The following is a 279349-nucleotide window of genomic DNA, read 5'->3' as shown; positions in this document are numbered from 1 at the left end:
CTTAAGTGTAATTCTTTTCTGTTGTGTACATGGTATATGACAGTAATTTAGTGAAGAGCTGGTATTACTAAGACTAGTTGTATGTTATGCTAGCCCAAACCCACCCACCCCTGGATTGCATCAGCTTATACTGCAGATACTTGTATCCAGCTTCAGCTACAAGGCCTTTACCATATTTCCCCTAAAGTGAGAACTTTACAGAACTTTTCTACTGAGAAAATTTTTCAGCTGTTCAGTGTGGAATTAAAATGTAATTTCCTAAGTTCAGAAACTGATTTTCACCTACAACAATCCTTGTGGGCAATTACATCATCATAGAACAATGCCCGATAAAGGTTTTTGTCTGATATTTGAGTTGCTTTCGTACATATCATGCGTTTGTGGAGTAGAAATATGATAATTAGACCTTAGTTTGTTCACTTTAGCTGAAAACCTTTGATATATTCATTTTTTATGCTGACCAGTCAAACCCTCCTGAACGACTCCTCAACAACAATAAACCTGTAGACTTACATCTGGCATCTGAATTTTATAACTGGGCCTTAACTCAGTGAGTGAGTTTAGTTTTATGCCGCTTTTACCAATATTCCAGCAATATCATGGTGGGGGACACCAGAAACTGGGCTTCACTCATTGTGTCCATGCAGGGAATCGAACCTGAGCGAACACTTTAACCACTAGGCCACCCAACCGCCCTGATCCCTAACTCAGATAATAAACACCTGTCACAGGTGGGTTTCAGAATGTGAAGTAAAACATATTATGTTTAAAATAGACAAATAAACACTTGTCAACAGGTGCTTGAATTTTATTAGTTGCTGAAAAGGAGGTGAAGTAAAATTTGACATTAACCAAAAATACACATTAGCCATGTATACAGGTGCTTGAAGTTTATCAATATTTAAATGTATCTGTTTCATTGGAAAGTGCCAAATTGTGCTTTTGCCAGATCATTGATACAGTTGTGTTAGAAAATTGATCAACATTGCAGGAACATTTGGGAGAAAGAAAATTGCCTAATTAATAATATTTGAAAATGTTAGATACAGAGATGGAACTTTATATCTATGATTTTAATTGTCATGACTTGATATGGATTCCATCACCATCAGCATACTCAGCTGTTGGGGTGAAATGGTACGCTGTTAGTGTTACCACGGTATGGTACATATTGTGGTACAAAGCTTACAGTTCAGTCTGTTTCAGTATATGAGATATGATCATAAGGCCAGGCCAATCTTATTTCTTGTTTTATGGATCTGCCTGCTGTATTTTTTCAAGAATAAGAAAACAAAGTAAAAGTGAATTTTCCCTGCTAAAAAAATGTAAACTAAAAAGAAAACCTTTTTTTACATTGTGTTTTGCCCCATATACACTTCATAAATTGCCAAACCTAACATACTTTGAGTACTTAAATGGAATATTACTTTGATTGGTGATTTTATTTATATTTTTTCCCCTCCTGCCTGTGTGTTTTCTGAGGAAAAAAATCTGTAAAACAAGAAATAAAATTCGTCTGGCCTAATGCAGAAAAGAAACGCATAGATTTTGACAAAATGATTCGATTTCTAGACATTTTAGAAAAAGTTAATAAAATGACAGTATGTAAACTGATTGTTTTACTTGTATAAAGGTATGTTGACTAACACTTAGTCTCTGAATGTATATAATTTTTATAGCAACAAACAAACCTGTTTAAACCTGTTTAGACCAGAGATTCAGAGCTTGGGAAAATCTAGACTTGATTCATTTAGGGCTTCAGCACTGCAGGGAGGCTTTAGGGAAAATAATATGGTTCTGGGACTCACTGTGAAACCGACTAAAAGGTATACAAAAAAAGGCAGTTATGCTTGACACAAAAGGCAGTTATGCTTGTTGTAATGGGATTGGGAGGTCAGGGATGTTGATTTGGTTTGACACATGTCATCAGTTCCCAATTGCGCAGGTTGCTCATGATGTTGATCACTGGATTGTCTGGTCCAGACATGATTATTTACAGACCGCTGCCTTGTGTCTGGAATATTGCTGAGTGCATTGTAAAACTAAACTCACTCACTCCCTCTCCCACGTCAGAAGTGTCAGTTATTTTTAACGTGATATTTTGGAATCTACAGTTGACTTCAATCATTGAAATATTCTCTCAGGATTGGCAATGTAAATAATTTGTGTCTGTTTTCAATTTGTATACAGACAGTGAACTGTGTATAATGGATTCCACATACTTTCTCTGAATTTTAGTTGAAATGCATCTCTGTATATTTGAACTGAGAGAGGAAGGATTCTGATATTAGTTAACCTTGATTTAGCTTTTAATGTTTTCTTGTGATACTGATGTCTATTGACAGACCACCTTAAGTGTAATTCTTTTCTGTTGTGTACATGGTATATGACAGTAATTTAGTAAAGAGCTGGTATTACTAAGACTAGTTGTATGTTATGCTAGCCCAAACCCACCCACCCCTGGATTGCATCAGCTTATACTGCAGATACTTGTATCCAGCTTCAGCTACAAGGCCTTTACCATATTTCCCCTAAGGTGAGAACTTTACAGAGCTTTTCTACTGAGAAAATTTTTCAGCTGTTCAGTGTGGAATTAAAATGTAATTTCCTAAGTTCAGAAACTGATTTTCACCTACAACAATCCTTGTGGGCAATTACATCATCATAGAACAATGCCCGATAAAGGTTTTTGTCTGATATTTGAGTTGCTTTCGTACATATCATGCGTTTGTGGAGTAGAAATATGATAATTAGACCTTAGTTTGTTCACTTTAGCTGAAAACCTTTGATATATTCATTTTTTATGCTGACCAGTCAAACCCTCCTGAACCCCTCCTCAACAACAATAAACCTGTAGACTTACATCTGGCATCTGAATTTTATAACTGGGCCTTAACTCAGTGAGTGAGTTTAGTTTTATGCCGCTTTTACCAATATTCCAGCAATATCATGGTGGGGGACACCAGAAACTGGGCTTCACTCATTGTGTCCATGCAGGGAATCGAACCTGAGCGAACACTTTAACCACTAGGCTACCCAACCGCCCTGATCCCTAACTCAGATAATAAACACCTGTCACAGGTGGGTTTCAGAATGTGAAGTAAAACATATTATGTTTAAAATAGACAAATAAACACTTGTCAACAGGTGCTTGAATTTTATTAGTTGCTGAAAAGGAGGTGAAGTAAAATTTGACATTAACCAAAAATACACATTAGCCATGTATACAGGTGCTTGAAGTTTATCAATATTTAAATGTATCTGTTTCATTGGAAAGTGCCAAATTGTGCTTTTGCCAGATCATTGATACAGTTGTGTTAGAAAATTGATCAACATTGCAGGAACATTTGGGAGAAAGAAAATTGCCTAATTAATAATATTTGAAAATGTTAGATACAGAGATGGAACTTTATATCTATGATTTTAATTGTCATGACTTGATATGGATTCCATCACCATCAGCATACTCAGCTGTTGGGGTGAAATGGTACGCTGTTAGTGTTACCACGGTATGGTACATATTGTGGTACAAAGCTTACAGTTCAGTCTGTTTCAGTATATGAGATATGATCATAAGGCCAGGCCAATCTTATTTCTTGTTTTATGGATCTGCCTGCTGTATTTTTTCAAGAATAAGAAAACAAAGTAAAAGTGAATTTTCCCTGCTAAAAAAATGTAAACTAAAAAGAAAACCTTTTTTTACATTGTGTTTTGCCCCATATACACTTCATAAATTGCCAAACCTAACATACTTTGAGTACTTAAATGGAATATTACTTTGATTGGTGATTTTATTTATATTTTTTCCCCTCCTGCCTGTGTGTTTTCTGAGGAAAAAAATCTGTAAAACAAGAAATAAAATTCGTCTGGCCTAATGCAGAAAAGAAACGCATAGATTTTGACAAAATGATTCGATTTCTAGACATTTTAGAAAAAGTTAATAAAATGACAGTATGTAAACTGATTGTTTTACTTGTATAAAGGTATGTTGACTAACACTTAGTCTCTGAATGTATATAATTTTTATAGCAACAAACAAACCTGTTTAAACCTGTTTAGACCAGAGATTCAGAGCTTGGGAAAATCTAGACTTGATTCATTTAGGGCTTCAGCACTGCAGGGAGGCTTAAGGGAAAATAATATGGTTCTGGGACTCACTGTGAAACCGACTAAAAGGTATACAAAACCAAGGACAATATATTGCGATATACTGTTTCACCCCTAATCAGCTGTGTGAAGTGTTTGTCCCTCAGTATCATCTTACTTGCAGGCAGTCTCTTACTAGTATGTTGTGCCAGAAGTTCCGACATACATCAAGTGCTATATACTGATGTAAAGAATTATTTGATGTTGCATTTATTATGACATTTATTTATCAGCAGTGTATTCAAATTGTTGGTCGTTGATTTTGGTAGGGAATGTCATGAACATTCTTTCCAGATAATGTAGACTAATGAAAATTTCTGTGGCTAAATCAAGGCCATTAGAAACTGCTTTTATTATATTTACATTACTGTAATAATTATTTAATACTGCTTTCTTCAAATATGCAGTGAAATACATCCGTTAGCAAACTTGCTGACTCATCATTGTGATTTGTAGCTGTTTATCAATCTCACCACATCTGCTGCTAAATAAACTTTGCATTGAACACTGCATGTTCTGACAATATAAGGTCATATCATAATGTACATATTTGTGTCCATGCTCTCTATGTTTTCATCAGTGTACCATGAACTTGAGACAGGTTTCAGTTTAATTAAAGCATATCTTTGGCAGTTGTAGGTAGATTTGTTTTTCTATATACACAATATTTTGAAAGGAGATGCTAGTCTAATAAACTCCACATGCACTGACAGTAGGAATAAACACTGTTTCATATTTACATTCCAAATAATCATTCCCTTTTTGAAATAACTTTCCCAGCAATATTCATTAGTAATGACAGGGTTTCTAGTCTAATCTCATAAGGTTCAGCTATACTAGCTTTCATTGTACAATGATAGAGTGTAATAAACTCTTATCATTCTGGACTTCAGGAAGTATTCAACATGGAATTTGTTGTTTTAACGCAATTAACATGTGATTACTAAACTACTCAGTGTGTCCATATCCTATGCCTGTGTAATACACAGCACATGGATATTAATTAATGTAATTTGCATGAGGAATGCAATTAACAGGTTGTTTCTGCTGACTGAATATTCATGCATGGCTAATAGACATGATAGATGGCTACTGTCTAATGTGAATAGACAAATGGTATGCAGTTAGTTAATACTGTGTACATACCAATGGCAGACAGACAAATTTATTCAGTAATATCAGGCCATATCACAATAATATCTAAATCTTTAATATTCTGCATGCAAGGATATTTTTATTAAATTCTTTTTCTTTTTCTCTCATTGCAATTACTTAAGCTGAATGTCCCAGTGTTAGGGATTGTCAACAATGTAAGACAAAAACGTAATTATAATCTTTAATATCATTTAAAGTTGGATTTTACTAATCTTGAGTGATAAAGGCTATATTCATCTATTTCACACAAAAATATGACTCGTTTTTTTTACAAAAGTATGGTTGATGACATCGTATCAACCAAACTGTAGCCCCTCACCACATCCGGGTATTTTGTATGTGAGCCATACCTTTCCCTTCACACTGCAAGACAGTGTTTTGATCACATGGCTTCCTATTTTATACATAACCTGTCACTAGCCGACGACTGATCTTGCTGAATTTCGCTCGCTCTAGTTTGTTATACAGACAGTTGATTTTGCATCTGAAGTGGTATTAACGGTCTCGGGTAAATAATATTGATGTGTTTTGGTTTTGATATAGCTTTACTTCCAGATTTCAATTGTCAATGAAAATTGTTACGTCTCACGGCAGGAACTGGGCATTCACCCAACCGATGAAATGGTTTGTGCACTCCGATCGCGCACATACTTTTCTGATATAGCACTAGCAATGTGATTGTTTAAATCACCAGAACATCGAATTCAGCTCACTTTGGGATATAGTCTCTCAGTTCGTTTCATGAAGTAGGTACATTTTTCAGTTGCTTTTTGTTCTGTGTGTTGTAGTATTTATTTTATCTTCAGATAAAATTCAAAGGATCTTTAATCAGGAAAGATATTATTCTGTCTTCAAATCTCAACATATAATTATTTCCCCAAATTTTGATGAAAGCCAGGTGCTTATGTTATTAGATATTATTCAGCATTGAACATTGATTTATCATGTGTATATTGTTGATAGACCTTACACTGTGATGAACTGTCCACATGTTCCAAGTATGAAAGTCCGACTGGATATATATTGTCCTCATCCTCAGGTCTGATGTTTACCTGTACATACCATAGGTACTGTTGTAGGTCAGGTCTGATGTTTGCCTGTACATACCATAGATGGTCAGGTACTGTTGTAGGTCAGGTCTGATGTTTACCTGTACACACCATAGACAGTCAGGTACTGTTGTAGGTCAGGTCTGTGTTTACCTGTACACACCATAGACGGTCAGGTACTGTTGTAGGTCAGGTACTGTTGTAGGTCAGGTCTATGTTTACCTGTACACACCGTGGAGGGTCAGATACTGTTGTAGGTCAGGTCTGATGTTTACCTGTACACACCATAGACGGTCAGGTACTGTTGTAGGTCAGGTCTGATGTTTACCTGTACACACCATGGAGGGTCAGGTATTGTTGTAGGTCAGGTCTATGTTTACCTGTACACACCGTGGAGGGTCAGATACTGTTGTAGGTCAGGTCTGATGTTTACCTGTACACACCATGGAGGGTCAGGCACAGTTGTAGGTCAGGTCTGATGTTTACCTGTACACACCATAGACGGTCAGGTACTGTTGTAGGTCAGGTCTGATGTTTACCTGTACACACCATGGAGGGTCAGGCACAGTTGTAGGTCAGGTCTGATGTTTACCTGTACACACCATGGAGGGTCAGGCACAGTTGTAGGTCAGGTCTGATGTTTACCTGTACACACCATAGACGGTCAGGCACAGTTGTAGGTCAGGTCTGATGTTTACCTGTACACACCATGGAGGGTCAGGTACTGTTGTAGGTCAGGTCTGATGTTTACCTGTACACACCATAGACGGTCAGGTACTGTTGTAGGTCAGGTCTGATGTTTACCTGTACACACCATAGACGGTCAGGTACTGTTGTAGGTCAGGTCTGATGTTTACCTGTACACACCATGGAGGGTCAGGTACTGTTGTAGGTCAGGTCTGATGTTTACCTGTACACACCATGGAGGGTCAGGTACTGTTGTAGGTCAGGTCTGATGTTTACCTGTACACACCATGGAGGGTCAGGTACTATTGTAGGTCAGGTCTGATGTTTACCTGTACACACCATGGAGGGTCAGGCACAGTTGTAGGTCAGGTCTGATGTTTACCTGTACACACCGTGGAGGGTCAGGTACTGTTGTAGGTCAGGTCTGATGTTTACCTGTACACACCATGGAGGGTCAGGTACTGTTGTAGGTCAGGTCTGATGTTTACCTGTACACACCATGGAGGGTCAGGTACTGTTGTAGGTCAGGTCTGATGTTTACCTGTACACACCATAGACGGTCAGGTACTGTTGTAGGTCAGGTCTGATGTTTACCTGTACACACCATGGAGGGTCAGGTACTGTTGTAGGTCAGGTCTGATGTTTACCTGTACACACCAAGGACGGTCAGGTACTGTTGTAGGTCAGGTCTGATGTTTACCTGTACACACCATGGAGGGTCAGGCACAGTTGTAGGTCAGGTTTGATGTCTACCTGTACACATCAAGGCGGATCAGGTACTGTTTTTGAAATTTAACATGCTGTTGTGGTTCTGTTTCCTCAATTCTAGTGTTAGAGCTGCATATGTTCGAAGGATATTAGTATTGAAGATCAATAGTTTTAGTGTGCATTATCCACAATACTTCACATTCCTAGCAAGATGACAGCAAATGTGGAGAATTTCCCCTGCAAATCTGTAAATCAGGTAGACACTACTCTGAAGAGCTTTGATGGTGTAAATGTTTGCACTGTCCTCAATCATGTCCCTTGGCCCACATAGGAAGTAGATTTTAGAAGTGGAACGTGTTTGTATATTTGGTTCATTTACATTTTATCGTGTGGTTTAGTTGATATACTGCTGATATGATGCATTAGGTAGTTTGGAGTGAGTTTGAACGTAATCAGCTTAAGTCATCGATATCATCTGACATGAAAAATACAAGATTTACCTGCCAATTTTGATGTTTTTATAAACATGTATAATTTTGTGCGAAAATTAAATAAATTAACTTTTTTCATCACCAATTAATATTACTTTAGTTTACATGATGAATTGAAGCTTGGTATTGCAAAGGGTCATAAGAACAAGTAATCAGTCATGACAGCAGTGGCAGGTATTTAGCAAATATGTATCATGGTCATATTAACCTATTTTGTTTCCTATATAGCTCATGGTTTCATATGCGAATGTAAATTAGAATGTGCAAAATGTAAAGTAAAATATAAAAAAATAAAGGTTAAAAACATTGTGCTTGATTCTTGAAATATAAAGATGAATCAGATGCAAATGGCAATGAAATGTGCTGTGAAGAGTTGCCTCCATTGTGTGAATCCTGTTTTTTCCTGATTAAATTTCTAGGTTTGTGGCCAGGTTTCACTTTGGTGGTTAAACATCTGAGACCTGGAACATGTCAGATCTTCTGCCAATTTATGGTTTATAACTGGAGAACTTTTCACAGAGGTGATGTGTATTTAAAAACATTTTTGATTTAAGGTAACCATAAGGCACCTTTTACATGAATAATGGGCTCAAGCTGTTTTCTTTCTTGTAGCTGAGTATTAAGTGACCAGGCTTGGGATTAAAAACATTATCAGATGAGAATTGGGTAAAGGAATCAGAACTTCAGTGAAGTCTAAACTTCAGCTCTGAAGCAACTACAAGTGAAGATCTGGGTTAGAATTGATCTTCAGTTACCCATGTTTGTCGTAAGGGACGACTAATGGGATCTCGTGGTCAAGCCTGCTGACTTGGTTGACACATGTCATTCTATTCCATTTGCATAAATTGATGCTCATGCTGTTTATCACTGGATTGTCTGGTCCAGACTTGATTATTTACAGGCCACCACCATATAGCTTAAACATTGCTGAGTGTGGCATAAAACTAAATTCACTCATGCACACATTTGGTATGTGTTTTCGAAAACAGATTTTCTCCTATGTTGTCATATTCTTTGTTTCCTGTCAGTTTGCTAAAAATTCAACGATGTTTGTCTGTAAATGAACCACAGGTAGTTGAGACATGTATAGAACGATGCTCATGCTGTTGATCACTCAATTGTCTTGTCCAGACTTGATTATTTACAGACTGCTGCCATATAACTGTATGGCACTCACTCACTCACTCAAGCACGCATGCACGCAGGTGGGCGGGTGGGCAGGCAGGCAGGCACGTTCTCGCTCACTCGCTCTCACTCTCACTCACTCTCACTCACTCATGCACACACTCACTCACTCACTCACTCACTCACTCACTCACTCACTCACTCTTACTCAACACATCTTATATTTATAAAAGACCAGTCTTTTAATAGTGATTTAGTGTTCTCAACCATATTGTAACGCTCTTTCAGATCTGTTCTGTCTATTCAGAAGATGTCATTTCAGTCAGAAGAACAAAAAATGCTGTATGTGTAAACAATGAGAAAACAGACCATTTATGACATTTATTGACAAGAACATATATCAGCCGAATTCCTAGAGTAGCAGAATCATAAAATACCTTGTGTTGCTGGTAATTACCTTAAAATAAAACCAAGGAACTGTTACATTGATTTTATGTCATCATCAAGCATACATCAAAGTGCAATAACGTGACAATTTATGTGAGTTTTGTATGGAATTCCTGTTATGTTTCTGCATGGTGACAGTGATACTGGAATGTCTTTTAGTCTTGGAACTATTTTTAGACATATTGTGTTTTGAACAACCAGTTAGGATGTTTTCATTCTTCTTCTGTAAATGTCAATGCTTCACTTTGAAAAATTGAAATTCATGTAATGTATGTTTGGCTGGGGAGACTTTTACATTGTTAGAAGTGAGTGAGTGAGTGAGTGAGTGAGTTTTTGGGTTTGGTTTCTCTTAAATATTCTGTCAATTTTTCAACAGTTTAAGTCTACCTACCAAATTCTTTCAAGTTACACTGTTATTATAGTAACTGTTTTGTAGCAAAACATACACAGTGGAAGCTGTCCAAACCAGCAAGTTGTCAACACCGGCATACAATCTCAGCCCCATCCATGGCTTGTACACTTACCATCAGCTCTACAATCCAGCACCTTGTCTAAACCGGATTATTCCTTCAGTCCCAATGAGTGCCAGTTTAGACAGCTCAACTCTTTTGAGTAGTATATGTGAAGGAAATACTCCTGTAGGTAGGAGACATGTATGACAAGGAAACCTTTGAGTCTGGGTGTGGTATTGACAGATCACAGGCCATGATCTGGGTGTATGTGGTATTTGATCTGACCAGAAGATTTTGGTAGCTTTACAACTTTGTAGAGCCTTTGTTTTTTGGCAATTCCATGGTCCCAGATCGTTTTAGTGAGTTTAGTTTTATGGAACTTATAGCACTGTTACAGTATTATCTCACAAAGGGACACAGGAATGGGCTTCACCTGTGGAGTATTGAACCTCTTCGTCATTACTAACAAATGCTGCAACCACTTGCCTACCCCACCGCCCTGATATTCATTTTAAAAAAGACCATGGCGTAACCATGGTATAGTAGTGTTGAAAATATTTTTGCTTTTTGGCACACAGCTGCGTGACAGTAGCCTCCATACAGTCATGCTTGGTCCAGACAAACCAGGGATTGATATTGTGAACAATGTTGCATATATTTTTGGAGGATACATCAGCTCATGCAAACATTTTCCATCTGACATGCTGACATCTCCATACATATAATGAATTTTTCTTTGTTTCTTCATTAAATTTCTGATATACCTGAATGTCAAAATTGTTGTGAGGGCTACTCAAATGTGGTTGAAGTTTGAATTTATACACTAATGTATTGTTATCATTCCCTGAGTTATCTAGAGTCCTGCATCAACCAAGCTCCCTCACATACTCACTCTTGGACAAGTGAATACCAAATGAAGGATAGTCACGCCATTCAGAAATGTTCCAGGTGTTACAAAATTGAGAACATAATTTACTACTTGAAACATGTTTAACATGTTAAATAATTTGGTTCATTTATTCACATGCATTTTTTAAGAATTATAAATATAAATGGAATATTTAACATAACTTGTCTCATTTTGTCATGAACATTAAAACTGACACGCCTATCCACTCTTTGATAATGTGAAAACTGTATTACTGAAATAACACAAACCCCAAAAGCTGAAAAAAAGTGAAATTATTTTTGAAACCTGTACATAACTTTGTGATCAAAAGCTCTGAATTTTTCACCTTCAGACAATGACAAAACTGTTTCTCATGTAGGACCGTGTGAAAGCTGTTCAGAAATGTCATTAACTTTATACCTCTTTACATTGTAGGATTGTGGAGGTCAACAAGGTACACCTTTCCCTCCTATTCATTTTCTTTTACATCCAAACCCAATTTTCCAAAGGCTAAGCAAGTTTTATTGTAAGTTCTAACTAGTTTATATAATAAAGTTCACGGACAGGGTAAGGCTGGTCTCTCTGGACAGGTGCCCTGAGGCTACATGACAGCTGATCCAAGCTCCATACACACGTATGTGTGTGGTGAGTTTCAGGATATCCAACTTACTTTGTTTTCATGTGTGTGTCTTCCTTTGTGAGCTGCAGGAAATGTGCGGTCTTGTTGTGTGGTGTCATGAACATGTTGGCTGAGCTGAGATTTATATTGTTGCTGTACACACAGTAATTAGCAGGTGCCTGGCTGACATACACCTTTTGATGTTTATACTATTGGATATTTTGAATTTGTTTCTGTGTGTAATGTGATAGAAGTTGCCTGTGACAGTTTGAGGTAAGTTATTCAATGTGATTTACATTACTGTGTGATGTGATTATTTTAACATTGATATGTTTTCTTTAGGGTATCCTATGACCTATTGTTCTAAGATTGTTGAAAGATATTACTTTATGAATTAGTATATTTATCAAAGTAGATACTTTTGTAAGTTCCCATGATTCTAGTAACCTTGACAAAATTCTGATAACAGAAGAAATTATGTTACCATGGTTACAGTTCCCAACATCATGGTGTCACCTTACGGCAATTCCCATCATAATATACATCTTTTTATCTTGCACAATCCCCATCATGGCATAGTGGCAGTATTGATAGAAAAATTGTTCGAATTACCATTGTAGTGGTAGAGTTATGTTCAAATTTTCATCATTATAAGTGGAGACGTTGTTATTCTTATCACGTTAGACGCAGAGACCCAGTTACAATTCCCTTCTTGATAGAGATGTCATTACAGTCCCTGTCAGATGGATTTGTAAATCTATTTCATGGAGGCCATTCTCTCTTCCTTGCTTTAGTTCTTCCAAAACAGGTACAGTTGAACCCTGTTTATCCAGACGTTTTGGTTTCACTCGAAAATGGTCCGGATAGCAAGACATCCAGTTAACTGGATCAAACAAGCAAAACTTGAAAATTAAGTGAAAGCAAAAACATTTCATGTACGTATATGAATAAATCAACAGTCAATAGTAAAAATAGTGAATCATCATAAAGTATAAGTGTGCCGATAATAAATAATATTGATAATTTGTCGGGTTGTCTGGAACGTAATCATGTAGCGTGTGGAGCTTCAGATGGTAAGTTAGATGAAGGTCCGGTTAAGTGAGTACAATTAATGAACACAAGTTTCGTTTCACATAAAAATCGTCTGGAAGGCAGTGTGTCTGGATATGTGGGGTCCGAGTAAACAGGGTTCGACTGTATTGAAAACTTCACATTACAACTGTTATACCTTCAAATAAGGGTATCAGAAAGCTTTATAGTGAGTCTATGGTACTTCGGCAAGTCTATGTTTCAGGTTGAAATTTAAGAAAAACTATGGATTATCTAGTCTATGTGCAAAGAAACTTTAAAGAAATGTATCATGAGGCATTCTCATCTCTGGAGCAAATTGTTATATAACCTAACGTGACATAAATGGAAATATCTTTTCGTCTTTATTTTTATGCAGATTTCAACAAGAATAAAATGATAACATCTTTGTCAAAAGAATTGTGTCTTAAAGCATTTTTATCTTTGAGGTAAGTGTTGTCTTAACCTAACGTGACATGAGTTGAAAATGTCTTTTTGCATTTTATTTGTAAGCAGATTTCAAGTAAGAATAAAATGAAAACATCATTGTCTTCCTGTCAGCCATTGAGAGACAATATTTTGTAACAGACACTGGTAAGCCTAAGATCAGTACAAGTTTAATGTGTTAGCTTACAGTAAACTAACCACTAATGAAAACAGGAAGAGAGGAAGGTTTCTTTCAGTGCCTTGTCATCCCATGGTGTGGGGAAGTGTAATTCCATCTCCTCGAGTCTAAGGACGAGAAAATTGGATGGTAACTTTTCTACACCTTTCTGTTGAAGTAACCCAGATATTCCATGACAAACAGGATCTTCTTAAATGTATGTTGGATGGTGAGAGTGATCAGATACATTGGTACATCATGATACTAGTATCCATCAATGAGTCATGTTTTAGTACTAACTGATTTGTATTAAAGGTCACATGCAGTGTATAGTACAACTGTGCAGATTCTGATACCTCTCGGTATGTATTTGCTGAAACAAATCATTAAAATTGCTAATTCAACCTATGAAGTTGCAAAAATGTGACGGAAAAAGACAGCGAAATCAGAGTTCAGATGATTCACTAATATTTCCCCAGCGCTGGGGCAAAAAAGTGGTTTCAACAGCAATGCTGTGCTGCGCTCATAACACATGCACAATGGATAGGTTTGTGGAGCCAATGAAACAATATGCCTGCTCGGAGTGTGAGGTCATGAGCAGTAGTCTAACCTTAGTTGTGTACACAAACAAGTAAATAATGTATTCGTTACATGAAAAAAACATGTTGATTGTCATAAGCAGACTGTCACAGAGAAAACTCAGTTTACAGCTATGTGTCTGCCTGCCTGTTTACAAATGACAATATTCAATGCATAACATCAATCACTGACCACATGCAATTTCAAATTAACACCGATTAGACTCATAAGCCATAACAAGGAGTTAGCTAAGTGTATTGGCAAATGATCCAGTAGGTGATGAGACAGTTTCGCTACACTTGAGTGCACTGACCCACTGACTCTGACTGGGTTCAGTATCACGACTGCTTCATTTCGAGGAGGTACAAGACATTGCACTTTTGATTTCTGATTATACGCTTATAATTTTGTTTATTTGTTTTCGCTCAATCAGCAATGCATTTAATGTATCATGAATTTAGGATAACTGTGTTTTAATTACGTTTGATTATTTGGTTGCATGTGACCTTTAAGTGAGTGAGGGGGAGGATTTACGTTGCTTTTAGCAATATACCTGCAATATCATAGGGAATATCACAAACAGGCTTCACACATAGAACCCATGTGGGGAATTAAACGTAGTTCTTCAACAAATTGAATGAATGCTCAACCCGTTTGGCTACCACACTGGCCCAGACATGTATATATAGGCCATTTTGATTTTTTTCAGTCCCCAAAACAAAATGGACAGAAGAGTGCATTTTTCTAAAACATAACTGATCTTTAAAAATTTGAATGCTCACAATCTGTTTCTTTTGTTCTATTCATCACAGTTCCTTGCAGATGTCACATTTAGTTTTATGATTTATGATATATTATCCTTGCTTACAGGATCGAAGAAATCTAAACATGGAAAAAATATACAACCATTGAAAACAGGTCTTCAGTGAGTGGGTTCCTATGACATATTGAACATCAACCAAAACCTTGAAATTCTGAAAGATAAAGAAAATGTATCCAAAAGTTTTTTGTCTTCTAGAATTTCTTGGGAAGATTTTCTTAAACACCTAATCCTCAGGTCCAGCTGCACTTCATCTGGCAACATATCCATAGCAAAATGCTAAAGTGTCGGCCTTTCAGCACATCTTAAACCACACTGAAGCTATTGACTATAGCGTGCCTTGCAAAATGGGAACAGTTTTAGAATGTTCCTGATATTAATACCAAAATAACTGTATGTAATTGATTGCTTCGACTGATTCTTCGTATCCTTGGGTCATTAAACCATCCAATCAATGCTGGACATTTTCAGTATCACCAGTGAAACAGAAAGGGTGAACAGATCTTAAGCCCCCTTAGTCCCTTTGAATGGAAGAAGTTGTTGGCAACAAAGAACATCTATTTCAGTCCATGCTGTGTTAAATGCCATATTAATATGTGTCAATAGCCAGTCTCACCACCTTTGGTACCAATTAAATGGTATGGCCCATAAATTGTTTGGAAGAAGCTATTTGGAATTCTAGGGAGATTAGGTGTAATATCAATGTCAGCTAGAACTATTTTGTTGTCTTGGTTTTGAAGAATGAAGTCAGACTCATGGATATATGATGTATTTCATCGCTTGTGATAGGGTTTATTATTCATCTAACTAAAAATAGAACCAGTGTAAATTAATGAGTGTTTCATTGATTTATTGCGGAAACAAGGACATGTCTTCATTCATGTTTCATCAGCAACAGGTCATGACTGCACTGTTTGTGGTTCATGTTGTCTTCACACTAACTATTAATTACGAGTCTGTGACTTAGTGAATAATCTTCATTGTAGCGGACATGCCTCAGCTGCTGCTCTATGATCTCTGCAGTCTGTTGAGGTCAGTACAGGTAGATTTATCATGCTCTTAGAGTTAGCATCAACCATATTAGTTGGGATGTGACCACACACAAGGACAGCTAGGCTGCTTAGTAAGTTCTCCCTACTACTATACCAGTCATATTCTACCTTGGGATCTTGTTTCTGTTTGAGGTAGAGATTTTTCCAAGAAGTGTAAAATATTGTTGGACCACATTGTGATGTTTCAAAAGTTTTGTGACCAAGACTTCTGACTGTTTAATTCTCCAAAGTCTAAAGATTCGGTGATGAATATTTTGGATGTTTTCTGAAAATCTTCAGCTTTTTAAAAATAGATAATCGTAGTAATAAATGCTTGAAAGATGATGATGATTTGGAGATTTAACATTCGCTTTCCGACATAAGCAGAATTTGCACAGGGGCCCTCCAGACCATTTACACCTTCACTGCCCTCCCCTTTCCAAATGTATCTAATGTCCCCTATCCACGCTCACCTCCATTTCTCTGTCAGAGAAGATGTCATGATAATGATGATTTGGAGAATTAACATGCACTTTCTGACATGATGCACTTTTCATACACAGGCATGTATGGCCATTTATTGCCTCTCTTGCACTTCCCTTTCCTAAAGTATTGCATGTCCCCTGTCCACGGCGACCTCTGTTCCCTCCTCTTTTTCCCGATCGATGATGATGATGATGATGATTTGGAAATTTTTATGTACACTTTCTGACAATGTGTATTTTGAACATTTATCCATTTATCCATTTATTCCCTTGCTGCCCTCCCCTTTCCAAATGTATTCTCTGTCCCCTATCCACACCCTCTCCCCTCCCCCCTCACTATGTTCCTTATAATAAAAGCTACTTAACATTATCCTGATGTCTGACCTACTGTAGGTTATAATGTTCCTAATCTCTACCACAAACCTAATGACACAGGCCTTTTGTCCACGCCCACAACTGAACAACAGTGTTGGTAAACATGAATTACTCAACATTTCTCATAATGTCAGTTATCAAAACTTCCCATTAGCAGCCTGAGCACTTTGATCTCTCATCCTAGAATGAAACTACAATTAAACCATGGTGACAACAGAACCCTTAAGTCAATACAATGTCAGGGACCAACCCAAACCATTTCCTAGACAAGCCAACTTTTAGACAATCCCCTTGACAAGGCATATGAAAGTTCTGTGAATGAAAGCTGATGTCAAGATCACAACATCTGTAGCCTGGAGACGAGTTTATCCTGGGCTTGTAAACCAAATACCTTACTTACCAACATTAACGATGTGTATGATGCCAGATTGCTAGGTATTTGATCTCCAAAGGGTTGTCAAACAAGGGGGGCTAAGTCTGTCAACTCAGCAAACATGTTGACATTTGTTGGAAGATTCAAAGATTGTTCAAATAGTTATACTTGCCAAGGTGAAATGTAGTTTTGGTGTAGGTGACAATTCAGAGATTTTATTTTGTGTGGGTTTGTGATCAGGTTGTAGGTTTATTGTCCAGGGTTAAATTTATCTATGTCTCTCAAGTTTGCTGTTCTCTTTGCCATATTTTCACGTGGTGTAATTGTCAGCTTTCATGCTCCTGAATTACTACAAATGCATCAGAATTATAGTGAAATGTTTTTCCACTGTTTTTAGGAGATGGATAACAATGGCAATGTCATTTGAAAAGTATGCCCTGGTGAGCTGTCTCTTTTGATGTAAAAAGGTATCTTACAAAAATATAATAACTGTCTTTGTCTTTGGATATCATACAGTTTATGCTGTTAAGGGGTAGAATGCTGATACAATTGTCTAATTTACTTTTGTTTTCTGACGGAGTTATTCTGTTTAGTGCATGTATTTCAAAATTTGCTGATTCAACACTGTTTTTGTGAAGTTTGTAGAGATCGTCAAACTTGTTTGCTTGTGACATTACGAGTGTAAAGTTCAATGCCACACTAAGCTTATGCAGCGATGTTATGGCAGCAAAATTCTGATCCAGACACACAAATGATTAATAGTTTGAGCATTGATTAATGATATCCAGTTGACAGAAACAACCACCCCTCATTCACCCTTTCCGTGGCTATTGCATCATATACAATAATCACTACTGCAACACACACACTACTACATGCATGCATGCACCCCGACACACATCTCTGCTTCTTTGCCTTACCCCAGAACATCCAGCACGCCATCCTCACTGTTACTACTGATGCACCCTGAATAACATCACGAACCTTTGTGCTTATCAGAAGAGGCGACTAACGGGATCAGGTGATCAAACTCCCACATGTCCTTGGTTCCCAATTACCCAGATTGATGAGCATGCTGGATCACTGGATTGTCTGGTCCAGACTTGATTATTTACAGAACACTGTCATATTCTCAAAACAGCCAAATTTTCGCAACTGTTTAATTATCGCGACCTTCACGTCAGACTTCATGACGCGAGAATAAAACATGCAGTAATATAGATATATCATTCACTCTGTTCAGATAAGTCAACAACATAAAAACAATACAGGTGTCTTTGCTCTATCATGTGTCACCACTGGGCTAATCTGGATTAACACGGCTCAATCACACGTGTTGTGTAAAAACATTCGGAGACGCCCTCTGTAGCAATATCACCTCGCGAAAATAAGAAGGCACGAAAAGGTTTAGTGACAATCACGCACAAAAATTTAGAGGAGTTCACTCACTCATTACCACCAACACCATAATTACTATGTTTACACTCTGCACCTTTATACCTTACCCCAGGACACCTGGCACACCACCCTCACTTCTGCCATTGGTGCACCCAGATTAACATCCCATTCAACATCTTGACAACATACACTTCTCAGGACTGACACAGTCGGTGACTTCTACCTAACGCTACTGTTCATATGTTCATCTCTGTTCCATTATATAATCTTTTCATTAATTAACCATCCATTGTTGAATTAGGAGCTTATAGAATTGTCATCTATTGAAAAGATGAAGATAAGACCAATAATTAGATGATCAAGTGCCTTCAGGAATCAGTAGCAGGTTGGCTCAGTGATGGGCAGATAAATTGCATTGTAGCAAGAAGTAATTCAGGGGAAGCGTGACAGTGAAATTCTACCATATCTTCAGTAAATACTGTATTGTGATTGGTTAATCAAAATCATTCTGAGGTATATAATCACATTATATACCTCTCATTTTCCAAAACAGAATGTATTTTTTTTTAAACTTAATAGTGTGATTATGGTGGAATGGACGTAACATGTGATGTTGGAAAATCAGAGGTATATAACAAAATTATAAGGCCTTTTATTTTTTTATTTAAAACCTTATGCAGTGTGATCAGTTTTAATTCAAGTTAAGAACTATTATGATTTTCAACACAGTATGTTTATCTCCTAATCATGTACTTCACAAGTTTTATGCTATCTGTGAAACAACACTGGTTCCCTTTTCTCAGAATCGATAACAAAGTTGACAAATTCCTTATTCGTTCAGTGCATCATGTTGGTACATGTACTTAGCCATTATGAAGCTTGAAATGTTATCCCTTGAAATCTATGCCAACACTTCACTGCTTTACAAAGCAGATTTGTTGGTAGCTTGTTTGAAATACTTGAAATAGTTATTTTCTCATATTGATTGAGTATTGATTTTACATTACTTCATTTCTGTGAACTTATTTTGCTTATACATGATAAACAGGATGCACTTATATGAAATATATTTATATTGAACTATGATCTTGTTAAAAATCCTGGCATCCAAACTCGGAGTTTCCTTCAGCCTTTGCTTCATAAGCATTTCAATCTTGAATATTTGATGCAACCAAGAAAGCAAACATAATTAAACACAATTATCATTTCTTCATGACATATAGTGTACATAGTTGAGAAAAATGAAAAAAAAAACAAAATCATAAGTGTGCAATCATAAATCTACCCTCAAAGCAAAGCCCTCGGGATACCCAAAGCAGTCAGAGTGGGCGAACATGCACTTAACTGAAACAAAGACTTTCACTGGCTGGTTCATTTGCCAATATGCTCAGGGCTTTTTGTGTGTGTATGGAGATGTTGGGTGCATGCAAACCTTTTCCCTGTGCCTGCACTATGTAAACAGCATAGCACAGCTGTTGAAACCACTTTTCACTTTTTATAATTTGTTACTGTCCATACCGAAAGGTATCAGAATCTGCAAAGTTGTGTTTTGCGTTGCGTGTAAGCTTTAAACTTACCGAATAGCATATCATCATCCATTTCACTGAGCACTGAGGCCCCCTCCAAGCCAAGGCCATGTTTATCGAAGCGATCATAGAGCTCCAACTGTTGTAATGTTAAAGTAAGGAGTTATATAGCTGTACAGCTACAATCACTTTGTAGGAATCCAGTCATGAGTACATTCAAAAATTTTTCATCTACAGCCACTTAAATCACATACTTGTTATAAATCATTTTAGCTGTAAATTATATTTGTATCTGAGACACATCTCTGTCCTTATTACAAAAGCATTCTTGTGTCCTATTATTCATGAGCCAAATACATGAAAAAGTGCTGGAAACAATGTGATGTTAAAATAGTATTCTGTTACAGAAAAGCAGGCAAATGATATTATTGATTAAAATGTACAGTGGCAGCAAAGATTTATTTTCCTTAACTTAGTATTGTTTTGACTTCTTTACTTGTGTCTGTTGTGTCTATTCATAAAAGACTAAGACAGGAAATAAGAGAATGCATTTTAGAAAATATGTTACACTTGTAATGCATATATTCTCTGATGTTACTTGACGTTTCTGAAAACATTAGTTTTATGTATTCAATATTTCAAACTGAAGTTATTAGCCTAAAATGATAGCTTTAATTTTTCCATCCTATATTTTAGCAAACGTTTTTGCTATATTAAATGTAGTAGATGATATTTAGTGGAAATACATCAAATTTTAGAAGTTAATGTAGGTTTAATTTTTGACATGTTGATCGATATGTATTTTCATCTTTACTGTACCAGCTGATGATAACAATAATGTTGTGCCTTTAAGTGCAACACACTGATTGAACTTAATAGCTTAAGAGTATGACGACGGTAATTAAACAAGTTATCTAATGGGTAGGACAAGACTCAGGTGGTGTCCTCGTAGACAAGAATATATACATCAGATAGGTATAATGAAGCCATCTGCGATGCTGTAACAATCACTTTGTTTTGAAGATAATTTGATGACCTGCCTCATGGATGTCAAGTAAACTTTCAAGTTACGTGGAAAGGCTGAAACAGTCATTTGTGTTGATGTTTACCATATCATTATGGTCTTCTGACAAAATATAATAATAGTGATGATTATGATAATTAAATGATAATATTTGATGATGATAATAATACAGTAATCTTTGATTACATTGATAATATTGGAATGCAATTCGTGTTGATGTACTTAATCGTTTCGTTGCATCTCCATTTCTTCTGACAAAATATTACGATAATGATGATATTAGTGGTGATGTAATAAGCATGTATGATAAATGCATTGATAATATTGAAATGGTTACCTGGAAATTCATGCAAGTAGCATCATTGCATGTTAAATTGTCTTCTGAGAAAATGTTATGATAATGATTATTTTGATAATCAAATTATCATACATGTTGATAATGAAAGTTATACTGTAAGTTAGGATTATATGAATGATATTACCAGGAAATCTAATGGAAGTTATAAATATAATAGTGACATAAGAAATAATCTAACTTGGATATCTGAGTGAGTGTGGTTTTATGCTGGACTTGGTTATATGCTGACGGTCTGTAAATAATGAAGTCTGGACCAAACAAATCTGGATTTGAAATAGCTATAAGAACTGAATATTGATTATTGTATTGTTTAAATGATTATAGTGGAAATAATTACAAATATGTTAATTCAGTTATGTTGAGGTGATAGTTTCAAAACATATGCTGGGTTACCAGTGATACCATGAAGAAGTGAGTGAGTGAGTTTATTTTACGCCATACTTAGCAGTATTCCAGCTCTATGGGGCAGTCTGTAAACAATCGAATCTGGACCAGACAATCCAGTGATCAACGTGACCATTTATCTATGCAATTGGGATACAATGACGTGCCAACCAAGTCAGTGTCCCCGATCACGTGATAGTAGCCTCTCACAATAAACGTGGGTTACTGATGATCAATTCGAGTGAGTGAGTGAGTTTAGTTTTTCGTCACACTCAGCAATATTCCAGCTATATGGCGTCAGTCTGTAAATGATCAAGTCTGGACCAGACAATCCAGTGATCAACAACATGAGCATTGATCTGCACAGTTGGGAAACGATGAGATGTGTCAACCAAGTCAGCGAGCTTGACCAACCCAGTTCTGTTAGTTGCCTCTTACGACAAGCATAGTCGCCTTTTTTGGCAAGCATGGGTTGCTGAAGGCCTATTCTACCCCGGGACCTTCACAGGTCAGATCAATTCTAATCCAGATCTTCACAGATGATTCTGTAAAGGACGACTACATGTTTTTATGTGTTGAATCAGGTGTTGTATCTTCCTAATATTGTTTAGAGATAATTATATTTCAGTGACATGACATGATAAGCTGTATCATGTTTCCCATGAAAATATGGATGCCTTTTAACTCTTACGGAAGGGACATTTGCCACTTTTAATATCGCTTGAATATCAAAAATATGGTATTGAATTACTGGTACATTCAGACCATTGACAGGTTTCCAGTTTCAGTCCAAAATAGCATCAGGTCATTTTCTTTCTCTAATTTCTATGGAAAACAGTAATTTGCAATGTCAGCACATCCTGGCATTCCATTGAAGACAGAGTAAATGTTTATATATATATAGTAAAGCAAACAAATGTTTTCTCTTGGCTAAGATGAGGATAATGACGTGGTACAATTTAGGAAATGTTAGAAGTATTCCTATCACTGTCCCTGATTGGTTCCAATCACCATGCCGCCATGTATGGTGTCCAGGATATGCTAAAGACTTTAAGTTCACTTTGTCAGTGTTCACTGGGAATATATGACATTGGAAATGGGGAAAATATGTATTTTTCTGCAATTGGTGCAGCATGAGCTTCAGAGTATTTCAGTATATACTGCAGAATGTTTCGGTTTTGGAGGGGTTTTGTTTTTTGAAAGCCCTGAGAGTCAAAGGTACATCAATAAATATTAATGAGTTTAAACATACTTTGTTCCTCAATACCAAATTCCTCATTTGTTTTCATCAAATTGTGTAGTAATGCTATTGTATGAATCATTTTCTTAATGATTCCAACTTCAAGCATGAACTATGTGCAGTTCCAACCATTCAATGAAACAAGTGACATAAATAAATACTGATGGCAAGTATACTACTTAAGATATATTGCTGACTGATCTGTCACAAGCCTGAAACCATAATTAGGACGTCTGGGATTCAAACCTGTGATCTTAAGGTTTGGTTGAGCCCAAGGGATGCAGCTCTGTATATTGAAGTTCAGCACCTTGGTTAACATTATAAGGTATGAACCTGATGAGCCTGAAACCATTATTGGGAGGTCCAAGGTTTAAACCCAGGATCTTAAATATTGATTGAGACCAAGGAATGCAACATGGTATATTTGAGTGCAGTTGCCCTAGTAGATCGGACCATCTATGCCCTCACTATGCTTTAAGTATCCTTGTGTGAAGATAGACAGGTGGTTTTCAATATTGTTGTCATAATCTGTTAAATTCCAATCAAAAACACATTATTTGTGTTATGAATTTTCTTTACGAACTTTAATCACTGACACTTTGAGATGTTCCTAATGTCATGGATGAACTGTCTTTTCTCTTACAGTATTCTCCAACAAAGCACATGATACTTTGACATTCTTTAAAGTCACTTATTCTCTGTAATTCCTCTTCAAAATAATCATAATCAACAAAATCATTCATAATTAATCCAACAAGAATGTGGGTATTCCTCCATCAGCCACGCAGTATCACGGACCTATACACAGCTGAAATTATATAGATGATATCTAACAACCGTGAAATAGTAATGAAACCACCGCAAGTCTAGGTAGTCTTTCTCTTTTGATGTGATGTGTCTGATTAATAACACTGACCCCTGTAGGTAAAAATAGCCGCAAACTTGTGAAGCTGTCATTCCTGATCTGAATAACAGACAACTGTGATGTAGGCCGACCCTGCACACGGGTGTCACCCTGTCCTATATGGAGTTACATACACAGGTAAACGTGTACCACAGAATGTTAGGGTTCATAAAGAAATATCATTTTGGCATCATTCGTGTGCTCTCATCAAAATCATAGTACTGAATTCTGATTTATCATTTTAACAGCACATACTGACTTTACAGAAGGCATTAGGAAATTTCCTTCATTTAATCAACATTTGATAGGAAATTCCTCCAGAATATTACCAAATTTAGACACGCAGAGGACATTTTTACATATGCTGAACACCTAAAGAAATGTAATCAGTTTTTGGTCAACGTCTTAAATAGAAGACATAAACATGAACCCTTGCTTTTATGAGATTTCATTTCTTCAAAGCTTGTGTTGTTTTTGCTGTTAAGTATATAAAAACAGCAATAGGTCCTTTTCCGGTACAGCTAATCAGGTGAAATTGTTCTTTGTGAAGTAATCATTTGTGTTCATTATTCACTGTCATTTTCTTGATCAACTGAGTGGCAAGTATTGGTATAGTTTGTATTATACTCTACACCTTGTTACCAGTGGTTTGTTTTAAAATAGCTGTTGTGACCGCCAAGGCATTATCTCTGATACCAGGAATTCATTTGTTCCTCATATGATTGTATACAAACATGATATGCAACCTTTAAGTACAACACACATAGCAAGTTTTCAAGCTGTACAGGAAAACAAACTGGAAACAAAGACCCAACATGATCTCAATATGTTGGTGCCGAAAATATATCAGTGGAGATGACCTTGACCTAAAGAGAGGTGTATGTGAGATATAGTGTTCAGAATTCGAAATCAAGTCCACTATCGGTTATTGGATGACTTTTGAACTATTATTGATTATAATTGAAATATATATGTTTTAATGTAATGACCAATTTTAAGGGTTTCCCCCAGATTTTTCTAATTAATGTGTATTTTATAACAAATACTATGATGCAGTGAAAAGCACATATGCAAGAAAGACACTGGAATTGTAATGCAACAATATAACTGGTTAAAATTTCATATTAGCTTTACACTTTTAAGCATGTTTGTTTGTGAATATTCATCAAATTCAATGGTTTGTTTACTTCATTCGAGTGTGTTATACTAAAACAACAAAATTCCATTTAATCAATCAAATTAATATGTTTTTTAAGAATTGTTTCTATGCAATTAATCATTTTTATTCTCCCCTTCCAACAAACTTACGTAATTTTTGCTGAATTTCTCTCTGAATATCGTACTATAGGGGAGGTTTATGTATGTAAAACTTGCAAACTCAGCAGACCTCACAGATTCCATTGATAACCAGTTTATGGCCGAATTTGCCGTCAGATAAACCCTGATTGGACCCTTAAGTACATAGTAACACTTGGGGTAAAGCCCTTTCACACCCTTATATGAGGTGTATGTGTTCTTGAGAATGATCCAGTGGACATTTAGAGTACTCGGGTACACATACAGAGGCCATTAATACTTAGTAACAGGGATTTCTACAGTAAATATGGTGATACTGGAGATGAACCATGTCCATGAGTTTGATGGTTGTTTTGTAATGGACAGCAGTTCACAGCGACTCTATCCAGGAAGTAATTGAGATTTTGAGTCAATGAGCCATTACAGGGAAATTGTAGAAAAAACTTTTCATTGTTATCAAACTTTGGAATTTTGTTATTTTCTTGAATTTTGTATATTTTGATCTGATATTGCATTAAATGCAGTGATGTCAAAACAAGCCATGTATGCAAAGCTTTTGTAAATTATCAGACATCTGTTGTCATATGTTAACTTGAACTGGGATATTTTATTATCTGGTATTCTTCCAATGTATACTGGAGACAGTCTTATGATAATCATGTATATATGCCAATAAAAGTTTCAAATATCCCAAACATGATCTGTTTTGGAAGATGAATTATACATGGACAATGTGCAGCAGTCAGTCATTCAAAAAAGCTGGTGTCAAATATAGCTGAAACCTTAGCCAAATAGAAATTGTTAATATCATTTTGTGCAAAATACTTCAAAATATCCAGATTGGCATGAAAATGGGTTCTTGAGAGGCATGTAGAAATGTTGCATTCAGTAATAAGACAAAATGTTATGGATGTCAACTTTTTCTTTATTATTTACACAATGTTTCTGGGCTATTCCTTGTTTCTTCAAGGACATCCATAACATTTTGTCCTTTTCATGGCATGAAAATGTATATTTTTTATAGTTAACAAGTTTTTAAAGAAGGTCTGTATTCCTCTTCAAAGGTACCCATTTCAGACCAAGGTCAGGCATTGTGCATGTGTAAGTTGTTTTCTTATGTTCATTCACGTTGGTGTCTGGTGTAGTCTTCCACCAGAAAAAGGTTTGACAAAAGAGTTACTTGTAGATAAACTGACCCCTTCTATGGTCTGCTTTCTTCAGTCCTCAAAATCCATCTTATCTGCAGTCATGTACGGTATACATTTATGTTCATACAATGTCTTTGATCATAGAATTTTAGTTAACAGACGAATATGGTGTCATTTTAACTTTTTGAACTGGCGGGGGATGGCTTATAGCAAGCACATTGTGTCCCTTTAATGTGGTGGTAATTATTTAACCCTGATTGTAAGGGATGGATTAAACCTTGCTATTATTATTGCTTGTACTTTGATTGAGAAGCTTTTGTTTTCTTGAAGTGAAATGAGCGGATGAGAATGGATTTATGTAGCCTTTAGAAATTTTACCAGTGAGGAATCAAAACGGTGTGACAAGTGAAATGAGATGAAAAATGTATGTTTATAATACCTTCAAGCACATAAACCACTAATGTGTCCTCTCTTTGGGTAGTATAATATATTCTGTTATTATTTTGTACTAAAAATACATTGCTTATATTTTGACTTGTGACTTCAGATGACAAATATATGTTTATTATACTCTTGAGGTCCTCAAGTGGTAAGATGACCCAATTCCTAAGGATGGTTTAAAATATGGTGGTTATATGGTATGCTGAAAATACATAGCTTGTACTTGAGTGTGAATAAGGTTTATGCTAAGGCCAGACCAATTTCTCTTCTTTTTACTGATTGTTGTCCTCAAAAAAACTAAAGGCAAGAGGATGAAAAAGGAAAATAGAAACATTAGGATTTTAGTTTTTGATCAGGAAAAATTATTATTATTTACTTTTTGTTCTTAATCTTGAACAGATATGACTGGCAGATCTGTAAAACAAGAAATAAGATTGGTCTGGCCTAAAAATACATAGCTTGTACTTGAGTTGGAGAGTTGGAGAGCTTGTTGCAGTCTTTTCCCGAAGTAAGAGGATAGTTTATGATTATTATGTCCTCAAGGGTGACCTGAGATTATGAATATTGGATGTAGTAGTTCAGTATGACCCAGCTGTCCATGGCTTGACAGATTACAGCTACTGGTCAGGCTGGCAGGTTGACAAGTTGTTAAGTTGGATCATTCATTAGCAGATTGTGTCTTTTATGTGGGATTCGATCAGCTCCTGTCATGTGTTGGAAGTGTGGACATGCTAGGACATGGTTTGAATTTGGAACTGAATATGCTTCATTGTCATCACTTACATAGAGGTGTGATATTTCTCATTTGATACTCTTTGAATATTTTACCTGGACACCTTAGAGGGATAAAAATGTGAAATAAGTTTATGTAGGTAAATAATTATTTCATTTAGGCCAGACCAATTTTATTTCTTCTTTTACAGATCAGCTGGTCATATTTTTTCAAGAATAAAAAAAATACAAATTATTTTTCCCCATTCAGAAAAAAAAACAACATTTCTAATGTTTGTATTGGCCAAAAAAGTATATTTTTAAAGGTTTTCTTTGCCCCATATTAGCTTCAAAAATTCGCAAACTTAAAAGACTTTTAGTATTTAGTAGGAATATTACTATTCTGGTGATACTCTTTTGTTTTTGTTTTCCCTGTTGCCTTTATGTTGTTCTTCTCAAAGACTATATGTTGCCTTACCCACCATCCATGACACTTTCACTATCAAGGACATATGAAAAATATTGCATAACATCTTTTCATTGGTGTATGTAGGAGATGGCTTTGTTTGCTTTATTAGCTCTGAGCAATCGGAATGTAAACTGTACATCTGATGAGGTGTATAGAAAGACGACAGTCATAATTATTATACAGTTTTTTGTCATGTTTTATTTCTCACACCCAAAAGAGTAATTTGCTGAGTGAATGTCAGTTTCAGTCATTTTGCTTTCTTTGTCTTTGTTGATGTTGTGTTGGGTGACAAATTAGAGATGTATTGAACACATCGTTATCTGGGGTACCAAAGCATTGGATTTTTTAAAGCAGTGACACATTTTCTTGCTCACCCATGGTCTCTCTCCATTGTTAGTGCAAATGCCATTCTGTGAGTTGTTTTCTAAAGGTTTCTTCTTGGAAAAGGTCTAAATACATGTTGCATTTGTCACAGATGTTTGTGGAGTTTTGAGGTCTGCTTGTATGTTAGTTGAATCTAGGGAATCTACTTTGCTGATATTTCAGCCTTCTGCTTTTAGATTATGACAGGGATCTCATTCATGCAACATTTCAAAAGCTGGTATATATTTATTCCCAACACAGGAACATAAATCACATGGATCTGTTGCTTAGACGTTACATACGCTTCATTTCATTTACCTTTCAAAGTTTTTGAGAATCTCATCCATTTTATATCAATTTTAGCAAGAGGGAAACGTGCTTCTTATTCAAGTAGTCTGAAACTGTCATAATTTACAAACAGATGAGCCATAGCTCCAGCAACAGACAGTTTGATTGGCTGGGGATACTGTGAGTGACGGCTGATTGGCTGTTGTGGATCAGGACAATGAGGGGCAGATGTGGCAGTGACATGGAGTAGACAGATGTGCAGGTGAGCACATGTGGACCCAGTGGCATGTCCCAGGCTGTCCTCCTTATTGTGTGAAGCCAGATTTGGATATCGGCATATTTGGGTAAGGGTAGCTAATGTTCAGCCACTTTCTGTTACACTTATTCATGTCTTTTTTTTTTGCAGGAGAGGTTTGAAAATATGTTTTTAATTAAAAATAAATTGTCAGGGGACATGGTATTATTACTGTCATTATTTGAGAGTAAGGTTATTTGGAATATTCACAGAACAGTATGGTGATTGATACTGGTATCATGTACAAGAGCTATATTTTTATTATCCTTCAATTATTCAAATTGTTTAATTTTTAAATATTTAGATTTCATAGAATAATTGTGAAGCAGTTTGAATTATATTTTTGCAATTCATTTTTTTTTTCAAAAGCAAATGTTCAGGTCATCTATTTACAGTAAAGGTCAGTGAAAGTGATTCATGTTGAAAGAAGAAAACATGTTGTTTTTCATCCCTATCGAAGGGAGGAAACACATGAGGCAATTCTATCTAATCTGTAGTTAATTAGAACAGTTGTTATGATTTAGGAGAAAATGCTAGATGAAACTCTAATGACCTGTTTATGCTGGTCTAATGCTTCAGTATTAAATTTCAATATATGCATGTTTTTTCCTTCTGAATAGGCTCATCTAGTAGACAATAACATTTAATTAAATCGATCCAGATGGCAAGATGGACATGTATCTTCATACTCATTAAACTCAACTTCAACCTTTTATTTGATACTAATAGAGGTTTCATGTCAGCCGTGGTTAATTCTGCCATGACAGTTAAAGGTACTTGATTCTCATTGGTCAGGATACAGTTTTAATCAGGCATCTAATTTTATTACATTCCTGAAACTTAACCCGCTGTACATACAAACATGATGTGACAGTCTGTCATTAAATAGCCAATATGTGACTCAACCTCTTCCAACTTTTAATATATAATATCTCTTTTAATATAACTGCTTAACAAATTGATTATTCTGATAATGCAATAGAAATTCTTTGAATGAACATTATCAAATAATTTCTATCTGAATCAGTGGAACATTGGGCAAAACATCTGTGCACAGCTCATCACTGTTTCTGGCTTAGTTGAATAACAGGTTGCATAACTGGATCAACAACTGAATTATCATGCCTAGTGATGTTTGACAGTAAGTTATCCATAAATACATCTATTTTCATTTACAAAGTTGTTTTTTTTTCGCCTCCAATGATACAATGTAGTCTTGATTGGGCACAATACGTGAAATAGCAGTTTTGTTATGTCCATGGAAAATATGATTTTAAGCCACGTTAAGACAAGGGATAACTGTATTACTGTCTGATGTAGAATGGTGTTGCTGTATGACATAAACTTGCATGTTGATGTATGACAGAAACTGTTACATTACTGCATGACAGAAACTGATGCGTTGCTGTTTGATAGAAACTGGCATGTTGATGTATGACATAAACGTGCATGTTGATGTATGACAGAAACTGTTATATTACTGCATGACATAAAATGGTTTGTTGCTATATTACAGAAACTGATGTGTTGCCATTTGCCAGAAACTGGCATGTTAATGTATGACATAAACTGTTGCTATGTGACAAAACTAGTATATTACTGTATGACAGACACTTCTGGGCTGTAGGAACTACGATCTCATTCTCCACTGTCCACATAATGAAGCTGAGTCAAATGCTTCCTAGTGGGTGATGTGTCTACAGGGACAGATGTCCAGCCATTCACCTAAGTTGGTCAATTTGCTCTGCCCATGTTTAGTGGGTGGTATATGGGTAGTTTTCCAACCATTTAATGTTCCTGGTTTTATGGCAGTAAAATGACTGTGTGTATGACACTAAAACTCATGGGAGTATAAATAGCTACATATGTTAGTGAAAACGTGGAGTAAAAATATGGCTGCATATCAAACATAAAATATATGACGCGATATGAAATGACTTTGTATGATATAAATGGTTGTTTAGCTGCAAGACAGTGTAACATAGCTAGTTATATATATTACTTCTCTTTTAAGAGGTATTTTCTTTCCTTGATGCATAAATTCATTTATACATTAAAAAAGTAGGGGATCTTCATTTTTGTTAATTATGATTTAAAAATATTTAGGAGATTTATCAGAGTCAATCAATGTTGATATGAGAGTTGATATTACTGAATGTTGATATTACTCAATGTTTTGAGAGTGCATCACCATTTGCACTTCCTTACAACCATGGTTATTTGGAATGTAGTTGCTTTTGAAAGATGATTGGTGTATGGCATGCAATTTGCATGCATACGATTTTCATTTTAAAACAAACAATTAGAAACAAACACTAACAAATGTGTGATGCAGGATGAGTGTCAAAATCAAAGGGACCCAATGCACATGGATGGGGCTACTTCATGGTGCATGTGCACATCATGCATTGTGTTTAGGGGTGGTAATAGAGGGAAATGGTGGTGTGTTCATAAGATGTCTGTCCTTGAAACGATGGTTAACATTTACACTTCTTTTCCAATTGAAAGTTCATTATCCCCTACTTTTTTTGAGAATATATATCAAGTATGCATGTAAATATGTCCTATATAAATGGTATTGTATAATAGCTACATATAGTACAGAAAACATGGAGTTAAAATATGACTGCATATGAAATATAAAATATGATTCCATATGAAAAAGCTTAGTATGACTTAGCTGCAAGATGGTTAAATATAACAAGATATATATACTGCATTTCTTTTAAGAGGGATTTTTTTCTCTTGATGCCCAAATTCATTAATTCAAATATGTCAGGCATACATGTAAATACATCTGATGTAAATGGCATGTAGTTGTCCTCTAGATAAAAACTTCCTTCCTATAGTAAAACTCTGAAAGGAGTGATAAAAGTAGTTTTAAAAGTAGGAAACATCACATATTATTACTGAGCACTTGATGATACTTTGTGTACTATGTGAAAGGGAAAAACCTTCTGTACAATAAATGCTTGTCTACAGCATAGTCACAGATATAGGTAAAGTTTTCCTGATCAAAGTTCACACCTGAACAAATATCTGAGTGGCCAAGCAAAATCAGTTCTTTCTCCATATACTAATAACCTTATGACCTCTACGTATCCTCAATGACCCGTGAAGATCCGGGGTAGAATAGATCTTCAGCAAACTATGCTTGCCACAAAAGGCAACTATGCTTATCATAAGAGGTGAGTAACATGATTTGGTAGTCAGACTTGCATGTCATCGGTTCCCAATTACGCAGATCGATGCTCATGCTGTTGGTCACTAGATTGTCTGGTCCAGACTAGATTATTTACAGACTGCTGCTATGTAGCTGGAATATTGCTGAGTGTGACTGACTCACTTGTATTCTAAGCATAGCAGCTGTACATAAGTCTCATTATGTCAAATATGATACGTTGTTTCCCTCCACGTAGCAGTATTCCAGTTGTGTGGCGACCCGAAGGGAAATGAAACATTTACCAGAATACAGAACTATATGAATATTACAGGGTGATTGTTGGTGGTCAAATTAATAAACTGCTGCTGTTGATTAGATTGTTAGGCCAGGATTTATCACACACTCTGACAGCTTGTGTTGTGTATTTTATTTCAAGCACCTGTTGCTATTGTGCCAGATGGTAGAGGAATAAAATACTTCTCTTATAGCCATTTGAATAATGCTTATTTGTTCAACTGTCATGAAACTAATAACATAGTAATCGGTTTAGAATACTTTGATGATTCTTACTTCACAAATTGTATAAAATATGAATAATTGGAATTATTTGAAAAATAAACTCTGAAGAAATTAAATTCTGATATATATTAACAATACTTAAACATTGCTGTTGAGGTCATTATCTAATAGTATCAAGGATATTGAAAAAATCAATTATACTCTTTTTTTTCATCATATAAATGATGCAAAGTTTTTAATGGAACACTTGTGAACTATTGTTTTTGTTATGGTCAGCTGAATTGGGAATGTGAGATTCTCATCTGCATTGTCATACTTTGAGGGCAATTTGTTAGTGATAAATTATTATGTGGTTTGAGCACATGTGACAGAACTCAGTGTCTGAAACAACTTGGGTGAAGCTATGCATATTAAACTTCATGTGAGTAAGTGAATTTGTATTTTTTAAGAGCAATTTAAACAATTTTGGTGCTATGAAAATCCAGCAGACACTTGTCAACTTGCATGTCTGTTGATTAATGTACAATACCTGGCAAAAGTGGCATTGATCAATTTTCATTGAATGACACTGAAATTTTTATTCCCTGAGGGTTTAATGAGTTGACGTCTCATTTTTCCTTCCATCCGTCTGTCTGTTTGTCTGTAATCATTTCAATTACAGAGCTGTACTCAAAAACAGTTTAGATTTATCAAACAGATACTAAAGTGGTGCATTTTGCTATTTGTCATTTTTATTTTTCATGATTTCCATGGAAACAATTTGGACTATGTAATTTGTTCTTTGAAATATATTGGGGGCCAGGGAATTTGTCATTTTCTGATAACTAGTTTGTGTGTATATCTTTTTCTATGATTTCTGTATCAGTGCAATGTTTTTTTTATAAAGATATGAGATTATTTGTTATATGGCAGAATATTCTGCAACACATTTTTTTATTAAATCTTCAATGAGAATAAACATTTTTTTGACAAAGTGAACGGTAAAGTCCAGCATATGTCATATAAGGAAATATCAGTGGCATTTCCGAGATAATATGTTCCTACTGAAAAGGAAATATCCATGTCCTGTATTAGATAATAAAGATAATGGCTGAAAACAGTGGTACCCTGGCAAAGGTCGATGGTGTGCCAGCTTGGGCAGATGGCAATTTGATAGTTGTAGCAGATGTTTTCACGATGAAATATTTTCCCTTCCGAATCTCCTCATTAAAGTGAGCTATGTGACATTAATGTTTTTTGTCACATGGTGTTTTTATTACAAGGATTATTCATCAGAGAATGATTCAATCAGCTATGAGGTGGGCTACTGAGCATACTGAAATTTTAAGTGTAGCTACTTTTTACTTTTAATCTCTTTGTCAGAGTTGACATAACACTTCATCGCTAGAATGAAAATCATGAAAATCTCTGCTAACCGTTTTGAAAATGTTTAGAAAACTTTAAATTGTCTCTTGGCAACTTTTTCAGTAGGTAAGTGTTTATGTAGGGCATATCAGTAGCTGATTTGTATGTTATGTAGAGTTTAAGTTGATATCAACCATTGCCATACCATGTCCGGTCCTGTTTTTTCTTGATTACAATCTTTGGTTTTCTGCATAAAGCCAGCTCATGCTTGTGGATTTCCACCCAAACATCTACATCCTGGTCACTTTGGGCTTTCTCCAACATAAACGGACACACAGCTTGTACAAACAGTAATAAACCCAACTCACTCACTTAAGAGACATCAGGGATAAAGTAAATGACAGTCTTTTCTGTGAAGTGGCCCATCCTTGGCCAAACAGGCTCTAGTTAGAAAGGCCATTTATCATTCATTATAAGATGTGAATAAGACCTTTAATCTGAACAAATGCCCGATACTGTTTCCTATGATCATGATAATCAGACCCTTCCTAGACAGTGATGTAAGCTGTGTTGCATGACCAGGCAATTATGGTCACTGTGTTCAGGAGACACTGGCCTTCATGCCACCTGAGGCAAACCTGTCCCTGGAACAGACACGGGAATAGATGTAGAATAGGTCATAGTGGTAACTTGCAGCTTTACATAACTAGTAGTGTACCTTTTCATTGAAGTCCCACAGAATGGATAATTACTGTTTACTTTGCTATTGTGATGTTCAAACCTAGGGATAAAGTGGTAATGTCCCTAACGTGGTGATGTACGGTCATTTTCACTTAGGGATGGTTGTTAAGGTGATCAGTCTCTGTCATCATTATTAGTGGGATATTTTAGATGGGTTATTTTTGTGTGTATTTTGATCAGAGACTTGCCATGGTAGTGTTTTGATGTCACAGACGAGATTTAATGGGTTGGAATTCATTGGTTGACCATTGATTGTTCTGAGGAGAGGCCAGAGATTTGTTTTCGTTGAAGGATGTTATTTCACTTGCTACTTTAGTATCACTCTTTTGTCTGGAGATAAACAGTTAATTGCATTTTTTCAAATTGTCTGGGGCGGTGGGGTGGCCTAGTGGTTAAGGCGTTCGCTCATCACGCCGAAGACCCGGGTTCGATTCCCCACATGGGTACAATGTGTGAGGCCCATTTTCTGGTGTCCCCCGCCGTGATATTGCTGGAACATTGCTAAAAGCGGCGTAAAACCAAACTCACTCACTCACTCACTCAAATTGTCTATCATTTCTGACTGGACAATTATTTTATATTTTCTGGAAAAAATGCTCTCTTGTTTTGGGTTTGTTTTTTGTTTTTCAGAAAACTCAGAGCCCGAATTCTTGATATTAATAAGCGTTATTTGCTTAATGATTCAAATTTTTCAGGGCATCCATCATCCCAACCTTCCAGAATATTTATTTTTTAATGTATCTTCTGCAAGAAATGATTTGATATTCCCCACCCGTTCTCCCCAGATTAATAACGGTTATTTGCCTATTGATTACATTTTCAGGACATCCATTGTACCAACCTTTCAGAATATATATTTTTATAGTATTTACCTTAAGATATTTTTTAGTTTTTCTGAAATTTACAAAAAATGTTGCCACTTACACAGCATTCATGAGTTTTTAATGAATATTTATTTATTAACTGTGTGGTTATGCAGCTTTTAATTATTGTTTTTTTTCTCAACTACATGTTTGTGCGACACAGTTTGTGGAACGTGCGGATGTGTCAGAGAAGCGGTATGTTGTGGACATGCTGCCAACGCTGACCTTGTTAAATTTTTGTTGTCATCTGGATGATGTATGTTAGAAATTTATTTTCATAATGTGTACTTTTAAACTAGGTCACCTCATGATCAGATTTCTTGGTTGTTATTTCAAGTATTTTGTTAGTAGGAAGTTTTTACAATTCACTTGCAGAAATTCTGCCAGAAATATCAGCATCAGAGAATGGTTAGTAGATGTTGAGTAGGGTAATAATAAATTATGCATAAAACAAATGAAATATATGTGAAATGCCACACAGATGGGAAGGATTTCATCATTTGTTTCATGCATATTGTTGTCATGTTATATTAAGACATGGGGTAATTTGAAAGGATTAAAAATACATGTCTTGGTTCAAGATAGGGTCCTATTACAAGTCATGAGTAGGTGAGTGAGTATATATTTCTGCCACTTTTAGCAATTATTTCAGCAGTATGACATTTGGGGGACAGCAGTAGTGATGTGATGGACTATTAAACAGTAACATTGATACCACATTTTAACTTTTTCATTGCCATTCTGTTCAAAAGAAGTTAAATAACAACTGATTTTTTAAAGTTTGTTTTATTCATTATTTTACATGGCCTGCTTCCCAGTTGTGGGTGTTCTGTAACATGTATTTTGCATCATCTGTATCCCTGTAGCAAAGTGACCATATCTGGTTTATGAGGAATGAAAACTATATCAAACTTTCAAAGAGCATCTGTTGAGCATCTTTAAGCCCATGACTTATATCATGGTACACCAAGCATCATAGTGACCCCTAAGCACATGCTATCATCGTATCACATGGTTATAATCACTGGATTGTCTGATGAGACTTTACTATCTACAAACAACATGTGATACTGCTGAAACAAACATATACTCATGCAATAGTCAGAATTGTGCAATCATCTCTTCTTTTAGCAGAGATTTCCTAGGGATGTGGAAATGGTTCTTTTGCTTCCATTTACCTTGATGACATAGTGTGCACAGTGGCAATACTGGTTGTATACCTGACTGTAGAGATCCAGGTTAGAATTGGTCTTAAACAACCCATGCTTGTCGTACAAGGTGACTTACATGATTGAGTGGTCAGGCTTGCTGACTTGGTTGACACGTCATCATATCCCAATTGCATAGATGCCCTTGGTGTAGATCACTAAATTATTTGGTCCAGACTTGATTATTTAAAGACAGATGAGTTATAGCCAAACAACAAACCAATGATAGCATAATGCTGGTTGTGTGAACGTAATATGTTACATGACTCTTGCAGATTTTCGCCACTTTAGTACTTGTTTGGATCTACAGCATGTGTTACTCTGATTGTGGCTCTGATTAATGGTGTACAATCACAGACCAGTTGTAACATTCCATGTGATGTGTGTGTGGGACATAGATATTACTGGGTCAATGTGTGCATGATAGGGAATGCATATGTGACTGGCAGGATGGGAAGGGATAACTGGGGGGAGACTGCATTGTGCAATACTAGTATTTAGAACTAGCCATGAGTGTGTGAATTTAATTAGTTTCATGTCGCTTTTAAAGTCCCCATGGTCCCTAGTATGGTGAGCTACCTTCATTTGTTGGCGATCTATAGCCTGCTTTTATATTGTTTTGTGTAAATAGTGATATTAGTTTTAATTTTCCATGCTAGTTTTAATTCAAATTGTGATATTCTAGTAGCTTTACTGTCCTTCATTGACAGATTTTTGCAATATGCGTATATTTCATTTAAATGTTCTCATCACGATATGGCTGAGATATTGCAGATGTGACATTAAATATTCACTCACACACTCACACACTCACACACTCACACACTCACTCACTCATTCACTCACTCACTCACTCACTCATGTCGCTTTTAGCAATAGTCCAACAATATCTTGGAAATGGGCACCAGTCTACCAATGGGAGGAATTGAACCTGGACCATCAATATGTTGCTGTATTCACTAGGTTTCCCTACCACCCCAAACTAGCCATGAGAGTCAAAGGGTCTTTGTCATAAACATAAAATTAGAAATTTAGTCATTGATTGTGTGTTCTTGGATTCAGAATGTTTGTTTGTCTTTGAATGTCTCAGCATCCCAGCTGTATGAAGGTAGTTTACAAATACTTCAGTCTGGACCAAATAACACTTGGACTGAAATGCTTAACATCAGTTAGTTTTAGATGACAAGTGAGAGAACGTGATCACCTGATACTAAACCGTGAACGTAGCTCTTTGTGACACACAAAACCTAACCAGGAAATTCATCACTGTTAATGGAGTCTTGGATTCCAGTATTACATGATAAACCGACATATTAACTATCCCCCTCAAATCAGTATCAAAATGGTATTGCCCACATAAGCTAAACCACCAATGATATCATGTTGTTTTCTCACCCCCAGAATCAAACTGGACAAAATTGGAAGCTGCAACAAACCTGACCCCCTTTCTACAGACTGCCATTTTCGGTCCTCAAAATTTGTCTTATCTACCGTCATATATGGTTATTCAACAGCAACTTTCAAGGTACTTCAGACCAATATTCATAAAATTTTGAAAGTTATCAGGTCTACTTTTTGTGTGAATGCTACTATCCGGGGTTTATTTGCTTGGCTAGGGGGCATATTCAAACCTATTCATAAGCCCGTTGGCAGTGTCCAACACTGGCTTGTGTGAATGTCAGTGCTGTTTTACAAGTAAAAAAAATCTTACATAAGGGTATTCCTCTCCCTAATAGTTTAACATTGTAATTGTAATGTAATCTATGTAAATAAATGCTTCTTACAGGGGCTCTGACTGCTCCCTTGCATACGGGTATTCCTCACCCTGAAATGTAGCATTGTGATTGCAATGTAATCTGTATAAATTAATACCTTTCATGGCATGAAGGGCTGGCAGATAAACCCATCTCTCCCAATACTGTCAGGAGTTGCTTCTTTGAAATACGCTGAGAGATAGAACTAACAATGAAAAAGATGTTTAACAGTTGGGACTCTCATGAAGTTGCTGTTTTAAAACACTTCATCTCAGGTTCTTAAGTTTTTGATATTTTCTACAAAAATGTAAATTTACTGCCAATCTCAGTTGGAAAGTTGTAGGTCCAACTTATATTGAACTATATGCATGTTTGAGCAAAAGATGTTTGTCCAATTGAGTTAATTTGACATTGTGAATAGGAGTTTAGGAACATTCATTGTACATGCAAAACTTGGTTGTGTTGGCTTGTCTAATCGGCATTCACTGGCTTCATGGCAGAGGTTATGTAATGCAGTGTTTAGTTTTACCTAGCAATGGAAGTTCTTTGGTTTATAATTGGACATCAGTGCTCCTTGCTTAGCACTCACTTGGAGTTTCATTACTAATTGTTTGGTGTGAAGGCTGACTATTGGCCATGTCCACTTTGTGCTGTTGTGACTGGTTTATGATCGGTTGTGACTGGTTGCTGTTAATGCAACTGAGGGTACACACCCAGAGTTTTGCTCACACAATCAACCACAGACAGCCAACCATCATTTCTCATAGTCATGGTGATGGAACTATGCTATTGTTTACAGAGTAAATAATCACAATCATGTTTTTCGCTTTGAGCTATTGTTCTTATCACTGTCAGGATTCTTTTTCAAAACCATATAATGTCAAGCCATATCGCCTTTATATTTTTACTGGTCTCCATTTAAACAGATTCTGCTGGTGAACAAAGTAAAGATGTTTGATCTCAAAAACATGTATTGGACTGTTGGTTTGAGTGATTTCAGTTTCTTGGTGTAATCCGGAAAAATACTGTTCTTCTCTATTGACTTTTAATTGCTTATGGACTTGGTTGTTGGAAAAAATGTTTTTGTGACTGTTTTTCCAATACAGAACAAACTTTGTGAATAATAACTTCTCTTATTCATGAGAGCAAAGTTTTAATACAGATTCTTTTACCTTTGTCAAGATACAAGAATCTGTATTGAAACATTGCTCTCACGAATAAAAGCAGTTGTTATCCATGATCTTTGTTCAATGTTGTACTTCCCAACTTCTAAAATGCCACTCAAAGATGTTTGTCCACTGTTAATATGGATCTGCAGGTCTTAAACCAAGTTGTTGTTACACACCGAACATCCATCCAGGAAATGCATATTAGATAACACTTTAGGTTCTTAACCAAGTTGTTGTATATCTTGCAGATGAGTCCCATCATGCCATAAACACGGATATCGTCATGGTCAACCAGCAGCCAGGACAGAGTGAGGTCGTCAAGTGCGTTGTCGTTGGTGACTCAGGAGTTGGCAAGACTTGTTTGATCTGTGCCTGGGCCTGCGGAGCTAAATATGACCTTCATCAGCTTGTAAAAACTCATGTAGCCACTGTCTGGGCAATAGACCACTATCGACATGATCGAGAGGTAAGTCAGCGTCACTTTCTGAGCCATCAACCACTATCATGGCACTTTAGGCCATTGACCACTACCATCATAACTGAGACACAAGCTTAGTCCACTTTGGGCCTTGGACTGCAATATAACTGAGACATAATCTAAGTCCACTTTGGGCCGTGGACTACAATATAACTGAGACATAATCTAAGTCAACTTTGGGCCGTGGACTACAATATAACTGAGACATAATCGAAGTCCACTTTGGGCCGTGGAAGACAACATAACTGAGACATAATCTAAGTCCACTTTGGGCCGTGGACTACAACATAACTGACACAAAATCTAAGACCAGTTTGGGCCGTGGACCATCATAATTGAGACTCTCGGTAAGTCCACTTTGGGCCATGGATGATGGCCATCATAAACGAGACACCAAGAGGAATGGCCACGACGAAGCTTAGTCCCTTCACCACCAAATTCCATATTTCACATGTAGCAGTGATACACCAGATGTCCGGTGTTTTGAGTTATAGAGTGTCCAGAAATTTTAGACATTGAAATGAATTAGGCAGACATTGAGTACTTAACAATGCAGATCTGACAAGACATGATTTCTTCATCATTCTGTGCCACTCCACTTTGACTACACTCATTGTTATAATATGAACAATTTTTTGTTCCTGCTCCAGATTTTGAGTGGTTCGTGACACCTGCAGAAATCATCTAAAATTTTACAATTTATGTTTCAAAAGGCCTCCAACCCTCAGGCTTTTTCATTGAGTAAGTTCACCACTGTTGAAGATTTAAAGTCAATTTGTTGCCCTACTAATTTAGCCTGCTCGATCAACCCAGAATATAGCCTAAGCCTTCAGCCATCAATCACTCTGAATTCCAGCCCAAAATCTCTGTGCTGGAGGCAAAGCAGACGGCATGATATGATTTTTGACTAGCAACTATTGGCTTGCACCAAAAGACAAAAAATCCTGTATCATAATAGTAGAAGTACTCATCCATTTTTTTTTATGTAATTAATTCAGATGTTCCTGAAAATGTATCAGAGGATCAAGATAACGGTACCATAACTTATTCCATTATTGCAGGATGGGCTAACTGAGCTGTTAGTTTTTCATTTGTGGGTTTATGATTCCCTAAATGTAAACAAGTCGTGTCTCACCCATTGACGGATTATTTTCAACACCTGTGTAACCTTATTGTACTGACTGATGTTTCTGTTTTAGTATCATGTTTTTGTGCATTGTGTAGACAGACAATTTGAGAGGATATGTTTGTTGACCTACTCATTGGGTTGACCTAAATATTTTTAGTCTTATAGGGGCATAAAAATTATGAATGGTGTCATAAATTTATTTTGAATAATATGGCAGGAGACAGTTCAAGGAAAAACGACATGCTCGTCAACATACATGTTGAGTGAAATACTGGAAAATCTTGTCCTGTAGAAACCATGCAACTAGAAAATCTTCGCAAGTCGATACCTCCCAACATTCTTCTTTATTTATCCTGATTTGAAACTAGATATGTTTGTATGCATTAAGACAGTGGTTTATTACCCTGAAGGGCTTTCATGTAGGTCTGATTCAAAACAAGTCATTAATCCACTTAGTGGTAAATTAAATGTCAAGGATAAGTTATTTATTGTACAGGTAAAAAAAGCTTTCAGAAGATGTTTAGTTGAAAATCAATAACCATATGTTTTGTCTTACGGGAGATAGACCACCAGTCTGTGCTGGTATGGTAATGTTTAACAGTTAGCCAAGGGACCACTGTTTTTATAAAGTAACTTCATAAAATAATTTCTTAGATTTGGCTGGTTTGACTTACCATAACCATTTATTAAGGATAATATAGGTTGTAATGAGTAAGTGCCTATCTCAGGTCATGTTCCTTTTAGGGCTGCAACAATTGGTTCGATTCATCAAAAAATCAAATCTTACACCTTTAGTTGCGATTTTCAACATCCATTATCACTATTTTGATTCAATGTTTGAATACCTATTCCAACCAATGGAAATTTGATTCAATTCGAGCAGTTTCAAGCACTGAAGTTTATCAAGACTTTATTGTTTGACGCCAGGCTAATTGTCCATTGAGGAATGTTGTTAGAAGACATCACCAAGTTGACAATGGATTTCACGCAAAAAAAAGATGCAAAATGAAATCTGGTGTTTTCTACTATATGAAGCAATCGAAAGTGATCAAATTGAGGTTCCGTAATCAAACATCGGATTGAATTTGAGGCCTGGGTGAATTGATGCAGTCCTAGTTCTGTTCATATAATTGTGAAAAACGCTTTCAAAAATTGTTTAAAACCTGTCATGACAAGAAATATTTTGTAATCTTTTATGTTTCCAAGTTTTTTTTGAAAGCAGTTCTATGTGATACTGATTAATTGCTGGAAATAACAGCTTTCTGAAAAACAACAAGAACAATCTCATATCGAAAAATGTTTAATTTATGAATGAGTGAGTGAGTAAGTTCATAATTAACGTTACATTGGCAATATTTCAGCTATTTCATGATTAGTGTTTATTTTTGCCTATCGGAAACACTGTGAAGATGCACAAAACAATTCAGTCATTTGCTGTCTCATTTCTGCCTCATCCATCTGCTGCCGCCATATAGCTGGAATATTGATGAGTGCGGCATAAAACTAAAATCACTCACTCATCCATCTGTCATGAGTTGGGGGTTACTTAAATCAAGGAACACATTGTAAAACTGTATGTATACCATATATTACTTTAGATAATGATCTGTTGACTCATCCTTTTTATCCTATTCTAGACAAACATACTTGTGATTTCCTCCCTCCTTCTTTCAGGTATTTCAACATTTGTGTCAATAAAACAAGGGATTTAATTGGTCCTGTCCCGAAAAGACATTATTTCAACTAGAAAGATTATGAAAGATTGTTGACATTTACTTGAGGAATATCAGCTCAACCATTTGCTGAATATTAATTCTGTAGCAGGGAAATATTATGAACTTGTTAAAGTGTAAATTATTTTCAAACCAAGATTGCAGTCATCAATAGTGACCCATGGTGTCTGTTGTAGGTGCTGGAGCGATCATGGTGTGAGGTGGATGGTGTCCGTGTCTCACTACGGCTCTGGGACACTTTTGGATACCATGATAAGGACAGAGGTTTCGCCTACAGGGGGTAAGTATTTATGGTGTTTAAACAAACATAAGTACCTTGCTATCCTTTGAAGTGAATTGAAATGAGGTTTGACTTCACACTTAAGAATGTTTTGTTCATATGATGATATGCGTGTGTATGTGTGGCTGCTTGTACAAGCCCGGATTTGAGCTGGTTTTACAGTGCTAGCTCACTGTGATACCATGCCGCGGTTAAGCATGAATACCCTACTCAGACAGATTATACTGACTCCGAGCCAACCAGTCCTTGTTGTGCCCATTAATGCCAAGTGCCAGGCAGGGGCCACCAATTACCATATTGTAATTTCTTTTGGTATGACGTGGCTGGGGATCAAACCTGCGATGTTCCATTCTCTGGGAGGACACTTATACAGTTAAAATAGCCCATTTATCCTTACTGTCTTGATCTGCAGCATGGTATGGTAGCCTAACGGTTACAGTGCTTGCTCATCACACCAAAGCCACGGGTTCGATTCTCCACATCGGTACAGTGTGTGAGGCCCATTTAGGATGTCCTCATGATATTACTGGAATTCAAACTGAACTCACTCACTTCTGATCTGCGAGTTCAAATCCCAAATATCAACTTTCAAGGTTCTCCTTATTGGTCTTCAGCGGCATATATCAACAGTTTGTCCAGACAAACCTAAGAAAAAAGAAAATACATTTTGTGTTTCATGCATATTTTTGGCTGATGTCAAGGTAATTCACAGGGCTCAGTTCAGAACATCAAGTCCAAGAAAGACCCACTATAGAACATACTTTATGGATAACAACTTCTTTCATCTGTGAGAGCGATATTTCCGTACGACTTCTATTACCATTGTCTGTCAAATAAAAGAAGTTGTTATTCATAAAGTTCATTCTGTATTGCACTTCCCTTCTTCCAAAATGCCACTCAAAGAAGTCAAGAATGATCCCTCAATCTTGATTTTCATCCTATAAATGTTGTTGCCTTTGTTTTGGCTGTGATTACCTAGCTCAAAATTCAATTTTTTCGTCAGAGGCGTACATGTTTCAGGAACTATAATGGATGCTTCCAGCAGACTGACAGACTATTCTTCTCTATTGCAGGGCAGATGTAGTCATCCTCTGCTTTAGTGTTATGCGTCCCAACTCCCTGAGGAACATCAAGAAGTACTGGTACCCTGATGTACGTCGCTTCTGTCCCACAACACCCATCATTCTTGCAGGGACGCAGGCAGACCTCCGCTACATGTACAAAGATGAGAACTACATCAACATGGAGAAAGGCCTACTGTATAGGTACAACTCTCACACATAGTAATATGTTCCTGTAAACTAGTTCACAGTTCACAAGATAGCATTTCCCAGAGAACTACTTAACTGACACTACGTCAACATGGAGAAAGGCCTACTATATACATACGACTCTCAATCACAGTAATATGTTCTTGTAAATTAGTTCACAGTTCATAAGATTTCCCTGAGAACTAACTACATAACTGACACTCTACATCAACATTGTGGTGGGCACACCTTTTACTACATAAAGTGATTCTAAGTCACAAAGGTAACGTTAGTACAATGTTCATAAATGGGAGTTTATGTTAAAGTTAGTAAAGGTTGCTTTGTGGAAGGAGACCCAGGTAAGATATGGTAACAGAAATTTTGTAATTGGTTTTATGTGTTTTCATTTCATGTGATTTCAGGCCTATTGAAGAGAAAGATCTGATCACCTCAGAGGTCGGTCGTGATACTGCCAAAGACATTGGTGCTCCATACTATGAGACAAGTGTCCTAACCCATCATGGTGTTGAGGACGTCTTCATCAACACAGTAAGAGCTGCCATGATTGAACGACGAAAACTCAAATTTTGGAATGCTCAACTCCGCAGAGTCCAGCGCCCTTTAATTCAACCTCCTATGAAGGTCCCGAAACCACTGCTGCCAAAAATAGCTGTTCCTCCGCCAACATTGTTGACTGATATCTCTCAGCTGCTGTATAATCAAAACGAAGGAGATGCTGTCTTCTTGGTTCAAGACCGCTGTATACGTGCTCACAAGATCTGTCTTATGGTGTCCTCTCCATTATTTGAGGAACTTTTTACCCTGGACGCCCCTGTTTTGGTTCCACCAGAGCAAAAGCAGCCGCAGCTGCAACTGATGAGAAGTGAGTTTTCAGGAGAACAGAATCACAATGATGAAGAGAAGCTGCTGGAAAGTGATCAGGAGTCAGTCAGCATGGATGGAGACTCTATTCGTAGATCAGTTGGTTACGAAAACACAATCACCACACCAGATGCTAGTAATGGAAATTTCCAAAAATTAATGTCGTTCACTCATCCCTCGATTCAGTGTGCGGAAGTAAAACTAGTTGAAGACCCCTTTCATCCTAGTCAGCTGATGGTGCAGACTTTTGTTACAATGAGCCGTGAGATTACACCAAGAGCGTTCCAGCATGTCCTTGAGTACTTGTACACAGGACAGGCATGGGAGGACTATGATGTCCTCAATGAGGTAAAGCGAGCTGCTGAACTGATGAACCTGAATGACTTAATCATCATTTTATCCAATATGCTGTCAGGGGAACGCTTTCTCAATGCTGACATTCAAAGACATTTTCAGGAAGCACGCTGCTCCAAGTTGAGGGAACTGGCTCTAGAAAAAGAAGTGTTAACAGGTTGGTTTTAGAACTAATGTTGACAGATGCCATTAGTGAAAAACAAATGTAACTTGTATCAGCGTGTATTTTTTTCCCAGAATTCACCTTCTTTGAATTGGTTTGTTTTTGTTTAAACTTGATATAAACGCTAGCTTCCAATGCTGGCCCAGAATCCCACACTACAAACAAACAAATAAACAAGCAGACAGACAGACAGACAGACAGACAGACAGACAGACAGACATGTTTTAGTTCCTAGGCTAGCAATATAGCATGCTGCACTTTCCATAACGAATACTTTGCCTATTCTCAGTTACCTTAAATAATATATATAATATATGTACAGATATATCCAGTATCATGGAGATATAAGATCTAATGTTATTGTAGAACGTCTAGTTAGTTGCAGTTTCCATCACTGTGTCCATACTTTTATGCCTGTTAATTATGCCTGTATACTTCGGAAATCTGAAAAAAAGACACAATGTACTTTTGTTTGATGAACCAGGCTACACAACCGACATTTTTCTCCATGCCATGTAGAGTGTGATAAACGGAGGAAAATGATATGAACTTTTCTTGTGGCTAAAGCTTTGCTTCCAGGTAGCAGTTTAATGTGCAAAATATATAGTGATGGGATGAGAGCAGTGTGATTGACAATGCCTTTTATAGTCTGGCAGAAAACGTTTTGTGATGGTGTTTGGTCACTTTACTGAAATACAAGCACAATCGTTATCTTTTTTGGCATGATGCTTTATTGTTGTACCACTGAATTTTTAATTTCATGATTTATGATTTAGTAGTAAAAAAGATGTCTACATAAGTTAGAACAAATATAATACATCATACCAAATTAGAAATTGATTGTACTAATGGTTTTTTGGCAAAGTGACCAAACGCTGTCACAAAATGTTTCTGTCAGACAATAGATAATAATGAAATCCCATTAATTTTTTATTTTAGTGTTTCAGTGTGCACCTTATATGTGTCTTTAACAAGTTTTACAAAATGTATATTCAGTAAATAAGATTTTAGCTTATAGATTTTTGATGAAAGAAAATCATGTCCAGTTCTGTGTATTTTTTCAGTGTCTGTATAACATGCCATATGCATGTTTGAGTGTATGTCTTACTTAACTGCTTGCTTTAATATTCAAAGTGGAAATTATTCACATCCATTATGATTATGTACACATATTATTATTTCCATTATTTTGCACACATATTATTATTTCCATTATTTTGCACACATATTATTATTTCCATTATTTTGCACACATATTATTATTTCCATTATTTTGCACACATATTATTATTTCCATTATTTTGCACACATATTATTATTTCCATTATTTTGCACCTGGTGAAACAGTAGATCCTATCAAGATTTTTTAGCCTTGACTCAAAGCAACATGAGTAGCAAGTAAGTAGCAATGTGGAGAACTGTATGTTTTGAAAATATCTTTGGAACCTGGAATGAATCATTGAGCATGTGAACTGATGGCTGGAATGATGTACGACACTCCTCTGAAAGAAACAACCAAACACTTAGCAAAGTCATAGATGTATTGGGAGTGTAAGAATAATGTGTGTCCCTCTGGACACAATGAATTGTTTTTCCATTCTTTATTTAGGAGATAGACATACTGTGTTGGAAAATCAGAGGTATATAACGAAATTATAAAAGCTCTAAATTTGATTTAAAAATTTTAAATACAAAATTTAGAGCTATTATAATTTTGTTATATACGTCTGATTTTCCAGCACAGTTTATCTCCATTCTACCGCAACTGCACTATTCAAAGTTTAAACAAACACATGATGTGTTGGAAAATCAGAGGTATATAACATGATTTTATACCTCTGAATGACGTTGATTAACCAATCACAATCCAGTATTTACTGAAGTCGTGGTAGAAATTTGAATGTTCCTGGTGTAAAACCCAGTGGTATAATGAAGTGGATGGTGTCTGTGTTGCAGATATTGCCTTCAAGGTTGATAATGGCATAGTGGCTGCCCACAAGCCCTTGTTGATGGCGCGCTGTGAGATGATGTACGCCATGTTCAGCAGTGACTTCATCGAGTCATCAGCCAAAGTGGTAAGAATACTTTACTTTTGATGGGCCTGGCTTTGTTACACTATACGAGTCAGTTTTAATAAGCATGTACTTTTGATGCATTCCATTTCGTGAAGCCATGCCTCAGTGCACATCATTTCAGTATTAGAATATTGTATTGTGTCTGCGCTGTTCCACCAGCCGATTGTCACCACAGGGTGTGAAGAGTGGAAATATAGCAGTGTTACATTATAGTTTCTTAAACAACTATTTCCATGATCAGTCACAAAATGTCGGATTTCAGATCCTATTGGGTACAGAGGTTTCAGGACCATGTGTCTTAATTGTATTTTGTGCACTTATCCCTATTTTGAGTTATTTAATCATTCATCGTTTTCATTTGAACCAAAACGGACTGTAGATTGTAGGTATATTATTGGTAACAAAACCCTGATATGGTTGTAGTATGATTATTCTGGTAGCTATCTTTAAGCAATGATGCGTTAGAAAACATACTTTTATCACCCAAAACTGTATTTCACAGGAGATACCATTGTATGAGATCATATATCTCCTAGGATATGTGTTTTGATGGTAGAGTTTGGACAAGACCCTAACGATGCTGACGTCATGAACTTGATGACATCACAATGCTATGACATCGCTGCACTGCAAGTCTAATGGTAGTACAGTGTGGAGAAATGTACATTTTTCATTGAAAACTTAGGAAGAATGATATATGAAGATAAGCACTTGTTGATAAACTTCTGTTCATATTATTGATATCAGTAGACACTTGGGTGTTTTACTTGATTACAACCTCCTCCTGAGAGATACATTTGTGGCACCAGATCCCCTTCCCAGGCATCACAAAGGACACCTTCAAGGCTCTGCGTGAATACCTGTACACAGGACAGCAGCCGGACATGACTGGGGTGGATTGTATCTCCCTCATAGAGGTGGCCAACCGACTCTGTCTGCCCAGACTGGTATGTCTCACTGAGAACTTCATCGTGCAGGAGCTGCAGAAAGCAGAGAAGGATGAGGAAGATATTCTGGAGGAAGTCTTGCTTATTCTGGAACCTGCACAGGTGGGTGGTTTCTTACTTGTGCTTCTGTTTCCTCCTTTTCCTGGGACCTGGCAGGTTGTTGCTTGCTAATGCTTATATACCCCTTATGTGTTCATATGTGTTTTAATTACTGAAGCCAGTTTTGCTTATCCTAAGCACACAGTAAGAGGGTTTAGGGCTGTAGTGTACTTGAAACATGCTCAAGTTAATTTAATTAGAAAAAGAAGCCTTGATGCCATTGTACAGAGCAATCTTAGCACTCTCATACTTTAACATAGACTTAAGGTAGTCTTAATGCAAAGGTTGTTTTGTACAACAGCACCCTGGTTGACATATTGGTGTAAAAACTGTATTTGTCTTCTCCATCCCGGGGTTGAATAGTCCTTCAGCAACCCATGCTTGCCATAAAAGGCGACTATGCTTGTCGTAAGAGGCAACCAATGGGATCGGGCGGTCAGACTCACTGACTTGGTTGACACATGTCATCGGTTCCCAGTTGTGCAGATTGATGCTCATATTATTGATCACTGGATTGTCTGGTCCAGACTATTATTTACAGACCACGGCCATATAGCTGGAATATTGCTGAGTGCGGCATAAACTAAACTCACTCACTTCCAGAAAAAAATTCAAGATTGTGTTTTGTGGATCAAAATGTAAATGTTTCTTGTATTTCTCCACCAAACAGTGCAGTCATTTTTGATAAATCATTGCAGTTTTAATGAATATGTATAGCTGATGATGGGAACTTGCTCCTGTTGCAGCTTCACAATGCCTCGCAGCTGGCCAAGTGGTGCCTCAACTTCCTAGTGTGCCACCACAACGAGCTGCACCACAAGTACCACAAGATGCTCAGGTCTCTTGAGAAGGACAATCAGGAACACATTGAGAAGCACAGATGGCCTCCAATATGGTGAGTTTTGGCCTACACAGCTGATTGTTCTAGGTTAAACTTAGGTGTGTTGCTGGTGTAGAGATCTTTAGTATCCTGACTGGAGATGGACTTAACAATCGATACAGTGCAGGTGGGATCATCTACGTGAAGATCCGGGTTAGAAGTGATCTTCAGTAACCCATGCTTGTTGTACGAGATGACTATGGGGATCGGGTGGTCAGGTTCGCTGACATGGTTGACACATGTCAACGGTTCCCAATTGCATAAATCGACACTCATGTTGTTGATCATCAGATTGTCTTGTCCAGACTTGATTATTTACATCCTACTGCTATATAGCTGGAATATTTCCTACTGTGATATTGAACAATTAACCAACCAACCAATCATTGCTCTGTATCAGTCATGTCCCTGTACCTGTGTTTGTGTTGTAGGTATCTGAAGGAGTTGGAACACTATGACAAGATCATGCACAACTCTTCCCAATATCCCGAGCAGCAACAGGAACAGGATTTTAACCGTTGGCCTCGTTGCACTGGTGGCTGTCTCTGTTTCAGTCGACGTGGTCGAGCAAGGATTGATGAAGCCACATCCATCGACATGCCTTTTTGAGGATCATGCATTCACCGTCATGGAATGATTGAAAGTAAAGACCTGTGGATTCAGTAGTTTTTGATGTTCCTGATTGCATCGAACCTGATGTTGATTGATGAAAGCCTGTTTGTTTGTCGTCTGCTTCACAGGACAGCTGTATTTAACAAAGGCCAGTAGCTTGTTAGCTACATTGATCTGGATGTGAGAGGCTTGTTGTGTCTTCTCAGACGTCATCCTTCACGTTGTCCAATGTCAGGGAGTGAAACATCATCCTTGCAGCTTATTAACCACATTTGATTCATTTCGAAAGAAGAGATTAGCTTACCATCAGCTGACTCTTCAGATTTGATCCTTATGACACTCAAAACTCTAGTTTTGTAACTCACCATCTACAACATATTTCTTTGGACTGAAAAGAACAGATGGATAAATGTCTTCAGAAATATATATACCTGCCATCACATATTGTTTCTGAAAGTAATACTTTCCCTTCTTTGCTTCATGAGAAGTGGAGTTCATGGAGTTGCCTGTTTCCATAGCATACTGTCTTATCATTTACACCAGATTCATGTGAAGTGAAGATGCCTGATGAACTGCCAGCTTATGAGAATATAATGTCAGCATTTAACAGCTGCTTGCATTTTTTGAACACCATATGTTTTATGAAGTTGGATATCTAAAGGTTTCTTGTCACGTGAGACATGAAGGTCAAATCTAGTCTTAATCATCCACAGATTACACCATAATGACAAGATAGGGATGTAAGACCTTGTCTGTCAGGAACAAATGATACAGATTTACCAGGACTGAAGAAGCCATATGAGATCTGGGGTTGCCAGGTGATACCAGGTGACCAACAGGAAAGACCATAGGAGTTAGGAATACATGTCTAGTTATAGTATTGCCTGTCGTCAGCAACACCATGTTCATCTCACTTCAGACTGACTTGATACCATGGATGGAAAACTTAGAAATAATAGTTTCGTCCAACATTACTAATTATTATAGGTCTTAAGTGTGTCAGTAATGACATTTTCGAGAAACAAGGAAAGTGTCAGTGTTGCATAGGCAGATCTAAAGGTGGAGAGCGGGATTGCACACCCCTCTTTTTGTTCTGAAAGTTTATTGAATGACCGTGAAATGCTAGTGAAAATTGCCCCCTTTCTCAAGAGTATGCACCCTCCTTTTGAAAAAAAACAGTATCTGCCCCTGTATTGCTTTAGGTTTATAATATCAGTGGTTCTCTTTGAAGTATTTTTATAAGTATTGATTTCTTTGGATTTGCTGCATGATCCATGAACGTGTTTGGAGTGTCAAACACGGTCAAACCTTCAATAAGAAAATCTCCATATGTCTGTTATCTAGATATTCATGTCAGTATACTGAACAATTTCAGTTTGTTTTTTAATCATTGGCAAGGTGACCTTGCAGATGGTTTTATTGTTTAATTTTGCTGTCAGAGACAGTAATGTAATACAGCCATCACAAATCTCTGTTGAACTTTGATATTCAAGAGGAGAGCCACGATGTGAAATTTCAAGGTCATGGGAACCTATGACCTCTAAGAAGGAGATTTACGAGTGTTATGCACCATTAATGGTTATAGAAGTAACATCTTCAACACTTGGGGTTCCTGCAGTAATGTCCTCAACTTTTGTGGTTCCAGGAGCAAAATTGTTTGTAGATATATGAGTGACATTGTGAACATTTTTGGATCCAGAAGCAAACTGTCAACATTTCTGGTTCCATGAGTGACATTGTCACCATTTGTGGTTTCAGGGCTAACATTGTCAACATTTGTGGTTACCGGACTAACATTGTCAACATTTGTGGTTCCATGAGTAACATCGTCAACATTTGTGACTTCAAGATTTGTGTGGATGGATGACAATGGAAATAACACTGGAAAGCATTGACAGTTTTGAAGATTTTGTTAGTACTGGTCATTCTGAATGTAATATCATACTAGCAAAACACAAGCTGGTGAAATGCTGGATCTTTGCATATCCATTTCTCAACCAAGGAACCTGTTTCGGATTTACAGGAGTTAAAGCATAGCTCATTGTGTCCATCAGTCCATCAAACTAATGGGCGTTGAATAATACCATCTTGGAATTCATATCACACCATCAGGATATACATCACATTACTTATTCATCTGCCATTTTGTGCTCATTTTGTACATGTGCTGCTATCGACATCTATTCTCATTTTGTTAGTACAGCAATGGTCACTGAGATATGTAATGTCTTTGAAAGACTTGGGTCAGCTGCAATGGTGTAGTGGTAGCTTTGTTAACGATTCATACACAGGTTGGCATATTGTATGTACTGTAGTGCAGTAAGATAATGATAGATATAATTATACATTAACACTTATATGGATTATTTGGGGAGATATGTACAGGTATTCAGTTTTGCTACAGTGGATATGTGTTCATAATGCATCATAAAATGACCATTTAAAAACTGAATTGAAAAAAGCAGTATTTTATGGAATTGAGAGGTTTGTGAAGACAGTGCATATTTTGTTAAACATTAGAGTGTTTTCTTGTCAGTGCTTCAGTCACAGATCTGATATATATTATCCTACATCCATTTTTATTTATCATATGTGCAAAATCTGTTGCGTGCATTTCGTACGTTATTTAATAATATTTCTTGTAGCAGACAATCTACAAGACAATCCACAAGATACCCAGAGAACCGAACTATCAGTGTTTGTCCTGGGGACCTTTGTCCTGGTGAAGAGAAAATGTCAACGGCATATAGAAAAGCAAGAATACAAGAACTCCTTCCTGTGGTACTTTATAAACCAAGGGACTATTTTTTAAGGACAAGCTATAATTTTGAATATTTTTACAAAGGTATATGATGGTGTGTTAATTAAGAATTTGTTTTTTAAACTTTTGACATTTTGAAAGATTTCAAGTAACTTGATGTCAAAAGAAAGATTAGAATTTGCTTGATGTGTTCAAGTAGCTGCTAGCTGCCATTTAATGTTGATATATGATGATTGTATATAGACTTAAGTTATGGAAAAATAATTTGTGTCACTGCTTTCCATTTTGAATGACTTGTGACAACATTTCCTTGGTGTCATGTCACATGACTAGAGTTGATTGTGTGATATGTCACATGACTTGAGTTTTGAATGTGACCTTTTTGCTCGATGCTGGAATCAGGCATTGTCACATGACTTTAGTATTGACTGTGATTAATTCTTGATGTACATTTGATGTCCTTTGATGTTATTTGCAAAGTTGTGATTGTGCAATGAGAAATTGCTGAGAGTTGTGAATGTAATACTTATATCAGTGATATATGTGGCTTTGAAAACCAGAAACGCATCCTATGTACAGCATGGAAATTTTCTGTAGCACAAAATACGCAATTTGGACAACTCAACTGAAACTCTTTCAGACAAAGTCTATTAATTTACCTTGGTTCCATAGATTTTGTGATCCTCAAGGTTCACAAATAAATGATTTCATGATTTTCTGTCAAACTTTCAATTTTTATCTTCATCTACGCAAATATTTTTGACAATTTGTCACCAGTCAAACCATTCCTCAAAGCGGAGTTGTTGAAATTTTAAGACAATTTCATCTGTCCTTGAACTTTGAACAGGTGCTTCTCATTCTCCAAGCTACATATCAGACCTGTAGTATAGACTGCTCAATTTTGATAGGTAGCATTAAGTACGTTGAGGTTTTAACCATCGCCTTTTGCAGTACAAAAATGTGAAATTCTTTATCTCTTCAATATCTGGCATAGAATGTGGTATTGTAGGATATTTTATTTATATAGCGCTCATATCCACACAAATAGTACATGCTCAAGGCACTGGTATTTTGTTTTCCCTCGATTATTGGATGCCAGTCTCAATGGCACATCATGTCAATCTCAACTCCCCAGGGAGCATACAACCCTTGCAGCCACTAGGTGCACTGAGTTCTTGCGGCTTTCTCATCCTTATGAGGTACCCAAACACAGCGGGGTGGACTGGAACACCACCATCTGGTCACACACCAACAAATTCTTGGGTTCTTTTAAGTCCACAGGGTTGTGTAGTGCACACTAGAAGTTGTGACAACACTGAAAGAGTCTCCAAGAATGACTCCAAAGAATTTTACACCTTTTCACAGGTGGGTTAGATTCCAAGCCCTTGCCATCTCACCCACTATGTCCAACCATATATATATCATTATGCTGCTTGATATTGGTTTAAAGCAGTAAATTAATTTTCACCATGTAATTGTGATTACCCGTCCTTGAGAAGCTGGCTTAAAATTTATTACAAATTTGAGTTTATTCCTATCATTTTCCTTCCATATTTCTGAAAATCACATTAAATATTCTTTCAGACACAATGTAAAAAATGTTTGTTTATCACACCAATGAATACTGAAAAATGTTTTATCGTAGGATTGTAAATGTTTGGTGAATTTAAGAGATCAGTCCTATATATGTACCTCTTGAATTATTGCATGCATCGAAAAAATGAGGACAAAAAAATTTGTTTGGAGCGAGAACCTCTTACCATCCTTCCCCCCGAAAAAATTGCCAGGGCAAAGATGTTAGCAGGCTTCAATATCTTCAGTTTGCAGTGAGGCAGGTCTCTGTATGTTGGACAATGACTTGTATGAAAATCAAGGACACATTTCGAGGTTTGTTTTCACATGTATAGCGTTTTAAACCGATGGCCTTGACCTTATCAAATGTGCTTTATGAACTCTGATAGCGAGCTTGATGCACCATGTGCCTAGTTTATCGTGTAGCTTGCATCTGTGTTAATGTATACTCAATACTGACCATGCAGTGTTGTGAGATAAACATATCACTACTGCTAAACAATCTTAAGAATCATTTTAGACTGTTTGAGGTCAGAGAGAATTGGAAGAGTCCATTTCCCTTGAAGAGGGGACAATGAATGCATGTCAGTGTACATGGAATTCATGCTTTATGTGTGTGTGTTAGGGTTGTGACAAGACGGGTTACCAGGACACCCAGGATGGAGGGGTAATGGATTGAACCCGCATACTCATCTCAATACTTGGACCCATTATAATCGTGCGACTAATAGATTAAACAGATACATGTATGTTATTCTTTCATGTTTTAAAGGTTGCAATGTCTTTGAAGATTTCGACATAATTACAGCCCCTTCTTTTGAATACAATGCATTGATATGATATTGAAAAACATGATATTTTAGTCTCCAAGCTGAAGAACATATTGCCAATTCTTTCCAATTTGATGTCAGGAATTAAAATGATGGGTAGCCAGGTAGGGTTGGGTAATAGGGGGTGGGGTACCTGGGGAGAAAGTTTGGACCCATCTCAGCCCTAGTATTTGTCAATATATCGACTGGACACTTGCGTTATAGTTGTATGTATTGGTGGATATATTATGAAGGATTGCTTGTCTTTGTTGGTATAGATATTAGTAATTGATGGTACAATGTTTCTTAAGTTTATTTAGCAGTATAGTTATCATGCCCATTTTGACGGAGCTTTTCTGTATCATGCTCTGAAACGCTTGTCTAGACAACACTTTCCTCACAACTACTGTTTGGAACATGTAAATGAATATAAAAATTGATACATAGCCTTTGCCAACAAGTTTAAAACTGCTTGCCTAAATATGGTTTAGAATGACAATCAGTTTTTGTGTAGTATATGTTATTTTCTGGTCTCACTAGATCAAAAAATTGGTATTAAACTTGGGCTTCAGACCAGTGGCTAAAGTCACAAACTGTGGAAAGTCCTCAATGACCAGTAAGTTTAGGACTGAGAATCTGCCAGTTATCTATGCTTCAGTTTAAAAAAGATCAGGATCAACCTGGACAAAGCAATCTCAGCACAACGATGATAGTATTTGAAATACCAGCCTGTCCGACTCACCGGGATTGGTTATTTCCAATACGAACTGCCAGATTCTCAAAGTCACCTGACCGAAGGTTGGGTGAAAAGTGATACATATATATAAAGATATTTTTGTGGCCAGGTATGTTTTGGACAGGGCTGCCAAGTTTTACATCTAGCCAGCCCTGTTGTCCGGCTGAAATTTTGGGGAGTTTCATACCCAGGTTAAAGTATGTTAGTAGTGATCACCATAATGCTAAGATAGTTTTGTGCACATGGGTCCTGCCCAGTAGGACAAACTGCATACACCATAAACTTGCTTCTTAAGTTTTGAAGTAGACCTCTACTTAAGTATAACAATATATATTGCCTAAGACCAACCTTGCTCAGAAATGATTCATTCTGTTAATTTGTAAACCAAATGGTGTAACTGGGAACTGTGCAATCAAGATTAGCTAGGTTCCATTGCCAGGTGTATCATTCAAGAAGTGGGTTTCAGATGGAACTCTTAACTTCCCACATAAGCTCAATGTTAAATTAGTGGGGTATTTCTGTCAAACAAGGAAGTTGTTGTAATGCTAGACTAGCCATTTAGACAGGTTCGGTGATCATTCCTGTCTCATTGAGACCGGAGTGGTGGGGTAGCCTTGTGGTTAAAGCGTTCGCTCGTCATGCCGAAGACATGCGTTCGATTCCCCACTTGGGTACAATGTGTGAAGCCCATTTTCTGGTGTCCCCCGCCGTGAAAATTTGCTGGAATATTGCTAAAAGCAGCGTAAAACTAAACTCACTCACTCACTCATTGAGACCAAAAGCCATTGAAAGATTGATAATAACTTATTCATACCTTTTTTAACAAATTGTTTGAGATTTTTATTGTAATAGGTTGGGCTCACAATTGAAGTACATGTACTGGTATTGTGATTTTGTGGCGATAACATTTTGTGATGCATCATATCATATCCTACCAATATAGGTGTATGCCTGTATACTCATTTATGTAGTTTGTAAAGGGCGAAGGATAGCTTTCTTCTGAATACTGACAGAAGAGATTCATGTCAACTATACTTATATTTGTGACTGAAATGGTCAACGTAGACATTGTACGTGGCACCTGTTAGTACCTTTGTGGTTATGGTAGTATATATGTATTTGTTGTACAGATGTTGGTTTACATGAATTCAGTATTGAAAACTCACGCACACATACATATATTCATGTAATGGTCTTCATGTTGACTATATTTCTTGCCTGTGATTTTAGACTAGTTTCAAATGTTTTACTCATACCAAGGGAGATCACTCTGTGCAAGCTGTACTTCCACTTAGCTTCATACAAATACCACTGTCAATGTATCACATGTCACTTTTTGAAGGCAGTAGACACAGGAATTATATCAAATACAAAATGCTTTGAAGATATAAAAAATATGTTGATAGTAATGACTTCAAATTACTGACCCGTTTACAATGTTTCATTGGTTTGGGTATTAAATATACAAAAGCAGGTTGAATATTGCATTCACCATTTTCCCAGTTTATGTCCCCAGTGTTTTGTATGAAATGCACCAATGTTTCAGTCTGTGCAATATCAGTCATTAACGTGTTACAGCAGCTGTTTGGCCTCTTTATTCTTGTGACAGTCTGGATTTCAATGATATTTTTCTCTGAAACTTTGAAGCATGTGCAGGTTTAATTGTTCTTATGTTTGGAAAGAAATCAAAGTATTTGGTAAGTGGTGTATTTATGAAGCTGTTTGGTTGAAAGTTTTGGCCTTTGCTGAATATGTGACTTTGATGTGTGTTGAGTGATGCTTCCATGGATTGTCTTCCCACTTCTTAGGGGTCATGTCAAAAGTATACACATCTTTTTCAAACATCTATGGAGGTTAGGGATAATTGGTAGTGTTAATGGATGAATGGTCATCAAGCTAACCAGTCTTTCAAACTCACTTTTATGAGTTACATTTTTAACTAAACTAATTTTTAAATGAAAATATCCTGTGTACTGTTGACACAATCCCTAGGTATACATTTCTTGTTTATTTATACATTCTAGTCCCCATTAACCTTATGATGAGAAATGATGAACTTAATTGAGTTTATCCGTCCCACATTCTTTGTTCTTAATGCTACTTTCTTAACAAGTGCTTTCATATAGTGATCACATTGAAGTATTTCAGTTCACATACTTGATCAGGTTTGTCTTCCTTCACTACATTTTAGTATTTGTTGTGGGACTTTGAAAATATTTGTCCTTTTTTAGAAAAAAATGTTTGTCCTTTTTTAGAAAAAATGTTTGTCTCAAACCTTATTCTGGTCTTGAGACATTTAGCATAACCTGTAATTATGTCACAGCTATATTTGTGAGACTTTGGTTAGCTTAACTCTTTGATCAAAGGTGAACATTTTCTCAACACTTTGGTACTATCTGTAATGGAGGTTTAGCCTTTGCAAGAAACTGATCCTTGGTCTCAGGAAAATCAGTTTTGATTCATTTTCTTTGTGCTATTGCCAAAATGTGCTAAAATGTTTTTCAAACACCCCTTTCAACTGTAGTGCTGTCAATAAAGGGGTTAATCATAGAGCTTAAAAGTACTTATTTACTACCAGTTAACAATTTTTGGAGATTTTACCCTTAACTTGTATACTTTTGAATGTATTCATTTTTTGTTTGTGGAAAAGATGTCAGCTAAGATTTTTTTATATTGTATGTCTGTACTTTGTGTTTATAAGTTTTATAATCAACAGGTTAAAAACCAATATTTGTATGGTCTAGGTGTAAAAGACTCCAATGCGTAACTTACAATGAATTCAAATTAATTGTTAATGAGAATACAGTAAGTATCACAAAAATATTTCTTCCATTCTTTGAAATTACTTGACGTATTTATTGCAGAATTGAGGGTGTCTTATATATGGATATGGGTATATGGATATACCCATCAAGCAGTTAATAGGTACTTGAAATATCCTTGAAATTGTTTTCATCATTAGATATTTCTCATCATTCCCAGCATTTCTCATTTGTGAAGTCCAAAATCAGGCCATTTTCGATAAAAGCCTCAGTCCCAAAATCAGGCCTAAGGGCCATTTTCAATAAAAGCCTCAGTGCCAACTCAGGTGATAAAACTTTACTGGTGCCGTATATCAGTGTCTAATAGGTTTAAGCTTTAAGCAGATACAAAGTCATGCTACCAGAGATATGAGGCATTCTGTTTGAAATACAAATCATGGACCGGAGAAGTCATGGTAGTGGCCTTTCAGACCACAGAAGGTAGATCTTAAATGAATAAGCAAAATTAGATATGCTTAAGTGAGGTACTGTTATGCATGCATATATATTTGGGACATGTAATAGGGATGGATCCCCACTTTCTCCTCACCCACCCACAAAAAAAAATAATTCCCCCAACCTTTGGACTTCATAGAACTCCTGGACCCCAACCCCTCCAAATCCAGTATCTGCCTCTGATGATATCTGAATCTGACTCACTGTATACATAAGCATGGGTCACTGGCATGGTTAACATATTTTGCATTTCACTAACTTGTACCTTTACCCACTTAAGTACTGAATGACATCAGGAGCCAGCATTGATTTAAGACAAAAAGGGTTAGTTGTCAGCCATTAAAACTAGACTAATAACTCTTGTGTCTCCATTTCAGTGTTTTGTAATATTTTTAAGTTTTCAGTGACCGAAAATAGAACTAATCCTACCTCCTTAATTTCATGAAAGCGGCACATTACAAAACAAATTTATTACCTCTTCTTTTTTATGTTGATATATCCTATATCCTATTTTTATGTTGATATAATAGGATTTACACCTGAAAGGTTACAATTCTGATAAATGATTATTTTCATAGTTTGTCTCATTGTAATGTAAACAGTTGTTCACATATTCCTACTGACTGTCTATCTCTGTTCATATCAGAGGCCAATCTGGTTTGTGCTCAGGCTTTCCTTTGTTCTGTCCCATACATGTAGCCACTTCATGTCCATAGTCAGATCCATTTTCACATCATTTTTCAAGTGTTCATTCATTTTTGACAGATATATGTTTGACATTTTGTGATGTTCACTTTACAGTACTTCTATGGAGCTTGCCAATGTTCAGAAACACACTCGTCTGACTACCAAGCCTGGTGATTCAGTTCAGTGTTTGCAATACTTAAATTTGACAGTTGGCCATCAGGGCCTGCTGCTAGCTGCAGGCTTAGAATCTACAGGCCCTGAATGAAATCTAAAAGTAAAACCAAGGAAAGCAAAATAGACACTTTACACAGTTTCATACTGTTTCTACAAAATCAATTGGCAAATCCCACGGCACAGAGAGACATTTTTAATTTGTTAAAAAATAAAGACAGATAATTTACCAAAGGCCACAAGGCCCAGCAAATCTTTGAAACTGCCAGCCGAGCTGGCAATTATTTTGAACCCTTCTTCAGATGACTGAACACAATCCTGAGTGAGGTGGTTCAGAAGACTGAACACAATCCTGAGAGTGGTACCTGAGATAAATATGTGCCACAGTTACCCTTGTAGCTGAAATAAATGAAAAATCCCATTTCATCCAATAATGATTTAGACTGTATTCAGTACAAAGTACCAATTAGCCATTACGATTGATGTGAGTCAACATGCTGTGTATCCCCAGATGTCCAAGCTAATTGCAACAAGCACTAAATGGCGCACCATATGATGAAACATTAGTGAAAATGGCCGTATTTCAGTGCCAAATATGGATGGACCTACCATTGATATTGTATGTACAGATCCTTCAGTGCATTGTACAAGGTTGACCTTATACTGTAAGACATGATTTGGGAGTGGCATTTTAGAAGTTGGGAGTACAAGATTGACAAACTTTATGGATAACAACTTCTTTATTACGAGAGTGCGACGTTTCGGTACAGATTCTTGCACCATTGTCAACGGTGCAAGAATCTGTACTGAAATGTTGCACTACCGTCAACAGTGCAAGAATCTGTACTGAAACGTCGCACTGTTGTAATAAAGAAGTTGTTATCCATAGTTTGTCAATCCTGATTTGGGATTGTGGACTATCTTGTGAACACGTTCTAGATACATGCTTCCATTCTATGTAATGTCGTCATTCTAACAAGTGTGGAATGGACTTTTGTCAACCATAACCTTAAACTTCTAACATACATAGTTATTGTTTGAAAACCCAGTGAAAAAATGAGTGACTGAAACATCTTGTCATAACTTTGTATATGTTATCATTTGCAGTGGTAATGGTTAGAAATTCATACATAGATTGTTTGAAATACTATATAGATAATTGTATTGTATAGGTAGTTTGTGACATAGAATTTGTTATGAAATATTGAATTTGTTTTAATCTTGATAAGGGCAGGGCCTTTTTAACCATAGCTAGAAATCTTGAACTATTTAAAGGGGCAATATTTTGATAATCAAAACTGTATAGTTTATATTTGTTTGTTATGATTTTATTTTTTTGGTATTATTTTGTCTTGCTGATCTGTAGGATTATTGAGAATGTAGCGGACACATGTAGCTGTAGTGAACAAACAGTTCAACTGATACTGGTGAATGGGTGCTAAATTTTATTTCAATTAAGGAGATATTTGTAGCATTTTTCATATTTTACCAATCTGTTGTAACATGAGGGATGTTGGTTCTAAGTCATAACGTAATTGCACTATTTCCACATCAGGTATATCTTGTTACATCCTTTTGAAATAGTGGCAAAGTCATGATAGCATTACAAATATATATTTCCCAAATTTTAAAAGTTTCTTCCATATTGTAAACAGACTTTGTAGAAAGAATTCAAATGTGGAATATTTCATATCACTTAGATTTGTCATTGTAAAAAAATCCAAACCTTCATTCTGAAATCTTGCCAGAAATTGCATGTGCAATCTGTTCAAACTTTTGTGACTGTCGGAAGAATCATTTTCGAGGTCTACATTATTTTTCACCGGTTTTCTTCTACAAGTTCTTGTCTATGATGGTAGGTATCAACAATGAGCAAGTGCTTCTAAAGCTCTGGCTCTCATTTTTTTAAAGATAATGTTTGTACTCAATGAATAAATGTCAAGTCCCATTCTATTGTCTTTGTGAAAAAAAAAAAATTATTGGGGCTGGTGTTGTATTACTCAGAGTGACATTTCTTCTTGAACTTCATGTGACACAAAGTGAAACATCTTGGAGAGTTATGTCCCTTGGATGTTGCAGGATATGATGGTCATGGTTCCAAATTTCAGATTTGAGCTGTCACACCATCCTGTTTCTAATTTTATGAAAGGGTCTATTTTTCACAAACCGAGTAACTTAGAACAGTTGATGATCAGGCTGACATGATGTGATTTGAACATATTACCTTACTTATTCTGGGGTAATGACATACCAGACCAGCCCCAGTAAGAGAAATATGTAGCATATCTTAATATGTCGCTTGTTGTACTTGACTCGGCTCTAAGAGATGTGTGTAGATATTGTGTAGACAACATGGTGTATGATGTCCAATGTAATTTTACCTGTATCTATATTCTCTGTACGATTTGGCAGCATTGCTATTAGCTATAGGTAAAATGACAATATTTTTGGTTTAGAATAACATGTTTAGATCTACAGTCTTTTTGAATTGTCACATAGGTATAGTTTAGATTGTGCTATGGTTGGAACCATACTGATAAAACAGCATCATATCTAGTTTAGATACGGTAAACTCGAAGATAGGTTCATCGTTGGTGACATGTGAATATACCGGTTAATGAACACTAGTGTCGCTGGGACTTAGCAAATACATGAAATGTCCTCACTTTTGTATGTTTGTTTGCTATGATATTGCCTGTGAATATGGTATTGTTCATGTAAACATATGATTCATTAGAGTAATCAGATTTGCCTTTTGAAAATGGAAATACTTTCACTGCAAGAAACTGTTTGCTGTTGCTGTTACTACTATTTGAAAACTTGAAATTATGTTACACCTCTGAAATTCTATTTTCAGTGCGTATGATCCTTCTAGCTTGCTTTTAATATGATCTTTCTTAATCTTGCCATAATAGACAAATATTTGATAAGTACCTGGTATATGGAACTCTTGAGAAAAGTATGTAATGAGTGATGCCCCTTGGTTCAAGAACAGGTTTGTTTGAGAGTTACTTACCTTGACATAGGGATAAGAATACAAATTTCTGGCTCATCAGGACTAGTAAACAAATTTGATAAATTTTAGTCGTTGCTGACCTATTAAAGTTTGAAAATCAATATTTCAGAGGTGTAATACACAATAATGTCAATAACAGACTCTGCGCTGACATGAGTCGCAGATATCAGTATTTGACAAAATAGTTGAAAAGTATATTATCTATACTTGATTTCTGTTAACCACGAGCGTGTGTATGCCACATTTGTATGGAAGTAGTGTAATCTTGTCAACATGAGCAAAAGAAAAATCAATTTTGGGTGGCTATTATGTTGACCAAAGGCACAGTGCAACTTGAATAAGCCTCAGATCGAAGTGACAAAAACTATTTGTTCAGAGTAAATGCTTCTTTCATGATTTTTTTTTTATATTTTAGATTTTACTAACGATACCTGAATACCATTGTCATACAAAACCGATGTATTACAGCAGCACAATGACATACATACTCAATCTGGTGCTTATGAACATTTTGAATGTGGGTGTTGTCAGTATTTACAGTTTGTAGTGAGTGTTTGTTCGATGTGCTTTGAGTATAAAGACTTTGTGCTTGACAGCATGTGGTATGAGTGCTTAGAGGTTGACAGACACACTGAGTACATCTGCTTTGAATCAACGAGTATTGTTAGTCTTTCAGTTATACTTTGTCCCTATATTGCATTATTAAATGGCAAAGGATTTTTCGTGTTCCATAAAGTCTTCTACTGATAGGTGTCTATTGACAAAAGCCATGAAATGGTCTTCCATAAGACTTAATTGTCTTCTTTTAAAAATTCATTATTTGGCCAGACCAACTTTATTTCTTGTTTTACAGATTTTTGTCCTCAGAAAACCTAAATGCAGGAGGAATTTGTCTTCTTTAAAAAAAAACATCAAAGCAATAACGTACATGAGTTTCCAAGTTAACCGTTTTGGTTTGTATATGAACTAAAAATAAGTTGAGTAAAGATTTTATTTTTAGAGGTGGGGTGGGGAATAAATTAGAAAATTTCTTGCTCATGAAAAAATATGATATGTGGAAAATATGAAATGTCTGTAAAACAAGAAATAATATTGGTCAGGCCTTAGATGAAAATAAAAAAGGCAAGTTTATTTATGATCAAATGCTCATGTATAAAGTACTGAACAAAATGTTAAGAGCACCAGATTCTGTCATTTGACAACTGTTTTTGGTCATAGTATTAACTAAAGTTTTATGAAAGAATCAGGTTTTCTTTAACCATATTTGAGTAGCAGATATAAACCCATGTTGTAAAAACCAAATATGACCACAGAAACGTCAAATGTTAGACATAATTATATCAAATGGTGTCCGAGTGACAAGACTGGTGAATTGCCAAAATTCTGCAGGAATGCAGTTACAATTTACATGTAAAAATCACATGCCTCGATCTATGAAGTGAACACAATGTCATTCTGTTGTATTTCATTGTTTCCTTCCCTGAAAGCTTACTTTAGATATGTCAACATTCATTCAATGGATTTTATATGTATCGGAAATCATAGATAAATAGAAACCATAAATAGATTTGCCCAGTGATTCTTGCCAAAATATTTTCCTTTTATTGCAACTGTTCTTGCATACTTTATGTTAGAGACAACCAGATTGTGTTGAGAGGGTTGTATTTGTCAAACTTAGTTTGACAGTTTGAAACAGCTCTGTTTCTAACTCAGTCACATTTCTAAAACAAAAAAGACAAAGTAACTCATATACTCTATCAGCCAAATCTCAAATCATCTTGTAAGTCTTGAGCTTAGAGGTCACATGCAACCAAAAAATCAAACATATTAAAAACACAGTTATCGCTTGTTCATGATATATAAAATGCATTGGTAGTTGTAAAAAAAACCAACAAAATTATAAGTGTATAGTCACAAATCAAAAGTGCAATATTTTGTACTTGGGTCTATCTCCCCCAAACAAAGCAGCTGTGATACCAAACCCAGTCAGGGCCGGTGGGTGTGCTCTCATGTGCAACGACGACTTGTCATTGGCCACTGGTTCATTTGCCGATACGCTTAGTTGGCTCTGTGTTTATGACTCATAAGCCTGATAGGTGTTAATTTCAAATTGCAAATGGTCAGTAATTGAAGTTGTGCATTGCATATTGTCATTAGCAGAGAGACAGGCAGACATATGGGAAATTTAGTGAATCGTTTGAACTCTGATTTCGTGGGCGTTTTTCTTCGCATTTTTTTTAATAGGTTGAATTGGCATTTTTTATGATTTGTTTCAGTAAGTGCATACCAAAAGGTATCAGAATCTGCAATGTTGTGTTTTATGTTGCATGTGACCGTGAACATAGACTTCAGTTTGTTCTGGGAAATGTCTTTTCTTGCATTGTTTCAAGTTTTTGAAATGTGACTTAGTCAAAACTCAGACTCAGATTTCAAGAAATCGGGGCCAGATCTTTCATATATTTTGAGATCTCTCAGCGGCATTTTAAAGGATATCTGTTACTAATGACAACATATTTTGTGGCTGCTTTGTTTGCTGCTTTTCTGAGTTGATTCAAACAATAAATCAGTGAACTGACAAGTAGAGGAATCTACTGCATCATTAGTTACATTCTTACATCAATATAATACTTAAATCCTTTCATATATAATTTGAATATCCCAAAATCCACAAAAAAAACTGACTGAATGTCCGTTAGAAAAAACACTGAAATATTCACCAAGAAGCAGCCCCCTATCACAATCCAGTCTTGTCTCAACAGTCATGCAGAATGCAATATTGCTTACTTTGCATTTTTAACTTTTGACCAGCATTATTACATTTTATGAACTATAAGCATGTTAATGAACAAATTTCCTTCTTCCAAAGTTAAGAACTGCTGTACCATTATCACTTGCCTCTGAGGGAATTCTGTATTGAATCCCATGAGCAGAGAATTGGTTTGTGGTGTTACCTAGAGTGTAAAAATATAGATGAAGCATGTACTAAAGGTGTCATTGGTTGGAAATGTAAGTTGCAACAGTCTAATCTCAAAAGGTCCTGATATACTGATGAATAACATTGTTATATTATATATGCACAGATGATAACGGCATTTAGACCTGGAATGAATCATTTTTTTTTCAGGTATTTTTATTCAGGTACAGTGATTCAACTGTGGTGATGAGATGTTTAAAGTTAACTCCTGCTTTGAAACTGTCTATGTTAATTATGATAATAGATTTCAAAATTTCTGTGTCATTGAAATATTAATTCAGAGTCAAAATTTATAAATTATGACAATATAAATAGTCATAATTTTTTAATAATTTGAGGTCATGAAATATGATGGTTATGTTCCTAGTGATATTTTTGATTATTTAGGACACACCTTCCATCATGACAAATACCTTGGTCTCCTCCGCCACCATTCTTATCACTGACTTAACACAGGCTTTCATGGATTTCAGCATGTGGCCATTTTCAAATAAGGCTTAAAACAAAGTTTTGATGTCAGATATGTCTTACCTGAATTAAATGGTAATCAAAACATGGCATAATGCAGGATGCCAAAATCAGGAATAAGTTAGCAGTTATGTGCAATGGTAGATGCTCATGATCAGGTTGTATTCCAGCTTTTACAGAGTTAACATGTTAGTAAAGGTGAAGAATTATATTGGTCACACCTTTGAAAGACAGTATCAGTATTCCCAATGAATCGATGTTGAAAGACCATGGTACCTTGGTAAGCCAGCTTTAGAATTTATTTTTTATTTCAAGGTGATAAAGTCAAAAATATTGCAAATGCTGTGATTTACATATTAATGTTTGACTACTTTGCAACGAAGCCTTGAACTAGTTCTCTAGGCATGGCTTACCAACACAGCTGAAATGGTTGAAAATGAAGCTTTTCATGCATATGTTGATATTCCAACTTGTCATAATGTATTACCTATGCTATTTTTTTAAGGGAATTAAAACATTTGGTTCTCAGATTTTTGCAAATGGTTATTTAATAGTTTTGTAAATTGTGTGTCGGTTTATCACTGTGATTAATCACTGTGTGTATAGTGAAGTACGAGTCATGTGAGGTCATTGTCTGAGAACCAAACATTTTACTCTTTAATCAATGAATATATTCTAAAGTGGCCTTCACAGGACAAACATGTTGTTGAAATTTTAAAGGTTGTCAAACTCACGCTTTCACATCTCAAACACATGGTGTCAAACTTTCGTGTTATTTGAGCATCATGTCTGTATCACTGCGGTCATGTGACAATTTCGTTGACTGCAATTGGTTGTTACTCAACAACATGAGTTTGACAACACTTCACATGTCAGACTCGAGTTTAACAACACCAGAAGTTGGTGAGAATAGAGACCGATCCCATTTTCTCAACAACAGTTTGACAACTCTGAAATTGGTGTTGGTGGCAAGTTGTTGGAATGATCACACTCTCAAACTCGAGTTTGTGTTGTCAATCTTTCGTGTGTTGTGTGAAGGCTGCTTAACAATTTAGCCATAGCCTATTTAGTCAAAATGATGAATATAATATAGAAATATCTTGTTCCAAGTGAATATTGTTGCTTTAGGTAAATAATGAAGTCATGTTTATTCAGGGTCAAGAAAGCAAGTTTGATTGTACACAAGAATACTGTGAAATCCTAGACTCTTTCTCAGACATGTTGCTGTTCTTGGTTGTACAGCAGATCCGAAACAACACTTGAACAGTATTTACAGTTTAGAAATTAGAAGAAACAAGATCCATTATAAAGCAGCATTTATTTTTGTTGAGTATTCCTCATGCATGAAACCAGTGACTACTGTGATGGTACATTTGAAAAACAACAAACACAAAGCTGACATCATGTGTCAATTATATTCACACAAATGATACAACTTTGTAACACCTTCATGCATAAAATTAGCACTCATTACACTGAATTAACAGTTCTGATTTCATAATCTCTGAATTAAGAAGTCAAATGTTTGTCTGCAAATAAACAATAAAGCCGACCAATTGCATGATAGGATGCACAGCTCACATGATGTCTGTCAACAGAAGGTACTGTAGTTGGCTGTCATAAACACCACAAACTTTAAGAATACAAATAATAGTCATGTAATAATAACAATATGAGGGAGATACAGCAGTAATAATTTATTGCCTCCTAGTCTTGTATGATTGCTTTAGATATTTGAAATAGAGAGAGATTGAACCTGCAGTCGCTGCTGCGTAGAATATTCACTGTGATGCAGGGCTATATGTACTGTTAGTTGCCATGGTTACATGTCAATAAACACTGTCACCTGTTCTTCTGGGTTCTGTAGTTTGTTAATTTTGAATGCCTTGTCATACATTTGGTCTGATATTTTATGCACACCATATTTCCATCCCACCATTTGATGGTGGATTGTAATGTTATGAAGGAAACATAATATTTTACCTGAGCTCTAGGACTTGTTCTGCAGTAGATCATAAAATTATGAAAAGTTTCTTATCACTGTGACTTTGACCATTAAGGAAAGGACACTCCTGGGCTATGTTGTACAAAGTGATCTTAGTGCTGAAGTGGTCACAACCTTTCCACAACTGTAGCTCTCAGGCTGCTTGTAGAATAGCACCCTGACCCTGACAAGCAGGGGTGCAGTGTTTAACTTATGTCTACAAAAGGCATTTACAAAAACAGCTCCTTAAAAGCAGAACTTTGGTGTGTCAACCTGCTTTTCAAACACACACCACAGCAATGTAAATACAAAGACTGTAGCTCTAAGGATGCTTGTACAATGGCACCCTGGTCCTGACAAGCAGGGATGCAATGTCAAGCTTATGTTTAGGCATTTACATAAACAGCTTATAAAAGGTAAGACCTTGGATTGTCAGTCTGCTTTTTGAAAACAAACTGTAACAATGTAAATACTAAAATTAACTTTGAAACACAGTCATTGACATTTCACTTTCACAAGCATGGAACCTTTGCTTTAAATGAAGCTCTTTACAACATGTCCGTGTGTAAGACGAAAGACAGAAAAGTTTCATGTTACATACAGTAACATAATGGTTTTCTAACAGAACAGTCATCAGTGAATGCCAAAGTTGCTTTCAGATTTAAAACATCACACAACAGAATTTTGCTAGCACAGGGTAAACATCTACAGAATATAAGTTTGTTATATATTCTCAGTTGATTGCAATGTCAGCATAACTTCCATTACTGAACATTTCACTCAGATTTTAAAGTCCTTGATTACTAAACATATGCTGACATAAAATGAAAAGGTATCAACTTGTACTCGGACAATAAAAATCCTTTTCGGAAGTAAGAAGGACAATGAGTGACTTCCACATGATGTCAAAATGTGTACAGTGTAGCCATTTTGTCAAATATTAAAAAACGAATATGTATTTTCAAAGAGTTTAAGTGTAATTCATTGCCTGGAACCTTACATTACCAAGCATGCTGACTATGTATTTACTATTAAATAATGAATAAATCATTAACAACCACCATATAACAGGTGCTTCATCAAACATGATGGAAACGTGAAGTGATTCCACTATTTTATATCCCAAAACTCCCTCTCACGACAACCATAACTACACATAAGATTCTGGCTTCAAGCAATTATTAGAATGTGACCAAACAGAAATAGGACCATAGAATTTCTTAGTAAACAATGAAAGTTCCATTGCAAATATTGTGAAAATCACCTATAGGCTTGCATACTTATAAGGCTAGTAATTAATAAGGCCATAGAAAACAGGTTGTAGATACGGTTCAACAATGCCATCAGTTATGCTGGACCCAAAGATGGCAGTAAATGAAGGTTGAATGCGGAACAAGGATGGCCTGCTTTTAGACAGAGCAGCTCTACCTGACACATGTATCTGTACAATGATCCAAACCTTTGATAATTTAGCAATACAGACCGATCTAAATGAGGATCTCTTAGAGAATGTGAAGCAGCCATAGACTGAAATCTGTGGTTGCCATGTATACAGCCTTAAATGGCTCAAGCTGGTTTCAATGCAGTGAAACAAAGCACAAGTAAACCTGGAAATTCTCTGTAACAATTTCTGTAATGTTAAGGGCTGTTACCAACTGTTTTCTGAAGTGGTTATGGTCCTTTGTTCCCTGACAAACTTCTACACCAATCTGCATATCTGCATATAGTGCTGGAAGGACTGACTGAAGAATTGATCTCAGTTAACAAATTTGACTAGACGTGAATAGATTTCGTAGTGATAGAGTAAGTTAAATTCCAGCTATATTCGAGCATAATCACAGCAGGGAACACCAGAAATGGGTTTAACGCACTGTACCCATGTGGGGAATCAAACCCAGGTCTTCACTGTGACATCCACAGGGTACCCCACCACCAATGAAGATAAAGAGGTTCAGTAAAAGACTCATAAATTTTGCATTGAAAGGTTGATAGACATTGTGTCTTTAGACTGGTGGGGCTACCCGAATAACCTGAATACATTTAGTAAGCCTTACTCAATTGTCTTAGACCCCAAAGTGTTTATTGTGGGAAATAGGAAAGCATTGACTGTTTCAGTCCTCTACAACTGGTTCTCAGGCAATGACTATATTTATGAAGGAATATGGGTGAATTGTGGAAACAATGTCTCAAAGCAGACCAAAGAAAACAATCACATCATGAAATTCTGTTCATGTATATCAAGTGCACTGTGGTGCTCTCAAAATAGGAGGCATTGCAATACATCAAATATGTACACTACAATCAACAGATTATTGAACCAATCACAACGCTGTCGTTAAGGCAACAGCCAATCCTGCAGAGGTGAGGAGTATTCACAGTCACATTACTCATAAACATGACTGCTGATCAAAACATTTCTTTTATAACACCTTGTATCAAGATGCAGTGTATGTTATATATTCAATTATGATGCAATACTGGGATATCCACACTTGTGATCTACACATTTGTATCATAGAACAATGTTGTAATGTATAGACATATAACACAATATTTATATATGCATTCAATATGAAGCTATATTGTAGCATTGGTATTGATGTATTGCGTCAGGCCTCCACAAAGTAAGCTACTAGTTAGCTTTGTTCTAATGTTGCTGAGTTAACATATTGGCTGTTTGCAGCCTTCACAGATACATCTGTCAAATTTCCTCAACAATATAACAAATAAGTCAAAGGAAGTCTTTAAGTATTGTTTACTGTTCAAAGAACACACACATACACAAAAGAAAACAGTACTAGTGATATGGCAAGCAACCTCTTTTCGAAGATTAAAAAAATGTCAATATCAATTTTCAAAATAACTGCATGTGTCATAATAGGGTATGTTTTGTTGTTGGTAAATGTCCATAGCACTCCATATTATACATATAAAAAAACATTTTCCTTTTCAGCATTAACCAATACTGACATCGGAACCATTTTAATGTTATTGTTAAGTTATTATTTAATAACATCACAGACTATGGAGTTGAAAATTACTAAGTCAACCATTGCTCTTAACTACAATGCCAACTACACACTGGATGAGCCAGATGCAAAGGAAAGTCCCTGAAAGTGATAAAGAAACTGTGTTGCATCTGAATTGCCTACAAAATATTAACTAAACGAGAAATCCTTTTCCTAATGCGTGTGACCATGACCACATAACGATGCTTCAAAGACTTCCTTTAACAGTTTACGGTAAACAAGAGCACAAAAATATGAGAATGGACAGCAGTGTAAAATATTCAGCCTTATCTGCTATGACCAGTCATACTTTCAGCTGACACACAGATAAATAGTCCACATCATTTCCAAACACTCTACCAATCATGTGACCTGTCAATCAACCAGTCAGTAGTCAGCCTTCATCTCCAGCAGGGCCTTGACTGCTGTGTCCTTCAGAGTGTTTCTTGGATGCATGGCGTGGTGGTTTGTACCTGAGACAACAACACTGGCAATTAAATGACAATCTCATAAAAATACCGATGCTTCACTCTGATATGATACTTCTGTTTGCCTGTCTAATGTCAAGAAAGATGAGCAAATTTGACAATCAAATCTCAATCATTTTTGCTTGTTTTGTTGTTTAAGACCACACTTTGCAATATTCCAGCTATAAGGTGGTAAATAATCGAGTCTGGACCAGACAATCCAGTGGTCGACATCATGAGTAATGATCTATGCATTTGAGGTACGATGCCAAGTAGAATCAACAAGAAGTGAAAATGCTGTCTCCTATCCCACCCCTAGTCAAACAATGCCACTTTTAGTAATGCCACTTTTAGTAATGCCACTTCTAGTAATATTCCAGCCACATAATGGTGGGATAGGTCCAAAATTGGAGTTGTTGTACCTACAGTTTGAACTGATTCCAGGAATACAATGTGACACCTTGACAATCCTGAACAGAGAGGCATACACAACTGATGAAGCTAGACTCAAAGACATATTACCTTTCCCATTTTTTGTGATTGAGATTGGAAAAGTCCTCTAGTTGAGCAATGTCCTTCAGGTATTTTGCCAGTTTTATCAACTCTGTGTCAGATTCACGGTTGAAGTGAGCTTTCTTAAATGGTTTGATCTAAAAACAAAACACAGACAAATATTGCTTTGTCAGTTTCATCTGAAAACAAACTGTGTCAATGTCAGATATTACTGTTTTTGTGCAACACAGCCATCCATCAGTTACATAGACACTGTATTGTGAGGGAGTGAGTGAAACAGTGGAATGCATTGTTTAGTCCGGAGTGAGTGAGTGAGTGAATGAGTCAGTCAGTATGGTTTTATGCCACTCTTAGCAATATTCCAACAACATCAAAGCAGGGAACACCAGGAAATGGGCCTTACACATTGTACCCATATCAGGAATCAAACCCAGGCCTTTGGTGTGATGAGCGATCAATGCCTCTCACTAATATGTTTGTGGTAAATAACAACAAATAGAAAAGTAACATACACATTCAGCACCATAACTGAAGGGCAATGCAGAGCGTAAGTGAGTTAAGTTTTACGCTGCACTCATCAATATTCCAGCTATATGGTGGCGGTTTGTAAATAATCGAGTCTGGACCAGACAATGCAGTGATCAACAGCATGTGCATCGATCTGCATAATTGGGAACCGATGACATATGTCAACCAAGTCATCGAGCCTGACCACCCAATCCCGTTAGTCGCCTCTTTCGACAAGCATAGTCGCCTTTTATGGCAAGCATGGGTTGCTGAAGGCCTATTCTACCCTGGACCTTCACAGGTCCAGAGAGTAAATGTGACATCATAAGTATGATCAACTTCACCACGTTCCCAGTGTCCCATACTCAGCCCTATTGATGCTTGCTGGTACTGGTTCATATATTTCCATTAGTACTCACTTTCAGGCCATTCTGTGGATTCATGATGAAGTTCCGGCGGATATCATCAAACATGACTGTGTTCTTCGCGGACCATTGTTCAAACTTGCCCCAGATAACCCCAAGTGGTTTCACCTTCAACACAAAAACACACTTGGTTTATGATGCAAGTGAGACGTAGAGGGCACAGTCATTGTCAACTGCTACTATAGTCCATTTGGCTCAAAAGCTGACCGATGAATTGCAGTCTAGCGTGAAAACTAATAAACATAACATACTCAGTGAAACACTGATCATAATCAGAACATCATAACAACTCCGTGAGGTTTTTGCACAATATTTTTCCTTAAAATAAAAAAGTTCTTTAACAAACTATCATTAAAATATTGACACAGTTCACCATTTGTTATGAGGGAGGAGTGCAGAGAAAGGGACAGCCAGGTGTGCGAGAAAGCATGGAGACAGCACAGCACAGGTTAATGAATAAATAACTTTCTCTGCACTTGTGCATGTGCTTCTCGAACACCTGGCTGTGCCTTTCACTGCACTCCTCCCTCATGATAAACAGTGAACTGAATAAATATTTTAATGATAGTTTGATAAACACCTTTTTTATTATTAAGACAAAAATTCTGCAAACACTTTACACAGATGGTATGATGTTCTGATTATGATCAGCGTTTCACTGAGTATGTTATGCTTAGTAGTTTTCTAGGTACACTGCAATTCACCGGTCCACTTTTGAGCCAAACGGACAACACAGGACCCTTCTACTCCATTTGGAAAACCATCATCTGGGCATGAGAGGTACCACACCAATACACAGGACGTGTAAAAAAAGTGGAACAAAAGTGCAAAGACATTCTCATGAGAAACTGTTAAACACAGACCATAGAGTTTCAGTTTTCGTTATTGTTGATGATTTTATTTGTGTAGTATTCACTTTCTATTTAGTCATAGGGAATTACTCCATGGTGACTTTGCTCAGACAATACCTGTGGGAAAAACAGCAAGATGCAAGATTCGAATCATTTGATTCACACATGTGGGCTGAAATGTACGATCCGATACCCATGCTTCAAACAGTTCACAATAACACTAAGATAAATTCGTTGTTTACTGGTCCCTTCTGGTTCGTTGATGATTGTTTATGTTCCCTGATCCTGAACAAATGTCGAGGGTACATCAACCCATGTTCCCCTTGTGACCAGTGAACAACTTATATCAGAGGTAGGCCAGACAGGTATCTGCAGCTAGTTTAGGTAGTTAATTTTGTTAGTTGTATCAGTCACTCTACAATTAGTTTATATTTGGTATAGTTACTGAGGTTTAATTATATCTAAAGGGGAGGTTAAAGTTTTAAAAAGTCACTACATTGTGGTTACTTTTGGTTTGTAACAATCCACGTCATGACAGCCACGGGATTCCTCTCACTATAACGAGGGATATATCCCACAAACAACGAAAATACTTGTGTGATGACTTGTTTTCAGGGAAAAGTAGTATATGATATATCAGTGAGATATAACTGGCATATGACAAATTTGTCAAATAAACTGTAAGAGGAAATATAACAACAAGAGCTAATTGCAATAATTTTGTTGGCATCTGAAAATGCCCTATAGTTAATATAAGTTCTTCCAACTGTACCTCAATGACCCCATACTTGGGCGTATGGACACTGATCATTGCATCACAGTCTACATAGAAGGAGATCTTGTAATTAGTGTTGGTTTCAACTCCCAAACCCTTCATCTTTGTCTCAATCCATTTCATGCCTGTGGCAGCTGCAACACATTGAGATGTTGTTGTAACTTCATAAGAAAACACTGGCAACAAACAAAATCAAATAAAAGTTTATTGTAATGAGTAAAGCAAGACTTATGAATGTCAACTTATTCCTCCCTCATCAAGCATACACTCCAAAACATCAAGTTATTTACAATAAGAAAGTTGACATCCATAAATCTTGCATTTCATATGCATTCCAGTTATAAAGATTTCATTGTAATGATAATCTATGATGCAACATGTTTAGCTGACAAAATGTTAGACACAATTTAAAGCCATGAAAGCATTCAGACTTCTTCACTATGCTTTTCTTGTAGAGCATGGTTTTTTTTTTATCACAAATTTAAAAACACACCACTGGTTAAATTTACAAAAAAATTAGAATTAGTTGTGTTTTGCAACATTAAGCCAACAGATGGGTTTTGCTTTCACAGGAGCATAATATCATCATTGCATTCCAGTATGCCATCATGGCATGTCAAGGACGTCACAGAGTGAGTTCAGTTTTATGCCGCTTTTAGCAATATTCCAGCAATATTACAGTGGGAGAGTGAGTTAGTGAGCGAGTGAGTTTAGTTTTATGCTGCACTCAGCAATATTCAAACTATATGACAGTGATCTGTAAGTAATCAAATCTTGACCACACAATCCAGTTATCAACAGCATGAGCATCGATCTGTGCAATTGGGAACCTATGACATGTGCCAAACAAGTCAGCAAGCCTGACCACACGATCCCGTTAGTTGCCTCTTAAGACAAGCATAGTCGCCTTTTATGGCAAGCATGGCTTGCTGAAGGCCTATTCTACATCGGACCAGCACAGGTCTATGGTGGGAGACACCAGACATCCACCTTTGTGATGCCAAACAAGACCACTTATGTCTGAAATCAGAGGGTTAGAATAGGTTCCATACTGAAATCCCCACAGGTGACACTAGTAATGGTAGAGCTGACAACACTGGAAATACAATTGGGGCAAAGCAGTATGTGTCACACATTGTACCCATGTGGGGAATAGAACCCAGTCATCAGTGTGACAAGGGGACACTTTAACCACTAGGCTACTCCACCACCCACAAAAACCCAAAGCATTAACATGTACTTACACCAGATGACTATGTCATAGTCTTGATATGCTGAGGCAAGAAACTCATGAAGGTGGGGCCTCATCAACTCCAGAGCATTTTCGGCCACAGATCTGTGATCTGCAATTAGGCAAGAACTACATCACATGTTAACTGCATTCAGTTCATTTTGCGAAAGAAAGGGCATTCACTGAATTCACAACAGCATCATGGGATTGCTTCTCCATTCCTTTGAATTTAATCTGGCTCTGAATGAGTGGGAAAATGTGGTGCCCAATTGTAGTCTGTTGTTTATTGCTGCATTCAGCAATATCCCAGGAAAATAGTAAATACTGAACAATACAGCGACTGATACTGCAAGCAGCTATCCATGTTATTAGGTACACTCAACCAAGTCAGCAAATCTGTCCATCTAATCTCTCAGGTCACCTTTTGTGTCAACCGTAGGATACTGGGGACCTTTTCAAACCTGGAATCTTCATGGGGTAGGTTGCAGTCAGTAATTAAAGTTATAACAAGAAGACAAAGTCATCAATATCCCCCGCACTGGTAAAACACTCTTCATGAATATGTCTACTGGTTATGATCATGCAAAATGTTTTGGCATGTACATAGCAAGTGGGAGGGGAGTATTGAAAGGGTGTAAGTGCTGCTCCAGAAAGCAGCACTACCACCAACCTCTGCCAAAGTCCATCCTGTTGCCAAGGAAATGTTAAAAATATTATATTCAGAAATCCAAAACTGCCAAAGGGCACAAGTTCACCACAAGACCTTCTATGTGCTAAGTTTGTTGAAGAAATATTGAATGGTTTTATTAAAGTTCTGCTCCAGAAAAGACAAATGTGCATGGACACACAGAGTCCACTTTAATACTCCCCGCAAAACTTGTTGCAGGGGATAATTGGTCCTAAAAATAATGATCCTCCTGACTTTAGACTGCCACAGCAATAATCTACACTATCATAGTATGATTTAGTGCAGCCATAAATACCTAACCTATCTCTATAAAGCACTTACCAAACAATGTATAATCTATATCCAGCACCAGCAGCTTCTTGCCAGGACGAGGTTCATTGAGGATGTTTATCTTGTAATCTTTCACTCTCCTTGCCACTTTTTCCAGATATTCTTCTCTGAGGTAAGATGATGGGAAATTGAACAGGGTCAGCAGTATTATTCTGTTGGATTGCCTTGATAACAATGGCTACAAATGGCTATCAAAAGCACTGTATTCATCACTGAACACAATGTATATGAACTCTCAAACTCATCTGTATAAAATAGTTTCCATGAACTATAAATGGTTATCTGACTTTGATAAGTCTGCAGCTATATTCTGACAGGACTTTACAAAGTACTCAAAGGTAACAACTGTCCTTACACTTTCTTTGTAAAGTAAAAATATTGGTTCTCATTTTGGTTCAGTCCATCCAGATTTGAAGCTACACTTGTACAGTCAGCTATTTAATCATGGGAGCACATGACATGTGCCAAACAAGTCAGTGAGTTTGACCACCCGACCCCATTAGTTGCCTCTCATGACAAGCATAGTCGCCTTTTGTGGCAAGCATAGGTTGCTGAAAACCTATTCTCCTCTGGATCTTCACAAATCTATAAAATGGAAGTCTCACAACTTATAGAGGAGATCACATACTTTGTATACCCCTCAATCATATATATAAACAAGACGACAAAGTTATCAACATACCCTGCAAAATTCAGAAATCCAAAACTACCACGAGGCACCCACATATTACCAGATCTATCTATGTGCTAAGTTTGGTGAAGAAATATTGAACGGTTTAAAAGTTATGCTCCAGAAAAGACAAATGTGCGCAGACGGACAGAGTCCATTTTAACACTCCCTGCAAAATGCGTGACAATTTGCAGTGCCTTCCAGAAAGTGGTCAAATGTACAAGTCAAGAATTAAGCTATACAAACATGATCATGTGTTAAATGTGAACATATCCTCCCTATAAAACCAAAGTATTTGCTATCGTTGTCTTTTTTGTTTATTCACCATACTGACATCTATACAAGATATGCATTCGCACACTTTAGCACCAGGACTGATAACAAATACAGTATCAACAAAAACATTAAGTCATGAAAATGTTCCTAGAACTCTTTCCTAACACTATAACCACTTAACTAGTGCAATAATAATTTTGTTTGGATGTATTTATTTCCCATAAACATGATGATAGACCTACCACTAACGTTGAGGGGTATTCTGATATATATATACCTGTTTTCAATGGCAATTTCTTCTTCTTCAATATCGAAATCATTCACTACTTCTGGCATATCAGCAGGTGGCTCAATGACCTTTGCCTGGAATGAATTGAATCAGTAAAATGCATTGTGTTTAGTCCTGGCTTAATGAGTGAGTGAGTTTAGTTTTATGCCGCACTCAGCAATATGCCAGCTATAACTTTGCAGTCTGAGAGTAATTGAATCTGGAACAGATATTCCAGTGCTGATTGATCAAAGCAACTGGGATACAATGACATGTGAACAAAGTCAGCGAGCCCGACCAACTGATCCTGTAAGTCGCTTCTTACAACAAGCAGGAGTTACTGAAGATCGATTCCACCTCAGATTATGTAGAATAAGCTACACACAAAACGCCATGACATTTTAATTGTATTAATATGGCAGAAACAGCTTGTTAAAGCTTTTAAGAGTTGTATTCATTAGTGCTTTCATGTATTTAACATGGATCCTTCCAAACTGCAGTATGAACTTACCAGCTCTTCCTCCCTGGTGCCAACAAGCATGATCTTAGAATTTGGTTTTAGCTTTAAAGATGACAGAGACATTCCATCCTCCAGCTGGTTGCCTACAAAAGAAGGGCAATAAATGACATCATACAAATGTGCATCTAGACACTATCTTAAGGCTGCAATGAACCTACTGCTAGGCAAAAACTATATGTTTTCACTACTGCTGTATGCATTCATTACAACTGGTGCTCCATAAAGTAATGCTGTTGCTATATTGCTTGTATCTGTAATATGGGTCAGTCACCTCATTTACTTCTGAATAATCAATTCATACACAATCAAACATCAGCTAGTGTATTATTGTTATGATATTTGTGAAAGTATTTTGTAACCCTATATTCATGATATGTATTTAATCAATACATGTTAGTATTATCTTGACTTGAAAAGCTTTGCATGTTTTTAAAGCAAGGAAAACATACTTTGCATGACAGTTATTAATGTACTTACTATCAGATTCACAAAGCAAATACATTTTTTGGAAGAGACGGCAAAGCATAGTAATATATCAAAATTTCATGAGTAAATACTTCTTCCAAAGACTGAATAAAATGGACATTGCAAACGAAAAAGTACCATGAATCACCAGCCCATTTCACACGTACAGTCAAAATAACAACAGCATTACTTTGTGTACCACCAGCTGTAATGACTGCATATAGTTAAAATGAACACAAATATAAAAACATATTATCATTATCATGTCATCATTATATTAACTTCAGAAACTTTGTGCGTACTTTTTTTAATGCAAGGAAAACATACTTTGCAAGACAATTAATAATGAACTTATTAAAGGATTTTGATGAACGGTTGATGTTTTACTCATTATAATGAGTAAAATAATTACAAAATACATCATTTAACATTGAAGGACCAGTGATCCTATTACTACCAAATGAAATGTATGAGTGTTGACTTTTTGATTGATGGGCCAATGATAAACAACAGATGAGTTCCAGTAAAAAAACACTCTCATGAATTTTTCATTCTAGACTTGAATTGATTGCAAGTTATGAATTCATGAAAGAATACTGTTCAAATCACCAAATATGTGAGTGAGAGAAACGTATTTGGTAAATACTCTACATTAGAGATCAAGAATGACCAAAATAGAAAAACTATAAATGACCTAAGAATATTTCTTCCAATGAACTGTAGTGTTTTGTCAGGGGATGATACACATATATTATCAAATGAGTGAGTATAGTTTTACACTGCACTTAGCAATATTCCAGCTATATGGCATATGTCTGTAAATAATCGAGTCTGGACCAGTCAATCTAGTGATCAACAACATGAACATCGATCTGCACAATTGTCCCCTCTCACAACAAGCTTAGTCGCATTTCATGGTAAGCAAGCCTCTTCTATCCCAGACCTTCATGGGTACAAACCTATCAAAACTAATGTAAGTTTACACCAATTATACATGACTGGAAGTCAGGTAATCCCTTAAAAATATACAGACTGTAAGCTTTTTTATAAGCTGATTCTTTTTTTCCTGATTCATTTTTCCTACAATCTAACAAAACAAACATGTGTGATAATGTCTTTATCATTTGTAAATTAAGTTGTAAACAAATACTCTCATCTCTCAAACAAATACTCTCATTTCTCACAAATGTTAAAAAGAAACCATTGAACGTTTTCCTGGAATATGCACTTTAATATCTATTAAATGAAAAAGTTAGTGCTGTGTCACTGTGAGAGTGACATTCAAATGGTTTCATGTGATACCTGTTTCTTTATACCATGTAGATATAACTACATGCAGGCAAATATTAACTGACAACCCAAATTGTTTCCATGTGATATACCATGTTTTACATTACAATCTATGTATCTTTTTACAACAATAACAACCCAATATCAGATGGAAGCTACTCTAACCCATCTGTGAATATTACAGAGGTCTGCGTTGTTTTCTTTCAACATTAAGACAAGAGACCATATACCGATAAACGGTCCCTGATTAAGGTTACAGTAAACCTTTTTCATATTTATGCTCAATTTCAAAACACTGACATCAGAATTAGTGCTAATTCTCACACAAGTAAATACTTAACTTGATGTGCAGTCATAACTTCTGGCTATACAAACATGACTAAAATGGTAAAGAATTAATAACACAAGAATTGAGAGTGGCAGTGCAGAGACTTTAGTTTCAGTAAAAAGTGTGTTAACATAATAGCTGGTAAGACAATAACTTCTCATAAGTTTGACAATGTTTCATAAAATTCATTGATTTTCTGTTTTAGATTAGTACATTTTCTGTTCATTGAACAATTCTGATGAAAAAGGGGTGGCATGTTTCAAAGACAAATTGGGTAACGATACAGAAGAGAGTCTTTAAAGGACGGGAAACAACATACAAATGTTCAGATCCTGAATGTTGACAGCGAAATAAAAGATTATGGTCTATTGAGCTTAAAAAAATAAGAAATAGCATTGGGTCGCTCGGATATTCTTTTTGAAATGAAAAAGGGAGTAGTGCACTTTACCGGGCGCGCTTTTTCCGATTTTTTTCGCTGTGCTGGCGGGGCTCGAACGCTCTCAGCAGGGGTCGTGGGATTCTAATTAGACTAATTAGCGGACACGCTACCTCGGGACCACCGGTGCGATCACAGTTTGTTAGTGCTCGTTTAACGGGTCATTACCCCACTAGCTCTGCGCATGCACAGTGAATGAAAACAAGCTATTATGGTTTGTTTTCATTTACTGCGCATGCGCAGAGCTAGGCCCCACCTACCCATTCATCAAAGCGAGAAGCCACACCTAGGCATTGTTTTCAAGATGTTGTGCAGCCAATCCAGCGAAGCTATGATATATGATGACGTTTATCGTTTGATTTTCGATTCGTGGATGGATATAATCGCATCTAAGGTTTGCCAACCCTAACCTTTACTCACTAACCCTAAGGATCTAGAAGGGGGGGTCCCTAACCCTAAGGATCTAGAAGGGGGGTCCCTAACCCTAAGGACCTAGAAGGGGGGATCCCTAACCCTAAGGATCTAGAAGGGGGATGTCCCTAACCCTAAGGATCTAGAAGCGGGGGACCCTAACCCTAAGGATCTAGAAGCGGGGGTCCCTAACCCTAAGGATCTAGAAGGGGGGTCCCTAACCCTAAGGATCTAGAAGGGGGGTCCCTAACCCTAAGGATACATCAGCGCGGTAAAGTGAGACAGTTCAGTAGCTCTACAGCGCGCTATAGCGCGCTCATTAGCGAACGCTCAGCAGTCCCGGGTCGCGCGCCCGGTAAACTGCACTCTAGCCATGAAAAAAAAGCATGTGTATGTGTCTAATTCCAGAACATACTATTGTATAAGTTTATTTGCATTTACACATGCTCTTATGGAAAATGTTGCAACAGGACACGGTAAAGCGCATTGAATTGCAAGCTAAAATGACCAGGTGTTTCAAAATTCTAACCGCCGCTGATTTAATAAAATAATACCTTTCACTTTGAGGCCAAGAAGTTTTTGTCTCTCGGGACATACTTGTGTTGCTTTATATATAGCATTTTTTAGGTCTGATACTGTGTCAGTATCAACAAGACCTGTTATTTTGTGTTCTTCTCTTTGAAACTTAACAATCAAATCTCCCACTTCTGTCATGTTTACTAACTTTGTGCACTGAAACTACATTCCTACGCACTGGTAACTTTCAACTCCACATTTGTTGGATAAAATTACCTAATATCTTCAGATACCCTGCACAGTTAAATTAATATATCGTATGAAATTGTAAATAGTTATTTTGGAGTGACATACATTTATACACTATAGAAAGAATTATAGCCAAGACAATTCTGAACAATATATGTTATTGGCTCTAAAGAAAGTACTACTACAGGTACAAAGACAAGTAAAGTGTACTTCCACACTAGTCCAGTGAACTGACCATTTACGACTTAAATGGACAATTGGCTATAAAAACGTCTGTATAATATTTTATTTAGATGAAAAAATATAACGATGGCGATCATATTATCACTTATCGATTAATGCGAAGCTAAGGATTAGAGCTCACGTGACTTCCTCTAAGCAGCAATGGCGGCTGCTAGACGAAGGTGTTTCCCGAAATATATGACACGACAGGGAAAAGATGTCATATGAAACCTGTATTCTTCTCGTAATCACGTGCATCAATCAGAAGAATTTGAAACGTTCTTTGAGTAAATGTAAGTGTCATCGATACCACGTGTAAGAGATGGAGGCTATGAGGAAACGGCAGTTGCGTCACTAACCCCCACAAATGTCAGATTTATGATTGCTAATTTTGGTCTGCTGGCGGTTCTTCCTTTTTCTAGTTACAGTGCCGATTTTTCAATATATGTTACGTGACTGAACCACTGACTAGAGCAAGTACAACTATCTCAGCAGTATCACGAGGAAAGCGTCATTTACGAAATATCACAATATAGCATATTGAAATTATGCACTTCATAATATGTCATGATAATTAGAGTTCTAGTATACTATTTTATAGTCACAGCAACTTTCTGCGTCATTGAAAAATCCTTCTCTCACAAGATTTGTAAATAAGTGTTAGCACTGATAGCCAAGCATGAACGTATGAAAAATCTGGATCAGGTACAAACAAACCTACAGCTTACAAAGATACAGATAACACTATGGTTGCAATCAAGTGTATGCATGTATATGGCTGACAGCCTGTATGAAGAATTTCATGTTAAATGCATTGCAGCCTATATTTCAGTTTAAAGGATATAAATGGTTTGATATCTTGATGGTTTTTGTTGAACAAGACTCTCTATTTATATTGATTTGTATATAATGCTAACTTAGCTAATACTACATTTCACTGATTTTAAACCATACGGTGGCCCCATATCTCTTCCTCCATATATTTCATTTGCATGTCATGAATTGATGTTGTGTTCCTCAAAAAGACATTAACAATATGGTACCGTACATATCATGATACTCTGGAGTAAAATTGTCGGAAGGTTTCATGATTTTGCTTCACCATAGGAACATAGAACACCATAAATAAGTATCATAAAGCCCAAACGTTGACTAGTTATTAGCCTTTTTAATACCCATAGAAACTTGTCTGACGTGTCATAAAACAACTCGTAAACAGGATAATTAAAAAAAGGTGTATTAAGTGTTCCATATTTAAAAGGACTGAAGAATAATTTCTCATAATGATAAGCTATATGTGACTACATATTGAAGTTATTTCAGAATCAGATTGTGATAACTGTGCCTATATGTCTGTCAGTAAATGCAGTATAACTTACAACATGAACAACAAAGTCAATACTTTAGTTGTAGTTTATGAATATGTTTTTCAGCAATGACTATCATTTAACTATGGCCACCATTGAGAAGCTCATCAAGGCCTTTGAGGGCCTGAAAGTCTTTCAGCCTGGTGGAATGGGCACTGAAGAAACAACCAAGTAAGTTTTATCATTAACATTCTTTTTGATGACTGAACAGACTCCATATCAATCTGGAAATGCAGTTACAAGACACAGACACTTGAGATTGAAATAAGAACGAAACTATTCCACAATCACCCCTGACTTTATCCACTGATTGGAATTGTAAGTAATGCTTGTTCACATGTAATCATTAAACTGTTACTGTCTTTATTTGGTAGGAGATGATTAATTTTGGTAATTTAATACTAATTGTGCCTGCAATAGGTTTAGCATCATGCATGTGGTATGTTATATTTCATCTGTATTTTCGGTTTTAACCACTTTAAAATTTTGCATATTTCCCAACAGAAAAAAAGACCAGCCACCTAGCAAGAAAGACAAGATGGTCAACTGCAACATTGTTGCTGACTGCATATGTGCTCCCAATATGAGGTAAAACTGACATGGTCCCTGTCTTCAATGTAAACCTAAATGCTTATTTACAAGGAAAAATATTCATTACCTGGCTGACATTAAAGTATTTATTGGTTACTATGGTTACATTTTTGTGCAGGAAAGACATAAGTACCATACAGCCTGTTAATATCCATGTTGAGATTTTTAGCTTGTGTTGAGGACGTAAAAATCCAACAATTGTAGTCTTCTGTTATTAGAACTAGAAGCATTTAGGTATAGGGGGTAGCCAAGTGGTTAAAAATTTTGCTTATCATGCTGAAGACCTGGGTTCAATACCCCACATGAGAACAAAGCCTACTTTTTTTGTCTAAATCAAGCAGAACTAACTGCATACACCATGTACACAGAACTGCAGAAGTTTTGTTTAATGTAGTCAAAGTTCTAAGACTGCCATGATATAATCTGCTTGCAGTGAAAGCATACTGATCACGTTCATCTGAAACAAAAAAAAGAAAACTGAATAAAGTGAAATTAAGATTGCCAATCCTTACAATTCAACCTTGACAACTGAACATTTAAATCTCAGGATATTTTTAAACTCAGGATAAGAGTTGTGTAATAAAACAATCATAGTTTCAAAGCGCTATTATTAGTGTGTATTGGAATGGGATATGCACATTAAATGAAACCCTGAGAAAAACTCCAATTCCAACGACTGGGCTTCCGCCCTTGTAATGTAATACAAACCAATAATAGCAATATGAATCTATGATCATTTGTTAAACTACTTTTATCCTAGGCTAAATAAAATTCTGAGATTTAAATGTTCAGCTGGCAAGGTACAATCATGAGGATTTGCAATCTTAATTTTACTTTATTTGATAAACCTTTCTGTTTCAAGTGAAATTCTTCAGTATGTTTTCACTGCAAACAGAGTATAGACTACATATATGTGCATCATAATTATTCAGTTAAGATAATTTATCAGATTCAAGAATGCATGTTGCATGTTTTCTAAACACATCAAGTAGTAACAGATCCATTTCATACATTGCTAATGAGGAAAGTAAACACTGTGACTGTGAGTAATGTTTGATAGAGTATCAAATATAATAAGCTGTTCTTTACTGCGTCAGGTCTATAGCGGATTTCCCCAAGTTCCTGGGCATAGCAGTGGAAGCATTCCTAACCCTGTGTGATGATCAGGAGTCGGATATACGAATGGTGGCAGATGAGTGCTTAAATCGGACAATAAAGGTGTGTGCAAGCAGCTGAAGACATGTATGGCAGGTTTAGGACAGATGTTTTATGATAATGATAATACAGTGTTATTTGTATTGTGGTACACTGTCACTTCTTTGAAAGTGAGTGAGTGAGTGAGTTTAGGTTAACGCTGTACTCAGCAGTATTCCAGCTATATGGCAGTGGTCTGTAGATAATCGAGTCTGGACTAGACAATCCATTGATCAACAACGTGAGCATCAATCTGTACAGTTGGGAACCAATGACATGTGTCAACCAGGTCAGTGAAGCTGACCATCTGATCCCGTTAGTTGCCCCTTATGACAAGCATAGTCGCTCTTTCAAAGAGTCTCTTTCCAATAAATGATCACTGGTTAGTTAACATCTTGTTTCACAGATTATTTTTTGTTTCTTTTATGTGTGTGCCAAACAGGGTAAGTGGGTTAAAAGCCCCTCGAAAGAATCAGGTTTGGTTTTATCCTTCATCTATGAAATGTTTCTTGGGTTTTCAGACACTGTTGGAGACAAACCTGGGTCGTCTTCAAGTAGAGCTGTACAAGGAAATTAAGAAGTGTGGTCCCTCGCGTAGTCTTAGGGGAGCACTTTGGAGGTTTGCTGACATGTGCCATTTAATCAGGCCACAGAAGTGCAGGTAGACTGAGTGTTTGTGATATTATCTATTTTTAACTTACCTTACCATAGGTCTTATGCATATTACCTCAAGCTTCGCTAGAAGAGATCAGACAGTCGTTGATTCGCCATTCCCTGGATGGCTACCTCATGTAATCTACGAATGTAGTCACGGAAGTGACGTGATCTCCCCACTCGCGCGAGAGCGCAGAATCCAAAATTCACTTTTACCTCTAGCGTTCGTCTGTTCGGACGTGTTTGGTTCGCTTAGTTTACCTACTTTGTGGTTTAATAAATTTGTTTTCTCACGGGTAGGTATGGTTTGTATCCCTTAGGTGTGCATGTTTAGGTAAGTAATCATTTAACTGCACTTACTTTGCTACCTCGTGTTATTTTTTTCTCTCACTTCGGGGTGGGTTCGCCCGCGTCGTGTGTGAGTGCGGCATGGCGTCCGTGGGGGTATTATATCTTGCTGGTTTTTTCTTCCTCCATGTGATTTTACATGTCGATTAGTATTTTTGCCCATGTTTCACAGCATTTATATGTTTTTCGTGCCACGTTGCGATGTACGCAGACAGCCATTTTGGTTGTTTGGCCTTCGCTGTCACGAGCTTACGGGCGTGCCTACTTTACAGTGGGGGTGCTGCATTTCTGGTATAGGGGTGTTTTTTCTACCTCCTAGCGTTGGTTTCAACGCATTGTTATGTTTGTTTGTTGCACTTAACTGTGTATATCTCCCCAGTTTTGCACTATCTGCTTGGGGCAGGAATCGGCGAATATCCCCACCCTTGGTGCCCGGATTGTGCGTCTCTAGCCTGCTCTTTTGACGGACACTGCCAGTACTGCGAGGCGTTATTGGTGGCGGACTTATTGCGGCTAAGAGGAAGTTTTTTTCACAGCGGTAGAGAAGGTTGTCGTCTCCAGCGTCGTCGTTGGGATCTCTGCCGGACGACCCTGACTTACAACCGCCTTCAACGCCTGTGCCGACGCCTGGGATGGGGCGTTCGTCTGTGACGCCTGTACGTTTGTCCCCGGAACCACCTCACTCGGATTCCATCGTGGATCTGTTTTCATCCAGATGCCTTGTCTCATCCGGAAGTCCAGAGGTTCCTGCGCTCTCTCCTGACGCCCGGTGCTGCTGCGATGCCAGCGTCTGGACATCTCGACACCAGCGCCTATGCCAACACCAGCGCCTTTGCTTATGCCAGCGCCTATGCCAGCGCCTGTGCTTGTGCCTACGCCTATGTCTACGCCAGCGCCTATGTCTACGCCAGCGCCAGCGCCTGTGCTTGCGCCAGTGCCTATGCCTACGCCAGCGCCTATGTCTACGCCAGCGCCAGAAGCTGTGCTTGCACTAGTGACTACGCCAGCGCCTATGCCTACGCCAGCGCCTATGTCTACGCCAGCGCCAGCGCCTGTGCTTGCGCCAGTGCCTATGCCTATGCCAGCGTCTGTCTACGCCAGCGCCAGAGGCTGTGCTTGCGCTAGTGCCTATACCTACGCCAGCGCCTATGCCGACGCCGGACCCTATGCCAGCGCCAGCGCCTGCGCCTTACCGTATACCCAGGGTGTTGCATACGTTGTCCAGGGAAGAGGTTTTACAACGACAGTTGGATGAAGGGCGCGCTCGGCGCTTGGAGGCAGAGCGCTCTCGGCGCAGATCGCGCTCCAGGTTCCCTGGGAGTCGGTGATCCTGTACCCTCCACAGTAGTTTTTGTCGGCGCTCTCGGTCCCCGCTACGCCCTTTGAATGAGCTACCAGGTGAAGACGTTGCTTGCGCTCCCAGTCCATATCACCTCGACGCTCCTCTAGAACTCGGCGTTTGCGGTCGCCGGAACCACCTTGGATCTCGTCCAAGGAATCTGCTGCTCATGCATCGACTTGGTCTCCTACATCGCGGCGTGATTCGAATTCCGTTTCCTATGAGGACCTGGAAGAACAGGTTTTTGGCCCGGACTTCGACGAGGAGGCAGGAGGCGACGGCGATGGTGATGACACTTAACTACCCTTATCAGTCGTCTTCGAGTGGATTGCTGACAGGTTACCGTACTGCCCTTCACCTTCGGCTAATTCCAACAACCCTGCAGCACTTCATTTATCGCCGGAGCTACTCATCCCGCCTGATCCTATGGTGGCGGACGCCGTGGCTGTATTAGATGCGGTCTTTGAAAAATTGTCATCTAATCCGAATTTCTAAGTGTGTAAATCCAAGAAGTCAGATTACAAGATACACAGCCTGGTTTTCGCGGACAGCGTGGCGGTCTTGGTTGAATCTATGTAGCGGTTATTGGGCTCCTCGCAGCTCTCTTACAGAGTGCAGGATTCTAAGCGGGTGACCATTGAGACTGAACTCAAGCGGATGCTTAAGCCGTTGTCTGCTCTGGTGTCAGCTACCTCGGCGGCGGCGATGGACTTGTCTGAAGACAACGCCTCGAGGATTGATCACCGTACCAGATATTCCTCTGCTGGTAGGCGTGAGACTGGGTGTCTTTTGGAGGGACTGGCTGCATCCTCGAAGATCCTTACTTTACAATTTGTCTACATATACTTCAAGCGGAGAAAGTTTTCTTTCACGTGCTTTACGCATTTTGTCACGAAGATTTTTCGAGACAACTACAAAGTGCCACGCCTCACTACACCTCTTATTACAAGAGAGGGCAGCATTTATCTTCGGGGAAAATTCCAACACATGTACTTGGAAAGCAATTTGTCTGCGTCAGTTTTCAAGCGGCGGAAGGGTTTTCGCGCGCTTTACTCCTTTAGACACGTGCTCGCCATACAGCATGGTTACTGTTAAGCCTACAGGCTAGCAGGGTATCACCGTTTACAAGATTTCATGGTGATCAGTTACCTGCTACACCGGTGACGTCACGTCTACATTTTGATTGGTCCCCGAGAGACAACGCCCTGCAAAGGATCCCAGGGACGTTACATCTACGTTCTGATTGGTCATCGAGGGACAACGCCCTGCGCAGAATGTGTTGTTATTATTCTAGTGTAAGGAAGTTGTCTGCAGTGACTTAGTCATTTACGATGGAAAGATGTCGTTACACTCTAGACTAGCAGTCTACAGCGGCATTGGATTTCTCTAGTCGGCATAGAGATCCTCTAACAGTAGTCTCAACGCTGCCTATCAGGAGGCGTGCAGCGATGTATGGCAGTTTCTGATCGGACAGACAGCCAGCTATAAATAGACTTCCTTGAAATGTCAACACATTCATAATGAACAGCGTGGTTATTCTGAAGTCGAAGAATGACGCATCTTTACGGCATACAAGATTATCTTGAGAGGGGTGGACTTCATTATCAGGCTGTTAAGTCAGCTTGGATGACTAACTAACTCCGCGGGACTTGATTCATCACATCGCCGTCCCAGGTTCGGGGGTCGAAGTTCAAGGCTATGTTAAAAGCAAGCTCTACTCTGTCCGTTATCACTATGTCAGTGATAATGTCTACTCGATTTGCTCATGTCACCTTAGGATATGATCAGACGTAGACGTCTACTATTACGTCTATGACAGCGTTTTCTTGATCATGATTTCATGACAGGTTTACGACATTGGACGTCTTGACACCACACCTGTGGTAGGCTCGCTGGTCAATGTTTGCGTAGGAAGTTACTTATTAGAGCCGTCATTCAACAACCATCTTTAGGTAGACACTTCTCTCCAAGGATTGAGTGCCTATCTAGTCAAGAAGGTTGCAGCAGGATTCTGGAAGAGTGGAGCTCAATCTCTTCACATCACCCAGTTGAAGATGAAAGCGGTGATGCATGTCTGTCATTGGTTGACAGCACCGAGAGACAAGCTACTGATGATCCATACGGTCAACTCAGTAGTAGCTTTCTAGGTAAACAAGGGTCAAGGAGGCCTCGACCTCTACTACACTTGTCGTTTCTACCCTTCGATGTGGTCGAGTCTGATCCTCCAAAATAAAGTATCTCACATACCAGGAGCCTGCATCTTCATGGCAGGCGCCTTATCTCACCCCCTACGTCTATCACCAACGGAGAATATGTTGTGTGGAGAGACGTTTCAAATAATCGGCTTCTAGAGTGGGACCAATTGTTGTTCCATCCTCACAATCGGACACTGCACCTGGTTCCGTCGCGGTTTCATCTTTGCGCCTGGACCATCTGTGAAAGTCTTGAGGGCCAAGGGGTACTCATCTCAAGTGGCGAAGTTAATCGCCCGGGAGCACAGGGTTTCCACTCAGTCACTTTATGGACCTGGAGGCGTGAGCGATCGACGCGATGTCCCTGTCGTGGGAAGGTCTGGACGCTTACACGTTTCCACCACCAGCCCTTTCTCTCAGAAGTGGTCGCTAAGGTCAAGCAGACTCAGAACCTGCAACTGCTTTTGGTCGCACCTTGGTGGCCAGCCAGGCCATGGTTCCCCAACCTTCGACGACTCGCAAGCGGAGAACCATACAAACTTCCAGAGTGGTTGCATCTACTTCGGCATCCACACAGTCGACAACTGCATCCGGATCCACTGCGATTCCATCTTCACGCATGGGTCATTTGCAGAGGGCGTTAAAGGCTAAGGGCTACTCCATGCACGTGGCGAGCGTTATAGCTCGCGCGCATAGTTTCTACCCGATCCCTATATGACGACAAATGGCGCTCGTTCGAGAATTTTTGCGCTCATAGATCTCAAGATCCTATGGCAACATCCCCTCAGTTTTGTGTCAAAGTTCTCTTTCTACGGAACTTTAGACATCTCAGAGGCAGTACCTTAGGCACCTATCTGTCAGCATTGAATTCTGTCCTTGCGATCAAGTCAGGTAAACAGATCTCCAAGGTACCGGAACTGATTGCGTTTCTCAAAGCTTTCAAGCTGGAAGACCAGAAGGCCAAGTTTCGTCCTCCAGCCTGGGATCTTAATGTCGTTCTACAACATCTTAGAGGACCGCCGTATGAGCCGTTAGAGGAAGCCTCTTTTGAACACCTATCCAAGAAGACGGCTTTCCTACTAGCATTGGCGACAGCGGCTAGAGTCAGTGAGATCCATGCTCTTGACGTCACACAGATTCACTTTGAACAGTCAAGGCACGGACGAGTCCATTTGGGTCTGCTCTGGGACTTTGTGGCTAAGAACCCGCTTCCCGGGCAGCCCAACAGGTTATTTTCCATCCCTCCTTTGTCTACGATCCTTGGTCATCATGACTTGGAGGAGGAACTGCTATGTCTGGTCAGAGCTCTGAGATGTTACATTAAAAGGTCAGCCTCTAGGAGACGGTCCCGCAAAAGACTATTCATCCCATTTGCGTCGACCTGCAAAGGAGAGGTAAACAGGAACACGATTGCCCTTTGGCTCAGATCGACAATCCTGGCTGCCTACGACGACAAGCTCCAGCCTCATCCGGTAGCAAATAACCCGCACGAGATCAGGGCTTTGGCATCTACAATGGCCCTCCATCGATATTGCACGGTAGCGCAGATCATGGAGGGTTGTTTCTGGAAATCATCAACTGTCTTCGCTTCCCACTACTTGAGGGACCTGACAGTTGAAGATGTGGAGGGGTTACAGTCATTTGGTCCACTGGTAGTTGCTCGGCAACTTACCCGACCGTCCGCCCATTAGGTAATAACGCTGTTACTTACCGTTGGTCTTAAGATTAACCTCACCCTCAGGGTGCGTCGGTTTTTCTTTGGAGTTCTATTGGGTTACTCTTTGTCCTGCTCCAGGTGTTATCCTGAGACCGTTGGCATTGGTTTCCCAAGTTCTCCTGTTGCATGTGCACTGTTTGCTGAGGGATGGTCCTCCGGAGTCCACACCACCATCCATCTGTCGAAGCCATATGCATAAGACCTATGGTAAGGTAAGTTAAAAATTTATTAAAATCTAAATATTTTAGATATTTAAATACTTACCTTACCATAGGGCGGTGACTCCCTCCCAACGCTGGATGCTCCTCCCCACTTTGGACTCTTCGGACCTTCCGGTTGGCGGTAAAAGTGAATTTTGGATTCTGCGCTCTCGCGCGAGTGGGGAGATCACGTCACTTCCGTGACTACATTCGTAGATTACATGAGGTAGCCATCCAGGGAATGGCGAATCAACGACTGTCTGATCTCTTCTAGCGAAGCTTGAGGTAATATGCATAAGACCTATGGTAAGGTAAGTATTTAAATATCTAAACTATTTAGATTTTAATAAGTTTTTTCCGTGGTTGTCTTGTCTCGTCATTCATATTCTGCCATGATCTACTATTTACTGTGTTACTGGTGCAACCACTGAACATTTCCTTATGGTTGCTTAGGATATCAGCGGAAATATCCCTTTACTTGGCATGGAAATTGGGAAGCAGTATTACTTGACCATGAATGCTTAACGTTGTAACAATAGAAAACATATTCAAATAGAATGTTTGCTGAGTTAGTATGGTATTACTAAAGTAGGGTTTAATATTTTATATATGATTAAATGTAGCTTGCTTAAACATATTACTGTTCTGATTTTCTTGTTTGCCGTTATCAGTTTATACCAATATCAGCTGACAAGGGAGGTAACTCCCAGAAAGTGTTATATTTGACATAATTATGGGTTGGTAAGGGGAATGAAAAATCATGATGTTTCTCTCTTTCACAGACCCTACATTGTCAATTTACTCCCTTGTTTGGCACGCATCTGTCGCCGTGACGATGAAGAAGCTGTGCAGGAGACTTTATCTTCCTCCATGCAGAAGATCTGTCCTGGCCTTATGGGCTTTGCTAATGATACAGAAGTTAAAGGGTTACTGAAGGCATTCCTACCAAATCTGAAATCTAACTCTGCAGTGTGTCGACGTACAGCAGCAAGCAGCCTCACCCTCATCTGCCAATACTCGCGTTGTCCAGTCACCTTCTTCTCATATCTCATCACAATTCTGCTAGGTAAGACAGTGTTTATAGTACATTTACATGTTGGAAGGTATATGTGTATTTTGAGTTTAATGTTAAACATATTTGTACATTCCATAGCTGATGTTATAGATATTTATGTCACTCAGACTCATTACTTGTGTTAAGGTAACTGTGTATTCCAGAGCCAGTGTTGCTTGTATTTGTATAATGCAGATTCTTTTTTCATAAGAAGTCCTCCTTGGGGTACATATAAGCATTTTTATGTCCATTAAAAATTCCTACGACATTTGTAACTGTATTTTGTGATAGAATTTACAAAACGAAAGACCTGTTTTTGTCTTATGAGACCATCCTTATAGGGCCCCCAAGGGCCCCCTACAGCCAAGAGCAGACAACTCTTGCCATTGACCTTGCACCTCACTTCTCATGAGGTCTATTTTCAACGGACATAAAAATGCTTAGATGTACCCCAATTAGGACTTTCATGAAAGAACTCATAAGCTCTACAGGTTTGTATAAGGTTTTTCAACAGGTGTTTTAGTCTTTCGGAGCTGACATTATGGCTGCTTATGTGTTTCAGGGCTTATGTTAAGGTATATGTGTTACAGAGCCAGCATTACTGTTATTTATACATTTTTCCTAATCCTGACTCATGCTTATTATGCTTATCTCCTCCCTCTGTGTGAAGATAGTGGAACACTTGAAATCCCTCAAAGTTCCCTTCTGTTTGAAGGGATTACAATACACTCACTCACTGGACGCCTCCCTTTCTGCCAATTACGGTCACATGAACAGCCATGCCTGTCACTCGCTCCTTTATCGTCCTGACGAGGATGGTTGGAGGCACTCTCAAGTCATGTCTAATAAATGTGTTGATTCTGCCTCTAGTAACTCTGTGTTGAACCACTGCTGACATTCATGTTCTTAGTGATCTGTCAGACGTACCCTGGGGATATGATCGTTATACCAACAGAGTATGTCTAGATCTCAAAAGAGGACGTCATCAGAATCGGGATCATCTCAGCCTAGGAAGTTGAAGTCTTCGTCTAAGACTAAGTCTAAGGTCATATACAAAGTCCTTCAGCGATGATATTGTCCCACCTGACGAATGGCACATCTACGACGAACCTTCCACTGCTACTCCCTGAGGCACAGATCATCCGCACTCCTAATCAACATTCAGCGTCTACTAGACCTTAATCAACCATGTCAACAGCAATGCTGCTACCTTCAGAGAGTTTACTTTCTTTGCAGACATCTACAACGTCTACAATCAACACGTCAGATGCTTCTGCATGTATGGCAGTCTTTGGACTCCGGCTTCTTCATGCAGCGATTCACCACTCACATGATGCTCCAGATGGATCACCGTTTTGAAGAGGAATGGAAACATCAGTCTTCAGCTACAACTACAGTCGCCCTGCATGACAGTTCATCAGCAGCATTAGGTCCGTCGGATGAAGAGGATGCATCTTGTGCACACTTCTGTTCACGGAAGTGATCATCTTTGGCAGTATCATCTTGACGCAGTTAGGATAAACCTCCTTCCATCGATTTGCCGAGTGCCCACTCTCATGAATTCCACTACAACCACAAGCATTCGTTGTCTGTATCCTCCGTTTGTTAGAGATGTCGTCATCTTTTTTCCTCTTCATCAGATGTGGATACACATCGGATCCATCTTCTGCAAATCTACAGTCGTCTGCTACAGGCATCCTGCATTACGATGAGGCAGCTACAGTAGTTCCATTCGTCAGAGACGCCATCACCGTTCTTCTTCTTCATCGGATGCGGATACATATAGGATACATCTTCTGTTAATCTACAGTCGCCTACTACACTTGTCCTGCATTATGGTACGGCAGCTACAGTAGTTCTGTCGGATGAAGAGGATGCATCATGTGAACGCACTCGTTCACGAAGATCATTATCATCAGCTGTATCATCTCAAAACAGTTTGGACGGCGCACCTTATGTTGACTATTGACTTGCACATATCCCGCAGTCCCAAAAATTCACCAGCTGCATCCCCCGATTGTCACTGACATCATCATTGATCATCTTCTTTGAATGTGGACTTCACACACAGGCCTGTGTGGAAGCATTCACAAAATGATGTCCTTTCCTGAAGATAGGAAGATCACGCTGACATATGGTGCAGGGACGACGTTCAACAAACCCTTTTGGACCACCTGCGAATGCATTCACGTAAGAACGCCCTTGGCATGTCAACCACCTGGACATAAAGTTGTCATCAATAAAGTACAACAATGGTCAACAACATTGAAGAACAGACCACTGATAGTTCACACCGACAACTCCTCAGTAGCATTCTACATAAACAAGCAAGGGTCAACGTGATCACACAAGCTGCTACAGCTAACCTTTCAACTCTGAGACATTGTCGATGATGTTATATCACGTCCTTTACAACCATCTCCCAACAGCATGGATACATCAGGAGGCAATCAGACATTTGGATCACCACAAATAGACCTTTTTGACACCAGCCTCAACTGATACCAACATTCGTATCTCCAGTACCGGATCCGTTTGCATGGACAACGCGTTCCTGCTTCCTGTCAATGAAAGTCATAGGTAAAATAGAATAGACAATGATGCTGCAACTGACTTTCATCATGCTTACTGGCCGGTGAGAGCAGCGGACAACTTATGTCACACTATTGACCTAGTTAGCGGCACTTAGTTCTGTCATCACCAGGAGATCTGGAGTTAAGCTGACGAAACTGCCGGTTTTACTCGACCTACTAGGCTGTTCAAGGTGGAAGACCAACAACGCAGATTTAAGGTACCACTTTGGGTGTTGTACTTCAACATCTCACCAGTTACAATTATGAGCCTCCATATCGGACATCTTTCAAACTGTTGACGCAGACAATGCTGTTTCTACTCACTATAGCTACGGCAACATGGATGTCACAAATACATTCTCTGAACTTCAGTTGTACACGATTCGACACTGATCATCATGAGATTGTGCACTAAGGACTGCAGTGGGATTTTGTCGCCTAACGGTTATCGTTTTAGTGCCTAACAACTAACGGTTCCACAATGGCGCTGAGTTTCACTCACCCTTATATCATGTGACTTGTTGAGACCAAGACGCTCTGCAGAGTATAAAGGTTTAGAGTCCATGTGCACGTCTTGAGCAAGCTACCATGAGTAATTATGTCCCTGTACTCGTAATGAAGATACATGTACATGAAGAAGGGTCACAACTGTTTCTGATAGAAGTCTTGACAAACAGTTGCATTAGACACTAGCAGGATGCAAGGTGATCTATTACGTGATCACGTACCAGAGAACGAATGCTTCATGAGAAAACAGGTCAACTGAATGTGATTCCCCCATCTCACAGATGAACGTTAGAAGAACAGGACCAAACTACCGCCATTATAGTTATCAAAGGGGTGAAGTTCTGGACATACCGTATATTACAGCATATAAGCCGACCCCGTGAATAAGCCGACCCCCCAACTTGACCCTCAAAATCAATGCCAAGATTGTATCTCTCATACATAAGCCGAGCCCCCACTATGGCCAGAGACCACGATCAGAGACATCTTGGACGTAACCAGTATGTTTGATGTGAATAAAGATTGGAAACCTTTGTTTTACTTTGTATGTCAACGATCCCAACGATCACTGCTTGCATTAACAGAGACCAAGTACTGCCATACACAATAAAGATTACCAGTATATTCTGAAAACCTGTGTTTGTTTTCCTTTTATATCCCTACGATCGCTGCATGCATTTACGACAGGACGCCATTTTGTCAAATCGGTGAGTATAGAAATGTGAACCCACGACTAAAAGTACCCACAGGAAATAAACACTGAAGTCATTTTTGGATTCTAAACGTATTATTTCTCTCTCAAATTGCATTTAGTGAAGCATGTTTACATAAATAAATAATATGTATTGCAATTATACACAATTATATACATTTTCAGCCGTTGTGTCCATGTATCAATTCATATAAGTACACAATATTTACAAATCATCGGCTGTGAAACCCTTGAATTCAGTTTCGCTGTCCTCGCCAGCCAGTTCTTTCCATGCTGACTCATTTGTCGAGTCATCGTAATAGTCCTGCAGACTGTCACATACAAGCACATCTTCATCTTCCTTTCTCTGTTCGGGCGTCAGAAACTCGTCAAATAATGCATCATCCTCTGATCCGTCCATCTTATTTGAGATTCCTTCACAAAGTGTTTGTGCAAACATCGAAACAACAGCAACCTGACCATTTAATATCCTTGTTTATTTACTTGTGTTCCGTGTGTGTAGTGTCAAAACCGTGGTGAGCAATTTTACTCTTCACCGTATGTGGCGTCACCGGAAACAGCTGTTGTAGTGGCACATGTCATTTTGCAAATGGCGATCGGACAGGATTATGTCTTCTCTTTGAGTGGATTTATTGTGTATAAATAGGTAGGTGTGATCTGTAACTGACTAAGAGCAAAATATTGTTAAAATAATGAACACTGTATAGTTTAAAATGTATTTTATTGATCAATCGTAACAAAGTGGCTGTAATCATTGTTAACTTCAAGTCAGGCAGGTGTACCGCTAATCTCTCCGCTCGTCCTGACAGGGACCTGACAACCTAAAAAATACTTTCGTAAAATTATATCTCATTGATAAGCCGAACCCCTTCTACAGACTGCTTTTTTTTGTCCACAAAATTCGGCTTATACGCGGTAATATACGGTACTTATATTGTAGCCAGCAGAATCTAGCGTGGCCTGACCCATCATCATTTCTGTTGGATTCTGTAAGCATAATAGGCATGAGTCAGGATAAGGAAAAATATGGCGTGAAGCCCTGCCAGTCACCCCACTCAAATCACACCAATTCTCGTGTTGAGCTTATGAGATTTCAGAGAGAGTGGCGGGAAAGGGAGGCTTGTGGTGGGTGAGTGTATTGTACATAAGCTTCCAATAGAATTTAATTTCAAGGAATTTCAAGTGTTCCACTATCTTCGCATAGAGGGAGGAGATAGGCATAATAAGCATGAATCAGGATAAGTATAAAATATCGATTTTATTCAGAAAATTACATTTTTTCAGAACTTGTGTAACAGGTGTTTGCAGTTATTAGAGCTAACGTCATGGGTGCTTTTGTATTTCAGAGCTTGTGTTGCCAGTGGATGTGGAACATGATGTATACACACTCCTGGGTGTGATCCTGTGTATGAGGACGATTATCCCCCAGCTGGTGCAGTCCGACACGCGGGACCAGGGACTGAAGGGCAGCTTTGGGGTCATCCAGAAGGAGAAGGAAGAGGGGGTCAACCATGATCAGATTCTCAAGGTCACGTGTATATTCGGCTTAATCAGTAAATGCTTTGGTGTTTTTTGTCATACTGTGATGTGGTTAATTAGTTACTTGAGTTATAACTTTTGAGACAACTGTTTCTGTATCGTTTACAGATGTTCCAGCTGCTTCTGTACTACACAAACCACCCTGACCACAACGTTGTGACGGCGGCACTGGAGGCACTGCAGCAACTTCTGCGCACCCCACCGCCCCAGCTCCGCTCAATTCTGTTGGCGTCTGGCAGCATACAGAGAACCCTGATCTACCAAAAGGACTTTGAGGAGAGGGAACGCTTCAGGCTGGAAAGTGAGTGTCAGTTTTCTTGCCATTGCTCACACACTGACTCACTCATGAGTTCACTCATTCATTCATTTATGTGTGCATTTTTCTATGGTTTCTGGATATTCTGTAAAGCAACTGTTTGAATTGGTAGCCATGTTGAATCCTGGTGTTACGTTTGATAATCACTTAGTGAACAATACAGACATCCATTGTTGGGAGGATGACAGATTCTGTACTTTTACCAGGTTCAGCGGAGCTGCCAACCATCTCTGATGACACAGGTCTGGAGGAGGAAGAAGGATCTGATGTGACTGGGCAGACGGCATCATCATCTGGCGCTTTTGTGTCTGACCTTGACCCAGGATCAGTTGAAGGTCTTAATATGCGGAGGCTGTCAGCTGATTCGAGACGAGAGGGCAAATCTGAGTCTGATCTGACAGACTTGATGGCTGGGTCTGATGCAACAGTGGTTGTGACGACAGATAATGACTATTCCAATGTTGAAATAGGGGATTTAAATGAAGAAAAGTCTGAACGTTCCACATTATCACATAGCAGTAGTGTTGAAACACTTCTAAGCATCAAGAGTTTGAGCCCCAAAAGACGGCCATCTTTGAGGAAAGGCGTGAGCCAGGACTTGAACGGAAACCCAGAGTATGATCTCCTAGGGGGCGCTGATACCCCAGATCGATCATCTCCCCTTCCTAGTCCAGTACCTCCAGGAATGAGAGAGGATGCAGTCAATGACATTGGTTCACTGCTAGACGAGGAGCTCCCACTTCTATATTGTGTTCGCTTATTGTGTCGAGGGTTCCTGCTGAATGGAAGTGAAGGGGGTCTTCTCCCAGATAAAGTTGCACGAGTGAGCCTCAAGTCACTAGCTCTCAGCTGTGTGGCTTCAGCATTATCTCTCTGCCCGAAGATCTTCCTCTACAAGCTCTTTCCCCGAGACCTTGAGAGTAAGTATCAGTTGTTAATAGCATTGTGCATCCTGCAGGTTTTTGATTGATCAAAAGTGGTCACTCCTGCTTTTCCTGATCACTAGTATGAAGATTAACTCAACAACAGTGAAAAATGCAGTAGAACATGATGATGAAGTAGAGCTCTTTGAAGAGTTGAATGTGTCTTGATGTTTGTTTAGATTTTGTATGGTTAAAGTTGTCTCATCATGGTGCGATTGTATAAAACACTGGAAGAGTGTCTTCAAACATGTTGCTTCATAGCAAATTTAAAGTACGGAAATAAAAGTAAGGTACATTTCAAAACTACAGTTGTAATGTGAATGGTATCTGGCCATCCAAGTGCAGGAAATGTATCTGAAGCACTCAGTGTTTATGATTAAGATGAAAATTAAAATGAAAATTATATGAAACCTAAGATCATTTATGTACCCTCTGTAATCATGAAGTTACAACACAGACACAAGTGAATCATGAATGCATTAAAAGTAGAACCAATTTATTTTTATATTGCAACCAAAAAAGTAGTGAATCATGATCTTATCTTCAGTCATCAATATGTAATAGTGAATTAAAGACCCGCAAACCAGTCTCACATATAACAGTTATCTCACATGGCTTTTTTTGCATATGTAAGAGTTAATGATTTTGAGCTGTTATTGGTTCAGTAGTGGTGAGGGTAGCCGAGTTTCTACAGCATTTATCTGTCATGATGAAGACTTAGGTTTGATTCAGTGAAATTTTGCTGAAAAGTTTCTGAAAATGGCATAAAACTAAATCTGCTCACTCTTATTGTTTGATTCATGCTGCAGTAAATATGTGTTCAGGTGGTAATCAACACCTCAGGGACGTAGTCCTGTACGCTAGTCACCCTGACCCTCAGCTTAAGGGAACGACTGCCATGGTGATTGGAAGCCTCATCAAGGCTGTGCTTACAGAAGGGAGAGGGGACTTCAAGAAGTGGCTCAAGAAACATTCCCCAGCTGACATAGGTCAGTATTTCTGCAACTGTAGCCTCACACACACTATAGTGTGGTGGGGTAGCCTTGTCTTTAAAGCAGTAGGTCAACATGCTGAAGACCTGAGTTCAATCCCCTACATGGGTACAATGTGTGAAGCCCATTTCTGGTGTCATCCACCCAGATATTGCTGGAGTATTGCTAAAAGAGGCATAAAACTGAACTCTCAATTCTGTTTCTCCAACTCAATCCATGACATAACTGTTTCTTTATTCATTGTTTAATGCGACAGTTATGCTTGGACAATAAATTTGAAGGGATAAATAGGTGTTTTGCACAGCAGCATTTCTTTGGCAGCAGTGTTTATTCACACTAATACAAGGTGTGTTGTGTCACAAAGACATTGTAAACACTGATGATGTTTGGTTTTAATCATCAAGTTATCTTCAATAAGATACTGGGATATTACAGTTTTCCATGTAGTTAGCGAGAAAAGAACAAATATTAATTAAGTAATAAAATCCATTATACAAGTCCAAGTTTGTTACTGACCCTGGCAGTGAATGTGATGGTGTATATCCAGGTGAGCTGTCATTGGAACACCTGATGGAGACCTTGGTACACATCATGTATGACCAGTCGTCAGTGGCTATCCGACTGACACTGATCGCCCTACAGATGTGCCTGTCCAACCTCCTCGAGAGCTGCCATGGCAAGGTCGGGATCAGTGTCATGCTGGATCTCCTGGATGTCAAGAACAACCCCTACTGGCTGGTCAAGGTATGCATGTAAATGTTAACAGGTCGTATTCATTGGTCAAGATACATGTGTACATGTAGTGATAATGCCCATACTGGCTGGTCAGTGTATGCACTTGAATGTTAAGAGGCTGTATTCACTGCTCAAGACATACATTCACATTTAGTGATAATGTCAAGACTGGATGGTCAGTGTATATATTTACGACGGTTCAGGTTCTGTGTGTGAGCATAGTATCCTTTGTGTAAGTGGAGTATACTGCGTGTGATTGTAGGGTCTTGTGTCTACCGGGGTAACTTTATGGTTCTGTGTGTAAGAATGGTGTTCTGCCAGTAAGAAGAGTGTTGTATGTGTAAGAATAATTTTCAGTGTTTATGTGTATTGTTCTATTGTTCTATTATTCAGGTGGAGCTACTTGAGCTACTGGGAAGTATCAACTTCAAGGTGGTGTGTTATCTGGGCACCCTCTGCAAGGATCACAAGAAGGGCAGCCATAACTTCCTAGGGGTTAGTGCCTTAGTTTGAGTCTATCTCACGTCACACCCAGCATTCGAAATAACCAGGAGGCCCAGTGACAGTTGTTATTGTATTGGGCCGGCAGTTTCAAATATTTACAGGTCCTTCCAGCCTTCAGTAAATTATCTATCTTTTTTTAAAACTGAAATATGTTTCCATAATTTTGTTTTTTATTTTTCTTTGTTAACATTCAGGAATCATCCATGATGGATCATGCTACTATAACTTACGGTTTCACTTCCTGGTATTTCAGCGCTTTCCACCTAGGAATATTGACACCAGTCTTTAACAAATAAAAATGTCTCTCTGCACCACTCAACTGATTTTTTAGAAACTATGAAACTGTGTACAGTGTGGTCTACTTTAAGATGGTCCTGCAGATTTCATTCAGGGCCTGTAGATTTTTGAGCTTGCAGGTGGCAACAGGCTCTGGTAGCCAACTGGCAAATTAAAGTATTGCAAACGTTCACACCTTTTGTCGTTATCCTGTACTGACAGGAAAAAGGATCATTGATAAATAAAAGTTAGTTGCATTATGTATCCTGCTTTCATCCATATGAACCCAGTGTGTCAAAATGAAGCTATTAATAGTGTTCATAATTTGAAAATTACAATCTAATTAATATGTATGGTTCTGTCCTCAGAGACTGAATTTACAGGACCACTACCTGAGTCATGTGATCATTCCACTGCTTGGAGATGAAGATGGCCGAGTCAGGCATGCAGCATCAAGAACATTGCTCAGGTAAATGATGACCAAGGAGATCAGCTGTCATACAGATCAGTATTAGCTGATAATCAATCCCAGGTTGGGATTCTGGTTTAAAATTCGGGTTAAAAATGGTGACTTGGATGTCCTACTGCAAGGAAGACTGCTAGGGTTATTGATTGCAGGGCTACCTGGTCAAGATTTGATCATTCACGTCCCTGACTGGAATATTGCTGTGTGGAGTAAGGATACAATCAAAACTGACGAATGTTTACGCAAGCATGAATAATATTTGAGGAACCATGTGGGATATTTATGGAGAAGGGACGAGATGGGTCTGCTAATGAGACAAAGTACCATGATTAATGATGTGCTATTGTGCAGTGGGGATTGTGTCAGTGTTAGTCATTATTGTCTGGTTCAGACTTGATTATTTAAAGACATCCATTACATGGCTTGAATTGTGAACTATTCGAACAGTACTGTTTTTTATTACATTTGCTTATTGACAGATTGGGAGTCAACACATTATGAAGGTGTATGATCAATCTTGAGTGATTGAGTTGGGTGTTCACCGCTCTTAGCAATATTCGAGCAGTATTTAAGTTGTCTACATCAGAAATAAGTCTTCACACATTGTACTGATCTTGCGAATGATATCTGGACCATCCGCGGGATGGGTGAATGCTTTAACCACTGGCCTACCCTACTTCTCCAGATCAACCTAAAAGTTATGAGGGACATTCATGAAAGGTTTCAACTGGCCCATTTGCCGACCAAGTGGAACGAAACTTGGCACAGTTATTAGTCCTTCTCTACATAGCAACCACCAAGTTACACACTTTTCCCATTGTTTTATGCAAGTATCATCATGGGCTAACTGGCAAGCAGTAAAATGGCGATCTTCCAAAATGGCAATTTTCACTTGATTGAGAGTGTTTTCATCAATGACTGAGAGAGGTCAAACAGGAATGGGAGCAGTTTTCACAAATTTCCGAACCCATTTTAACTGGCGCTGCTAGTGTTTAACTACTTCATACGATTGGGCATCCTCCCATAAGCTGCTTTCATTTCATCAAAGGTCTCCTTTGCTGTGTGACCTTTAAGTACAAACACTTGATCATTGTTTGGTACTCAACTGTCATCACACCTTACTTCAACATAACGCTTGTCAAAGAAATAGCTTTCATAGGTCAATACTGAAAATTACCACGACCCATAGACGTATGTGTCATTACTGGCACAAAGTTTCAGCCACATGTGAAAACCAGAAGTGGCCCAGGGGAAATCTTTAATGAATGGCCCTCATAGGAACTTTATTTATAGTCTTGTGATGATATTGAATGCAAACAGATTTTGTGTTTTTATCATAATATTTTTTTTTTCACTGACAGGCTTGTTCCCAAGCTCTTCTTTGCTGTTGACAACTGCCAACAAGACCCAGTAACAGCTATTGCCAGAGATCTTACAGATAGTTTGATGTATCCCCTGATGTCCGAGTGGGCAGAGGAGCCCCCTCCCCTCGTACAGGGGCTGATCCCCCCATACCACTTCTCCCCTACATTCACCATTAAGCCCCACCTGGAGAGCAGTCTTTCCAGGGTGGTTCAACTTCTCTTGCAGCAGCTGCACACAGCACAGACCAAACATTTGACAGTAAGTGGCCGTCTTTTACAGTGATTGGTCAAACATTTGACAGTAAGTGGCGATCTTTTTACAGTGATTGGTCAAACATTTGGTAGTTATTTGCCAATGTTTGATAGTGAATAACCAGACATTAAAATGGCCAACATTGACAATGATTGGACAACTTTTCACAGGGAGTTGTTAAAATTTACAGTCACTGAACTCTTATTTAACAATAAAGAAAAAGGAATAGTAATCATGTTCCAAAATGTATTTATTATTGTAATGTGGTACTTGAAACATCACTATAACCGAACCATATCTTTAACAACTTTTTCATGTACTTTTCAAGAGTGGATGTTGTCATGCTATGTGTCTACTGTCGGAGGAGTACCTTGTGTCCTGCTACGCCTCATCCTGGGGATGTGGCCCAGCCACACCACTAATTCCCAAAGATAGCTCAAGTAGAATTAACATGAAGAGGCCTCCAAGTCGTTCACTGAGCTCCTCCAGGTATTATACGGGTGTATTTGTCAGTGTTACATTTATCCTGAAGTACTATTGGAAGGCTATGACATGTTACAACAAACTTGTAAGTGGTGGCTCAGAACAGAATTTAATGGTCAGATTTGTTGTTCCAAAGGATTTCATTTGCTTACTAGACAAAAATATGTTGTCATTTTGACAAACGTTCATTGCTAGTTGTCAAAGGCTACTTGATTGAAGCCCTGTGTACACTTACAGGAACCCATTTTTGTTGTAAGGGGCATCTTGATTGATGAGATGCAAGGCTGTTATTTGTTGAGTCTCTTCCTACCTTGGCAGTGTGAATTGTTTATCATAATATCGATCACTGGATTTTCAGCTCCATACTTGATTATTTACTATGTAATGTTTGCAGACAAAAACACGCTGCCGTTCACAGTTGTCATATTTGATACCAAATGCATTCTACAATAAAAAGTCATCTGTATTGAAATCTATACTACAGTGACTGTGTTTGTCAGTTACTCTTGAAAAAGTACAACCACCCATTTATGAATGCTTTACTGATGTACTTGTAGGTTCAGGTCTGTACATGGTTGTTTTATGTTGTTTTGTTTGGTGTCAGTTATGGTTGTGTTGTTGATTTCTGTTGTACCTGGCTGTCAGGTTTTTAGTTGACTAAGTGTGGACGCTGTATGTTGACTGTTCAGTACTTTCAGCCTAGAGGAGTTGACATCGGGGTCTGGGGGTGGTCCCCTGCCTGTTATCCTGGCCCTGCTGTTGTCATCACCTGCTGCCCTCGACCTCTCCACACATCAGGATCTGATTCAGCTTGCTGGGAACCTCCTGGCAGGTAAACAATAGGAGTAGGATGGGGTTTGATGTCAGGGGTGGGAAGTGGTAGGTTAGCCTATATGCACTTAGGGCATTTAGAGAATTGTATGAATTTCCTAACAGTCAGTACCGCTCATAGTTATGCCATTGTCTCATACACATGGTTAGATTGTTACCCTTATTCCTGTTCACCCATAGATAGATTTGTGTCACTATTTCTGGACACTCATGGGTGAATTGTTACCCCTATTCCTGAACACGCTTATATCAATTGTTAATCTTCTTTCTGGACAGCCATGCATAGATTGTTATCCCTATTGCTGGACACCCATGGTTAGATTGTTACCCACATTCCTGGACACCTGTGGTTAGATTGTTGTCCCTATTCCTGGACACCCATGGTTATATTGTTACCCACATTCCTGGACACCTGTGGTTAGATTGTTGTCCCTATTCCTGGACACCCATGGTTAGATTGTTACCCACATTCCTGGACACCTGTGGTTAGATTGTTGTCCCTATTCCTGGACACCCATGGTTAGATTGTTACCCACATTCCTGGACACTTGTGGTTAGATTATTATGCACATTCCTGGACACCTGTGGTTAGATTGTTGTCCCTATTCCTGGACACCCATGGTTATATTGTTACCCACATTCCTGGACACCTGTGGTTAGATTGTTGTCCCTATTCCTGGACACCCATGGTTAGATTGTTACCCACATTTCTGGACACCTGTGGTTAGATTGTTGTCCCTGTTCCTGGACACCCATGGTTAGATTGTTACCCACATTCCTGGACACCTGTGGTTAGATTATTGTGCACATTCCTGGAAACCCATGGATAGATTGTACCCACATTCCTGGACACCCATAGGAAGGTTCTTACCCACATTCCTGGTAACATACATAGATTGATACTCCTATTCTTGGTTACAGGTGGTGGGGTAGCCTCAAGGTTAAAGCTTTCACTCATCGCTCCGAAGATCTGTTATCAATTCCTGACATAGATACAATGTGTGATGTCCATTTGTTGTGTCCACAGCATGACATTGCCAAACTACTGCTGCAGATGGCATAAAACTAAAGTTCTTAGATACTTGGTAACAACCAAACTCCCATCTAGAAATTCACTGCTTTTGGTTTCTGTTTCCACTCATTTAGGCTCTGCCTTTAAGACATTCCGCGGGTCTGATGAGACGGCAAGCCTGGCAGGGTCGGGAGATGAGGGCAAGTGGGCATCAGTCAGTGACAGGCTGCTGGTTCCTATGATAGAACAACTTCTCAGCCATGTGGCCAGGTATGTACTCACCCTCATTGTAACTAATGCCCCATTATACAGAATGTTCACCATATAGTTGTAACTACCATTCTTAAACTGACAGACTAAAAATTGGCTTTGTAAAGAAGTGAGTTGAAACAAGTCAAAAGTTGTCTTGCAATGTGTTCAGAATGAATGATGTGAACATTGTTTCTTCAAAGCTTTTCTTCAACCTGTTTGTTGTAGAATAGTGTTACTTCAGTTACCAAGGCCCTTGTCGATATCTCATTTTCCGATTGTCCTTGACAGGGTGCTGAATGCTTGTGCCCATGTGATAGATGAGCAAGTACCAGGCCCCCCACAGATGAAGCCCTCCCTCCCCTCCCTACCCAACGCACCTTCCCTCAGCCCAGTCAAGCGGAAGGTGAAAGGAGACAAGGAGTCACAGGGCGGAACAGGAACAGGGCAGGCAGGGGATGCCAAGACTGACAAGAAAACACCACAGAAAGGTTGGTGTATGTCAGAGGTGTCAAAAGACGCCTACCTTGCATATCAATACACATTGTGATACTTGAGTTATATACTGAAATAGAGGTGGTCTGGTAGGCGAGTGGTTACAGCATTCACTCGTAATGCTGAAGTCCCGGGTGCTATTCCTCACATGTGTACATTGTGTGAGCCCCATTTCTGGTGTTCCCGGCTATGATATTGCTGGAATATTGCTAAAAGCTCACTCACTCACTATATACTGATATCTAAATGAAATTCATCTGTGGAATAAGACATTTTATCTCCCTGATGAATGAAGAAAAGAACTTGTCTCTAGTGACATTAAAATTGTCAGTGCTGAGAATTCATTGTACACAAACAAGGATGTAATCAGTGTTGAAAAGTTTTACAAATAACATCTTTAATGAACACAGACCAAAAGGAACCTGAGAAGGAGAAGAGCAAGAAGGATGGACTGGGAATGTTCTACAGCCTGCCACAGTATATGAAGGTGTATGAGATGCTCAAGGGAGCTTACTCTAACTACAAGGTGAGTTGGGGAGGCAACTCTGTATTGAACAAATACCTTTCATTAGATGTAAAGTGTGTTTACTTTAATTAGTAGCAATCTGAAAGGAAAGTCATAAACTGGAGATTGTATTCTGCTTTGTTATTTTACAAGGTGTCAAGAGCACCATGTGTTATGTGAGGCATAATCTCATCATTAGGTGTGAAGTGAAATTTGAGTGTCCAGACTCAGAGAGTGTGTTCTTACCGAAATAAGATTGATCAGTCCATGTGTGTAAGGAAAATAATTCTTGGTAATGCTTACCTATTACATGTACTCAAAACACACACAAACCTTATAATGGATTATGACTGCAGTCCCTCAGATACTTGAAGCTAATATCCAATTATGACATTATAGTGCCAGTCTAGTGATCCGGTGTGCTTGAGGGGTCGGCCTACCAGTGACCAGGTTTAACAATATGGAGTCAGCTTTGTGTGCAGACTCTTTCAGTGTTATCACAACCTCTAGTATACAGTACACAACCCTATGCACTTAAAAGAACCCATGAATGCCTTGATGTATGACCAGATGGTGGCTACATGAATATGTGCAACCACCTAGTTGCGGGTAGAACAACATGCAGTAAACTTGGACAAAGTACTGTGACTATGAGTCCCAGTCCACACAGCTGTGAATGGGTACCTCGTAAGGATGCGAAAACCACAATAACTCGGTGCGCCTAGTGGCGGCAAGAGTTGTATGGTCCCTGGGAAGTTGAAATTGATTAAACAATGTGCTGTTTAGATTGACATCCAACGATTGAGGGCAAAAGATACCAGCGCCTTGAACATGTACTGTTTGTGTGGATATGTGCATTGTATGAATATCCTATTACTATCATAAATAAATGAGGATTCAAACTCTGACAACATTACTGCTATGTTGCATGTCTTCAAGCCTAATTACCGTGTGACCCATGAAGATCGGGATTAGAATTGATCTTCAGTAACCCATGCTTATCGTAAGAGACGACTAATGGGATCTCATGGTCAAGTCTGCTGACTTGGTTGACACATGTCATTCTATTCCATTTGCATAAATTGATGCTCATGCTGTTGATCACTGGATTGTCTGGTCCAGACTTGATTATTTACGTTCAACCACCATATAGCTGAAACATTGCAGAGTGTGGCATAAAACTAAATTCACTCATACACACATTTGAGATGTGTTTTCGAAAACAGATTTTCTCTTATGTTGTCATATTCTTTGTTTCCTGTCAGTCTGCTAAAAATTCAACGATGTTTGTCTGTATATGCACCACCTACCAGTCAGCCAGCTATACCACTGTCTGACTGTCCTCAGATCTCCCTGGACCTGAACAGCTCTGACAAGTTCTGTAACCTGCTGAAGGTGACACTGGCAGTTTTCTCCCAGATCCTGGAGATTGCCACGCTGTTCGACATTGGGAAGTATGCCGAGGAGTTCCTGGGCTACCTGAAGAGCACTATGACCATGGAACCAACTTTCACAGTATTGTGTGTCCAGCAGGTAACTTACTGTCTGACTTCTCAGGTTCATGTTCTATCATAGCATGTCACCTTACAGTATGAGGAGAGAGGAAGTTGGAATTAGATCATTCAACTTAAAGCATGTATATTTCCTGAACACTTTCTGGTTAGGGTTACAGTGTGTGAAATAACTAGTCAGACTTCATTATTTGTGTAGGAGCTAGAATATTGATTACAACAATTCACCAATGCTGCCAATCTATCAGAAACAACTGATGACTGAAGTCTCTTGTTGTTTGAACTTGCAGCTGTTGAAGGCTCTGTTTGGCACCAACCTTGCAAACCAGTGGGAGCCCCAGCAGAGTGTGTTCCACAGCCGCAAGCCTGGCAAGTCCATGAGGGTAATGACAGGTCTGAAGCCCGGCATCTACCAGTGTTGTCTCAACCAGCCCTACTCACTAATGACGCATTCCTTCGCTGGGGCCTTCCTCCGAGCAGCCAACCAGACAGACCAGGAGGAGTCACAGAGGTTGGCCTCAACAGTTTCCCCGTGCTATGATGCGTAATTTATTAGAAATGCCAAGTGTCACTCGCTCACTCACTCACTCTCCATAACTGTACTCTACAGTATTATTCACACATTCAATGAAGTCAAAAAAGGAGGGACATGTACTTATACTTAAAAGTTGGTTTTATTGAAGGTAATGATGGGGAGAGTAGTTTTTAGACTGGTTTATTGTAAATTTTCATAAATCAATTATAAAGACAACACAACTCTCTACATTACTTGGCGTTTTGTCACACATTTAGCTGTAGCTGGTTGAAGTGTTCATTCATCAATACAAAAACCTGGATTTGATTAAGTAAATGGATATCATTTGGTCACCCATTTGTAATATGTGTTGCTGTTTCTGTTTTCTGCAGTTCACTAACGTGGTTGAGGAAGAGAGTGGAGAGGAAAACCCCAGCGATCCTAAAGCCTGGTAGCAAGGTTGATAAGGTATAGGAATGTCTTCAATAGCGTCCATTTGCTGTCCTGGTATAAATAATTGACATATGCAAGTATAGGTTATTCAGAGACATATACAGTAAGGTGGTGACTTTAGTGTTTATATTGCCAATATGATGCACTGTGAGTCCCTTTTGTATTTTTTTGTACCCAATGTGCTTCATTCAACACCTAGGGGCATTGGGTTAACCTTGTGGTTAAAGTGTCTGCTCATCACACTGAAGACTTGGGTTTGAATGGGTACGATCTGTGAAGCCTGTTTCTGGTGTCTTCTGCTGTGATGTTGCTGGATTATTGCGAAAAGTGGTGGAAAACCATACTCAATCGTCTCAATTCAGACTTACAGCCATCCTGAAGTTCTTTTTTATTTTCTTTTGTTACAGTCTGCAATAGCCTCCTACATCCGCCTGTTTGAGCCATTGGTCATCAAGTCCTTGAAGCAGTACACTGTAACAAGCTCACTAGAACTCCAGCGCCAAGTGCTTGACCTTCTGGCCCAGTTGGTGCAACTCAGGGTCAACTACTGTCTCCTCGACTCAGACCAGATCTTCATCGGTTTTGTTCTAAAACAGTTTGAGTTCATTGAAGAGGGTCAGATAAGGTGTGAAAGATACTTTGCTTTCCACAATATTCTTTGTTTCAGTTTTTTATTTTCAAATGGAATATTTCTGTATCTATGTCAGTGACCTTACCTCCCATTCTTTAACATTGCACTAAGGTTACTTTAATGACTTCTAGTCACCTTAGTGCTTCATGAAAAGAGGCTCTATTGTCTAAGGCAATGCAATAGCTGTACAGAGTGGCATCCCTTGGAATTGCCACAAACGCATGATGATGGTATCGAATCCTGAACTGAACAGTGATTGATCATTCTGGTCATTCTTGCTGATGCTGCTATTTCTGTTTCCAGGAATTCTGATCGTTCTTGCTGATGCTATTTCTGTTTCCAGGAATTCTGGTCATTCTTGCTGATGCTGCTATTTCTGTTTCCAGGAATTCTGATCGTTCTTGCTGATGCTATTTCTGTTTCCAGGAATTCTGGTCATTCTTGCTGATGCTGCTATTTCTGTTTCCAGGAATTCTGATCGTTCTTGCTGATGCTATTTCTGTTTCCAGGAATTCTGATCATTCTTGCTGATGCTGCTATTTCTTTTTCCAGGAATTCTGAGATGCTGGTGCCCCACATATTCCAGTTCCTTGTGATGTTGTCCTACGAGCGGTTCCACAGCAAGTCCATCATTGACATGCCCCGCATCATACATCGATGTGACGGCATCATGGCCAGCGGACTGCAGCCCACAACACATGGTTAGTGTACACGTGTACAGTGTATGCGTACAGCATGGAGGCTAGGGTATAGATACTCGTCTCTGGCAATAGCAGCTGTGATGAGCCATGTGGTATTTGCATCTTTGTTAGCCAGTGATGACACATTGAGTTAAGGAGAGATTGACCTGGCCCCAATTTCTCGAATCGATTCTTGATTTCCTCAGATAACTGGTGATGAGATTGGACATGCTAAAGAATGAGAGTTGTATACACACTCTAGGAAAATTACAATATGTGTTTTCACAATGATTTGAATTCTTTTATGCCTTTTGTCTCTACATTTTGGTAGAATTTTGTTCAAAAGAAAAAGACAGTTGAATGATTATGTTTGAATTTGAGGGAACATACCTGCTAATTCTTGATCCTTAGTGATTTTGTCTGTGGACTGGATTAACTTGGTTGAGCCACTAACATCTTTGACATAAGGTAGTACTCTAAGGTCATTAGATTTATACACTAGATATCGGTATGTATCAGTTGGTTTGTGTGGCCAAGTCTTTACTGTCCTGCTGACATAGTGCTGATTGTGGTGTTAAGCAAAGGAACAAACAAATTAGAGTGGCAAGTCTTTGGATCGCATTTCTGAGGGATTCTCTTAAAGAAGAAAATATATTGATATCATCTTCTTTATCTTTAATGGAGATGGCATCCATAAATGTTTTCCTTCAACTGATATAGTTCCGTTTCCTGTTGTCATGCTAAATAAGTTTTCTCCCAAAATCGTCGGTCCTAGCGGTTGTTTTCCTTTGCTGATCAGTAACTAGAATATGGCCTAAGTCTGCAAGTGACTAAAATCTTGCGATGTCACAAATTTTGCTCAGTTTATACCAACTTGGAGATATCATAATTTATTCCACTCTTTCCGGAAACATTACCCTTCCATGCACTCCATAACAATATTTCCTCATCCTGCGAGAATGGGAGAAGCCTCATTGTGGCAGTGGCAGATGGCATTGTTTATCAAAGATTTTAACAAGTGGTAATTCACCTGATGGATCTTGCAGTTTAAGGTGAAGACCCTTCATGTAAAACAAACAAGAATCATTCAGTGAGAATTGTTTGTGTTATTTCTTCATCCAGTATCAGTAACTACCCCGAGAATCGTTATGGTAATTGATATGCCATAACAACACAGCAGTACACAGTATATGCTGCAGGTTTGGGAATGTGTGTTGCAGCAATCCCAGCTCTGCGTTGTGTGGTGTACGACTTATTCCTGCTCCGTGGCAACAGCAAGTCAGACGTAGGGAAGGAGTTGGAGACGCAGAGGGAGGTGGTGGTGTCCATGTTGCTGCGCCTCATCAACTACTACCAGGTAGTAAATACTCAGTCTATTGGGGAGTTCAGGTTAGAATGGTCCTCAGCCACTTATGCTTGTTGGTCGAGGGCACTTAATTGAGGTGGTGGGGTAACCTAGTGATTAAAGTGGTCGCTTGTCGTGCCTAAAACAAGAGTTTGATTCTCCACAAGGGTACAGAAACAGAAACCTATTTCTGGTGAACAGAGATATAGCTGGAATAATGTGAAAATCAACTTAAAACTAAACTTGCTCACATGCGCTGGAGGCACTCTGCTGATTGACTTACTTATTTACATTCGATCATTTTCCTATAAGCTTGACTGGTTGCACATATCAATCACCTGCTTTTCTGGTGTAGACTGGAATATTAGCTATGTCAGCCTAATGCATTGGTATGGCTTGAAGAAGACAATTTCCCCGTTCCTCCTCTTGCATCTTAGCTCATCTAGATTTGTGTCATTCTTGGCAAGATTTAATCAAAGTTTGTTTTTGCTGATGCAGGCTCTGGAGATGTTTGTAATAGTTCTCCAGCAGTGCCACAGGGAGAGTGAAGACAAGTGGAAGAGGTTGTCTCGGCAAGTCATCGATACTGTGCTGCCAGCACTAGCGAAACAACAGGTGATTCACTGGTACTTTTGGGAGGTATTGAAAACAGGACATATGGTCGACAACGCAGCTGTCTCTTTTTCATACCTTCTTTTATCACATACTACATGTTTTACAGTTACTATTGATAATCTGTAAATAACGTTTGTCATAATGATTAAACAGGCGGTGATTCATCATAGTCTATGTCAGAATGCTGTGTTCTTTACAATACAAGGATCAGTCCCATGGAGTTCTTTCTTGGTTTGTGGAGCAGAGAGGGATTCAGAATATATTCAACGTACCCCAGAGTGTCATCCGCTTGTGATGATGTGGATTGTATCTCATGCTATCTACATAACTACATTTCTGATCCAGGCCTGAGTCATTATCCACAAAGAGTTTGTAATGTTATGAGCTGTTGTAACTCAGTAGTTTAACGTAAACGTATGAATGTTGGAGTGTTATTAACGTTTGGTGGATCAGAGTCAAGATTATTAACTTACCGTGTTGATATAGGTGTTATAACACTGATTGCTGGTTGCAGTAGTATATATCACTGTAGGAATGGTAATACTACTTAAAACTCTGTGTGTGTGTATTTTACAGGGATTTTTAAGTTCTGTTAACTATTAAGTTGTATTATTAGATGAGTTATACTGTGATAAAGTATAGATGTTGCGATAACTTTCTGAACTGCTTCCAGATCAACATTGACCGACAGTCGTCACTGGATGTCCTTCACCGATTGTTTGAGTCCGTGGCTCCTAGTGTCTTCAGACCAGTGGACATTCTGTTGAAGGGGCTGCTGGGATCCCCAGGGGATATTGTAAGTACAATGTCAAGCACTTCAAAAAAGCACATGTTGGTATTCCAGAACTCCTGGTGCCCTGCAGAGTTGTGACGAACCAAATGGTCAAACTGTATAAGAATTTTTATGTTGTTTCACCTAGGTGTGATGCCATAAGGCTGTACACATTCTATGAACCACTTGTTTTCCTGAGATTGTTGTAGACGTACTTGATGTAAAATATCATAGACAATGTTGTCAATTAGACTTTGTGGAAATGCTTTTAAAACTGTCAAGTCTAAGGGAGAACTAATATGCTTCAAAACTTCTGACTACCATTGTGGACAAGAGAGTGAATAATTTGCAAGACATGAATGGTCAGTGAGAAAGCTTTGGCCACAAGTGCCCATCGATCTAAGATGGAAGAATTTTATGCAGTTACATCCTTTAGTCATGGCAAGATATGGACTTGCATATATCCAAGATTATCCATAGTTCAGCTTAATATTAGTGTAGCACTTTTCATACCACTGCATTGTAAGGAAATTAACATTAACTTTATTCAAATCATGTTCAGAGTTGACCATGCTCCCTCACTCTACCAGATTATATGACTGTCAGGACATGCCTCTGCTTGCAGTCATGTGTCCAGGGCCTGCAGCGCTGGATGTGTCTGGTCCTGTCTGTCATGAGAGTGCTGGTCTCCCAATCTAAAGAGGAGGTTGTGTTGTCCCGCCTTGTGGATGTGGGGCTGTCATTCCCTCTGACGCGGGATGACGGGGAGAGAGACACCAACATCGAGGACTACAGTGATCTGATGCCTGAGGAGATATTTGCATGGTACTGTCATGACAGGATATCTGTTACCTCTACTTTCAGATATTATTATGTGTTGTATGTGAGCTGCTACTGCTCATAATGATATTTGATATCCCTTACCATGTGGTGAAAGGATGACGCTACAAAGAACTAGGTTCAATTCCCCTCATGTGTACTTTGTGTGAGGCCCATATAGAGTGTCCCCTGCTATGATATTGTGGAAACTTTGCTGAAAGCGGCCTTGAACCTGACCTATTGATATTAATATGGACATTTTGTTTTGTATTTTGATGAAAGAGTGCATCACCTTTGGTTTTCTTCCCACAATTCAATGACATGCTAATATACTCTGTTGAAAGTGTTGAAACCTGTCATTTATACACTGTAAATTTTCTACCATAGGTTCCTGTTGCAAGCAATAGGCAAGTGTGCAGAGACCCTCAACAAAGAGTCTGTGACCATCAGCTCCTCAGACCACAACTTGCACTTCCTGGTTCAGCAGATGTGTCACCTCATCCTCTACATCACGCACATGTTCCAGTCAGGGTTGTACCGCCGTGTTGCCACGGCAGCCATGCGTATCATGCAGATGGACTGCCCTCGTCATGTGTACAGCGTTCGTGAGATCAACCAGCTGCTGCTGGCGCTTAACACTGTGTACCCCACGCTGACAATGCTATGGTGCAACATCCTCATCCTCCTCAACTTTGACGATCAGAGCATGTGGAGCCAGGTGATGCACACGCCACAAAAGTACCTCATGGTCAGCCCTAGGTGAGCTTGTGATGTCACAATGGGGCCTAATCGGTTATCAGATTTCCATGTTTATTTTACGACATATGAATATTCACTTGTCTCATACCATTATGGTAATCCACAATAAGTTGCCTGCTTGCCGTTTAATAATGAAACAATCAGCGTGTGGCATGTAAATGAGAGGGAAATTCACAAACTGTTTAAATCTCTGAAAATATACCATCAATTCTCCTAAATACTCCTACTTCAAATTCTCTGCATTTCATCGTTTTAAGAAAGAATGGAATACATGTGGCAGTTTTGCTTTTTTCTATATGTTTGGTTACCATGTGACCTTGGTTGTATGCTCATGTAAGACTAATTGCACAAACTCCACTTACATTCGCTTTTGGAAACTATGTTTACATCACATGCATAGTGTATCCATCTTGAATTGAATTACAAAATGTCAGTCTGAGCATGAATTTGTGAGTGGTGTTACAATTCAGCTGTTTTGTTTGCCAGTCGGCAGGGCAACATGGTGGACCTGAAGAAGCGGACGTTGCAGTGTTGTCATCTGGAGCTGCTGCGTCGGGGTGGACTGATCCTCTTCTGTGATTACGTGGTCAGTTCATGTACAACTCCAGGGTGGCAGGGTGGTTGATGCATTGATGTGAATTTGAAAGCAGTGTCCATGTAGTAGAAATAGACTAAACTGGCACTCGTCGGGACAGAAGAAGTAATCCGGTTAGGACAGCATGTCAGATTGTACAGCTGACATTGTTACCTTCTGGACTGAACCAGTCTTGTCAATCTCTTACATGTGTGCATTGTTGTGTCACAGTCACAATAAAACACATAAATTGGAGATCATACTCACTAATTACATGTATAAGTATACCCATACTGAACTAAGATGCAATTATCTTTGCCTGCCAATGTGTTGTTTCTACACAGGATTAAGTGGGTTTAAACACATTGCGTGCTGAGATCCGGAATTGACAGCTGCAAGACTGCAGAGCTTTTAAATGATGATAAATGTGCAAGCAATGGATAGGACTGAGATTGCTGACTTGCTGGATTAAACAGCTGCAAGTTTCAACAGCTTAAACCGCATAATATATTCTTGAATTCTTACACTTAAGATTTGTTGGTTTGAACACCCTTAACCCGAACTTCATTAATCCACACACTCTGCTTTCCTGACAACTACTATATCAGTGTATATGTAGGACTGGTAAAAGCAAATATTTACCTGGACATTGGTACTTTTGCCGCATCTTTGCAGACTTTTGTGTTCACTGTATGTGAAAAAATATGTCTTAGTGTCTGCATTTTGTTTTCTCTTAAAGTAACGTTGCATGTTTCAATGTTTCTTTTTCTGTTTCATTCCCAGTGTGAGAACCTGAATGATGCTGAGCACATGACATGGCTGATAATAAACCACGTGTCTGATCTCATTGAGCTGTCAGATGAGTCACCAGTGCAGGATTTCATCAGCGCCATTCATCGGAACTCTGCTGCCAGCAGTCTCTTCATACAAGCCATACATGCAAGATGTGAAAATGTCTCTAGGGTGAGGTTTAACTGTAATTTCATTACAGTTGTTAATGTCTCTTGTTAATTTTCATTATCATTTGACCCTGAAAGTACTCTATGCTCTACTGATGTATAAGCATTTTAATTTGTGAAGCAGTCATACAGTGGAAGTTCCATCTAGACAAGGGATGAATGCAGATTAGCAAATGGTGATGACAAATGAGCCAATTTGAATCACTTGGTCGCATCTTTGTGGTGGAGTGTGTCCAGATTGTGATTTCAATTGCTGATCACATGACAACTGAGCTGATTCATGTGGTCAGACTTTTTGATGTGTTTTGTGTCCAGATTGTATAGATCATGTTTACAGTGAATTGTTATCCAAACCTAGATTATTATTGCTGCCTGGGGTGGAAACTTACATTGGACAAACAGAGGATAACATATTTACCATCATTCTTGTTTGCTTCGTTCTCCTTTAAGATTGACTAATAACAAAACCATGTATCTTCCACTATACTATCAACATGCAAAATTAGCAAATGCTTATCATCTTTGTTATGTATTTTTTGTCAGTCTGTCATTACTTAGTAATGTATGCAGATCTACCGCAATTACAGACCTGTTTGTGTAAATATGTGTTCATATTTCAGCCTTCTCTTGTGAAGAAGACCCTGAAATGCATAGAAGCAATCCATTTGACACAGAGCGGGGCGTTACTAACGTTGCTGATAGACAAGTTCCTCAACACACATCAGTTGGCTGTTGCAAGGATGTGTGACACAATTGCATGTCGTCGAGTTGAGATGTTGCTGGCGGAGAACTATGAAGACAGCAGCAAGCAGTTACCTCTAGAAGATTTAGAGAAGTTACTTCAGTTTATGAGATCCAATGGATTAATACAGAGGTAGAGGATTGACACATCTTGTTTGTCATTTTACATCTCATAATGTTTCAGGCACCATGATCCTTGTGATTTGGTGTTGAAACTGATACAGCTCATTTCTCTGGAAACAGAATGGATGCTCATGTTAATCCTGTCAACTGATTCTGAAACCGGAGTTTTCTACAGAAATCATTTTTGAAAAGCTCTATGTATTGCCATCATTCAGATCAGTTGAATGTTTTTGGAAAGTTTTGAAAGTTTAGCAAGTGGTGAAGCTGATGTTTCTTTGAATTTTTTATGCCCCTTGGAATAGTTTGATCTTTGCTTATATTTTTATGAAGTACTTACTCGGAATGGCTTGTATGATATTGCAGACATGCTCGCCTTGTCTCCCTCCTCAACAAGTTCCTCATCCTCCAATCCCCAGACAACAAGCATGCCATGTCACCAGAGAAAACTCACCCTCTGGCCTTGACCCCTGAACAGGTCACAAATATAGAGGTCAACAAGGTAAAACTGAAAAATACATTTCCAAACTAAGCATCCAAGTGTCAGTCTTATCTCGACCTTTTAAGATTTAACATTTTTTTCAGTAGAGTGTTGTCCGATTTTTTACTATTGTTAGTTACGCTTACTTGATTGAAATAATTGTGGACCGTACATTCTCTAAACTTCCTGTTAAAATTTCATCATTAGTTGTAAAGTCCATCTCTGTTCCACACATCAGTCTACTTCTAAAGGCTCTATGACAGTTTGTTTATTACACATCTAGGGTTTTGATCCGTTAAGTCAGTGTTGGAGAGGTGGCATGAAAGCCTGGTTATAGACAAGTCGTAACAAATCCCATTTCCATCACTAAAACTGACATTGGTAGTCACACCTATGTATTACCTGTACAGGACTTCTACCTGTCAGTGGTGAAGGACCAGTGCTTCCAGATGGACCCCAACACTCGGGAGTGCGCTTTCCTTCTCCAACGTCTTGACTATGCTGACATTCTCTCCATCACCATGACAAAGGTAAGCCGCAGTATACAACAATATCTGATGATGTGCTAACTCAGAGTTGTTGAGTCAGCAGTTTTAGGTATTAAGTACCTGCCATTTTAACTGTACTAATGTATGGTTTATCACAAAGAGATGCTCTGTTCAAATATCATCAGATGAAGTACTGACACAGCATTGCTGTTTGGCAGGTTTGGTGGTTAGTCATAAGACATTTCACATTGTGACAGAGGGATAAATATTCTTTTTCATAGAGATCGTCAGAGGGATAAATACTTTTCTCTATTGGGTAGCACAATGAATAAATTAACATCTGTAAGGAGGGCTACCATGAATATTGAACATGTTAGTAAGGCATGATGGCAATAATGGATTAATGCTCATGAGAAATTCAGTTCAGTTCCTAGTTGAAGACTTCAGAACAGACAGGTATATTATCAGTAAAGTCTCTGTATCAAATAATTATGATAGTGACATGGGTGCTGTTATACAAAGCAATCTGAGTGCTAAGAGGACTGTATCTACCTTACCTTTGTTTCAGTGTAAAATTTTGAGGACCATGTTAATGTGCATTGATCTTTTCTGTTGTCTGCCATGATGTTGCTGTAATATTGCCAACAGCAGTATAAAACTATACTCACTATTTCAGGAAATGTTTTTGAACTGTTGTCTTTGTTTTCAGGAGTTCAGTCTTGCAGTATTAGAGGAGTGTATATCACTGGGTGCACACCGTACACTTGTGAGGTACAATCGCGACCGGGAGACTCACACTGAGCAGAAGCTGCCTCCCACAGAGCCAAGTCTTGACACACTCTTCCAAGCTGCACAGCTCACTCTGTTCCGCCATATTAACAATATCATCAATCACCTTCCAATACCACATCAGAATCTGACTTTTAGACTCTCTCTCAGTGCCAAAGAGATTCGATACATGGAGAGAATTGAGGACTTGTTCACAGATAGTACATGGTTTGTCATGAACTTTCAGCTAACGTCAGCACTAACACAGTATTTAGTGTCTGTACAGAGGTTTCCATGGAGACCTGGTGTGCCAGCTGAATCTCACGGGGATGTATGTCGCTTTAGTGTTCTCTGTATGGAGGTAAGTGAATTGGGTTTATTTTCAAATATACAGAGGGAAAAAATAAGGGATCACATGAAAGGACAAGTGTTCCTGTATGTTTTTACAAGGTTTTTTTCACAAGCTGTGTGTCAAATAACTTGTGAAGAAACCTGAAAACAAGTAAGGGAACACTTGTGCTTCCATGTGATCCCTTATTTTTTCCCTTCTGTATATTTTCAAATCTAGACAGTCTGGATCTGGAAGATAGGGCTTTTATTTGAAATAAAGTTCAAGGTTATGTTAAATCAAAGACTCCATCCGATCGGGTGTTTTGTTATGCATAAATGTTTCCAAGTTGTGATTCTTATACATGCCAGTAATGCCTTTGCAGTCTAACTAATCAGAATAGATCTGATAAATGTCATAAAACGCATTGAAGATTCAGGATGGAATTTGTCTCCAGCAATCCATGTTTGCTTAGTTTGATGCTCATGATGTCAGTCTCTGGATTGTCTGGTTCAGAATTGATACACTCAGTGATAGACTAAACAAAGTCTCAGTGACACTGCATATCATCCTACATGCACAGTCAGAATTGCTGTTCATGATTTTAGTCACTGGCTTGTCACTGCTTTTTACCTGCAGCTGTGGTCTACCTGGAATACTGCTAACTGCATCATTCGCACTAAACACTAACTTAATCTGTAGAAGATTAATCTTAGTAGAAGAGCAATTAACTCTTCATTGTACAAGTACTAATGTGGGGTTGTAGATGGTAGACTTTGTGTTGAAGATGGTCATTTAGATGTTGATTTATATTTTTCAGATGCTGAGTTGGCTGCTGCAGCACAACCAGCTGCCGACCACGGAGCAGATACAGACGTGTTTGGAGTGTGTGTCCCTCGTCCTGCAGAACCAGCTATTCTCCTCCATCATTGGTCAGACTGATCACTCCACATGGGTGTGCACCATCACGTCTGCACTGTACCAGCTGGTGTCATCATGTAAGTTGTGGATTCAGTCTCTTACTAATGGATTCGGGTGGTCACACTTGCTTCCTTGGTTGATGCATGTCATATCCCAATTTCCGAAATTGGTACTTATTAGTCAAATCACAGGATCATGAGGTGCAGAATAGATTGTTTACAAGTCATCATGATATAGCTGGGATAATGGTGAGTGTGGAGTTAAAACCACAATTAAAACAAGTCATGCATCTCTGTTTGACATATCTACATAGGGTCATATCATGTTGATAGAGGTGTAAACCATTTTCTGGGAGTTGTTACAGGAGCACCACATGTTCCTCCTGATCATAAGAGATGTGCATGTGTTTGGTTTGGGATGGGGTGTGGAGCCTTGTGGTTAAATAGTCCACTCCGGTTTTGATTCCCCACGTGGGTGTAATGTGTGAATGCCATTTCTGGTGTCGGCAGCTTTGCTATAGCTGGAATATTGCTAAAAATGGTGTAGAACCACACTCACTCACTCAGTAGTCAGGCTTGTTGAAGTGCTACTTATGTTTCAGTGGTGGTGTTGCCTGGGGAGAAGGTGGCTGTGTTGGCTCACCAGGACAGAGAGGACGACAATATGACGAATTCCAGAGATGGTAGGTGCAGACAAAACACATCTTTCACAGTGGAATTATCTTTTTATTCTTTTTTTATGCATATTTAAAGACTTTCAGTTCATTGTCTTTTTTACATTATTTGTGTGATATATCATATGTAACAAACCATAACAAAAATGTCAGGTCAAGGTGACAAGGTGATCCTATTGAACCATAGAATGGTTGTCATGTGATCTCTTCCTCCTTCCATGGAGGTGGGGTAGCCTAGTGGTCATCACATCGAAGACATGGGTTTTATTTACCACATGGGTAGAATGTGTGAAGCCCATTTCTTATGTCCCCCATTGTGATATTGCTAAAAGCAGTGTAAAACCAAATTCTCTCACTCCTTCCAGAGTCGTCGTTCCTTATCCGTGCGTGTGACCAAATCTCAGAGTTGGTTCACTGTCTGCAGACTCGCCTGAAACCAAAAACCAACACTAGTCTCCCATTGCCCCCAGTCATTGCAGCGCCTATCAGGAATATCGTCATCGGTAAGTAAAGCATTATATGAAAGCAATGATAACCTCCATTAGAGCTGCAGCCCATGATATGCTGGATGGGATATTCACTCACTGATAACTGACACTGCTAGTGTGAAATGGACTTTCTTGAGTCCTTAAGCGTTGTTATTACAAATGTATCAGTCGGTTTATACAATCAGAAGGCGTCATTGTATATTACCACTTACAGGGCAAATATGTTCTCAACACATCAATGGATTAACTGTTGTTTTCACTGACAGGTAAAACCACCTCTGCTTGAACCTAAACTATAACCAACCACTGGACAAGCAAGATTTCTTTAGCAAGGCTGTTGGTGTTTGTGATTCTGAGACACGTAACATATATGACATGTATCTGCAGGTCTAGGTCGACTACAGCTAGTCAATACGTACGCCCGAACACCACCTCTTGTCTGGAAGCTGGGCTGGGCCCCCTCCCCATCAGGAGATCTGAAGACAAAACTACCTCCATTGCCTGTTGACTTTCTACAGGAGAAAGAAGTCTTGAAGGAATTTGTTTTGCGAGTCAACACGCTGGGTAAGACATGATACAAGACACTCTCATTCAGTGTCTAATGTTAGTAGTTGACATACCTCTGCGATACTTAAGACATATTGTGACACTTTTGATACTTCAATACATTGTTTCACTCCTTATTAGTGGGTCAGCTATTGAGTGGGTTCATTTGGTTGGCATTCTAGGGCCAGGCTCAAGAGTCAGTGTACTCTGCCAGAATGGGTATCAGTCCTGACTAGTCATTGAACACTATATAAGCCTTCTAGGATTAGGCTCAAGAGTGAGGGTACTCTGCCAGAATGGGGTATTAGAGTCCTGACTAGTCACTGAACATTATGTAAGCTTTCAGGATTACATCAAACCCTATTTCATCTGCCTGCCTATTATTGTTGCTGCAGGATGGGTCAGTCGGCAGCAATTTGAAGAGACCTGGATGAGTCTGCTGGCATTACTCAATCCTGTGTCAGGTGGCATGGACCTGACACATGAGGTGAGTGTCTGTCAGATCGAAAACTATTAAAACGTTTGTCTTCCTGGGATCTGGATTTAATCAGTGATTTTTTTTTTTTCTTCTGTAAAAATCAAAAATATGTTTGATTCAGGTCTTTTTGAAAACTAAAATATATGTTCCTTTTCAGTTCTTTCCTTCAAAGAAAACGTCAAGTGTGCTGTGGCTGAAAAATATGCAGCCTCAAACAAATATCCCAGAAACATCCCATTCTAAAAATTAAATGCATGTTTCTCCTAAGTGTGTGAGATTAGTGTCAGTGCAAAAGAATACCCAGCCTTGACTATCCTCAGAAACAAATTTTGTTTGGTGTAAAGGAAACAACGGTTGTGAAAATTATGTGCATGCTCTCTGAAATTCAGTTAGGACACAAGCTGTTAATGAAAAACATATTTATAGCCTGACTTTATAGAGAAAAGACTAGAGTTGGGCTTAGGCACCCTTGCCTCTGGATAACCCCTTTTGAATACTAAATGCCTTGTCATCCTAAATGTCTGTAATAATGCTTTGAATCCTTGACAGTTAGTATTGTTTTGGATATTGTGATCAGCTACACGAATAAAGTTTTTCGGTTCCAGGAGGAGGTAGATCGAAGCCAGGTAATGGTGATCTCCGTGAAGGCCATCACAGCCCTCCTTCTGCAGTCAATCCTCATCCCAATTGCTGGTAATCCTGGCAACAGCATGTTTGAGGTCCAGCCCAGAGATAAGCCACTGGCCTTCTTGCATACACGGTGTGTTTATCTTCTTTCACATCATTGCATTTAACCTCTGACATGTCCTATGCAACTCCTCACACTTCTTGGTCACATGCCCACTGGAGATCCATGTCCATATTTGCTCTTGAACAAACTCGTCCTTGTTGTGAAAGGCAACTAACAGGATCAGTTTATCAGGCATGGTGACATGGTTTATTGCTTGTCATCATATCTTATTTTCAGTGGTCTGTGCTCATGTTGTCAGTCACTGGATTGTCTGTTGTGCTACAGGTGAAGTATTGCTATTGTGGTGGCATTAAACAAAACACAAACAAATATGATGACTCAGTTTTGAAGGGGTGTAAGTATGTCCTGAATGTGTATATTATTTGCTCATGCTTAAAGTCCACCCATGAAGATCCGGGCTACATTTGATCTTCAGTAACCAATGCTTGTTGTAAAGGGCGACTAACAGGTTCAGGTGTTCAGTCTTGCTGACTTGGTTGACATATCATTACAATCTAATTGTGTAGATCAGTACTCATGATGTTGATCACTAGATTGTCTGGTCCAGACTAGATTTTTTTACTGACCACGGCTGTATAGCTGGACTATTGCTGAGTGCAATAACAACAACCAAAGCTCAGGCTCAGATATTTGCTTGCCAACATCACATAGACAATACACATCTGATTATGGCTTTTAACATTGACTGTTAAACAATGGACATGTGGTCTAATCTCTGACTTGACTGTTAAACAATGGACATGTGGTCTAATCTCTGACATGACTGCTAAACAATGGACATGTGGTCTAATCTCTGACATGACTTCTAAACAATGGACATGTGGTCTAATCTCTGACTTCACTGTTAAACAATGGACATGTGGTCTAATCTCTGACATGACTTCTAAACAATGGACATGTGGTCTAATCTCTGACATGACTTCTAAACAATGGACATGTGGTCTAATCTCTGACTTGACTGTTAAACAATGGACATGTGGTCTAATCTCAGACTTGACTGCTGAACAATGCTAATGGACTTGTGGTCTAATCTCTGACGTGACGGTTAAACAATGCTAATGGACATGTGGTCTAATCTCATTTTTTCAACTTTTGCAGGTGTGGCAAGAAACTGTCAATGATTCGTGGTCTGATAGAACAAGAAATCCAAAACCTCTGTGCTGCCAGGTAGGTTGCAAATAAAGACTTCAGTAATCTGTTGCATGCCAGGAACGTTGCAGATAAATAAATAAAGAATTCAGAAATCTGTTCCTGCTGCCACATTTTCGAGAGTTGCCACATGCCACTGATCTGGATTCAACATTGGCAAGCTTTGTAGTTAACAGCTTCTTTTATTTGATGAATGCGATGTTTGGTACAGATTCTTGCACTGTTGTCAAGCAGTTTTTGTTAGTATTACACCTCCCAACTTACCACTCAAAGAAATGACTTAATCCTCAGTATCCTGAAATGTTCCATAGTGTGTCTTTGTCTCCTATCTTATCATCTTGATGAGTCCTGTTGCCCTTAAAATCAGGTGATGATGAACACGTATTTGCTTGTATTAACTATTATTGTTATACACTGTGTGGTGAACATGTTTTTGAAGGTGAATTTTCCATACAAATGTCCATTATTCCTTCAGGCCAGATCGGCAGTCTCACCATGCGTATGCTGGCTACCGTCGACGAACAGACTCTCTCCACTGTGATCTGTTTGAGGACAACCTGGAACGTGAGACAGGGATGGAAGACTTTGGGCTAGGACAGGTATGTAGATACTTCAGTTCTCCAGGTCATTTTTTCACTCGAATCAATTTGGACATTCAGACCTCTTATACTCCTGTGGATACCATCACTTAAGTGTTTCATAATCAAAGAGTAAACCTTTGCTAGAACTACCTTTGCTAGAAAAGTTTCGACATAAACTGTTTCACATGACCTCTTATTTTTACTAAAATAAGTGGTTTTCTTTGGGTATTCAGAGCTCTTATACTCCTTTGGATACCATCGCTTAAGTGTTTCTTAATCAAAGAGTAAACCTTTGCTGGAACAACCTTTGTTAGAAAAGTTTCTACATAAGAAACTGTTTCACATGACTTCTTATTTTCACTAAAATCAATGGTTTTCTTTGGGTATTCAGAGCTCTTATACTCCTGTGGATACCATTGCTTAAGTGTTTCTTGATCAAAGAGTAAACCTTTGCTGGAACAACCTTTGTTAGAAAAGTTTCGACATAAGAAACTGTTTCACATGACTTCTTATTTTCACTAAAATCAATGGTTTTCTTTGGGTATTCAGAGCTTTTATACTCCTGTGGATACCATCGCTTATGTGTTTCTTAATCAAAGAGTAAACCTTTGCTGGAACAACCTTTGCTAGAAAAGTTTCGACATAAGAAACTGTTTCACATGACTTCTTCTTTTCACTAAAATCAATGGTTTTCTTTGGGTATTCAGAGCTTTTATACTCCCGTGGTTACCGTTGCTTAAGTGTTTCTTGATCAAAGAGTAAACCTTTGCTAGAACTACCTTTGCTAGAAAAGTTTCGACATAAGAAACTGTTTCACATGACTTCTTATTTTCACTAAAATCAATGGTTTTCTTTGGGTATTCAGAGCTTTTATACTCCTGTGGATACCATCGCTTATGTGTTTCTTAATCAAAGAGTAAACCTTTGCTGGAACAGCCTTTGCTAGAAAAGTTTCGACATAAGAAACTGTTTCACATGACTTCTTCTTTTCACTAAAATCAATGGTTTTCTTTGGGTATTCAGAGCTTTTATACTCCCTTGGTTACCATCACTTAAGTGTTTCTTGATCAAAGAGTAAACCTTTGCTAGAACAACCTTTGTTAGAAAAGTTTCGATATAAGAAACTGTTTCACATGACTTCTTATTTTCATCCATAGCTTCCCTAAGTGTTCCAGTAGTAATGTATTTGTGTATGGGGGCCTTTGTTACAATATTACATCACAGTGTGATTGGAATTGGTCTTCCACAACAAGTCAGAGGTCACTGAGAGATGAGGTGATCAAGGTTACTTTTTCAGTTAACACATGCCATCTTATCCCAATTGCATGGAACAATGCTTATGCTGTTGATCTCTGGATTGCCCTGCCCAGACTCAATTATTTACGACCGCTGCCATGTTGCTGGAATATTGCCAAATGTGCCATTAAATATCAGACAAACAAACGTTACAGCATCAGACCCTTTACTACAATATTCTGCATCCTTGTCCAGATCTCCCTGGAAGCAATATGGTCAGTTGTGGGGACACTTGAAACCAACATGTCTGAGTCCGACACAACCGACTCAATGGACAGTCCACTACAAGAGCAGGTGCGAGCCAACATTCCACTCTCTCCCATCAAGTCACAGGAGAGGTCCATCACACTGAGTGGTCTGGACATCCACTCCTGCCTGCAGTTTCTCCTGGAGCTGTACACACCATGGCTGGCCTGTGATTCCAACTCCAGGCCACCTCTCATGCTCATCAACGCTGTTGTCGAGTCGGTAAGACCAGGATTGTATGACTTCTATCACTGTTTGGGTTAAGTTCATCAGACATTGACATGTAGAATATAAGAGCTTTGAAGAAGTGCAGATACAGCTTATGGAATGTAGGCATCCACATTCTTTGAATGCCATTTCAAGAAGTTGGAGAGTCAGATAACGACAAACTTTATGGATGAGCAACTCTTTCAGACAAGTGATGATGATACAACATTACAAGAATCTACTGGAATGTCACATCACCTGAATAAAGAGGTTGTACATCTATAAAGGTTGTCCTCAGTGTAATAGTTGTATATGTTGTTCAAAACAGATCACAAGATGCCTGGTGTATGATAGTTGCCAGAAACACACTCTGTCACTTCTTGTCATTAGCCAAAATGGCTGCTGCATTAATGTAATAGAGTCTTCTGAAATAACATCCTAGGGCTCACAATGTATTGACTCAGTTATGCATAACTGCATTGATCTGAGTTTACTTCAGTCACAGATATGTTGGCAGTCTGCTGATAATCTGCTGATAATGAAAGATTTCACTTTCTAGGGACACAATTGGATCAGTCCATCTGCCCTTCCTCTTTTGGCAGGATCCAGGAACTGAAGATGAATTTCATGTGTATATCATTCGGCTTTTTGACTCTTTTCATAATATTAGATTAGTAAATGCTAGCCCCAAATCAACTCTGGAATATTTGATTAATGAATATTCTCATCTAGATTTTGTTGTCTGATGCCTGTAATAATGAAATAATGAATACTCCCTTCAAGACTGTTTGCGTGTCATACCACCTCTGTAATAATGTTGTTTGCCTGTCTTGGGTCACCTCTGTAATAATGAATGCTCCCTTCTTGATTGTGTAATGCTCCCCACCAGATTGTGTGCCTGTCTGACCTCTTCATGGAGCGAGAGCAGTTTGAGCTGATGCTGGACACATTGCTGGATGTCCACAAGACGCACCCCACAGAGGATGAGCTTGTCACTCAGTATCTCAATGTTGGCATCTGTAAAGCTGTTGCTGTGGTTGGTGCAGTGAGTATATTTTTGTTGTCTCTTTAAGCAACAATAACATACTTTGTTTCATATTAAGCTATTGTAACTGAGCTTCTCACAAAGATTTTCATCAAGAAATGATCTCTGTGATGAATTTCATTTACTCCACTCTTGATCAGTCTTTGATTTTTCCTGTTTTTCAAATGTGTTTTGATATTTTGTCTTTGTTTGAAGTACCTCAGTATGTCACCTCTTGTGCAGTATTAACAAATTGTAAGTCTTGGTGGTTTTGCAGTGAAGGATATTCTATACAGCATTTATGTTGTAACTATAAATACTATATAACACAGTTCTAAATTGGTTTGTGTCCACCTTTCATTTCCATGACACTGGACAGATTGATCACATATCTCAGTTATCATCTTTAAGGATTGTTCTCTTGCCATTAAGATTTTACTGAAAAATGTTTCCTTCATTTTCATTATTCAGGATAGCTCTATAGCCGAGAGAGTCGTGAAGCTTGTTGATGTTGGGCTGAAGAGCACACACCTCCCCAGCAAAGTCTCCACATTACATGGCATGCTTTATTTATTAGAGGCTAATATTGCTGATCTCACCAAGAATATTCTCCCCTTAGTTACAGACTTCCTGCTCAAGCACCTGTCAGCAGTCAGCAAGTAGGTTCAAGTTATGAAAATTTTATGAATAGCCATTCCCCTTAGGAATCCGCTAATCCCCAAGGCAGCTTTCACCAACTTGTCCAGGCTTAACAACCAGGACCCCCGCTACACTCCACAGGTTTTTTAACCCAGTTTAGCCAAGCTAGCCCTCAATGTATATCGTCATACATTTGTGCCAAACAATATTACAAGTTTACTTTACTTGCTTTTTTGTTGTTGTTGCACAAAGTCAGGGGGTACCTTGGTTTGTTTCAATACTGTTGTCAGTCTTAATGTTAGGGGCACAACTGAAGTCAAAGGAATGCTCTTAACATGGATAGTGTGTATTGATTATATATGATTCTGGATTTGTTTGGCTTCATTTATTGTCAATTTTATTACCCTCTCTGTTGGACTCATAAAGGTCCTGGGGTTGAATAGGCCTTCAGCAACCCATGCTTGCCATAAAAGCCGACTATGCTTGTTGTAAGAGGCACTTAACGGGATCGGGTGGTCAGGCTCGCTGACTTGGTTGACACGTCATTGGTTCCCAGTTGCGCAGAACGATGCTCATGTTGTTAATCACTGGATTGTCTGGTCCAGACTCGATTATTTACTGACTGCCGCCATATGGGCGGAATATTGCTGAGTGCAGCGTAAAACTAAACTCACTCACTCTCACTCACCTTCTCCGTTGACAGTGTCCTGGGCTTCTCTTCACGAACCAACCTTAACTAAGGTTAAACTTAACTCCCATTCTTTTACCATTGCACTAAGGTGTTACTTTATTGCAGTATTAAAGAATAGGTCTTAAGGTTAACCGTAGTTTATTTTGCTTCGTGAAAGGAACCCCTGGTTTATTTGACAGTATTGAGACTATATCGATACCTTCATTCCTCCTGTTCATGAATATTCTAGCCTTGTTCAACAGTTAACATCTTGTGTCATTGTCATTTTAAATTGTGTCAGTATTAAGATATCTATGTCTGCTCATTCTGCATTCCTTGCATAATTTTTCAGTGCCTGCATCACAAGTCAGCAGTTTGAACTGACAATGTGGGCAGTGGCTTTCTACGTACTGGAGAACTACCATGATGATCTTCGTGATGCTGAGTTTCCAGGCAAAATGCTCTCGGTGTGTATGAGTATTTGATCCTGAAAATATGTTGACAAAAAGTACTTTACGTGGGAGACCTTTGTCAACAACACTTTCACCTAATGTTTCTCAACAGAGAGGAGACCTATCACCTACGCAATGCGCAAAGAGTCCTTACGGAGATTAGCGCTATATAAATGCTATCCATTATTATTATTATTATTACTACTACATGTTATCTACAACAGTGATGATTTCTTTCAGCTTGGTGGGGTAGCGTAGTGGTTAAAGCTATGCTTGTCATGCTGAAGACCCAGGCTCAATTCCCCCACATGGGTGTTTACAATGTGAGAAACCCATTTCTGGTGTTCTCCTTGATATTCCTGGACTATTGCTAAAAGTGGCACTAAGCTAAACTTACTCCCTTACTCTTGCAGCTTGCTGTGAGCACAGCATCCGGGAGTGAGGACAGTGTTTCAACAGCCGTGTTCCTCACAATCATGAAAGGGACAGAGCGCCTTCTATTGACTGATGTCCTTTCCCGGAGCGACATGGAGACAATCATGAAGTTGAGCATGGACAGGTAGGAAAGAACTGACTCTACTGAGTGATATTTGAATTTCTGTGTGTACCTGTCATTTTGGGAAACTTGGTGAAAACAAGGCAGGGTTAGATTCGCCCATAAAGGTACAGTATGTAAAGTCCATTTCTGATGTTCTCTAGTGTTGCAAAGTGGTTAAAATCTCTTAACTGATGATTGGTTAATTACAATCGATCAGCTATCGAAAATTATTGGCACTCATCATTTATCAGAATTTCCTAGTTATCTTTGTTAATGCTAACAAAAATTGAAAAGACGTTCTGTTTTGTTTTTCAAATTGCACAAAGTGCATTTGCACATTTCACATCTTTAAAGGATAGGTACAAAAAAACTCTCTGAGTCTTTAAAGTAAAATGAATCATGACTTGAAACAAACTTGTAGTGCTTATGAAATGTAACAGACAAAACAAAAAAAATATTGTCATGCAAACATGTGCACCAAAATTGTTTGGGGTCAATTATGAGAAAACTTCATCAATTGTTTGGTCGTTTACTCACTGCGACCAATCTTCGATTATTTCAGTTAATCAGACCACCACTAATGTCCTCCACTATGATATTGCATGGTTGTTGCAGGCAGAGAAACCTGATGATCACATGCACATTTCAGAAACACCAATTACATAATCTACACTTATACATTCCAGGTTGTGTCTGCCAAGTCCACAGAGGGCGCTGGCAGCACTGGGACTCATGTTCACATGCATGTATTCAGGTAAGCATTTCTTGTGTTCGGTACACATATGTGAAGAGATCACTTGTTTACTAAATATACAGTATTATTACACTTTGTCTCATTCCGGAGTGCATGCCGGTGTTCTGTTGGATACCACTTTTGAGGAAGAATGTTTAAACTCTGAACATAGCTGGGCTTTTTCTGTGACATAGCACAGGGAGATTAAAGATCTCTGTAAGGAGCTTTTGCTTACATGATGACATCAGTATTTTTTTGTGGTCTACTCCAGGATTTCACTGACTCACTGCTTATCTTGCTTATCCACACCTGTTGTAAGCATCTGTCTTGAAAGCAGGTAAAACTCTGTATTCCAGGCAAGCAGTTTGATCAGTACAGTCCCCGTCCTCGCGATGAGATGGAGCCAGTATTCTCAGACAACGGCTTCACATTTGTGTACCAGGACCCAGAATCTCTCATCCTTGCCATGGAGAGGGTCACGGTGCTCTTTGACAGGTGAGATACTCAAGGGGATTTGTGTTATAAGGAATCACCCCTATTCCTTTGTTCATAGAAAGGGTCATAGTGCTCTTTGACAGGTGAGATATGTTGGAAACAGTGTTTTAAGGAACCACCCCTATTCCTTCATTCATTGAGAGGGTCATAGTGCTCTCTGACAGGTGAGATATGTTGGAAACAGTGTTATAAGGAACCACCCCTATTCCTTCATTCATTGAGAGGGTCATAGTGCTCTTTGACAGGTGAGATATGTTGGAAACAGTGTTATAAGGAATCACCCCTATTCCTTTGTCCGGGCTATAGAGAGGGTCACTGAGTTCTTTGACAGGTGAGACACTCAAGGGGATCTGTGTTAAAGAAATCACCCCTATTCCTTTTTTCATAGAGAGACTGACAGTACTCTTTGACAAGTGAGACACTCAAGGGTATCTGTGTTATGAGGAATAATTCCTATTCCTTTGTCCAGGCTGTAGAGAGACGTGTTCCTTGACAGGGGAGGCATGTCTGGAATCTGTGTTTTTGTGAGGAATCACCAGTCATTTCAACCTCACTGTTTAGCAGTATGTAGTATTGTGATAACTTGAAACTGGGGAGTGTTTTGGGGTTTTGTTTACAACTTGACATGCTACCCTATTGCTGTTATTTTGTATTTTATTTTTCCAACCTTGCACAGAATCAAGAAAGGTTATCCTTATGAGGCACGGGTGATTACTCGTCTCCTCCCAGCATTCCTAGCTGACTTCTTCCCGCCACAAGACATCATGAACAAAGTGATTGGGGAGTTCCTCTCTAGCCAACAACCCTACCCACAGCTCATTGCCAAAGTTGTCTTTCAGGTAACTAACCATGCCTCTTTATCTTTCTTATTGATGATTCAGAGAATGTTTCTCCTTGTCTTTCTGTTAATAATACTGAAAATACCTTTGTTAATCTTCTTTCAGTGAAAATGAAAATGGCAATATCTTTAGATGTTACCTGTTCTTGGAGTGCTGCTTTGTTTCCAGTACAGTGAAAAAAAATATTTCATATTTATGAATTTATCCTTCTATTTTGAATGAAGATTGAAACAGTTAGTGATTTAGGTTTGATTCCATTTGATTGTGTTGTAGGTATTTAACAACTTACATCAGCAGAACCAGCAGAGCCTAGTGAGAGACTGGGTAATGTTGTCACTCTCCAACTTTACACAGCGATCACCTGTTGCCATGGCAATGTGGAGTCTCACCTGTTTCTTCATAAGTGCCTCCACCAATCAGTGGCTCAAAGCTTTGTATCCTTGCAAACAGAAAGGGTGAAATAGTTGTATAGAATTACATGTTCATCAAATTTCCAAAACATTAGTTCCTGACTGACTTGAGAACTCATACGTTCTACATTTACATTTGAAGTTAATGGTCTCTCAGGTTTCTCCTGGCATGTCTTAGTGTTTGTGGACTGTGAAGGCACGGGGTTGAATAGGTCTTCAGCAACCAATGCTTGCCATAAATGGAGACTATGCTCGTCGTAAGAGGCGACTAATGGGATCAGGTGGTCAGCCTTGCTGACGTGGTTGACGCGTGTCATCGGATCCAAAATACGCAGATCAATGCTCATGTTTTTCATCACTGGAATTGTCTGGTCCAGACTTGATTATTTACAGACTGCTGCCATATAGCTGGAATATTGCTGAGTGCAGCATAAAACTAAACTCACTCACTCACTCACTCACTTTTAATGTGTGTGAGATCTTGCTGGAAATTCGTTCATCACCCATCTCTGTTTACCTAACCATCTATCTATCAGCCAACTACCCATCCATCCTTCCACCCACCCTTCCATTAATTTATTCATTCATTCAAACATCAGTTCATTAAACCATCCTCTAATCCATCACCAATCTTTCTGTAAACTTCACCATCCATCCGCCCTCCCATCCATTCAATCATTCATTCATCAAACCATCCTCTAATCCACCCCCATCTTTCTGTTCACTTCACCATCCATCCACCCTCCAACCTGTCCACCCTCCCATACATTCATCCATCCAATCATTCATTCATTAAACCATCCTCTAATCCACCCCCATCTTTCTATTCACATAACCAACCATCCATCAACCAATCAACCATTCACTTATTCATTCATTCATTCATTCATCAACCACCTCTCTTCACCTTACCAACCATCCATCTATCCATCAGCCAACTATTCATCCTTCTATCTATCCACCCATCCATCATGTAATTTGGCCAAAATACTGAATGCTGTATTTGACTATGACTTTGAAGACTATGTTTTCCTTAACCTTTGACCTCAGATTTCCACATGTGATTGGTCGGATGGGTAAGATGGAGGTGATAGACAGGAAGTTGTTCTGTCTGGCAGCCCTTGACTTTAAGAGCCAGCTGAATGATGACCTCCATGTGTTTGTGTCGACATTCCAGGCAGTGGCACAGCCCGACTCGCCATACCAGGATCTTGTCAAGTGCCTCACATAGCACCTGGAGTCTGTGGCACAGCCTGAATCCCGATACAGGATCTTGAGAACAATGTAGCAACTGGACATGCTGGCACAGCTGAAATCCTGATACCAAGATCTTGTCAACTGCCTCACACAGCACCTACAGGCAATGGCTTAGCCCAAAGCCCAATAACATGATCTTGTGAACAGCCTTGCACAGCATGTGGAATCTGTGACACAGCACACCTGGAGTCTGTGACAGCCCAAACCCTAGTACCTGGATCTTACTGCACCTGGAGTGGGTGGCACAGCTTGAACCCTAATACCAGGATCTTGGAAAATGCCTTGCACAGCAGTGGGTGGCACAGCCTAATCATCAGTACTGGAGCAGCAGTTGTGCACCTCCAGACGCACTTGAGGTAGTGGCACAGCAGAACTAACTGTTCCAGAATCTTTGGACCAGCATCACGTCTAACTGCTGGACTCTGCGGCTCATCCCAAAGGATCTTGTCAGCTGCCTCACATAGCACTTCTCACAGTGTCTAGCATTTAATGTGAAGATTTAAGTGACTCTTTTTGTCATACGTTAATGTAGGTTCAAAGTGTAGCATTTCTGTTGTAGCCATTTGTGTATATTTTTGTAGTGGACCAAAGCTTAATGTGATATCAACACTAGAACTACTGGTGGTCTAGTTATTGTGGCAGACAGGCAGGCAGGCAGGGGAAGTCAAGGATGACAGATTAAAGATTGTCATGGCAAAACATACACATATTGTTATACATATAATTTTCATAGTATTCACATAGACAGTGCTCCAGATAACCTTTCAGCATGAGGAGTACATACAAAGACAAAATGTTATGGATGTCAACTTCCCATTAGTACTACACATGTGTGACAAGTGTAGGAATCATTGTCGACATCTGTAACCATGATAATGAATAACAGATGCTAGACTTAGCTAATGAAGCAAAGTTGCCAAAGGAACCTCAAAATATAAGAAATATACCGTGAAAGTGAAAACTTCAGTCCTAATATGTATGATCGTGTTTTGTTGATTGTTGAGGCATAAGCTTCTAACTCTTGGCAAGGACTTACCCGAGTCTGTATTTAGACAGGTTCATCACTGGAAACTGCATGATAGCCAGACCATCTGTTTTCTACTCACTATGACCAGTAACTTACATATTTGATGTGTTATAAATGTAGACATAAGGTTATTGTGTGCATATCATATTGCAGTTGTACAGCTGGTGTATGTGATGACACTTTACAATAATGTACCACTTAAAAACAGTAGGGGATATTCCATTTTTCAAGCCTGCCACTAGCCAATGCCAATGCATTCGAGAAAAAATAATATATATCCATACAGATGGAACAATTCCAAAGGAATGGAATAAACTCACATTTTCCCTTTATTTCCCTTCATCATCTGTTTCCTCCTTGGTGTCATCATTTGCATTTATCAATGTTCTAAATCCAATATCTGCTACTTTTTTTAAGGTATGCAACAGCACTAATGTATTGTGGTTTGACGAGGCAATTCTGACACTATGTCATTGTCAACCCTTCAGGCATCTCTTTGTTGCTATGTCACCCATTAATACATACAGATGGTCCAGTGTTTTAGTCAAGTGGGCCTAGATTTCTGAAGCTCTCTTAGCACTAAGATAGTCATAAGTGCCATGCATAACACTAACTTTTGTCTATCTTAGCGCTAAGAGAAAATCTAGGCCCTGTGCCTTGTTTTATCAAGTCATGAATAAGCAGGGTGTAACTCATGGAAGTCGAATGATCCCATCTCTGTGATGAACACTGTGCCCACACTGACATTTCCTGTTGTGTGGCAGCCTGTTGAGTAACTGACTGTCTGATTAGGAATAAGGATGACTTTGTCATTGAATTACCAGAGTTCATTGATGTGAGCCCTCACTGGTTTCCATCCTGATGGACCTGGGTCATGGCTTGGTGTATTGTGGAAAGCGGCCATTTGTATTCCTGGGCTCCTTTCGCGAAGCAACCTTTTCTAAGGCTAAACTTAATTCCCATTCTTTAACATTGCACTAAGGTTACCTTAGTGACTTACGATCACCTTAGTGTTTTGTGAGAGGAGGCCCTGGACGATGCAGGAATGTAGTGAGGATGACATTGAGGATCTGTGACATCTCAAAACAGTTCACACTTTCTGCATTTAAGACTGGCCATCTTATTTATTAATTGGTTTCCTCTAGCTGGGACATGGTCGTGACTTGGTATATACTGTATAGCGGTCATTTGTATTCCTCGATGATGGAGGAATGTAGTGAGGATGACATTGAGGACTGGTGACATGTCAGAGAAATTCACTCATTCTGCAGTAGAGGATTGAATGGCCATCTTATCTATTAACTGGTTTCCTCTTGCTGGGACATGGTCTTGGCTTGGTATGCTTTGAATGGCAGCCATTTGTATTCCTGGATGATGGAGGTACATAATCATGATGACACTAATGGTGACAGGTTGGGTGACATGTCACAGCAGCTCACACTTTCTAATGTATAAGAATGACCATCCTCTTCATTATTGCTCTGTGTTGAATGAGTGTCAGGCTGAAGTAGTCAGTGTCAGTTTGGAGAAGAGTGAAGTCTGTATGACCTTTTGTATTGGTGATGTGGAGGGGAATAACTGGTTTCTCAAACTGATCTCAGAGAACAAGAAAGGTATCTCAAGGTGTATGAGGACTGAGTGTAAATATACATTTTAATTTATGTTAATGGAGATGTATGCAAGCTTGAGTGCTTTGATCCATGTCTTAGTCCAAAGGTGGATGTACTGAAGTGATTTTTCTTCATGATTCTTGGGAGTGCTATGACCTCTACAGCAGTTTGGAAAGTGCATAATAATATCTCTTGGTCATAGCTGAAATAATGCTGATACAGAAAAATGGGAATATCTCACCTTTCCAAACTGAAGTGAGAAAGACTGAGGAAGTACTTTAGTAAACTAAAGATGCATAGGTTAAAGTTAAAATCCAGCCTAAAGGGCCTTGTCATGCATGCTTAACACTTTCAGAGTAAATATGCTTCCGCTTCATTTAAAGCTTGCTATTCAGTTTGCTAAAACAGACAAGTGTCCATTACTTTAGTAGCTCAGAAACAATGTAGCACAATGTGACTGTATATATTTGTTACATGATAAGTTGCATATTAATATGGTACCTGTGTCTCATCAGCTCAAAGGGTTGAATGTAGCATAAGCCAGATGGTGTGGACAGTGTTGTAAATGGCTGGTGTGACTATGAACTGTGTTGTGGAGCATCCAGGGTGATCTGATTATTAGTATATATGATGTATTTGTACAAAATTTCCCTTGTATGCAGTGTGCAAAATAACCTCTGGCTTGGTAGCTCATGGCTAGTATAAACCAGTTGGGCCAGTATATCTTGACAGTCATTGGCCTGACTAGTTAGTGAGTTTTCATGGGGTCATCTTGAAAATATATCATTCTTTTCAACTTGTTATGTTATAATACACTTGTAGATGGTGCCAGATTATGGCCTGATATAAGTGTTCATTATATTAGTACACCTTTTTGATGAATCCCTGTCAACATTCAGATTTCAGGCTAGTGAAGTATTTTGTGGGCTAAAGGCGTAGCTAGCTCAACTGGCTAGCAAAATGTGGAAACTATTTTGTAGACTGCTTGTATGTATTGTAGCACCTACTGTAAACCAAACGTGTATTCATATTCAGGGTATTTATCACTTAAGGCATTGTCGTAAGAGGCGACTAACGGGATCAGGTGGTCAGGCTTGCTGACTAGATTGGCACATGTCATCGGTTCCCAATTGCGCAGATAGATGCTCATGTTGTTGATCACTGGATTGTCTGGTCCAGACTCGATTATTTACAGATCGCCGCCATATAGCTGTAATATTGCTGAGTGCAGTGTAAAACTAAACTCACTCACTCACTTAAGGCATTGTCAAAATATGTGTCCTCCTTGCAACCTCAGATGAATCGTTTGTACGGAAATGCTATTTGCAGGGGCCAAACAGTAAGTGAGTTCAGTTTTACACCACTTTTAACAATATTACAGCAAGGGACATCAGAAATGGGCTTCACAAACTGTACCCATGTTGGGAATGGAACTCAGGTCTTTGGTCTGATGAGCAAATGCTTTAACCACTGGGCTACCCTACTGGAGCCAAAGAGAAAACCACAGGGACAGGCTCAGGGCATTGATAGCTTATGAATGTACCCTATGGAATTACGCAGAAACACCAGAAATATACTAAAATAACCCCATTATAAACTTATTACTGTTTTTATGAAGATTTGTGATGAAGTATTCTAAAGGATGGACAAGCTCGCTGAGGATCATGAAAAAGTGACTCAATTAGGCTAATTATGATTTAAACAAATGAAAAAACAAATGAAAGTACAGTTGCGGCTTTATTCTTTTACAGAATTTCACCCACAGTGCGATAGAAAACTTGTGAAGAAACCTGGAAAAGAGTGAAAAAGACCACTTTCAGGTGTTCCCTTGTTGTTTTCATGAATATGCATGTATTATTGTATCCTTGGAAAACAATCACAGACCTGCTATTGATATTTTCATCTGCTTGTTACTGTCTCTCTATATCTACCTTAGTATTAACAATAAAAGTGTGTCTAATTAATGCATAATCCCCAAACCACTGCAAATAGTGTGCTTTAGGCTCTTAGGCACCGTTGGGCAGTAGCCATTGATTGATTGATTGTTGATGTCAGTGACTTTATATCTTGAGCTTCCTGGCCCAGGGTGACACTTGTGGTGAAAGTTTGGTCAAGCTCAGTTGTTTGGTTGATTATTTGTCAACTTGTGCTTAGTGGCTTCATTGGCTTAGGGTGTTGCTTATGAAGTTGGTCACTGGATTGTCTGGTCCATCATGATTATTTATAGACTGTCATCATATAGCTAGAATATTGCATATTAAGATAGGATATAACTTTTTAGTCCTGGGGGAAATTCCATTTGTATCAAAGCGGCCTCAAAATTAATGTATACAAAATTCACAAAAAAATACACAATGGCATTAAACGTATCACTAATAGCACATCATGCCAAATCATGCTGTGCAAAGCCACAACAAACACTTGTTAAAGGGTATCTATTTGACAGAGCTCTGATCTATAGGGTTCTGATAACTCTACAATGAGAAAGACATCACAACTGTTGCTTCAGCTATTCAACTTTGGGGGACTGTTTCTATTGTTTGTTCAATGTTTATTCCTATTAAGATCATCTTCCATGAAACTAGTTTAAGATAGTCAGTTGTTGCCAATCATTCATAAAAAAATCACAGACCTGTGATCACCCCAGACAGTTGGTATAACCAAAATTATTTTCAGTAGATTATATTTTCTGTAAATGTTGTCACACAAATTTCTTTAATATACTGAAGGAAAAAATAAGGGATCACATGAAAGCACAAGTGTTCCTTTATTTTTTTTAGGTTTCTTTACAAACTTTGCGATACACTTGTGAAGAATCCTTAGAAAAAAAGTTGTATTTTCATGTGATGTCTTATTTTTACCTTCAGTATATATCTATCTGTGAGTTCTTTGAGTAATTATGTAACTCAGATTTAGATGGTTGTATCAGTGTAAAAACATAATGGACATTACAATTCTCTAAGTGATGCATTGTCCGTTCTTCATTATGCAATATCATGTGTCCATTATCCCAGGATTATTACACAGGAAAATTCATTAACATACGGATATATTCAGAAGCTATTTAGATCCCGTCAGATTACACACTTGCAATGGAGATAATATTGTGGCATGTTATTGATGTTCCACAGACATGGGCCACCTTCACTTTCACAACTTTCACTAAGGCAACCTTAGTACTGTGTTTAAGAGTGGGAGTGAACTGTAATCTTTGTAAAGGTTGCTTCATGAAAGGAGCCCATGGTAACATTCCTTCAGAATGGAGGTTTTGAAGCAAGAGGTCCGAAGGCATCCTTGATAATGAAACGAAAAAGTAATAACTTACATAACCCAGGGTGGTATTTATCAAACTTTTTGTTACAAATATCTACATTTTCAAGTCTTATTTTATGCATATATAGTTAATTATTCACAATATAAGAATAATTAACACCCACTGAATGTATGTGCAGGAGGTAGATAGTTATTCACTGTTTGTGCTCCATATGTGGTGACATATTTTCAGCATCACTAGGAAGATCATGTGACCTCAAAAAAGTAATCATGATGATCATTTCGACATTTCACGAGCACTTTGTGACATGATGCTTTTTTCACATAGGGGAAAATTATGATGCTGCAATGTACCCTTCACGGCAAAATCTGTTCTTGGATTCCCATGTTCTTTCAAGAACCTTCGTTATGTTTCTAAAATGTGCTATCTACTAATCAAGTACTAGTATTTGAGGTAGTTTCTCATTGCCAATATTTGGTAAATATGACTGTAATGGAGAGCTGACATGTTCATGTACAGTGTAGTGAAGCTTTGTTTCTCAAATCCATGCAAGTCAACTGTTATCTGTGTTACTGAACGTATCAACTTTATATGAAAATGGCTAATGCTTGGTATGAATTCTACATGATAAACTAAAGTATGAAGTGTATGTATCTTGCACATTGCCCCTATTATACAAATAATTCTATAAGGCTGGTATTGAATTTTAATGAAGCAGTCCTTTGTTATTTGTCCACAAGTTACAATTCATGTTTCTGAGTTTACAAGAAAAAATTCCAAGCTATTATGTCTGTTCTTCACAAATTTTCATATTACTGTTTGAATGTCCTTCAAAAATGATACTAAATAGTGTCTTATGGAAATCATTACATTTTGCATGTGCAGTGAACCATGTTCACCATCAATTACATTCACAGTGTCATGGCTGGAATAATCAAGGCAACTCTTAGCTTGAGCTATTGTAAAACTTGCATTCCCAGCATTTTATCATGTATTGCAATCATCTGAAATCCTTCTTGTGGAAGAATGACTGATTATCCACAATGGAAGGTACGAGTGCTGTTCAGTGCTTAATATATGACCCTAAAATCATGTTTCACCTGCACACATCTTAACCTCATCAAACATAAAGCACCAGTGATGTTACTCATGCACAGTGTTTATTCTCTCATATTTTACAATCACAGATCTTGGCTAGTGTTATGAGTTCTGTGTGTGAGTATGTCCATATCAGCCTGCAGGAAACAATGGTTTGTGTATATTTTCTTACACAGTATGAATCTATAAGTATGAATGACAACTAGACTAGATAATGTATCCTCTTCTCAAAGCATTCCCGATTGAGATGTTTTAATGCCATTATTAAATGTGATTATTAAATATGTATGTGCAATGTTGATGTATATATTACTACATGGTTCTTGTGAATGCATATTTAGTTATTTTGTGAAAGTTTTGAATGATGAAGTGTCGAGCTAATTAAGGAAAGCAATGAGGTAATTGTGAATAAATCATATCACACTACTTCAAGTAGACCGCAGTAGAGACGGCAGGTCAGACAGAATTGGTCTTAATGTGGGGTGACTACATTATTGGGTGGCCACACTTGGTAATTTCATTGATGGAATCATATTGCCAATGTTGTCACTTGTTGGCACATCCTGTCAGTCACTGGATCATTTAGTACTGATTCATTAGGTCACCATGAATATTACAATGTGCAGTATTAAACAGCAAAGAACGTACACAGCTTCCAAGTCAGTAATCAAAATTTCAACTCCTTTAAATATATATTTAACACCTCCAGCTGATACATTAGTTTAACTATGGATTCATTCATACATTATTTTTTAAAAATAATGTGAGAATGCCTTTCCTGAATCAGCTCGACCATCCCACCTGTTGTGTTGTGGTCCTCTCACCTGTAATTATCTTTACACCTGTTTTCACTTGTAATTAACTCTCCATCTGTTCCTAACTGTATTTGTTTATCTCTATTAGGCTGTGGAATGTTAGTTGTCACAGTGTTTCCTATTCTAATGTCATTGTTACTATTTCAGATGTTCCAGGTGAAAATCATTTGGCTGTGATTCTTTAGCTTATTGCCCTGTGACTTCTTGTTTAATGTTGTTCCATGTTTACATGATCTGCTTTCCACTCAAAGCTGTATTACCTCATCATGACTCTTTATTGTTTTCACGTTCATATTTTGAAGCAGCTGCACATAATTTAAACTTTGTTATGGATTAAGTAGCGTGCACTAAGGGTTCGTGTCGTGAGCACTTTTCAGAATTTATAGATGAGCTAATCACTGGAAAATAGGCAGTCATTGACATTCAAATTTAAATTGTTTAAACAGTTACCTTTTGCTTTTGAATTAATCTGAACGTTATTGGTTACCCTCCGTTCATAGAGACAAAGATGTGGCAGACACCTTTGTTCACAGGTTTGAATGGACACTGTTTTTTTGGCTAGATCAGACCAATTTTATTTCATGTTACAAATTTTTCCAAGAATAAGAAACAATAAAAATGCCCCCAGTGCAAAAATAAAATCCTATTGTTTATACTGACAAAAAATGTGAACTTACAAGAACATTTTTTTAGATTGTTTTTTGGCCCATGTACACTTCATAAATTGCCCAAAGTAAAATACTTTAAGTATTTTATAGGAATATTACTGTAACTGGTGATTTTCTTTTTCCATTTAGGTTTTCTGAGGACAAATGTTTGTAAAACATGGAATAAAATTGGTCTGGCCTCAGTCAGTCCAGTAAGTGTACTACTGGGTTTCAGCAGTGTTGTGTACAATCAACCTGCTTCACTCCAAGGTTGCCTTCCACATCAAACTGACCAATGGATGCAACTAATATACTGCTACGTCTGTGCAAACCCAACTCACTAACCAACTCATTCGGCATTACATACAATGCTTCTGTGAGTAGAACACTATAAGGTTATCAAGTAAAGAGTATTTTACATCAATGTATTACTAATTCAATGACAAACAATATTATTTCCTATTACTGCATAACTTACAATTTTTTCTGGTTTTTGTTGAAGTTGCATTTTTCTCTTACACTTAAGGTATCTGTCACTTTCTGTCTGGAGCCCAAACACTAAAACTATTTTCCTGGAAACTGGAGCTGAATCTTAACACTGAACCCTTACCAATGAGGAACCAGTGTTTTAGTAGGAAAGACAGGGTCGTTCTAAACTTGTGCATCTTCTCAGGACTAACATCTAAGTGGATATTGTGTGATTGGTAATAGATTCAGTAGTGGAGCTGATCAACCACAAAGTAGTGTAGGTTTTAATAATAAAAGTCCATGATATAGCTGGAATATTGTAGCACAAAACTACAAACCAGACAAACTAATACATGTTCACTGTTTAGATTTAGCTATATAATTTAGTCCAACTTTAAGTGTAAAATATATTCATATCATTTATTGGTCCCTTCCTTTATGAAGGTTCTTGACATTTAACTAAGCTTTTATCCCCCTATTCAAAGATTCATGCTCCAGTGTTCGCTTTTGAACTATCCAAGAATATGTTCCTCAAAACCTTTCACATTTGTAATTTTCCTTATGGAAACATCAGTTGTTAAGACACTGTAGGTAGTGTCTCATCTTAAAGATGGTGTGAAAATGTTACCTTATGGTTTTCAACTATTTGAATATAGACAATAATGTAAAGCATGCATTACTGAAATGCATAGGATAGTACATCCTGGTTTATGTCCGTTGATAGTGTACTTTACAAAAGTATTTAGTCTTTCTACAGAGGTTTTCTATGTCAGTGAGAATGTGTAAATTTCTTAAATAATTATGGATGTATACACTAATTTCTTAAGTATTTATCTGAGAAGTATTTTCATTTTTCTGAAGCTTCAAATGAAGTGCAGGAAAATTTGGCAAATTGAATCAATTTGACTTTGTTTGAATGCAGTAGAATTCGTTGAATAATGGTACTGTTACATCAGTTTGTTGAAAGACCGTTGTTGTTTAAAGCTACTACATGTCTAGTGTGAGCCTTTCTTGTGTGATGTTTGTATATATACATGTGTACATGAACCTTCATTGTCATAATAAGTACTACACAATCATCCTGTGTATCAGCAGACTGAATAAATCATTGTCCAACAGTGCTGGATTTATTTGTCTCTCATCCTCCCAAGTGGCCAAGACTCATGAAGATCCAGGTTAGAACTGATCTTCAGTAACACACGCTTGTCATAAGAGGATGGATGATCAGGTTCACTGATTTGCTATGGGTTCCCAATTGCATTGATCGGTGCTCATGCTGTTGATCACTGGATTGTCTGGTCGATTATTCATGAACGTGAACATACATGTAGCTGGAATATTGCTCTGAATGTATGTTGCTATACCATGCACTCATTTATTTCAGGTTTAGATGATCGACCAGATAAGACATCTGAGATACGATGACATGCAGTGGATATGCCACCAAGCGGCATCGACTAACGGCATCGGGTGGTCAGGCTGGCTGACTTAATTGACACCTGTGATCAGTTCTCAATTGCGCAGATCGATGCTCCTGCTTTTGATCACTGGATTTTCTGGTCAAGACTCGATTATTCACAGACCGCCACCACATAACTGGAATATTGCGGCGTAAAATTAACCTCGTTCAATAATTCATTGCAATCCGCTGTCATGTAGCTAGAGTATTACAGATGAACAAACAAACGAATCTCAGGCAAGATGGGCTTGATGTTGATGTTGATGTTTATACTCTTAACCCGGAACATCTAGAGTTAATGCTATGGAAGCAGCATAGGTCTGTACAAGCACTCATGGATGCACTTTACTACAGGAGTACCCCTCCCCCCACTTCATGAAAGTCCGGGTAGGGATTGGTCTTCAGCAACATATGCTTGTCGTAAAAGTCGACTAACATGATCGAGTGATCAGGCTTACTGGCATGGTTGACACATTTCAACGTATTGCGTAGATCGATGCTCTTGATGCTGATCACTGGATTGTCTGGTCCAGACTGCCAGTGTGACGCTAAGCAACCAACCAACCAACAGAAGTACGACAATCTTTAACTTCAAACCTCATTTCACTTGGAATGAGCTTCAGGTGCTAATACTGAGATTGCCAGATGGTGTCAATGAACAGAATCAAGCCATGCATTCTGTTGTGTGGTTCAAGATATATGTGACCCTTCTGATGTGATAAATAGCTTTATCGCACCTACGTGTCAGAATATTGCCATGATATTGGTTTGCATGACCTTCATAAAACACGGGAGGGAAATACATTTCTGAACGGGAAATAAATCTCTTATACTCCGCTACAGACCACATTTGGATCCGAGCGGATGTATCACTCAGAACCGCTGAAACAAAAGGATCGACACTATCAGTAATATTCAAGATATATGCCAGTATAAATTCAAGTCTAGACCACACAATCCAGAGACTGATTTCATGAACACAGATCTGCGCAAGTGTGATTTGATGACATGCATAAACAAAGTCATTGATGTCCTGTCTTGATCCCGTTAGTCGCCCCATACGACAAGAACGGGTTGCTGAAGACCAGAGGCTCCTTTCACGAAGCAACCTTTAACTTTAACTCCCATTCTTTAACGATGCAGGAATGTAGTGAGGATGACATTGAGGACTGGTGACATGTCAGGACAATACACATCTTCTGCAGTAGAAGACTGGCCACCTTATTTATTGATCATAACTTTAACTCCCATTCTTTAATACTGCACTAAGGTTACCTTAGTGACTTACGATTACCTTAGTGCCTTGTGAAAGGAGACCGAGGGATTTCTTCACGAAGCAACCTTTACTAAGGTTAACTTTAACTCCCAATCTATAATATCTCACTAAGGTTACCTTAGTGACTTACGACCACCTCAGTGCTTTGTGAAAGGAGGCCGAGGGATTCCTTCAGGAAGCAGCCTTTACTAAGGTTAACCTTAACTCCCATTCTTTAATATTCCACTAAGATTACCTTAGTGACTTACGATCACCTTACTGTTTTGTAAAAGGAGGTCCATGGCCTGCTTCCACAAAGCAATAACGTGATGGCAAGTCACTAGGGTACCATAGTGCAATGTTAAAATATGGGGGTTATCATTAACCTTGCTTCGTGAAATTTGCTCCAGTTCTAACTGAGTAACCCAGGGTCCCGTCATACAAAGCGATGCTAACGATACCGCATACCCATACTTTAACATAGTCTTAAGGTAGTCTTTACACGAATGTCGTTTTGTGCAACAGTACCCAGATCTTCACGGGCCACAGACACTGTCAGTGTTACGAATCGTGTGCCATATTTTAACAAGAACAAATTTCCATTTAAAAATTATGAAAAGTTTTATTCGATTTTATACATGAATATCGAGCAGTTTAAGCTCTATTTCGTCACCGAAAAATGTCCAGTTCAAGCACGTTTTCTTAAAATTTTGTAGTAAGCAGAAGCACACACTCGCTTAACCAGTCGTCCACATCCCGTTCTCTGGAAACGTTCGTCGTAGTGTGGAACACCTGAAATCACTGCCGTTAAAGTTCGCTGTAATTTCCTCATATCAGATATTTAATTCCAAATTGATAACATGTATGTGTTCAAGGTATTGTGTAGTCTTGTCACACATATAAAATGTTAGCTTCATTCCTTAATCCCTATATTTTACAAAAATAATTAATTGTAATACAAGTTCACACATCAATCTTGTCTAGCCATGAGGTCAGTGGATGTACATGTCGTTTTCACACGTAGGGCAAGATGGTGATACTGAGACTGACCATGTTGCATGATCACTACCTCAAGATATCGGCAAGGCACGGAAGGTACTTATTAATGAAAACACGTGTCACAAGAACATGTAATTATGATTATACATTCTTGTCACTAAAACGTGTTAGAGTCATTGTTTCTGTGCCGATAGCATGGATATTACAGACAAATAACACAGATATTTTTGATGACCTTATTTATACTTTATATAGACTTCATCTTCTGCTATCATTTAAAGGCCCTACTTCAGGCTACTATTCATAGGTTGTATGTCATACCATTACTTCATTACGATTACTTTTGCTCAGATTTTGTGAGCTTTGAGCATGTGTGGATGGCCACTTTGCTTTATAAACACTTATAATTATTATTTTCATTCAACTTTGGAGCAAGTTTCGTGTGTATTGGTGGTATTTCTTTTTTCTAACGTTCATGAACTTACAGTCGCGGGAATATATATGGGTACTACAATCACTCGTGCCACCTAACAGGTAAGACTGACTCCTTCATCAGTTCCGGCTCAGTCGTCTTGGGGCTGTCATGGTCACCTCGCCTTGGACAGCACCCGGCGAAGGTCCCGTGTCGCGGTATAACCGAATGGATTCAATAGATCCCTGAGATCCGTAGTCTGAAGTTAAGCTGTGACGTCCATGGGAGTTACCATGTCCACCTGAGTTGCCGTGGCTACCAGACAAACTTGCAGGATTATGTCCCTTGTGACCTTGTATCATGTGACCTCTTCCGTGACCGTGAACTTGGGAATGGCCATGGTTGGACAGGTGTCCCGGGGGCACGTGTTGGGTTCCACTGGGAGAGCGTCCGGGAGGTCTACCCTGACCAGGTCGTGCCCCAGGAGTGGTCTTCCCAGGTTTACCCCCGGGCTGACCTGCGGAGGATGAGTGCAAGGGCGTCCCACCCCCCTTCCCCTTGTGTACACCCCAGGCAGGGAGAGGCTCCTTTTGTGGTGAGGTAGAATTCTGGCCGAACTTCGTATCTAACCACCTGCAACAACACCAAGTATTTTGACAGTACTATTTATGCCAGTAAACACTTATCATTGTTATGGACACGACTGAGTTTCAACCTTTTCAAATCTGTTCAGGTGCATTGGGGTGGCCTAATGGTTAAAGACCCCGGAATGATTCCCCATATGTGTACATTCAGTGAAGCTCATTTCTTGTGTCCCCCCGCCGTAGTATTGCCGGAATATTGCTAAAAGCGGTGTAAAATGCACTCACTTAAATCTTTTCTGGCAGATGAACATTATGACATAAATCTCTGATTTGACACTTAAGATATAGTTAAAATACAAAATGTAAACATATTTAATGATATTTTCACAATATTGCATAAAGTAAACAAATCCTGAAGAAATGAATATAAATACATGGGAAAAGTCATTTCGGCACTATCCTGTGACTGGCGTCAAAAGCATCTTCACAATTGGGATACGATGGCGTATCAACCCAATCAGCAGTCTGACCATCCCGTCAGTCGTCTCTTATAACAAGCATTGGCTGCTGAAGATCAAGTCTAACCAGACAGGTCTGACAGTGTAGCTATAGATACGTTCAAAAAGGATTCATAGATACTGAACTTACTTCCAGAATGTCATTGGTCGCTTACATCTCCAGAGGACAAAGGAACAGATTCCTCCCAGCACTACCAAGCTGCCAATCACTCCACAGACAATCTCGACACTGTGATCTGGATAACATAATAATTATTGACATGTCCATTCTACAATGTCTCTGAATGAGGAAATAAGATATATATCATACATTGGTTACATTGGTTCTTTTACTATCCTACGCGAGTGCATTTCTCAGAATTTAGGGAACATTATCAAATTGATGCAAAGCCAGTATCAAAATTAGTTTACACGTAACATCGGTGTTTGTTGGTACACTTTCTACAGTGTTGCACCTATATAACCGTCTGTCAATGGAACTTGAACAAGACTGACATGTGCATCGATCTAAACAGTTGGGATACAATAACAGGCAGTTTTAATCCCAGTGAGCCAGACCACCCCATGCCACCCAGGGTGGTAGAGACTTATATTCTTACAATTAAAAAATATTTTTTTTGTCTCCATGAGTATAGTACCCCCAATTTAATTGGCCAGACTGTGCTGACTGAGTGTGGGTGCTACGGCTTTGGTGTGGTAAGTGGTTATGAGTGTCAGACAAACAGATACAAATATTGCAAGGGGGTGGCACTCTGGTTTTATAAGATATCAACAGGAAAATAAAGGAGACGTTAGCAACAACCGGTGGTCAAGTTATAGTGTACGATATATCGATATATCCACTGGAAGGCAGTGGAGATGATATTGATATGAGATGTATATGATGGAAATCTGATGGTAGTGATCGACTGGTAACATGACTGTGTGACGCTACCGGTAGGAGGTTGTAAGGTGGGCCTTGATGTCTGTGATACCGGAGTACTGGATGCCACACCTGCAAGACAGCGGTTTGTGAGAGTGAGTTTAGTTTAACGCCTCATTCACTCAGCGGTCGAGTCTGAACAAGATAATCCAGTGATCAATAGTATAAGCATCTGGGACACGATGAAGTATGTCAGCAAGTCAGACCACACGATGCCTGAAGACCACTTCTGACCTGGTTCTTCAAACAATACAAAGGCCTACAAAACGTTACTTGAAAACAGTCGCCGAAGTGTCACAAAATATATCTAGATTCCCGTCTAAATGAAGTCGCAATGGAATAACCATTACTTGTTTAACGTTTACATTGAAAGTCATCTTGGTGTGAACAACAGGAGAGTCCTATCTAGTTATCCCCTTTATCCCCTCATGACTCGAAAGGCTTCACAGAATTGTTCTTTGTAGCATTTCTAGTTGGGGGTCAACTCAGAAAGAATAAAAAATCTTTAATCCTTGCAAAGACACGAGAGCCTGTGTAAGTCACCGCGTCTTCCACAAAAATGATTGCGGGCCAGTACCTGTTGGAGGTAGTGAGTGGGGAGTCGGAGAGTGCGATACTGGCCTTGTGGATGAGCTCGACGAACCTGCAACAATTTTGTGGATAGTTTAGTTAATTGAACCATTTCAAGATTTTGTACAGAATCGTGAATATGAGTGGATGTATGTGTCACTGTCCATGAAAAATACACCTTTATATACATACATATATCAATCTCTACTATTGCACTGCGATAACTCATTTTAAAACCTTCATATCGAGCAAATGTCTCTATATCTTTCACTTTCTGGATTTCTTGCGTCATCTGTAACAGGGACTGTGAATTAAATTTAATATACAGGAATAAGGAACATCCATGCGAATTGTAATATATGATGACAATCATATTCCATCCTATTTCCCAAAGCTCGGACGTGATAGTAGCAACGAGTGTAATCGTATCTGAATGCTGAAATCCTCATGCTAATGGTACCTTTGGCAGAAATATAGTTTGACGTTTAGAGATAACAACGAGTGTATAATGCATAGAAATGTTTCTAACTTGGTCTGATTCTTGTGACCCCGCCCACTTGGGAACAGTCCGCCCCCGTGTAGCCGTCGTCACAGTGACAGCTGTTGTCATTAGTACATACCTGGAATGATAATTTTATATGTTATGAAGAGTACGCCCCACCCCAAAGCTAGCGGAAATGTGGAATGAGGAAGTTACGGGCAGCTTTCACTTGCAACATGATACTATTTCACTACACTGAAGGACTGACTTGTTATTGAGAAAAAAATAAACCCTCAGCAAAAATGTGACGTTCGTACATGAAGTACAGCTTCCGGGAGAATGATCACGGATCAAACAGTTGTTAAGGTTAGAAATTCCAGAAACGGTTGTTTGCTGCCTTTGTAATTATCATTTTAAAATATTTACGTTTTTATTGTAGATTTAGTGTTGAAAAACTGAGTTTTACGGCGCACTCAGCAATATTCCAGCTATACGGCAGCGGTCTGTAATTAATCGAGTCTGGACGAGGCAATCCAGTGATCAACAACGTGAGCATCGATCTGCGCAACTGTCATTCATAAAGATTTACACCTTTCTGAATATTTCTATCAAACGCTAGTGAACTCACCCCCTGATTCGAGCACTGATCTCCTGAAGGGCCTTTGGGACAGGATGGTTTGGGCAGAGTCTGCAGTATGACGCACTCGCCGGCCAGGCACACCCCGGGCTGGTTATTGTGGAGCTCGAAGTGTGTGCAGGGGGAACCTTCATCAACCAGGCCGGGATCGGGGACGTCGTCTCCGAGGTCAATAGCAACGGAACTGCAACAACAACAACAGCAACAACAACATCATCATCATCATCATCATCATTGTCGTCGCCATCATAACTAACGCCACCACAACCATCATTGATTTATCGTCATTGTCGTCGTCGTCATTATCATTATCTCCACACCCGTGAAGGTCCGGGGAAGATTAAGTCTTCAGCAACCCATACTTGCCATACAAATCGACTATGCTTGTCTTAAGAGGCCACTAACGGGATCGGGTAGTCAGGCTCGCTGACGTGGTTGACACATGTCATCGGTTCCCAATTGCGCATATTAAAGCTCATGCTGTTGATCACCGGATTGCATGGTCCAGACTCGATTATTTAGAGACTGCCGCCATATAGCTGGAATGTTGCTGAGTAAAACTAAACTCACTCACTCACTCACTCATCATTTCCATCACTACCACGTTCTCACCACCAATCATTACCATTGTCATTGTCACTTTCATCGTTATTATGAGTGAGTTTAGTTGTACCCCCTGCTCAGCAATATTGCATTCTGTAAATAATCGAGTCTCTATATGATGACATGTGTCAGGTGAGTCAGCAAGCCTGACCACCTGATCCCGTTAGTTCACTATTTTCTACAAGCGCCCAACACAGGTAAAGACTTATTGAATATGTATAATCGTCCCGGATGACAATCAGTAAAGATTTTAAAGACTTTCTTATCCCGGTGTCGCACGCAGGTAAAGCTGTTGAGTAATACTTACATGCACCGATGGGTCCCAAACGTTGTGTTAAGGATATGTCGACTGACGCCAACCAAAGGTGACTTGCTGTTTGTAACACACTGTAGCATACCACACATTGAGTTACTGCAACAGAGAATATCATGACCTTAGATAGTGACAGTGTAGCATACCACAAGCCCATAAGGTGTTACTGCTATTTCGATAAACACGTGGTCAAGTGATAGTGTAGTATACCACACAACGACATTGTGCTACTGCCATATTGAGAAACACGTGGCCAAGCGACCGTGTAGTATACCACACAACGACATTGTGTTACTGCCATATTGAGAAACACGTGGCCAGGCGACCGTGTACTGAGTATACCACACAACGACATTGTGTTACTGCCATATTGAGGAACACGTGGCCAGGCGACCGTGTAGTATACCACACAACGACATTGTGCTACTGCCATATTGAGAAACACGTGGCCAGGCGACCGTGTAGTATACCACACAACGACATTGTGCTACTGCCATATTGAGAAACACGTGGCCAGGCGACCGTGTAGTATACCACACAACGACATTGTGCTACTGCCATATTGAGAAACACGTGGCCAGGCGACCGTGTAGTATACCACACAACGACATTGTGCTACTGCCATATTGAGAAACACGTGGCCAAGCGACCGTGTAGTATACCACACAACGACATTGTGTTACTGCCATATTGAGAAACACGTGGCCAAGCGACCGTGTAGTATACCACACAACGACATTGTGTTACTGCCATATTGAGAAACACGTGGCCAAGCGACCGTGTAGTATACCACACAACGACATTGTGCTACTGCCATATTGAGAAACACGTGGCCAAGCGACCGTATAGTATACCACACAACGACATTGTGTTACTGCCATATTGAGAAACACGTGGCCAAGCGACCGTGTAGTATACCACACAACGACATTGTGCTACTGCCATATTGAGAAACACGTGGCCAAGCGACCGTGTAGTATACCACACAACGACATTGTGCTACTGCCATATTGAGAAACACGTGGCCAAGCGACCGTGTAGTATACCACACAACGACATTGTGCTACTGCCATATTGAGAAACACGTGGCCAGGCGACCGTGTAGTATACCACACAACGACATTGTGCTACTGCCATATTGAGCAACACGTGGCCAAGCGACCGTGTAGTATACCACACAACGACATTGTGTTACTGCCATATTGAGAAACACGTGGCCAAGCGACCGTGTTGTATACCACACAACGACATTGTGTTACTGCCATATTGAGAAACACGTGGCCAAGCGACCGTGTAGTATACCACACATGATGCTACTACAACATGAACCATAGAGTAGCAAACCCCACGTGGAGAAAAGCGTAGGAATTGTTTGATAACGCTGACATCATTCGAGCGTATGTTGTCCTCCCGCCCCAACAGTACATGCTTTGTGTTTGCTGATCCACCACATATGCCAGCCGTCTCTTATCTCTGTCATTGTGGTTAAAGCGTTCGTTCGGTACGTCGCAGATTCGGGTTCGATTCCCAACATAGCAAAAGTGAAACCTATTTCTGGTGCCCCCAACCCACCCCCCTGAAACGTCAAACTAAATCATTTCACTCACCTCAATGTACAGGCTTTGTAGGTTACAGTCCCGGACACACGGGAGGCTCCACAGTTGCCGGTCGCTGTGCCGTGGGTGTTGGACGTGTAGCAAGAAGGGTATGCAACTGTAGAATCTAGAAAGCAGTGGGAATTTCACCTGAATATTTGCGGTGCAAACTTGAATAGGCTTAACATTATCAGCAATTGGTTTGTGAGTTATTGTAATCGTAATATTTCACTCACATGACGACAGTCTGTAAATAATACCGTGAGAGATTTAAAGTTTATGCCGCTTTTAGAAATATTCTAGCAACTCCAGAAATGGGCTTCATACGTTGTACCCATGTGGGGAGTCGAAGCCAGGTGTTCGACGTGACGAGCCACCGCGTTACCCACTACCCCACCGCTACCCCACCGCCCCAAATAATCCAGTAATTAACGAATTGTACAATTAGGACTTGTATCGTCCAAATCGACTTCCGGAGGACCATTTATTATCAGGATCTGTTCCTACATTTTCAACAACGGCATAGGGATACTGGTACATGCATACATAAATGTGACGGTCAACATAAATGCTAAACAAGGACTGGGTTCGACCGCTCAAGAGGGAAAATGACCAAGATCATATTTGTGTCATGTCACTAATCTGCCGTCCTCCCTAACGGAAAATAAAAATGTTGGTCTGCTTCACAATTTCAGATTTAAAAACTTAAAACTGTAAAAGTCTCCTACGGAATCCATACGGTATAATCTGAATTAGGTGTCCTCGTTTGAAGGAACGTCGAGCCTTCTCCCTACGTTGAGTTGACATGTCATGATACGACTACTCCATTAAGCGTTAAAGCCTCTTCTCTGACAAGGTTTTGTTGAAACGATGAGTGAGGAGGACGCCGCTTCTAGCAATATGCCAGCATTCAGATTCCTTCACACATAGTAGGGAATCGAATCTCGGTTTTCAGCTACGCTTTAGTCGCTAGGCTACCCAACCGGGCCTTGTTGAAACAGGTGTATCGAGATTCACTTTATGAACGAACGAGAAATAGTTCTGAAAACCGCGAATATACGATAAGAAGCGATTATACAATACCATTATCCGTCGTTGACTGCGGTAGCCATGTAGCTGAAGAATTGCAGCATTGAACACCAAACAAACAAACGTTAACTGTGCGTACATACCTGGTCCCCACAGGTACTGACACTGGGCGTGTCCACTCCGACACTTCCCCTTGTAACAGAAGCCCCGACTCACGCCGGATCCACATTCCTTCATGTCACTCAGGTGCAGGTTGGCGGGGCACTACATGCAACAAAAACATGATACTGTAGGTGTACAGGAAAACGTTTTGAAAAAAAAAAGATAACGGTAGTCCTGGGAAGGAGTGAGAGAGGTTAGTTTTAGCAAGGAGACTACATAGAGTTGTAGATTATCCCTTGCTTTTGCATTGTTCCAGCAATAATGATGTGTTTGTCTGCACGGTCATGTAGTTTATGCCTGTCTGTATGGCCATCATTTTGCTACGGTGGTTATATCGCCATACGTATGGCCATGTATTGCTGCTATTGGTTCATGTCTTTACTGTCGAAGCTGAGAAGCAGAATTACCTCGGACACTTTGCCGTCACAGAACTCCTCCAGGTCACATTCGTTCTGCTGTGGGCGACAGATCATGCCAGGTGACACGATCTGGAAAAACACATGTACAGCGTTTGGGGATGAGGGGCTTCACATAAGGGTGGCCATGGAAACAAGAAACACTTCTCTTCTATTCTTGAATGGTCATACAGTTACGTCATTTTAATTTTGAGAAGTTTGAGTATGAAACTATCTTTTGAAAGAGAACCAGGTTCCTTTTGTTGTCCTTGATTTCCTAGCACCAAAGATGTGTCCGTTCTGTTGGCTCTCACGGAACGGATCACACTAGGCTCAGCAACAATATGCTGACACACCCTAGGATATAGCTATAACACTGTTTATAATATGTGCCTATCCAAACACATTCCATACTGCAGTCACTTCTAACCCACTCACCCACTCTCTCCTTTACCACTTGACTCACTAACTCACCCACGCCCTAACCCCTCTAGTCACTCACTCACTCTGCGGACTAACCTTGCAGTTCCTGCAGCATCCCCCACTGTTGCACTGAGCGCTTGGTCGGAGCTTGCAGCCGTACATACAGCATGGGTCCTTCAGGCAATCCTGTGCAGACATCAGACGTGCAGTCCAAATCAGGCTGACGTAATAACACAATGCTTAAGAAAGCAGAGGGCAATACACAGTTCCCAAAATAGATATACTAGTACTTAGCTATGTATTGGGTTCAGTAAAATAAAAGAATCCTTGAGTATAAGGAACCTTTAAGTTTTCAGTAGACATCCCGGAAGATCCGAGTTAACATTGATCTTCCTTAAGCCACGATAGTCGTAAGAGGAGACTAACATGGCCTAGATTGTCGAAGCTCTCTTAGTCGTAAGATGCCATACATTAACATTAACTTACGACTGTCTTAGCGCTAAGAGAGTTTCGAAAACCTAGACCCAGGATGGGGTGCATGGTCAAGCTCGCTGACATAGTTGACACATGTCATCGTATCCCGTTGCTCATGACGCTGATCACTGGATTGTCTGGTCCAAACTCGATGGAATGTTGCTGAATGCAGCATAAAACTGACTTTATTCAGTTTCCAGCAGAATTCACCAATGTGGTCTCAGTGCCACAGCGTTCTTGACTCACCGGTATCCCCCCGCAGTCGCACACCTCACCCTGCTCCTTTATCCCGTTCCCACACACAGCACCCCCGTACACGTGCAAGGGGGCGTCATACAAGCAGCTGGCCCCACCCTCGCGGAACATCTTGGCCACAGCGTCCTTGCTGCACTGGCTGAAGCTCCTGGGGTCGAGCCTGGGGAGGCAGATAGTGTCATATAGGAGCTAAAACTGTGCTACCTTCGGCTTCACTACCATATTAAGCCCAAAATATAACATCACATAACGTGCAAACTTTGGCGGATAAACAGATAGGAAAGCCTGGGCACGAAAATCACATGACGGTCCTAATTACAAGAAACAATTGAACACTTTATTTGTTTTAAAATGTCGTCGAAATCCTCAAATTGTATCTACTCGCTCTATTTCTAGCTATTCTCGAAATGGTCGTAGTCCAACAAACGTCTTACGCCCATTCATAACACATCGGTTACGATCAAAGTTAAGAATTCGTTGGGCGACGAATGTTTCGAGAATAAGGTGCAGGTCTCGGAGCGGTAAAGTAGTCTATCGTTAAAACGTTCACTCGTCGAGCCTTAAACCCGAATTCGATTCACCACGTGGGTACAACGTGTGAAACTCATTTCTGGTGTCCCCCACTGTGGTATTGCCGGAATATTGCTAAAAACGGCTTAAAACCCAACTCACTCACATCACTCACTCACACACTATTTCCTGGTTCCCTTTTTGTGTTTAGACTCGTTTTACTTATATTCCTTTCCCTGTTCACCTCAATAAACTCAAAACACTAAGAAAAAGTTCTACATAACATTGCTTTAATAATTTGACACGTTGCTACAGAAAGGAGAAAAGAAGTCAGCATTAACGTACGAGGTATCTGCAGACATGATACATTTTCCAGTTCGGTCTGCGCAGGCGCACGTGCTAGTATCGTGTACCAGACCAAGTGCATGACCGATCTCGTGCGCGAGCGTAATGGCCGACTTGAGGTGAGGGTCAAGGCCGGGGATGTGTTGGATGACTGTGGCAGACAGCGCCGTGCACATGACGTCAACGTGAGCCATACCGGCAACATTGTGCTCAAACGTAATGCCTCTGAAAATACATGTAATTATATAAAAGTATGATAAACACAGTAGCCTAACACATCGAGTGCAATGGGTTATATTCAGCTACATGTATATTTGTTTGTTTAATTGCTGTTTAACGCCACACTCTCCAGCTTTTTGGCGGCATGTCGGTTCTAGACCAGACAAACCAGTGATCATAGTCATGGGCATCACTATAGGATGACCTGTGTCAACCAAGTCAGAGAGCCTGACCCGTAAGTCACATCTTACTTCAGCAGGCAAAATCTATCTTAAATCTGCACGGGTAATATTCATTTACAGGAAAAATAGGGTTTAACCTAAAGATGTGTTCGTTTATATACACAACACAAAACTCACGCCACGAACGCCGCCAGGTCGTAGTTAAATTTAGGGATCAAGGAAGACTTTCCATAGTTGATGAAGTTAACAAGAAGCGCCGTGGCGTCCGTTTCCATGACAATCTCATCCTTAGTTTCCCAGACTTCCAGGCCTACTAACGCAATGCGAATCCCCAAGTCGACTTTGTACATCTAGAAATATAATATGTAAAGCAAGTTTATACATCACGTCTTAAGCGATACCTATTACATATAACAGAGTCGGATTTACGGCAATCCGCGGCTTTGGTGTCTTGTGTTTGTTTGTGGGGAGACTACCGTCGCGGTCAACTGGTATAAAGAGTTTTCTTTAAGAGAAGGCAGAAGATGTTAAGACGTAGCACTTGTTGTTGCTCTGTATGACTCTCGGCAATAATGGTACAATGTTACATATATCATGTAAGTATACGTATGGGCGATAGGGTAGCCTAGCGGTTAAAGCGTTTGCTCTTTCCTCCGAAGACCCGGGTTCGATTCCCCACATGGTTGCAATGTGTGAAGCCCATTTCTGGTGTCCCCCGCCGTAAAACTGCTGGAATATTGATAAAAACTGCGTAAAACCTAGCTCACTCACTCGCTCACTCACTCACTCACTCACTCACTCACTCACTCACTCACTCACTCACTCATGTATGTATGAGTGGCTGCGCTTTGAGCACACCTTCATGGCCTGGAGAGAGCGCAGTGTAAATGACATTATTATAAAGTACAATGGCGTAAATGCCATATTCATAGAGAATACTAAACTATGCCCTGTGTAATACCATATTTATGAAACGAGTGAATGGTTTGGTATCTAGGGAGCGAAAGTGTAAATTTCAGTAGGTAGTTTAAACATGACGTTAATATTTATTGTCAGTATGCAGGAAACTATTTTAATAACAATTTATTTGCTGTTTAACGCCGCACTCAACATAGTTCCAGATATATAGCAGCCGCCTGTAAATAATCGAGTCTGGACCGGACAATCCAGTGATCAACATCATAAACACCAAACTATGCCATTGGGATACGATAACACGTGTCAACCAAGCCTGGCCACACGCCTCTTACGACAAACACATGTTGATGAATACCAAATCTAACCTGAATCTTCAAGGTTTTTTATGTTTGTTTGTTTGTTGGTTGGTTTTATAACAAACACGCGTATGACGAACTGTATCACCGACATTATACTGTATGTTTCAGTCGAAATGTATGCGTCGAACTACGCTTATAATGAACTTTAATTCGTGGTTCCATCGACTTCATTATTTCCGTAGATTACTGCATATAGGTGAATTCTCAACCCCATCTCTGTCTCACTGGGTAGTCTAAGGCGTTTGCTTATCACGTCGGAGAACCGGGTTCGATACCCCACATGGCTGCAATGTGTGAACGGATGCCAACCATCGTGTGACACCGCCCCATACCATTCAGTGGCTCCTTAACTAACAAGTGGGAGTGGGGTAGCCTAATGGTTAAAGCGTTCGGTAGTTAAGACAAAGACCCGGGTTCGATTTCCCACATGGGTACAATGTGCAAAGCCCATTTCTGGTGTCTCCGCAGTGATATTGCTGGAATATTTGCTAAAAGCTGCGTAAAACAAAACTCACTCACCTTACTCAGAAATAAAGGTAGCCCAGTTGGAATGTACAATATTTACCCACAGATCAATAATACTTTTTGCATACATGGAGACTGGTGCTAAAGTAGTGCACAGTGTACATTCGGCATTTACATGTTACCTGTGTTGGTGTACACACGCAATGATATAGGGCCCATGATTTAGTAGATGGTTACTTGTATCGCCCTGCTTCGTGGCAACACGAATTGGTATAGTGCAAGTTCGTTTTGGATATGCTCACTGTTTGAAGAAAGAAAACTCACAAGGCTTGGCAGTTAAAAGCTAAAGGTAACTATTATTTTATCGAGTAAAGGTTCGCGCCGCTTTTATCAATAGCCCAGTAGTATCTCGGCGGTGTAGTGTAGTTAGAGAACAGGCTTTCCGCTTGGAACAGTATTTCCGTTGTAACAGGGCCTGTCAACTTCAGAAGAGAGTGAGATTAGTTTTACGCCACTTTTAGCTATATTCCGGCAATACCACGGTGTAGGACACCAGAAATGGGCTTCACAAATTGTACCCATGTGGGAAATTGAACCCGAAATGTCGAACCCAGCGTGACGAGCGGATGCTTTAACCACTGAGCTACCCTACAAGTGTTACCAAGTCAAGGTGTGCCACCATTTCCTCTGCGTACTTTACAGCCTTCTGCTTGTCCTTGCTGAGGTAGTTCATATACTGAAACAGACACAGTGTCTTCATCATGGAGAAAACAACTCTACCTTGCCACGTAGTAAATGCATATGTCGATGTCAACAGTACTTCCTTTAGCATCTAGAAGCTGGCATGATGAAGAACAATTTTATGGATTTACCATTTCTTTATTGCAATAGATGTGATGTTTCTTCATAGATGTTAACACCCTTGTCGTGAAACTGAAACGTGATGGCTATTGCAGTGACTTTTAGTTATAAGAATAATTCACTTCATTCATTAGAAACGTTCTTGTTAGTTACTGTTTACAATATAAAAATATCTATAAGTAAGCATTTTATGACTTTTATACTTACATAAATAGTTCGCTTTATCAATTAGAAAAGATTTTTAACAGTCCTCATCAAAGTAATTTCATGTTGATCGATACATCCCCTTTTGTTACAAGAGAAAGCAGTAATGCTGTTTTTGTGTTGAAGTCCAATGTGGATGCAAGTATTAAACGACAGACATTTATCATTATTTCTAAACCCGCGACTAGAGAAATTTTCTTCACAGTTCTAGATAAGTAATCAGGCCGATCTGGGAACTGAACTCACAATCGTACAGCTCATACAACTTCACAGGGGATGTGTAATATTGGTGAAGTCTGCCCTCTAATATACAACCTACTAAAACTTCCGGGAAACTCAGGCTAACTAACAGCACGGATAATGTATAGTAATACTGATGATTGATGTGACGCTGACAACACACATTGGCTATAAACAGAATAACACACGTGACATTGATGTTAATTTGCTTACCATCTTAAACCCGAACACAACAAACAGCTCCAAAAGTTTAACGTCTGAGCTGCGTCTATGACGTGAGCGACGCTGGAAAGAAACAAATATTGTTCTGTGAAATCTGAAAATTGAGATTAGATTTACTTCCCCGTAGATACCTGCACGTTAATTTGTACTAAAATATTATATGGAAGAATGGTTGAATAATATACTAAGTAGAATCGGTCTACAATCGCCCAGGCGTCTGGGGAATTATTAGTCCTCATAATTGGCGTCCCTCGATGGCATCGAGATCTGATATTCTCTTCCCAAATACACCCGGAAAAACGTATTGCAACACCCCTTATTTCATAGTATCAATATTTCACCATCAACTGTAGCAACGGAATTTAATCAACCCTCATTTTAACTTACTATCTGAACCTCAAAGAATAATTACATGGCAAATCTAAACGCAAAAAGAACGAAAAACTGTAATTTGTTCTTACAAGCAAACAAGACAAAAATGGTCAAATGACGTTATCAGGTGCGTTCATTTTCAAGATTCTGATATACAATCCCCAAGAAATCATATGTGTCAATAAACGAGCACAATGCCAATATCTGGTGCGCGCCAACTGCATAATATTCCTGGCCGTCCTCATTTACTGTGTTTGACGTTGGGGTATTGCGTACCTCATTTGATGGAGGGCATGTAACATAACAATTTTGTATCGGAGGATCTCTCTGGATGTGGAGTATTCTACGACCAATAATGTCCCAAACATGCTCTAATGGGTTGAGATCTGGAATCCTGGCGTGTGTAGTTGCTGCTGCCGCTAGACGTACGAAATCACTGACAGCATGTACACGATGTAGCCTTGCATTACCGTCCATGAAGACTGACTTTATAAAGTCAGGAGGATTGCAATCAAAATGTGGTCCAACAACCCGGTCTAGAATGACAGTGATGTACCGTTGTCCATACAGGTTTGTCTCAAGGTCAAGTAAAAAGCACTCCGACATCACCAATGTACGCCCGCCAAACGGTTCTTGCTTCAAGATATTCCGTTGTGTATATGCAATGTTATACGAGTTCGACCAACCGTCAGGAACAGATCACATCTTTCTTCCAAATAGTGGACCCTTCCCATGACCTCAAATTCGAGTGACGATGTGGACATGCCAACGAATGGTATGGATTTATAACGTCAGTAATACTTACAACGCGATGTTTCTGGGCTGCTTGTTGCCCCTTCCTCAGGTGAATGACAAAATATCATAACTAGCAATATATATAGCATGTATAGGAAGCCAGTGACGATGTGGACGCCAGTCTGTTTTAAAAACACTACTTGACTTGAACGGATGACGTCTTGTGATTCTCTGAAGGGTTAACACCTCCCTATGACCACTCTCTGTAACGCTAACTGTCATTCATGTCTTTAGTGCGCTGAAGTTTTCAGGCCAATGGGCTAATTCTCGAGGGATGGTAACCAACATCTCTTGTCATCAGGCCCCAGGGTTATTTTAGCAATATTTCAGCAATATCACGTAGGTGGACACCAGAAATGGGCTCCACGCATTGTATCCACGTGGGGAACCGAACCCCGGGTCCTCGGTGTGACGAGCGAACGCTTGAGCCATTAGGCTACCTTTGTCACTTGAGGAGGCCTTATATTTGCTTATCAAGAACAAAATCAATTGATTTCCCAAGTTGTCGAGCTGGAAGAACAGTTCAGTGGAATTTGATAGTCTTGATGACGAGAACACCCGCTGCACGTGTATGTATATCTATAAAGTTATGGTGCGTCCGAATGGTCAAAGTCATCATACAAACCAGCATACTTTATATGTAAATAAAGAACATATAAATGACAACACGGGTACAAGTGTTGCGATACTTATTCCATGAGTATGTACTGATCCAAAGTATGCACTTACACTGCTTTTTGTGCGGTCCGCTGCAGTTATCCATTTATACCGTGATCTTTGTTCCGCTTCACAAGGTGACATCGTATTATTGTGCTGTGCCGTCATGCGGCTTATGAGGTACTCATCAGCCTAAACAAAAATGGCAGTGACTTCATGTAACAACCATAAATGCTTTATACACCGTTTGACATACTTAAGGTAGATGATACCTTGATGTGTGCGTTGCTTCCACGTGTGACACATAAAGTTATAAGTTATCAGTAATTCAATATCGATATGAAAGTCTGTTCAATAATGTATTATATTAACATAGTGATTTATAATAGTATGTATGTATGTATGTATGTATGTATGTATGTATGTATGTATGTATGTATGTATGTATGTATGTATGTATGTATGTATGTATGTATGTATGTATGTAAGTATGTATGTATGTATGTATGTATGTATGTATGTATGTATGTATGTAAGTTTGTATGTATGTATGTATGTATGTATGTAAGTATGTATGTATGTATGTATGTCTGTATGTATGCATGTATGCATGTATATGTGTATGTATGTATGTATGTATGTATGTATGTATGTATGTATGTATGTGCGTTCATGACCTATGAAGACCAGGCCGACGATATGTCTTTTGTTTTTGGCAGGAGTGAGCGAGCGAGTGAGTGAGTATGCTTTTACACCGCTTTTGGAAAGCTTCAGCAATATCACGAGGGGAACCAGAAATGGGCTTCACGCATTGTACCCATGTGGGAAATCGAACACGGGTCATTGTCTTAACTAGCGAACGCTTTAACCTCTAGGCTACCCCACCCCCACTTGTTTGTTAAGGGGCCACTAAGTGGGATAGGGCTGTGTGTCATGATGGTTGGCATCCGTGTGCACGAACTGCTCTCCCTAGATCTATACGGTTAACCCAGTTATCACTGCCTTTGAGCATGGGCCCGATTCCAGGTAGTTTATGTCCTAGCGTTAGATAGAGCATTGATGTCTGCGCCGTAAAACATCATACATAATACCTTTGCTTCTTTGAGCAGCCAAGCTCACACAAAGTGAAGATTTGAGAAGAAATATAACCGACCTCTTTGTCTTTTTTCGACGCAAGTTGAATCCGCCATGACTTCCCCTTGTGAAATATGTAACCACTGTGAAATAAGATATGTTATTGTTTCACTATAATGCGATGATAATAAATAGTGGCTGACGTGTTTTAAATGTTAATATCAGCTGTAGTGAGTCGACCCTGTGTCCCGGATGTGTTATAACGGTTCTTTTACTTAACATTCACTGGTGTGTCTAGGCCGGGGTTCCAAGAAGCAATATTAAGGCTATTAAGTCGGTAATAAAATATGGTAGATACGACAGTCACAGCGCTAAGATCACTTCGTGAAACGGACCTGGGTCTACCAAATTTAATATTACTCCCACCTAATGACACATAAACCGATTAAAGGACTATCCCTTTAAACGGGTCAATTCTTTCATCAAGAACAGATAGATGATATCCTAGATACTATCGATTTATGTCAAAAATCATGGGACACAGGTAACCTAACTGCCACTTACACTGTCACATGAACGCGAACCGCCTTATAACAACAGTGATTGATCCAATGTCAGCCCTGAACATTCCAGGGTAGGTGCAAGCTCTCAGAGTTATCTGAGAGTCATATATTGGGTCCTGTATTGCTCGCTTCATCTATCCCTTGGGTGGAATTACCAGGTGTTTTAAGTGCTAACATACGCTGTAGTCGAAATTTAATAAAATCTAATTTAATTCAAATCATATTGCACACACGTGTCGTTTAATTTGTCAGGAAAGTTGTATCAGATGTCCCTGTTTGTTTGAAGTGAATACTACATGTTCTGGAGATCATGGCTTATACTTTGGGTTGCTTCTTCTGTTTAGTATCCGGGCTCTATCGAAGTAGCATTGCGTCATACGTAAACCAGTGCATAGGTCGTAACGTTAGTAACTCTTAGTGGATGGGCTGGGGAGAAACTAGTCTGTCGTACAGACCCTGTAGCAAATATATCCAAGAAAGCCCACGCAAGTCTAGAAAATGTGGCAAGTCTAGATTTCCTCAGCTTCAGGATAATGAAGAAAGTCTCAGGGCTCCATATCATTATTATTTTTTTTAACTATGAACTGTTTTCAGTAAACTATGTTCATTTCAGAGACTAGTTGTTAGTCCAGGGTGAGTGAGTTTGGTTTTACGCCGCTTTTAGCAATATTCCAGCGATATCACGGCGGGGGACACCAGAAAATGGGCCTCACACATTGTACCCATGTGGGGAATCGAACCCGGGTCTTCGGCGTGACGAGCGAAGCTTTAACCACTAGGCTACCGCACCGTAGCCTGTTTGTCTAGGGAGACATCGCAGGACTACGAATTTAGTAGTAGTAATAGCAACATTCCAGCAATATCACACCTTCTAGCCATTTGGGAAATCAAACCCCTGCCGTCGGCGGGACGAGCGAACGCTTTCATCAGTAGGCTACCCATCGAGCCTTGACTCTTGGACGCGGATGTCTAAAGTTTGACAACACATGTTGTTGAAATTCTAAAAGTTATCAAACTCGCGCTTTCACACGTCCAACACATGTTGTCAGACTTTCGAGTCATGTGACCGTCATGTCCCCGTTCACGAAACAATTTCGTTGACTGCGATTAGTTGTTTCTGGGCAACACGAGTTTGTCAACACCGGAATTTAGAATAGAAACCAATCCTATTTCTCGCCAACAGTTTGACAACTCTGAAATTGGTGTTGGAGGCGAGGTGTTGGAATGTTCACACTCTCAAACTCGAATTTGACTACATGTTATGCATTGAGAGTATATAACACATACAAATGTTAGTCACCTGTAAGTGAAACACCCAGTTATGACAACTTGTGACGTCCCCAAATCATGCAGAGCCCCTTGGTAGATGCACCCAGATGGTTTCTGGAAAAAAGAAGGATCCAAATAGTTATTACGTAATTAGTTGGTTATATGCCAGAGGGAGTGAGTTGTGTCAGCTGTGTTACCTCGGCCATGGAACTCACGGACATGCCAATGGTGTCGTCAAACCTAAGACAATAATCGGAGCAGTTCGCAGGGAGCGTAACTCTGTACAGCAGCTTGCTGCCTCTTAGGCGACTTGGAAACCAGTGCCTCTCGGTTGCAATGTAAGTAAATGTATATAAGGTATACAAATGTATATATACTTCCATTTTCAATATCTATAACTGTAGTAATCGTGATACACATTCTTCACAACGTTGACCTTTACGCGACAGAATCGTTCTTGTGGGATGAGTGTGAAAATGTTTTTACACTGCTTTCAGCAATATTCCAATAATAAAACGGCGGAGGACACTGGAAATGGGTTTCACACATAGTACCCATGTATTGAATCGAACCTGGGTCTTCGACATGACGAGCCGATACTTTAACCACTAGGCTACCCCACCACCCTGTGTACCTTATACTGACTGCAATAACAACTAAAGACGCGCCTCGTCTGAAGGGGTCAAATAATAATAATGCATTTGTTTAAGCGCCTAATGTCCGACCACTGCAGCTCAGTGGTACTGTGCAGAGAAAATACATTCGTAACTCGTCTCTTTCCGTGACGTACACGAAGACACCTTGCCGGAATGACACGAGTAGTCATGAATGGAGAAAACAGAGAAGCTAGAAAAAGAGGGGGGTTTATTGGCTCCTAAATATTTCCAGGGAAGATACAGGTTTCAGTTCAACTGGCAGCGAGTTCCACAAAGCTAGTGCAGCAACACTGAAAGATCTGGTGATGTCATAAAGGGTTGAGTTGGTGATGCAAATCGTATCGAACTGTAGTCTCCCCTTTACTGGAGGCAGTGCAGCGACCTCAGCACAGGGGTGATGTGTTCCTGACATTTTGTCCTGGTTATGATGTTGATAGCTCTGTTTTGTACAGGCTGTTGTATTGCTGTTGTTCCTAACGCATGGGAGTTGCAGCAGTCTAGGCGTGATATGACGTATGACTGACCAAATAACATCGCATTGTTGACCTTGACTCTCATTCTTCGGTTTGCCATGTAGGCCTGGAACCATTGTAGTGCTGTTCCTGTGATGCCAACAGTGTGTGTGGTCCACGCGTTCATCACTACTCGTGTCATTCCGGCAAACCGATGGCGTCTCGTACCACTCTCATAGCCATGTTTACGACTGGGTCCTGTCTAAGTGCAAACGTGCATGGAGATGAAAATAGTCTTATACTATAATCAAGGAAAGAATTTCCAAACATGACTCTTAGAATATCCTACATCCAGTGGGAAAAACAGCGACAGGGTCATTCCGTTTGCATACATGTTTCAGTGTTGAAAGCGGTTCATCCTTTAGCACAACGTTTATGTTTAAATTGTGCTTTGTATAGTTTAGCAAGGTTTCAAAGTTCAACGGTTCCGCCATTTTCAGAGACGAGTACTTACGAATGTGGTCCACGATGTCGAAAGCCGCTGAAAGGTCGAGTAGTACCTCTTCCTTTTCCATATGAGTCAAGATGTCATTATGAATTCCGAGAAGAGGTATTTGTGTGCTGTGCTTTTACTTGTTGACTAGCTGGAAAATATCATGATGATGCAAGTTCATATGACTCCTCAATCGTCTCAGAACCACAGAAGAGGCAAGTTGAAGACAGGTCTGTAATTTGTTGGTACACATGGATCAAGATTGCTGTTGTTCTACAGTAACTGTTGTGGCCTAATGAAGTCGGTAGTGAGCCCTCTTGGAGAGAAGAATTGCTTGCTGATGATATAAGAAATTGGCATGATTCCAGACAATTTCTGAGAAGCCAATATGGTACTGGATCTAATTCACAGGATTTTCAAGGCGCAGATTTGATCGTATCTGTAATCTCTTTGATCTTTGCTGGTTCAAATATGACAAGTTGTGTGCCGCGAAAAGGTTGGTCCTGTTCCCGGGGATTGCTGCTCCAGCACTGACGTTTAGTCTCTTCACTTTCGTAAAGAAGAATTCCACAAACTCCTATGCACGTAGACTGGACTCCTCTTGAGAAAGTTTGACTGGCAATGTTTGTGGTTATCTTAGTCTCTTTGTAAGAGTGATTGGCTGTCGGCTGTTTCCCTTACATTCTTCAACCTTTTTAGTCATGTGGTTTAGTTTTGCTTTCATGGTTGTCTAATCGCACACCAACTTACATCGTTGCAGAGTTCAATCACCGTTGTGTCAGGTCCAGACGTTATTATTTATTGGGTGACGTGACTTTAGATGAAACATAGCCGACTGTTACGACATTGGATACTAAATGGATCATGACGTTGTAAGATGCTGCCCTATAGTTTGGAATACCACTGACGTTATACAAGACACTGCATTAATGTTCCAGATGATATTGCCGATTTTTCGAATTTTGCTGAAATACAAATTGTGGTGTACGTTTGTATATAATGTGACTTTGAAGACAGATAGGGTTTTTTCGGTAAGGAAGACATGAAATGTTTTCTTAATGTTGACAGATGTCATACAGTCCGTTCATTTATATCGTACATTAAATTCCTTTCTGTATATTTTTTATACAGTCGTGAAACACATTACGCTACAGATACAAGCCTAGCCCATAAACCTCACGTCGGAAGGCTAATAGATAATTCAGATGACATTTTACTGTCGCACAAAGCTTGACGTGTGATGTAGTACAGGGCACATGTCCTACATTCTGTTATGCAGGAATTAATCCTTTGATGAGCCTTGTTCATGATCTTTTAGCGTTATATAAACCATCTTTGACAGTAGTTCAAAGGCCCAGTGATCATCATCGACCAACTCGGTGTTATGGTTAAGTCCAAAACGAATCTTACGTCGTCATTTCCTTGATAAATGTCAGCCAGTGGATAAGCAGGGGATTAATTCCTGCCACAAATTACCAGCACAGATTTCACCATTGCACTGACGAGTGTGGCGCCTGAGGTATGCGGGACGATAGGTTAGGACAGTGTAGAACGCTGCTTGTCACTCCGGAGACCGGGTTTTATTCCCAACATGGGTACAAATCTTACTTCTGGTGTTTCTAAGTTGTGATACTGCAATATTGATGAAATGTTCCTAAACGCGACGTGCACCTATACTCACTCTAAAGTATATCATTAGTATCATTAATATCGACTATGGTTATATTTGGATTAGTAAAATAATTTCATATTCATTTATGTGTATGCCGGGTTAAAAATACAAAGAAAATCAAACGTTTTCTCCTCATATTAAGTTCAGCTTTGAACGATTTCTTTGGCAATCGTTCGACACTATTTGAGAGAACTGTTTAAATACAGTAAGTCCATACATAAAGGTACGATTGTGCATTTGTAAGAGTGCGTCCCCGAGTTTGTATTACTTGGAAGGCGAGTCATATTGTAAACCTCGAGTATTTCATTAAACGCAGCGTTTAATATCAGCTTGAGAGGAAGGTGATGCAGTTCAGGGCGGTTACCACTGGTTAGACCATTGAGCGCGTTGCTGACAAACTGAGAAACAGAATCCGGGATTCAAACCCAGGATCATTTCTGAAAGTCTTTTTGACTAATGAACCATTCTTGCTTCTACAAACCTCTTACATTTAGATGTGTATCTTTCAGTGGCCAGCTCTTATGTGAAACAAACTTACCTCTTTGTAGACTGTTGTTCCTTCCTGGTGGACAACTCTGGTTAGGAACTTCCGGTGGATCAAATTTCTGAAGAAAATGAATATTTTTGTGCTATGTAAGTGCACTGTGGAATAACACAGATAATTACAGTGTCTATTGAACAGTTACAGAGTGTGACATCCCCTATATAGCTGAACATGTACTCAGTTCTATAGGTTGACAGCTCTTCACGTAGAGATATGAGAAGTATTTTGTCGTTTTTATTTATAAATACGTAAATAAAAATACAGAAATCAATACTAATAAACTATTTCTGCATTAGCAGTTCAACAAGGATAGATGTTTATGACTGTGCTCTTTTTCGATTATGTAATGTTTTATGTTCTTTCTGAGATTCCTAATATCTCTCGGTCCATTTCGTGTTCATGGTAAACTAAAGGGCGAAAGAAACTTATCATCTGATGCTGTGGCTCATAAAGAAGACACCAAGGCATATATGATAGAAATATTGTTTATTGTACACATTTAACCATTTACCAAACATGAAACAAAACCACCAATGTCCAGTCCTGTCGATAGCAATCAGGTCACGAAATCAAGCACAAGAGAAGTGGGGTCAAAATGAAATGTTACCTAATCAGAGATCATTCACAAGATGTGTTTCAAGTTACATCATGGAACTGTACAGGCCTTCAGTAGCATGTGTGACGTCCCCTTAAATAAATACATGCCAAAATACGTCTCCTCGTGCATGACATCAGTCGCCGGATGACGTCAGCAGGAATTCTGTGTCCCACATCCAAGAGAACTTGTTCGAGCTGCTGTCGATTTGCTGGTGGAGGTTGCCGTTGTCCCAACTGTTTGTCAGGATGATCACAGAGATGCTCTGTCGGATTCATATCCGGATATCGTCCTGGGCAGGACAATACGTTGATGTTCACGTTGTTGAGGTAGTCTTGTACGACCCTGGCAGTATGCGGAGATGAGAAGAGTTCTTTGCTGACCACAATTCCCGCCCCATGGCACCGCCTCTACAGCAAAGGTGCACTTCTTGGACACGGTTTGCCACCAGTCGCTCACCCCTACGTCTGTAAACACGAACTTGCCCATTTTGGAACATTAAGAATCGACTCTCGTCTGTAAACATAAGTCTCTCCCAATCACGTCGCTGGCACCGACGTACAGTTCCAACCCACTGTACCCTGCATTGACTATGTGGATGGGTCAGTGCCATTCCACGAAAGGGAGGGTGAGCTCTGAGTACGGGTCGTCTGCTGATGGGGTGTCCCAAGGCCATCGCCGTCGTTGACGTCGCCGCGACGGGTCAGTTCTGTAAATGTACTGCCCAGATGTAGCGGTCTTTAGCTGGCGTGATAACCCTTGGTGTACCCGTTCTGGTGTAGATGTTTTCTGAAAACATTTCACTTTATGTTAGCATGTGTAATGCGAAAACGTTAATTTAAAAGTGGTGTGTTTCTCTTGCCCGGTCTTAGTATTGTAGTTCAGATTGATTGTTGCCATTGTTAAAGCAGTACATTCTTCTGCCTTGCGAATCTTCTTTACAAGAGGTAAAAATTGTCATTTATCGTTTATGTATCATAATAAATGGAGATAAAGCCGTCAAGGTCCCGGTGTAAAATAGGCATTCAGCAATCCATGCTTGCCATAAAAGGCGACTGTGCTTGTCGTAAGAGGCGACTAACGGGATCGGGTGGTCAGGCTCGCTGACTTGGTTGACTCATATCATCGGTTCGCAGTTGCGCAGATCGATGTTCATGCTGTTGATCACTGGACTGTCTGGTCCAGACTCAGTTATTTACAGACCGCCAAATAGCTGGAATATTGCTGAGTGTGGCGTGAAACTAAACTCACTCACTCACTGTCTAATCGCGCCTGACATAATGTCTTTGTAGATCATTTTCTTTACAACAAAACTGTCAATCGTTAAGAAAATTCTTGAGTAGTTTGTTTCATTTTAAAAATTGCACTTACTCACTTAACTATTCCACGATTACACGGATCAGGTCTCAGTGAGGTTCTTGAAGTACACGGGAGTGTGTCTCTTGGTAGGCTTACATCGTAGGGGGAAAATTCGCATGTTACCACCGCGAAGATAGAATCAATAATTGCTTGATATGAGTTAATCCCCCTTTTTTATAAGCAGCTATAACTTTACAAATCTTAAAACAGTGATAAACCATATTAAGTTCAAAAATTTTAAATTCCTGATGGATGTTTAAATGAAAACAAGTGTTGCTTTAGTTGGTATAACCTTTTTGTGTTTAGAGTGACTGGAACAACCCATCACTGAAACCTCTTCAACTCTCACATAATTTATGGAGTACAAACATTCTGTCTGCTAGATTTGTCGACCGACAATTTTCCCTTTGTTACTACATTTATCTTTTTTCAGAAAAAATAACTTTGCTGCCGTTATTTGTAGTGACGTCATACAGTCATTGACAAATACATTATATTGACTTGGCATTGAGTCCTCTTGTTCCGCAGTTGTAATCGTGCAGGTATTGGTCATGATTCTCTATGTGGATCGGGTGGTCAGGATCGGTGACATGGTTGACGCATGTCATCCTATCCCAGTTGCACAGATCATTGCTTTGGTTGTTGATCACTGGATTTTCTGGTCCATAAGCGATTATTTACAGATGACATATAGTTGGAATACTGTTGAGTGTGGTGGTAAAGAACAAACAAAATATACAAACACAGAAACAAACATGCACTATACGGGTACACTTGACAGCTAAAACAAGTGAGCAAATGAGTCTCTAAAGTCTATTTTCCTTCAGGACGATAAAGCGATTTAGATCAGGTGTTTTTCTAATATTGCCTTTCTGACAACACAATTTAGAACTTGTGTTATTGCTCCGTAAACAACAACAGTTATCTTAAAGAGATATCATGACAGCTGAAATTGGACTGAGAGTTAGAATGGTTGGCTTTGCGTTGCTCAACTTGTAAGATCTGTGCACTCTGTGACTCAGTGGGGAGGCATGTAAAAGAAAAGTGTTGAACACATCCACCCACCAACAACGCCCCCTGCACCCCCCCTCTCTCTCTCTCTCTCTCACACACACACACACACACACACACACACACACACACACACACACACACACACACAGCACCAGTAAATGATAAAATATAGCAACATCTGTTTAAACTATTATGAAACGAACGTCTGGATATTAATGCATATGTTTGTAAATAAACAAAGTCAATTTTTATTGTTTATGTGTCGCCTGGTCTTATGTTTTCAAACCAGCGTGATACTTTAGCATCCAATGTTTCAGCAATGATCGTCATAAATCCTCTTCATGTGGATTGGTATTGTACTGTCAGGGAAACGGAAAACACTGACTAATCACCTGGTTATATGCACAGTAGTACCTACCTGCCTAGGTAAACATATCACTTACAAAGAGGTTTCAGCTTTGCTTTTACAACACAAGCTCTCAGTATTTTTTATCAGTATATCAAAATAATAAATAAGCTGTACTTATTGGGTGGATAGATTGTGAGAAATATAGGAAATTCCTCTGTGATTACTTTCTCAACAATTATTCACCAACGGAGACATGTTCTGCAAAAACAGCGAGTTATCAAATAAAAGTCTTAGACCACAAGCGTTAAAATCTGAATTTCAGGAGCTTGGGGGTGAGCACGGATTAATATTCTATTCCCACAATGCATCCACCCATACTGCACCATGGACTCCCGCCAACAAAGTAAACTATGTGCCTTATATAATTTCACTGAAGCAATGTTTCACATTTACAGTGATACCTCCGCATACTTATCAGACGCGCAAAACAGTCGATAATCAATAGTTCGATTTCTAGGTTTCCTGATTCAAATATATATACACCTCTGCCCACGTCGGAATTTCATTTGAGCTATGGGGATTTGGTACAAATGATCACAATATATCTCGCAGCCATAGCAACATCACAAACACAAACAATAAAATCTTCTTGAATGGCTACAACGCTCACTGTATACAGTTTAATAGTTATTACAAGACGCAAGCCGATGTGGATTAACCAAATGTTTTTACTCAGGAAAGGAATGATAGATCTGTTTAAAAATCCAAAAATCGTCTACGATTGATACTACTGGCTTCTTGCAACTCATAACTACACATCAACAATAGAGAGCACAGGGGTTAGTATACAGCCTTGTCGAATCCAGGCTTTGGTGACAAGGAAACCGTCAATGGTCGTATATCATTAACGTACGCAAAGGTTTGTTAGTTTTGAGTGTAGTTTGAAATGGACTTTGGCTTTGAAAAACTGCAAAGAGACACTTTTACAAATTGGAGACGTTGATAAGTAACATTTTCATCAGTAGCTTGAGATCTACGTTAAAAGATTGAATTGTGATAATGGGTGTACTAAGGTCAGACACGCCAGGACATGCGGCAGGTGTGTATACTCATTGAATGGCTTAATCAGCTTTATCAATAGTTTCAAAATTGTAAACCACAAAACCAAACCCATATTCAAAGTGAGTATAGTTCTACGCCGCTTTTACCTACATTACATCGAATATTAATGCGAGGGACACCATGAGGGAAATCGAAGCCGGGTGTTCGGCGTAAGGAGCGACAGCTTTAACCTCTAGGCCACCCCACCCTTCCGCTATAACCATAAGTGATGTCAGTTAAAAGTAGTAGCGACAGTTCAACGCAAAGATTCCGATTCGCGCGAAAGACCTACCCAACCCTTCAACAGTACATTCATGTCATAAGTAATTTTACTTCGCAATCTCACAGCATATTGTCCACAATTGAACATAATGCAAATAGTCAGTTGCATATAACATTTAGCACGCTTTCTAGCTGGAGTACAAAATATATATGTAAGCATAACAGGAACGTTAAATTATGGTTACTTTCATTTAATTATGACACATACATAATCTTGAGACTACCAGTGGTATGAGTTGGGTTTTATCTCGCTCTGAGCCAATACCATGGCGGGGGACACCAGAAATGGGCTTTACACATTGTAACCATGTTAGGATTCAGAACCGGCACTATAGCTTGACAAGCGAACGCTTTAGCCAGGGGGCTACCTCACTGCCCTAGAGATAAGCATACATTAAGATACTGCTCACGTATAACTGTCAGTTCGCGTTTGAACTCGGAGTATATCCCCTTATGCTGTCTTAACACGATTATCTGGAGTGTTGTACATACCACAACATGACAACACGACGACAATATACGACATCGTCGTTGCAGACACAGGTGATCAAACAAGCCTCTAAACAATTCATAATGTTTGGGCATTGTAGAGTATTAATGGAGATTACAGACCATATTTATTAACATGTTGTAGGGCGAGACAGTGCTGTCTAGATACAGAGATGCGATGACGATGTGTATGTGTCATTAATAGGTATGGCTCGCCCATAAACATTTATGGAAGATATGCGATATGATTAATACTTAATCCGAACTACATTCAATAGTTTCTGGCTGTATTCTGTTTACCTGGTTTGATAACGATACCAGTAAGCTGGAGATTGACGTTAATTTCGTGTTTCTTTCTGAGTTATGGATACGATTATATTTATTAAAGATAGCCGAGTAATATACTGCTGTCGTATACTACTTTGGGTAAACTATCTCGCAGTATATGATAACGTTTTAGAAGAAAAAACACAGCAGAATATATAGAGGATACTAAACGACCTTCCGAGTAATAAATTGGCAGAAACTGCGGCGAAATTGCCTACAGTGTGAGGACTCTCAGCTTTCAAGTCAAGCAATGTCTAGTAAAATCGCGACATCAACATTAGCATTGTGACGTCACAACTTTGAACCATTTTGACGTCATACGTCAAGCGGTATTACACTAGTGTAATATTGAAGTGAAAATATTACACTGCAGTATCTTCAACGGGCGAGTAATAAATTCGTGTACTTCACAGGTTTGGAGGGGAGGTAGAGTAGAACTGTGGTTTATTTCGCGGCAGTTTCTGTCAATTTATGTTTGCGAGTAATAAACAGAATACTAAACTCGCTTCCGTGATACATCATTTATATTAAACTCGTTAAAGATTTAGTATCAAACGAGCGAAAGCGAGTTTGATACCAAATCATTAACGAGTTTAATAAAACTGGTATTACACGGAAGGTCGTTAAGTATCCTCTATTTAGGCGTTCACCCGTCACGCCGAACATCTAGGTTTGATTCCCCACATGAACACATTGTGCAAAGCTGAGTTTTGGTGTGCCCGGCCGTGATATTGCTGAAATTTTGCTAAATGAGGCGTAAACCTAAACTCACTCACTCAGGGTTGGAAAATAGACGTTTTAATTTACTTTCAAAACCTGCTCGGTGTTTTCCGAATCCACACAGACAAAACTTAGCCTTCAGGAAACTATCAATCTCACTTACAGAAACAAATATTTCAAATCTATTTTGATGACCAATCCTGTCATGCCAAAGGCTTGGGTTCGATTCCCTACATCGGAACGATGTTGCTGGGATATTGCCATAGATGACGTAAAACCGTTTAGCATGGACGATGTAATTAGGATTGTATGTCAAATACCCTTCGGGTCTTTTTTTCGCAGGAAGCTCATACTTTAAAGAAAGTAAATATGATAAAAATGAAATGTTTACCCTTAGATTCTTACCTATTGCGGACAAGCTCCATCGTCATCGAAGTGTTCAGTTGATGGAGGTACATTTCCAGCATGACCTGAAAGAACAAGCGGTGTTTCATTTCATTGGTATATATCTAACATGATCTGAAGGAACTACACGTGTTTTCTTTCACTGGTATTTACCTAGGTTGATCTGAAAGAACAACTAGTGGTTGATTTCATCGGTATTTACCTAGGTTGATCTGAAAGAACAACTAGTGGTTGATTTCATCGGTATTTACCTAGGTTGATCTGAAAGAACAACTAGTGGTTGATTTCATCGGTATTTACCTAGGTTGATCTGAAAGAACAACTAGTGGTTGATTTCATCGGTATTTACCTAGGTTGATCTGAAAGACCAACTAGTGGTTGATTTCATCGGTATTTACCCAGGTTGATCTGAAAGAACAACTAGTGGTTGATTTCATTGGTATTTTCCTAGGTTGATCTGAAAGAACAACTAGTGGTTGATTTCATCGGTATTTACCTAGGTTGATCTGAAAGAACAACTAGTGGTTGATTTCATTGGTATTTACCTAGGTTGATCTGAAAGAACAACTAGTGGTTGATTTCATCGGTATTTTCCTAGGTTGATCTGAAAGAACAACTAGTGGTTGATTTCATCGGTATTTACCCAGGTTGATCTGAAAGAACAACTAGTGGTTGATTTCATTGGTATTTTCCTAGGTTGATCTGAAAGAACAACTAGTGGTTGATTTCATCGGTATTTACCTAGGTTGATCTGAAAGAACAACTAGTGGTTGATTTCATTGGTATTTACCTAGGTTGATCTGAAAGAACAACTAGTGGTTGATTTCATCGGTATTTTCCTAGGTTGATCTGAAAGAACAACTAGTGGTTGATTTCATCGGTATTTACCCAGGTTGATCTGAAAGAACAACTAGTGGTTGATTTCATTGGTATTTTCCTAGGTTGATCTGAAAGAACAACTAGTGGTTGATTTCATCGGTATTTACCTAGGTTGATCTGAAAGAACAACTAGTGGTTGATTTCATTGGTATTTACCTAGGTTGATCTGAAAGAACAACTAGTGGTTGATTTCATCGGTATTTTCCTAGGTTGATCTGAAAGAACAACTAGTGGTTGATTTCATTGGTATTTACCTAGGTTGATCTGAAAGAACAACTAGTGGTTGATTTCATCGGTATTTACCTAGGTTGATCTGAAAGACCAACTAGTGGTTGATTTCATTGGTATTTACCTAGGTTGATCTGAAAGAACAACTAGTGGTTGATTTCATTGGTATTTACCTAGGTTGATCTGAAAGACCAACTAGTGGTTGATTTCATCGGTATTTACCTAGGTTGATCTGAAAGACCAACTAGTGGTTGATTTCATTGGTATTTACCTAGGTTGATCTGAAAGAACAACTAGTGGTTGATTTCATTGGTATTTACCTAGGTTGATCTGAAAGACCAACTAGTGGTTGATTTCATCGGTATTTACCTAGGTTGATCTGAAAGACCAACTAGTGGTTGATTTCATTGGTATTTACCTAGGTTGATCTGAAAGAACAACTAGTGGTTGATTTCATTGGTATTTACCTAGGTTGATCTGAAGGAACTACACGTGTTTTCTTTCACTGGTATTTACCTAGGTTGATCTGAAAGACCAACTAGTGGTTGATTTCATTGGTATTTACCTAGGTTGATCTGAAAGACCAACTAGTGGTTGATTTCATTGGTATTTACCTAGGTTGATCTGAAAGAACAACTAGTGGTTGATTTCACTGGTATTTACCTAGGTTGATCTGAAAGACCAACTAGTGGTTGATTTCATCGGTATTTACCTAGGTTGATCTGAAAGAACAACTAGTGGTTGATTTCATTGGTATTTACCTAGGTTGATCTGAAAGACCAACTAGTGGTTGATTTCATTGGTATTTACCTAGGTTGATCTGAAAGAACAACTAGTGGTTGATTTCATCGGTATTTACCTAGGTTGATCTGAAAGAACAACTAGTGGTTGATTTCATTGGTATTTACCTAGGTTGATCTGAAAGACCAACTAGTGGTTGATTTCATCGGTATTTACCTAGGTTGATCTGAAAGACCAACTAGTGGTTGATTTCATCGGTATTTACCTAGGTTGATCTGAAAGAACAACTAATGGTTGATTTCATCGGTATTTACCTAGGTTGATCTGAAAGAACAACTAGTGTTGTATCCCATTGGTATATACCAATCATATTCTGAAACGACATCTAGTGCTTGATTCCTTTAATTTATATAGACCATGCTCTGTAAGAACAACGGCCTTTGATCCAGCGTAGGCATATAGCACGCTCTGACCGGCATCGGTAGGCAGGCATCTAGTATGCACTGACCGTAGAAACCATATTCGGATGCGATGTGTATGTTACCAATGAAAGTAAACATACTAAGGAAGGGCGCTAGCATTAAAAGAAATCTAACTGCGCCTTGAAATTGCCCAGCAGTTATGATGAGGATGGTATGTGGTACACTTGTACATGTTCAATGGAACGGGAAGCCATAACTTCTTGTATATACTTGCACAAGACACCCTGTATACCCATACAAAATATGCTATATGTATGAAGGGAAGTGCACGTGTCCGTCTGACTATCTATTATGACACGAGGACTGTCACCTGACTTTTAGGTGTGTTTATTCAAACTATAAGATATACAACCAACTGTCAACGCACTGTTGTGGTCGCCATGCTGTAGACAAATGTTAACGCTGAGTTTCAGAGCTTATGTCATAGGTGGATGATTCCGCCGACATTGCGTTGCCACCACCAATGGAATTCAAAGAACTTTTGCAAAGGTTATATATCGCTTAATATATAAACGAGGAAGAGATGCGCTGAAAGTTTGTAGTAAACATTTCGTAAGGTAAAGTATTGATATTTGTGCTAATGAACAGGCAACCCTAAACATAATCATATATACACGGGGATATGCGGTATATAACAGCATCATATATTCCTGTTGGTCTGTCATTGCCGCTATGACGTCATTCTCGTTACATACAATCAACAATGACGTATAATGTCTATATTTCCAACCCCAGCCTTTCACTTTGGAATCTGAGACAAACGAACACTCCTCGCACTTTCATTCTTTTTATGAAACTTAAAAAAAAATAATAAATAAATTTCATTTTCTGAAAAAGGTCTGAATACCGTATTGTCCAAAGGCCGTCTTTTCTGTGTCTTCTCTTTGTGCATCCATCGTATTGTAGCACTCTCGGAATCTATTTTGCTAAGAATATCTTCATTTTCAGACGTTCCTACGCCACCCGAAAAGAATAAAGAATAAAGAAAATACATCTGAATTGTTGATACTCCACCACACCTACAAACTCGAAAACAAAACTACACACAAAAAGGTAACAAATAGAAAACAAAACAAAACATAATTAAAACAAATCAAATTCAATAAACCCAACAGGTATATAAACTAAATGTCAAAAGTATTTATCTACCATTTACACTTTTATTCGTATTATAACTAACATAAAATTGGTAAATGAAATATAAAATGTAATGTCAATGTATTTTTACATTTTGCAAACTTTGATTCAATATAAAATGAAAAGGATTCGAATAGATACCTTACCTGACACTGAAATCCACACGCACAGAAACAACAAAGTGGCAGTTAAGAGCAACTGAAAACCCATCTTCAAATCAACAACATGTTGCTCCACTGAAAATTCCCAAGCTACTCTGGTTTCTGTTTGTATAAGGCAGGTTTAAATCCTATCACGAAGTCATCCGATGGCATTTTCGAAGTAAATCTTTAAATTTAATCCAATCGCAGTCAGCCCTTTTCTTAGGCTAGAAGAGAGTGAGCATGTGTGTCATGAACGTTGCCAGCTCCACTGGGGGTATCACAGTCGGTAGGCTGGTAGGGTCTTTCAATACAGTACTCGGTGCGGCGAGGTAGCCTAGTGGTTAGCGTTCACTCGTCACGGGGTTCGATATACTGGGATGGATACAACCAACCCGTGAATATTCGGGTTGAATTGGTTTTCAGCGAACCATGCGTGTAAGGCGACTATATAACGGGACCATGGGGTCAGATTCGCTGACTTGGTTGACACCCCATTTGCGTACACAGATGCTCATGATGTCCATCATTGGATTGTCTGACCCAGATTCGGCTATTTACTGACCTCAGTCATATAGCTGAGTGCGGACTTAAACAACAAAGGACACACACGTGTGAAGCCCATGCCTGGTGTCTCCTACCGTAGTACTGATTGAAAAATGCTAAAAGCGTTGTAAAGTCATACTCACTCACTCAGTAAAGTACTCGCTCAGTGCTGGACTAGTAAATGCGTTCGAAGCCATGTCGCAGTCATCTGCCAGGAAAACGTTTGATCGACCAAACAGAAGTAACGTAGATAGCCGGATTTCTTGTTCATTACTTCAAAACAAACCAGTAAAGATCCGGGTTAGAACTGGTCTTCAGCAAACCATGCCTGTCGTAAGAGGTGACTCGTGGGATCAGGTGGTCAGAATCGGTGACTTGGATGACACATCATATCCCAGTCGCGTAGATCAAAGCTCATACGGTTCATCCCTGAATTGTCTGGTCCAGACATGACAGACCATTTTCATGTAGCTTTAATATTGCGGCGTACATCTAAACTAAACATCTGACCTTCATTGACTTCATTAACAGTTCTACATCCCTAACAAAAGCTTATCAGGAAACTGACGGTACCCTTTACGACCTTATTAGGCTCGTGACATGTACTTGGTTTTATGGATTAGTGGCTTTAACGTGTTAGTTTTTTTTTCATGTAGCAAGGACTGGTGGTTAAAACGTGTTAGTTTCTTTCATGTAGGCCAGGACTGGTGGTTAAAATGTGTTAGTTTCTTCATGTAGCCAGGACTGGCGGTTTAACTGTATTAGTTTCCTCATGTAGCAAGGACTGGTGGTTTAAATGGGTTAGTCTCCTCGTGTAGCAAGGTCTGGTGGTATAACTGTGTTAATTTCCTCGTGTAGCAAGGTCTGGTGGCTTTAACGTGTTAGTTTCTTCGTGTAGTAATGACTGGTGGTTTAAATGTATTTGTGTCCTCATGTAGCAAGGACTGGTGGTTTAAACATATTAGTTAGACATGTAGTAAGGCTGGTGGTTTAGAGGTATTAGTTTCCCAAGGTGGTTAAGGACTGGTGGTTTAAACGTATAAGTTAGACATGTAGTAAGGCTGGTGGTTTAGAGGTATTAGTTTCCCAAGTAGTTAGGGACTGGTGGTTTAAAAGTATAAGTTAGACATGTAGTAAGGGCTGGTGGTTTAGAGGTATTAGTTTCCCACGGTATGTTAGTTAGACATGTAGTAAGGCTGGTGGTTTAGAGGTATTAGTTTCCCAAGGTAGTTAAGGACTGGTGGTTTAAACATATTAGTTACACATGTAGTAAGGACTGGTGGTTTAGAGGTATTAGTTTCCCAAGGTAGTTAAGGACTGGTGGTTTAAACATATTAGTTAGACATGTAGTAAGGACTGGTGGTTTAGAGATATTAGTTCCCCAAGGTGGTTAAGGACTGGTGGTTTAAACGTATAAGTTAGACATGTAGTAAGGCTGGTGGTTTAGAGGTATTAGTTTCCCAAGTAGTTAGAGACTGGTTGTTTAAACATATTAGTTAGACATGTAGTAAGGGCTGGTGGTTTAGAGGTATTAGTTTCCCAAGGTAGTCAAGGACTGGTGGTTTAAACATATCAGTTAGACATGTAGTAGGGGCTGGTGGTTTAGAGGTATTAGTTTCCCAAGGTAGTTAAGGACTGGTGGTTTAAACATATTAGTTAGACATGTAGTAAGGACTGGTGGTTTAGAGGTATTAGTTTCCCAAGTAGTTAGAGACTGGTGGTTTAAACGTATAAGTTAGACAAGTAGTAAGGCTGGTGGTTTAGAGGTATTAGTTTCCCAAGTAGTTAGAGACTGGTGGTTTAAACATATTAGTTAGACATGTAGTAAGGCTGGTGGTTTAGAGGTATTAGTTTCCAAAGGTAGTCAAGGACTGGTGGTTTAAACATATTAGTTAGACATGTAGTAAGGGCTGGTGGTTTAGAGGTATTAGTTTCCCAAGTAGTTAGAGACTGGTGGTTTAAACATATTAGTTAGATATGTAGTAAGGGCTGGTGGTTTAGAGGTATTAGTTTCCCAAGTAGTTAGAGACTGGTGGTTTAAACGTATAAGTTAGACATGTAGTAAGGCTGGTGGTTTAGAGGTATTAGTTTCCCAAGTAGTTAGAGACTGGTGGTTTAAACATATTAGTTAGACATGTAGTAAGGCTGGTGGTTTAGAGGTATTAGTTTCCCAAGGTAGTCAAGGACTGGTGGTTTAAACATATTAGTTTCCCTATGTGGAAAGAACTGGTGGTTTAAATCTATTATTTTCCCGAGGAACTCAGCATGGCAATGTTCTGGAGCAGAAGATGTAAATACAAGCAACAAGGAAGAACTAATTGAAGCATTTTTTATTTTCAGAACAAATATGTCACAAACTCAATAAATGTTCCATTTAATGAAATCAAAAGTTAGCAAATGTGTAAACAGTATCACAGTCATACTTAACAACAAAGATTTACGAAGACTTTACAAATATAATTACAATTATATAGCACAGTCAAGAAACCACAAAGAGAACATTCAAATTTAAATATCTTTTCATACACTTTAACAATTAATTAGTCATGTAAGGTAAAAATATTAGTAACTCTCTAGTAATTTATTAATGCAGTAGTAATTGAAAAATTGCACATATATGTGTACAGTATAATAAAAAGCCTCTGTCACTACATGTGTATCGCAGTTTTAAAGCAAAAAGCTCAAATGCATGTGGTCACAACTTCTACAAAAGAACATTATGGGCTATTTTTCAGTGAGTTTCTAAGGGCAACCTCGTACTTCCCATATAAATATGGCTGCAGTTTGAACTGTACATGAAGTGATCAGTGGTCTATTATGAATTAATTACAAATTAGACCCTTTACTATTGACAACCAGGTAGCATATTACCATATGTTATCGTAGATTACCTGAAGATGGAGAACCAAAAATAGCAGCCCTTAGAAGGGGGTTGGATTATCAATGGGTTGCACTTTCGTCCAACTATTTTTCAGGGGGTACCTGTTCTGATCATAATGAGTTGTGCACATTGTATTCTGTTGGGTTTATTCATTCTATAATAGCATCACTTCCAGTCATTTGCCTGCTTCATGTAAGTGTTGCTCTCAGTAATGCTTCTTGTCATTGGTAAAACAGTCTTTAAATAATTAAAGACAAATCTGCCATTGACAGTACAAGCCATTTATGTTCACTTTGAATACAAACATACAAATGACACTTATTACACAACATGACATTATTAGTAGTGCTGAGGTTCCACAGTTAGGAAGAGAGAGGTCACCTGATGTACAACCCTCAGCTTTATTTGTCCATTTTGTCCTGTTGGGTCAATAACTGACCCAACTATTTTTAATTATATACGTATTTTGGGGGGTATTTTTCAATGTCACTGTCAATATTTCAGTTATATGTCAGTAGTCTGTAAATAATCAAGCCTGGTCCAGACAATCCAGTGATCAGCTTCATGGTCATCAATCTACACATCTGGGATACAATGACATGTATCAACTAAGTGAACGAACCTGACCACCTGATCCATTCGTCTAACAATGGGTAGCTGGAGACCAGTTCTCTTCCAAATCTTCATGGGCAGATACAACTTTTGATTTACTGTAAACATCCTCAGCCCATTGATGACATTAACATTATTGTCAGGATGCACTATTGAAAGTACTCAGCAAAACGAAAAGTAAATGATTTTGCTAGTCAGTCAGGTTAGCTATGCCTGAAAGTTACCAGCCCACAATTCACAAGTCTGAAATTTATATGTAGACAAAGCTTTCATCATTACGCTGTTGCATGAAGGACATGTTTATCAGGCTGTTGTCTTTCGTGATCTAAAAGTGTGTTACGACTTAAAGAGTCTGAGAGAGTTATAGATATAGAGGATACTTAACGGCCTTCCATGTAATACCACTTTTATTAAACGAGTTAAATTGATTTGGTATCAAACAAGTGAAAGTGAGTTTGATACTAAATCTTTAACAAGTTCAATAAAAATGATATTTCACAGAAGCGAGTTTAGTATTCTGTTTATTACTCGCCAACATAAATTGACAGAAACTGCCGTGAAATTGCCTACAGAGTGAGGACTCTCAGCCTTCCACAACTCAAGCAAGGTCTAGTAAAATTGTGACAGCAATATTAACATTGTGACATCACAACTTTGAACCATTTTGACGTCATACGTGATGTGGTATTACACTAGTGTAATATTGCTGTAAAAATATTACACTGCAGTATCTTCAACAGGCGAGTAATAATTTCAGCACTGCAAACACCTGCCTGCTGACTGTCCAGGACAGTCTGTTTTGTGACCAGATGGGCAGTATTAAAAAGTTGCATGCTCGATGGTCTTGGACGAATCTGGCTTTGAGTATAAGAACTAAAGCCTTGATTTGAAAACATTAACCAGTTTCCCTTCTCTTATTCACCTTCTTATTATTTTTCTTTATCCAGAAAATTCTGGACTGGCAACATTCCAATCGGTCTGGCAACTTTTGAGAGTTGCCAGATTAATTGTCTGGCTGAAATTCTGAGGGGTTTACAACACTGCCTACATAGGGGTGAAACATTGGTTTTTGTCAAATGAACACTTCTCAATGAGCCTAACCTTCCAAATTAAACATTTTCAGTGCGAGTAACAATTTAAATTGTGTCAATAGTCCAATCGGAGGTATAAAAAATTGCCGAGATTTATTGTACCTATGAAGGGAATGGAATCATGACTTCATCAGTGATAAGTGTACTGTCTAACCACTTGGCTACCCCCTCCCATTCTAAGCCATGAAAGATTTGTAGTTGGTCATTTCATCATGGGATATCTCAGGCACCTCAAAAGGAGCATTTTTCCATTTCCTTGGGGAGTCTTTTCGACCCATTGTATCTATGGCAACGAAACTTTCAATCTTGATAACAGGGAAATCTGCATTTTTGTAAATTACACCAATTCCCCAATCCAATCCACATTTCTTGCAAAAGATTTTACTGTGCTTCTTCATTTCCAACCCCATTTTACAGGGCTTTGGGTGGGGTTTGACAGTGACCTTGGAACCAAAGTCAGCATCAATGATAACATGGCTGGTCTCCCTGATTGTGCGGATGTCAGTAGAAAAACAGGCCAACTGGTTACATTTCTGACATCGTATTTCAAATTCGTCATCACTGAGGTAACGACCTTTGCGATTAATTGCCTCATGCTCCCGAGCAGATTTTGCCTCTTTCTGGAGCTTGAGGATCTCAGAACGGAAGCGGCGAGGGTCTTCTGCTATGGAGGCCTGCAGACGCACCAGGGCTTCGTTCATCATCATCTCCCGGATGAGGTTCAGTTCCTCTTTCTCAGCAGCCCCTTGCTGATTGCTGGTAAAAACGACAAACTTGCTGTCTTCTGCTCTTGCTCTGCCTGAAACATTTAACTGAATGACATCAAAATGTTATCATAGTGGAAAATAATTATACTCATGATATGACATTCACCTTTCAAAACATATCAAACAAGATCCAAGGACTAAATAGCAGATTACTTTCAACAAAAGATCTGATACACATGATAAACTGGTGAGTTTGCAAGTTTATGAAACCCATCAGTGCAGGTCACCCATCTGTGACTGAACTACATATTACCAGGGCATGGTGACATACCTCTAGTTTGTACCAGGGCAATCTCATTGTGACATACCAATAGCTTGTACCAGGGCAATCTCATTGGTGACATACCTCTAGCTTGTACCAGGGCAATCTCATTGGTGACATACCTTAAGCTTTTACCACTGCAATCTCACTGATGACATACCTCGAACTTGTATCAGGGCAATCCCACTGGTGACATATTATGAGCTTGTACCACAGTGATCTTATTGGTGACACGCCTTAAGTTTGTACCAGGACAATCTCATGGTGACATACCTCGAGCTTGTACCATGGCAATTTCATTGGTGACATATTCATATCGGATGACTAAGTTGCACTTGCTGAAGTCCATGCCTTCCTCTGCCACAGACGTGGCAACAATAATTTTGTGATTTCCTTTCCTGAAGAGCTCTGCAGAATCTACCTGCTCATTCCTCGTCATACCTGTAAACATGAATCAAGTCTGTGAAAGCCACTGTTAAGTGATGAACACAAGGGAAAGCATTTATGAATGTCAGCTTTTGTTATGAGGAAGGCAATGTTAGAAAGGATTTGCTTACTCCTTCATCACCTTCATGAAAATAAGAAAGTTCATATTCATTACTTCCGATTAGGATCATATCATGGCAGAGTCATTATATCTAGGTAGAATGATCATATCCAGGTAGAATCAGCATATCCAGGTACAATCATTGTATATAGGTAGAATTGCCATATCCAGATAGAATTGTCATATCAAGACAATATTGTCATTTCCAGGTAGAATAATCATATCCATTATCCAAGGAAGGAAGGAGAATTCAAGGAAGGATGGGAATATGGGGAAAGAATGAGGATATCAAGGGAGAATAGGAATATGGACTGAGTGAGTGAGTTTAGTTTTATGCCACGCTCAGCAATATTCCAGCTATTTACGGCGGCAGTCTGTAAATAATCGAGTCTGGACCAGACAATCCTGTGATCAACAGCATGAAGCATCGATCTGCACAGTTGGGAATCGATGACATGTGTGAACCAAGTCAGCGACCTCCCGATCCTGTTAGTCACCTCTTATGACAAACATAGTTGCCTTTTATGACAAGCATGGGTTGCAGAAGGTCTATTCTACCCTGGACCTTCAACGGTGATAGGAATATGGAGGAAGAATGAGGATATCAATGAAGGATGGAGATATCAAGGGACAAATGGGATAGTAAGAAAGTACTGAGACATTTTATCACAGCAGTTTTACTGAACATATTGAACATACTTACCTCCCTTGTCAGCAGAAGCACTCTGTCCAGTGAACATGCCTGGCTTGAGGTATGAGAGGTACTGGTCATCCTCCATCCAGCGCTTCAGGGCCATTGCCAAGTCTCGTGTCTTCACAAACACCATACAACGAGAGTCCTGCTGGGTTTCAAATGCATTCATTATCATCCCGCGCAGTGATGTCAGCTTTGGGTTGACACATTCAGGACTCCGAGCAGCGTCGAGGAGAACAGGCTTCAGTTCTGGAAGCAGGAACACCAGCACTCATTTTACCCATATAATGTTTTTCTTACCATGGTTTCTTTGTTTCTTTTTGTAAAAATAGGACTGGCAGGCCTGTCTCTTTTTCTAACAAGTGAAGTTGTGTGCACTGGCATGTGGTATGTGCATGGATGTAAATATATACAAAAAATACATACAAATATACATTAACAATTAAATCATCCCTTCCTCTCTCTCCTATCTATCCATCTACCCTCCCACTACTCTCTCCATTCACTCACCAGTCCATCCCACCTTTACATCTATCCATCCACCCACCCATCCATCCATGCACCCATCCCTCCCTCTATCCATCCTTCCTTTAGTCCCTCCTTCTCTCTATCCATCCACCCACCCAGTTACCCTACATTTGCATCTACCCATCCACCAACCCATCCATCCACTCAAATACATCCACCCACCCCTTCCTCTATCTATCCCTCCTTTAGTCCCTCCCTCACTCTATGCATCCACCCACCCAGTTACCCTACCTTTGCATCTACCCATCCACCCACCCCTTCCTCTATCTATCCCTCCTTTAGTGCCTCCCTCACTCTATCCACCCACCCACTCATTTACCCTACATTTGCATCTACCCATCCACCAACTCATCCGTCCACTCAAATACATCCACCCACCCCTTCCTCTATCTATCCCTCCTTTAGTCCCTCCCTCACTCTATGCATCCACCCACCCAGTTACCCTACCTTTGCATCTACCCATCCACCCACCCCTTCCTCTATCTATCCCTCCTTTAGTCCCTCCCTCACTCTATGCATCCAACCATCCAGTTACCCTATCTTTGCATCTACCCATCCACCCACCCCTCCTTCTATCTATCCTTTAATTAGTACCTCCCTCGCTCTTGCCCATCCATTCATGTCATGTGCATCCACTCACATATGCACCTACAAAAACGGGGAGGTAAGAGAAATGAAATTACATAACATCATTAACTTTTCTTATGCTGTCATTGTTACTCGTCTAAAATTAACAAAATGCAGTCCTGCTTTACTGATATAAATGAAACAGCCAAATGAGTAAAAACAAAGGCCAAATAATTTACCAAGGTACTTGCTTACTTTCAAATAGCTCTTTCAGCATGTGGTCAGTGTCATCCATTACCATACTAGATGAGTAGAGAGCCTCTATCTCATTCTCCAGATAAGTGAGTGCATCCAGTGTCCGGCAGTCCTCATTGATGGCCAGTGCTTTGTTGTACAACTGAAGATGAAACACATTATCAATATGGGCTACATGAGTCAATAGGAACTATGGGGGAGCCTAGTAGTTGAAGTGTTTGCATGTCACACCGAACACCTGGGTTTAATTCCAACATGGGTACAATGTGTGAAGCCCATTTCCCCCACTGTGATATTACTGGAATATTGCTAAAATTGATGTAAAACCATACTCACTCCCTACATGGATCAACAGCAGACTACTTATTGTTTTTAAGGTTCATCTGGGCATTACACTATGATTTGGTTTGTTGTTTAATGCTGCAACAGCTATATGGCGTATGGTCTGTAAATAATCTAGTCTGGAGCAGAAAATCCAGTGATCAACAGCATGATCATAAATTTACGCTACTGGGATATGAAGACAGGAGCCAAGCATGTCAGCCTGTCTGACCACCTGTTCCCATTACCCCCACTTATGACAAGCATGGGTAACTGAAGATCAGTTCTAACCCAGATCTTCACTGGTCGTTTGAGGCTGAAGGTCATGAAGCATCCAATCCAGATTTTGGAAGCTCTCTTAATGCGAAGACAGTCGTAAGTTAATGTTAATGTATGGCACATATGACTGTCTTAGCGCAAAGAGAGCTTCGAAAATTTAGGGTGCTTCTTACATTTAGATTCCCTTTTACCCTGCTTGGATGTGATGTGTGGTAAAGGAGTTGTAGGGTAGTGAGTAAGGTATTTGCTCATCACAATGAAGTCCAGGGTTTGATTCCTCATATGAGTATAATGTGTGAAGCCCATTTCAGATGTAAAACCATACTCACTCACTTCACAGGTCAACAGCAGCATTCAGCATTAATAAGATTCATATGGGCATATCATCCTCGCCACACCGAGACCTGGGTTAGATTCTTGACATGGTACAATGTGTGAAGCCCATATCTGGTGTCCCCCACAGTGATATTGCATTTATGTGTGGTCACTCTAAACTGACACTAAATTCAAACAGGTCAGTTATCTGTGAAAATCAAAAGTATAATGACTACACAGCATAGTCTGGTGCCGAATAGCCAGCCTAAAAGCTACATTCTTAACAGCTACGTGAGTGAGTGAGTTAATGGCCTCTTTTAGTAAAATTCGAGCAATATCATGGAGACACCACAAATAGGCTTGACCCATTGTGTCCATTCTGGGAATGAAACTAGAGTTTATGGTGTGACAAGCAAATGCCTCAACCACTAGACTACCTCACCACACCCATTTGAATTGTGTATTAGGCCAGACCAATTTTATTTCTTGATTTACAGAAGTTTATCCTCAGAAAAATTTTTTTTGTTTTTTAAATCACCAGTCAAAGTAATATTGCTTCTAAATATTAAATGTATTTTGTCTATGGCAATTTGTGAAGTATGGGGCAAAAAAGAAAAATAATTAAGAAACATTTTTTGTAAGTTTACATTTTTGGCCAATAGCCACATAAGGATTTTATTTTTTGAGCAGGGAAAATAATTTGTTTTCCTTATTCTTAAAAAAATATGACTGGCAGATCTCTAAAACAAGAATAAAATTGGTCTGGCCTCAAGGTGCTTTATTTGTAAGCCTCTAATCAACTGCAGATTTTTGTGCATTTCAGTATTTCGTAAAAGAGTCAAAACTGTTAAAAGAAATTGTATACCTCCAACATTCTCCGACATGAAAAGAAGAATCTGCGGACATTCTGATCATCAATGTTGGCCACCTCCCTCTTGAGGGTGCTCACCCAGATAGTGTACTGGTCCCCACCCCGCTCCACTGGCGGCTTCAGGGACAATAACAGTTGGGGTCGCTCCTGCACTAGACTGACCTCTGAAAAGTTCGTAATTAAAGTTAATATTAATGCAATTCTATAGCACCTGATATCCAACTGAAAGCTGCACAGTGGTGTTTTACACCAATGCAAACATGGAACAACACATTAAAAACTCTTGGAAATGTATCTCACCTTGATCCTATTGTCACCAATTGACCATTTCCTCATACCCTCCAAAATATTCAAATAATACCACACTTGATTATTTACAGACTGCTGCCATATAGCTGGAACATTGCCGAGTGCGGTGTAAAACTAAACTCACTCACTCATCTAAGCTCATTATTTGATTTCTTTCTTTGTTGTTCCAGCCATATGGCAGCAGTCTGTAAATAATCAAGTGTGGTATTATTTGAATATTTGAAATAGAATCTATGTCATGGTGAGTAAAACATGCCTGAGCAAGCCAAAATCTGTCAAAATAAGATTTAAATGACTCTCACTGTCATGCTGGACAATCATTTTCTCGATGACCTCCATCAGGTTGTTAGCTATCACTTGTCTAAACTTGTCCTCTTTCCGTTTCAAGGTCTTCACAACATCTGAAACATTGCCAAATAGGTCAATAATGGTCCTTGTGATATAATGGTAAGGGGCAGTTCATAATTTATGCCTTGGATGATCTTAAGGGGAGGTCACCCATTTTGTTCTGGGAAGGTGGGTCACATATACTAGGGGGTCAGCAATTTTGTACATAAAAATAGAAAAAGACATGCTAAAAATATGAGGGGTGGGGATCATTGACTCAGATCTTCCACTTAATGAGCAAACGTTTTAACCACTAGGTTACTACACTGCCATGATGATGATCATGATGATGATGAGGGAGCTGGGTTTTATGCTGCTTTTCTAGCAATATTGGGGCGGCAGACACCAGAAATGGGCTTCACACATTGTGCCCATGTGGAGAATTGAACCCAGGTCTTCAGCATGAGTAGCAAACTGATTTACTCCTGATGATGATGATGATGATGATGATGATGATGATGATAATAATAAACATGCTTTAGCAGTAAATTCTGACTAATCAACAAATCAAGGAGACTCTGACCGACTCCAACTGTCCGAGCATGCTTTGCCAAGTCCTCTTCATGTTGTCTCACTGTTGATACTCCGCCAAAGGCATCCAGGTTAGCGCACAGTTTCTGAATGTGTTCCATTGCCCCTGGGATATTCTTGGCCTTCCCCACACCCACAGATGCTGTCAGGCCCACAATCTGACCCATACAGATGCAAATTAAGATTAACGCATGACTAGTTCAGCTTCTACAAATGCAGAAAATCACAAAAATCACAAGTTGCTCTAAACATTACTTGTCATGATCTCTTTTCACAGGTGAAGATTGGTCAAAGTGATAAATGTATATCATCACTTCTATCTGGGTTTCAAACACAAACAAAGGATTCTAGTATACACAAGGGAGGCAACTCTGCAAGGTGAAATGCGGTAAATGATGTATCTGGGCCATCTTTAATCCCATCCCTATGAAGTACAACAATAACTAAAAATAACAAAACCAAAAACATAACCAAAGTGAGTATGTTTTTTAGCCTCTTTTAGCAATAGTACAGCAATAAAACTGCAAGGACTTCAGAAATGGGCTTCACACATTGTACTCATGCAGGGAACAAAACCTGGGTCTTCAGTCTGACGAGTGAATGCTATAACCCCACTGAGCTCTGACTGCATGGCAGCATGCATAAATGAAAGATGATGCAAATACATTCAAGAATAACCCCCCCTGGAATTCCTATCAGACCATCATTACAAAGTTAATGGTAAGCAGGCCACTGCCATACAGCTGGAATATTGCTGAGTGCGGCATAAAACTCACTCACTCACTGGATTATTTACAGACCACCACCATAGAGCTGGAATATTGCAGAGTATGGTGTAAAACTAAACTCACTCATTCACACATGCCAGAGAGTGCATTAATGTCATGGGTGATAAGACATGGTATGTAACAGCAGGTGAATAAAGTAACAACTCAATACAAGTATTCACATCAGTATCCAGTGTGGTGGGATTTAAGTGTTCACTCGTCATGCTGTCCAAGATTGAGGTTCTATTCCCCACATGGGTACAATGTGTTAAGTTCATTTCCGCTGTCATGATATTGCCAGAATATTGGTCAAAGCAGAGTAAAACAAACCCCACTCACTCACTCACAACAGCATGAGTCTCTGAACATACCTGAGGCAGCTGCCTCCTGTAATCTTCAATGGACTCATCCAGTTTAAGATCCATATAGCTGAACATTATTCTGTTGAAGGGATGTCTAGAGTTGGTGTGATGACACTCATCAAACACCAACATGGTGAACTCACACAGGCTGGAGATGCCAGTGCCTTTCAGTCTAAGGGCGTCTACCAGGATCTGAGGTGTCATGAACAATATGTCATTCCTGGAAATAAAAAGGAAATCAGTCTCCAAAATTTATTTCTTTTGTATATATTTTATTCCTGGAGAAAGCACATTTGCTGATCGATGTTGACACTTTGTGTGTACATGACCAGGGAGAGAAAATGAGAAAAGGAAGAATAATAAAATAAATGTAAATAAGTAAAATAAAAACAAAAATAAAAAAACATTGTGGGAGGTTTCTGTAACATGAATCATCTCTGTGACTGTGAGCTATAACCAGCTGCTTCACTTCCTTATACATTTACCTAATTACACCAGTGTTCAAAATACCTGCCTGCCCAACCAACTGGTATGGGTAATTTTCAACACAGACTGCCATATGCTCATATTCACCTGTCCAACAGTTGGTTAAACTTTAGACATGTATAGGAAGATATTCATTATATTTCAGGTTATAAAAATTATTAATCCACCACAATAAATGACTAAATCTGAAAAAAACCCATTTAATTCTTTTCTGGCATTGGTACTATTTTTTTTCAATATTTTACCAATTTTAATTCATTATACTAAGTAAATTAGTATTTCTTGTAAGCAGGTAAGATTTGGTCAGGGCTGCCAAGTTTTACATCTAACCAGCCCTGTTGTCTGGCTGAAAATCGTGGGAGTTTCATAACCCAATTGCACAAATAAAAATACATGATTTCAGAGGAAACCTATATTTGCTGCTGCATCCGTATGAAACAAAATCCACTGATGACTGCAAGAGACATTCAGGCATGTCATAAGACATGATAAGTATGAATGTGTTGAGAGTATGAAACGTAAGTATGACTCAGAACTGAGTATGAACCAACAAAATACATCATCTGAAAGTCCAAAAGGTGACATTGCACTTTGAGGACACTGAATTCACAGTAAGCCATAAGATCCTTTTGACGTATAAGGACAAAACTTTATAGATAAGCAACTCTTTAATCAGTTGAAGCGAAGGAAGTACCTTGCTTGACAACGATACAAGAAGCTGTATCGAAACATCACTCCAACTAATTAAAGAAGTTGCTCATCCATAACGTTTTGTCCTTATCTGATTCACCAACTTCTAAACATGCCTCTCAAAGAAGTTATCGTTTTCACGTGTTGTTCATGGCAAGAATGTTTGGTGCTACATATACAGAACTACTTCCATATGTTGCTGCAAGGCTACAATCAGAGAGCCATCACAAATGTGTCATCTACCTTTCTACAAGTCCTTGACAGCAAGCGTGCATGGTGCTACACATACAGAACTCCATCCATATGTTGCAGCAAGGCTTCAGTCTACAGTGAGCTGTTAGATCACCTCACCCACCTTTTCACAAGTTCACGAAGAGGAACCCTGAGAGCCTCCTGGGTATCACTGCTCAGTCGCTGAATACGGAGATCTCGCGGCAGGTGTTCCTTTATCACCTTGTACTGCTGATCAACCAGTGCCACCTGGTTGGCAAAAAAGATGATCTTCCTCACCCCTGGTTTCTTGAGATGCTCCTGAAAAGTTAATAACAACTTTTAACCTGCCCTGGCATTCCTGCTGCAGTCTTCATGTTTTTCAAATACTTTTCTAAAAGGGGGTAAAAAGGAAATGGTTAAACAATGTATATAAAAATCTTACATATCAATACAAATTACACAGTATAGAGGCAGCTGCATCTCTGTGTACATATCTTTTAATAGTTACCAAAAATGTCAGAAGTCATGCAAATTATTACTGCATGCTCTCACCCATTCTCTTCCCACAGAGGTTACTCCTGTCATATCTTCCTGCTAATACAGCCTTTTCATGGTGCGAGTGTTCTGGATTTGGTTTCAATCCGATCTAGTTGAGCAAACACTGATGTTGTATCAAAAGTGGGTCCATTCGTAAGCCTTGGTAATTTCCATATACTTCAGGAAAAGTACAACCTATTCCCCAGCATGATGCGCAAATATTTCGTGTAGACAAAAACCCAGTCATGTAATGGCAGATCAGAGAAGCTAGCCATCAACGAAAACATCTCTTTTTGCTTTCCAGTTAAACAAGAAATACTGAATCTATCCTTTGCAGTTTGATCAACTAACCCCATGGCAGCAGCAATATTGGACCAAAGTGTCTATGTAACACGTGATTGGATTAATAGAAAGAAGGGGGATAATTTATGTTGCAAGTTGTGACTGCTAGGGAAAATTACAAGAACTGGGAACATGGCCATATTAGAACAGAGGTTGTGTAGGAGTGAGTGAATGAGTTTAGTTTTACGCCGCACTCAGCAATATTCCACCTATATGGCAGCGGTCTGTAAATAATCGAGTCTGGACCAGACAAACCAGTGATCAACAACATGAGTATCAATCTGCGCAATTATGAACCAATGACATGTGTCAACCAAGTTAGCGAACCTGACCACCTGATCCCTTTAGTCGCCTCTTACGACAAGCATAGTCTCCTTTCATGTCAAGTATGGGTTGCTGAAGACCTATTCTACCCCGGGACCTTTACAGGTCAGGTTGCTTAGAAGATATGATAGGGGTAACCTCAGTGGGGTGAGAATGGCTCTCACCAAGACAATACAAATAGCACTTAATACATGATATATAATATCAGTTGTATATACACCCTCAGATGTAATAATCTTTTTATCATCCATAACACAATTACACCAAATGTTACACATCCCTTGAGTATCCAATACTCTTTATTCTATGGCTAGATAACATTTCTTAATTTTACCTATATACTCATGGAAACAAATAAGGGAATGTATGAAGAAAGCAAAAGTGTTTCTGTATTGTTTTCCAGGTTTCCTCACATGCTTGTTTTGCATTAAGGGTGAAAATGCCAGAAAAGCATAAAGAAACATAAATTCCTAACATCCAGTCCTTTCATGAAGACAATGTGAAAAAATACTAGAAATCCTTCATTGTGAAAAGTATGCAGACAACATGGCCAGGACAACATAATTACATGCATTATCTTTGCTGCCACAAACGTCTTCCCCGACCCAGTTGGAGCACAGATGATGGTGTTGGTGCCATTCAGGGCGGCTTCTGCTAGTTCCTCCTGGTAGTGGCGGAGCACGAGTGGTGTGGCAGGGGTAATGGGCTCCTCTGCACTGATGGAAGTCATGTCATCTATGTTGCTGGTATCACCTGCCCCTAGAAGCAGAACAATAATGCACGACTCCAAACATATGTCTTCTTTAAGTTTAAGTCTTCTATTTATTGAAGCTGGTATGATGAAGAGGACACTTTCTACGGATAGAAAACTTCTTTATTGCATCATTTGCTTGAAAAAATTGTTAGGATCTGAAATGGTGCATCTATTGAAATAAAGAAGTTGCCTGTCCATGAAACATGTTCCTCTGCAAATATCTGAACACAGGATTAAAGACACTGACAGTGTTAGTGAAGATATCTATTGGGTTCTACCTCAACCTCAGGGTGTTGCTGACAGCTAATTATTAGTTTTAGAAGTCCTTACAGGCAATACAAGGGTCCTGGGGAGAAACAATTGTGAGAACTGTATGTTTGGGTAATTTCTTTGGAGCTAGAATGAATCATTGATAATCAAGCAACTGCTCGGAAAGAAACAACCAAACACTTAGCAAAGTCATTGATGTGTTGTGGATAATGTTGTGCAGTCCTGGGGATGTGGTCATATTTTTTCTGTACATTCTCTACATTGGACACATATTTGCACATCACTGATTCTATATCCCACTGCACACCATCACGGGCAGGAAAACTGCATTGACCAATCAAATCAAAACTAATAACTGCTTAATTGCAAGATCCAGGCTCTCGTTTCTATACACATTCATGGACAGTTTGGCCTCTTACCTCAATGGAGTAAACGGTGTTGCTTAGAGGCGTAAGGGAGGTAACTTTACAATGAATGGACAAGGTATTTATTTTTCACATGTTTATTTCTGGATCCATCAGTTTTCACAAACTCAATATACAGCTGAAATGATATTTTTCAACACTACAAGATGTGGAATGTGTTAAGCAGAGACCCTGATATACCAAGGGATGTGCTTCAGAGCTAATTAGGACCTGTCTCCCAATACAAAGCAATAAATATTATTCACTATCGCAACAGTGATGGTGAGGCCTTAAAAAAATGTTGTGGTTCCAATTGTCCGACCAACTCTTGAATTCTGGTGCTGACCCATTTTTTTGAAGTGGTATGAATAATTTGGTAAGCTTTCAGATACCATTGTTTTTCCTGCTACCGACAACCATCAGTCATTCTGACAAAGTCAACATGATGGCTGCAGACTTGAGTAAACAATTAGGTAAACACTGATACATTTTTATATTTGGCTTTAATGATATTTAAGTACAATATGACTATTCATTTACTTAACATACTTTCTCTTCACTCTTTCCTTTATTTCAATTGACCTGAAATACTTTGCTTGAAAATGAGATATCAATTCCATTTCATTTGATCAAAGGGTTTTGTATTCAGTTTCCTCTCACGATCATATGATGGGGCACTCACCATCTGTTAGGTCTTCATGACTGGTCTCCATAAGCTTTATGCTAGTCTCATCACTTTGAAGGTTCAAGGACGTTTCTGTCGGAATATCCTTGAACTCTGTCATAGACTTGACTGACTTCATACTCTGCAGTTCATCATTCAAGTTATTCTGCAATTCACCTGGGATGTTCTGTGGAAGGGAGTTAGATGAATCAGAGGGAAACAGTTTCCTCCGAGTATGTAATTCCTCTTCTTTGAGCCCTGCCTGGGACAGTATCTCCTCTCCACAGTTGTCAGCCATCATTGGGTCGACTATGCTTGGGCCATTGGCACCCATGTTGTCAATTGAATAACAGCCATCTCCTGTAACTGAAAAAATATTGGCCGCATGTAGATATGAAGTGAATGAATACACTGCATTAGAATTTTTTTGTTTTGATTAGCTGGTTCCAACATTTGACCAGCTGCAGCTCAGTGTTGTTAGCCCTGCAAACAAGTTTCTTGCCTATATTCAGGCACCTAAAAATAAAGTGAACAAGGTTAAAAAATAAGGTGAATAAGTTTCAAGGTACTTCTTAACAAAAGTATTTTGTAATTTGTAATTACAAATGCTTTCAAATAAGTATCACCATATTGAAAATAGTGACTTGTTTATCTTCAGTGGCTTGGTAGTGGTATCAATCACAGTAACAGGAATGAAATGGTCAAAAAGGCAATAGCAAATTAAAACTGAAGATGTAAATACATGTAATCTTGTCTAGTGATGTTCAAATGCAAATTTGACATGTTTACTGACAAAATCACTTTCTATTGTTCGTTCACATAAAGTGATTAAATGTCATTTACCCCCTGAAATTATGTTTGATGAAAGTGTAACCTGCAGATAAGATGACTCCAGTGATTTTACTGTTTTTCACGGATCCTCAAAATTTGGCTTATCTACAGTAATATATACGGCAAACAGAAGTAAATATAGTTGGAGGTCAAATAAGTTCTAGATTTGAATCTACTGGGTATCCAAAAACACATGTAATTTTAATTTTAGCTTAGATATTGTGTTAATGATGTTCTTCATAACTGTGTTTGAGCCACATTGAAAAGGCTTAGAATGCTCAGCTTTGTACCTGAGGCCACATCAGGCAAAAATTCAAAATACCCCTTATGATATCTCATGTAGGATTCCACTCACTACATTTTTTTTCCAAAGATATAAGTTCAAATTATCATGTTTCCCTCGATCCAATATGCTAAAATTTCACTGTTATAAGCTCATAGACAAAAAGTCAATATTTTGCAATCTTTCTTACGTTTCCTGTTCACCTTGTGTTTCTAAGTCTAAATTATTGTATTGCATGGTACCAGTGAGTGAGCTGGACTTTATGACTCCTTTAGCAATATGTCAGCAACATCGCAAAGGGACACCTCAAAGGCTTCACATATTGGTCTTTGGTGTGCAAATTGAACACTATTCAAGGCAATCCCAAAGCTAGATCCCTGGTACCACAGAATCATGTTTGGTTTCTACGTTGCTAAGTCACATTCAGCAAGAATCCGGTTTACCAACAATGGAGCTGGTTTGGACTAGACAATCTAGTGATTGACATAATGAGCATCAGTATAATCAATCTGGATAGTATGACATGTATCAACCAAGTCAGTGAGCCATTGTACAACTGGGCTCACTTGCACAAACCGATCTTAGTGCTACAATGATTGTAACTCCCATTCTTCAACACAGTCGATAGTCGTAGCGCTAAGATTGATTTGGGCAAGTGGGCCCAGATCCTGTTGCCTCTTACAACATGGGTTGTTAAAACCTTCGCCAGAGTAAAATACTTGTGTAAAGTATCCCTCTCTTTAGTTGTTCACCTATGAAATTAGTGAAATCTTATGATGAATAAAGCTGTACAGGGCCCTGTTTCACAAAACTCTCGTAAGCCTAAGGTCTCGTAACTTTTCTCGTAGCATTCGTACCTCCTATACTGTAACATAGGAAGCAGGAATGATACGAGAAAACTTACGAGACCTTAGGCTTACGAGAGTTTTGTGAAACGGGCCCCAGTAAAGTAAATCAAGTATTTGTACATACTGTGTTCTGTTTGATGCAAGATGAATATGATTTCAGCTGAATATGGTTTCAAGGTTTTGACAAATTGGGTTTGTGACAAGATCTGTCCCTTGTCTTGTAAGCAGCTGTACATGGACTTGAGGTAAGTTACATCCCAAAACTTTTAAGGAATTACGCCCCTGGGCTTGCTTGAAATTATGTCCCTTGGCTTGTGAGGAACTGTGCCCTTTGGCTTGTGAGGAATTGTGTCGCTTGACTTGTGAAGAGTTGTGTCCTGGGGCTTGTGTGGAATTGTATCCCTCAGCTTGTGGGGAATTGTGTCGCTTGACTTGTGAGGAATTGTGTCGCTTGACTTGTGATGAACTGTCACTTGGCTTGTGAGGAATTGTGTCACTTGGCTTGTGAGGAATTGTGTCGCTTGACTTGTGATGAACTGTCACTTGGCTTGTGAGGAATTGTGTCGCTTGACTTGTGAGGAATTGTGTCACTTGGCTTGTGATGAACTGACACTTGGCTTGTGACGATTTGTACTACTGGGCTTGTGGTGAATTGTGTTGCTTGACTTGTGAAGAATTGTCATGCAGCTTGTGAGGAACTATGTTGCTTTGTTTTGTGATGAATTGTGTCACTAGGCTTGTGAGGAATTGCATCACTTGGCTTTTAAGGAGTTGTTCCCCTAACACAGTGGCTTCTGGCAAATTGTATCTCTTGGCTTGTGAGGAATTGTGTCCCTAGCTTGTGGTGAACTGTGTCCCTTGTGATGAATCATGTTGCTTGGCTTGGGACGAATTGTGTCCCTCAACTTGTGTCAAGTTGGCTTGTGACAAGTTGTCTCTTTGTCATGCCAGACCATAAAAAGGTGTTGGTTTTCTTCTTACATTTAAATTGAAGTGTTGACGTTCAGCGTGTGAGGTCTCCTGTATTTACTTTATCTTATGCCAGACATAGGAACAGTACTGTGACTTAGAAAATACAGGTTGTTCCCAGCACATTTTGTTTTTGTGGAAAACAGAAGTGATAAGGAAGGTGACAATGTCTACTGTTTTCCCACAAAGACAACCAACATACTGACTGAATGGAAGCAATTAAATTTGTCTCTCCAATATTTACATTTGTTTCTGTATAACAACATCTGCTTCATTTTAGATGGGAATTAAGAAAAAATCATGTTTCTTTGGAGACCAGAGAAAACTTTCTTCTTTTTGCAGCCTAATATTCTATTGCATGTTAAGGCCATGCACAGTGGTTTGGCTATGCTCTCCAGTTGTACAAAGATAATACTACAAAACAGTGTTCAATTTGGCCAAAACACAGACACAGTTTATCACAAAATATTTTTTATTGAAACCTCTTCTTCATTTATGACATGGCTATACTGTTGATGTAGAAGTTGACTCACAATCTTTTTCAAATCAGATATTTCATTCTGCATGTCTGACAACTGCGCCCTTAAGGTCTGCACTTCTTCATTACGCAATGCACAGTGTACACAATCTATCAGATCGCATGTCCTTGCATTCCCCTTAAAACTGTTTCCTGGCAATGGTGACTGATGTTCCTCATATGACAGAATGTTGGCATGACGATGGTGAGATGACTGTCTGTCTGCTGCATGGGACATTCTTGATTTATGATCGGCTGATTCTGCATAGTCATGGTCATGTTTTAGCCTAGAAAGAGCCTCTTTCTTCTGACCATGAGAAAATCCTGAAACATTACTGGGAGAAGCCTCTTCTCTCGGACCACTAGTGATTCCTGTAATGTTACAGGAGGAGATTCATTATCACGACAAACTGCTACAATTCAGTGCGTCTCAGCCCTGTAACTACTGCAACTGTTTTCATATAAGAAAGATGCATACAGAACAGGAAGAGAAATGCAACTCTGTCTTTTCGTTTAACGTTTACATATGAGATATTTCATGTTTTGGAAATTTGCATTTCTTATCCTCTTCACAATATTTGTAAAAGTATGGTATGGACAGGGATGATATTTCTGTGCTCTGAATGTGGTCATTATATAAGTATGTCAGTCTTAAGATTTACTTTTTTTTGAGGAAACGGAAGTGTATGATCCAAGTGTACCAGTACTTTTAGTAATAAAAATACCATTCTGGAACACCATCAACAATGGCCAAAGTTGAATGCTTATGACGGGGTCTGAAATAACTGTATTTGCAAGATGTTTTAGTGATCACAGTGATGCCCAGAAGATAAATACATGCACAAAAGTTGCACATGCACCACTAATTTGATTTCACCACTGAAGATCAGAAATACAAGCTATAAATGTTTATGACTGAATTAGCCTTCTATAGATTCTTGAACCTAAGATTGTCAAGATAGGACAAGGAAAACATTCTGCATGTGCAACTCCATTTCCCTACCATCAGAATCTTGAAAATCAAGTTTCACACACTTGGTTTCACGAGTCTGTTGTGAGATTCTCCTTTCACTTTAGAGTTAGAAAATCAGTCATGGTGAGGAGAAAGTTAACTACCGCTGAGAGATGGCAGGTGATGGGCATGAAAAATGCTGGCATGTCATGCAGGGCCATTGCAAGGCAAATGGGTAGTCATGACAGCGTTACCACCCGTTTAGTTGCTAAAAATACTTGAACCAATGATGTCAATGACAGTCATAGATATTGTCATGATAGTTACCACTGAGTATCGAAAGTACCAGATCACAAAAATAGTGGGTGGTGCTTAACTTTTGTGCATGTGTATATGTTTTCATTTCATTTGAAATACCATAGTGGCTCCACATACATACTGGCTTCAGACAAATGGGCTACCCTTGCGCCCTGGCATAAAGAAATCTCAATTAAATCACATTACAGCTCTTTTAATTGGCTATTTTTCATGGCTATTACTCATGCAAGATTGAAACTGGTCAGTTTTTGATCTAGAACAAGAATAAGCTGAATAGAATTGTGAAAACTGCAGTGAAAATAGCTCTTGTAATTTTGGAATATTTCAACTGTTTTTAATCCTACCTTTTTTAAATGACCTGTCTTTTAAACCAATCTTAAATATTCTGTTATCTTTTGTGTTAGGCTTGTAGTTATGGTCATAATGTGTTATGTATAACTTTTAGGGGCTCTATATGTACTATTGCTTTGGATGTTTTAAATATTATTGTTTCTGTTTGTATCGTGCCTTCTGTCTTGTCATGTCATATGCTTCTGACGTACACAAAATTCCCTCTAGGGTAAAAAAGAATTAACTTATCTCATCTTATCACAACTTATCTTACCTTCCATGGGCGGTTCCTCAATTGTCCCCATGTCCATGTCATCATCAGACTCTATCTCTTTCTCCGAGCTGCTCAGATGTGCCAAGAGCTCTTTATTGGTAAATCAGAAAATGCACAACCATTTGTCATCAATGTCAGACTTTAAAGTGAATATGTTTAAGCAATAGTCCATCACTGCCACTAAGTGACAATTGTATTGATGTTCCTGGGTTGTTCAGTCTAAGTAAACTTAGTCTCAGTGTTATTCGTTACACTCCTACACTGGGTCTAACAAAACCTAGTAGGAGGTCATGTCAGGTAACCTTTGAGCGATCTATGACTGTCCAATCAAAAGAGAGACAGCTAAACTGATTTAACCAATCTGACAACTGCTACTGTTTAGGGTTCAGTGTGACTTACAAAATACACCGGTCACTGACACTAATCTCTCAACAAATGAAAATCTGCATATAACCCTGATATTTGACCTGCAGTATATATGCTTCTGGGTTTCTGTTGACATGGTTACCACTAGCTAGTATTCCAGCAAGATTACCATTAGCTAGTATTCCTGCAAGGTTACCATTAGCTAGTATTCCAGCAAGGTTACCATTAGCTAGTATTCCAGCAAGGTTACCATTAGCTAGTATTCCAGCAAGGTTACCATTAGCTAGTATTCCAGCAAGGTTACCATTAGCTAGTATTTCAGCAAGGTTACCATTAGCTAGTATTCCAGCAAGGTTACCATTAGCTAGTATTCCAGCAAGGTTACCATTAGCTAGTATTCCAGCAAGGTTACCATTAGCTAGTATTCCAGCAAGGTTACCATTAGCTAGTATTCCAGCATGGTTACCATTAGCTAGTATTTCAGCAAGGTTACCATTAGCTAGTATTCCAGCAAGGTTACCATTAGCTAGTATTCCAGCAAGGTTACCATTAGCTAGTATTTCAGCAAGGTTACCATTAGCTAGTATTCCAGCAAGGTTACCATTAGCTAGTATTCCAGCAAGGTTACCATTAGCTAACACTTCAGCAAGCTGACATCCTTTAATATTGCCAAAAACGTTATTTTCAGTGACTGTTTACTCACTGTTGTGGCATGTTCCATGTGCATCCTCCGAAGGCGATCACAGGGATAATAGCATTCGGAATCATTTCGGTACAAACCTTTGGGTGGGTAAAAGGTATGTGCGATTGTCCATTTTTGCAGTTTGGTAAGATGTGTTGTGATTGGTCAATCTCAAAAGTTACCTGACGCAACTTCCTACTAGGTTTTGTTAGACACAGTGTAGAAGGGTAACGAATAACACTGGGGCTAAGTTTATTTAGACTGTTGGTTGTTAGGATAAAAAGGCACTAATAAATTATATGCTAAAAAATTCAATAAACTATTTCTAAAAATGTTACTTTACATCAGTGAGTGAGTGAGTGAGTGAGTGAGTGAGTGAGTGAGTGAGTGAGTGAGTTTAAGTTTCACACCACTTTTTAAAATATACCAGGAATATCATGGCATGGTGCACCAGAAATGGGCTTCCCGGTGAAGCAACACTGTTAACTTTTCAACTCAGGTTTGAATGTGCACAGCAACCATTTCCCAAAAGTAATGACTGTATCACACATTGTTGTAATTATGTAATATAGTTATATACCTTCAACTCAGGTTTGAATGTGCACAGCAACCATTTCCCAAAAGTAATGACTGTATCACACATTGTTGTAATTATGTACTATAGTTATATACCTTCAACTCAGGTTTGAATGTGCACAGCAACCATTTCCCAAAAGTAATGACTGTATCACACATTGTTGTAATTATGTAATATAGTTATATACCTTCAACTCAGGTTTGAATGTGCACAGCAACCATTTCCCAAAAGTAATGACTGTATCACACACTGTTGTAATTATGTAATATAGTTATATACCTTCAACTCAGGTTTGAATGTGCACAGCAACCATTTCCCAAAAGTAATGACTGTATCACACACTGTTGTAATTATGTAATATAGTTATATACCTTCAACTCAGGTTTGAATGTGCACAGCAACCATTTCCCAAAAGTAATGACTGTATCACACACTGTTGTAATTATGTAATATAGTTATATACCTTCAACTCAGGTTTGAATGTGCACAGCAACCATTTCCCAAAAGTAATGACTGTATCACACATTGCTGTAATTAATGTAATATAGTTATATACCTTCAACTCAGGTTTGAATGTGCACAGCAACCATTTCCCAAAAGTAATGACTGTATCACACATTGTTGTAATTATGTAATATAGTTATATACCTTCAACTCAGGTTTGAATGTGCACAGCAACCATTTCCCAAAAGTAATGACTGTATCACACATTGCTGTAATTATGTAATATAGTTATATACCTTCAACTCAGGTTTGAATGTGCACAGCAACCATTTCCCAAAAGTAATGACTGTATCACACATTGTTGTAATTATGTAATATAGTTATATACCTTCAACTCAGGTTTGAATGTGCACAGCAACCATTTCTCAAAAGTAATGACTGTATCACACATTGTTGTAATTATGTACTATAGTTATATACCTTCAACTCAGGTTTGAATGTGCACAGCAACCATTTCCCAAAAGTAATGACTGTATCACACACTGTTGTAATTATGTAATATAGTTATATACCTTCAACTCAGGTTTGAATGTGCACAGCAACCATTTCCCAAAAGTAATGACTGTATCACACATTGTTGTAATTATGTAATATAGTTAGATACCTTCAACTCAGGTTTGAATGTGCACAGCAACCATTTCCCAAAAGTAATGACTGTATCACACACTGTTGTAATTATGTAATATAGTTATATACCTTCAACTCAGGTTTGAATGTGCACAGCAACCATTTCCCAAAAGTAATGACTGTATCACACACTGTTGTAATTATGTACTATAGTTATATACCTTCAACTCAGGTTTGAATGTGCACAGCAACCATTTCCCAAAAGTAATGACTGTATCACACACTGTTGTAATTATGTACTATAGTTATATACCTTCAACTCAGGTTTGAATGTGCACAGCAACCATTTCCCAAAAGTAATGACTGTATCACACACTGTTGTAATTATGTACTATAGTTATATACCTTCAACTCAGGTTTGAATGTGCACAGCAACCATTTCCCAAAAGTAATGACTGTATCACACATTGTTGTAATTATGTAATATAGTTATATACCTTCAACTCAGGTTTGAATGTGCACAGCAACCATTTCCCAAAAGTAATGACTGTATCACACACTGTTGTAATTATGTAATATAGTTATATACCTTCAACTCAGGTTTGAATGTGCACAGCAACCATTTCCCAAAAGTAATGACTGTATCACACACTGTTGTAATTATGTACTATAGTTATATACCTTCAACTCAGGTTTGAATGTGCACAGCAACCATTTCCCAAAAGTAATGACTGTATCACACACTGTTGTAATTATGTACTATAGTTATATACCTTCAACTCAGGTTTGAATGTGCACAGCAACCATTTCCCAAAAGTAATGACTGTATCACACACTGTTGTAATTATGTAATATAGTTATATACCTTCAACTCAGGTTTGAATGTGCACAGCAACCATTTCCCAAAAGTAATGACTGTATCACACACTGTTGTAATTATGTAATATAGTTATATACCTTCAACTCAGGTTTGAATGTGCACAGCAACCATTTCCCAAAAGTAATGACTGTATCACACACTGTTGTAATTATGTAATATAGTTATATACCTTCAACTCAGGTTTGAATGTGCACAGCAACCATTTCCCAAAAGTAATGACTGTATCACACACTGTTGTAATTATGTAATATAGTTATATACCTTCAACTCAGGTTTGAATGTGCACAGCAACCATTTCCCAAAAGTAATGACTGTATCACACATTGTTGTAATTATGTAATATAGTTATATACCTTCAACTCAGGTTTGAATGTGCACAGCAACCATTTCCCAAAAGTAATGACTGTATCACACACTGTTGTAATTATGTAATATAGTTATATACCTTCAACTCAGGTTTGAATGTGCACAGCAACCATTTCCCAAAAGTAATGACTGTATCACACACTGTTGTAATTATGTACTATAGTTATATACCTTCAACTCAGGTTTGAATGTGCACAGCAACCATTTCCCAAAAGTAATGACTGTATCACACACTGTTGTAATTATGTAATATAGTTATATACCTTCAACTCAGGTTTGAATGTGCACAGCAACCATTTCCCAAAAGTAATGACTGTATCACACACTGTTGTAATTATGTAATATAGTTATATACCTTCAACTCAGGTTTGAATGTGCACAGCAACCATTTCCCAAAAGTAATGACTGTATCACACACTGTTGTAATTATGTACTATAGTTATATACCTTCAACTCAGGTTTGAATGTGCACAGCAACCATTTCCCAAAAGTAATGACTGTATCACACATTGTTGTAATTATGTAATATAGTTATATACCTTCAACTCAGGTTTGAATGTGCACAGCAACCATTTCCCAAAAGTAATGACTGTATCACACACTGTTGTAATTATGTAATATAGTTATATACCTTCAACTCAGGTTTGAATGTGCACAGCAACCATTTCCCAAAAAGTAATGACTGTATCACACACTGTTGTAATTATGTAATATAGTTATATACCTTCAACTCAGGTTTGAATGTGCACAGCAACCATTTCCCAAAAGTAATGACTGTATCACACACTGTTGTAATTATGTAATATAGTTATATACCTTCAACTCAGGTTTGAATGTGCACAGCAACCATTTCCCAAAAGCAATGACTGTATCACACATTGTTGTAATTATGTAATATAGTTAGATACCTTCCACCTGAATATTTAACTGAACACAAAACTAATAACAAGCAACAGTGGCAGCAACATTTAGGGTTGATCCATTGATAAATGACTGGGGCAGAGGGGTAGCTCAGTGGGTAAAGCATTCAACCATCACGCCAAAGATCCAGGTTCACATTCCAAAATTGGTTAAAGTGTGAAGCCAATTTCTGGTGTTCTACGCCAAGAAAAATCTACAACCCACTCACTGATGAGTTGTTTCCCCATACTTACTTTCTACAAATTCAGGATCCACCATTTTCACAAGATCAGGGTTCAATGTATACATCACTTCCATAAATGTATTATACCAATCTATTTTCCTTTGAAAAACACAGTGCAACAACATCAGCACCGCCTCAAATCGAGAGTGCTCACGGACATTTCTTATTTCACTTTCATCTCTCTCTGACAGTACTCCTTTCCCTTTGAGATGTTGTATCATTGTAATTGGATCTAGTCTCTCAGAAATAGGCTTAGAGAATAGTTCAATAAGTTTCCTATTTTCATCATGATAATCGTCAATGCTGCCACCTTCAAGAACTCTTTTAACAATTTCTTGATCTGCAAAAAAAACAAAATAAGAAATACAATGATTTCTCCCTTTACAGGCCCCCCTAAGTGATTGAAGGAATTATGGCAAATTTGAAGGAATTGCATCTCAAATGTAAATAAACACAGCCCACAATTGCAGCGATATTGGTAGTTTAGAGAAAATAACATAAACACAATGCCCCTATCAGAAGCAATGTCGATAATACTTGAAACATGCTCTGTTTATTGAAATTATTTATTTTGTGAAAGTCTATTTGTCAAATGTTTGATTTAGAGTGAAAAAAGGATGGGTTATATCATTAACAGAAAATTTCAAAACAATATATCCAATCTTCAGAATCCATATTTCCAGTGGGTGAAAATTTGGATTTCATATCATTCTCAGTACTTTTGAGGGCTTTGACAATTTGTGTGTCCATATTCATTATATCCTTTCTCCAAAATACAAATTTAACAAACAACATAATACAAATTTCATGGATAGATTCATTGTAGGTTTCTGGGAAAACTACACCAGTCATTAGGCATATATCTATTCGCATGCTTCATTGGTACAACTGAATGTGATGAGAGAAATTGAAAATAAACATAATATAATAGAGATATATATATAATATAATAACATATAGAGAAATTCGTAATATTTCGGTACAACATCTAGCACAATTATTTACAATGTATATGACTCAAAAGGAGTAAAGGACTACATGATTATTTCATGCCATGACATAATGGTTATAGAAATATGAACAAGCCAGGGGCCCATTTCACAAAGTTCTTGTATTCTTCAGATCTCTTAAGTTTCCTTGTAGCATCAGTACCTCCTATACTGTAACATTACGGGATACAAATGCCATGAGAAAAGTTACAAGATCTTAGGCATACAAGAGCTTTGTGACACGGGCCCCAGGTGGCATTTAACTTCCTTTGAAGTAGTATATGTGTCCACACTCTATTCAAAAATGCTCCCAACGCACACACTCACCGGCTTCATTCAGTGCATCCCTGAAGACTGCGTATCGACCTCCTTCATCCGATTCTTTAAGACTTTGGAAGAACAATTCTGCTGATTCGACTGGCTTACCACTTCTCTTCAGCTTCCGAATACGTGCTGCAGATGCTGCCAAAGACACAGGATAAAAAGCATGATGTCACATGTGAAGTCGAAGAAACATAACAATAAGAAACATTCTTTCTGAACTATAACTTCATGCTTCTGAATTTTAGGTACAGTTCTGCCATTTTTGTTGGCTACAAATATGGATAGTCTCTGTTTGGACTCCAGACCATTACTGAGATAAGAAAAGAAATTGTGGTGCTTCACTTCTGTGTTCAGTATCAGGAGTAGGACTGCAAACTATACAGGTATAATGCAATGCACATTTCAAACAATACATATTGCAATATTTTTCTGGCAACCGGTATATTAATTGGGTAGAGAACATATTAAGTTTTTTGTGATAATCTTTGTGGTTTAAATTGAAACCTCCACAGACTTTCATTCACAAAAAAATATGTTCCTATACAAGTATGCAATGACAAAACGGCAAATTGTAACACTATAAATTGTATTAAAAAGAAAACAGAATCCCTGTCTATGCAACCTAATTTTGATCGAGGCTATTGTTATCAGGGCCCCGTTCCTCAAAGCGACCATACGTAGCGCTACGACAGGCGTATGTCTGTGTTAAAATATGGGAGTCACGAACATCTTAGCCCAACGATAGTTACTTGGACGTTAGGCACGGGCTGTATGTTTAGGGACTTACAATGTAGAAAACAAGACTGACTTGTACAATTAGTGACGTCACTCACTGTCAAACACGTAGTTAATATATTGCAATATAGCAAATGAAAATCCCTAATAAGGACACGCAAATTCTACGTTTGCCATGTACACCATTACCTCTCAGAAAAGGCATATACGGCAGCAACTCAACACAGTCAAGATGCTGCACAAGGAAAGGCTGGTAGACATCGATCATGTACTTGAGACTGTCTTCAAGAGAAACCGGACTGTCTAGGCTGTCAGCCATTTCGTCCTCTCCGCCCAATCCAGTCTGAGGAGATAGTTACTGGGTTCGCTGAAATTGACAAACCAAAAGTTGGGAAGTCCAACGGCATCGCATACTCTTATTTTGTAAAAAACCAGTTTTGCAAACACTTCGGGGATTCCCCACCGCTGACAATCTTTATCCAATCAAAATACAGGATCTATTTTTAGCGCCACGTTTTCAATGAGATAATCATTGACGATTATTTTGCCTGTCATCTGTTACATGACCAGCATTATAAGATTGATAATTTTGGTTTTATAAAACACAAAAACTGATAGAAAAAGAAAATGTTTCAGAAATATTAGATGGTGAATCCAAACGAATTCTTATAGCTGAATGACTTTGCAAAGATAAACATACGCTCCCCACATTAGTTGAAACCGAAAGTCGCCTTACCGAGAACGTCATACGTGTATCGCTTAGAGACAGCGTTCGAAAGACATATCGATGTATGGACCCTACCTTAGCCTTTTATATAGGTCTAGGATAGGGTCTATATATCTATATATCTTTCGGACGCCGTTTCTAAGCGATACAAGTTCCTGTGCTCAAAGCAATCTAAATCTAGACTAAGGTTGTTGATGTTTCAAGTATCATTGGGTACATTTGATATACAAGCTATACTGGAAGTAATTGACAAAACCATTTGTGGTCAATGGTCAAGTTATTTGTGACTATAGTGGAGACATATGTTCAACATATTTTGTGACCCGCGAAGGTCCGGGGAAGAAAAGGCCTTCGGCAACCCATGCTTGCCATATAAGACAACTGGATGCTTGTCGTAAGAAGCAACTAACGGGATCGGGTGGTCAGACTCGGTGACTTGGTTGACATATGGCATCGGTTCCCACTTGCGCAGATCGATCCTCGTGCTGTTGATCACTGGATTGTCTAGTCCAGACTCGATTGTTTACAGACCGCCGCGTATATAGCTTTAATATTGCTGAGTGCGGCGTAAAACTAAACTCACCCACTCACTCCAACATTTTTGCAGCATTTAAACTCTTAAGGCGTACTCTTAAATGTTTATAATAGTGATTCTACGACAAACAGCGATAGAAAATAACCACTATTAAAACTCTTAGGCCAGAAGGAAAACAGCAGAGAGAGAGAGAGAGAGGGGGGGGGGGGGGGAGCAGGGAGGGAGAGAGTCTTGTTTTGTCCCACTTGTAATGCAATCTGTTAAACATCCACAGCTATGAGCTAGCATATATACACAGATACTTTTACATAATAGTTTTGTATAAAAGATATTAGAAACGTCCATTCATACGCTGATAGTATTTTCTAAAAACAAAAGCATTTGATGTGTGAAGCAAATCCGCGATAAACGTATTTCCACGTTTAAACGTATTGTGAAAGCTTGACCTTAACAATGGATTTTGTATAATGGATTGTTTTACATTTTCATCTCTGAAAATTTGTCAAGACATGTCAACTGCACTGTTTTTCCCTTGTGCCTAGCTCTAACCAGGGAGCCTATATATAGTTGTAGAGTATCCCTGCTCTAACTGACAAAGATAGTCATGTATGGTATCCATATTTTGACGAGATAAATCACGTGTTTGGTCCGATATATAGTGGTCCGTTTCGTTCAGCCCGTTATAACACATATAACAACTATAGCTGGAAGTCCTGGAGATGCATCATGTGTTATATCAAGGATTATACGTTCTCACTGATCCCACGTGTTACAGTTATCAGTATCATAACAAACTGAATATAATCCACCAGTGAATAAACATAGAATTTCCAAGTGAGGTGGTAATTATTTTCTTTTGTAAAGCCTATAGCAGAAATATGTTCCTGAATATTCTGGAACAAATACGCATGTACGAAATTCAATACCACACGAACTGTTTAACATTGGATACTTTACATTGTAATGTGTTACTTTCTCCAAAGGCAACTGCTTATAGAAGATATCTATTTAGTCTGAGGTTCGTTGCGCGCGTACCATCGGCCCATGGTGCCCTTATCATCAAACCTACATCTTCTTTCATAATTTTCCCATTGATCCACCTGCTACCCATTTCATTGTTTCTGTCTACAGTCAACTATTAGCATAGGCTTTTTCAAGCTGAAATGTTTCACATTTTCCAACAGGCCAGTAACATATTTGCAGACTATCGAAACTAGTGCAATATGTCACGTGGTTTCGAAAATACCAGCACCTATGCACGTGACACGTAGACAGCTATTAATAGTAATGGTCACGCCCCGGATGTTAAAAGCATTTTGGGTAGAACAACATGGAAGCACACATGAAGAGTTGTAGACTTTTAGTTGTCTTCGGTCTGATTTTGTCTGTATTTGGACAATGGGAATCACAAGAATACTTGAGAAGAGAACACACATTGACGAAACCATACCAAGGTATGTCGAAAGCGTTATAGTTCCCTTTTAACCAAAAGAACAGATAGATCAACAGGTCATCGCGTTCCATGAATCAGACCCCCATATTTCGTTCACTTCCATTTTCCGCAATTTACGTCTGAATACCGACGAAACGATGTGATTGTGCACAACGTTTATTAAACTCATGTATACATCGCTGTGGAATGTTTTTATGAAGGTGTATTACATGGCAAGAGTATAATTTATTGCATGCCTTACTGTAACGCTTATTGTATCCGAACACATTGTCGATTCTGTCGTTCACTTCTCAAGTGACATGGTCATGCACCATCCCTGGATTTAGTTGTCTTGGGTCCTACTCCTAGGCATGGTATCCCCTCTTTAACCCTTTAGGAACTTTGCGGTTATGTAACCTCTTAGATTATAGGGTAACAAATGTGAATTCATGAACACAGTGATATGTCAGCAGGTGATTAACAGTTATACTCGAAAGCAACTAGATATATACAAAACACTGTTAACAGTGCCTCTCAGAGGGGTAAGCGCTGTAGTGGGAACAGGAATCATGTGCTGTGTGATGAGTGTTAAACTGCTTATTCTCAGTCAGTGTTTCATTTAATGGGCACACTCCCTTGTAATACAAACCAACAATCACTGATCATGTGTCAAACAACTTGTATCTTAAGTTTTATAAATTTGTGAGATTTAAGTGTTTTCGGCATGGTAAATTTATGAAGATTCGCATTTCTTGATTTCACTTTATTTGACTTACATTTTTCTTTAAAATGAAAATTCACTGGTACGTTTTCACTGTCAATAAAACCTACTTAAAACCTGAGTAGTACTACAAGCAAACATGTATCATAAGACCTGGTAGCTCTCACTAAGAACTATTCCTTGAATGCATACTGTTATCCCCTGATCACAACTTGTAAAAAATCATCTCTATGCCATGGTACATGTAGAGCTAGTGTGCATGTTAAGAAGTATCCATTTACTTGGAATAACATATTTTTACCTTGGAAGTATTTTATTTAAAGAGATTTGTAGATGAAGGCACAAGTAATAAACACACCAGACTATAAGTGTGATTTAGCTGCACCAGAAAGACTGCAGTGTTGACAATATGTTAGGCCATGTTTTAAGTAATACATATGACTGTGGTAATGGTAAGTTGCACAAAAGAGAGTGAACAAATATTATCTGCAGATATGCTCAGTTTGCTAACGCAAATACATCTGCTACGGATGTTTACTTCACCATTGTAGATTTGTCAATCAGTTAAAAGGTTAGTCTTCTGATGTTGTACACCTTACATGTGGGATGTTATGAATGGGATCAGAAAGCATGTCACTATGGTCAGACAACGTGGAGAAGGTGAGATGTAAAAAGAAATTGTAATGTGAAGGCCACAGTGGTAGCCAGAGTGGTAGTCTAGTGGTTAAAGCTTTAGCTTATCATGCAAAAGGCCCATGTTCGATTCCCCACATGGGTACAATGTGTGTAGTCCATTTCTTGTGTCCCCTGTCTTGATATTGCTGGAATATTGCTAAAAGTAGTATAAAACCCAACTCATTCATTTTGAGGGAACGAAATATTGATCTGGTTATGAGGAAGTACCAAGGTTATGGATGTTTCACTTTGATTCACTTAGGATGCTTGCCATTGATTTTAATCGATATCTTTCAATAATTCGAACAATTATGCCTATTCCTTTTGCATGGAACTCAGTTAAGAATATTGTGTCAATTCTCAGTTTCCATGTGATCAATAATGCAAGATAATTTGATATATTCATCTGGTAAAGTGCTCTGTGACTAGGGCTGACAAAAAAGATCAATAAACAGAAATATCATTGATGGGAAGCATGTTTATGGTTACTTATCAATATGAAAATAGTGTCCTTGAATGGTGGCTTGATGATATCTTTCATAAACTTTTGCAAGAGAGTAACGACTGAATTTACTCACAGTTCACACAATACACAAAGTAAGGTTTTTATTCATGTGCAACTTTTAATTTATGTTCACTATGCTGTTTTGTCAGTAATCCATTCGTAAATATGTCACCACTCTCCAGTTAATTTGTTCAGCCTTTTCTCCAGTCTTGCTCAAAGCTATTTCTCCAGTATATAACAATAATTGATCGATATTTAGTTAACATTTATCAATCTTCTGTGGCTCACTTGAAGTGAAATATGTTTTAATGTCTACTCATGTTTTAGTATATATGACAAAGTTACCACATGTATTATGTTAGTTTCATTAGCTTACATTACCATTTCATAATTCTGCTCAGATTTCAACATTTTCTAGGCTGTATGTGTACCACACAGTACTTGTGCACGAAATGTGAGATTGAAGTAAGTCAATAAATATTAATGGATTGTGTAAAAACATATATCCATTGTTTATACAAGCTTCCCAGCATGCCTGTTATCAGCAGTTCTGCTGTCATGGCTTCATTGGCGGAGACAGTAGCAGGTGTGCCAGATGGAGCTCCATCGTGATTGCCATCTCCCAGGAGTAATCAAATGACAGTAATATCAACATGGTTGTCATCAGGATACATACAAAAAAACTGGATGAAGGCATTTAAGCCTTTGTGCTCTTATCTGTGAATCATTTGTATTTAAACACCAGTCATGTATACTGTGATATGGTAGATATATCCCTCATTTTCATGCTAACCATATACTAAAGTGAATAGTCTTATCATGGTTATGAGGATAGTGTTGTTCAGTGGAGTATAAATAAAAATATGTAATTTTTAATCATCCCTATCAACAATACACTTAATGATCTTGGTAATAGATTGACTGTTGAATTGTGTTTTGTATTTTGAACATGATGAATAAAGTTGCTGTCAGCATGATTGCTGCACAGGTAATGATTGCAATCCATAGTTCATATACTGGCCTCATATCATTTTTACAGATTTTATGGAATTTGGTATTCATTTTTAATAGAGTGTGAAGTCAGGACGTTCCATATTTTGCCTTAGTCTAGATTTTGACCTTGTTGTTGGTTTGTTCTTTTCATCACTTTCAGTCCAGATGGTCACTTGTCTCGACTCCTTTGAAATGATACTTTATCTCTATCATGGTGATTAGGTAATCAAGATCATAATTTGTTCGGATCATCTGATTTTACTGTTTCTTTATGCGTATTTTAATTCTTAGTACATAGGTTATGTAACTCAAGATATTGTTACATAATAAGTTCTGTATGTGACTTGGGTTCAGTGTCTCTACTGATGATAAATATTCTTGACTTCATATGTAGGTGAGGTGGAATGGTATTTAATGTCGTCTTTGGGAATATTTCACTTGTATGATGACATGCATGTGTATGTGTGGATGCTTGACTAGCCCAGAGTAGGCTTCTTTTATAGTGTTAGCTCACTGAGATACTATGCAGCATAAATACCCCACTCAGACACATTATACTGATGCTGAGCCAACTAGTTTTTTGTTATACCCATTAATGCCAAGCACCAGGGATTGAACCTGCGACCTTCCACACTTCGACTTCATATATACGTGAGCTGCAGTAACAGGTGCAGTTTTTTTCTCAGAAAAATACTATAATTAACAGGTAGAGGTGTTGTGATGTTATGTTATGCATAAATTCTTTGTTACCATGTTTGCAGGTTCTGGCATGTCAGTTCCACTGTGGGACTTCCAAGGGTCAACACTGGTAACCAATCAGTACATCCGACTGACCAGTGACCACCAGAGTCTACAAGGAGCCATTTGGAACACAGCTGTAAGTTCACCAAACATTTTGCCAAAACGTGAAATTGACAATATTTTTGCCACTGTGCGTGTTATGTGATAAAATATGCAATATGTAAACTTGTCCATAAATCTGCCTGATCTAACAGATGCAATCTGTCTGTGTGATTCTTGGCATGACAACCAGGCTAACAATAATTACATTGATGTCTTTTAGTGGCATTTACTGATTTAGAAGTTGTTATACATGACAAGGTATTTTTATGGGTTTAAGCTTCTTTATTCTTTCCGACACAGTGTTGCTGATGAAGGGATTTGTAATGATCCTGATAGGTTGTGTTGGAAAGAATAAAGAAGCTTAAATCCATAAAATAACTTGGTCAAATAATTACATTGTTTTCTTAATCCTCATTGATTTTTGTGATGTCGACTATGGGCATATCTGATGTGATAGGATGTGAAGGATAAACTGCATGTGTATTGACCTTCAAATATTTTGATGTCACCTGATGTGCATTTAACCAGTAAATGTGGTCAATGTTTCACCTGGAACTAGGTTTGAACAGAGAGATGAGCAGTGCCACAAGCTTTGTTCAAAATTTCAAAGTCATTCAAACATTCAAAGTTTTTTGTTTGTCTGACCATGCAGAAAGCTCAATTTTACCATGTTTTGCACAGGAAGTATATCTCAACTGGACACACAGCACTGTTACAAGTACAATGCCTAGGTCCCATGGTGGATCAGAGTCCTTTGTTGCATTTCTTTAACATGTTCAGAAATCTCTCTTTTTTTATTGATTCATGCAAATTTACAACTTTTCATGGAATAGTTTTTTTGAGTGACACAGTGTTTGTCTACAGCCATGCTTTGTGAGGAACTGGGAGCTGCATATTCAGTTCAAGATTCATGGGTCTGGGAAGAACCTGTTCGGTGATGGACTCGCCATTTGGTACACCAGGGAAAGAATGCAGATGGGTGTGTAATATTAGAGTTACTTCCCCTTAATTATTGTACTCGTACTCATTGTTTATGTTTTGAGATGTATACACACGTTAACTTACCTTGTAATGAAGAGTTTCATGACGAGTTCCACAGTTGTTTTGTGTCAGTGTATTGAGTCAGTGTTTCTCTTTACCGGTATTCACCAGTATTTTACTGATAAAATATGCCATGTACCAGTAATCTCAAATGCTGTCGGTTCAGTGGTATAGTGTACCGGTAAAAATTATATGTAGTTCGTTGGTTATTAGACTAGTGGTGGCAATGATACGTTAAGAATGGATTTACTCATGGGTGCATTAACTTACAAAAATCGGCTTTGAAAGATAGCCATTGACAATGATAGACATCATAAGGCTATAGTACAGTACTGTTGAAAATGGAAATGTACTGAGAAAAAATTCATTGCTGTCTGAACAGGCCAGATGCTGAGCATGACAAGGTGTCTAATGAATCACATAAGACTGAAACACATTTGCCAGAGGATTTGAACTGTTATTGCCAAAATGTGTCCTGTTGAATGTTATCATGTAGAATGAACCTGAGTTTTGTCAAATAACATGTACATATTTCATTTAAGGTTCTGTAACATCAACATAGAATGATATTGCCCACTCTTGTGGAGTTGTGTATGTGGTATCATGAACAGGTGAACCTGGAAACTTTTAATTCCACTCAGGGAATTTTAACTGAAATTTGCTGCCGACTTTGGATCGAGTACTGGACTTGGAGCAGATCTGAAATCTCTTTACTTCAGTACTGGTGTTTAAAATTGTAATTGTTTTTTTAAGTCAGTACACTTCATTACTGGCTTGTGAAGGTGATAAAATGATGCTTTATGTGACTATTTCTGTGACAGGTTCTATCTTTGGCAGCAAGGATAATTTTATTGGACTGGCCATCTTCTTGGACACATACAGCAACCACAATGGGCCACATAATGTAAGTTTTCAGGAGATGTAATGGTAAGTAATCCTGCAGGCTTTGATACAGGTTATAGACTGATAATTATTAACTGAGTATCAATCAATTATCAGTAAATTTCAGAGCTGTAACTTTGAGCAAATATGTCCAAAAAGTAGAAATATGGATATGTTTCTTATCACTGGTGAGTGGTGACATGATTCTAGATAGACTACTAACAAAAAAGGTCACACTTGAAACCTTTGAAATACAGAGTTAGATCATGCAGCGGTCGTTCAAACTGATGTTTCAGTTGACAGAGAGAAGGAAAATAGTTCAGACTATAAGTTTAGAAGTTCCATGTGTTATGAGATACCCTTTTTCTGTTCTGTTTTTTTTGTTTAACCCTTTGTTACAACAGCACAGTACTGTGTTTTTTGTTCATTGTCCAAAACCCTGTATGGATCTTAATTAGCTGCTCCGAATCCCTAGTAGCCCCAGTGTATCCATCTTCGATATCTTCAGGGTATACGTTCAGATAAGTCTCCACTATTACCCTGGACACATCTATGGGTCAGCCTGAAAATTATGTTACCTCCCTTTGTTGGCTCCACATTCTCACAGTAGCCAATCAGTTTGGCCGCCATTTATACCAAGCTTGCAAGTGTCAACTCCTCCTACCTCTTTCAGAGAACCTCTGCATGGTTTGTGTTGTTAAGTTTAATTGGTTAGATAATTGAAAAAGCTGAAGTGAGTTGTGATTGGTTTGCTCAACTTCCCAGTGTAGACTCTTAATTGGATAAAAAGCCACCCAAAGGAGGTAATAATTCTTTTTCAAAGAGATCGTCCTTAATTCAGTTCAATTTGTCCTTAACATAATTCACACACCTTGGGCTCATGGCCCGCCTTCTCCAAGCAGCACATACATTTATCTTGCATGTCTTGTGGAGGGATGTTGGTACCACAAGTGGAACAGGCCATAAAAGCCTGAAAGCCAATATGCCAAGTGTAAGCTGACAGCCTACACTGCAGCACACAATTAACACGTATAAAACATTGAAAATTAAGTGGACACCCGCGACATGAACGAATTGGTACTAGAGGCATTGCTTCAACACGCGGGGGCGTCGACTTCCCGTCATGAGAAAGCAACACGTGTGTATCCCATGGGAAAGCCAGTGCAAATACAAAAGTCACTGACAAACAATTCAACTCCAGTTTTAAATAAAACATTCTGTTCTCTATTAATGAACTAATAAACCCACCATACATTCGCGGAAGACTCAGATATCTTCAGATTACGCATAGAGTTGAATGACTTTAATACTTTCCAGTTCTTATCTGAATGGTGACAGCAGAAGGAATGATGATACGGCCTTGGATGCTTACCCGGTTGCCTGCGCATGCGCGGCAGAGGGGTGACTCCACGTGGTGAGGGGCCGTATAATAAACGAAAAAGACTTTTTGTTTATTGTACAATATTTTATTGAAACATTGATACAACTGTCACATGACATTTTCCGGCAGCAGAAAATGCATATATGTACCGATTCTCTTCAAATAATTGGAAACCTCTACAGGTTTACCTAAATTTATCAGGCTGAGTCATAGATACATCCAGGGTATAGTGGAGACTAATCAGAATGTATACCCTGAAGATATCGGGGATGCAGTGTATCTTGCATGTTGTATTATTTGAAGGAAGTGACAGCTTTCGTGCCTTCACACATGTGCAAAGGGTATGCCTATATTGGCATTCTGCATTGTGAACAACTATAGAAAGAAATGTATTTTTTGTGTTAAGACGACCAAAATGATGGTGTGATGGATGCATTGAAAAAAGTTATTTGTAATTATAAATATTGTCTTCTGAGACCTGTATTAGTCTATGACTCTGAATCTGAATTAATATGATTTGAATGATTTTGAAAATGCCATGATGAAAAACAACGCGTGTGAATGGACATGACCAATGTACTGTTATATTAATGGGGTGGTGCGGTAGCCTAGTGCTTAAGTGTACACTCATCACAGGAAAATCCCTGGGTACAATTTGTGAAGCCCATTTCTTGTGTCCTCAGCTGTGACATTACTGGAATATTGTTAAAAGCAGCGCAAAACTAAGCTCACTTTATTCATGTATGACCATATGATAGCTGTGATTTGCTGACATACATATGCTAACATGCATGTTGTTTTCAGCACCAACATCCATACATCTCCGCAATGGTGAATAACGGTTCCCTGTCCTACGATCATGACACAGATGGAACACACACACAGATTTCAGGCTGTGAAGCCCAGTTCCGTAACAAGGACTATGACACCTTCCTCGCTATTCGATATGAAAATAATGAGTTGAAGGTAAGGAATTTATGTGTTAACAACAACAGGATCAGCATCATCAGTTTTATGCTCGTTATTTTGATGTGTTCATTCATATTTTTTAATCAGATACAGACAGTTTGTAAATTTGACATAATTACATATTTTAGCGCTTAACAAGTTTGGATGTTTCATGCCTTGAAGTGATCCACAATCTACCCTTTTCATCTATTTGGAACACAGTTGCAGTGATTTATCATCTGAAAATCTTGTTTTGAACACATGAACATGTTAAATCTGTGCCGTTTGAAGCTGTTGAAGCAATCTGCCTATCATTAAAGGCAACATGTAGGATTTTTTCGTCTGCTTTTGGTTAATCCATGTCATTGTATCCTGATAATGAAGAATTAAAGCTCTTGATATCTGTCACTGAATTCTCTGATAATACGGTTAAAAGCTGTTTAAGTCTTTACTCATACTCATAATAAATATCTGTTTTCATGTTTATCAGACCCGTGAAGGTCCCGGGATAGAAAAGGCCTTCAGCAACCCATGCTTGCCATAAAAGGCGACTATGCTTGTCGTAAGAGGCGACTCACGGGATCGGGTGGTCAGGCTCGCTGACTTGGTTGCCACATGTCATCGGTTCCCAATTGCGCAGATCGATGTTCATGCTGTTGCTCACTGGATTGTCTGGTCCAGACTTGATTATTTACAGACCGCCGCCATATAGCTGAAATATTGCTGAGTGCGGCATAAAACTAAACTCACTCACTCACTCATGTTTATCATGTTTGTAAGAGTATAGCATTATTTTCCTGTTCCAGGTTTCTACAGATATTGCCAATAAGAATAGCTGGGCTGAGTGTTTTCTAGTGAAGGGAATCAGGTTACCTGTAGGTTATTACTTTGGTGTGACGGCCGCAACAGGGGACTTAGCAGGTTAGTTTAATGTCCATGCTGAAATAATCCATAGAAGTTTAACATTAGTCTGTTCATGACTGCCCTGTTTTGGCTGGCCATCTTGTCACTGTTATTCACTCTGTTGACTTGTGTCCTTATGCCTGAGGGAGAATTCTTGTCACTCAGGTTTAGTGTTTTACATTGGTGTAGTGGAGATAATTGTGATGTCAACTGCCATTATTGGACTTGACTGAAGCCAGCATGGTGTTTTCTAACAAAAAAAGTAACATGTGATAACATGATATGAAACTCTACTCATGTTCCATTGGACCTAATGTAGTGACAGGGAGTGAGGTATGTTCTCAAACTTTAACGATTGGATCATTATAATTATGTGTTGTCATTGTATTGTATTAAAGAGACTGATGTGTACCTTTGGCTGGTAAGCATGAAAATGCAAATGAACATTCAGGGAGATCATATCATTTAGATGAAAGTTCTGCTAGTCAGCAATATTACCATTAAAACAGCTTTTGTATGGTTATTGGGTAGCTTATGGGATCGGCTGGTCAGGCTTGCAGACTTGGTTGACACATGTCATCGGTTCCCAATTGCGCAGATCGATGTTCATGCTGTTGATCACTGGATTGTCTGGTCCAGACTTGATTATTTACAGACCACCGCCATATAGCTGGAATATTGCTGAGTGAGGCATAAAACTAAACTCACTCACTCACTCACTTTTGTTAGAAGCTGATTTCTCCTGCCATGATTTGGAATGAATATTTCTAGTAGTGGTGTAAAGTCCCATTCACTGCAGATACATTCTGTGTACAGATTGTTTTTACATACTATTTACAAATGTTTCTTTTATTTCAGATAATCATGATATTATTTCTATGAAACTTTATGATTTGGATAAAGAAACAGATTCAGTGAGTATAACAGAGTTCACCTGTTTAACTACACTGATCAGTGTTAATGCATATATCTTTGCTCTGAGACATGCATTGCATCATGATTTCCTGTCACATTTAACTGACTGAAGATCTGGGGTGTAAAAGGTTTTCGGCAATGCATGTTTGCCACAAAAGGTGACTATGCATGTCATATGCGGCGACAAACAGAATCGAGTGGCTAGGATCGCTGACTTGGTTGACTCATCAGTTCCCACTTGCGCAGATCAATGCTCATGCTGTTGATCATTGGATTGTCTGGACCAGACTCGATTATTTACTGACAGTCGACATATAGCTGGAATATTGCTGAGGGTGTCATAAAACTAAACTTACTCACTCACTAGGATATGACTGAAATACTGTTCAAGGTGGCACTCACTCACTAACTCACTCACTCACTCACTCATGCACTCACGAATATTGTAATGGAATATTATCCATCACTCCTTAGTGTGAAATCATGGCCATGCATGGAAAAAATATCTGAATATAAGGCTACTAGAAAGAAGAGAGTTTTATGGATGTCAACTCGTTTATTATGAGGAGCAATGTTGCGGAGTATACCTTTACTCCTTCATCAGGTGATGAACCTTAATACATAATCAACTCTCAAACAGCATTTGGACATATGTACTGCCTGTTACAATATGTTTTGGTGAGCTACTGTACCTTCACTTCAAGTGTTAAATTTTTGCTGTTCTGGTTGGTATTTTTTTAAACAGGAGGATGGTGGATATACATGGATAGCTGAACTGTTATGCTTTTTAGCAAGACATCAATTTAGGGCCGGCTAGACATTGCAGTTACGAAAGCCAGTGACAGATGACTAAAACACCAACAGTATTTGTGAAAAATGTTTTACTTTAAAAGTTGTCACAATGCAGAAGCTTGTTTCAAATGCCAGATTTGCACTAACCTTACCTGTTGTTGTTGAATTGAATCCTGTCAGTGTCATACCAACAGATGTTAAAAGATGGTACTGTTGGTCCCTGCCTGATGCTCGGCATTAATGGGTACAACAAGGACTGGTCAGTATGATGTGTCTGAGTGTATTCATTGCTGAACTGCAGCATGGTATCTCAGTGACTTAGCACTCTCAATTCAGTCTGAGCTACTACAACCCCACTTACACATGCATGTACGTTGTCACATATTCTTTGGTGAAACCTCATTTCACCTCACCTGAACTCACCTCACCAGATTAGCATTGATTATCATGGTAGTCTTTGAATATCATGCCTTCTTTATTCTTACATATAAACAATAACATGTCGCTTTATTGTGTAATGAATCTCAAGTTAGTGGAAATCGAATATGCAGAATTCATTTTGTTTCATTCAAATATAGGTAAGACCACAGGGGCTTGTATTGCTGAAAATAATGCGTTCTAGGTCCAACAAGCTTACACTGATATCCATACACATATATAGAAGGAAAGGGATGTTACGTGCACAAAGACTCGCACCAACGACGAGCTGCTCTCTGATTCGTGAAAAATAGTGCCTGTTGGACGTAGGACATATTATTTTCAGCAATACAAGCCCCTGTGGGTATGGCTACAGAACACCAGATACCTTCCATCTTTAGGGCAAACAATATGGCTGGTATTCTGTAAGTCTACCCAAATATGTTAGTCCAAACTATTCAGCATCTTATAATGGATTCAGCAGCTTCAGCTTTGACCATGATAACATGTCCTGGTGTAATTTCAGGAAAAGAAAACTGAGCCACCCTATACCGGCTTGCCAGTAGCAGACCATATGGAGGCCCCAAGAGGTAAGGATCTTGGTAATCTCATCACAGTTACACAGGAGTATATGTATACATACAGAAAACACAAATATTTCCTCATTCAAACATATTTTTTGGATGTCAATGATATGGTACTCTGAAAAGAGGTCATAAAAGTATACTCAGAACTAATTGATCAGATTAGGGCCCTGTTTCACAAAACTCCTGTAAGCCTAAGATCTTGTAACTTATCTTGTAGCATTCATATCTCTTATATTGTAACATAGGAGGTGCGGATGCTACGAGAAAGGTTACAAGATCTTAGGCCTTCGAGAGTTTTGTGAAATGGGGCCCTGAATGCTTTTCTTTATGTGTTTTGTTACATTAAAATTAATATAGTTGTCTGGATATTATTATTTTATGACATCAATAACATCTTTGAATCCATCATCATTTCCTGAAGGTCATGACCCATGAAGGGTCGTGGTTTAATAGGTCTTCAGCAACTATGCTTTTCATAAGAGGCAACTAGCAGGGTCGGGTGGTCAGGCTAGCTAACTTCATTAACACATTTGGTTCCCAAGTGCACAGCTCGATGCTCATGCTGTTGATCACTGGATTGTCTGGTCCAGACTTGAATATTTACAGACCGCCGCTATGCAGCTGGGATATTGCTGAGTGCAGTGCAAAACTAAACTCACTCAATTACTCACTCTGCAGGTCATTGTAAAGTAAACAAATATGATTTGTCACTCAACTGAACAAAATCAGTATTGAGACATGTTGTCAGTGCACTGTGTAAAACATGTACAATGGCTTTACAATGATTTGGCACTATCCATGAGATCCTTATGTGACCTCTATCAGTCTAATTACATGTGTATGATCTAAAATTTTACAAATAGTCTGGTGAGCTACAGTGCCAGTTTTTTCCTTTACACCTGTTTATAACATACCTCTTGTAAACTTTGTGATATATGATCAGTTACAGTTGTTTTCACATACAAAGATGCCCTGGTTCATAACTGGTCCCCAACAACCTAGTTGCAGCAAGAGTTATATACTCCCAAGGGAGTTAAGATTGATAATACAATGTGACGCTGAGACTGACATCCAGTGGTCGAGGGAAACCAATACGATTGCATTGAGCAAGCAATAGTTGCATGGATATGTGCGATATATAAATATCCTAAACTAAAATCAAATAAAACCTGTTGTCTAAGTATCTCAGGTAGTCTGGCTCAGTGGCTTGGTAGATAACACCACCGCCCATCATTCTAGGACTGAGATATGTCTGAGTGTGATGTATCCCAACAGTCTGTGAGACAAATCAGCCTCGCTTCAGAAATAAGTCCCAGCAACATCTTCTTGTAACTGGACGGAGACAACTGAACTAATAGAGTAGTCTGGATTGTTGGATGGCTGAGAAACGTGTGAGTGTGATGTTTCCCTGTAGTCAAGGAGACAAATAGCAGACACTAAATGTTGTAATTTCGCTGAGAAATGTTGTTATTCTGTCCACAGATCGTGTTGATGACAACAAAGGGTCATATATCCTGGGCAGTCTGACTGGGTGGAAGCTGTTTGTTGTGATTTTCCTCATCCTCATTGGCATCAGTGTCTGTGGGATTGTTGGCTTTGTTGTTTTTCAGCGTAACCAGGATTACTCCCGAAAAAGATTTTACTAAACCCGTTACCTGGTGGATATTTATTTTATTAAGTGCTAAAAAGATAGGGTTGGACAAAAAAATGTTTGTGTTGTCAAGTGATTACTTAGGATCTTTTAGGAATTCAGAAACGTCTTTGAAAAAGAGGTAATGGGGTTTTTAAGTAACAACGCATTCAAAACAGTGTATTTTTGTATATTTGTATATTGTTGGTTGGGTGAATGATAGTAGGCAAGACATGCATTGTACGAATACATCTTTTTTTATACAGTATGACATGGAAAAGTATGACTTTAGACTACCTGTTATGTTTCCAAACCAGAAGTGTTAATGGTGGTGGTGAGTCATTGGAGTACCACTGTTTTCTAGTGTGTAGTAGATTGGATTGATGCAAGATTTCAGAATTGCAAACATATTTTTTACTTTGTTTTTCTGACACATGTTGTGGTTCAAAGTAGTGATCAAATCCCAACTTAACTGAAGTTCATTGTTGTTTCTTTTTCAAATGGATTGCCATTTTGAAAACGTAATTAACATAGATACATATTTCACTTCCTGTACTTTGGAGTTCAGAAATCTAACTTACTCCGAATTAATCTGTATTAAAATATTTTTTGGGGTTATGTATATGAGAACAATATGCAAGAAGGCAGGACAACTGGACAGTTATGTACAGTCCTGCAGATGACAGTGATCATCAAGATAACTGTACAGAACAAGTCAGGAATGGGCAGCCATGTTTCCAATAATATTAATCATAGAGCTCCAAAGTGTAACTCTCACCTTTCAACTTTGCTGTTAGTCAAAACCATCATCTGTAATTTTCTGATGATTTTGTTTTGTTTTGTATCATGCATCATGATGTATATTGATTACAACCTTTGGAGGTGCTGGTAAGGAACAGTTCCACATTTGTAATGATGATCAGTCTGCAAAGGTTCCTGATACACATGCAATACCTGATGTGACCTTCTGCTAGGTTTTGTTAGATCCAGCGTATGAGTGTAATGAATAACACTGGGGCTAAGTTTAGTTAGACTGCTAGCTTCTTTGTATAGACTGTGCACTCAGCTACCAACTCCATATTTCACAAATGTCTAATTCAATCAAAATTTAGTAGTTTTAGTCCTTTGAGCAAGCTGGGTTTTTTTTTTCATTTTTCTGTTTTCAAAACAGTGTTTTTCTTTATTTGTTGCAGTGAAAGGTAAACCAAATGAAAAATGATTTTGCTTAAAAATATCAGTTGTATTAGGTATGTGTCCAAAAAGTATTAATTTTTTTATTTGTGATTATCATGATTAAAACGTCCATAGCAGAAAAATGTTTGTTAATACAAGCGTACTGAGGGTATATTTATTTCAGATTGTGCTTATAATCAAATGGTCATTGTTTCTCATGAACCTGATTTGGAGTATATCTGTGCAAGAGGTCGCGAAACTTCATAGCATTCCAGAGTGAACATAACCAAGAGTCAGAAATGGAATGAAACGTTTTGTGTTTTTTCAGTCATACATACGTAAAATGTGCATCGTTGGTTTGGCAATTTATACTTAATTTGCCCAGGAAAAATATTTTAATCCTCAAAGAATGATAACAAATTCAAGTTGCCTTCTTAATCATATGCAGTGTTGTAAATAAACTGTATCATATGACATACAATTGACTTTTTTTTGGAACATCAGACATAAATTATAACTTAAGTTGTAAATACCTGCTCAGTCAAAGGTGTTTGGTTAAGTGTGCCATATACCCTGCAAAGTCGTCTTCCTGATCCAGTGTTTTTGTTTTGGTATTTCATACTGTTGTTTATTGAGGAGGTCCAGATTTGGGGCTGTTATTTAGTATTTGATGCACAGATATTTGAAACTGATATAAGTGTTCCTAACAGTAGATTGTCTTAAAGTTTACTTTCTTGATTAAGTGGATTTCAGGATATAAGGAAATGGATAGGGGATGGTTAAGTTCTGATCCCGTATCATACTCATAGAAACAAATAAGGCAAAACATGACATTACAGGTGTTTATTTATTTCCAGAATTTCGTTCACATTGCAAGACTTACCTTGTGAAGAAATCTGGTAAAGAATAACAGAACACTTGTGCTTTCAAGTGTTTCCATTTTCGTTACTATGAGCATATGATGATTTTTTATACATTTTGAATGCGAAGACATTGTATTCAAAAGGTTTGAAAACAACCATGGTCTGTGAAAGTGAAAGTATGGCCATACATAACCATAAAAACAGCATATTAAATTAGGAGATAAACGTACTGTGTTGGGAAATTAGATGAATGTTATGCAGAATTGATAGTCTCTAAATTTCATTTGGAACCGAACGCGTAGCGAAATTGATAGTGTCTACTTTTATTGATTGACCAATCAAATTCACGCATTTCACATAGCCATGGTAGAATATTCCTTAAGCATTGTAGTCCTTATGGACAGGGAGAGGATTGGGTTGAAATTATATGTTCTTACCACGGAAGGCTAAGTGTCAGCCATGATGTGAGGATTCTTTGTTGTACATTAGATGTTCACTGCTTGTACTATCAACCACATGGTTTTATGGCTTGCATGCCAGCAAGGTGTTGACATTTTATTGCACTCATTGCCACTAATATATTAACAAATATGAGTTGGTGTAAAATTTGTTAGTCATTTTTTTCATACTACATAAGGGGTTCACCACTGCATATTCTGAATGGGATCTGAACTTACTGAACTTACCTTGAGGGAAACTTTTTTGGATCACAGATATGCTGTGTATAATGACAAGTGTTCTGGTAGAAAATATAATTTTTCAGTTCTCTTAACTGAAAATAATTCTCTGACTTGAATCAGTTACCAAAGATATTCTGTCTGGTAATAACATTTTAATTCTCCTTACAGAATATGAAATGGTAGGACCCTGAGTGCAATCAGAGTCATGGTGCAAGAGTATGTTCTGTGGGTATTTTTTCACGTATTGTTGATAGCATGAGGTACAGGAGCACGTTTAATGGGTATTTTCAATTTTGAGTGATTTGCCTGAAATATTTAGTGATGTGTACAAGATATATTTCATGTAGAGACAGTGTGCAGTGTATCAATGATGGAGATGATTTTTTGTAAACTTATTTTTTTTCTGTTTAGTTTGTTGTCTTTAACGAATAAATTAAACACTACAGAACAGTGATGTAGGAAAACCAAGTGAATTGGTAGCTGTTAATGGGAGATAATTATCAATGCAAAGTCTGTTATTCTAGACATATCCATTGCTCAGATTGTTTGTGAAAGAAGTTAAGTTCACATCATCATGCAGTTTTGACAATATTTTGTTCCATATTTTTATATTCAGGGAAAATGCACTCACTTTATCTTTCTATTAATACAGTAAAAGACTTGATATCCCTTACAACTTGCCTGAAATTGATACTTGAGAGTTCAAGGTGAACATCTTCCAAACATTTATTACTTGCCAAATATGGAATGTAAACAGTTTCTCTTTACATCGAAAACTGTCCTGAGATGTGTTGTCAGTGTTTGTTAGAGTGGCCTTCATCACAAATAGTGTGTGGGATATTCGTTAAGAGTGGTCCTAGAGCCATAACTGACTTGAAATAATGTTTGACCGGTAGAAGGTCTGACCAGCTGATAGGTAGTATTAGTGAGAGAAATGCATTGTGTATTTTTAAGTAAATGTGATTTGACATTGTGCGTTTAAGATTTTCTGTTTTTTTTAAAAATATAATGTAGTTTAAACCAGAGCTCTTAATTATGCTTTTACAGAGTGATAAGCAATGGTGTCACATTTGATTTTGAGCATTGGATTGTACACAACGTTTACTCCAGTTCTCCTCTTGTGTTTACCCCTACCTCTACATGTCTAAAAAAGTAGAGCATTGTTATTTTGTAAACTGCAGTGAAGTGATCATGATGATTTGTCGTTGTGTTTTGTTCAGTGCATCCTTGATATCTCCAGTGTATATGTTACGATAAGTGGCCACTATACCATGGATGCATCTACAGCTAAGCATGATAAAATTATTACCTCCCTGGCTGGTTTTCGTCCAATCAAGTCTATACACTGCAAACCAAACACAACTCATTTCTGCCTTTTAAATATCCAAGTGATTAAACTTGGCAACATGAACCATGCACAGGTTCTTGTAAAGAGGCAGGAGTTCTTGCATATATTTTTTTTTAATTTTCGAACTTATCAGTGTGTCTGCATGATTTCCCCTAAATCTGAATCACACTGCAAACAAACCTTTGCAGTTGTGATCGCTAACTTTGTTGACACTGGCAAGTTCAGTTGTAACGGCAGCTTAGCTGATTGGCTACTGTGAGAGTGCGAAGCCAGCAAAGGGAGGTAATAAAATTTTCGGGCCAAGCCGTAGATGCATCCAGGGTATTGTGGAGATTCATCTGAACAAATACCCTGGAGATATCAAGGATGTGATCAGTGTTGTCACCCTGCAGTATGAAGGGAGGTTCAGGTACACTATGCTCTCGGCTTTATCTTGTCATTATAGATTTAGGGGCGATCAGTCATCATTTGAAAAGCTGTACGTACTGGCCAAAATATGGTAGTGACATAAAAGATATTCATATCTCAGTTGAGTAGATTGATGCTCAAGCTGTTGATCACAAGATTGTCTAGTCCAGACTTGATTATGTACAGATTGAGCCATGTAGCTGGAATATTGCTGATTGAAACATTAATCAGCAAATAAGAAAACAAACGTGAAAGATATTTGCCTCTTCGATGTGTAGTTGTAGTTTATGTGTTACAGGTACCGGGAGTGTAGGCATATGTTTAAATCCCTTGAATCCCTTCACTTGTATTGTGAACTTTGGTTTGTCAGCAGAGAGCATAGGAAAGTCCTGTTAAAAATTCTGCAGAAGAGACACATTCATTCATTAATGTCCCTTTTGTATTGTCCCTGCATCAAATAAGCACCATGAACTGACTTATACAGTGTATGGGTTCATCTGTTATAGCGTGTTCAAAATTTATGGGGTAGCCTAGTGGTTAAAGCTTGTCACACCAATGACCTGGGTTCAATTCCCCACATGGCTACAATGTGTGAAGCCCATTTTCTGGTGTCCCCTGCCGTGATATTGCTGGAATATTGCTAAAAGGGGTGTAAAACTAAACTCACTCACCATATACATAATTATCACTGCAATTTTATATTGCACCCATGGGAATTTGTCTGTAGGAAATTAGGACTGACTGATCTCTCACCTTTAAGGTTTATGTTTATGTGAGATCAACATCATGTGCTTTTGTTCATGTTCATTGTATAATTTTCTTCATCCTTTACATAAACAGATACTTTTATTTCAGATTGTACACTGTGAACCAGTGTTTTACAAGATACGAGAATTGTAAATATGTTTAGAATAACTGAATTTTTCATTTTGTACAAAGGGCTTACAGGGCCAGTAATATACCATAGTTAATACAAAATATTGTATTACAGAAAAATCAATAAAATATTGAAATTCAGATGTCACAGAAAATATTCATATCTCTTTCAAACATGATATCTAAGGTAGCTCATATACTGGCTATACGCTTAGTTCATGCCTGAGCCTGAGCCTGAGTCTGAGGTAATATATGGGTAGTAATAAAGTGGCATGAAGTATATTCAATGTCAGTAAATTGTGAACAGTTTCAACTCGAAGGTAATAATAGTGCTTCCTTTAGCTGCCAGTAGTGAAATCCAGCACAACTGATATTTTCGTATGTTTTGTCCTTGAAGAAAAGCTCCTTTTGTACACAATAGTGGGAATGTTGTATGAAAGTAAACTGAATGTCTGGCACCTGTAAAAGGTTGCTTCTTTTGTTAAGCTGTAAATTGAGGGTGGATGGATGTCTTACCTTATATGGGAGCTCACCTTGCAATATGTAGCATTTGTCGACATTTGCCAATAAAAAAGTTTAAAAAAAAGAGGCAATCATATTAATTATGTTGTTAATGATAAAGGGTTTATGAACAAAAAATGTGTCGTTAACATGTGATGTTCATAGATAAAGGAGGCAGGTAGAGCACAGGTATTCCTTTTGCAGGGATATAAGCTGAAGATAACTTATCCACTCAGAATGATAGATGTATATTTGATGTAATATTGGTTTTAGATGAAGTTACTTGTTCAGTGGGTCACAACATGCTCAATCCATGTAAGTATGAAAGATGCAGGTGAATTTAGTCTTGTCATTGTCCTCACTTATGTACACTGGCTTAGAACATTAAGTATTTGAATGCAAAGCCTTACGATTCATATAATTGTTTAGAGATTCTGACCAGAAAAGTGTACGGTTTACCCATTTAGCGAGCCAGGAAAAAAATCAGAGGGAAGAACATTGATATGCCTGCCAAATGTGTTTTTTAAACAACAATGGCCGTTGTGACATCTTATCAAGATATTTATATTGACATGTTTGTGTCCGACCTTCCTGAATTGCAAAACCATTTCATTTACTGTATTGAAAATTTCATCAACAGTTTAATTATATTTTGGTTACAAAACCAAAAAGTTGCCATAACTATAGGTGAAAGATGTTTGGAAGGTGAGCTTCTAAACCTTTGGTATGGATGTTTTGTTGAACTACAGGTTGAAATAAACGCTTAAAGTTGACACCAGCCATTGCTTTGTTTTTCATTTTAACAATGTCATGATGATGACATTTCTGAATAGTACTGTGTAACCTGTTGAGGATAGTGTGTATCTGTTAGTTCTTATTCCCCCGGCATGTAATGTGGGTGGATATAGTCAAAGCCTCGTATGTCTGTCCATCTGTCTGTAATTATTTTGTTTCTGGAACCTAACTCAAAAACCGTTCAATATTTTTAAACCAAAATTGATAGATATAATAATCTGAACCAATGGTTGTGCCTTTTGCTATTTACAGAGTATTGGCAGTTAGTATTTTTTTTGTTTTTCCATGGAATGTTTTGCTGTTAGTCTAATGGAGGGATGGGCTTCCTTTCTGGAGCTGAACTCAAGAAATGTTGAATATTTTTCTGCAAAACTTGATAGATATATCAGTCAGAACCTAAAGTGGTACCTTTTGCTATTTACAGGTTTTTGTTATTTATTATTTTCTCGGTTTCCATGGAATTGTGTTGGACTTGGTCACAAAAGTGAAAGGTGTGTTTCATTTCCTCTAAACTTGCCATATATGTGAGGCAGACCCCCAAAGTGGTGAGTTTTGCTATTTACAGGTTTTTTTTATTTATCATTTTCTGGGTTTCCATGGCAATGATTCGGACTTAGTCTCAAAATGGAGGAATGGGCTTTGTTTCTGGAGCACAAAACCATTTCATTTCTTTCATCAGATCTTGGCAGATATATGAGACAGATCTTGAAGTGTTGCCTTGTGCTGTTTACAGATATATGGCATTAATATTTTTCATGACTTCCATGGAAATGATTCAAACTTAATCTAAGAAAACATTACAGTAACTCAGATGATTTGTCCTTTCAAATATGTGGGTGCTGGGGGATATGTCATCGTCTGATGACTCTTGTTTTAAAAATGAATAGTTAGGCTATCAAAAGTTGCAAGTCTGGGTTTTGAAGATTTGCTGATACGGTCATTGTGTTATGATGGACTGGTATGTTTGCTGGCCCATTATTATACACCATTCAAAAAAAGTAGGGGATATTCCATTTTGTGAGCATATGAGAAAAAGTAATATATATCTGTGCAGATGAAATATTTCTAAAGGGATGGAATATATTGTCACATTTTCCCTTAATTTCTCTTCATCATGTGTTTCCTACTTGACTTCACCATTTGCATGTTATCAATGTTATAAGTCCAATATCTCGTACCTTTTTGAATGGTATATTTTCATAAGAAAACTTCATCGAAAGTTATAATTATAGGCGATCAGTGAAATGTTCTATTCTGGCTATCACAACACTAAACTCATTCAGTTTGTCCAGGAAAATGACAAGCAGGTACATCTTCTCTAGAAAACACCGAAAACAATAATTTTGAAGGCTTCACAATGTCTTCAACAGGTTGACCTTAATGTGCCTTGTTATAGGTATTCTGTTTAAGTATATCGCATGATCCAAGGAATAGTCATTGGCCGTAACACACATTGTAACCTTTAGTGGTGACCTCAATATGTTCAAGTGAGGTTAATTCAAAATGTCATGAGTCAGATGTCTCTTTGGACACTGCCGAACCTGTATCCACCTCTCTGTAGGTAACCAGGTATTTCGGATAGGCCTGTGCGTCACGAAATATGACATACTTTTGGGGATTTGTGATATCATCGACAACAGAATCAAAGCGGACTGCTGGGTTGGCGGGATCTATAGGAGGAGCAACATTTATTCCTTTCTTCCCCTGGGTATACCTCCCGACCAGGACGTCTGCAAGATAGATGTACTTGTAGCCCTTACTGTCAGGTTTGGAGAACCTTTTGTTCGTGGAGTAGGTAGGGTCTGTAGAAAAGTAGGCACCCTTTCCATATTGGGCAGCTGAAATATATAAACATGATTAATATTCGAGGGCGGAGCCCATTTATCTAAAAATACCAGCAAAACCTGGTCAAATACAGCTACTAATAGACATGTTCATTTTACATAACTAATGAGCATCAATCGAGTACAACTATTTTTGGTATGTGATAACAACATGAAATTTGCATGTTGCATATGCTTTGGAAACCAAATCATGCTTCTTTAAAATGCAAAGTGATTAAAACAAAACATTAATAGAAAACAGGCAACTCTTTCTTTGCATGTGGGATGAATACTGCAGTCATGAAGTTTATACCCATATGTGCTTGGCACCATCGGAGCAAGTAAACATGGGATCCATAGCTTGGGAATATTGTAAAAACAGGCCTTTCACATTTTTAAAATTTATTAAATCTACAAACCAGCCATTTGATTCAGGTGGTGCTTAATTAATGTCCATGTGTCTGTAAGTCTATTTCTATGTCCTTTAATGAACAAAGTCTATTTCCCAATACAATCTGTGAGGTCAACTCATAAATCAGTTTGAACAGAACGCTTTTGGAAAGCAGTGGGCGAGTGAGTGAATTTAGCTTTTAGCCGCATTTAGCAATGTTGGAGCAATATCGCAGCATGGGAAACCAGAAATAGGCTTCACACATTATATGGGCGGAATCGAAACAGTGTCCTCTACGCTGAACCGCTTAACCGCTTAACCGCAGAGTTATCCAACCGTCTTGGGAAAGCAGTAAATGGCCAAACATATTCAAAGAATAATCAATAAACTAAGTTGTAACACAATTTCAGGTTTGAAATCAAATGTCAGTAAATGATTACACGATATCATTTAGAAAGTGGTCAAATGCAACATATGTCATATTTGGGATTTCACTTTCGGGATTCGAACCGCACACTCAGAGTCCGGCACCTGATCGCCAGCACACAAAGTCAGACGCCTAGCCCGCTCAGCCCCCGCGACTTCCACGTGCCTCTGACTCTGAGGGTGCGGGTTAGAATCCCGGATGGGACTCAACCAAAAAAGTACTAGAATTTGTACTTTCCTAAGAAAGTGAAATCCCAAATATGACATATGTTGCAAATGCCAGTGTAGTAGGTCCAATAAGTGGAGTCAAGAATGAGAAGACTTGTCACTGTCAACTGTCTTTAAAGAGGCCTGCAATTCTAAGTCGATCGTTGATTTGGGAAACAAATCAGCACCTGGTCATGCTTTTTCTAAATTACTGTAAACTGTGGTCTTTGAAGATTTCGGAATATATTCTTACTCTTCATCAAGACTCCTTCACCTGATGAATGCGTAAGGATATACTCCCGATACTCCCGTGCCCCTCCAAATAAGGAAGCTGACATCCGTAAAACTTTCCTCCTTACAGTTAATGTTGATTGTGCCGCAGTAAACACTAAGCGACTGGTTTTTATCTTAGGTTCTTGTCTTCAAAATATTAGCTCGATCCTGTTTTTCATTGACACTACACAGAATTGTATGAATCTTTTTTATGTCAATAGTTTAAGAGAACCTGGTTAATCATATTACGTTTACAATGTGCTTTACAACCTTTTTTTATATTACCACAAGACCCTCGAATAGTCCGCCGACAATGCTTGTCGCAAGAGGAGACTAACCGGATCCGTTGGTCAGGCTCGCTGACTTGGTTAGCACATGTCATCGGTTCCCAATTGCGCAGATCTATGCTCATGTTGTTGATCACTGGATTGTCTTGTCCAGACTCGATTATTTACAGACCGCCGTCATAAAGCTGGAATATTGCTGAGTGCAGCGTAAAACTAAATTCACTCACTCACATAGTCCGCTGAGGGATGTTACTAAAACAGACAGGAGCAGTGGGGTAGCCTAGTGGTTAAACCTCGCCACGCCCAGTACCAATTGGAATATCTTAAGAACCGATTAGGAACTAGATTCTGTTCATATTTGGTACCTAGGTTGATCACAGTATAAAAGACAGGTTCCAGTCAAGTCTGGTGACCTTGACCTCCATGTCAAGGTCAGCGAGATATCTCAAGAACCGTTCACTGTATTTTCCTTATACTCAACACCAAGCCTTACCTAGGGAAGGCGCAGTTGATTTTGATGGCCTTTACATAATTTCAAGGTCACGGCAAAACTTTGAAGATATCAGCATGTTAAGATTATCAACAAGATATCACAAGAACGGTTCACAGGATTTTCTTCAAGACCAATTTCTTTGCTACTACGTTTGCATATTTCATACACTAAGACATTCATGTCGGGTTCAAAATATTAGTGGGTTTACAGAGCAAGATATAAAGAAAGGTTGACTGGTGATATTTTGTTGACATTTAACTTTATTTTAAATTACGACCTTCACTTTCATTACTTTTAAAGTTTGATTGGATAATTTGCGGCGGGGGATTATGTCACTGTAGTGAAAATCCTTGTTAAGAAAGGAACCAGTTGTAGCTCACCATGTTTGCCGGAAAATCCTCTGTCGAAGCCGGTATTGTTGATGGAACCAATTGCTTCAAAATCAGTTCCGTGCCAGAGTTGCGTCTCAGATACATTGAGCTGCGTCCTCATGGCGGCGAACTGCTTGTACAGATCCTTGTTCTGAATGCGCTCGATCTGAAATCAGGATCGAGTGCGCCGTATTTACCAGCATATTTGTCTTGTGTGACAAACATCACCACAACACCAAGCGGTTCCTGAAAAAAAATGACATCACCTTTCTGATTTGAAGAATTTTTCAAATGAATTTGTATCATTCATTGTATTTCTGTATATGGTAAAACAAAAATGCGCACTTAAAGTATTCACCTTTAAAACTTCCATCTTCGGTACTGAAAACATAGCATCCACATGGCAGTACTCTGGGTCCTGTTTTGAGAGTGGGACGACCAGAAGTTTTTCATCGGGTTTCATGGGTTCCCAAGATACTGGCCTGTCAAAGTCGCTCGTTGAGGCTACAAGACATTGGAGTTAGTGAGTATGGCTTTACGCCGCTTCTAGGAATGTTCCAGCAATATCAGGGCGGGGAACACCAGTAATGGGCTTTACACATTGTACCTATGTGGGAATCAATTTGGTACCACTAAGCTAGGATTTAATATCAATAGGCACGTTCGAGATATCTTAGCTTTATTAATTCATTGTTCTCAGAACATTTTTTTCTTTTACTATGAAGTATATAAGATTTTATTACTCGCCCGTTGAAGATACTGCAGTGTAATATTTTCACTTCAATATTACACTAGTGTAATACCGCTTGACGTATGATGTCAAAATGGCTCAAAGTTGTGACGTCACAATGCTAATGTTGATGTCGCGATTTTGCTAGACCTTGCTTGACTTGAAAGCTGAGAGTCCTCACACAGTAGGCAATTTCGCCGCAGTTTCTGTCAATTTATGTTTGCGAGTAATAAACAGAATACTTAAACTCGTTAAAGATTTAGTATCAAACTCGCATTCGCTCGTTTGATACCAAATCATTAACTCGTTTAATAAAATGGTATTACACGGAAGGTCGTTTAGTATCCTCTATTGATTTAACGAGAGACAAAAGGGGCAGCTATTACTCCCATTTATTGAAACCACTTAGAATTCTTTCAATTGCCATTTGGCAAAACATTTTGGTAGTATTTGAGGACATTAAAAGGTAGTAGGACTAACTTTCACGGCAATTAACCAAGTGGTTTGAGACATTTCTAGATTAGGAGGTTTCCCAAGGTAGAGGGCTACTCAGAAATCAATGTAGGCATTATTCAGTTTAAGAATTGCTGCCGTAAGATAAATAAATGATAAAACATTACAAGTGAAAAAGAATACTAACAAAACAATTCATGGACTTATAAGCAAATACACTTCTTGTTGATTGTTCAGCAATTGCACAGATTGATGTTCATGCTATTGATCACTGGGGTGTCTAGTCCAGACTCGATTATTTACAGGCCGTAGCTAGAATATTACTGAGTGTGGCATTAAACAACAAACAGACATTCTTGCTTAGTCGAATTTACTGCTAATATAATTAAATTTTTATTGTGTTCATTAAAATTCTGGCAATCTGATTGGTTAACTGGGAACATTTCTTTTGATTTCATTTCACGTATTTCAATGAATCTAAAAAAATAAGCCACGCCCACCGAACCGGACGACTTTCGGCCTGAGGAATGTCGGAGAATACCTTTACATAGCGGTGGAATTCCCTTGCACTCAGGTAGCTTAATGAACTCTGGATAAACATTGAAGTGATACATTCTGGTTAACATAAACAAACAACTCAAAATTTTTCGTGAACGTTAATAACGTTATAACGCCTCGACAAGAGCATGCGCGCGTTGGAACATCAGTTCATGGCATCACAATCCCAATCACATCACAACCTCTTTCCACTTGCGCAAATACTGCTGTAGTCTGTCGTACACACCCTGAAGTATAAAGATCAAAGAAAGCCCATGCAAGTCTAGAAAATGTGGAAAGTCTAGATTTCCGTCACGGGGCTCCATTTTATTATATTACTGTTTTTACTATGAATGTTTTTTCAGTAAAATATGTTCATTTCAGAGACTAGCTGTTAGTCTAATACTGCGTCACTAACCAGCTCAGTTCCACTAACTTCATGTCATCGGGGTTCATTTCCAATTCTCATTTTTCAAACTGTGTCTTTCATTTCGCTGGTAATAATTCAAATGTTTGAACTTGAAACTTTGCCGTTACCGGAACGCGTCACGTTGTGTTGGTCCGATCTGATTCGCCCCAAGTGTTAGCTTGGTTGATTGACAGCTAGCGCTGTTTGAGGGTGCTGTATGCTGACTGGTTAATGGTTTGGTAGGCGTGTCATTTTATGTAAATGAGTCACCGGAGTCATGTCACGTCATTACCGAATTCTTTCACAAAAACAAAGTAACAAAGATATCTGTTTCGATGAATTTGTTATGTTTAAATAATATAAAGTATTGCTGAAAGCCTATAATATTTGTTGTTGAATTTAATTATAAGGATTGACTGTGTATAAGGATGGACTTTGGTATTCATACAGTTTGCACATTGGTTTGTAGTTTCATACCTCAATTCAAAGAAAGAAATAGACAGTCAATCCTTAATTGCCTTATACATGACAACCCAAATCATATCCCATTTGACATACTTTCAATGAGACTTCTTCTGAAGACAACAACTGAAGTGTTCTGCTTGTTCCCTTCTTTGTACTCCACCATTTCGTTGAAGTCGATGACGTATCTGACGCCGTCATCAGTAGTTAGGTTACATAAGGGTTCTTCAGCCCTGTACGCTAACTCTATGTGTTCATTAACATCAGAGTGGTATTTCTCCTGGACCCTTTCCCCGTTCTCTCGGACGTCAACATAGTACCACTGTATGGACTTGGCCTCGTTCTGGGAAGCTTGGAGCTCATTACATATCTCATACACATGCTTCATCATGTTGTACAAATCACCCTCGAACCCCTGTTAATTGAATATTTAATTTAGTGAAATATGAGAAACAACATAACATATTTATAACAATATAACACATTAATAAGTAAGAAGTAACGTTATCTGTGGAGAACACAACACAAACGTCGTATTTTCGTTACCAGTCGCACGGTAGGGAGCTGATAAGGTACATTGTAACTTCCTCTGTTTTCCACACTAACCTGCAATAAAACTCTCGGGCATATCCCAGCAAGACAAAACACTGTCACAGACAGCATGAGTCACAATGGACCTTTGGAGTTTCCTATCGCTAGCAATCTCCTGTCAACAACCCCCAACATAACAACAAAAACTACAACAAACAAACAAAAAAACGAAAACAAACAACTATTTCCTTCTACCACCACCACCAAAGAACCAGCTAAACAAAACAAAAGGAAAATCTCCACAAAACAAAACAAAACATAAAAAACAAAAAAAAAGAAACTAAACATTACAAAGTCAACAGTCTCCATCCCCACCCCTATCAGTTACCATTTAACGTCTCATCGGCAATATTTCAGCCATATCGTGCCCGCCCCTATCAAAGTGTGATGACCCTACAGGATTCGACATACAGTTTTACCTTGGCAGTGACAGATCCAATGTTGGTGTTCACAGAGATGCCTACGCTGTGTGTCTTTGCATGATCATAGAGACTTTTCAGCTGAAATGATACAAATGAGTGATAAAGTAAGTATCGCTTGTAACCTATGCTATATATGGGATTACACTTTCTGAGTAAAGTGCAGATTCTAATACTTTTCTTGAGTTGATATCCCATCCAGGATAACCGAACTCACAACTGTTGTTTAACGTCGGTATCTTAGTTACCGGCTATATATTAGAGGAAGTGGTCCAAATTACACAGCTTGAGTGAGTATGATTTTACGTCGCATTTAGCAATATTCCAACATCACGGAGGCAGACACTACAAATCACATAGTGCACCCATGTGAATAATCAAACCCGGGTCTTCAGCTTCAGCTTTAGGAACGGACGCTTTAACCATTAGGCTCCTGCCGCAGATCCTCATACACGACTATAGTACTGAGACTCGACAAGAATCATAAGCTACACAAGAGGCTAATCTCTGATATTAAGAATATACAACATGCCTTGGTGTATTAAATGGACGCAACTCCTGCAGATATCTGCAACATATTAGACCGCGGAAATTCGTTCACAAGTATTTTGGTATTTAATGGATTGCACGAATCAGTGTTGAAAACGTTACGGTTTTCCGACCATTGTAACATTACCTGTTGTAAATAAGGTGACACCATATTTGCCAAATCATACATTCAGAAAACGTTATTTGATGAGGATCCAGCATACTGCGAGGTCATACCTGATATGAAGAATGTGTTTTCCCACTAATTCTCTAAACAGTATTGGTTGGTTGATAACCTTGACAAACTCATGTCCTCAAAAAGGAAGTCTTATCAACAACGCAACACTTATATATTCCTAAGGATGGGTTGGTGAGTGAGTGAGTGGATTGTTATAACAATATAGCAACATTCCAGCAATATCACGGTAGGGACACTATAAGTGGCATTTGTAACTACTCGTGTCAGGTCACGGAGGAGGCGAGTAGTTACGAATGAATAAATGAGCTTCACACAATGCATCCATGAAGGGAATCGAACTCGGGCATTCAGCGTGACGAGCGAACCCTTTAACCACTAGACTAAGTACCGATCCAGCGCATGACCTGTCGTAACTCTCCAGTTTACTATTTTGGCTTACGAATGTCGTAGCGCCATGGTTTATGAGACATTCAAAATAGTGGTTCTTATTCATCTGAACGCGTGACAATGCCTTTACAATCAAAGTAAAATACCTTCTCAATTTTACAATCAAGGTAAATACCTTCTTGACTTTAGAATCAAGGTAAATACCTTATCGACTATAAAATCAAGGTAAATACCTTTTCAAGTTTACAATCAAGGTAAATATGTAACGACTTTACAATCAACGTTTATCAGCTTTACAATATAGGTAAATACTATATCACCTTCATAATCAAGGTAAATACCGCATCAACTTTACAATCAAGGTGAATAGCATATCTACTTTACAATCAAGGTAAATACCATATTAACTTTATAATCAAGGTAAATACCTTATCACATGTTATGTTCACAAAGCATGATTTGGTTAAACTGTCTGTCTTTATCTCGGGAGTTGACACCAGCTCTACAATGGCTTTGTCAAGGTTCTGTTCACTGTCGGAGGAAAGTGTCACCTCATATAGATGTGTTTCATGTGCGCTGGACCCCCGCCGTAACAAAGGTTTTACGGCGTCCTCTTCAGAAGTTGCAAGTGCTGAACAAATCAAAAACACACAGATGAATAACACATTTGACATGTCAGCTTTACCGTCCAGAACAACCTCAACAGATCACGACCCATTAAGCAATGTCACGAACTATCGTAACTATACATACACTTAAAAACAACAGGGTATCTTTTTCTATTTACGATTAAAAATATCTAGTAGATTTATCGGAGTCAGTCAATGTTGATATGATATTATTGAATGTTTTGAGAGTGCATCGACATTTGCACGACTTACAACCATAGTAATTTGGAATGTAGTCGCTTTTGAAAAATGATTGGCTTGTAATTTGCATGTATACGATTTTCATTTTAAAACAAACGACCAGAAACAAACACTAACACAAGTGTGACTAACACAAGATGAGGGTAAAAATTAAGTGATTTCTCGACCTTATTGAAAAAAACGTCGAAATCAAGAATGGGACTCCATGTACGTGTATGGGGCTGCTGCGTTGTGCACGTGAATATCGGGCGTTGTGTTTTGGGGGTGATAATAGAGGGAAACGGTGGTGCGTTCATAAGATGACTGTTCTTGAAACGTTTGTTAAAGTTTACACTTCCTATCCAAATTGAAAGTTCATTCTCCACTTCTTTTTTGAAGAGTATAGTTGTGATTGATGCAAATTAAAAACAATCAACTCTGAAGATGTCGTCAGTCCACGGTAACAAATAAGGTCAAACAGGCAACCACCACCAGATCCACCAATCAGCGGACTCCTACAAGCAAATGCTAACGTGAACTAAATTCTACCTGGAATCCCTACAGTTGCCCATAGCAGTGACAGAACCAATTCTATGTGTTGCTTTTGTTTGTTGTTTATCGCAGCAACCAATGCTATCTGTAAATAGTTGAGTTTGGACCAGCCTATCCAGTGATCAAAGTCATCAGCATCGATCTGCGCAATTGGAATACAATGACATGTCAACTAGTCAGCGAGCCTGACCACTCGTTCCCGTTAGTCGCCTCTTACGGCAAGCATAGTCGCCTCTTACGGCAAGCATGGATTCCTGAAGACCAAGCCTAACCAGGACCTTAACGTTGTGTTACTTTGGAAGTCGACTGCACACACCATGGTCGTTGATGATGGTTTTGAAGAGGTTGACCAGACTGGTGTACAGATCATGTTCCTGAAAGATGACCATCTGGACTTCACGTAGATACCGCAAGCTGGAGTGTTTGGTCAGAGAACTAAAGACGTGTTCAGCTAGCTTATCCTTTGATATACCACGCCTGCGCCCTGCAACATCAAACACATACTCTCCCTCAATATAGAACAAATTTCGTGATATTCTATAGATTCATGTACCGTTGTCAATCAGGAATTCTCAAAGTCTCTTCTTCTGAAAAGTCACTCAAACAAAATATTTTCATTCCATATGAACATGAAATAACATATGATACGAGAGGTCAAGTCGACCAATGCACAATATTTTTCAGATAAAATCAGCTCTTGCTTTTGTGTGAAAACATACTACCCCAGGTTCGTCTGCTTGATAAAAATATGTCGGACCGGGTAGGCAGTCTTGACTTCAATGTGGCTACCCTATGTTAATAATGCCGAACATTTCGTGAGCAAAGCCAGAAACTTTGTCATCGAGCCAAGAGTATTAAAGACAGTGCGTACATGTATGTATCACATACTCCGTCGTTCAATGCTTTCATTTCAAGGGATCGTGTCATGTAAGTCACTGTCTTATATTCCTAGACAACACTGGACGACTGATCTGCCCTCCTGTGATATGTCGAAAACATCCAGTGGGATCCAATAAGTAATTTATTGCAATTACTCGATAATCAGCTACCTTTACCTTTGGCAAATAGAAACGCACGCGCGCACACACACTTGTCTCTCTGGTGTCATGGGAACTGTTTAAATCCAAATAACACCCTATACACTTGTCGTTGTGTTGCCATATAATTATGCTACCATCCATGTGTGTAAGTTCAAGGAGGATGCCTGCACGTAACCCCCCCACCCCCACCCCCCACCCCCAACCCCCACACACACACTCACCAACCCCCACCCCGAAAGCAATTGTCACTGCTCGATTGTATTTCCTGGGGGCATTTAAATTTATATACATGTACCTTCTAAGTCTAGTGCATATAGGTACACATGGGCAGATTCGGAAGATAACAAGTGTGACGTGATGCTTTCTGTTGTGTCTTCTTACCTTGGTCAAGAGCTGGCAACGCCAAAGATGTAATTTTCAGCTCTTCTGCCTTTTCCAATAACGCTTGCAAAACCTCGCTAATGCCTTTGAAGAAGTGAGAGTCATAGTGCAGCACTGCCTTGAAAGATGCTCCCGACACACACGTGACAGCAAGCCCGGTGCGGGCGATATCATCCACTACAACAATGGACAGCTGTATCAGCAACTGATCTCATGTGTACCATCAAGAGAGAAAACCTGAAGTCATTGCTAGGAGGGGTAAAGTAACATATCCCGACCATGTCTGATATTTATCCAGTGGTGCACACTACCATCTTGGCCTTTTGTGCAAATTGTGGAAAACAAACATATGGTTGGTTGGTTGGTTGGTTGGTTGGTTTAACGCTCCATTCAGCTGACGTATGTCAATAATCGAGTCTGGACCAGGCAATCGCGTGACCAAGAACATGAGCATCGATGTATGCAATTTGGATACGATGACATTGTCAATCAGCGAGCCTGACCTCCCGATTGCGTTAGCCGCTTCTTACGACAAGGGCTGCTGAAGACCACTTCTGTGACAAAGCTACATATTCTTTAATGGCTAAAGTTTTACAAGATTTTGATACTGGCAAAGAGAACCAGTGTGCATGTCAGTGTTAGTATACTACTGTTTTCATAAGATTTATACAACTGCACCTTTTTCTTTACACTCTTTCTCCAGGTCTTTTCCAAACTTCTTTTGTAGTTTCTTTGACACAATTCCTACAAAAATGGTAAAGATCGAACTATTAGACGCTCAGGTAGGTGTCAAGAAAATTCTGCATCAACAGATGTACAGACTCCAAGTCGTCTGTATTGCTTCCACAAACTGAAACCTCTGATATTCCCACTACCCCCATCAAATCAGTGAGTGAGTGAGTGAGCGAGCGAGCATGGTCTTAATTTCCTACAGATTCCCGTAGGTGCAATATGAAATTGCAGTGACAATTATGTATATGGTGAGTGAGTTTAGTTTTACGCCGCTTTTAGCAATATTCCAGCAAAATCATGGCGGCGAACACCATAAATGAGCTCCACACACTGTATCAATGTGGTGAATCGAATCAGGGTCCTTTAACCACTAGACTACTGCCGCCTCTCACAGTTTTAGAGCAAATAAGGCTTCCCCACCGTCTCATGCCTTCAGATCAAACATCAACACGTCACGTGGTTCGTTAGCCATACATCAATAAATGAACCTCCAAAATATTTCTTCGCGTTCAAAATGTATTCTTTTAGATTTCGGGCAGCCCTCTAAAATATAATGCAAAGTCTCTTTTTTTAGAAGAAACGTTTCACATCTACAGCTCCTTGTTTGCTGGCACTTGGAAATTTCTTGTTGAACGTCGCATACAAGCAGTTCTTCCCGGCTATATGACGGCAGTCTGCAAACTGTCGAGTCAACAAATGCTCTCTGGGTTTTTCTCATATGCAACGATATGATATAACGTGACTCCCGTCCCCGACGGCGACAACCAACCTACCCCAGTGATAAACCTGACCTGGAGATAACGGAAGTACGACTCAGTTATCAATCGCAACCCCAGGACTTGAGCAGTAGGGGGAATATGTACATAATCCATATCTACATGCTAGTTATTACCTGGAAATTTATGCCCCGACGTAGATTTACATGACGGGTTACATGATTAAATGACAGGTGATGTTTGTTTGATGTTTAATGCCGAAAACAACCATATTTCAGCTATAGATAAACTTAATCAAGTCCGGTCCAGAATATCCTGTGATCTACATCTGGGATACAATGACTCGTGTCAAGCAAGTTTGCAAACCTGACCCCCCGATCCCATTAGTCGTTTCTTACGACAAACATGAGTCGCTGGAGACCAGTTTCATCCCGGATCTCCACAGACGCAGTAAAAGAGGACCACACTGGAATAAAAGCGATAAACACTCTCATGATCATAAGAAATGAGAGTCCTCTATACGACTCCAACCGTCATCTGTCCATGGATAATCGGGTGAGTGAGTATGCCACAACACCTTTTTCTCAAGGTTAACCTAGAGCTCCATTTAATTTTAATACGAATAATACGAGGTCGACAGTATGAACAACAAGAGTTACCACATGAGAGATCCAATTTGCTGTTACTTCCGTTGACAATGAGGTCCACACTTTCCTGCAAGATATCTCCTTCAACCACCTTGAAGCGAACCTTCCCTAACAACACGCCTCTCGTCACATCATCATCAGGTGCTGTCAACATGCAAAGTATTAGTTGAGGGACTGTTATCATACATGATTATCGATATACACAGCGTGTGAGTTTAACTTTACCTCGCTTTTAGCAATATTCCAGCAATATCACAGCGGAGAACACCAGACATGGACTTCACACACTGTACCCTCTAGGAAATCGAACCTGGGTCTTCGGCCTGACACGCAAACGCTTTATCAGCTAGGCTACCCAACAGTCCCGTCTCATAGTGTTAGGACCAAACATGCTGATGATGTGCTATTTCTCTTGGTACGTATCCTGTATGTTTTTGAGGTTGCATTTCATGTGTTATATTACGGATACTGCAAATAAGGCCTTCCACTGAATATTATCTTCATCTATATCGAAACTTTTCTTGTTAAAATTTGTACAGCTTGTTGCTTTAAATCTGATATGGATGTTATGTTATAATTCTTATGTTTACATCTCAGATATGTTTCAATACGGATAGAATTGGTTGTTGAGTGTTGATGGCAAACACAGACAGGTGTTAGGGCCGTGATGCATTGATATGTATGTGTATGTTGGTACAGACAGACCTTCTGGGCCACACCGTGCTGTCATGGGTGGGCATGTTGGTAAAAACAGACTTGACATGGTGCGTATGTGGGTACTTATGGACTTTTGGGCCATAAAGTGTTGACATGGTGGTTCTGAAGATATAGAGGTATGTTTGAGCCATACTGCGTTGACGTGATGCGCATGTTGGTACAGATAGACCTTTGGTAGTCATAGGCATATGAAATTGGACCTGGTTCGTCTTGTATGCTCAGTCTGCGGCCTCTTCTGCTGACGTACTTTCCGTAACATGCCTCATGTTCTTCTTGAAAAGCCTGTCGTCAAACAGAAATTGTTGTTCACAGAAATTCCAGACAAGATCGGCGCTTACAGTAAAACGTAACACTACAAAGAGTGCAAAGTCATTAACACTACATAAACACACACACGCAAGCACAAACTCACACGCACACACACAACACACACACACACGCACGCACAAACACACACAATCACACACAAACGCACGCACACACACACACACGCACAAAAAAACCACACACACACACATAGGGAAAAAAGATTCAACTGAAAATTCTCACTGGAATACCTTTCAAGCGCTTCTTCAAATCAATCAGACTGATCCGAATGTTCAAATGGGTCCGCTGCATGTGCAGAATTTAATGTGACATTTGAGTAAGGTTGATAGAGATTCAACACTGAACATTGATTGTCTCTTTGAATAGAAGTCCATTACCTTGTTTACATTTTCTTGTCCAGGATAAATCACGACTTTGACGGACTTCAGCGTTGTTGAAGGATTTTCTACCCAAAAATTGTTCACAGCCTCGTATATTGTTCTGGCTGACATGTTCTTGTCATAGTGTAGATTGCCTGTGCCAAAAGCGGGGAAGAGAAGACGGGCGTATTTACTCCTTGATGCTTCCTCCAAACAATGCCTGACAATTGATTTTAACTTCTGAAAAAAGAAACAGTAAATTTCTGACGGAATGTTCCAATACACATGAGCAAGATATTTCCAAGGCCACGGGATGGTCGCTTACTTAGATTTGTGCAATACGTTTCCGCATGTGTTCGCTTGCAGTGCTGGTGTATGTATGACGCTCCTTTCATGAAATGGGGGACGGTTTCTCCGCTTTATTTTAGGCTGACTTACGTTCTTCTCCTTCAGCTGGTCAAGTCAGTAATGAAACTAGGTTCAGTCAGATGATATATATTTGTCAGTACGTGTTAGTACAGGTTTGTATTGATTTGTTATTCGTCACAGGAACTGCTACGCTGAACGATAGCAACAGTCCTTTGAAAATAAAATCATCAAGAAAACAAATATGTTTGTTGGACCGTACATAAAAACCTTACTGTGAATATTCCTCTTTTGTTGGTAATAATCAACTTTCCATCTTTTGATGTGATTACATACAACATACTGTTCCTCAGAGGAAACTGACCAGACATCCTAGAGTGAGTGAGTGAATTAAGCTATATGCACTATCTTAGCACTAAGAGCGCGTCGAAAATCTGGGCTCAGGAGTTAAGACAATGTGGACTGGCTGACAGGCTGTTATCATCGCATTTCAGACACTAATACATGTCAAGGTCAACTCACGTCTAATGCGTCGCTTGTATCCCATTTTGGCAGACACACATGGTAGATCTCTGTACACGGGAGCTTATACCCCTTTGTGGTGATGAGAGGCCGGCCCTTGAAACCTTCACCATAGCGTTTCTTTAGTTTCTTCTCCAGTTTGCTGCCCGCTTTCTGTACAATACTTGAGGAAACAGCGCCTGCCTTCCAATTCAACTCTGCGTTGGTCGAGTTGACGATCACATCAGCCTAGCATGAGTGAGTGAGTTTGGTTTTACGTCGATTTAAGCAACATTCCAGCAATATCAAAGTTGGGGACACCAGAAATGGGTTCCACGCTATATGGGGAATCGAACCCGGTTCTTCGGCGTGAAGAGCGAACGCTTTAACCACTAGGCTACCCCGCCGCTCCCAGCCTAGCATGACGGAAAACACCAGTACTGGTGTGACCTCTGTGTCGAGGTAGACTTTCAGCATGTTTGGGCATTGTGTAAGAGTTATTGACGGTCAAATGACAAGGTTTATTAACAAAACCATAATCTGTGTCTCCTGTTTAAAAATACGAACTCCAGCATGTCCAGATAGCGCGCATTACTTAATTTCAAAATGAATTTATTTTACTGAACTTTATCAAAAACAATTGTTACCCGTTTTCGTCAGTACACAAATCATTAGGTATACATGACAACTGTGAATATGACGAGAGCTTTGGGGACTTGAACTAATCTTGCTCCAACTGCCAATTTCGTAGATCCTAGAGTACCCGATTATCCCATCGCCTTTGATACCCGCTTAACCGATATGTTAATTCATGACATTAAATTTGTAATTTCAATATTTTAACTATGTATTATATTCAAAACAGATGACTGTAAATAATGCCTATATCTTCAAAGACAATTTACAACATTTTAATCGAGAATGAATAATATATACTCTTAAAAAAAGTAGGGGACCTAAACTTTCAATGGACGATTGTCGAACCTGGGAGACATGAAAGTGTGGAGTGTGACATGAAAATTTCAGGGAGACAATTTTCAGTCAGTAGTGTGTGATCAGATCCCGAAAACCTTGACCATGCACAAATGCAAGAAAATTATTGGACAAAATGGTCTACAGTGATTTATTGACTTGCCTGAAAAACGTCAAGATTCATAATGACACCCCATGCACGTGTAAGAGTCCCCCACGTTGTGCACGTGCTTCTCATTCATTGTGTTTGCGTGTGGTACACCGGTGCTAACGTGAAATGATGCTGCATACACAAGATGAACGTCATTGTAACCTTCCTCAATGGGTTTTCTTTCTACCAGACTTCAGAGTTCCGGTTCCCCTACTTTTTTTAAAGAGTATATTGCATTGTTTAATCTATTAGTCACATGATCATAATGGGGTCGGGTATTTAGATGGGTACCCGGGACTCATTACCCCAGCATCCGGGTTACCCGTCCCAGTCCTAGCCTAGAATACTTGTATGGTCATCCCTAAAAATCAAATCAAGGGAAACGTGCATTCCTTGGTATTTAGAGTACACGTGGTCTTGAAAATAAACACGTGTTACCTCTAATTCAGCGATTGAACCTGTGATGAGCTCGACTTTCTTTTGAAATGGCCTCGTGACTGAAAGAGTAATATGATTCGTTCATAGTATATGGCACATGTGAAACCAGTCATAGACTCGGCGTTTATGAGAAGTGCATGCTGAAGGCATGCTATCGGACACTTGTGTGTCATGTCAACATATTATGTGACATGTGTTATCACACACGTGTGAATTGCCAATGTTCTCACACGTCTGTTTCGTGTCAGTGTGTTATCTGACACGTGTGTGTAATGACAATGTGTTATCACACACTGTGTATTGCCAATGTGTTGTCATACACTTGTGCATACTGACAGTGTTATCATACACGTGTGTGTACTGACAGTGTGTTCTCATACACATGTGTGTACTGACACTGTGTTATGATACACCTGTCAGCGCAGACGAGGGTATGATAACACATTGTCAGTACACATACGTGTACGATACCACGTTTAATACACATGCCACTGAAGAAGAGTATCATTTACATCTTGTAATCCCCCACTACAGTAGTCTTCGAAGAAAATATATAAAAAGATATGTACATCCAAACAGGCTTAAATTTTCACTACTTCTAAACAGTTCAAATCCTAAAGAAATTGAAAACCTGACCATGTATATCTTTTACGCATTAGGACATAGGAAATGCACTGTTCCTTGAAAGTGTATGAAACAACACATACATACATACATACATACATACATACATACATACATACATACATACATACATACACACACACACAGACACACACACAGACACACACACAGACACACACATACATACATACATACATACATACATACATACATACATACATACATACATACATACATACATACATACATACATACATACATACATACATACATACATATATATTTTTATTTGATATTAATGCACTATAGCAATTTGGGCTTTTTATAATTTTACATAGTGAAAGAACATTATTTCATACTGGCGTATAATGGAAGTATGGTATTTAATGCTGCCTTATAGTATCAACTTGTTTTTTTATTCTGGTACATTGTACAAACCTGTTACATGTATTTGATACTGGTGCACTGTACAAACCCCTTGTTGGATACTGGTGTATAGTTTTCACCTGTTATTTAATACTGGTGTATTGTACCAACTTGTTATTTTATACTTGTTTATAGTATCAAAATGTTATTTGATACTGGTGTATTGTACAAACCTGTTGTTTGATACAGGTGTAAAGTATTCACCTTTTGGTACAGTTGTATTGTGGCACACTGTTATTGGATACTGGTGTATAGTATCAACCTGTTATTTGGTACTGGTGTTTTGTACCAACATGTTATCTCATACTGGTGCGTAGCATCAACATGTTATTTCATACTGGTGTGTAGGATAAACATTTCATCTGATACTGGTGTGTGCAGAGCAGATCACGCACAGTTAAACAGAATCTTCAAACAACACAAAGATGTTTACCAAACAATAACAATCACCAATAACACTGGAATTTGACCTCACGATCTGGGAATGTATCAGACTAACTGTAGAACAGAATCGTGCTATTTGAGTTAGCATAGGAGGATTAAAACATGAATTGTTTCCTGATAGTGAAAAACAGTCTTGATCGCCGTCTGGATATTAAAAGGATGGGATTGACAACTTCTAAACTCACCCATGTTAAGTCGAGACCGGAACTGTTCTTCATTCTTGTGATCTGGGATCTGTAAGTACACAGTGATTGAGTGATTGAGTGAGTGATTGATTGAGTGAGTGAGTGAGCGAGTGGGTGGGTGGATGAGCGAGTGGGTGGGTGGATGAGTGAGTGAGCGAGCGGGTGTGTGGGTGGATGAGTGAGTGAGTGAGGGAGTGAAATGTACAACTATCCACACTAGTAATGACATGACGCTGTAACATACCATTGGCCTGTCCGTGTTTTCAGGGTGCTCTTGTATATCTGGAAATTAAATGAAAATTAACAGTAATCTTTTCAAATGAATTTCCAGTGATGTGCTAGCAATGGCTACATATAACATGCTCAAACCTAACAAGCAACTCTTACCGTTGAGTGTATGTACAAGCGCCCTGACAGACTGAATAGATGTTTGAAGCATTCGCACCGTAAAATGCCAGTACACGATGTCTTTATTTATGCCAAACTGATTTTAACATAAAACACCTCTGGCAATCACTATGGATCCTCTTTATAAAACTATCATGGAAAATAGTAAGACTTTAAGACAAAATGTAATCTTTAACTATACTTGGAATTTCTTGATGACAGCACTTACCTGCCATCGAAGCTGAAGCCCCCTCGAGACCTGCAGTGGTTTTGATAATGTCGCAGCAATTCCGCTGGGCTACCTCCTCAACATACCAACGGCCCTTCGTAGATCGTAGGAACATAGCATCAATTTCATCGGATATGACTAGCGTTTCACGCACACGTTTCTTGTCGTGCTCAGGCAGTTCCAACTCTGGGTTTGTTGTTTCTGGTCTGTCATGAGTTCCTACTGTGAGAGATGCTGCAGATGTGGCCTTGGACATAGAGGGGTTTTGTACAGGTAGACCCTCCTGGACTACAAGAAATATCAGACAAATATTGCCTCTCTGTGTGTCAGTTAATTATAGGCTCGTGTGTGTATGCGCTCGTGTGTGTGCGTGCGTATGTGCGTTTAGTTTTATGCCGCTTTAAGTAATATCACGGCTGTTGCCACCAGAAACAAGCTTCACATATACATGTGTGTTGCCTTTGTTGAAGTAAAGGTGTATACTGAAGACAGATGTGGTTTTATGTCGGTTGAAGTAAATGATTGTTCTTTAACGTCACAGTCATAAGACATGTATCAGTCATTACACTTGGATATATAAATACTTAAATGCTGGCACAAACACCCGTTAATCGTATAAAATAGATCTATTCGAAACTGTGCCTTTGTTTTGGTAGGATTCGTGGCAGGGAACTGTTTCTGGGTGGTCTGGTGCTTGGTCTGGTCCTGGCGATGGAGGGCAGGGAACTGTTTCTGGGTGGTCTGGTGCTTGGTCTGGTCCTGGCGATGGAGACCCAAACCCTGCATGATCTCCACTACTCGTCGACATTCCAGGGTGTTCCTGTAGAAACATTACGCTAAATTATACTATCCTTTGTTGTGTAACGCTTCACTCAACAATATCCCGGACATATGTCGGCGGCCTGTAAATAATTGAATCTGGACCAGGCAATCCAGTGATTCACATCATGAGCATCGATCCACACAGTTGGGATATGAGGTCATGTGTAACGAAGTCAGCGAGCCTGCCAACCCAATCCCGTTAGTCGCCTCTTAGCACGGGCTGCTGAAGACAGCATGTCCGCGGATCTCACTGGGAATAAGGAAGTGTGTGTGTTAGAACAAATCCTGTTTATTTGGAGGCTGGGGCGAATCCTAATTTACTCCTTGACCTTCTTTTGTAGTCAAATCTTTCTTCATGGGTTCTCTGACATTTAAATCGTCTCGGACAGTTTCTCTCGTCCACTCATTACCCTATACTCATCAGCTCCCATGCTGCTCGCTTACATGTTTAATTCCACTGCATCGTGCTCCGTCAGCGTGGTAAATTGTTAATCATATCAACCATGGATTTGTCTAATCCGCAAATACAAATGTTTACATACCTGAAATTTTGCTGACTGCAGAGTACCATCAACTGAACAAACATGGATACATGTGTACTGGCCGTAGTAACACTCCTGCGTTATTTAGCGCTGTAATTCTGTACTTACTTACTGAACTGTTCAGTCAGGGCGATGAAGAGAAACTCGTGAGATCCTCTGGCAGCCACTATCTGTCTATACTGTACACTATCTGCATTAACTACTTACTTGTTGTGCAGTATCTACATATATCGACCGGTAGTAGATAACATGAATAATAACAGCTATGAATAATAACACGACCGGAATGTGAACTTCAAAGGTACATCCATCGAACCAGCACTCCAGACTTGTTCTTTGTATTGTTCATAATATCCCCGAATAGCTCCGAATCATCCTCATTTCGTAAATATTGGTATGTTCACTTCCTTAAAATATTCTTTTCTGAAAAGAGGCTTCGAACACTTGCCTTTTACCTTTGAGCTGCCCTTCCCTGCCTACCAGATGGACTTTCCGTTTCGTGTTCTTTCTATTTTGAAGCGTCTTCTTATTACAGGGGGAAACTTTGTTTCGAAAATGCGAGAGCAGAGATTTTATTCCAAACACATGCAGGATTATCTTTTGACAGTGTTTATTCTATGGTGGCTGATTGGGGCCATCGCTTTCACTCCTTATAATTTGGAGGCGAGAAAGCGATGTCACAAGACGAGAAAGCGATAATGCGAGAGCCCAAATCACCCCACCATATTATTCCCCTTTAGCCGGAATGAACCGGAATGCTGTCGGAATGAAAGCTTCTGGAGATTCCTGGAAATTCGAACTAAATTCTGAAACCTCTTACTGCATCCCGAACGCATTCCAACTATTTGGGTCAATTCCTGTAACATGCCGAATGTTTTGAACATGTTCAAAACATTCGAGGTGCATTTGCAGAGGAAAAAAATATTGAACGGTATATTCGCTGCATTCGAACTGCACTCTAAGTATAATTTCTGCATTCGAACTGCATTCTAGGTATTCTGAACATAATCGAGGGAGAACAGAAAAGACAAGCCACTTCACATCATGTCAGGATGTCGCAAATACGCCTCGGAATGTATCTCCATTGCTGCTGGTCTTCAGGTGGAATATTTTTCAAAAGTATCGGAATATTTTCGACTGAACTTGGAATACACTTCAAATGTACCCCAAATACACCCCGAATTAATTAATTTATCATACTACTATTAATATATAAATGGTTAATACTCTAACAATATTAATAACAATTAACAATTAACACACGCATAACTGATATCAATATAGATGAGTTAGACATATTGCCTCTTGAACTATTTTCCATAGTTCGTTATACCAATAGGATAGTTAATCTGTTTCAGTCAAAGACTTCAGGCTCATGTGACATACAACTGAACTACAAATGATGAAAGTGCTGTCACATTTTTGTATACATACATGCATGCATACATGTGTGAAATAACGTATATCTGTCGAGCTATAAACGTTATATTTGTCATCTATGCATCCAATGGCGTAAGTTCAAGAAGCAGACCAAAGCGACTCACTTCCGAAAGCAGTTGTCACTGACATATTGTATTTATGTCGTGGCCAACTTCCGAGTCCCGTGCTGGGACTGGACCCTGTTCCATGCTGGGATTCCACCTTTTGATCCGAATAGGTTAACTCCGTTATATCAAGCTGACAATGTAAGGATGTCCCCTCCGGGATCAGTCCGCACCCTGCTACATTCAAATATTTTATTATTTCAGCTTCAACGCACCAGTTGCTTGCGATGAATCTTTGGCGGTCGTAAACTGCCCTTAATTCCATTTCCATGTGGCCGACTTGCGGCGGCAGATGGCAGCAGTACAATTATCGCACAATTCTACGGGCGATTTCGTCTAACAGCAAAGTGTGACATATTTGAAAAAATATCGAAAGCCCATAGCCCGAAGGTGGTCGCGTGGTAAAACGCACGATCGTTTAGTTCCCAAAATTCGTACGGCGATCATGGGATATCCGCACGGTCACTGTGCGGTTTCCGTGCGGTGCCCAGAAAATCTCACAGCTAGACCTTGTGCGGTCTTCCCATGGAGGCTGCATGACAGCCCTGTGATACATCAGTCATTTTCCCCTCGGGTATATACGCAGTCCCTAGCAGTTCTACCATAGGTTCAAGACAATAAGATGTACAAAGTAAACTGATCTACGCTCAGCCTCCACACGGACGCCGCAGGGACTCCTCACGACGTCCGCACAGTAACTGCAGAGACCCCAAGGAAATCGCAGTGTCCGTTGACAATATTGAAACATCGTGGCCTTCGGTCAGCCACGATGCCTAAAAAGATCGTACGGAAAATCGTTGACTAACTTTATCGTACGGCCCCCTTGGCAAATGTGATCCATATCTAATATGTTTGCATAGAAAAGTTAAATATTTCTCGCACCCATTTTTTTTTCAACAGTGACGAGGGCGGTATGACTCTCTTTTAAATTGTTCGTAGAGAAAAAGTGACGAGGGAGGAAGATATTTTTATTCCTTTCTCTCAGAAATACAACTTGGGAAGTTTAGCATGAATTAATGAGCTGTAGATTCAATCACACTCGTTCTTACAGATGCTCATTCCTATGGTGGACAAACTGACGATAGGGACGTGACCATGTCAAAATTCTGTTTAAATGGTAATAAAAAATTGTTACGCGCACAAGTAAAAGTGACGCGCCGATGCCCGAGACACTTTTCACATCTTTTATTTAGCCTCAACTGATCGAAAGTGTTTCCCGACAGCAGTTACTTTGTAAGCATAAAAATGCGAGCTCTCTTGCCACATTTAAAACACGACCTAAACAAAAGCTGCCAACCATATATTCCCTTAATCATACCTACCTCTGACATCTGAACACCGTCTTGACACAGCCGTATTCCACGATGTATGTGTGTGCGCGCCCGTCCACTGTATCAGGAAGTTCATGTGGCCAGATTGTGGACTTCATCCATTGATTATCTGATGATACAGCCGTTGAACTTCCCGTTTGATATTGCGGGAGATGACAGCCGGTAATTATAACGGTTACTGACGGCGGTGCGTTTATCAGTGAGAAACAAGGTCCATGGTATGTGCGTTGTGTACAGTGTGGTGACGTTGTGTTGTAATAAAACGCCGTATACCTGCAGGGACACATATTTAGGATATCAACCAAGCAATGCTGGTCTTGCTTCAACTAAACATTAGAAGCCATCTTGGATCAAATAAGGGCCGTGTTGGCTTTCTGATTGCTGACGTTTTTCTTATTAATAACCTTCAGAATGGACAGTATTGTGCTTTACATACAGTGAATCATTTAAACTTCTAACGCACCTAGTCGTTGTCTGTTGAGTAATAGACACTAAAATGACCAGGCTAATATTTTATACAACAGCTTGGTGATGGGGTAGTTCGGTGGTTAAAACATTCGCATGTCACGTCGGAGACGATTCCCTGCATAGATACAATGTGTGAAGCCCATTTCGGGTGTCACTCACCGTGATATTGCTGGAATATTGCTAAAAGCGGCGTAAAACCATACTCACTCACTAATACGCCTGCATCACATCTTTAATATTCAGTTAAATTTATATGTTGTCACATGTCGCCAACATAAACAGAATGAAATATGACGTATCAAAACAGGCCATCATTGTTGAAAGAAAAGTATAAATGTAATCGGTGTTATTAAATTCCTTCATTCAGGTGAGGAAGCTTCAACCATCAACACATGCCAACAAGCACCAGGTTATCATATGCATACACAATGTCATATAGAGTGAGTGAGAGTTTAGTTTTAGGCTGCTTTTAGCAATATTTCAGCAATGTCAGGGCGGGGGACAAGAGCAATGGGCTTCACACATTGTATCCATCATGGGAATCGAAGACACCAGGACAAGCAAATACTACAAGTGGTATAAGTGATAAATGTGTTTTAATTATGTTTGATTTTTTGGTTGCATGTGACCTTTAAGTTACCCCACCGCCTCCCCATATAGAAAGTGGTCAGATGTAACACATGTTATATTTGGGATGACACTTTCTCAGTAAAGTACAGATTCTTGTGCGTTTGTTGGGTTGCGTCCAATCCGGGATTCGAACCCACACTCTCATAGTCAGGGCCCGCGTTCTTGAAACATTCGTAGCCCTAAGAATTCTTTACTTTGATCGAACGTCTCATAAGCCCATTCTCAACACACTGGCCACGATCAACGTTAAGAATTCTTAGGGCTACTAACGTTTCGAGAATAAGGAGTCTGAGGCCCGTTTCACAAAACTCTCGTAAGCCTAAGCTCTCGTAAGTTTTGTCGTAGCCATTATGCCTCCTATACTGAAACACAGGAGCTACGGATGCTACGTGAAAAGTTACGAGATCTTAGGCTTACGAGAGTTTTGTGAAACGCGGCCCTGGTTCCTTATCGCCAGCACAGTCTTAACGCCGCGGTGGCTGAGTGGGTGGAATGGCTGGCTTTATGTTCTGGCGATTAGCCTGATGGGACACATCCTAATAAAAGTACTAGAAAATTAACTTAACTGAGAAAGTGCAGTCCTAAATATAACATGTCAAAGGTCATCCTAGCTGAAATCAGAGACCATATAATATTATTATCTATTATATGGTCTCTGCTGAAATGCTATGTAAATTCAACATAAACTCTGCGTCAGTGAAAAAAGGTCATCCTGCTTGGTTTTAGTTTGACACCACACACAGCAATATTCCAGGTAAATTGCGGTAGTATGTAAATAATCAGCTGTGGACCAGACAATCTATAGCTAGTGATGAGCATAAGCATCGAGATACGGAAGTGGAGATATCACGTTAGCGCGAGCTTAACCGCACGATCCCGTTGATCGCAGCACTGCTTGATTACAACAACCATGGATCGATGTTCGTCCCGTACTCCCCAAAACAAACAAAAATCAAAATACAAATTGATATTAGTAATGCTGGCTGCATAGGGCCGTTACACTTTTAGGGGTAATCATTACCTCATTTGCTAACACAATTTCATCCCATATCCCTCTTATACTCCTTGCCAGTTAAAGATTTGAGATCATAGCATAACCCATTTCCTGTCTGCGAGTTAAAACAAACTTTACTCAAACGTTTCCAGTAAGTGAAACATGAATATTTGCTCATTGTTTCACAGCCGGTTTACACAGTCACGATATTTTCCAGTACCATGGACATAATACCAGGGAGACTATACACAGATGTTGTAGATTATCCCTAATAATACCAACGATTCACAATCTATAACTGACTAGGTGGCCAATACATTTTTCACTGGTTTTGGTCCGGTTAATAAGATTTATTTACGTCACTTCCGGCCACCGTGTTATGCTGAAATTGTAAACAATGACGGAGTAGGAAGGGGAGTGACGTGGTATCCTTCTGACACTGGATGTAAATGTGGACGGACTCTATGGTCGGAGAAGGTCTTGCGTTTAAATTCTCTGGGTCTTTTTGTAGAATACGTTCGTAAAGACGAAAATGGGAGCTTCTCTCTGCAAGACACTGGGTTGGAAGAAGGATGTGAAAATGTTGATGATGGGTGTGTATGTCTCCATTTCGAACACAGCGTACTGGGTAGTTCAGCTAGCTGAACTACGTATTGGGCTTCCAAGATCACGACTGTCTTGACTGTTGGACCTGATAGTGGTTCCCAGCTAGTCAAGAAGTTGGTGTTTGGTGCTGTAACGTCTTGATTAACTTGTCTCTCAACAGACTACAGACAAGCATAAGTCACTGACACACGATTTTAGAACCCATGAGCATGATCTTAATTGATGCTTGACATTCTTTAACTTATTTAATGGAATAAGGATATGGTTGCTGACATATTACCCACGAGGGCGAAAATATGCCGGTTCATATTTTTCATACCATGCCTTAGGACAAAATATCATGTTCACATGGTGACATGACGTCGTGAACAATGCCTTGACGTCACGTTTGTTCTGTGACGTTCCGTTCTACATGCTGCAAAGGCGGGTCACCAGCCCTTGTTTGAAAGTAAATTTGGGTATATATTCCAGGATTTGAGGACTTTGCAATAAACAGAATTTTATACTTGTGCCCATATTGTACTAGCTTGATGACACTCATGCCTAAATATCTGTATATCCCTTCCGCTCACTCGGGAAATACCAACATTTAGGCACTTGTGTCGTAAACATAGTATGACATGGGCACTCATGAATATCCTTTATATTTTATGACCCAACCTTTAATTTTGTTTGCAAGTGTATGTGACAGTAGCAACAACAACAATTACCATAAACAGGCCCCAAGCTAATCATGATGATTTATCCTGAAATGTAGGGTAATACTGTCAGATTATGTGAGATGTTTTAAAGGTGAAGTAGAAGTAGTCAACTATTGCCAATCATTCAGTAATTCAGACTGCTGTGAGGGCTCAGTGTGCCTCTACAAAGAAAGATCAGAACATTCAGATTTCAGTTATATTGCCATGCCTATCAGCCTTGATCTTTCACCTTCAATATGTTTCACACAATTGTCTTTCTTGTCTTAGGTCTTGATGCTGCTGGGAAAACAACAATTCTGTACCAGCTATTACAGGGTGAAGTGGTCCATGCCATTCCCACCATTGGTATGTCTGTTGAGTTTATGTACATAGGAAGTTGATGGATGGGTAGTGGTAGGTGTATTAATAGGCTGAATTCACTTGAAACTTACATAATCCAATTGTGTAGAACAATCCTGATGCTGCTGACACTGGAATGTGTGGTCCAGGCTCAATTTATTACCGACTGCCGCCATCCAGTTGAATTATGATTAAGTGTCTTTAAGCAACAAACTGAATGTTACTAGCCCACAAAATAATTCACAAATCGGAAATCTGAATGTAGACACAGGTTTCATCATTAAGTCACTGATATGATATACATTTGTATCTGGAAATAATCTTTCATGATTTAAAAGTGTGTTATAACTTTACAAGTTGGAGAGTGTGATATATTTACAAAGTGACCCCATGAAACTTCAGTTGTGCCAGTAATTGTGGAGACTTACTTGCCCAACTTTTACTGTGGAGATTTACTTGCCCAGCTTTTACTGTGGAGATTTACTTGCCCAACTTTTACTGTGGAGATTTACTTGCCCAACTTTTACTGTGGAGATTTACTTGCCCAACTTTTACTAGCCATGTGCTAGCAGGCCGGTGGCCATTTTGCACAATGGCTGGCATGTAGGTTGTACATGTCGTATGTTGTCATGATTTGTAATTACAGGTATTAATTTCATGTGTAGTATAAGAACTCATGATATAACCATAATAATTCATTTGTAACTTCTTTTGCCATTTGCCATTAGCCGGATGGCGTCTCGTACACTTGTCATGGCCATCTTTGCGACTGGGTCCTGTGTAAGCGCAAAGGGGCATAGAGATGAAAATAGTCTATTATCAAAGAAAGATAACTCTGAATTTGCAAACATGGCTCTTAGAATATCCTACATCCCGTGGGAGAAACAGCAATGTGGTCATTCCTTTCGCAAATAAGTTTCAGTATTGAAAATTGTTCATCCTTTAGCTCAAAGTTTATGTTTGAATTGTATTATATATAGTTTAGCGAACTTTCTAAGTTCACTGGTTCCACCATTTGGATGTTTTGAAATGTGTCTTACTGCGATTTGATTGGCTTGCTACGATTCTTGTATGAGGCGTACCAGTCTTCTTGTAGATCCTGGAAAGAGATGAGTAGTTAATAATGCATGGTAAGTCATACACCATTTTTTATGTTTCAGGCTTTAATGTGGAGCGATTTACACATAAAAATATCAGTATCCTTGCATGGGATATTGGAGGGAGGGACAAAATGGTGAGTGAATGAGTGAGTGAGTGAGTTTAGTTTTACGCTGCACTCAGCAATATTCCAGGTATATGGCGGCGGTCTTTAAATAATCGAGTCTGGACCAGACAATCCAGTGATCAACAACATGAGCATCGATCTGCGCAAATGGGAACCGATGACATGTGTCAACCAAGTCAGTGAGTCTGACCACCCAATCCCGTTAGTTGCCTGTTACGACAAGCCACCTTTTATGGCAAGCATAGGTTGCTGAAGGCCTATTCTGCCCCGGGTGGTAAGTAGTTTAACAAGTTGACTTAGACTATTTGGTACACACATTTAGAATTCAAATACTATAAAGGTTTTGATTATCAAAGGAAATCAAGGAGTGAATAAAGACTTATAAAGACCAAGCGTTGCGCTAAACAACAAACAAAGAACGAAAATATTTTCTGTTTCCAGCGTCCCTTGATCCGACACTACTATCCAATGACATCAGCTGTGATGTTTGTCATAGACAGCACTGATCGGGAAAGGCTTGAAGAGATAAGTGATGAGGTGAAGAAAGCGTTAATGGAGGATGAGCTGAGGAAATCTGTCATCCTGCTTCTGGCAAACAAGCAGGACCTGGAATCAGCCATGAGTGTGGAGGAAATAAAGGAAAAGATGAACTATGACATGCTATGTCATTATGGATATTCTTCGAGAAGTGAGTGTTTTTGTGTCAGTTTTAGTGAGAACTCATTGGTCTCTGTTGGTTTTAATGTAAGTAGTGTGAATTATGTCATGGGTTTGAATGTGACAAAGTTGATTTCATCATAAGTTTTGGACTGTCAGTTATGCAGTTGACATGAGCTGATGTCAAGGGCTCTCATTATACCCTGCGATGTGTTTTGTGGGGTGTATTAAAATGGACTTTGCCTGTGCATCCGTCCATGCACATGTCTTTTCCAGAGCAAAACTGTTCAATATTTGTTCACCAAACTTGGCAAATAGATAGGTCTAGTAGTGAACTGTAGCCTTTTGGTAGTTTGGAATCCTGAATAAAATATTTTTGGCATTTCCATGGCATAAGGTTTGACTTAGACTGAAATTGATGGCGGTGCACTTTTTCCAAAGCAGAACTTCAAAATCTTTCTCCTTCCACTTTGCCATATACACACCAAACGATTTGACATCATTATAACTAGTAGACATATTCATGAATTGTATTTCTCCATTTAGCAGGATATTGATGACTTTGTCTTCTTGTTAGTCAATTTTTGTACAAACCATATAAGCTTAAGTCATGGATTTGATTCTGAGAGTTGTCATGCAAATTGTATATGCTGATGTCATAGGTCATTGTCAGTTGTTATACAAGCAGTGTCATTATTAAACAATACACACTTTTACAGGTCAAATAATCTATTTTATGTCTTAGTGTTAAGGATAATTAGTGGCAATTAACAATGACCTCTGTATTCATGCTAACATCATTTCTAATTTTTTTTGTACTAGGAATGAACATCTTTGGATGTTCAGCAGTGACCCCTGAAGGTCAAGATGACTTGCGTAAGGCTTTGGATTGGCTAAGTGAGGAATTGGTGCCAAAGTCAGGGTACTGGTTTCAGTCCTGGTCTACGCCTGAAACTCTGGGAACAGAGGAAAAACTGGATCAGGTTTCTTTCAAGGAAGGTTCTGATAATGACTTGAAACCCTGGACATTCTCATCTTATGTCAAAGGGACAGTTACAACTTTCAAAAGTGTGCTGACAAGATTCTGGTGATTCATGTGATAAAATGAGTGAGTGATTGAGTTGGGTTTTAATTAGCTTTTTGCAATATTCCAGCAATTTTGCAGCAAGGGACACCATAAGTGGGCTTCACACATAGTACCCATAATCGAATGCTCATACCACTGGACTACCCCACAGATGCTTCTTGTGATAAAGATTATTCTGTGATATGAAGCTATGAACAGACGTGGTCTGTCCTCAGGGAATTGGGGTTTTTTTTATTATTATTTGTTGTTTAAAACCACTCTCTGCAATAATCCAGCTACAGCATATCCTGAACTACTCTATATATGCATGACCCTGTAGGTCATTTGGCACAAATGGCAGGTTGAGTTCATTAAGCAGGGGAGCAGAGAATGTTAAATAGTGACCTTGTCTTGGCTGTTTTGACATGTTGACAATGGACTGTCAGTGGTAAACCCCTTCACGATAATAGAATTAACCAGTTGTGACACAGTTACCTAATCCATTAGTATTCACTTAAACAGGCCAAGCTGAACAACCAGCAGTCTTGAAGTAATTTTGTCTGGACCAGACAATCCAGTGATCAACTTCATCAGCATCAGTCTACAGAAATGGGATATAGTAAAGTTGATCAACCAGATAGGCTACCAATCTCACCTGATAAGGTTAGTCACCATTAGACAAGCATCATTGCTGATAATCTCCAGGATATACATCCCAATAAGTCTACACTGGTGAAGATGCAGTAGAATGTATACACTGGTGATTGTTGAGGATGGACAAGCATGACTTCAAAGAGACCAATTCAGATATTCTAAGCCAAATAATAACAGATGCTGCAGCAACTTGGGCCCCGGACACCCATGCTGGTCTTAGTAAGAGACTGATCGGACTGAAAGGTTTCCTGACATGCTTCATAATGCATTCCAGTGGTGTGAATTGATACTTACCAGTAACAGGTTTGCCTGAGGGAGACTTAATTGTTTTGTACTGCTCGTATGTAAAGGTAATATATAAGTCATTTTTTACATCAAATCAATGACAATGGGTAGTCGTTGCTCACTGGTACTGGTGACCGACATGATTGTGTGCCACACTACAATATGTACAATGCAGCTTGCAAAGAATTTCATGTTTTCATTGTAAGTCAAGGCACATGTGTATGATAGCACCATATTGTGAGTGTCTTCTGATTGTAAGTGCATGATGTGTCTCCAAATATCAAGACACCATGCATTTATAAACTAGTATGTTTTACTTGTTGATGCCGTTTGTGAGGAGATAGTGACTAATGGGGGTACAATTAATTGAAATAATCAAAGATTGGTCACAGTGACTAAATGACCAAACAATTGATGGTGTTTTCTGATAACTGAACACAAACAATTTTGGAACACTTGTTTGCATTAAAAGTATTTTACAGAAGGTTGGTTTTGTCTGTTTCAATTCATTTAAGTCAGGCTTGAATTAATCCTAAAGCAGGGCTTGATTTACGAGATGTTAACCTACCAGTCATCACAATTCCCAACACTAGAAGTGACGAATACAATTCTACTTGACCATCTTGTCCTCTCCCATATACCTGTGTACATGTACCACCAAAAGGCAGCAGAGTTGTACTGGCTTTTTCTGAGATCGCTCAAATTATGTTTATGGCACTATTGCCTTATTGTGTTCAATTGTGATAAGAGTTCTTTCTATGGTTACAGTTGTATTTATATTTTGATAAACGTTTGTTGATGTTATTTCATAGCATATTCTGTACTAGGAAGTTTTACAACATGAAAACAATTTCATTTTAATAAACAGTAACATTTCTACACTTTCTTGTAGTTGTAACAGAGAGAGAGAGAGAGAGAGAGAGAGAGAGAGAGAGAGAGAGAGAGAGAGAGAGAGAGAGAGAGAGAGAGAGAGAGAGAGAGAGAGAGAGAGAGAGAGAGAGAGAGAGAGAGAGAGAGAGAGAGAGAGAGAGAGAGAGTTAGTTTGGCTCTCTCTTTTGTAATGCAATTTCTCAGCTGGGGATGACAGGAGGAGCTCTATTCAGTCCATCAATTCTGACGGTCTGGTCACTGTCTCTCGCACTTACTATTAATACTTATTTTCTTATCCCATGCCCCCTCTACGTTCCGTATATTTGCAGTCAATATGTAATCTGATTGACTGTTATGAGACGGTTTTCTAAGGCTATAGTACGGATAAATCCTCCATGAAGCGCAGTTGTCGCCCTTGGTCAACCTCCGCGATGTCAGGACTATACTCTACTGATGACGGAATATGAAAAGTTCAAACGTCGTGCCACGATGGTCTGTGTTGTGCCGACTTGTAGCATATCAAGGACATGTAATCAGTCCAGCATCGAGCAAATTTCAGGTTCAACCCCTAGTTATCACGTGCATATTGTGGGCATGTCAGTGCTGTGTTTGGGCGATATTTTTTAGAGTGATGATTACGCTCAAATGATAGATAATGCTTTCCTTCCTAATCATTTGTATTTACCAGAACAATGCATGCGAAATGGAATATTCCCTACATTTTGTTTGATAGTACATGGATCTCTGGAAGGATAAATTGTCTTAAAACAAGTATAATATTGCATACGTTTCTAAAGCAGGATCATGCAATTACATATCCACGTTCAGGGCCGACGTCATGATTGGCTAGCCAATGCCCTTCTATGACGTCACAGACTTGACGACGTCCCCCCAAAGTCATCCGCATAGAGATGACAGCATGGCACAGTCACCGACGTGGCGCTTGGGCAATGCTTTGAGCCAGCGATGTGTCGCAATGCTTCGATGAGCGTTCTGTGTCGCAATGTTGCTACGACAACTATTATCTTCAACTAGCAGACTCTGAGAATGGGGTGTATCAATAGCCATGTGGGGCCAGCCCCATCGGCACACAAGGATAAGTCTGGGTTCAAGCCCGAATCCAGATTTTCTCGGTTTAAGAAGCTGTTCAAGTCTAAGAAATCGACTGTCCCAGAGGATAAGACTACAGTTTTCTTGGCAATCGACCACAGCGGGAAATTGTCTCAGAAACTGGAACCAAAGAAGAAGAAAGAAGTCTCTCGCCGCTCTTGCATGCAGTCTGTGATGGCGGACCCCAAATCGCTGAGGCTGACGCCCTTCGGCTTCTCCCGTCGAGAGGTCATGCCACCAATTGAGAAGGAGGAGGAAGTTGAGGTCACTGTGGTGTACACAGTTCGGGAGAGCCAGATCATCATCAACCCAGACCACGTATGCCGTGATGATGGATTCCGTGTCGTCGAGAGGACGTTCCTGGTGCCAAAGTCTGACAAGTCGGCACGCAGAATCGTCAATGGACTGAGAGTGGTTGCAGAGGAGGATGCTAAGAAGAAGAGGCGAGAGGAGGCGGAGAAAAAGAAGAAGATGGAGGAGGTCAAGAAGGAGGCCGAGGGGGAGAAGGACGCTCAGGGTGAGAAGAAGGGGAAGGAGGTGATGGAGTAGATGTGATGCCATCGAGCGTGTGGCCCTCCAGGTCGGTCAGGCAAAGCTCGACCAAATATCACAAGGAATACGCGATATTGTGTCTGAAACACATTTCTTTGAGACAACATTCTGTGATCCGACCTGATTACCCGGCCCAGTGCACATCTGCTTCTATAAGTGAGGAACTGGACCATGTTAGCATTCTAGAGTAGCTGTGAAATGACACAAAATATTATCTGCTCTAGACGTGAATATTTCACCAGTATGTGAACTATTTGAGGAATTGGACCTCTCTGTGTGTAATGGAACTGGTGTAATGTGAATCTAGAGCGTTTGTTTAAGAGGAGATGAAATTTACCTCTTGTAAAGTACTTGTGGTAAAGTGAAGATATTAATTAATGAATTATTCCCAAAAAGTTTACGCACTAGCGGTATTTAGCATCTTCATGGTTAATGTGTACAACCAGGCGCTGCCTGTGACGAATTCTACCCCTGCTCAAAGAGAAGGGTGGGACATCTATTGAAATGGTACTTTGGTTAGTCTCTGGGTGATGAGAATAAGGAAGAAGTCTGTTTTGGTAGAACCAAGCATTGCATTGTATGTAGTTTTCGTGGCACTTTCTGACTTGTGTCAATCTTGTTTATGGTTTAAGAATATAACGAGATAAGTGAGATAATGTGGAATCCTTACAAAATGTACATTTAGCTTTAGGGCTTTAATTTCTTGAAATGTCTGCATGGGTCATCAATTTAACCTCTTGGTGATATAAATAACATGTATTATATTTACCATATGTCGTTCTTATGGAATATACATGTACATGATAAACATTCGAAACTTTTCAAAAGAATGACAAAAATATATTATGCTCAATAGCTTCAAGTGGTTTCTTTCGCTCTGTATTAAGTTAAACAAATATTGAAAAGTATTAATGTTGTATTGAATAAGTTTTATGTAATGCATGTACATATTTTACCATATCCTAACAAAAATATTTTTTCGAATGTTTAATATTTTTACTGATAAATGTTCACAACAGCAAAAACAACTTTGACTACACCATTGTTTCGTGCGTTTCATTGAAAAATAAAACACTGCAAAGAAGATAGATTTGCTTGTGTGTACTTTTTGTATAATAAAACAAAAACATGTGCATTTGAAAGTGAAATTACGCCCTTTCTGGAGTTTCTTGCAGCGTCCTTGTCACCACTTAATTGCGCACTGTTGCGTACGTCTCAAATTCGTTTCACGAGTTGGTCCATCTTTTCCTGGAAAACCATTACTTATATCGACTGGTTTGACATATCCAACTCTCACTGGGTCAGTAACGCCTGGGTAGGGCAGGTTTGGTTCCGACCCATTTGCCGTCAGGATTCGACTCTCAAGTTTTCAACATTCAGACCACTAGTTTGGACGTGTCCAGGTATGTATATTTTATGTAAGCTTCCATGATTCACACTGTCCGGGTTATACGGCTCAACGAACTTCCGGCCACCGTGGATTTGACAGGTAAACAAAACCACGTGACGTTGGATAACAACGAAAGCGATTGTACGTACAGGTATGTGTCAGTATATTGCCTCACTCCAGTCGTAATTCTCTGAACGAGCTGACAGAGATTTTCGGAGCGGGTTACCAGCTAATCAGTATTTTCTGTGTGTCTTAACCTCACTCGACATGGGGCAGTATTTCTGCAAACTTGGATGGGCTAAGAAGAAAGAATTCAGACTCCTCATGCATGGTAGGTATAGTCATTTTGTTTTACTTTCTAATACATTTATTTTATTATTTAGTCATTTATATAATGCCCGTAAGTAAATGTCAAGAGAGAGTTACTATATAATAACTCATTTAAGAACAATGTCGTTGCTTTTGTTATTGTTTTCCTCCTCAATTACCCGGACGATATCCCTCCCAGAATTCTTAACTGGGCTGTGATATATGCTGCGACACTCGCAAGCGCAATTTAGTATCCTTACGTGGATCAACAATTATGTAATACACCGTTGTCGTATCTATAGGGACCGTTCATAATTTATAACTTGATTAATGGAGAAGCTTGTACAATGTTAATGACGTCACACCCAATACCCCACAACCCACAACCCACAACCCACACCTCACACCCCACAACCCCGTCCCCCTATATTTTACACCCTCGCCCCCTGCATGTCATGTTCAAAATCAATAACCTCTCCCAACTTCCGAGACAAAATGGGTAACCCACCCATAAAATCGTCACATTCATTACTATAACACTATGAACTTTAGAACCTGAAAACAGTACACGATGCGCGTTTATTCATAATAAACCCGTCAAAACAATTTAGGGAACACTGATATTTTGGAATACATTTCTTTGAATACATTTTAAAGATGGAAAATGATCATTTTTGACATAGACTGACTTCCGAAATTGTGAGTCTAAGGTTACTGGAAGCACATTACGACCAGAACAAAGCATTTGAATGATTTTGAGCCACGTAAATCTGAAAATGATAATCTCACATTTTCATGGAAATTTGGGTTGCGATCTACCCAACACAGGTGCCAGAAAATTTGAAAACGTGCACTTTCTTACTTGTCCTCCGAATGCACTTGCTTCAAGGGCTTTGTGTGCGAAATTTGGCTGTAAAAAGAGTGAAATTTGCGAAAATGCTTCACATTGTTCAACATGACTGAACGTCAACACCTGAGTATTGAAGAACGAGCTAGAGCTATTGGCTGGATAAATGAGGGTATTTCGCAGCGGGAAGCAGCTCGAAGGTTAAATGTTAGCCCATCCGTCATCAACGTTACCTACAGACCCAAACTGTACGCGATCGACCAAGGTCTAGACACCCTCGTGTGACAACAGGAAGGGAAGATCGTCTTGTCGCCCTTGAAGCACTGAGAAGCAGAACCGTCACTGCAAACCATCTCCGACCACAACCGAGGACTGCTACAGGGATCAATGTTAGTGACCAGACAATCAGGAACCTTCTGAAGGAGAGAAATCTGCGACCCCGACGTCAAGCCGTGAGACCACGACTCCTTCACATCATGGAGTTGTCAGATACGCATGGGCACGGCACCACCTGCAGTGGACAAGACAGCAATGGTCAGGAGTCCTGTTTTCCGACGAATCAAGGTTCTCATTGCAACACAACGACGGGCGAGTTCTTGTCTATAGACGGCCTGGCGAACGTTTTCCTGACGTCAACGTCCGTGAGCACAATGCTGTTGGTAGAGATAGTGTTATGGTTTGGGGTGCTTTCTCCTATCATCAAAGAACAAATATCCACGTCATCAATGGTAACCTGAGTGCAGTTCGTTACAGGGATGAGACTTGTGATTCCTTGTCTGAATGCAATAGGCCATCATGCAGTTACCAGGATGATAATCCAAGACCTCACCGTGCATGCATAGTCAATGACTTTCTTCGACAAAACAACGTCACTCGAATGGAATGGCCTGCATATTCTCCTGATATGGCGCCGATTGAACATGCATGGGATCTGTGGGCCAGACGTGTTAGAGAAAACCACCCTCCTTCCCAAGATCTGCATCAGCTCTCTCAGTGGCAGACTCCGGAGTGCCAGGCTATCCCACAGAACATGTTACAGACACTAGTAACCTCCATGAGATGTCGTTGTGCTGCATGTGTTGCATCTGAGCCTTGATTTTCAATTTTGACCCCAGTGCCTTTCATGACATCACCACATGATCATGTTATGAAATATCGAGAACTGATGATGAATTTTTATTTCATTACACTCACAAAATAATGAATTTACCACTTCTGTCTTTGTCGTTTGTTCCTGTCAGTTTTTATTCGTAAATAAATCAGTCTTCCCTAACTTCTTTTGAGTAGTATATATCAAGTGGGGTCGGTGATGCATGTCATACTATCTTTGTTTCCAGGGCTCGATGCTGCAGGGAAAACCACTATTCTGTATACGTTAAAACTCGGAGAGGTTGTTACAACCATTCCAACAATTGGTAAGTGTCTTCGGAAGTGTTTTGTTAATGCACAAATGTCTACTAAGTCCATTATGGGCCACAGTTTGGAATTTCTCGAAACGAATTTTTCAATGATATTATTCATCAGTTCATTGTCATTGGGGTTCAGTATTCCATAATATATGTCTCTAATAATTGCTGTCTAATATTTGTATAATATCACTAAAACAAATAAAGTGTAATGAAACTTTACACACGTTGGATAATATGATGTACATAAATGATGGAACCAGGGTGATTTGCCCTCTCCAGGAGACTCATTACACAGATGGAACTGGCAACCGCTAATTGTAAGCTACCTGTCCTCATTCACTGCACTGCACCGTTTATCGAAAGTGTCTGACGATCCACAAAGATTGAATACATATTTTGTTTTGCAACTTCAGGTTTCCAGTATCAATCAGTCTTTATTTCACTACTGTGGAGGCTACGGGTCTTCAGTACATTTAATACATGCAACTGTCTTATACACATGGCTTGATAAATGAAAACCGCAACATTTTCAATTAGTCTTTCATTTGAATACTTCATAAGAGGCGAAAATCTATCAATTTCTTTTAACATTCACAGCATGTAATAATATACGTAAAAAACTGTTGAAGAACTCTGTTTTGTCCATCCAACTTCAGGTTTCAATGTGGAGACAGTTACATACAAGAATGTCAACATAACAGCCTGGGACGTGGGTGGAAGGGATAAAATCGTAAGTTTTGAGTGCTCCTTTGTCGTGTTTGTTTATTTAACGTGACACTCGATCCGCAGTGTTCTAGTAGTATGGCGGTGGTCCGTAAATAATCGAATCTGGACCAGACAAACCAATGACTGACATGAACATCAATCTTGGCAATTACATGACATGCATCAACCAAGTCAGTGATCTTGACCACCCGTTAGTTGTCAATTACAGTAAGTATGGGTTGCTGAAGATCAATGCTCTCCCTGGTTAATCAGTATCTGAGGGTGTAGTTTCTTTGTCGATTTTTGAAAACGAATAATGCACAGATCACAGTGTTTTAGTCGGCATTCATGAATCACCGGTTGGATAGCCCAACGGTTAAGGTGCTTGCTCAGCTCGCTGAAGACACGGGTTCGATTTTCAGAAGGACGATATGTACCAAACTTCGTAATGTGCATCAGAAGGTGATACCCCAAGGAGCGGTTATTATATTTTGTGCGATGTCCTACGTAAACCAAATGAGCTTGTCATCGGCACTTCATTTAACTATAATAAAGAATTCGACCAAGCATGCAATTCGATGATGAAATGTCTTTTGTCGACTTAGCGTCATCTGTATCGCCACTACTACCCAGACACCGACGCCATACTATTCGTGGTTGACAGTAACGACAGGGAACGCATTGAGGAAGTCAAAGACGAAATGGGCCGCTTGGTTAAGGAGCAAGACCTCAAGGACGCACTCATCCTTGTCCTCGCTAACAAGCAGGACCTTTCAGGCGCCATGACAGTAGCAGAGGTTGCCGAGGCAGTGGATTTTCCGATGATACTGAAAACACATAGTAAGATGAGAAAATATATTTGTAACTTCATGAATACTCCAAAGATGCACGAGTGAAACTTCTTGTGCATGTTCGAACTCAGACGATTATTTTTTCTTGTAATGATCAGACAGTGTTTGTTCATATTGTATTGAATGTTTGGATGAGTCCTACTTAGCTACAGGGGCGTTGGGGTAGCCTAGTGGTTAAAGTGTTTGCTCGTCATGCCAACGACCCAGTTTGATTCCCTACAGGGGTACAATGTGTGAAGAAGACCACTTCTGGGTTCCCATCTTCATATTGCTGGAATATTGCTAAATGCAGCATAAACCTAAACTCTCTCAATATTTAGCTATAGTTAAATAAACCCATTCAAATGCCTTATTCCAGAAGCGACCATCATGGGGTGTAGTGCTATCTCAGGTGAAGGACTGTATGACGCCCTGCACTGGATGGCGCAGGCTCTTGTCCACGGGAGGTCACTGAAAAGCCCGACTGCTAACCTTAGTGACCCGGAAACAGATGGATCCTTGGCAAAGAAGACTGGAAAATCTCCCTGGTCACTGTCCACCTACATGAAAGGGTCATTGGGGTCCCTGAAAGCGTTCCTTCCGAAGCTGGGTTGAACACCAGCATGTATGATAATGGGCACAATGGCCTCCTGTGATCACATGTCTCCCAGTTACGACTGCAGGGAATCCAAAGCCGACGTCGTCACAGTCGACAAGAGCCTCTTTCAGCTTTGACAGTCACTAACTACAACGTGGCACCTAATTACGTTGTCATTCGAATTTACCTTGACCTGTTTATAGCCTAGAATAGCATAGACCAGATTTTTTCGGAGGAGATGTCATTGGTAAATAAGAATAGAAAACGTTTTCATTCTCAGAAATGATTTCCATACTAAAGTGAACCTAGACAGATTTAACCTAGTACTGGGGCGTAACAAGATATTCTTGTTTTGTTGATGACTGCCCGTTTTGTTCGTGACGTACACCCAAAAACAAATCATCATTTAAGGCATTTGATTAAAGTGCGCATTTTTAAACTATTCTTTTTAAATGAAACAGTATATTGACCACTGTACCGATAATTGCATCACTGTGTAAATTACACATATAAGGAATCATCAGTTTCACATATTCACCTCTTGAGATTAAATATCAATGTCTGGAAACAATTTATAGTTTTTGTGTTGAAGTTCTTTGGTCACCAAAGTCCAAATATCCCTTCAAGTTGGGAGGCAAGTTTCACCCCAAGTTTCATCCCTTTACAGATTCGATAGTAAGAGGTTGGCCAACGTCGCTACACACAGGGATAATCTACAACAATCTCTATATAGTCTCCCTGCTACACATAACCGAAACATTTCCAGCTAGACCAACAGTATTAAATCTCGCGTGTCAACCAATACATTCGGGAGAATCAGAATAATTACCTGCATCACATAGATGTAGTGGATCGCAATTCAATTCTGACCCTTGTCAGGAGGATCGGCTGAAGTTTGGTTAAAATCCTTGAATCTCATCCGTCATGGATAAACTGGAAAGAGCGCAGCATCCGACCGGTAATACTGTTTTAAACTACCAAACACACACTGCTGTGTGAGCAGAGCGATGGTGGGGGGATTAATCAAGCTGGCAAGAGGAAAGGGTGGGGGCCTAGTTGGGGAAAGCTGGTGCTGCATTGGTTTTGTACTTCACACGCAAGGGGGTTACGTACCTGCATTTGGGGGGGGGGGGGGGGGGGGGGGGGGTATTCATTCATATTGTACATGTCTCTCCATTAAAAAAAATCATCCCATTCAGTATTTCCCTAAAAGCGCATTGCCAGGGATATTTTACGTGCGCTTGCATGATTCTCCGGATCACCGTGACGTACTTCCGGCCACCGTGGATTTGCCAGGTAAACAAATCCACGGGATGTGGGCGGTATGCTGACAGACGTTTATTGACGATGATTGTGTCATTCGCTCATTGACAGCTGACAGCATAACTGTGTTTCCGTGTAATTCCCTGGATAGCACCAATTATCAACATGGGTCAGTACACGAGTAGATCGTCAGGCAGATGGTTTAAGAAGATGGAAGTGAAGCTGATCATGCATGGTATGTGTCCTGTACGTTTGTTAACAAACCGTTTGATATATATATCGTGCCATCATTTTTTATTTTGAATTTTGCAGTTAAGTTTTATCATAATATCACTTATTTTCATAAGTTATAAAAGTATATATGTAAATATGTAAAGAGAACTTTAATACGTTACGGATGGGGAGTAAGTACGATTTTTATGGAAGAGCACGTACAATGTGTCTGCCCCCTATACGTTTATGTACAAAGTAACTGAACCCTGCCTGCATGTCTTGTAGAAAATCCGTGCGCTTCCTCACCTTCCTATATTTTTAAAGCCTAATTTCAAAATATTTTTATGAACGAAATTGATGACCACCCAAGCCCCCAGTACACGTGAACAAAACTGATGACGTTACCCAACACACACGCGCGCGCTCTCACACACACACACACTTCCCCAGAACAAACTGAGTGACCTCTCCCAATATCATCATCTTTGGTCATAAAGGGATTCCGCCTACAGAATCAATTCCATAGGCGGATCCATAGCGGGGTAGCAGGAATGCTCTTGAATGTTTATTAAATGTCAAGTGAAACTCTCGTGAAAATGAAGTGTCACCTGCCCGTTTATGAGTAGGATGCACCCCCTTTCTCAAATAGTCCGCCCCTACATTTCATCGTGATTTACTCGCGCTATAACGAGGCGGGATGTAAATTGTAAATACTCGACACTGTAATAGATACTCGTATGGTGGCTTATGTTTAAAATAAAGTTGCCTGTGTCGAGCTACCGACTTGATCAGTATTATTTCCCATGTAATAATCGAACCAACAACATGCGTTCTTCAGCGTCGTAGCTCTTTAACGCCTGCCCTGTACCTATACATGTAGCTACTTATGTGGTTAAGTTACACAGTAGTATAGTTCTGTCATGTTTCTGTTCAGGTCTGGACGCTGCTGGGAAAACCACTATACTGTACAAGCTAAAACTGGGAGAGGTGGTCGAGACTAACCCAACAATAGGCGAGTATCACTAATAGGATTCGAACTCCAAACTACAATCGGACGGCTTATCGTATTTGATCTTTGCAATGACCCACTGCTCTGTCGGTGTAATGTTAATATCGTATTTTTAAAAATTAGCATGAACAAAAACTGTATGAACCAGCTGGGGCTTTTGCTCTATGCATCTCCGGATTGTGTATACAAAACGTTTGATTGTCGACATGACCGGTTACAGTTGTGTTTCAATGGTTTCAGGTTTCGTTCAGGAGACAATGTCCTATAACAACATACATATTATAGCCTGGGACGTAGGCGGAAGGTCGGCAATAGTAAGTGCCAGTACATACACAACATCTACCATAGACTATGTTGTGTAACTCGTAACTATCTTTACGCCATCATTGTCAACTAAGGACCAACAATTTTTATAATCAGGGCAAGATCTTCTTTTATTCACTAGTATCTCGTATGCTTCTGGGACAGAATTTAATTTTTGCAACAGTAAGAAGCTTTATTATTTTGTAAAAGAATTTTGAGATATAACGTCCCAGAAGAAACACGCGCACGCGCACGCGCACGCACGCGCACACACACACACACAAAAATGGCTCACTCTTGATAAGCCACAAAGGCCAAATGAACCAAACAGTACATATGAAGATAACTTATATTTAATAATAACCCCACTACATTTGCTGTGTTCGCCAGCGTCCTCTGTACCGCTACTACTATCCCGGCACCGACGCTGTACTCTTCATTGTTGACAGCAACGACAAGGAGCGTATTGAGGAAGTCAAGGACGAGCTGGTCCGCTTGGTTGACGAGAAGGAATTTGTGGACGCCATCTTCCTCGTCCTCGCCAACAAGCAGGATCTACCACACGCCATGACAGTAGCCGAGGTTGCCGAGGCAGTTAACTTCGAGAGAATACAGCAAACCCATCGTGAGTTGAAACACAAGGGCTCTCTCACGTCCATTCATATGTTATTGTCTCTTCTTAGCAATGTCCGCCGGGAATCTAATTCAAATCACAATACTGTGTGTCAGTCTGGCACATGGGGCCCGGGTTAGAGCTGGTCTTCAATAAACCATACTTGTTGAAAGAGGCAACTAACGGGATCAGGTGATTACACTCTCTGACGTGGTTGACACATATCATTGTATCCCAGTTGTGTAGAGCAATGCCGATGACATCAATGACTCACACATTTACAAACCGCAGTATTGTAGCTGAATTATTGGTGTGTGCATCAACAAAAACTAACAAAGAAAATAAAATCTTACAAAGACCATTAATGGCTTGTTTCAGGAGCCAACATCATGGGATGTTGTGCCTGCGTAGGGGATGGACTGAATGAAGCTATGGACTGGTTGTCTCGTGAACTGGAGACATCGCGGAGAAGCCCGGATGCTGACCCTAGTGCCAAGGAGAGAGGTGACACTGTGGAGAAGACCGAAAAGACTCCCTGGTCACTGAACACTTACGTGAAAGGAAACCTGGAATCCTTAAAAGCATTGCTCCCGAAACTGGGTTGAACAGAAACTATTGCAGACCTTCTAGGCTCTTGTAGGGCGATGGGTTTGCCTGGTGGTTAAAGCGCTCGCTCGTCACGCTGAAGACCCGGGTTCGATTCCCCACATGAGTGCAGTGTTTGATGCCTGTTTCTGGTGTTGGTGGAATATTGCTAAATGTGGCGCAAAACATATGCACTCACTCGCTCCAAACCTGTCCTGGGCGGAGAGAGCTTGAATGACATTACAGTTGGTACATTGATTACATGCCTTAAGTTCCGTGTTTTTCCTTTAGACTCAACTTCAAAATGTATATAATTAGAATCGTAATAAAGGTGATGGTAACTCTGTAAAATACCTGCAATATTTTGCCCTCTTCTCAATTGGCTAAGTGGCATTTCAGTCATTAAACCATAAACTCACGATTTGAATGATTAGCAGGTGAAATAATCAGTTTATGTTGCTAGTCAAAACAGTATAAAGCAATCACAAATACCAAACAAGTGACTCATCTACCTCGACGTTACCCATGCGAAACATTAAAGATGTTTACATTCACGCTGCTCATTACAAGACGGGGCATTGTCTTCTATGAGCTCATCTCAAGCTGTATCTCCCTTCTCCCCCCCTACCCGCACCCTCTTCTCTCTCTTTCTCAGGTTATACGAATGTTTGGACTGAGATATATTTTAAGGTCATTGTTTGGTTTCTACATTGGTATTTATGAATGTATCTAAGTATCTGGTTTTGGTTTTTGGTTTTATTTGCATGTTCAATAAAGCAATTCCTATTTGTGATTATTCAACTCTTTTCAGAAATATCACTGGAAATTAAGGAACATCTGGTAAAAATTGCGTCAGAAAATGTATATTCAAAACTTTCGAGGTACACTCGAAGTGAAAAAATATCGAACGGCATACGAAGTGTATTCGAACTGCATTCTAAGAATCTTTACTGCATTCAAACAGCATTCTGAATACATTCGCTGAAAAGTAGAAAAGCCAAGCCACTTCCAAATTAGGTCAGAATGTCTCGAATGAGTCAGAATGTATCTCGATTACTGCTGGACTTCAGGTGGAATATGCTTCAAATG

At 39.1% G+C, this 279349-nt stretch overlaps 10 protein-coding genes across 14 annotated transcripts; 6 read left to right on the top strand and 4 right to left on the bottom strand.

Annotated features, from left to right (window-relative positions):
• Positions 1–39992: 39992 nt before the first annotated feature.
• Positions 39993–50684, top strand: LOC137265891 (rho-related BTB domain-containing protein 1-like). Its single transcript, XM_067801355.1, has 8 exons — positions 39993–40175; positions 43226–43329; positions 44403–44594; positions 45002–45972; positions 47935–48053; positions 48863–49102; positions 49846–49994; positions 50411–50684. Exons 1-8 carry the CDS (start codon positions 39993–39995, stop codon positions 50586–50588), a joined length of 2136 nt encoding a protein of 711 aa, XP_067657456.1. The 3' UTR covers positions 50589–50684.
• A 17661-nt stretch (positions 50685–68345) lies between these two features.
• LOC137265640 (ubiquitin-like domain-containing CTD phosphatase 1) lies at positions 68346–83213 on the bottom strand. Its single transcript, XM_067801073.1, has 9 exons — positions 83040–83213; positions 79547–79638; positions 79045–79130; positions 77813–77928; positions 76817–76915; positions 75570–75706; positions 73941–74054; positions 73024–73151; positions 68346–72507 (listed from the first exon to the last, which is right to left on the bottom strand). The coding sequence occupies exons 1-9, from the start codon at positions 83197–83199 to the stop codon at positions 72429–72431; spliced, it is 1011 nt and encodes a 336-aa protein (XP_067657174.1). The 5' UTR covers positions 83200–83213; the 3' UTR covers positions 68346–72428.
• Positions 83214–83605: 392 nt separating this feature from the next.
• LOC137265772 (huntingtin-like) lies at positions 83606–141146 on the top strand. 2 transcript variants are annotated; one of them, XM_067801223.1, is made up of 53 exons: positions 83606–83765; positions 84906–85010; positions 85344–85427; positions 86528–86648; positions 87146–87285; positions 93857–94140; positions 99267–99448; positions 99568–99760; positions 99982–100695; positions 101523–101687; positions 102238–102434; positions 102819–102920; positions 103574–103674; positions 105033–105294; positions 105617–105777; positions 106461–106603; positions 107749–107884; positions 108155–108354; positions 108769–108884; positions 110211–110396; positions 110665–110885; positions 111281–111356; positions 111749–111966; positions 112525–112673; positions 113873–114009; positions 114496–114612; positions 115286–115408; positions 116010–116209; positions 116591–116962; positions 117449–117548; positions 118320–118499; positions 119116–119369; positions 119723–119858; positions 120248–120367; positions 121035–121454; positions 122242–122419; positions 122944–123024; positions 123381–123518; positions 123891–124067; positions 124445–124536; positions 125133–125287; positions 126377–126445; positions 126903–127026; positions 128500–128772; positions 129647–129802; positions 130253–130440; positions 131443–131557; positions 131956–132101; positions 132767–132834; positions 133170–133308; positions 133985–134147; positions 134421–134581; positions 135608–141146. In XM_067801223.1, the coding sequence occupies exons 2-53, from the start codon at positions 84925–84927 to the stop codon at positions 135786–135788; spliced, it is 9000 nt and encodes a 2999-aa protein (XP_067657324.1). In that variant the 5' UTR covers positions 83606–83765; positions 84906–84924; the 3' UTR covers positions 135789–141146. The 2 variants fall into 2 exon arrangements, with proteins under 2 accessions (XP_067657324.1, XP_067657323.1); XM_067801222.1 differs by lacking the exon at positions 83606–83765 and having other exon boundaries at positions 84877–85010.
• A 7776-nt stretch (positions 141147–148922) lies between these two features.
• LOC137265372 (zinc metalloproteinase-disintegrin-like NaMP) lies at positions 148923–181251 on the bottom strand. The gene is made up of 23 exons (XM_067800761.1): positions 181166–181251; positions 180730–180836; positions 177553–177617; positions 170906–170972; positions 167126–167208; positions 165342–165405; positions 164261–164380; positions 162356–162427; positions 161499–161573; positions 159273–159445; positions 158695–158919; positions 157831–157999; positions 157207–157296; positions 156700–156780; positions 156274–156394; positions 155114–155228; positions 153501–153605; positions 152582–152774; positions 152002–152092; positions 151480–151545; positions 150915–150974; positions 150111–150216; positions 148923–149511 (listed from the first exon to the last, which is right to left on the bottom strand). Exons 1-23 carry the CDS (start codon positions 181227–181229, stop codon positions 149019–149021), a joined length of 2805 nt encoding a protein of 934 aa, XP_067656862.1. The 5' UTR covers positions 181230–181251; the 3' UTR covers positions 148923–149018.
• Positions 181252–184022: 2771 nt separating this feature from the next.
• Positions 184023–211575, bottom strand: LOC137265797 (antiviral innate immune response receptor RIG-I-like). The gene is made up of 15 exons (XM_067801257.1): positions 211381–211575; positions 210460–210594; positions 209154–209483; positions 204058–204147; positions 198754–199101; positions 197212–197402; positions 195583–195758; positions 194061–194271; positions 192915–193080; positions 192307–192405; positions 191690–191859; positions 189910–190051; positions 188569–188808; positions 187592–187759; positions 184023–187088 (listed from the first exon to the last, which is right to left on the bottom strand). The coding sequence occupies exons 1-15, from the start codon at positions 211508–211510 to the stop codon at positions 186466–186468; spliced, it is 3219 nt and encodes a 1072-aa protein (XP_067657358.1). The 5' UTR covers positions 211511–211575; the 3' UTR covers positions 184023–186465.
• A 2191-nt stretch (positions 211576–213766) lies between these two features.
• On the top strand, positions 213767–228434 carry LOC137265463 (vesicular integral-membrane protein VIP36-like). The gene is made up of 9 exons (XM_067800866.1): positions 213767–213907; positions 217541–217656; positions 218487–218601; positions 219485–219567; positions 221731–221892; positions 222681–222795; positions 223636–223691; positions 225428–225491; positions 226971–228434. The coding sequence occupies exons 1-9, from the start codon at positions 213784–213786 to the stop codon at positions 227132–227134; spliced, it is 999 nt and encodes a 332-aa protein (XP_067656967.1). The 5' UTR covers positions 213767–213783; the 3' UTR covers positions 227135–228434.
• Positions 228435–234988: 6554 nt separating this feature from the next.
• On the bottom strand, positions 234989–258068 carry LOC137265461 (protein mono-ADP-ribosyltransferase PARP14-like). Of its 3 annotated transcripts, none has more exons than XM_067800863.1 (19): positions 258021–258068; positions 254433–254610; positions 253791–254078; positions 253419–253456; positions 253175–253223; positions 251496–251554; positions 249956–250183; positions 249086–249307; positions 248582–248663; positions 247677–247808; positions 246248–246313; positions 245570–245746; positions 244465–244632; positions 243177–243379; positions 241635–241715; positions 240721–241039; positions 238392–238537; positions 238043–238199; positions 234989–235600 (listed from the first exon to the last, which is right to left on the bottom strand). In XM_067800863.1, exons 1-19 carry the CDS (start codon positions 258027–258029, stop codon positions 235269–235271), a joined length of 2934 nt encoding a protein of 977 aa, XP_067656964.1. In that variant the 5' UTR covers positions 258030–258068; the 3' UTR covers positions 234989–235268. The 3 variants fall into 3 exon arrangements, with proteins under 3 accessions (XP_067656964.1, XP_067656966.1, XP_067656965.1); XM_067800865.1 differs by lacking the exon at positions 258021–258068 and adding an exon at positions 255267–255359; XM_067800864.1 differs by lacking the exon at positions 258021–258068 and adding an exon at positions 255263–255351.
• Positions 258069–260477: 2409 nt separating this feature from the next.
• On the top strand, positions 260478–266138 carry LOC137265863 (ADP-ribosylation factor 4-like). 2 transcript variants are annotated; one of them, XM_067801324.1, is made up of 5 exons: positions 260478–260714; positions 261696–261773; positions 262928–263001; positions 263434–263680; positions 264472–266138. In XM_067801324.1, exons 1-5 carry the CDS (start codon positions 260654–260656, stop codon positions 264738–264740), a joined length of 729 nt encoding a protein of 242 aa, XP_067657425.1. In that variant the 5' UTR covers positions 260478–260653; the 3' UTR covers positions 264741–266138. The 2 variants fall into 2 exon arrangements, with proteins under 2 accessions (XP_067657425.1, XP_067657426.1); XM_067801325.1 differs by lacking the exon at positions 262928–263001 and having other exon boundaries at positions 260584–260714.
• A 3506-nt stretch (positions 266139–269644) lies between these two features.
• On the top strand, positions 269645–274851 carry LOC137265192 (uncharacterized). The gene is made up of 5 exons (XM_067800534.1): positions 269645–269907; positions 272070–272147; positions 272798–272871; positions 273452–273686; positions 274056–274851. The coding sequence occupies exons 1-5, from the start codon at positions 269844–269846 to the stop codon at positions 274289–274291; spliced, it is 687 nt and encodes a 228-aa protein (XP_067656635.1). The 5' UTR covers positions 269645–269843; the 3' UTR covers positions 274292–274851.
• A 688-nt stretch (positions 274852–275539) lies between these two features.
• LOC137265436 (ADP-ribosylation factor 1-like) lies at positions 275540–278613 on the top strand. The gene is made up of 5 exons (XM_067800834.1): positions 275540–275772; positions 276685–276762; positions 277000–277073; positions 277453–277687; positions 278054–278613. The coding sequence occupies exons 1-5, from the start codon at positions 275703–275705 to the stop codon at positions 278278–278280; spliced, it is 684 nt and encodes a 227-aa protein (XP_067656935.1). The 5' UTR covers positions 275540–275702; the 3' UTR covers positions 278281–278613.
• The last annotated feature ends 736 nt before the right edge of the window (positions 278614–279349 follow it).

Source organism: Haliotis asinina, chromosome 15, assembly GCF_037392515.1.
Source record: "Haliotis asinina isolate JCU_RB_2024 chromosome 15, JCU_Hal_asi_v2, whole genome shotgun sequence".
NCBI lineage: Eukaryota > Metazoa > Mollusca > Gastropoda > Lepetellida > Haliotidae > Haliotis > Haliotis asinina.
The sequence above is the reverse complement of the archived record's forward strand: the minus strand, read 5'-3'. Positions and strand labels throughout refer to the sequence as shown.

Excerpts from the sequence above, each read along its gene's own strand:
- LOC137265192 (XM_067800534.1), top strand. The coding sequence starts at position 269,844 with ATGGGGCAGTATTTCTGCAAACTTGGATGGGCTAAGAAGAAAGAATTC. Across the intron at positions 272,872-273,451 it reads TGGGTGGAAGGGATAAAATC|CGTCATCTGTATCGCCACTA; the intron begins GTAAGTTTTGAG and ends TTGTCGACTTAG. Across the intron at positions 273,687-274,055 it reads GATGATACTGAAAACACATA|AAGCGACCATCATGGGGTGT; the intron begins GTAAGATGAGAA and ends GCCTTATTCCAG.
- LOC137265772 (XM_067801222.1), top strand. The coding sequence starts at position 84,889 with ATGAATATGTTTTTCAGCAATGACTATCATTTAACTATGGCCACCATT. Across the intron at positions 111,357-111,748 it reads CTGGTAGCAAGGTTGATAAG|TCTGCAATAGCCTCCTACAT; the intron begins GTATAGGAATGT and ends CTTTTGTTACAG. Across the intron at positions 131,558-131,955 it reads TTCCAGGCAAAATGCTCTCG|CTTGCTGTGAGCACAGCATC; the intron begins GTGTGTATGAGT and ends TTACTCTTGCAG.
- LOC137265797 (XM_067801257.1), bottom strand. The coding sequence starts at position 211,510 with ATGGCTGACAGCCTAGACAGTCCGGTTTCTCTTGAAGACAGTCTCAAG. Across the intron at positions 190,052-191,689 it reads CATGTCGGAGAATGTTGGAG|TTGTACAACAAAGCACTGGC; the intron begins GTATACAATTTC and ends TTTCATCTTCAG. Across the intron at positions 187,089-187,591 it reads TGCCATGGTACAAGCTCGAG|GCAGAGCAAGAGCAGAAGAC; the intron begins GTATGTCACCAT and ends TAAATGTTTCAG.
- LOC137265463 (XM_067800866.1), top strand. The coding sequence starts at position 213,784 with ATGGAAGCACACATGAAGAGTTGTAGACTTTTAGTTGTCTTCGGTCTG. Across the intron at positions 213,908-217,540 it reads ATTGACGAAACCATACCAAG|GTTCTGGCATGTCAGTTCCA; the intron begins GTATGTCGAAAG and ends CCATGTTTGCAG. Across the intron at positions 222,796-223,635 it reads CGCAACAGGGGACTTAGCAG|ATAATCATGATATTATTTCT; the intron begins GTTAGTTTAATG and ends CTTTTATTTCAG.
- LOC137265461 (XM_067800863.1), bottom strand. Across the intron at positions 238,538-240,720 it reads CAGAAGAAGTCTCATTGAAA|CCTCAACGAGCGACTTTGAC; the intron begins GTATGTCAAATG and ends AATGTCTTGTAG. Across the intron at positions 238,200-238,391 it reads CGAAGATGGAAGTTTTAAAG|ATCGAGCGCATTCAGAACAA; the intron begins GTGAATACTTTA and ends TCCTGATTTCAG.
- LOC137265372 (XM_067800761.1), bottom strand. The coding sequence starts at position 181,229 with ATGGGTTTTCAGTTGCTCTTAACTGCCACTTTGTTGTTTCTGTGCGTG. Across the intron at positions 170,973-177,552 it reads ATGGAGCTTGTCCGCAATAG|AAATTTGATCCACCGGAAGT; the intron begins GTAAGAATCTAA and ends CATTTTCTTCAG. Across the intron at positions 155,229-156,273 it reads TCAGTACCTGTGGGGACCAG|ATTCTACAGTTGCATACCCT; the intron begins GTATGTACGCAC and ends ACTGCTTTCTAG.
- LOC137265891 (XM_067801355.1), top strand. The coding sequence starts at position 39,993 with ATGGTCAACCAGCAGCCAGGACAGAGTGAGGTCGTCAAGTGCGTTGTC. Across the intron at positions 45,973-47,934 it reads AGAAAAAGAAGTGTTAACAG|ATATTGCCTTCAAGGTTGAT; the intron begins GTTGGTTTTAGA and ends TCTGTGTTGCAG. Across the intron at positions 48,054-48,862 it reads TCGAGTCATCAGCCAAAGTG|ATCCCCTTCCCAGGCATCAC; the intron begins GTAAGAATACTT and ends TTGTGGCACCAG.
- LOC137265436 (XM_067800834.1), top strand. The coding sequence starts at position 275,703 with ATGGGTCAGTACACGAGTAGATCGTCAGGCAGATGGTTTAAGAAGATG. Across the intron at positions 276,763-276,999 it reads CGAGACTAACCCAACAATAG|GTTTCGTTCAGGAGACAATG; the intron begins GCGAGTATCACT and ends CAATGGTTTCAG. Across the intron at positions 277,074-277,452 it reads TAGGCGGAAGGTCGGCAATA|CGTCCTCTGTACCGCTACTA; the intron begins GTAAGTGCCAGT and ends TGTGTTCGCCAG.
- LOC137265863 (XM_067801324.1), top strand. The coding sequence starts at position 260,654 with ATGGGAGCTTCTCTCTGCAAGACACTGGGTTGGAAGAAGGATGTGAAA. Across the intron at positions 260,715-261,695 it reads TGTGAAAATGTTGATGATGG|GTCTTGATGCTGCTGGGAAA; the intron begins GTGTGTATGTCT and ends TTCTTGTCTTAG. Across the intron at positions 263,002-263,433 it reads TTGGAGGGAGGGACAAAATG|CGTCCCTTGATCCGACACTA; the intron begins GTGAGTGAATGA and ends TTCTGTTTCCAG.
- LOC137265640 (XM_067801073.1), bottom strand. The coding sequence starts at position 83,199 with ATGACAGAAGTGGGAGATTTGATTGTTAAGTTTCAAAGAGAAGAACAC. Across the intron at positions 75,707-76,816 it reads CTATGACATAGTCATCTGGT|CTGCCACAGGCATGAAATGG; the intron begins GTAAGTACATGT and ends AATGTGTTGCAG. Across the intron at positions 73,152-73,940 it reads ATCCACAGAATGGCCTGAAA|ATCAAACCATTTAAGAAAGC; the intron begins GTGAGTACTAAT and ends TTTTGTTTTTAG.